At 42.9% G+C, this 288,358-nt stretch overlaps 1 protein-coding gene across 7 annotated transcripts; it reads left to right on the forward strand.

The window, feature by feature from the left end:
• The first annotated feature begins 2,767 nt into the window (after positions 1-2,767).
• Positions 2,768-237,546, forward strand: LOC144694351 (versican core protein-like). Of its 7 annotated transcripts, none has more exons than XM_078564664.1 (19): positions 2,769-3,095; positions 5,909-6,091; positions 19,838-19,913; positions 21,028-21,432; positions 26,439-26,613; positions 30,409-30,536; positions 40,063-40,356; positions 78,743-82,336; positions 152,493-155,515; positions 156,218-160,817; positions 160,902-161,198; positions 166,613-166,738; positions 174,695-174,808; positions 202,604-202,762; positions 206,735-206,817; positions 222,489-222,633; positions 231,597-231,779; positions 235,310-235,449; positions 236,289-237,546. In XM_078564664.1, exons 3-18 carry the CDS (start codon positions 19,844-19,846, stop codon positions 235,432-235,434), a joined length of 13,521 nt encoding a protein of 4,506 aa, XP_078420790.1. In that variant the 5' UTR covers positions 2,769-3,095; positions 5,909-6,091; positions 19,838-19,843; the 3' UTR covers positions 235,435-235,449; positions 236,289-237,546. The 7 variants fall into 7 exon arrangements, with proteins under 7 accessions (XP_078420782.1, XP_078420790.1, XP_078420800.1 ...); XM_078564674.1 differs by having other exon boundaries at positions 156,218-156,565; positions 156,746-161,198; XM_078564691.1 differs by having other exon boundaries at positions 2,771-3,095; positions 156,218-157,435; positions 157,967-161,198.
• The last annotated feature ends 50,812 nt before the right edge of the window (positions 237,547-288,358 follow it).

Raw genomic sequence — 288,358 nt, forward strand, 5'->3', positions numbered from 1 at the left:
TGAAGTGGATCCAAGGACCCAGTGGAAGCCTTGTATCCGGTTCCAGCTGGTTAGAAGAAAATCTGTGGGGAATTAAGAAATTTGCGCACGAAGACTTTAAAATATAAATGAAACTTTATTTCACAGGACACTGGGATTTGACATGGTTTGAGCCACCATTGGTGCTAAATTAGTGGCTGCCAGTTGGGAACAGGCCAATGAAATCTCCAGTCGCTGATCCGGCACTAGGGAGAATTTTCGGATCGACTCCAGTCTCCCAGCCTCAATCTCAGAGCTGTCCCCATTGACTCTTCCTATTTGTTTTTGGGAAGGTTTGGTTGTGAGAAAGCGCTAGAAAATGTGCTGAGATATTCATTTGCTGCATAAGATCGGGTATTGGAGACGATTTTAAGAAATCCTTGCTAAAAACTTAATTTGACACAGACAGTATTGGGGAGTCGGCAATGGTCTGAGTGCATCTTGCTCTGATCAGCAACATTGGAAAGACACCGTGTTAAAGCGGGACTCGAATTTGGGCCCGCGCTCTCTTCACCTTACATCTCAGACTGACTGAGGTGACACTGAGCAATGGTCATATGTGTTTGCCCGATTTTCTGAGGTTAATTATTTTACAGCAGGGAGACAGTTTCAGGAAATGATTTCGGCGGAACTTGCTCTCCACAATATTCGAGCTGCAACTTCCCGCTCCCTTGTGTTGGAGACTGAATAAACTTTTCAATGACAAAAGCTCTTCGTTCCAGAGGGAGTGGCGCTGTTCAGAGAGGAGGAGCTGTACAACACGCCCTCTCTCTCTCACTCACAGCACAGACCACATGCAACCCACTGCAAAAGGCATATGCTCAGCTGAAACTCTTAAGTCACTTCTGTCCTAAAGTGAAAAGTCTGCGAGAAGCCAGCCGTCCACTCGTCCAGACCCCAGAAACATTTTCATAAAGCAACCTGGGAGCGGAGGCACAGCAGCGCCGAGTTAGACCAGCCTCTTAAGTTCCTTCTGGCTAGTCACTCCCACCCTAAACCAAGATCCCTCTGGCTATTCAGTCTCACTCTAAATCAGGGTAGCACCTTCTGTACGTCTGAATTTCAGCCCCGTTTCAGTCAATGTTAACTCTAACCCTAAAGAAAGATCGCTGTTTGGATGATCTCCAATAGTAAAACCAGATTGCTAACCCTAGTCCATCTCCATGCCCACAAAACGACTGCCCGCGAGGCAGCAGCCATGCCAATACATCTAAAAGTGACGAGAATACAAAGCATTCATGTGTTGTCTACCACAATGCAATGCTACATTACAAGGGGAGATACAAAGTTAACGGCCAGTCCAACCTACACTTCCTAAATGGTTATAGTTGGATTGCCGCACCGAAACCCGCAAGTTACTGGGAGTCACGGCTCTCAGGCTCAACCGCGCTTTGCACCCCCACAGTGACGATTACATTTTAATGAAATCCTTTGTGTTCGCACTGATACTCGTATTAATGTTGCTGCATTGACGATCCTCGGTGTTTCGGAAGAGCCTCCTCCAATTTGTTGGAACCTTTCCGAAACCTGGGATTTTCCTTTTCTGGAGTGCATCAGCCAGGAGTGGGGAGGGAGGTGGATACTGCAGCCACTTTGCAGCGGCGTCAATTGCACGACTGGGAAGGGGTGCGCCTCATTTTAACCTCGGAAAATATACATTGTTGTGTTCCGGTGGTTTAATAAGTGCACTCGACTTTTAGCGTTGACTGAGGTGGGGGCGGGGGGGGGGGAGAAACCGAGATGACGTACGGGAGGTTTGAATTGTATCTCACAATTCTCACTGAGAATTGGGCGGCATCGGGACCCCCCCCCCCGCCCTTCCCCATGTTAAATCTGCCGCCCGTCTGCCGTCCTTTCTGAAGCCAAATCAGATCTTATGCTGAATGGTTCAGTTTTTCAGTACAGATCAGCTCGGGACAGTTGCTCCCCGCTGCCTGGTGTGTATAATAAAAGTGAAAAGTTATAGGTAAAGCTACGGGGTCTTTTTTTGAAATGGTTTCGCGGTTTAGCAGGCAGCACAGTCATTTAGAAGGTTCTGCCTTTCAGAAGCAAATCCATGTTTGAGAAAGCCTTTTACTCGGTAGCCCTGTCCTTAGCTGTCTTTATCGTTTTACTTAATAGATTCAGCGCCTCGCTTTCTGTCGGAACTTTCAATACTGCTTTGCCCAGTTAACTCTTTATTGACCAAGCTGATAAGCAGATCAGATCTTAATTTGCTATGCTTAACGAACAGTTTGACAATAGCTCGGCAGCAGCCGGTTTCCATCCTCTCAGTACCTGTGGGCACCCTCCCCCTCCCTCCCTCCCCCACCCAAGAACCTTTGAACAAAATGAAAACCGAAGGAAGGGGGCGGTGAGACTCTGATATCTAAATGTCATTAACTTACACTAGATGTTTGGTGAAGCCATTACACTGAGAACTAGGAATCGCTTCCCGTGCTACCTGCACTCCCCAGCTATTCGCGGGCACTCAGACCTATCCTGTCTCACCATTGGCTATAAATGGTGCAGTTCTTTATTTTCCACCTTCATTTAAACTCATCTTTGAAGAAATGATAGGCCAGATGCATTTCATCAGGGACCAGATATCTCAAAGAGATCTCTTCATACGTGGCCTGGTGGTTTAAAAAAAAACCCCAGCAGACATTATATAGTGGACAATGTCCTTTTAAGGGTTAAGGTGGCCGTGGGAGTCTTTTCATCAATTGGCTCTTTGTAATTCATCAGAGATTCAAATGTCCTTTTTTTCCGGCAATCCAGCCCCAAAGTCTTGGGGGCCCCTCCTCTGCAGTGCTGACGGAGTAATGATAGGTGTCAAATCCCGCATTTGAACTTGCAGCAATTTAGATTTTTGCTTCTTTCTCCCCTCCGGCTGAGAGCAGGCACTGGTGCCCAAGATTACACACTCTGCACCGGGATAAATCTTTAAGAGTGACTGGGGGAGTAGAGCCCAGGCTAGGGACAACGCTGTTAGCATTTCTCAGACACCGGTTCCTGCAGGACCTACTGCGATTTTTGAGTGTGGGACCACAAGCCACGTTTTAAAAGGACTTTCTCGTGCACCCGATCTCTGAGAGGTAAAGTAGATTTTTTCATCGTATGGTAACGGGATTTTAATGCTGTGATCCACGCATGGGATAGGAGTGGGTGAAATTGTTGTAAAAGTTGTAACGGGTTTGACAAAGACTGCAAGTATTGGAGATCCCACTTAAAAGGCGGGGGGAGTATTCGACAATAATGATTAAAAGGAGGAAGTGAGCAGAAGAGATGCGAGGAACGGAAAGAATAGAAGGGAAATAACACAGGAGACTGTCAGAAAAGGAGGCCGATGAATGAAAGAGACAGGGCAAGCACATGTTAGAAAACTGAGGAGAGTCAATGAAAGTATGAGTGAGGAGCAGGAGTGTGCGTGTTGTGTGTGAGTGCGATCCTGTCTCTAGACCTCTGAATGAGTTTGAGGGCGTGTGCGAGTGTGAGAACGTGCTGTATATGTATACATGTATGTACCGCGTGAGTATCTTACATGTGTCTGGGTGAGTATGTTATATGTGTGTGTGCATGACTGTGTGCATAAGGTGATGTGTGCATGCAAGTGTGCATGTTTTGTGTGCGGTGTGAATATGTACGTGTGAGCATGAATGTGTATGCGTGGATGTATGTGGCGAGTGTCCATGCATGTAAGTGGTGTGTCTATGTGGTTGAGTGTGTGAGAGTAAGTTTACATGCATGTATGTGGTGTATGTGTGGTTGTGGTTGTGGCGAGTGGGTATGTCTAGAGTACATCTAAACATTTGTAAAATAATATGAAAATAAAAGGGCAATGAAAGACAAACGAGGGAAAGAGTGGCGATTGTAATGTTTAATGTTTCAATCTGAACCCATTTCTTGTGCGGTCTGATGTAGGCAAAGGCGAGGACAGTTCCTAGATAGCGTTGGTTCTGTTCAGAGTCATTTGGGGAGGGGGAGGCAGAATGCAAATTGCAATGTGATAGATGCAGGGAAGTTGGAGGCCGGTAGAGAGTCTCTCTTTAGCAGAAGCTTTCAGAGGGAGTCACTGGAGCAAACGGACCCTTGCAGCAAGCAGCAAATTCTTTTGATCGTAGACAGAAACGTCCCTTTCATTACTTCTCCATTGTTTACCTTTGGCAAAACAAACCTCAGAAACACAGGCACGGGAGAATAAAACATTCCGTATTAAGCACATTTCAATCATCTGGCCACTTGGTAAACGAATATATGTTGGTTTGGTGCACACACGCGGTTCCTGGTAACAACGGAAATTATAACTGAATAAATTCCGTTTCAAATAAATCCATTTTGTTCAAATTCGGGCACGGTTCAGTGAACAAAAGACTGCTGGGTAGATTTATTTGATCCCCCGCCCCCACTTAAATTTGAATCCAATATTCCCTACCAGAGCTCATTAATTGTGCGATTACAGCTGGATACTGGGCATGGTTTCAAGTTGTACAATAAAACATTATTTAGCATTATCTCGCGAAACTTTTCCAGACAGGATCTCTGTATAACGAGCAGGTCACAGGGTTTAAAAGAGGAACGTGACTCAGTTGGGAAGTTATCACCCAACTGAAAATTTCTGATCCATGGTCTGGGTTTGGAAATTATATATTCTGGCACAATTAAGAAAAATCAATGCCATTGCTCCCAAAATTTGCATTGATCTCCAGATGTTCCCGAGTGAGCTGAGACCGTGTGTGTATGAACATCTGAGAAATGTGTTAAATATCTGAACCGTGTCCAGCTTCTTAAACTGTCTCTCATTCTGTGTAACATTGTCTTTCTGACACTTAGACAACACTGGGGGTGAATGATTAGCGAAAAAACGGGTAAAATTCCCATTAGAATGCAAATCAACATTAAATGAGCACAGAACTGCCTCTCATAGACAGCAATGGACAGGACTTTTAATAAGAAATCTCAGCATCTGAGCGGCTCATTAAGAGGAAAAGTAATTTCTTTGTGCAACCTCGTTACTAGAAGCCTCCCAAGATTCTTTCAGCCAAGGTTTCCATCGGTGCCATTCATTGCGTTGGTGCAGGGTTGACACGAGCACGGTAGTGTGTATGACAGACTGATTGCCTTTTAATAACTCGCTTCAGACTGTGGCTAGGAATTGCTTGAGGGGTGGGTTCTGGTGGGGTGTGGCGCCCCCTCATGGACAACCCGTGTTGCACTCGGGACTCGCACTATGTAGATTATAACATGCATGGGTTTAAAATATCGAAAAATTATCAATTGTACTTTTTCTCCTTTTGAAAGATTGTACACTTTATAGAAAAGATACAGCGATCCAGTGCCAGATTTTCCCAGCACCGTGGCATAACTGGATCATTTCGTTTTCCTTCCTTTAGAGCGATTTTTTAAAAACGAAATATTTTATTTTACTGCTTAAAAATGACACGAAATGTTAGGAAAGTATGAGTAACTCCGAGGATATGGATAAAGGGGCTAAAAAAAAGCCTCATGTCACACAGCCCAACCTGTGCAATGTTGCTGGCACTAGCGAACTGAGAGCCTCTCCGCTGCTCTGTTATATGGGGAGGGAGGGGAGTTTGGGAGGCAAGAGGGGGGAAGGGGAAATGAATCAATTGTAATTGACCGTCTGTTACAAAGTCTTTGATCTAAAGGAGCGCTCAGCGCAGGGAAATATGCCGGAACCATGTGTGTTTGAACTGGGCTTTCCATGTATCGCTTTAAAAAAATCTTCTCATCAATGTTCAAAGTGACACCCGCGCCAAAAATCACAGCGACAATCTCCCCCCTGCCTGTGCTTTCTTCCAAAAAGGAAGGGCAGTGCCTGTCACGGGTGACAAAGCGATACATCACGGTGTCTAATCGATAATGTTTCAATCAATTGTGTCTGTTTCAGGCGTCTTTCCTAATCCGGTTGGCAACGGCAAACGTTTGATGAAGAAACTGGTGGTGCAACCAGTGGATCCCTCTACAAGAAAAAGAGAGCTAGGTTCGAGACAGGCGTGTAATCGTCTTGTTGGCGGTGACTGAGAAAGAAAGGAGTTCGAAATCCCAACATTGGTTTCGGATCTGGTTTCAGGTAAGTGATTACAGATTTCAACGTAACAAAACGCAGCTGTTAACCCGGCGAACGCCTAACTATTCAATGCAAAGTTCAGTACATTCTACATGGGGGCAGTCTTTTGTGATTGTCCATTTACAGTGGGTGTGTTCTATTCTATTTAGCACAGTATATATATCGGAGTGTGCTGCAAGCTAGGAGAAGCATCGGTGGGTTCAGATGTTGCCAGAAACCACACGTGATGGCTTAAAGCAAATTCTACCTGTGTTATTCTACATATAGTTAATGTTCACGGTGGGGTTAAGTTTATTTTGCTTTCAACAAGATTTACCCGTTTTGGTTGCCAGCAGCATGTGTTTTACTGAATTTCCATAATCAAATCACACGACCCTGATCTTGGACCATATGAGTTGAACGAAGTAACGTTAGCTGCAGTAATGTCAGGTTTTATCTCAGCACATCTATAGCGTTATATACATGATATATATACAATTTTAGAAATAATGACATTCATTCACACCCCTGGGTTGCCACCTTGACCTGGTGGAGAGACCTGTGCACTCCCACGATCCCTTGGGCAGTGCCGTTGGGCACTCCCTGCTCCTAGTAGGGCCACCCATAGTTGCAAGGCCAGGGGGAGGTGTCAGACAAAGTGCAGTCCAAAAAGCAAAAAGCCCTCAACGGCAGAACAGGCGAAGGGAGACTGTGCATCTCACCAGCTGTGAAGGCGGTAGAAGGTTGCAGCAGCTGGGTGGTCCCGCTAATTGTGACTCAGCATGTCACTGAAACCTGACCATCAGCCTGTCAAGATCATATGGACAATGACGGCACCCCAAGGTCCCCATGTTAAATAAAGTCACATGCAGGCCGACAACAGATTTATTTTCTAATCACAAATATTCAAACTGCTAAGGATCACCAGGTGTACAGAAGGATGGTGACAGACCAGTGGCTGCAGGATTTATGCTGTGTCTCTCCTTGTCTGTGTTTTGGCATAGAATCAGTTAGTCGTAGCCAATGGATAAGGCTGCATCTGGTAAGAGGTGTCAGAATATGGATTTCTGTAATAATATGATGACCTAGAATGGGAATATCACTATCTGCTTTATAGTTGTTGGGTGCCAGCAAGTGCTGAATGCCAGTGATTGGGTAGTGTTCATTAACATGAGTAGGCACCACTATGAAAGTGCTATTAATTGGTTTCTTATTATAGGCCAGTGCAGATAGGCATTTCAGAACTTCAATTCTTAAAACAGAAAAGGCTGTTTTAAAACCCATTCCACTGGTTTCCAAATGCTTCTGTGATCACCTGGCACTATTATTTCCTTTGAACATTACGTTCCAGGAGATACAAAAATGAATGAATCCAGTCTATTATTCAGTTTAGCTGAATTTAGCTTCTGAATCCTTTACTCAGTTAATGTTAGCACATTCAAAGTGATTTTATACTAGACTGTTGTGAAACCTCAGGAGTTATCAGTTCAAGTTACTTATTTTGAAAACTTATTGTTCCCCCTTTTCTTCCTTTTAGTTTCAGATGCTCCAGGGTAAAGTTAATGTTTCAAGCCCCAATGACTCTTCTTTGGAGCTCTGAAGAAGAGTCATACGGACTCGAAATGTTAACTCTGTTTCTCCCTCTACAGATGCTGTCAGACCTGCTGAGTTTTTCCAGCATTTTCTGTTTTTATTTCAGATTTCTAGCATCCACAGTATTTTGCTTTTACTCCAGAGTCTCAGCTCATGTTTTTATGCAGTTCCATAGGTCCTGGATGACCTCTCACCAGAGTGGCCATTCTTCACTTGTGGATTTAAGATGACATGCACCGGCAGGCTGTTTGACTGTGCAAGGCATTATGGCCTTTGTCCCAATTTGACTTTATCTGACATTTGGGATGTAGCTGGCATAACCTGAAAATAATCAGTATTTGGAGTCTTCGTTGACTTTTTTCCCTTTATCAAGGTCTGAAGCTAATTTTTGACTTGGTTAATGCATCACATATCAAAAAATTGTATCTGTGACATTTTTGCCTATATAGCTCAATATCTGTGTTTACCCACTGGTCCCCTTGCATCCTCAGCTATGAATAGAGGTACATGTACCTCATCTTAGCAAAGGATTGGTGTATGCAGAAGTTTCTCCTCTCAAGGTAGGTTGCCATTTCAAATCTTAAAAACAATAATCTGTAAAGTTCTGGCTAACTAATGTGGGATAATATTCAGAAACACCCCACCACATTATGCTTTACATGACACTGTGATCAAAAGCCGGCATAGCCTAGTGGTTACATTTGCCAGGATGCTACCGACTGAATCTGCACCTTCCTGGAAGCGACCAAGGGTAAACCATCTTCACCGGCTCTGGACCAACATAGAGGCAGAAGTGGAATAATGCCAACTACTCCAAGAACAGGCTGCAGCTAAGATGGAGCATAAAGCTGGCACAGCCATTGAAGCTAACTGTCAGAAGCAGTCTCCAGTCTGTCTCCATTTTTCTTCCTGGCATGCATACATTTTGAACTAGAGGAATGGTGTCCTGGAGTGGAAAACCCTCCTGGCAATCACTTAATGCCACATCAGCTTCACTTCAGAAGCAATCAAAGAGACAGAGTTGAGTGCTGAGCTACTTGTGCCATTTGTCTACTGACCCATGCATACACATTGGGTTACCTTGCTCTTCATCTTTCCTTGTTATTTCTTAATCGTATTTTTCTTCAGCTTGTCAATACCTTTGGAGCCTCTCAAAGACGGGTAAATCTAGTTACCATTTCTGACACTTTCTTTTAATGGTCCATAACTTCAAATGTGCACCATTTTCTTTCCCGCCACCAGTGTACTCCGGAACATGTCCATATCTGTACTTTAATGCATTTGGGCTGATCCATGAACATTGAGTGTTCACACATTGCCATTATGACAAAACTGGAATCCATTCTTCATCATTTAGAATTGGTTTATACCAGTAAATGAAAGCCTTTGCTAGCATATGTTGGGAGGCAATTTGATTGTGGAATTTATTACAACTTTGCCTGACATCCAGTGCTTGCACTTTCTATTGGGGTGGTAGGGTAAAGGTGAGAAGTGGGAACAATGAGTGATTTTATTCCACAACACCCCCGTCCCACAACCCCATCTTATAGAGTCATAGAGTTAGACAGCCTAGCTTTAGGCATAATAAAACAAACTATTGGCCACCACTGCTGCAGCTGAAGTCATCTTGTGCAGGATGGGGATCAAATAAAGGATTTTTCTGACTTGTATGGATCAGCATCAAACATGCAAAATTGACAGGCAGGAAAAGACTAGCTGGTTTATCAAGACTGCCCCATACAGCTTGGCTGACTTAGGTGCCATCTGTAAACTTACTGACTATACTCCCAGCACCACCACCCATTTCATTCATAAGAACAGTGAATCATAGTGCACCTCAAATCCCTGGGGGAACACCACTATTAATATTCCTCAAATGCCCCATGTCCTTATCAAATTTATTAGGCACAACCTATTACAAATGATCATTGAAATCATCTCTTATGCTCCCATCTTACTTTTTTCCAATAATGTATTTCAGTTCCCTGGCTTTGATTTGTGCCCTTTTTTGAACATAGAGCTAGCTACCAGGGCAAGGGAACTCACTCTGACTCTACTGAACTACTGAAGATATGTGCAAAGATTTCAGAAAACATGTATCCCATCTCTTTAATCAGAAACCCTATCAATGTTGGTATCAGATATCTCAAAGCATTCACATGCTGAGTTGTTTAAACAGATCTGCTTTAGGTGTTTAGTTGTAAAGCAAAGCATGGAAGCTGCTAAGGTTTCAATTTTTATTGTCTTTAAAAACTATCTTTCAAACCTTAAAACTATCCCCCAATTTATTTATGCTGCCCATGGTGACATTATCCAAAGGTATAGCATTGGTTTTCACATGTACACTGATGACATCCAGTTCCACCTCACCACCACCTCTCTCAATTCCTCCATTGTTGCTAAATTACCAGACTACTTATCCAGCATTCACTAATGGATGAGCAGAAATTTCCTCCAGTTAAACAATGGGAAGACTGAAGCCATTGTTTTCGGTCCACGCTCCAAACTCTGTTCCCTAATTACTGACTCCTACCCTCTCCCTGGCAGTAGTTTAAGATTAAACCAGTCTGTTCACACCCTTGATGTCGCATCTAATTCTGAGATGAACTTTTGACCTCATGTTCATGCCATCATTAAGACTGTCCATTTCCAGTTCCGTGACATCGCCCGACGCCAACCCTATCTCAGCTCATCTGCTGCTGAAACCCTCATTCATGCCTTTCAACCTCTGGACATGACTATTTCGATGCACTCCTGGCTGGTCTGACTCGTCTTCCACAATCTCTGTAAACTTAAGGCCATCCAAATCTCTGTTGCCTGTACCTTAACTCGCAGCAAGTCCTATTCCCCTATCACCTGTGTACTCGCTAACCTAGATTGGTTCCCAGTCAAGCAATGCCTTGATTTTGAAATTTTCACCCTTGTTTTCAAATTTCTCCAATGGCCTTGCTCCTCCCTAACTCTGTAGCCTCCTCCAGCCCACAACCCTCCCGAGGTATCTGCACTCTTCTAATTTTAGCCTTTTATGCATCCTCAATTTTAATTACTCAAACATTGGTGGTTATGCCTTTAGTTGTCTAGGCTCCAAATTCTAGAACACCTTCCCTACACCTCTCCACTTCTCTGCCTCACTTTCCTTCTTTAAGACACTCTTTAAAATCTACATATTTGACCAAGCTTTTGGTCATCTGACTTAACATTTCCTTATGTAGCTTGGTGTCATACTTTATTTTATAATACTCCTGTGAAGTGCCTTGGGATGTTTCATTATGTCAAAGATGTTATATAAATGTAAGGTGTCGTTGCTTAGTTCTAAAGGTTGCTTTTAATAATCTGCATGTTTTTATGTGTTACAATTTAATTTACACTGAATTAAGTTAGCCCCATACACTTTTGTATTTCTTGACGTTGGAGGATACACATCCTGTGAATTTCACAGATTTCAAACTGGAGCAGTATAGAATTAGCACAAAGCTAAATTAGAGACTCTGAATTCCAATTTAAATCATAAGAGTGCTTGTTCATTTTTGCTTTTCTTTTCATCAGACTTTTAAAAAAAATATATAAATTTTCAACATTGCAGGGTTGTTAAATAATGATCCCATGATATCCAATTAATTCACTGTTGATGAGCAGATGCAGAGCACATGGTTCCATGAGTGAGAAAATTGTTTCTTTTTGAAAAGTAAATAATTCAACTATAAAAGATTAAAGGAGTCCTCATCAGGTCCCGGTGAGATGGGTGAACAGGTGGTGGGGGAGGCCTGGAGTTTGAGAGGCCATGGTGGGAGGGCAGCCTACTAGGCTGGGCACTTGATGTGGACCCCTCCTACCACCAGTTAAATCATGCTGGTGGCAGGATGAGACCCTTAAGTGGGCATTAATTTCCCACTCAAAGGCCTCATTTGACCCACACAGTTGGTTTAGTTGTGGTGAGGGTAGGGGTGGGTGGGCATAGGCAGCAGGAAGCCCATCCCCTGGATTTAACCAGATTCCCTCCTTCAAACTCATCAGTGGAGGAGGGTTAAATCCATCCAATAATCTTAAAATTAGAGCCAGGCCACTTAGGAGTGAAATCAGGAAGCACTTTTTCCCACACAATGGGTAGTGCAAATCTGGAACTCTCCCCCAAAAGGCTGTGGATACAGGAACTATTGAACTTTTCAAGACTGAGGTTGATAAGATTTTTGTAAGATGAGGGTGTCAAGAGATTTGGAGCAAAGGCAGGTAAATGGGGTTGAAGTACATATCAGCCATAATTTCACTGAAAAGTAGAATAGGCTAAGGAGCTGAATAAACTACCCCTAAACCAAGTTCCTTTCTTGAAGATAAAAGCAAAAAACTGCAGATGCTGGAAATCCAAAACAAAAACAAAAATACCTGGAAAAACTCAGCAGGTCTGGCAGCATCTGCGGAGAGGAACACAGTTAATGTTTCGAGTCCGAATGACCCTTCAACAGAACTAGGTAAAAATAGAAGAGAGGTGAAATATAAGCTGGTTTGAGGGGGGTGGGACAAATAGAGCTGGATAGAGGGCAAGTGATAGGTGGAGATAACCAAAAGATGTCACAGACAAAAGGTCAAAGAGGTGTTGAAGGTAGTGATATTATCTAAGGAATATGCTAATTAAGGGTAGTCAGCAGGACAAGCAAGGTACAGATAGCCCTAGTTGGAGTGGGGTGGGGTGAAGGAATCAAAAAAGGCTAAAAGGTAGAAATAAAACAATGGATGGAAATACATTTAAAAATAATGGAAATAGGTGAGAAAAGAAAAATCTATATAAATTATTGGGGGAAAAAAGGGGGGGAAATCGGAAAGGAGGTGGGGATGGAGGAGAGAGTTCATGATCTAAAATTGTTGAACTCAGTATTAAGTCCGGAAGGCTGTAAAGTGCCTAGTCGGAAGATGAGGTGCTGTTCCTCCAGTTTGCGTTGAGCTTCACTGGAACAATGCAGCAAGCCAAGGACAGACATGTGGGCATGAGAGCAGGGTGGAGTGTGTGTTGACTCTTAGCTGGGGTACAATCTATATGGACGAGTCACCCTTTGATATTTTACCAAGTGACTACTTATGTCTGATGCTCAGTAGTGAGGCTTGGCAGCTCTATTTGGTTATGGGCAGGGTGCGGAGGGGGCTGGGGGTGGTGGAATTATAATGCAATGTGATAGCTTCCTCACCAATCCCCACAAACATAAAAAAGTTTAGGACTGTGAACCTTACAGAATTTCCTCTCACTAAACTCGGGGCTGTGACAAACTGTACTGCTTCACCTCTGCCCTAGCTGAACCCAGCCGTCATAACATCAATCCTTATTCCAACCTAAAGGGTACTGACTGGATAAACTTGCTGAGCCATTAGCATGCTCTTTAATCAGAGTGGGCCTCTGATTACCTCTTCCTTTTCATAAGGAGAGACATAAAATCCTCTTTGCCAACTGTCCTGGATAGACTGATTGAGAGTAAGAGCTTGCCACATGGAGACTTTGGGTAAAAACCGCATGTTCCAAATGAGAAGTTTGCTTTATCATCTCAAAGCGTTCCACGCAATCAAATATCTTTTGGCTGTTGCATGCTATTTGATTCAGTAGCATGAACCACAATATACCTTCCATATTATTTTCCATCATGTCAAGCTTTATGCAATGGTAACATTTTTAAGTTCAAAAATTTCCAGAGGAGTAAAATAAATCTTGGTTTTGGAAATTAGATATGCTCTTTTTCATCTGTTTCCATTCTCAATGTCTTCCAGTTTTATTCACTTTTCCAGCTGAGAGAACAAATTAGATGCCTGTCAATGTTGAGTTCCAGGCTGTTGCAAGGACAGCCCACATGCTGCACAATCCTGCTGTGGCCCAAGCCTTAAACATTTGAAATACTGTGTATCAACAGCTATTAAAGTACCATTAAAACAACAGGAGGTTGATGCATTTATTACAGTTATTATTTATTACAGTTATAGATGTTACTGGTAATTTCCCTACACAAAATATGGTAGTAATTGCAATAAAAAATAAAAATAAGGTCTAATCACAGCTGGTAATCATTTAATTGCCTGTGTCATGTGAAGGACCCAAGAATGCCTTTCTTAGCACACCCTTATAATAAATAGGACACCTAATTATTGTCCCTATTAAGAGATTCCTTCAGCTGTGCAAAAAAGAATCATAACTCACTAATGCCTTTTGCATTTGCAGCTGGCCTTTCACACTCATGATTGAGTTCCCACAACATTGCCACATATACGTTATCACAAACAAACTACCTATTACATTATGGTAGAAGTTCAAAGATCAAATTACTGTTTCGTTTTTATTCTTTGGATAGCCCTGCACTCTTTGCAGGTGTACTGAGTGCTCTTGATCAATGGCCACTGGTCTGACCTTAACATGTCCTTGTGCTCATTTCTCCTACTCTGTCTAAATTTGATAAAGTGACATCCTCAATAGAAGGTTTTCAGGAGCTGAGTGCTTACGATGAGCTGGCATCATTACAACTGCTCTCAGACATTACAAAGAACCAATTTAAGATATTGCAGTTTCCGACAGAGGACACTAATGTTTGACATCAGCAAGTGTAACTTAGAAGTTTCTGGATGATCAAAGATGAACTTTCATACGAACACACACATTTATAAACACACACAAAAACATGTGGCAGAGGTGAATTATGGAATTGCATCTGAATCCTCACTAGTTTGGGGCCTTTGTGTACCTGGAAGACAAACTCAGCGCCAAGTATACCTTTAGAATAGACCCATTGTCCAGCAGGTAGACTACCTTGCAGTCAATTACATTCCTGGAGATGGTTGCATATCAAATTGAGGTGCTAAGCTGGCTATCACTATAAAAGCAGGAAATGCTGAAAATATTCAGTGAGCATGAGAAACAGAGTTCATGTTTCAGGTTGATGACCTTCCATTAGAACTAGTATCTAGTGTGTAATCTTCTGTCGGAGATTATTAATACTCTGAGAAGAGTGATACCCATGAAGTTAAACAGTTTGCTTCCCTTTGTTTTAATATTGGAAGTTTCTGAATCACTACCATTATTGATTATTAGCTTGGTAGAAGAATTCAGTCTGTCCTGGTTGGGTTGATGGAGCATATACATCTCCAGGTTATCTTGCCGCATCCTTAATCACAGTGCAGGCAGCAAATTTAAAATGGTATGCACTTCCAAATGACACCCCACCTCATACCCATTACTGCATATGTATCAAAAGGGGCCAAGGAGCCCAATAGCCAGGAAAATTTGAATTTTTACAATAAAATTGTTGCTTTCTAGTTCGCTTTTGCACCACAATTAATAGATCTTATACCTAAAAAAAAACTAGAAACATGAAGTGATATTTGGATTTATCCAAATTCAACAAAACATCAGTCATTACTTCTCCAAACTCTATCCAATTCACTTATCTCTCCATTTACAGGTACATTTCCTTTTCCAAACATTTCTCCCCTTCACAGAAGTTCCCCCAACAAAGCACAAAGGCCAACCCCCTCTCCTTTATCCATCTTCTTGATCTGCAAATGCAAACCTATTGTGAGAATTCTCAGACGCAAAAATTGTTTCATCACTGGGGCTGTAAACATTAGAAGCAGGGAGTGATGCTGACAGGTGGAATGAGGAGTGGTGTTCACTTTCACCCACAGAAGTTAAAAATTGTAAACCAGCGTGCAAGCCCGGCCACACCCATATCTTTAAATACAAAGTGGAGATGGGGACAGAGGGTGGGTGCTAGGAGATGGAAGAAGCTGAAGATTCGTGGTTACATATTTCTGCTAAATCTTTGACTCCACGTAATATGATACAGCTGCTCTGATGTGATATAATGATATGCATGACATACCGAGAATGGTGTCACATACAGACTCTAACAGTGTGCTTTGAATTAGTTCCATCTTGAAAGAGTTCTCACATTTTATAGTTTGGAGCAGGTAAACTACACACTAGGAGGAACATCTCAGTTGATCCCTTTAAGCCCCATTACAAGTTCCGACAGGAGAGTTTTTTCTAATGTCTAATCTCCGGTCAGAGATTATTAATACTGTAAGAAAAGCAATACCCATGTGGTAAAACAGTGTGCTTCCCTTTGTTTTTGTAATCATCTTAAAATATTTAACTTTATTCTTCAAGTGATTCAGAAACACAGGGGCTCGATTTTATAGTCACCTGGCCGGGCATGTTTCTGGGCATGTGGGGAGGGGGGTGGGGGGGTATGTAAATGCAAGGGTTGGCAAGCCCACTGTCTTTTTGCCCATCCCCAACATCGTCCCCATAATATGGTGGGTGAGTGGGCGCTGAAATTGGCGACCCACCCACCATTTAAAAAAAAATATTTATTGGGCAATTGTGCTTGTTACCAAGGTAATTGACCAGTATTTCATGCTGTCCAAGCATAAAATGGTTGGCATGGCTGATAGATGGGAGTGAGGAGCCAGCTTTTGAAAAACATTTTCTGAAAGACGGGAAGCAAGGGGGGCACAACATTCAGGAGGTACCTTTTGTGCATTGGGTGCACCCCCACCAAGATGTCACACCCCCCATCCTTTGTTCCTCCTCACCTGGCCTCCAAAACCCACCTCTCCACCTCCCTCATCAACCCCCCTCCCTAGGCTCCCTGATCCCTCCCTGCCCTTAAGAACCCCAGGATCTGCTTTGTGTGCCTGCTAGCAGTCCCAGCAGTGTCCACTACTCAGTTCCAGCGTGGCTGGGGCTGCCAGAGCTGCTGGCCAGTCAGATTTCCTCCCTCCGAGGAGTGGAAGTCCCACTCTCAGCCTGCTTAGCCTGCCGGCAGCCCATTATTGCTGCAGGGCTGGCTTTTTTTAGGTCTGCCAGCTGCTGGCCAACTTACAATGGGAAAGTGAGCAATACACTTCCCGTGAAATCCAACTTCAGGAATCTTAATGATCTTCCAGTATTGGTAAAATATTAAGACAGCACTCAAGGTGTATGCAGTTTTCACATTATCAAGTTACCATGTGAGATTTGTTATTCTTTGCAAATCCTTGTTTCCTCCAACAAAAGCAAAATACAGCAGATGCTGGAAATCTGAAGTAAAAATTATTCCTTGTTCCTTTCCTTTACCCTACTTTTGCAATTGCCTTTCATCCTAGGTCCCAGTTTGCATTATTCAATCTTTTAACTCTGATTTTCTGTCACCCTCCCTCCTTTTGTCAATGTGCCCTCTTCCCCTCCGAAAGCCTTCTTCACTTTCAAGAATAGCCTCATAATCCACCTTTTCAACTGTTCTTGTGGGTCGGTGTCCAATCCCAATTTGTTAAGGAGCTTAATAGCCTTTGCCATATTAAAGGCACTATATAAATGCAAGTTGTTGTTGGATTTGTAACAGAAATGAAATTACCTAAGAAACCTATAATTTTGTCTGCCTTCCCTTGAGAATGTGGCTTTTGAGGTTTATAGGCAAGCCTCCAGCAAATGTCATACCCTTCCTTTCTGCTTTTAAGGTGAAACATTCATGCTCATGTCTTTATTTAAACAACCATGTGGCCAACACATAATTGTTGTATTATATTTACATGAACAAAGGGCTTGTTTCTTTAAATAACTGCTATTTAAGGAACTTGTCTGTTAACATAGTTTATGTCTTTCTAATTTTGTATTGCATCATTCTGTGTATAGCCTCTACAGCCTAGAAAAAGTCTTTACTTTTGAGTCTGCTTGACTCACTTTACTTGCTTAGAATGCCATATAAAGTTGATTATAGTCCTAACCATATGGTGATCCTCAATGTTCAAGCCCAAAAAGCTTGGAAAAAAAAACGTATGACATACATATAACACCTGGTTCAACATTACTACAGTAAAAAAAACAATTACATCATTATGTAGAATAGGTTTTAACATCTCCTACTTTGCTGGTCTGCTTTACATACTTGTAAACCCATTCCCAGGAGTTCCTGCAGACGTGGCTTTCTCATTCATCTTGGCCCATGGCCTTGAGAATTGCTGTTAGTTCTGCCTTATAGTACTATAGGAAAACTTATATAATTGATCATTTCAAGTCATCAGTGGCTTAGTTCTTCCTTCTTGCCTCTTGGAGATTTTCAGAGCACAGTTTGCAGATTGAGATTTGGGTTGGCTTGAGCTTGGGGCTTAAGGGGAAATTGTTATCCTAGTACAATCTTGCAACTGGTTTGTCTCAGCAGCAGTTGGTCTTGGAAGCCAATCTTGGTAGAAAATAAAATCAACATATTTAAAGAAACCAGCCAACAATAAATGCAATCCTTTTCTCCTGCCTGATTCTTGTCTTTTGCGTCTTGTTGTTCGACCTAAAATCTCTTAAGCAACTTGTTCCTAAGTTTCAACCTTTATATTTTGGCACCAGAAAATGCTGCTAGCCATTGCCTGGAGAATACAAGCTGCTTAGCAGAATTTTAGCGGGTAAGAGTATTGTCTAAGCTGGGCACACAGGTCAATTTTATCTCTTGTGAGGTAAGCTAACTCAACGTAGACTTTTAAAAAAAATCATTCCTGGGATATGGGCATCGCAGGCAAGACCAACATTTATTGCCTATCCTTAATTGCCCTTGAAAAGGTGATGGTGAGCCACGCCCTTGAACTGCTGCAGTCTGTGTGGTGCAGGTACACCCACAGTGCTGTTAGGGAGGGAGTTCCAGGATTTTGATCTAGCGACAGTGAAGGAACAGCGATACATTTCCAAGTCAGGATGGTGTGTAGCTTGGAAGGAAGCTTGTAGATGGTGGTGCTCCCATGCATCTGCTGCAATTGAACTTGGGGTCTTCTTGTATAGCTCAGCTATTTGCTGGATAAACTCGTTGGGCCAGGTTTTGTTGCTCATACACCTGGGTATATTGGGATAGTTTGGGCGCAATGTACAGAGGGAAAATGGGTTGAGAGATTGTATGCTGGCTAGGGACCCTGCCCAATTTCCATCCAATCAATCACCCAGATGCAGTAGAAATACCACTTCACTGTAAAGTTTAAATGTAAATTCCACCCAATCCTGATTATGTTTTTTGATTATGGAACTACAGGCTATATTTTTCAACTAATATTCTAGACTTTTTCAGTACAGCACTAAGAATAGTAAGCAGAAATTTGGGTATGTTTTCTGCTTGCACTTCTTGACTAGATTGGAATTGAAAACTGAAATACTTACTTGGAATATATAGAAAGTTAACTTTTTTTTTGATGTTTGTGTTGAGAATATTTAGACTGATCGTAGGTTGCCTGAGGGTCAAATCCATCAATTGCCTTTTATCATCTTCATTTTGGTAGAAATCTGAACACATTGCGTCTCAATCAAATGTCAAATATATGCATAGTAGATAAAAGCAAAATACTGCGGATGCTGGAAATCTGAAATAAAAACAGAAAATGCTGGAAAAACTCAGCAGGTCTGACAGCATCTGTGGAGAGAGAAATAGAGTTAATGTTTCGAGTCTGTACAGCGGGTCACATAGAGTGGAAATGTTAACCCTGTTTCTCTCTCCACAGATGCTGTCAGACCTGCTGAGTTTTTTCCAACATTTTCTGTTTTTATGTCAGATATATACATTTCAGTTCACTTATTCTTTTTTCCAAGATTTTTTCTTAATTGGCTGAACATTTCCCAACTAGATATCCTATCATTTTTGTGGCTGCTGCCTTATTGCCTGTATATATTGCACTGCTGTCATCGGGGCATCTACACTGGAAACTTGCTGCATTCAGCTGAGGGGGGGGAATGCGTTTTTTTCAATTAACTTTCAGTATTCAAATCAATTGTGACCGTAGGAGGAATCGCTCGACTGTACCTCCTGTATTAGCCCACACTACAGAAGAACTGACTGTGGGGCAATTTCAGCAAAGTACCTTCTAAGTGTATTCAAATGTCTCCCATTTCTATCAGGTTCTGATTTATCTTGTACTTTGTAGTTCAACTACTTGACTTCTATGATCAAATAGTTCTACACTTATTTCACTGCTCATAATCTTGAGAGTTAGCAGTGTAGTGTGAGTGCTGACCCCTTTCAGCTCTTTGTTCCTAGAAAGCAAGCCCTCAAACAGCGTGTTCACTTGCATGCAGCAGCAGATCATGTAGCTATTAGTGTTTTTCTATAATTCACATGATGTAGAATGTTCCCCTGTTATGGTATTAATTATTTAGAAGAGTTCTGTGCAACCTTATGGACAATGTATTTTCTTTCCCCTTAGGTCAAAATGATATTACATTTAAAACATATCCTGTGGATATGCTCCACGTGGACAATTGTATCATCAGTGCACTCAGGTAAGACTGCATTCGCTCAGTTGTGTTCTTGCTTTGTCCTACATTTCTGCACTGTAGGACAATGGATTGAATTTAAAATATTATTATGTAACTAGAGCCACTTTATTGTCCTTACGTATTTTAAAATAGTCGGCCAGTTAAGTATTACAAGACTGCGCCACTTGTGGGTAATTTCACTACTTCAAAAACGCTTGTATTAACTAGAATAAATCAGTTGTTGGAAAGCTATGTGATTTTGATATTCTAAAAGGAGCAATATTGAAGTGCTTAGATGGAACGATGTTAGACATTTCACAGTCTAGTAGAAGTAGTTTAAACATTAAGGTCTGGATCCCCATCATTGGTAGAATTACCGCTGGAAGTGCACTAAAATTGTTCTTCACCCTGCCTATGCTGTACACCTGAGCACCAGCACAATTCTCCTCAGTGCATTCTCATGGAGGGCTCTAGGTGCTATTTTTGCCCTTTATAGGTCCTCTGCCTTGGTGGGGGAGAAATGCAATGCTGCTGCTGCAGCTAAAATGGTCAAGATAGACATTTTGGCTCAATGATAGTAACGATCGTGGCGTGGGAGGCTGTGGGTGGGGGAATGGGGAGGGCAGGGTAAAGCCAGAAATTGGCTAAAGAATCTGACCAGAGATGCGGACTGCAGAACCTCATTAACACTCTGTAGCTTCATCTCCTGTGTGACAGCTGGGCAAATTGATAGTCTGGTCGGTGGACAGAAGGGAATGAGCGCAGGAGGGTTCAGCTGGGGACTCCTGGGGACGGTTCCCGGCAACTGCAGGAGGTGGGGCAGCAATTGGAATATGGGTGATTGGACCTGCGGAAATCCAAAGGCCTCCTGGAGGGCCCTGGGGGAACTATCCAGCTTTTCCTGGCTAACACAAAGTGCTAAAACAGCCATTTAACCTGAGGAGGTGAAAGCTCCAGCATCCATTTCATTGACAAGCTCTAAATGACAGAAATTTTAAAAACTTTTCCAAAAGAGTGAAGAAAAAAGCAAGTGTGGCCGGCTTCTGATTCAAGAAAAATGGGTTTTTTTGTCGCAAATGTTTTTGCAAATTCAAGTTGTTCCTAATTTACTAATGGTAACTCTTTCCTTTGTCCTCAGCACACGACAGTGGGAAGATGATGAGAATGAAGATTAAGAGGAGCTCCCATGTAAAAGGCTCCCTTTCTAGCTTTGTGTCTCTTCCATGCCACTATTCAATGCTGGCCACACCTTCACCATCCAACCATTCTTACCAGGAGTTTCCTCGCATTAAATGGACAAAAATAGAGGAAGGAAAAGATGGAAGGATCAAGAAAGAAACCTTAATTCTGGTGGCACAAAACGGTGTGATAAAAATTGCTGCTGACTATGATGGTAGAGTGGCAGTACCCCAACATCCTGAGAGCCTGAGCGATGCAACACTAACCATTTGTCGACTGCGAGCAAGTGATACTGGTCTTTACCGCTGTGAGGTAATGATTGGCATTGAAGATGAGCAAGACACTGTCTCATTAGATGTTACTGGTAAGTTTCTCTATGCCAAGTGATTTTCATCTAATGGATTACCAGTTGCAGTGACATTGAAATCTGTCAAATGGCGAATTATTGGACTAACATCTTGCTTGTATTGATAGCAAATGTTCCATTACAGATTTAGCTGTGGCACATGTAGACCACGATAGAAAACGGGTCTATACAGCCGGTCGAGTTTCATTGTATTTCTTTTAGATGTAGAAGTCTCTGCTTTAATTAAAAGTAACATTTATCTGACCTAGAAGTACAAGATTGTAACATTTGTCACAATATTATCTCTTATCAACTTAATCCAGGATGTGAGCACATGAGCTGACTGATACTGCACTGTAGTATTGACAGATACCGTATTGTTAAGATTCTTTTGGTGAGACAGTAGCCAAAGATCCCGTCTTGTTTATTGTGATGCTTAATTCCTATTAAAATAATCAAAGAGGAGCAGGGAGTCCTCCTGGTACCAATGTCCTCCCTCAGCTTACACCACCAAAAGTATTCGCTGCTTGTGAAGTCATGTTGGGTACAAGAAAATAACCATAAGACCATAAAACCATAAGACATAGGAGCAGAAATTAGGCCTTTCAGCCCATCGAGTCTGCTCCGCCACTCAATCATGGCTGATAAGTTTCTCAACCCCATTTTCCTGCCTTCTCCCCGTAGCCTTTGATCCCCTTACCAATCAAGAACCTATCTATCTCAGTCTTAAATACACTCAATGACCTGGCCTCCACAGCCTTCTGTGGCAATGAATTCCATAGATTCACCACTCTCTGGCTAAAGAAGTTTCTCCTCATCTCTGTTCTAAAAGGTCTTCCCTTTACTCTGAGGCTGTGCCCTCGGGTCCTAGTCTCTCCTACTAATGGAAACATCTTCCCCACGTCCACTCTATCCAGGCCTTTCAGTATTCTGTAAGTTTCAATCAGATCCCCCCTCATCCTTCTAAACTCCATCGAGTATAGACCCAGAGTCCCCAAACGTTCATCATATGTTAAGTCTTTCATTCCTGGGATCGTTCTCGTGAACCTCCTCTGGACCCTCTCCAGGGCCAGCATATCCTTCCTGAGATACGGGGCCCAAAATTGCTCACAATATTCTAAATGTGGTCTGACCAGAGCCTTATAAAGCCTCAGCAGCACATCCCTGCTTTTATATTCTAGTCCTCTCGAAATAAATGCCAACATTGCATTTGCCTCCTTAACTACTGACTCAACCTGCAAGTTAACCTTAAGAGAATCCTGGACTAGGACTCCCAAGTCCCTTTGCACTCCAGATTTCTGAATTCTCTCCCCATTTAGAAAATAGTCTATGCCTCTATTCTTCCTACCAAAGTGCATGACCTCACACTTCCCCATATTGTATTCCATCTGCCACTTCTTTGCCCATTCTCCTAATCTGTCCAAATCCTTCTGCAGCCTCCCCGCCTCCTCAATACTACCTGTCCCTCCACCTCTCTTTGTATCATCTGCAAACTTAGCCAGAATGCCCTCAGTTCCTTCATCTAGATCATTAATGCATAAAGTGAAAAGTTGTGGTCCCAACACTGACCCCTGCGGAACTCCACTAGTCACCGGTCGCCATCCTGAGAAGGACCCCCTTATCCCCACTCTCTGCCTCCTGCCAGACAGCCAATCTTCTATCCATGCTAGTACCTTGCCTCTAATACCATGGGCTCTTATCTTACTGAGCAGCCTCCTGTGCGGCACCTTGTCAAAGGCCTTCTGGAAGTCCAAGTAGATAACATCCATTGGCTCTCCTTTGTCTAACCTACTCGTTAACTCCTCAAAGAATTCTAACAGATTTGTCAGGCATGACCTCCCCTTGATGAAACCATGCTGACTTTGCCCTATTTTACCATGCACTTCCAAGTATTCTGAAATCTCATCCTTAATAATGGACTCTAAAATCTTACCAACGACTGAGGCCAGGCTAATCGGCCTGTAATTTCCCGTCTTTTGCCTCACTCCCTTCTTAAACAGGGGGGTTACATTAGCGATTTTCCAGTCCTCTGGGACCCTCCCTGACTCCAGTGATTCCTGAAAGATCACCACTAACGCCTCCACTATCTCTTCAGCTATTTCCTTCAGAACTCTGGGATGTAATCCATCTGGTCCAGGTGATTTATCCACCTTCAGACCTTTCAGTTTTCCTAGCACCTTCTCCTTGGTAATGGCCACCATACTCACCTCTGCCCCCCGACTCTCTTGAACTTTGGGGATGTTACTCGTGTCTTCCTCCGTGAAGACTGACGCAAAGTACCTATTCAGTTCCTCTGCCATTTCTTTGTTTCCCACTACTACTTCTCCTGCGTCATTTTCCAGCAGCCCAATGTCCACTTTTGCCTCTCTCTTACCCTTTATCTATCTAAAAAATTCTTGCAATCTTCTTTTATATTACTGGCTAGTTTACCCTCATATTTAATCTTCTCCCTCCTTATTTCTTTTTTAGTTGTCCTCTGTTGGTCTTTGTAGGCTTCCCAATCCCCTGGTTTCCCACTGCTCTTCGCTGCATTGTATGCTTTCTCTTTAGCTTTTATGCTGTCCCTGACTTCCCTTGTCAGCCATAACACCTTGTTTAGCGTCTTAATAGCAGCCATTACACTTCAATGTAAATCATGACATGAAGTGCTTTGAAACATTTCTGAGAGCTGTGTTAAGGTGCTATATAAATGCAAGCCTTCCTTTCTTTAATTGGTTATCACTGTTAAATGGTCCCTCCCTTGAGTGCATGGTTTCTCTGGAAATTAGCTCTGCCGATGGCAAAAGCACAACACTTTAAAGATTACTAAAAGATGCCCAAGTTGGAAATTGTTATATTTCAGTTTGGGAGAAGAAAATCAAATTCTCCCCGATCTTTAAGGTACAGTTTTAATCTGTGAGAAATGGGTGACTGGAAGAACGGAAGGAAGTGCAAGCAGTTTTCCCAGTACTCACACAATAACAATTATACAGTGCAGTCAGGGATTATTTTTCATTGTAGTAACAACTTGAATTTATACAGCAGAAGAGGGAGATATTAGGAAAAGTAACCAAATAGTCAAAAGAAGCGGGTTTTAAAGAGGAGTTCCAAGGAAGATGGGAAGGTGGACAAGGAGAAAAGCTTGGAGAGAAGAATTCCAGAATGCGATGTACAAGGTAGCTGAACACACAACCACCAATGGTGGGACAAAGGAAGGGGGCATGTATAAATAGCTACAGTAGTGTCAGAGGAACAAAGTAGCTTGCAGCAAAAACCAAAATAAAATTTGCTGCAGTAAATGAGTATATCAATGGCCTGCATCAATTTTATTCCTTTTGGTGGGCATTTAAATTTATCAAAGCCTTCTGCTTTGCTTAAGAACAGTGGACAATGTGTTCCACAGTGTTCATAATCTCCAAGTGTTGCCAGGGCAATAATGATGATATGTAAATATGATATAAATAGGTGGGGGTTTTTATTGTCTACTGCCACATCTGGTGGAAAATATGTCGGACTTAAATATTGGCAGGATCCAGAATAACAAGCCCTTAGCCCATTTTGCATGTCACTGTGAGAGAATCATCATAGCCGTAGAGGAACATCCTGCCTGATATGTCCTTGTCCAAGTTGAAAGATAGGGTATGTATAGGTTACAGATACAGACATCTCATCTCAGGCACCACCTTCAGTAATTCTCTGTGACTAGTGAATGGAACTGATGAGCATACGTCAGAACTGGGCTACATTGATGCTAGGGATTGGCAAAGCATGAACATAAACCTGACCCAATTTATTTGAGGCCATCTCTGGAGGTGCTAAGAAAACATTCTTTCTCAAAAGGAATGTAGTGCTATAGGGATTAAATCACATTCAAACAGTAGACTGTGCGATGCACATCGTGACTGCAGTAGTTAAGCGATTTTTAAGGCTGCTCAATTATGGTTGAAACTGTCTAGTTGGCCCTAAGAATATGTTATAGCTGGTGTTCTTTTTGTACAGTTATCACAATTATTTATCAACTATTGCTCTGTTTCCACAGTTTTAGAACTTTTTTTTTATATTTCTTGGTGGATATCAAACATTAACCTCAAATGTTCTATACATTCCTCCCCCTCAGTCCCTCCTCCCCTCCCTGTTTCTGTAAGCACTGACACACAGATTCAGTTTCACCATTACAACCATTCCCCTTACCCATCTAAATTATCTTCAAATGTAAGACAGTGAGGGTGAGCATAGGTGAGCAACACTGACAAAGTCCATCCCTTTTCCCACGCCTGCATGTTTCAGCAAGAGTCATGGGGTGATGAGCTGAATTCTCTGCTCCTTAGTCCAGAAGGGTTGAGGCTAATTATTGTTTCCATACCGCAACATAAGGCTAAATTTGGCTGACTTAGCACACAACAGGAATTGACTAGGGGTCGGTTCTCCATAGCTTCAGTTCCTTGCTCGGCAGAGCATTACTAACTGAGCCATTGGGCTGCTTGTTTTTGAATCATGACCAATAATCTTTCTCAATTATAAGATGCTAAAGATGTTTCTAATTTGTTATCCAAAAACACCAGCCAAATGGCCTGTAGCCCTGCTGATCCTTCTTGCTGGCTTTGAAATAATGGTTCCATGTGGGCTTCTGGTGGCATTTTCTCAAATCTTTCAATATGTGGAGGCTGAGCACAGCTTCTAAGATTCACTTTCATTGTGCCTTCTACTCTTTGGCTTCCATAATGTGAATGACATCTGATACCACTGCCATTTCCCCCATGTGGATGGGATACAGGGATATGTAGATGCAATGCTTGTGGACATCTAGCATAGTTGGTCTCCACTGACCTGTGCCCAAGAAAATGACATTTCCTCTAAAGCAGAGGAAAGCTGGTTCCTCACTGTCTTGGCTCACTGTGACAATTACCTATTTCAATGAGGTTACAGAATTGCAGGCAATATTGATTGTATACCCCAACATGAACCACTGCCTTCAAGAGAAGGGAAGAAAACAAATCCACCCATGCCTTTGGTGCATTTACTGAGGACTGCCATTCCACCCACAGGTGTTATATTCCATTATCGGGCAGCAGCCAGCAGGTATTCACTGAACTTTGAGATGGCTAAACAAGTCTGTCAGGATAACAGCGCCACGATTGCAACCCCTGAACAGATTCAGGCCTCGTATGAAGATGGGTTTGATCAGTGTGATGCTGGCTGGCTTTCTGATCGAAGTGTCAGGTAAGCGATTGATTAATGTGCATAAAACCAATGTTTTGTTGTAAATTGCTAAAGCAACAGTTTAGCTATACAGCATGAAGTGGTAGGAAGAACAAGGAGATGCAATATTAAATAAAGGGTGCAATTCTAAGGAGGGTACAGGAACAGAGAGACCTGGGATATATATGCCAAAATCGTTGAAGGTAGCAGGGCAGGTTGAGAAAGTGTTTAAAAAGGCACACAGGATCCTGGATTTTATAAACAGAGGCATAGAGTACAAAAGCAAGGAAGTTATGATGAATGCTTTTAAAACTCTGGTTCAGCCTCAATTCTGCGCATCACACTTTAGGAAGGATGTGAAGACTTTAAAGATGTTGCAGTAAAGCTTTAGAGAATGGTACTAGGGATGAGGAATTTCAGTTATCTGGATATATTGGAGATGCTGGGGTTATCCTTCTTAGAGAGGAGATTTGATAGAGGTGTTCAAAATTACAAGGGACTTAGAAGAGATAGAGGGAAACTGTTTTCATTGATAGAAGGGTCAAGAATCAGAGGACATGGATTTAAGGTGAGTGGTAAAAGAACCATTGGTGATATGAGGAGAAACCATTTTACACACCGTAAGGCTAAGAACTGGAATGCACTGCCTGAGACTGTGGTGGAGGTAGATTCAATGCGAAAGGGATTTGGATAAGCACCCGCAGAGAAAAAGAATTTGCTGGATTACAGGGAAAGGTTGGGGGGTGGAACCAGCTGAGTTGCTCTTGTGGCGAGCTAGCATGGATATGATGAGCCGAATGGCCTTCTTCTGTGCAGTAACTATTCTATGATTCTATGACGTGCCTTTGGACATTTTACGGTGCTAAAGGTTTATCAGTGCAAGTTGTTGTTGTTGAACACATGTAGGACCTGTGCCAATGTAATCCTGATTAAGAAAGCTCTGCTATTTGCTTGTTGGTTTTGAACTGGAGCTAATTCATTTGCCTTTATATTGGTGCATAAACTTTAACTGTCTTTGACTGTACATTTATTGCTGTTAAAATAATGGATTGTCACAAACTTATCAAATCAACCAGTTATTTCTCTGTTAAAAGATGTACACGAAAAGCAATGTTAGCTACTGCTTTGATGATTCTGCCAATACTGCTATGCAACCGTCTGCTTTGGGATTAGAAGGTGCCTCAAGGAGCTTTTAAATTAGTGCTATAATAAAATCTGGCTTTGGAGAAGTGCTGCTGGGAGGTCATTCATTTTCTCACTAGATGCAGATTGAGGACATAAAGGCTTGTTCTATGATATGCACACAGTGTAATGATGTAATTGTGCTTCTCCATTTCAATCCAAACATCTTCATTCAGTACTTTTGCTGGTACTAATTTTATGGTGATATTGATGTTGTGATTACTAGAGGAAATAAACTGGCTGTGAATATTTAGCAGGTGAGAATTGAGGTCAATGGACTCAATAGCAACTCACAATTCCCACCAAAAGGTGGCTCACTGCAGTCACAGGGATATTAATACAGGTACTTCAAACACAAAATGGAAAAAAATGAATTAACGTTTTATTTCATCTAAGTGCTTTATATCCAAAGTATTATCTCGAAGTGCAGTCACTATCATTACATCGATAAGGCAATTGGCATTTTGCAGTTAACAATGTCCCAGAAACGGCAATGTGATGATTGATGATGCCACCTATTGTTGATGCTGTTTGATGTACAAAAAAGTTCAGAAACTGAACTGGACTAGCCATATAAATACTGTGGCTACAAGAGCAGGTCAGAGGCTAGGAATAGTGTGATGAGTAAACCACTATCTGACACCCCAAAGCCTGTCCACCATCTACAAGGCGCATGTCAAGAGTGTGATGGAATACTCCCCACTTGCCTGGATGAGTGCAGCTCCCACAACACTCAAGAAGCTTGACACCATCCAGGACAAAGCAGCCCACATGATTGGCACCACATCCACAAACATTCACTCCCTCATCCACCGACGCACAGTAGCAGCAGTGAGTACCATCTACAAGATGCACTGTAGGAATTCACCAAGGCTCCTTTGACAGCACCTTCCAAACCCATGACCACTACCATCTAGAAGGACAAGGGCAGCAAATAAATGGGAACACCACCACCTGCAAGTTCCCGTCCAAGTCACCCACCATCCTGACTTGGAAATATATCGCCGTTTCTTCACTGCCGCTGGGTCAAAATCCTGGAACTCCCTTCCTAACGGCACTGTGACTGTACCTACACCACATGGACTGCAGTGGTTCAAGAAGGCAGCTCATCGCCACCTTCTCAAGGGCAACTGGGGGTGGACAATAAATGCTGGCCCAGCCAGCGAAGCCCACATCCCGTAAATGAATAAAAAAAACTTTTGGCCAGAACATTGAAAGAAGCTGCATGATTTTCTTTGAATAGTAAAAGTAACTTTGATATTTCCAACTTGGCTGACATTTCTGTCTCAGAAGGTTCAAAAGACATCATTTCTTTGCACATATAATTTGAGTGGCAGGCAGGAAAGTGGAGTTAGAATCAGATCAGCCATGATCTTATTGAATGGTGGAGGAGGCTCGAGGGGCCGAATGGCCTATTCCTGCTCCTATTTTGTTTGTTCTTTCATTCTTATTTAGACTGATATTTCAGTGCAGTACTGAGGGAGTGTTGCACTGTCTTTTAATTGAGAAATTTATTCAAGGCCTTTCCTGACTGTTAAGATCAATGTAAGAGATCTCATGATACTTTCACAAAGAGTAGCAGGTTTGATAACAAAATAGTGACTACACTTCAAAGGTAATTTATTGGCTGTAAGATGCTTTGGGATACTCTGAGGATGTGAAAGGCACCACATAATGCTAGCTTTTCTTCCACCTTTTAGAAAACGCAATTGGATGCCTCGCTGCGATGATTTCGTCAGGATTGTAGACTCACTGTTTGGGCAATTATGGGTGTAAATCCACATATTAACACTGCAAAATGCTGTGCATTGCACCTCCCTATTGGGACAATTCATCAATTATCGCAGTATTATTTTGCTATGGCAGCTCTGTAGCTAGGGTAGTAGGCAACAATTCAAAGAAGCAGGGGAGAGTCTAACCATCTCTGAAATATTTCTGCTATCGAGACCCCCCGACGCCTGCCATCGAGTGGCTGCTTCTAGGCTGGGCTTTGGTTTCGGTGTGGCAGCCGGGGTGGGGGGGACCTTGATGTTGGGGAGATCCTGGCAGCGGTATTTTTCCCCTAAATGGCCCGTAAAGTGGCCTAATTGGCTACCAGCTAGTGTGTTGACCCCGCCTCTGGCAAGATAGCTTAGAAGAGGGAACGCATCGAGGAGCCAACCTGAAATGCTATCTTCAGGTTTTAATGCCTGCAACAGCACCTCTGTGGGACCAGGAAAATTCCACCCCTTGAGTCCAGTCTCACCATTATGACCTCCAATTTTTGAATTAATCTATCAATTTGTAGGCTCGTGCCAAAAAAAATTACCATGAAAGTTGCTGTACTGTTGTAAAAAGCCGACTGTTTCACTTACACCCTTCAGGGTAAGGAATCTCACACCTCACCTCCCAAATTATATGGTGAACCCCTAATGCTCTCTGAAGCAATTGTTATTCAATAAAGCCTTCCACCACCTTCTCAGAGTAACCATTGTTGGACAGTAAAGTGGCTTTTCCAGTACCATCCACATACAGAGAACAAAAGGGAAAAAAGTGTGACATCCTTTGTGTTCTATTGATTAAGATTGTTAATCAGTTATTCACTGACTAATCCATAATACTATCATACAATAATTTCTGTTTTTTGCTTCTTAGATACCCAATCACCAAGCCAAGACCTGGCTGCTATGGAGATAAAAGGGGGCAACCAGGTGTCAGAACGTATGGAATACGAGACCCCAGTGAGACATATGATGTTTACTGTTATGTGGGAGACACAAATGGTAAGAAGCGTTTATGGTGGCTGGCCCTTTTCATCAGTAACATTGCCTTCCTGTTGGCAATTTTAAAATAATCCTTCATAAAATGTTCCATGCTGTCAATGGGATAGAAATTCAGCTGAGCCCTATGAATTTCTTTTGGAGTGTTGTCATCACTTTGTAGTCAAACCTTCTCTTTGAAAATGTGCATGGAATTTTTGCATCCATCTTAACAGTCAGACACAGCCTCTAGTTAATTGTTCAGTTGAAAGATGGCATCTTCAACATTCCCTAAGTATTGCATTAATATAGTAGAGTACTACCTCCCTGCTAATACAAAACACATCTGCCCTTTGCTCGAAAGAACATCATTTAAATAATGTGGGTGAGCTGTTGGCACCTGTCACTGACAGCTTGTCCATTTCAAGCAAGCATAACCTGTTCACTTGCCTCACCAGCGAGCTTGTAAATCTATTGGTACATGAAAATAAAGAAGTGTGGTTTGTTACGAACATATGAATTAGGAGCAGGAGTAGGCCACTCGGCCCCTCGAGCCTGCTCCGCCATTCAATAATGTCATGGCTGATCTGGTTGTAACCACATTCCTGCCTACCCCCAATAACCTTTCACCCCCTTGTTAATCAAGAATCTATTTAGCTCTGCCTTAAAAATATTCAAAGACTCTGCTTCCACTGCCTTTTGAAGAAGAGAGAAAAAATCTCTCCTCATATCTGCCTTAAATGAGTGACCCTTTATTTTTAAAGTGTGACCGTAGTTCTAGATTCTTCCACAAGAGGAAACATTCTCTCCACATCCACCCTGTCAGGACCCCTCCGGATCTTAAAGGTTTCAATCAAATCACCTCTTACTCTTCTAAACTCCAGTGGTTACAAGCTTAACCTGTCCTCATAAGACAACCCATCCATTCCTGTTCTTAGCCTAGTAAACCCTCTCTGAACTGCTTCTAATGCATTTATATATTTTCTTAGACAAGGAGACCAGCACTGTACACAGTATTCCAGATGTGGTCTCACCAATGCCCTGCACAACTGAAGCATAACCTCCCTACTTTTATAATCAATTCCACTCACAATAAATGATAACATTCGATTAGCCTTCCTGCATATTAGCCATTTATGATTCATGCACTAGGACACTCAAACCCCTCTGAATCTCAGAGCTCTTCAACCGCTCACCATTTAGATAATAAGCTTCTTTTTCATTCTTCCTGCCAAAATGGACAATTTCACATTTTCCCACATTATACACCAATTGCCAGGTCTTTGCCCACTCACTTAACCCATCAATGTCCCTTTCGTAGCCTCTGTACGTCCTCTTCACAATTTACTTTCCTACCTATCTTTGTGTCATCCGCAAATTTAGCAACCATACCTCCGCTCCCTTCATCCAAGTCATTTATATAAGTTGTAAAAAGTTGAGGCCCCAGCACTGATTCCTGTGACACACCACTCATCACATTCTGTCAATCAGAAAAAGACCCATTTTTGGCTACCCTCTGCTTCCTGTTAGCTAGCCAATCTTCTACCCATGCCAATATGTTATCCCCTACACCATGAACTTTTATCTTCTGCAATAACCTTTGATGTGGCACCTTATCAAATGCCTTCTGGAAATCATAAGTACAGTACATCCACCAATTTCCCTTTATCCACAGCACATGTAACTCCATCAAAGGACTCCAATAAATTGGTTAAACATGATTTCCCTTTCACAAAACCATGTTGACTCTGCCTGATTACCTTGAATTTTTCTAAGTGTGCTGTTATAACATATTTAATAATAGCTTCTAAAATTTTTCCACTGACAGATGTTCAGCTAACTGGCCTGTAGTTTCCCGCTTTCTGTCTCCCTCCCTTTTGACTACAGGAGTTACATTTGCTATTTTCCAATCTAATGGAACCTTCTCCGGATCTAGGGAATTTTGGAAAATTAAAACCAATGTTTCAACTATCTCACTAGTCACTTCTTTCAAGACCTTAGAGTGAAGTCCATCCAGACCTGGAGATTTGTCAGCCTAGAGCCCCAACTATTTGCTCAATATCATTTCCCTGGTGATTGTAATTTTCCTGAGTTCCTGCCTCCCTTCCATTTCCTGATTTACAGCCATTTCTGGGATGTTACTTGTGTCCTCTATTGTGAAGACTCTTGCAAAATACCTGTTTAATTCATTTGCCATCTCTCTACTTTCCATTATCAATTGCCCAGGTGCACTTTCTATAGGACCAACGCTCACTTTGTTAACTCTTCTTATTTAAACATCTATAGAAACTCTTACTACCCGTCTTTATATTACTAGTTAGCTTTCTCTTGTACTCTAATTTTTCCCTCTTTATTAATCTTTTTGTCATTCTTTGCTGTTCTTTATATTCTTTCCAATCTTTTGACCTGCCACCTGTCTGCATAATTATAGGGGGAGGTGACAGTGTAGTGGTATTGTCACTGGACTGATAATCCAGAGACCCAGGGCAATGCTCTGGGGATCTGGGTTCAAATCTCACAGTAAATACCACCATCTACTGTGGGATTTTAATTCAATATAAATCTGGAATTAAAAGTCTAATGATGACCATGAAGCCATTGTTGACTCATAAAAACCCATTTGGTTCACTATGTCCTTTAGGGAAGGAAATCTGCTGTCCTTACCTGGTCTGGCTGATGTGATTCTAGACCCACAGCAATGTGGTTGACTCTTAACTGCCCTTGTTCAAAGGGATGGGTAATAAATGCTGGTCTTGCCAGTGGTGCCCAGCTTGCATGAAAGAATGTTTTAAAAAATGCTTTTTCCTTAAGTTTGATGCTGTCTTTAACTTTTTTTAGCCAAACCCCAGATTGTGGGGTTTGAATTTTTCTTTCTCATTGGAATGTATCTGTGCACCTGTGCATTCTGTGCATTCTGAAGTATCCTTTTAAATGTCTACCACTGAACCTTAATTGACCTATCTCTTAATCTCATTTACCAGTTCACTTTAGTTAACTCCGCTTTCATGCCTTCATTGTTGCCCTTATTTAGGTTTAAAATACTAGTCTTAGACGCACTTGTTACTCACTCAAAACGAATGTAAAATTCAATCATATTATGATCGCTGCTATCTAAGGGTGCCTTCACTATGAGATTATCAATTAATCATTGCACAATACCAGGTCTACTATAGCCTGCTCTCTGGTTGGCTCCAAAGTGTGCTGTTCTAAGAAACTATCCTGAAAACCTTTTACGAACTTCTCACCTACGCTACCTTTGCCCATCTGAATTTTTCAGTCCATATGTAGATTAAAATCCCCCATGATTATCACCATGCCTTTGTGACAAGCTCCCATTATCTTTTCTTTTATACTCGTCCTATCACATAGTTACAATTAGGAGGCCTGCACGCCACTCCCACAAGTGACTTCTTGCCTTTATCATTCCTCATCTCAACCAAAACCGCTTCTACATCCTGGTTTCCTGAACTTAAGTCATCCCTCTCTAATGCGCTAATACCAGCATTAACTAACAGAGCCAACACTCCACTTTTCCCTTCCTTCCTGTCCTTCCTAAATGTCACACACCCATCGATACTCAGGTCCCAACCTATGTCATTCTGTAGCCATGTCTCTGTAACCGCTATCAGATCATACTTATTTATTTCTATTTGCGCTATCAGTTCACCTGTTTTGTTTCAAATGCTACGTACGTTTAGATACTGAGCCTTCAGTTTTGTCCTTTTATTACTTTTGTAGCGTCTAGCCTTATCTGCTAATTTACTCTTTGGTGTGTACTCGCTGCCCCTTCCTGTCACTGTTTGTTTGTCATTTCCCATATTAACACCTTTTTCTCTTGCCCTGTCTCTACTCTTTGGTTTATTACATCTTCCCAAATTTGATCCCTTGCCCCAACTATTCAGCTTAAAACCCTTTCTACTTCCCTAATTATACAACTCGCAATGATACCAGCCCCAGCACGGTTCAGGTGTAGACCGTCTCAGCGGTACAGATGTTTGTGCTTAAATTACTTACCGAATTATTTTATTCAGTTATTTATATTTTTTACATATTTATTAATCTTATCACAAATTCCTGTACTATTTTAAGCCTTAGGGATAGAATAGACCTTGACCACTTACCCAGATACTCACCAAACAGCTATCTTCTTACCCTGTAGTAGAGCAAGAACCAGTTCCTATAGGGTGAAAAAGTTTGAAAAAGCAAAGGAGCACCTCCTTTCCTTCCTCACCTAACTCCTTGAGCTCACCAAACTCTGACACACCCTTGAGGTCGCACACTCAGTGCTGGTTGCACTGAGAATGACTGGATTTATATGCTCTAAACAAAGGGATTAGCTGAGCCCAGGTACATCAAGATCAATTCAAGCTAGTTTCCTCAAGTAACTATTTCAGCTGCTGCCAGTGGATAGCTTCTATCTCCCTGCATAGGCCACTGGATGAGACTTAGAATTTAAATAGTACTTGCAGTTAATTGTTAAATACAAACAATATTAGGTTTTTTAGAAAGATGTTTAAGTTTCCCTTAGCTCACCAAAGTCTCACACTCCGTTGAGGCTGCACACTCAGCTGAGGTTGGTCACACTGAGAATGTATGAATTTATATGCTGTAAACAAGGGGACTAGCTGTTACATTTATGTTCTCGAAACAGACATACTTGATGGAAAGTTTGTAGAGCCACAGTTTATGGAGACAATGGTGGGTAAATGGGTGTCAGCTGCACTCCTGAAATCTAAAAAAGCCTTGGTTTTGTGTTTACCCAGCTCTATCTCCCTTCTGCTCCATTCCTCTCACATTCTCACCCCATTCTTTATTGAACCTGGCGCTTTCCATTCTGGTTTCATTTTATGAAGCTCCTTGAAATGAGAACAGTGAAGCAGTACTCTTTGACATATATTGTCCAAATGTCAGATAATTTTGGCTATTTAAAGTAAATGGGAACAGTGAAGTACTTGGTATGGAAAATTACGGTTTCCCGTTGTATAAACTGAGTCATCCATTAAACTTCCTTCTGATGTTGTGGTTCAAGCTAGAGTATCAGTTGCTTGCTGTTGATTTTGGGCACACATTCTTCCCAAAGTGCTGAATTAGCAGAATCACATGTACCACTTGTCATTTGGAATCAAGCACACGATTTGCATCAAGCTGAAGGTAAATTAAAACCAGCAATCTAGGTCATAACTTTACCTCATGATTACTGTGATGGAACTATTTGGTTGCTAATTGCAACTGATGATGGATATAATATTTTTTTAAAATAAAGCCTTACAAGAAAATTGTAAGGGAACGCTTTATTTTTGAATCTTGTAAATATTCCATGTTAGCTGTGTTTTACATACTCATTACAGTTTGTGAAGGCAGCTTCATATCATTTGGCCTGTTATGATGCTGTTTTCAAATGATAATATCTCTGGGCGTCTTTTGGTGGGGGACAAATCTCCAGTTCCCTGAAACTGAACACATTATTAGCTTTTTTTGTTTTGGCCATAAATATAAGCAAGAATCACAATGTGAAAGAAAAGGTATGATTATTTTCCAGACCCTTCATCTCCTTGAAGTGAAACTTTACAAAACTGACACTTGTCAAAATAAATCTTTTCTCATTCATGTTACTGTTATTGAGTTTGCTCATCGCTGGTCATTTGTGTTAATTAGAAAGTTTGGAACCTGGAATGCCTGAAGTCAAGAGCCATTTGATTCAAATTTGCTACTTCAAAAGATTCATGAAAAGATTTTCCTCCACCCGCTCTACAATGCTGGTGCTTCATTGAATATTAACAAATATCACAAAGATCTCTGGTTGATCCCTGATTCCACAGGTGCTATAGACCCTGCAATACTTTAGACAAGCCAGTCATGTGTGAGCCTTAACAATGAGCGTTGGCAAGATGACCACATGGTCATGTCTTACTTTAGCCTCACATGCACATGTGCTTTTAGCAAGGGTTGCTTAACAGTGATCAGGAGCAAAAATCTTGGTTGATCTTCCCCTTCCTAACCCAGGGGGTCTATGACAAATTGTACCACCCTTCTTTCCCTCAGTGGAGATCAATTAACTTGACATAGCACGCTGAATCGACAAAACCTGTGAGCTTCTTGATCTGTATAAGCTCAATAACTCACTGGATAACTTCATTGACACATTAGTGGAGAAAGCCAGACATTCTTCATGCCAATGCCCACATAAAGTGGTGCAATATGTACACAATAGGAAAATACTTGAGATTCTTTCATTCATTTGCTGATGATTGTGGGGGGATACAATTTGCATCTTTAGATAAGGAAAAGGATCTCTCTCAGCCAGAGTCAACATACAGTCCATTGTTAGCAGCAAGTTAAAACATTGTCATGGTTTCCGTTTTCATTCAATATATTAGTTTAGTGAAACAGAGGTAAGGCCCAGAGAAGTTTCAGCTGACGTGGGACTGCCTGACTAAATTTTGCATTTGTTGTTGTAGGCATTTGCTATCAAAACAAGGATAAAATATTTCTTAATTCTAGTACCAGGGGACACAGTTTCAAAATAAGGAGGCTCAGTACCGAGATGAGGAGAAATTTTTTTACTCAGAGGGTTGTGAACCTTTGGAATTCTCTACCTCAGAGGGCTGTGGAAGCTCAGTCATTGAGTATGTTTAAAGTGGAGATTGATAGATTTCTAAATGCGAATGACATAAAGGGATTAGGGGATAGTGTGGGAAAAAAGCATTGAAGTGGATGATCAACCATGATCATATTGAATGGCAGAGCAGGCTCAATGGGCTGCTCCTATATTCCTATGTATGGGTAAAGGGGCACAGGGGCATTCACTATATACCGTCTGTATACGCATACATACAATCATTTATTTTTCACCAGTGAGCTTCAACATTTCACGTTCTTGCTTACCCTCTTTTAATTGAGTTTGCAATGTTTTACCAACTTCTAATATCCTCCCCAAAATGACATTTCTTCAAAGGTTGTGAGAACTCTGCCTTTGCCAAATCAAACTCAAATTTTAATGAATCCTTTGCACACAAATTAAGGAAAGGTTCATTAAATAACTTGCAAAACATTAGTCCTCCTGCTGATAACAGCATGTGAATAATGAAAGAATAAGGTCAAGTGTTTGTTAGTGTGTTTTGAATTGCTGACATTGCTGTTCTAACTGAACATATGCTTTAAAAGTGAGAAATCCTTGTGAAGCAATAATATTTTGAATTTAGTTCTGATCAGAACTGAAACATACACTAGTATGTTTTCTGGTGTATTTATGATAAATGATAAATAAAACTATTTAATGAATGAAAAATTATCCCTATAGTGAATGTTTAGTGCTAAGGCTTGTGAGGGAGTAGTATGCAGCATGTTTCAGCAGGTCACTTACACATTAAAATACTTGTTAGGGCTTTGGAAGATTTTAGATTTGATCCCTGTTCTGTGCTATTCTCAACCGAGTCTGACAGTTGAGCTAAAACTGCCATTGAAAATTTTCAGCCAAGATTTCTGTTCCTGATCAGTATACAGTGAGACCTGGCATAAAGTGTGTGCACATAATGTGAGGACAAGATTGGACTCGCCTGTGAGTACCTTTCAAATTGAACATACAGCCATCACTGTCCAGCCTCACTTTTAAAGAATATGCCACTTCACTGATGTACCTGAGGTGGCTGCAGTACTTGTGGCATGAGCTAGAATCTGAAGGAGGAAAATTTAAAAAATAAATTAAAAGGATTATATTTTCCCTGTAGGTGCTAAGGATTAGAGCTGAGTTTCTTAAAGTTAAATGATGGTTATCACATCTAATAAATAAGATGCATGGTTCAGTAGTAATTGGTACTATTGGTGGAAATAATGAGGTCATGCAGCTGGGCCCTTATTTGAACGGATATATTTTCTGTCTGAATTGGATGACAGATTTCCTTGAAATACTTGACTCCTTTGATGATTGGAATAACAAGATTGTTATCATTAATTAGTTGTGGCTTCAAAGTTTGAGATTTGTCTCCATCACAGCAGGTTACTTTATGCATTTGTTTTAAGTTTTATTATTTGAGTCTCTTTGTTGTATTCTACCTCCTTAAGATCTAGTTACAAGTAGACCTGACTTCTCTCCCATAAATCAAATGTTATTTCAGCAGAGGATTTCTTACAGGATTTGTGCTGTGCTTTGTGGGCTATGATGTTATGAGTTGAACAAAGTAACAAACCAGCACAGTTATTGTGTGACGGCAAGGAGAAGTGAATGTGTGTTCCAGGGCTGCCAAGGACTTATGGTTATCTATTTGAGTCACTGGCTGGGGTTATTTTTTAACTTAGGTGGCAGGCATAAAACTGGTCTTTCGGATCAGCAGCCCATTATAGAAATGCCGCATTTTTTATTTCAATCAAAATCAATGTGTTGAGTTGAAAATCTGCCTCCCTTTGTTTAGTTTGCATCCTGTTTTTTGCATGGAGAACCATTTGGAGGTGAAGTGCTCTACCCCTCGGGGCAAAAGTAGAGGGAATTGAACATGACAGGCTGAAGGAACAAAAATTTCCCCAATACATACAAAAAGATACTGTAAATGTTTAAAATATAGAATGAAGACAAACAATGCTAGACATGTAGTCAGCAGTTGCATAGAGAAAGACAGGTTAACATTTTGGAAACTGACCATTTGTTAGAATGTTCTGATAAAGCGTCAAAGCCTGAGAAGGCAACCTGTTATCTCTTTACAAATCTCCAAATATACAGTGCTCCTCTTTAAGCACATCCCTGCCAACCAACCACAAGGCAGGGGTGACAGTTTTGGAAAGCCATTGGTGCTTCACCTTGAAGGAGGACTGTGATGGTGGGCAGCTAGCAAAGGGCAAAACGAAATAGATATGAATTGAACAGACATTGGGCAGACTTTCCTCTTCCTGAGCCTAGGCGTATTGGATCCCTTGGACAACATATAGAGGAAGACTGGACAGGAAGGGTAGCACACCCCATTGACTCCTCCTCCTCTGACTTTTTTCTCTGCGCTGCATCTAAGTGATCCAATAAACTAGATGTAGGAATTGGAAAATCTGCTCCAGTGTTTTGAGGTAGTATCAAAGACAAAGAACGAGAATTCTTTGGATGTAGCTTCTGGATACTGATGAGATAACAATAGTGGTAAATATCCTCCTTGATTTCATGGTAGGCAAACACATTGCAAGGCGTCATACTGGGATATGCAGACAAGAAGATCCCACTTGATCTCTAGGTACAGAGATATTAACCTTTCCCTTTTAAATGCCAATGTAGGTACAGAAACAACTGCCTGAACTCAAGAAAGGTGTTAGGTGAGACTATGAGGAGCAAAGAGAGAAAAACATAGATATATCATTTTTTAGCCTTCAAGTATTAATTATTAGGGACAAGCATAACACCAGAACAGGGAAAGGGAGCAACAAAAATGTTTAGTAAACTATTTATTGAAAATGGTTTTGGAAAGGAATTAAAATACTTTGGGAATTTGGCAATTTAGATATCAATTTGTTTAGTTCTATGATTTCTTAGGATGTCATTACCAAGTCAGACTGATCTTTCTCTCTTGTTTAATAGGGTTTGTGTTCCATGTGTCAGCACCAGGAAAGTTGACGTTTGCTCAATCACAGCGGGAGTGCAAGCGTAGGAACGCACAGTTAGCAACAACTGGCCAGTTACATGCTGCATGGAAGCAAGGTCTGGATCGCTGCGACTATGGCTGGCTGGCAGATGGCAGTGTACGTTATCCAATTGTCTATGCCAGGAGTCAGTGTGGAGGGGGCCTTGTTGGAGTGAGGACCAAGTATCGATATGACAACAGAACTGGATTTCCAGATCCTAATACGCAGTTTGATGCCTACTGCTTCCGAGGTAAATAAATGTCTGGAAATTTGCACTAACATCGCTGATAGAATAGGAGGGTAAACTTTATAAATTCACCTTCACTTGTTGGGAATGCAAATGAAAATATGGACCCTGATGTTCAATGAACCATATCCAATTTTCTGTCCCATCAGCTCTTGATATACCATCCTGGTGGGTGCAACTCCATGCTGGGAATATAATTTTGTAAAATTACCTCTAGGATGTTGTGAAGCATGCAGGACAACAAAATGGAAACAATGTGAAAGAAATCATCTATAGGATTATCTCCTTTAGCTTTAACTGAGTAGTGTTTGGGGTGTCATGGTTTTTTTTTGAAGGGATTGTGGTCTCACTTTCTGCAGTATGACTGTTGAAGGGAGTTCACAGCACACGTTTACACAGGTACAAAGGGGACAGTTCTCTCCCCAGCCCCTACCATGGAGCAAGTTCAGCAGGGTAGAATTTCCAACTGCCTCAAACTTGCATCCCTGCGTTGGGTTCCTTCATATCTGTATCAGGAAGCCTACCTGCAGAGAGGGTTGCAGTAGGGTTGCAGTAGGTGTGATCCTTTACTTCCAAAGGAGGCATATGATATTAAGACTTTCTATTATGGAGCTGACAAAACTGAAGCCAGTGGGTGTCTAATTGATTGATGGGAATACATGCGCTGCAAAGGAGAAAGTGACAGAATCTATGACATATGATGTATTTCTATGACTTCTTAATATACCTGTCTAAATTTGGCAGATGCTTTCCTTACTGTCAATGTCCATTGGGAATTTGTGGAACTAACTGCAGGTGATGAGGAGCTTTCCACTCATTCCAGTCCTGCCTAGGGAGTTATGCCTTAAAATTTTGAATATTCACTTCTTCTTTGAGACACGAATGTGAGACATCGGAAGCAGTAAATTAATTTGACATGTGAATCTCTGTCAATGCCTTTATAATTTGTCTCTGTGTTTCTCAATTATCTGCTTTTTTTCTTTACAATTTTGTCTCTCTTCTGCTTTCCTCTCTTTATTATCTCTTGTCTATTTATGTCTTTCTCTCCTGTCATGCCAACTGTCCCACGTTTCTGGCCTTCCTCTCGCTCTTGCATATCATCTTATTTATCTCTCTTGTTTTCCTCTTCTGCCTTTCATGCTTTCCTTCCTTTGAAGGAAATTAGAGCTGGGAAATGTGCTAAAACTTTATGGGCGGAATTTTACGGCCCTGTCTCGGCGGGGGTGGGGCCATAAAATGCGGCGAGCCGTTCAAAAGTCCATTGATTTCGGTGGGACTGTAAAATCCCGCTGGCGTAAAATTCCACCCTATAACTCATTGCTAATATCTCAACTGGACTACTGTGTCTAATTCTGGGCATCACAATTTTGGAAGGATGTCAAGGCTGCCTTGTCATGCTTCCTCATCACTCTTTTGCCCCTTTCCCCCTATACTCACAGGGACATTTACACACTGAGAGATTAATTAAAACAGATCTGACAGAGAATTTGGTTGTAAAAGGAATGCTAGTTTGTTTGGAAATAAGAGTGCTTGTACTAAATGCTTTTCATCTGCCATTAGTTGTGGCCAACAGCTTCATAAAAACTCAATTGGAAAATGTATTCCCCAGTGTAATCTTCATCATCCAAACCAGAAAAATCCCAGATTTGATTCCTTGTCTGTAGAAAATTAATTCGTCAAAGTTTAGGTTGCAGTTTGGAGACCACAATTGATGAGACCCCCATGATAGGGAGCTATCGTTAGAGTTGGAATATGTACTAAAACTTTATAAATCACTGGTTATGCCTCAGCTGGAATATTGTGTCTAATTCTGGACATCACAATTTTGGAAGGATGCCAAGGCTTTGGAGAGAGTGCAGAGGAGATTTAGTAGAATGGTACCAGGGATGAAAGACTTTAGTTATGTAGAGAGACTAGAAAAGCTGGGATTGTTCTCCTTCAAGCAGAGAAGATTAAGCAGAAGTTTAATAGAGAAGTTCAAAATCTTAGAATCATAAAAAGAAGGATATTTGGCCTATCTTGCCTGTAATATTTTATGCAGTAGGTTATTATTAACCATAATGCATTGTATAAAAGAGCGATGGTAACAGACATAATAACATTGGTACAACCAAGTCCAAAGGGGTGAATAAATTCCTCTCTTTTCCACTCCTGAGGTTAGCTGTGGCAGAATTTGAATTTTTAGGAAATTGTGATTTTTCAATTCAATATGTACATGACCGGATGTAAAGTTATATGAAAAAAAGAACAGCCAGATCTCTTGAGTTAACAAGTAAGGAAAAAAACTAAGATAAAAGCAAAAAACTGCAGATGCTGGAAATCCAAAACAAAAAAACAAAAATACCTGGAAAAACTCAGCAGGTCTGGCAGCATCTGCGGAGAGGAACACAGTTAACGTTTCGAGTCCGAATGACCCTTCAACAGAACTAAGTAAAAGTAGAAGAGAGGTGAAATGTAAGCTGGTTTAAGGGTGGGGGAGGGGGGGAGTGGGGGGGGGTTGGGGGGTGGGGACAAGTAGAGCTGGATAGAGGGCCAGTGATAGGTGGAGATAACCAAAAGATGTCACAGACAAAAGGTCAAAGAGGTGTTGAAGGTGGTGATATTATCTAAGGAATGTGCTACTTAAGGGTAGAAAGCAGGACAAGCAAGGTACAGAAAGCCCTAGTGGGGGTGGGGTGGGGTGAAGGAATCGAAAAAGGCTAAAAGGAAGAGATAAAACAATGGATGGAAATACATTTAAAAATAATGGAAATAGGTGGGAAAAGAAAAATCTATATAAATTATTGGGAAAAAAGGGGGCGTCTCGGAAAGGGGGTGGGATGGAGGAGAGAGTTCATGATCTAAAATTGTTGAACTCAATATTCAGTCCAGAAGGCTGTAAAGTGCCTAGTCGGAAGATGAAGTGCTGTTCCTCCAGTTTGTGTTGAGCTTCACTGGATCAATGCAGCAGGCCAAGGACGGACATGTGGGCATGAGAGCAGGGTGGAGTGTTGAAATGGCAAGCGACAGGGAGGTCTGGGTAATGCTTGCGGACAGACCGAAGGTGTTCTGCAAAGCGGTCACCCAGTCTGCATTTGGTCTCTCCAATGTAGAGGAAACCGCATTGGGAGCAACGAATGTAGTAGATTAAATTGAGGGAAGTGCAAGTGAAATGCTGCTTCACTTGAAAGGAATGTTTGGGCCCTTGGACGGTGAGGAGAGGGGAAGTAAAGGGACAGGTGTTGCACCTTCTGCGGTTGCATGGGAAGGTGCCGTGGGAGGGGGTTGAGGTTTAGGGGTGATGGAGGAGTGGACCAGGGTATCCCAGAGGGAACGATCCCTGCGGAATGCCGCCGGGAGGGTGAAAGGAAGATGTTTTTGGTGGTGGCATCATGCTGGAGTTGGCGGAAATGGTGGAGGATGATCCTTTGAATGCGGAGGCTGGTGGGGTGATAAGAAAAGACAAGGGGGACCCTATCATGTTTCTGGGGGGGAGAGGAAGGTGTGAGGGCAGATGCCCGGGAGATGGGCCGGACACGGTTGAGGGCCCTGTCAACCACCGTGGGTAGAAAACCTCGGTTAGGGAAGAAGGAAGACATGTCAGAGGAACTGTTTTTGAAAGTGGCATCATCAGAACAGATGCGACGGAGGCGAAGGCACTGAGAGAATGGGGTGGAGTCCTTACAGGAAGCAGGGTGTGAGGAGCTGTTGTCAAGGTAGCTGTGGGAGTCGGTGGGCTTGTAATGAATATTGGTGGACAGTCTATCATCAGAAATTGAGACAGAGAGGTCAAGGAAGGGAAGGGAAGTGTCAGAGATGGACCATGTGAAAATGATGGAGGGGTGGAAATTGGAAGCAAAATTAATAAATTTTTCCAGGTCCAGACGAGAGCAGGAAGCAGCACCGAAGCAATCATCGATGTACTGGAGAAAGAGTTGTGGGAGGGCGCCGGAGTAGGACTGGAACAAGGAATCTCGGCATGATGTTGAACTCTTCTTCCGCCGCCTTCGTCTCCGTGCTCACTTCTTAGGGCAGGAGTCCTCTCTGTTCTGTTCTGATGATGCCATTTTCAAAAACAGTTCCTCTGACATGTCTTCCTTCTTCCCTAACTGAGGTTTTCCACCCACGGTGGTTGACAGGGCCCTCAACCGTGTCCGGCCCATCTCCCGGGCATCTGCCCTCCCACCTTCCTCTCCCCCCCAGAAACATGATAGGGTCCCCCTTGTCTTTTCTTATCACCCCACCAGCCTCCGCATTCAAAGGATCATCCTCCGCCATTTCCGCCAACTCCAGCATGATGCCACCACCAAAAACATCTTCCTTTCACCCTCCTGGCGGCATTCCGCAGGGATCGTTCCCTCTGGGATACCCTGGTCCACTCCTCCATCACCCCTAAACCTCAACCCCCTCCCACGGCACCTTCCCATGCAACCGCAGAAGGTGCAACACCTGTCCCTTTACTTCCCCTCTCCACACCGTCCAAGGGCCCAAACATTCCTTTCAAGTGAAGCAGCATTTCACTTGCACTTCCCTCAATTTAATCTACTACATTCGTTGCTCCCAATGCGGTTTCCTCTACATTGGAGAGACCAAATGCAGACTGGGTGACGGCTTTGCAGAACACCTTCGGTCTGTCCGCAAGCATTACCCAGACCTCCCTGTCGCTTGCCATTTCAACACTCCACCCTGCTCTCATGCCCACATGTCCGTCCTTGGCCTGCTGCATTGATCCAGTGAAGCTCAACACAAACTGGAGGAACAGCACTTCATCTTCCGACTAGGCACTTTACAGCCTTCTGGACTGAATATTGAGTTCAACAATTTTAGATCATGAACTCTCTCCTCCATCCCCACCCCCTTTCCGAGACGCCCCCTTTTTTCCCAATAATTTATATAGATTTTTCTTTTCCCACCTATTTCCATTATTTTTAAATGTATTTCCATCCATTGTTTGATCTCTACCTTTTAGCCTTTTTCAATTCCTTCACCCCACCCAACCCCCACCATGGCTCTCTGTACCTTGCTTGTCCTGCTTTCTACCCTTAATTAGCACATTCCTTAGATAATATCACCACCTTCAACACCTCTTTGACCTTTTGTCTGTGACATCTTTTGGTTATCTCCACCTATCACTGGCCCTCTATCCAGCTCTACCTGTCCCACATCCCCCTTAAACCAGCTTATATTACACCTACTTTTACTTAGTTCTGTGGAAGGGTCATTCGGACTCGAAACGTTAACTGTGTTCCTCTCCGCAGATGCTGCCAGACCTGCTGAGTTTTTCCAGGTATATTTGTTTTTGTTTTTAACAAGTAAGGAGTTAGTTTTAATGTTGGAAACTCACTCAGGTAAAAGTATAAAACTTATTAAAAAGAAGATAACCGCACACCCCGAATCCCATGACATACATAAGCACACTAGCATGCAGGACAGAACAAGCTACAGGGTGGAGCAGGTGGAATTATAAGAATCAAAGTCCATAAGAAAAGAAGAGGTGCGGGTGTACTAGTATTGTCACTGGGCTGGTAATCCAGAGACCCAGGGTAATTCTCTGGGGACCCGGGTTCGATTGTCGAATTTGAATTCAATAAAAATCTGGAATTAAAAGTCTAATGATGACCATGAAACCATTGTCGATTGTTGAAAAATCCATCTGGTTCACTAATGTCTTTTAGGGAAGGAATCTGCCATCCTCACCTGGCCTACATGTGATTCTAGATCCATAGTAATGTTTAAATGCTCTCTGAAATGGCCTAGCAAGCTATTCAGTTGTATCAAACTGCTAAAAAGTCAATAAAAAGAAATGAAACCGGACAGACCACCTGACATCGACCTAGGCACCAGAAACATAGTCCTGTCGACCATGCAAAGTCCTCCTTACTAACTTCTGGGGACCTGTGCCAAAATTGGGAGAGCTGTCTCACAGACCAACAAGCAACAGCCTCACATAGTCATCCTACCTTACAGATCATGTCCCAAACACCACCAGCACCATCCCTGGATATGTCCTGCCACACTGGCAGGACAGACCCAGCAAAGATGCTGGCAAAGTGGTATACAGTCGGTAGGGAGTTGCCCTCGGAGTCCTCAACATCGACTCCAGACCCCATGAAGTCTCATGGCACCAGGTCAAACATGGGCAAGGAAACCTTTTGCTAATTACTATGTGCCACCCTCCCATAGCTGATGAATCAGTGCTCCTCCATGTTGAACACAACTTGGCGGAAGCATTGAGGGTGGCAAGGGTGCAGAATGTACTCTGAGTAGGGGACTTCAATGTCCATCACTAGAGTGGCTCAGTAGCACCAACACAGACCGAACTGGCCGAGTCCTAAAGGACACAACTAATAGACTGGGTCTGCAGCAGGTGATGAGGGAACCAGCAAGAGGGAAAAATATACTTGACCTCATCTTCACCAACCTGCCTGCTGCAGATGCGTCAGTCCGTTTCAGTATCGGTAGGAGTGACCACTGCACAGTACTTGTGGAGATGTAGTCCCGCCTTCACATTGAGAGCACCCTCCATCATGTTGTGTAGCACTACTGCTGTGCTAAATGGGATAGATTTTGAGAATATCTAGCAACTCAAGACAGGGTATCCATGAGGTGCTGTGGACCATCATCAGCAGAAGAATTGTACTCAACCACAATCTGTATCCCCCAATTTACCATTATCACCAAGCCATGGGACCAACCCTGATTCAATGAAGAGTGCAGGAGGGCATGCCAGGAGCAGCACCAGGCATATCTAAAAATGAGGTATTGAGATATAGTGAAGCTACTAACAGAGCAACTTGTGTGCTAAACATCATATGCAGCAAGTGATAGTCAGAGCCAAGCGATTCCACAACCAATGGATTAGATCTAAGTTCTGCAGTCCTGCCACATCCAGTTGTAAATGGTGGTGGACAATTAAACAACTCACTGGAGGAGAAGGCTCCACAAATATCCCCATCCAGTACACCAGTGCAAAAGATAAGGTTGAAGCATTTCCAACAATCTTCAGCCAGAAGTGCCGAGTGGATGACCCATCTTGGCCTCCTCCGGAGGTCCCCAGCATCACAGATGCCAGTCACAACCAATTCGATTCACTCCACTTGATGTCAAGAAACGGCTTAAGGTACTGGATACTGCCAAGTCTCCAGCTGCTTCATCAATGATCTTCCTTCCATGATAAAGTCAGGAGTGGGGATGTTCACTGATGATTGCACAATGTTCAGTTCCTTTTGCGACTCCTCAGATACTGAAGCAATCCATGTCCAAATGCAGCAAGACCTGGACAATATCCAGGCTTGGGCTGATAAGTGGAAAGTAACATTCGTGCCACACAAGTGCCAGATAATGACCGTGCTAACAAGAGCAAATCTAACTATCTCTCCTTGACATTCAATGGCATTGCCATCGCTGAATCCCCCACTATTAACATCCTGGGGATTACCATTGACCAGAAACTGAAATGGACTAGCCATATAAATACTATGGCTACAAGAGTTGGTCAGAGAATAGGAATCATGCAACAAGTAACTCACCTCCCTACTCCCCAAAGCCTGTCTACCATCTACAAGGCACAAGTGCCTGGATGAGTGCAGCTCCAACAACACTCAAGAAGCTTGACACCAAAGCAGCTCACTTGATTGGCACCCCATCCACAAACATTTACTCCCTCCACCACTGACGAACAGTGTGTATCATCTACAAGATGTGCTGCAGAAGCTCATCAAGGCTCCTTATACAACACCTTCCAAACCCATGACTGCTACCATCTAGAAGATCAAGGGCAGCAGACACATGGGAACACCACCACCTGGAAGTCCCCCCACCCCAAGTAGCTCACCATCCTGATTTGGAAATATATCACCGTTACTTCACTGTTGCTGGGTCAAAATCCTGGAACTCCCTTCCTAATAGCAGTGTGGGGGTACCTACACCACAAGGACTGCAGCGGTTCAAGAAGGCAGCTCACCACCACCTTTTCAAGGGCAAATAATGATGGGCAATAAATGCTGGCCCAGGCAGCGAAGCCCACATCCTGTATATGAATAAAAAAAACGTTCCGACGTTCTTTTGGTGGCCTTGAAATTCCATGGCTGATGTAAGCTGGAGATGGTCTCTTTTAAACTGTAATCTGTCTTTTTCCAAAATGGATGCTATGACACTTGAAGTTCCTTTCTATTAAAAGTCTCTTTCTCTGCGATGTATTCCAAAATGTAACAGAGATAGGGTCACAAACTTGAGAATAGCAGAGTGAGAGATGTGATGTTACATTCTGCAATCTTCTTCTCGATGTTACTGGTGCATTCTACAGGCCTTTTCTTTTGCTGTAGCAAACAGACAATCTTATGGTCATAGCTTTTCACAAATGGGGTTGTGATCAGGTAACAGCTGGCTATTACCACATAACAGGGCAATCCATATGAATGAAAGAGTTTCAATCTCCCATTATCAAACCTATCAAGGTGTTATTGAAACAGAATGGGTTCTTAGCATCCTCCTTGCAGAATGAGTTTTGTTAGTCCTTGTTTGTTCCTGGCAGTTTCTGGAGTCAGGAAGTCTGGTGGCCTCTTGTCCTTATGTTTTGCAGAGAGCTCAGACAATGGTAAGTGTGAAGCCCATTAGGGGAACTGCCCAGCCATGTCCTCTTGTAATCCCCTTTCAGAAGCTTCTAGAAATTTGGCCAATTTTCAGGTCAGGTGACTTATGCAGCCATTTTAAAACACAGGCAGAAATTTTCCGTCGGCAATTTGGGGGCGGGACCCGCTCACCGATGGGAAAATGACGTGGGATGACGTTGGGAGGAACCCCCGACGTCATCACGGTCCATTTACATATTAAGGAAGGCGGGTGGACAGTGAAATCAGCTGTCCGCCCGCCGACCTGTCAATGGCCAATTAAGGCCATTGACAGGGTAATTAAGCTTGTTAAATGCCCTTCCCGTCCAACCTTAAGACTGGCGGGCAGGCCAGGAGCCCCAGCGGGCTTCTGATGATACATGAAACCTCATCCACTGGTGGGATGAGGTTTCATGTCTGTTTTTAAAACCTTCAATAAAGTTTATGTGCTTCTTATTAACATGTCCCATCTCGTGTGACATTGTCACATGAGGGGAACATGTTAATAATTTTAATATTTTTCTATTTTTTAAAGATTTTTATACTGTCACTAATCTCCCTGAGACAGCACTTACTCTCAGGGAGATGTGCGCTCCTTCGCACGCATGCGTGAAAGTGCGCACTTTGACAGAAGGGGAATCCCTCCCCCCCTCCACTCCCGCACAGGAAGCGCATAGCGCATAGCACTTCCTGTCGGGCAGGCCACTGGGTGGGCCTTAATTAGCCCGCCCACTCAAAATGGCGGCGGGCCCTGTTTCTGCGGTGGAGTTTGGCTGCCTGCCCGCCGCCGAGCCGGTGGGGCCCGCCCGCCCATCAAGGTAAAAATTCTGGCCAGTCGCCTTGCAGTTCTAGCTGTTTTTTCCCTTTTTCAAAACAATTCAGGGCATCACACCAATGGATGAAATTAAAGATTAATGTTCCACATTGCACACGACACATCGCCGCAACAACTTTTGAAAAGGAATTGAACAAATACTTGAAGGGGAAGAATTTGCAAGTCAATGGCAAAGGGCAAGGGAGAGACTAGGACCCAAGGGCACAGCCTCAGAGTAAAGGGAAGACCTTTTAGAACAGAGATGAGGAGAAACTTCTTTAGCCAGAGAGTGAATCTATGGAATTCATTGCCACCGAAGGCTGTGGAGGCCAGGTCATTGAATGTATTTAAGACCGAGATAGATAGGTTCTTGATTGGTAAGGGGATCAAAGGTTATGAGGAGAAGGTGGGAGAATGGGGTTGAGAAACTTATCAGTCATGATTGAATGGCGGAGCAGACTCGATGGGCCGAATGGCCTAATTTCTGCTCCTATGTCTTATGGTCTTATGGTCTTGTGGCAAGGGAATGGGACCGATTGAAAAAAAAACAGGTGAAGTAGCATAGTGGTTATTTTACTGAACTAGTAGTCTAGGGGGCTGGACTAATAATCCAGAGATTTAAATTCAAATCCTACTAGAGCATCTGGGGAATTTAAGTTCAGCTATTTATATAAATCTGGAATAAAGAGTTAGTAACAGTAACGGTCACCATGAAGCTACTTGATTGTTGTTAAAGCCCACTGGTTCACTCTTGCCCTTTAAGGAAGGAGATATGCCATCTTGGTCTGGCCTGTATGTGCCTTCAGACCCACAACAATGTGATCTCCCTTACCTCCCCTCTGAAATGTTCTAGGAAGCCGCTCAGTTGTACAAAACTGCAATGAAAATCTATAATCCACCTGGTTTACATCTCCACCTTCTCAAAGGATGGGCAACAAATGCTGAACTTGCCAGTGATACTTACATCCTGTGAATGGGGAAGACATAATTGGAAGGTTCTTTAAACATCTGGCACAGGCACAATAGACTGAAAAGCCTCTTGCTGTGCTGTAAGCTTCACTGATCTGGAGGTGTCAGATTAAAACAGGGTCAGGTTCGACTATGATTTTTCCCATTATCCGTGCACTTTCTGTCACATATGCCATAGGCTAACAGACAAAGATTGGCTACTGGGCTGAAGCACTTGAGGCATACCCTACCTGTGGAATTTTCGACCAGCACAAGGAACTGCTCTCAGGACAGCACCTTCCAAACTTGTGACCTCTACCACCTAAAAGGACAAGGGTAGCAGATGCATGGGAACACCATCGCCTGCAAGTTCCCCTCCAAGCCACACAATATCCTGACTTGGAACTATATCGCCATTCCTTCACTGTCACTGGGTCAAAATCCTGGAATTCCCTAACAGCACTGTGAGTGTTACCTACACCACATGTACTGCAGCGGTTCAAGAAGGTGGCTCACCACCACAATCACCTTATGGGAAATTAGGGATGGGCAACAAATGGTGCCTTGCCAGCAATGCCCACACACCATGAAAGAATAAAAAAAAATCAACATAAGTCACATTGACAATCATTAGTGTGTTTTTATGCATGACATTGTGACAAAAAAGACAAAGGTGCTTCTCTCTCCTCAAGCAAAAGTATCTGTTAAACAGCTTTTCCTGAAGCCAGTGTTGCTTTAAAAAAAATCTCCCAAAGACCTACATTTAAAGTTTCAGATTGGCTTTTTCGTTGAACTTTATCTTTCTGACCAAATGGAAACTTTGATGAGTTTGTACACCAAGTTACTGTGACTAGTTCTTTGGCATTTGAGTTTAGTGCTAGATTTTGTTGCTTTGCTGCTTTAGGATTCCATTGGAAAAAAGAGCAAGAGCATGTATAAGTCATATTTATTTTAACTATCACAGTCATAAATTAAGATGATTGATCTACTTTCATATAAAGATCGGATTTGTTAAGTTGGAACATAAAAGCACATTGCCAATGAACCCTTTCAAGTAGGCAGGTACTTCTACTCTGACCAGCGTCTGTGGAACACATGTTCTTCCTGTTATTAAGAATTATGTCATCTTTTAATATATCTCTACAGAGTTCACTCAGACTGGTGACTCTACAGTTTGTTGGATAATAGGAATTAACTATATGAATATTTCCTTTTTTAAAAAATTAACAAAAATTTCAAATCTTTTCTGGTTTTGTTTTCTTATGATTTTAATTTCATCCCCCTTTCACTTCATCCATCAACTGAGGGAGTGGGCGCTCTATAAAATTTATCAGGGCAATGTTGCTCTGTAACCAGTCACTATGAAGTGCAAAAATTATCCTGATATAATAAGTTGAGCCATAGGGTCATAAAACAATTATGACACAGAAGGAGGACATTCAGCCCATCAAGTCCATGCTAGGTCTCTGTTGAGCAACCCAATTAGATTAATTCCCCTGCTCTAGACCTGTGGCCCTGCAAGTTTATTTCCCTCAAGTGCCCATCCAATTTCCTTTTGAAATCATTCTTCATCTCCACTTCCACGACCCTAGTAGGCAGTGAGTTCCAGGTCATTACCACTCGTTGCGTAAAAAGGTTCTTCCTCACATTCCCTCTGCGCCTCTTGCCCAGAGCCTAAACATATTTCTCCTGGTCCTTGTACCAACAACTAATGAGAACAATTTTTCTTTGTCCGCCTGATTTAAAACTCTGATTACTTTTTGAAAACGTAACTCCCTTCAAATTGATAAGGCCATGATGAGCTAGGAAGATCAGGAGCACCTCAGAGTTGATTACTGTTTTGTGTTTAATCAACTGATCTCAGCTCGGGTAGTAGTGGGGTCAGTAGTCTCATGTGTGTTGGGGGGGTGGGGCGGGGAATAGTCAGGTGTCCTGCTCCTGTCTATTATTCATTGACAGTCCTTGTGAGAGTGTGAGTGGATGTTGGGTATGGACAGAATTGAGTTTGGTTGTTATGCCTCCGTGCAGTCAAATGGTTTGCTGACATCCATGTAAAAAAATGTGGCAAGTTGGGCAAGGTACCAATACTAGTGGAATTGTACCCGAGTACAGAGTCAGGAGAGGAAGGGAGACGGCTGGGTACTTAAAATAAAATGTACTCACATACACCGCACATCTTGTTTAATACTTTCCGGTTACTCTGGATTAGATCAGCAACTTAGTTTTAATTCACACAAGACAAAGCTCATAGTGTGTTTGTTTCTTATTGAATTTGTGAGAAAAGTGCACATATTTTTCAACATAGGCTGACTGTGGAAAAAGTAATGAGTGCATGAAAAATTAGACATCCCACCCTTATAAACGGGTGTATATTTTCCCCAGTGCTTTTCTTTAAATGTTTCTGCCCCAGTTTGACTAATGAAAAGTTTGACAAAAATACAAAAAGGCTTTTCATGTAAACAGATGTTGCTGAGATAATTGGATGTGGAGAGTTAATAGATTCATGGTTTTTTTATTGGGAAAATCTGTCTCACATCTTACATCACTGACTGCTACTAGAAGATACCACTGAGGATACAATACAAGGGTGGAGGGGGGAGGGAGGTTAAAATAATGAAAAGCAGCTGTATCTGGGAATGAGCAGCAGAAGTTGGAGAGTGACCTACTAAACACATAGAGAAAAACGATTTACGTGGCCTTTGTGTAATATGGTAAAACCCTACAGGATATACTATTTTAAGCAATCGTCATAACAAACCTGTGCTTTACAGCTATGCAGACTCTGAATGCTCCAATTTTAGGGATATTTATCTCATGGGCAGGGTTTTCCCCTCGACGGGCAGGTGTAGCGGGTGGGCCTGGGAGCGGCCACGAAACAGCCCACCACCCTCGATCGGGCCCCGACTGCGATTTCACGCTGGCTGCCCAATTAACAGCCAGCTAGCATGAAACACGGACTAAGAGCCTCAGCATTGCCAGGGTGGGGGCAGGAGGAGCGTGAGCGCTGAAGTTTGCACATGCGTGGGGGAGCGCACACTGAAAGCTCCCCAGAGGCACAGAGCTGCTTCAGGGAGCTGAAGATTTTTAAAACGAAAAACGAAGATTTTGCAAATAATCTAAATATGTCCCCACATGTGACTCAGTCACATGAAGAGGGACATGTTAAAAATGAGTTTAAAATTTTTTTATTGATTTTTAAAAAAATTCATTGTTGGAAACCTCATCCTGCCCGTGGATGAGGTTGCGCAAAAAATGCGAAGGCCACCTGGCCTATTCGCCCGCCAGCCAACCGTAAGATTGGATGGGCAGCGAAAAGTTCTACTTAATTAGCTGCTTGAAGGCCTTAATAGGCCTCTTAATTGTCGGCGGACGCACTGATGGCTCTTGCCTGACCGTCGTCATCACGCGCTATTCCATGCTCATGTGTCTGACGCGTTTCTGGCGCCTGCCTGCACAACAAGCTGAAAATCCTGGCCCAAGGTTCAATGTGCCATTTTCAAGTTGTTTCATGATCTATTAAGTTACCTTTTCTATCTTGCCCTGCACTTAGAGATCTTGTTCAAATCTTTATGATAACATTGCACCTCTAAGGAATGTGGGAATTCGATTATAGGGTAAACATAGAGCAAAGTAATATAAATTTCAACCCCAAAAATTTGGAAGTAATGATCATGGCAGTTAAGGAACCCCCATCACTGAGCCTTCCAGTGTTTGTGAGGTTAGTGGAGGCACGCTATTTGCATCAAGCTGATAGGTGCCATGTTACCATGATTGCATCTTGTGTGCCTTCCTTCCACATTCTATCAGAGGCTCCAGTGCAGACTGGCATCCTTTGGAATCTGCACGCAGCCCTGCTGTGGAAGCAGGGTGGGGAGGGGTGACCCTAAAACTTACTTCAGCTTTGAAGGGAAAAGTCTTGCCTTGGCTCTTCCTCCTCTCCCCCAGTCCCCCAGGGGTGGCTGATCTGCTCTTATGCCAGGTGTCTTACCTGCCCTGGGAATTGGGAACTCTCAGCAAAGGGAATCCCTTTTCCCTCTGACATTGGCTCTCCTTGTGAATTTTAAATTGAGGCTCTGTCCCATACACAGGTGCTTAGGATTCCCCAGCTCAGGTCAGGATACAGTGCATCTGATTCCTGACCATTTTCATGGGATTCTGCTGGGTCTCTGCCCAAACTACAACTGGAGTCAAGTGGAAATACCAAGGAAATTTGACTCCACCCAGTCTGTTACTGAGATTGCTGACTTGTTCATAACTGATTTGGCAAGTGTCACCTGGCAGTCATTTTTAGGATGTTGTGATAGCTCATGTAAAGGTTTGAATATGAGATATTAAAGTGATTTCAGGTAGGCAGACCCTCATAAAATTATTGCTCCTTCTTCGTTCCTCAGCATGGCAAATTGGAGCTCAGAATAATTGTAAGCAGATATGCTAAGGGTAAATTTCTCTCTTCACAATGCTAGCAGGGAACCTTGCCCCTGAGCACACACACTGGAAACTCGGACACCAGCCACACAGGGTTTTCCGACCATTTCAATTGCTGTATAGAGTTGGAAGATGGTCCCCAGAAGTGGTTCGCTCACCAACATCTGATTGCAGTTAATGCTAGCAGATTTTTCCTGTTGGCTCTGTGCTCACAGTAAAAACAAAACGAAATGAAAGTTTAAAAAGTTCCCAGACTGCTTGCTCCATGGAAATGAGCTCACACTTTCTGCCTGAGTTCTCTGGGGGACTTCACACCCGAAGACCCTACACTTTAATGCAGCCAAAGCTGCATTACATTGATGATGCTGTGTACAGGCTTATTATAAGCAACATCTCAATGGCAAACCAAATGTACATTTGAAAGATAATTGGAGCAAACTGCTTATTCAGTGTACTTAAAGCCTTTTTCCTTTTAAAAAGTAACACTCTTATATAAGACCTAGGAAATGAAATATTTAAAATAATTGATCCGAGTAATTAAAAATTTAAAATGTTTAGCTTCCTATCCTAGTCTTAAAAACCTTGGTAAGCCTTTTATATTAGTTTTATCATATTTATGTTATTAGAAATTTAGTCGTATGGTAGTACACAACAGTATTGCTGAAAAAAGAGATATGCTGTCGAAGATTTTCATCTTCCATTCATCAGAACAGACACAAGAATGCCAAATCTCAAAGGGACAATTTACACTGCATGAGAAAAGGGTGCTGATTGGTTGGCAAGTTGGCCCTGATAGGCAGAAACACTGCCATGGTGAATGCACCATGGAGCTAATGTCCCTCATGTTTTTGTTTATTCAAAAAAGGCGCAATATCTGGACGTATTCCTTTATCCTACAGAGGACAGGCCCCTATCGCTACCAATTAGAGTCCTTTTTTTAATTCATTCATGGGATGTGGGCCAGCATTTATTGCCCATCCCTAGTTGCCCTTGAGAAGGTGGTGGTGAGCTGCCTTTTTGAACCGCTGCAGTCCATGTGGTGTAGGTACACCCACAGTGCCGTTAGGAAGGGAGTTCCAGGATTTTGACCCAGCAACAGTGAAGGAACGGCGATATATTTCCAAGTCAGGATGGTGAGTGACTTGGAGGTGAACTTCCAGGTGGTGGTGTTTCCATCTATCTGCTACCCTTGTCCTTCTAGATGGTAGTGGTTGTGGGTTTGGAAAGTGCTGCCTAAGGAGCCCTGGTGAATCCCTACAGTGCATCTTGTAGATGGTACACACTGCTGCTACTGTGCGTGGCTGGTGGAGGGAGTGAATGTTTGTAGACATGGTGCCAATCAAGTGAGCTGCTTTGCCCTGGATGGTGTCAAGCTTCTTGAGTGTTGTGGGAGCTGCACTCATCCAGGTGAGTGGGAACTATTCCATCACACTCCAGAATTGTGTCTTGCAGATGATGGACAGGCTTTGGGGAGTCAGGAGATGAGTTACTCGTCGCACGATTCCTAGCCTCTGACCTGCTCTTGTATCCAACCAATCAGCTAACCAATCAGCACCATCTTTTCATGCAGTGCAAATTGTTGTTCCCTTTGAAATTTGACATTTTTGCGAATCTGCCCTGGTGAGTGCAAGACGAAAAGTTTCGACAGCATGTCTCTTTTTTCAGCAATACTCAAGTTCTGTACTACCAAGCCGCTATACGAATATATGTAGCTTCTAACAAGCATAAGTGACCTACATTACAAGCCCGACTGATAATCTTAAATTGGTTGTTAGTGTAATTTTTATAACACTCGCGATTGTTCAGAAAGTGCTGCCTAATTGCATCTAATTGCATCTAATAGTAGACATTATGTTCTGAGTTTTGCAAGCATGGGTTGGTTGAGTACGGTCAGTGCTCTGCCTAATGTGAACAGCTGAAGGGATGTGCTGTTTGATATGATCTGCTGGCAGTCATTTGGATGTATGACCCATATATCTGGCATCGCATGGCACTGAAATTCAAAAACTACGTTACTCATTTGTCTGGTAGGCATCCTGTTAGTGGAAAACACCACCCATGTTGTTACTGTATAGTAGCAATGTGAAACGGTTAGCTTCACCTGCTACTCAAATTTTTGAGGTACTTTACCCTTCCAGGGTAACGTGAGGTAAGTTTGGGCACTTTTCAGGTCTGAAATTGGCAGCCTTAGGCTCATTCGTCATTATGCATGAAGTACAGTGAGCATTGATCTGATTGGGGTAGACATTGTCCCGCAGGATAGCTTTGATGTGCCCTATTTCGGTGTCAAGCTTGCACGGTGAGCAAATGACTCGGGCCCTATTTATGAAATTGCCAATAAAGCCAATCTTGTAGCATGTGGAGCTGTTGGAATCCCAACATGTATATTGACGGGTGAAGGTATGCTTGTGGTTGACAATAGTAGAGAGCCCATCAGTGGATTTCTCAACTAGCACATCGATGAATGGGAGCTTATTAGACTGCTCCATTTCAAAGATGAATTTCAATCCGGGATGGAGCACATTAAGAAGTGTAAGCAAATTCTTACAAACATCCACATATTCAAATATAGCAAACATATCAACTATGTATCAGAAATATGCAAAGCATAGGAGGTTAGGGATCATTCCATCGAAAATGCATTTCTCGTGAAAATGTTAGTGACAGCTGACCCTAGAGGGTAACCCATGGCAACACCATCTATTCGGGCATACATAGTGTCATTAAAGCTGATAAAAGCAAAATGCTGCAGATACTGGAAATCTGAAATAAAAACAAAAAATGCTGGAAAAACTCAAGAGGTCTGACAGCATCTGTGGAGAGAGAAACAGAATCAATGTTTCGAGTCTGTATGACTCATCTTCAGAGCTGGTTTTTATGTTATTAAAGCTGAATTCAACTGCTAAGTTCATAAGTTCAGTGTATACAGATTCAGAACATGGTGCTAACATTTTCATCGGTTTCCACAAGAAATCTTTTTTCAGCAACACTCAAAAATTTCTGTAAGTGTTCTTTAACCCTCCAGATACAAAAAAATGCATTTTCTATAAATGGCTCAGCCCCAATCTGAGTAACTATTAGAAGTGTATACTGCACTTGGCTAAAATATAAATAAAAGCAAAATACTGCGGATGCTGGAAATCTGAAACAAAAACAAAAATAGCTGGAAAAACTCAGCAGGTCTGATAGCATCTGCGGAGAGGAACACAGTTAACGTTTCGAGTCTGTATGACCCTTCATCAGAACTAAAGAAATATAGAAATGTGATGATATATGAGCTGGTAGAGGGGGAGTGGGATAGGTAGAGCTGGATAGAGGGCCAGTGATAGGTGGAGGCAAAGAAGAGATTGCCAAAGATGTCATAGACAAAAGGACAAAAAAGGGGTGTTGACGGTGGTGATATTATCTAAGGAATGTGCTAATGGTGACATTAAGGGTAGAAGGCAGGACAAACAAGTGGCAGATGGCCCTAGTGGGGGTGGGGTGGGGGGAAGGGATTGAAATGGACTAAAAGGTGGAGATAAAACGATAGATTTAAAAATAGGTGGGAAAAGAAAAATATATTAAAATATATAAATTATTGGAAAAAGGGGGATCGGAAAGTGGGTGGGGATGGAGGAGAGAGTTCATGATCTGAAGTTGTTGAACTCAATGTTAAGTCCGGAAGGCTGTGGAATGCCTAGTCGGAAGATGAGGTGCTGTCCCTCCAATTTGCATTGAGCTTCACTGGAACATTGCAGCAGGCCAAGGACGGACCATGTGGGCTTGAGAGCAGGGTGGAGTGTTGAAATGGCAAGCGACAGGGAGGTGTGGGTCATGCTTGCGGACAGACCGAAGGTGTTCCACAAAGCGGTCACCCAGTCTGCGTTTGGTCTCTCCAATGTAGAGGAGACCGCATTGAGAGCAACGAATGCAGTAGACTAAATTGAGAGAAGTGCAAGTGAAGTGCTGCTTCACTTGAAAGGAGCGTTTGGGCCCTTGGACGATGAGGAGGGGGGGAAATAAAGGGGCAGGCGTAACACCTTCTGTGGTTGCATGGGAAGGTGCCGTGGGAGGGGGTTGAGGTGTAGGGGGTAATGGAGGAGTGGACCAGGGTTTCCCGGAGGGAACGATCCCTGTGAAATGCCACCGGGGGGGTGACGGGAAGATGTGTTTGGTGGTGGCATCATGCTGGAGTTGGCGGAAATGGTGGAGGATGATCCTTTGAATGCGGAGGCTGGTGGGGTGATAAGTAAGGACAAGGGGGACCCTATCATGTTTCTGGGCGGGAGAGAAAGGAGTGAGGGCGGATGCGCGGGAGATGGGCCGGATATGGTTGAGGGCCCTGTCAACCACTCTGCATGTTATAAATAGTCGTCCATCTCCCTCCCTGTTCCACTGGTGTTGTTTGAATATTCCATTACTGATTGCTTTCAATTGCTTTCCACAAAAATGACTTTGCTTCAGTTTCAGTAACATTTAATTTAAATTGAGTCAATATTAGGTTGAAATAACTTTCGTCTTTAAAGCACATTCTGCAGTACAGAGGTTTCAGTAAAGCAGAATAGGACCCATTTTGTGATTTTTGTTCTGGGCGCACACCTCTCCAAATTGGGTAACTAGGCCCATACCCTAATATGGGAGGTGCCAAATTCAGTTGAAGCTAAATTTTCAAACCCTTTTGGGGGGGCATTGCTAGAAGTGCATGTTAGCCTTTTTATAGTACATAATTTGTTGTTCATAATTAAGTTAGTCATGCATTAAAACCACCTTATCGTAAAGAATAAGTAACAAATACAATGAAAAATGTTTGAGGTGAAGCAACCCACAATTATATATGATGTTAGGAGCATTTTTGTGTCCCAGCCATAAAGTTGAATATGAAGCATTATGGATGTAGAAGCGTGATTGTGGCAGATACAAGAGATTGTGACAGTGCTTCCCATCTTTCATTGCTGATGCTGTATCATATCCAAAACATCCAGACTTTGGCCATAGTCTTAATTTGAGTGGTCAATCTATAGATAGCCTTACTTAATACTCAGCTCGCAGGTCTGCTCAACTTCTCCCCTAAGCTTTGGATATGGGGGACGGTATTCATTCAATCATGCGTGCTGCACCTTGTGGCTCAGAGAGTGGTTTGCTTTGGCCTTGGTCACCTTCAGCTGTTGCCCTTTGAGTAGAATATCCAAATTACCATCGTCTACATGGTAGTTCTGCTTTATGTCCATCATGACCTCTTGGAACTGTTCAATCCAGTGAATAGAAAACATGCAGAGTGCACATTCAAATAAAGATGATGAGCTAGCTATGCTGAATTTAGCAATTCCAGCTCTCTGTCTAGTTGCATACTAAATCAAGAGGGACAGCTACCCTAGCCCCATTTTTGACAAGGTTGATAATGATTGCAATGTGGAATAACATGAAATGTTAGTACCATGTCCACTTGAACTGCAAAAACAACCAGCAATGCAGTAATAAAGTATATCCTTCCAAACACATGTTGCGATTTTAAAGTATTTGAGCTGGAGTGAAGTAAAAAAGAAAAGACTTGCATTTGCATAGCATCTTTAGGATTTCCCAATGAGCTTTGCAAACAAGAAAGTACTTTGAATTATAGACAGGCATTATTGTAAAGTACTTGTGGTTATATACCTGTGACTGTCACACAGGGGAGGCAATGGCGTAGTGGTTCTGTTGCTGGACTAGTAATCCAGACACCCAGGGTAATGCTCTGGCGACCTGGGTTTGAATCCTGCCATGGCAGATTGTGGAATTTGAATGCAATAAAAATCTGGAATTAGAAGTCTAATGATGACCCTGAAACTGTTGTTGTAAAAATCCATCTGGTTCTCTAATGTCCTTTGCCTGGTCTGTGACTCCAGACCCACAGCAATGTGGCTGACTCTTCAATGCCCTCTGAACAAGGGCAGTTTGGGATGGGCAATAAATGCTGGACCAATGATGGCCACATCCAATGAACAAATTGGCCATTCTTGCAACAATTTGAGGCCCATGAATTAAAACACATGAATTTTACTGGTGTATCATTAAAGCACTTTGAGATTTTTCCTGTGTATGAGTATGCCTGGTTGCAACTCTGTAACAGCATTGTACAACTACTTGGAAATGTGCACACTCCAAAACAATACTTTTCCTTCCATGCTCAAAAAACAGATCAAAGACCTACTTTTATTTTAGCGAAGTTGTATTTTTCTGATGGTGAGATTAATTGAGATGTGAGAAAGGTGCACCATCTTATTTTAAGCAAATAGTTTGCACATCAAGCATGCCTCAAGTTGAACATAGCCAGAAGAATATAAAGGGGCTATTTCAATGATTGATTGCTGCCAGTGAGGGCTGGTATTTGCAGTGAGCACAGGACAAAGGCTCAGACTGCAGGCACACGGTTTCCTGACTTGTTCTCTTTGTGGCTGCAGCTCCTCACCAGAAGTGGCTAATTGCGGATTAAGAACTAATGTGTAATGGTAGGCATGTGAAATTTCCACAAGGCTACACTAGACATTTTTCAGAGGTTTTCAGTAAATCATAACGGTGGGTATTTGAAATTTTCATACCATCCTCCATTTAAACTGTAAAAGCACAACAAATCCAGAATATGTTACCCCAAACTTTTGGTTAGAAAGAACATTTTGAACTATGTTAAATATGGTGAAGTATTTGCACTGGTTGTGATGTTCTTTGGAGTAACTTGAGATGATCAACTAGGATGAGCGGACAAGCAACTTTATACATTTGGTATGAAGTTAAGGCATATTGGCTTAATTGTAATTTTTCCTATTGCATATTGGTACTTAATAAGCCAATTGGCATCATTGATCTGAATGAGAGGTGGAAGACACGTGCAGTATGCTTGAAACTGGAAAGTCTCTGGCCAGAATTTTTCAGCCCCTCGCGCCGATGTGAATGGAGATTTCAATGGCTCACCGGCTCCGCTGTGGGGGAACCCGCCACATTGGGTAGGCGGGGGGAGGTCTGAAAAATTCCAGCCTCTATCTTTTCTGCCTGCTGTTGTATCAATAGTTCAACTAATAGTGCGATATGTGACTGCAGCAATCCTGCTGAGGCTGTGGTTACCTGTAATGCTCACTTAGCCTAGAAACATGCCCCCTCCTGTAGTTAGGAGTTGTCTACTCATTAGGACTAAACTATTAGAAGAAAAATAAAAGGCAACCATCTCAATTTAATGCCTACTTTTCATGTCACACAAACGACAATATTATGAAAATATACAGTTATTCTGAGGTGATGCCGAAAATGTTTATTTTTGTGACAAATGATTCATTTTGTCTTGTGCCTGACCATGAGCTGCTATTCGATGCCAAAAGCAGCTTTGTCTGACTTGAATTACGATTTTTAGTAGTTTTGGAGCCAGTCTAAAAAGTCAGGAAATGGCAAGTTTAAATATGAAAGCAAATAAGCCAACTCTTGGTTTTATGTGCTTTTTAAAGAACTTCTAAAAATGAAAACTAATCATTATCATTAAGGAAATGTTCACGGGTGATTCATCCCCATGTTTTTAATAGAAACACATTAATGCAAAATTTATTTCACTGTACTGTCAAAGCTGCCAAAGTCTCATTGTAGAGCCGTAAAGATTTACAATTATTCAACCAAAAATTACATTCTGAAGCACGTTTCAAAATAATCCCTGTTTACAAAATCTCATTACTTATGAATAAAAATCACTTAAAGATGTGTTTCTTTTACCTGCTGCTGTCTATCAGCCTACCCTTTAGCGTGGCTAGGACCTGGGTTCTTAGAATGGGCTTCACTCTGCCTTGTTGCCAAACAGCTTTAAAAATAATCATGCAGACCAGCAAGGTATATTCAGGATTGCAGTGCTCCATAATGGACTCCTTTGCTTGCAGACAGATCCGAAATGAAGGTTATTAATTTATAAAGAGAAAATTAAAATTTAACATGTAACCCATTTTGAAAATATTTTGTGAGGTGAGTTTATTCTGACTATTTCCAAAGTGCTGGTGAAACTTTGGGGTAAATCCCATTTACGTGTAATTGAAACCCTATGGCTAGGATTTTCTGGCCCCATTCACAGTGGGCGTGAGCGGAAAATAGCAGCAGATTGCAAAAATCAATTTCATGTTGTCATCACAAAACCAGTTTGCAATCGTCCGTTCCACCCATCCATGTATTAGCATCTTATTTTAAGTCCTGCTGGCCAGAATCATCCCTCCCCCTCCCCCGACCCCACGCTGGATCATGAGGTCATATCCGTGTGCGGTCATGCTGACGTGTTTCACAGTGGTACGTAACTGACGTGCACCTGGTGGCCTGTACTCTGCTTGTGACTTCGAGGTTTGTTTGCCTACCTTGCTTCGGGCAGCACTCACTCACCGCCAGGCTTCACAGGCAACACCACATCGCTTTTGGGAGGCTCACGGGCAAGTCTCTACCTACCACACCAGCAGTAAGGCAGCGGTGGCTTCTCAACGGCTGCAGGGCTAGGGCTTGCTTGAGGAAGGAGCGGAGTGGGTGGGATGTGGCCTCAGGCAAGGGAAGAGGCTGCAGGGCTAGGGCTGTACTAGGGAAGGGGATATCCCAGGGTATGTTTGAGGGTACATGATGAACTGTGTAAGTGGCCTCAAGTTGATGAAGGCTGAGATGCACATAGGGCATATGCATTTCCATCTCTGAATGTCCATGGGCTAACAAATGGATTTCCACCACAAAAACAATGGAATCAAGTGATACAAGGGAGGACTGAGAGGTCTTTGACATTAACTTCCTTGACAACGATGAGGGGTGTTCCATACTGACACAGGGAAGGTCCAAGTTGATCTGGCAGCATTGTGTGAAGTAACAATGTGCACGTCCGGATTATGCTCAAAGGCTCCATTGCCTGCCAGGTATGACCATTTGGAATTAGCATCAGTTTTCTCGGCCAGTGTTCATGTGAGGGGAGGCACAGTGCTGCATCTGTACATTGAGATGAGAGTCTTTTGGCTGTGAAACAGACAACTACACGGTGAGAGATGCTCAGGGCTGTAGATTCAAGTGCCAGGATAATAGTAATGCTGAGAGGGCCAGAGTTTCATCAACTTGAAGTGGCAATGAGCTCGCACTTATTGGTCAACTTATTAGATGTACAGTCAGAAAATTGCAAATACAGTTGCCATACTGGAGCACACATGAGCTTTGAGTCTGGGCTTATAGCGTGAAAGCCCTGGCAGAGACAGAGTACATTGAGTTCCAGAATATATGACCCTTCTCCATGTGTTAACACATCTGTCCTTCAACACTACACCTTCACCTTTCAATCACGCACACTGGAGGGGAGAACACCTCTGCCTTTATGTCACAGCCACGAGTGAACATTACATGATCCTGCAAAGCATGTGAAGGATGAGCCTTGCACAAGCACGCTTAAAATTGAGGATGAGGCACCTCTGATGTCAGAAATAATCTGAAAATGGCCAGACACTGTGGTGAAATGGAAGCAGACTACATAGACGAGATGCCCATGATAGTGACAGCTGTGTTAAGTGGGGGGAGGGCCCATGGCATGTCACCTGATTGACTGCAACACATCTTGTCATGAAAAGGAGGCATACACAAAAGGAGGTGTGGAATGGGTGTGACTGCATTTAAAGCTGTGCACATTATATACATATTGTGAACACCCGTGCCACCATTGTGTTCCTAATAGTATTTGGCTTCCCTAAATCTAACACTATGTCTGGGTGTATCCTGACATCCACAGTGGAGGTGGAGGCAGCCTGCTGACTGCGATGCCTTTTTGTCTGTGACGACCTTGGCGGGCATCCTCTGTGGAGGGCTGAGACCTGAAGGACCCTGGCCTGGTTTGGGTGTCCTGCTGTGGGGCAGGTCCACCGTCCTTGGACTGTGGAGCTGGAGATAACGGGGTCATAGGAAAAGGGGATTTTGATTGACTGGACACTCCTGGAGTCACCTGGGTGGATGGTTCCTGGGTGCCCACTGCTGGTCGTCCTCCCTATGGGCGCCCGAGGGCCCTGGCTGACTCCTTGAGGAGAAGAGACAGTTGGAGTGAGATTGAGCTGCCCTGCACCCCTCTCGCATTGACACTGTTGGAGGCCAACCAAGGTCTCCATGGCAGCCGCCATCCTACCAGTGTTGACCTCCATGCGTTGGCGTGATGACATTCTCACCTCGGACTGAAGGTGGACGGAATCTTCCATTATGCCTTGCGGTCTGAGGAGTGCAGCCTTCTCGATGTTCCCGTGATTGTTGCTGCAGCTCCACCAACTGATTTAGGACCGAGTCCAAAGGCTCGTCACCTGACTTGGACTCAACAGATTCCTTGCCTCCGCTAGTCTTCTGAGTGCCGACAATCTCAGATATCCCTGCCTCCACCTGCTGTGGAGCAGATTGTGCGCTGTGCTCGCCGGATTGTGACCCCAATCCTGTTCTAGATCTCGGTCCCACCAGGGTGTGTGTCTTTGCACTAGTGGAGGGTGTAGGTGAGTGCTGTGATGGGTCTTCGAGGATGCTGATTTCTAATTCCCCATCCGAGGCGTCTTCTTAACTGGAGCTGAGGACCTGGCTGGCTGAGGGTGTCAGGCACTTGGCAGAGCTGCCTATGAAAGAAAGCAGAGATAATTAATGCATGGCAGCTGGGTGAAAAACAGGAGAGAGAATTCACAGTAACATTGAGTGAAGGATGATCTGGTGCAGGTGGGTGTTTGCCGCCGACCACACAGTCACTGCAGGAACAGTCCACGTCCTCTCTGGCAGTTTAATTGCATGATTTTCAAAGGCAGTGAGGACCTTGATGTCCGGTACTCTACCCCGGGTCTGGGACCTCTCCCTTTTATTCTGTGTGGCCTTGACCTGCATAAAGACAGATGGAGAGAGTGTGAGCAAGGCATGTGCCAGGGCAGATGAGAAGGATGCCAGGCGTTTGTGTGCGCTGAGTAGAGCCATGGACAGGATGAGGAGGCAATCTCCAGAGGAGATGAGGCCAGATGGGGATGTGAGGGTGTCGGTGAGAGAGTGAGTGGTGGTGTCCCTTGAGCTGGCAATGGGTGAAGCACCAGTGAATGTGTGATGGGCTTGTGAGTGTGTGAGTTTAGAGCAATGAGATGGTTGATTTAAATGGGCAGCATGGATGAGATCATTGGATGGCTGACTGTTTCTGTGCAGCGTTGGCACTGACCACCACTGCCACCGCTTCCCAAGCTGGAGTGGTGAGATTGCTGGACCTCCTGCAGTCAGAGTGGGGGTAGAGGACATCATGGTGGATCTCCATGGTATTCAAAAGCCATTCCAGGTTCACGTCCCTGAATCTGGGGGCTGCACTCTTCTTGGCTTTTGAGGTCATGCCTTCACTGGAGCAGTCCTGGGCTGCAAGCACTGAGAACTGTGCGCGTGGCCGTAGTTTAAATATGGCGCGCAGAGTGAGGAAATGGTGAGGTAACAGCATGGCGAGAGAATCAGAGGCTGTTCAGGGAAAATTCAGCCCTATATGTTTATTCAAGTGACAGTTGTGAATAACTGGGAGTGTTTGGCTTTGTATGCTTACTATGTTGACCTCTAAAGTGTTTGGCTTTGATCCCTGCAAATTGCAAAGTGAGTTACTGGGTGAAAAAAGCAGAAGTCAGTACCATGACTATACAACAGATATGCTTCCTGTTCTTGTTCCTGACATGATGGATTGATGTTGGAAGTCCTTTTTTTCTGGCATGAAACATATTTACCTAGGACCTATCATAGGCACATTTTAATTTAGGAATTTCAAATTTATTAGGAATTAGGAGACTGATTAAGCAGCACTTAGGGGCCTAAATTTCCATATGATCCCAGCAATCGAAATAGGATCACTCTTTTTTCATTAGCTCACAGAATGTGGGCATCATTGGCAAGGCCAGCACTTATGGCCCATCCTTATACAACCGAGTGGCTGGCGAGGACATTTCAGAGAGCAGCTGAGAGTCAACACCTCGCCCCCACCCCCCAAGCAACCCACACCCAACATTGCTGTGGGTCTGGAGTCACCAGATAGGCTTGGGTATGAACAACAGATTTCCTTCTCTAAAGCACGGTAGTGAGTAGTGAACCACATGGTTTTTCGATAATCCTGTAGCTTCATGGCCACTCTTACTGATGAAAGTAATCAAACACAAAAACAGGAAGTAAGCAAGCACGAAAACAGCAGCTGGTCACTGAGTGCAGTTAGTCACAGAGTCGCAGGATTTGGTGAGGGAAGATATGCTGTTCATGTAAGTAGCTACCTTAACTTTGAGTTTAGAAGAGTGTGGAGATCGGCGGCTCAATCTGTGGACCGGCTGCGTTCTGAAAAAATTCAAAATGTGATGTCACAGGAAACAGGTAAGTAATTGGTTGGTGAGTATTTTGCTCATTTATTATTCAAACCTTGGGTATTTTAGTAATAATAATTAGGTTTTATTCATAGTAGTAAATCTTATTAGGAACAGTAGGGTCTAGCTTTTTAGTTTCCAGATTTATAATAAATAGCCTGTAAAGAAAAGTGTAGACATGACAGGGCAGCTTGGCCACATGGAATGCCATCCTGTAATATATGGAAAGTGACGGACATTTCATGTAGCTTAGATGACCACATGTGCAGGAAGTCTCACTAGCTGCAGAAAATTGAGCTCCAGGTTTCAGGACTCAAGTGATGGCTGGAGTCAATCTGGCGCAGCTGTGCTGCTGAGAACTAAGTGGATAGCACGTTTAGGGAGGTTGTCACACTGCAGGTTAAGAGAGTACAGGCAGAGAGGGAATGGGTGACTGCCAGGCAGTCCAGGAGGGCCAGGCAGGTTGTGCAGGAGTTCCTTGAGCCTATCTCACTCACTAACCAGTTTTCTGTTTTGGATACTGATGAGGATGATGATTCCTTAGAGAAATGCAGCTAGAGCCAGGTGTGTGGCGCCATGGGTGGCTCAACTGCACAGGAGAGGAGGAAGAAGAGTAGAAGAGCAATAAGGGTAGGGGATTCAATATTTAAGGGAACAGATGTGCATTTCTGCGGCTTGCAAATTTCGTCCCTGGTGCCAAGGTCAAGGAGGTCACTGAGTGGCTGCAGGACATTCTTATGGGGGAAGGTGAACAGCCAGAGGTTGTAGCCCATATTGGTACCAACGACACAGTTAGAAAGAGGGATGAGGTCCTGAAAGTGATTTCTTTCAGATGAAAGCAGGAAACAGATTAAAAGGCAGGACTTCAAAGGCAGTAATCTCAGGGTTACTCCACGTGCCATGTACTAGTGAGTATAGAAATAGGAAGGTAGAGCAAGTGAACGCATGTCTGGAGAGATGGTGAAGGAGAGAGGGCTTAGATTTCTGAGGCACTGGGAATGGTTCTGGGGCAGGTGAGGCTGGTTCAAGGCAGATGGGTTGCACCTTTGCAGGACTGGGACCAATATCCTTGCTGGGAGATTTACCAGTGCAGTTGGGGATGGTTTAAACTAGCTTGGCAGGGGGATAAGAACCAGAGAGGAATTCAGATAGGAGAGAAACCAAGCTGGTAATGGTAGGAAGAAAAGTAGCAAGCGAAATTGGAAGACAGCGGAAACAAAGGCCAGCAACAAATAGGGTCAAAATACTGAAAAATGTTAAAAGGGCAAAACTAAAGACACTCTACCTGAATGCATGCAACATTCACAACAAAGTATATGAATTGATGGCACAAATAGCAGTAAATGGGTATCATCTATTTGCTATTAGGGAGACATGGCTACAGAGTGACCAAAGCTGGGAACTGAATGTTCAAGGGTTTTCACATTTAGGAAGGATAGGCAAAAAGGAAAAGGAGGTAGGGTAGTGCTGTTAACAAAGGATGAGATCAGTACATTAGTGAGAGATGATCTTAGATCAGTAGATTAAGATGTAGAATCAGTTTGGGTGGAGCTCAGAAACAGCAAGGGGCAGCAAATATTGGTAGGAGTTATTTGTAGGCCAACTAACAGTAATGGTAATATAGGGCACAGTATAAATCAGGAAATTAGAGGTGAATGTAACAAGGGTAATACAGTAATCATGGGGGACTTCAATCTGCATATAGATTGGGTAAACTAAATTAGCACTAATGTTGTGGAGGATGAATTTCTGGACTATATACACAATATGACTTTCTAGAACAGCTTTTTGAGGAACTAACTAGGGAATGGGCTATTTTAGATCTAGTATTATGCAATGAGAAAGGGCTAATTAATAATCTCGTTGTAAAGGAGCCTTTAGGGAAGAGTGACCATAATATGGTAGAGTTTTCCATTAAGTTTGAAAGTGATGTAGTTCATCTGAAACTAGGGTCTTAAATCTAAACAAAGGAGACTACGAAGGTATGAGGGGCAAGTTGACTGCAGTAGCTTGGGAGACTACATTAAAAGATATGACAGTAGACAGGTAATAGCTAGCATTTAAAGAATTAATATATGGTTTACAATAAATATATCTTCCTTTGAGACACAAAACACACCAAGAAAAATGATCTGAGAAGAGAAGAGAATGGCTGAGAAGAGAAGTGAAAAATTGTATTAGATCAAAGGAAGAGAATTATAAAGTTGCCAAAAAATGTAGTAAGCCTGATTGGGAACTTATAAGTATTCAGCAAAGGAGGACCAAGAAACTGATTTAAAAAAAGAGAAGTAGAATATGAGACTACTAGTCATACTGGAGAAATTAATGAGACTGAAAGTTGATAAATCTTCTGGACCTGATGATCTACACTCCAGAGTGATGAAAGAGGTGGCTGGAGAGGTAGTGGATGCATTAATGATCATCTTCCAAAATTCGATAGATTCTGGAATGGTACCATTGAAGAAGATACTCCCTCCAGTCCAGCAACTAACACAGAGGCCAGTTGAAGAGGAGAAATTACAATCCCCGATCACACAGCGACCACAGAGACTCAGGCTTCCTTTAAGCGATTTTTTTCAAGCATACGCAAGGGAGCCGCAATCATTCATAAGAATGAAGAGCCAGCTCCCAGATTAATTACATTTCATTACTTCTGTACTTTTTCTTATCACAATGCATTTGAGTACATTTGAATACATCCAATCGGTAACCGACACACAGGTCCCATGTCAACACTATCCTATTGAGTACATAAACATGTGATTTTGCTGACCAGTTATTCTGAAGGATGTATAGATAATGATATTATCCAATCAAAATTAAAACACGTATGCAAAGACCTTGATTCTCACAGCTCAAGACTGTTTGTGTTTCATCAAAGCCCCCTCTTTGTCCATTGTATGTCTTCCCATATCTAAGCTAAAACCATCTGCCCCTTCCCTATGTGAGAGGGGAGTACACCTAATCTAACTTATGTTCTTTCTTGTGTCTTCCAGTCTGACTCTCAAGGCTGTGCAATGTTCATCTGGTAATCTTCAACTCTTAATATGTTTAGCAGCCATGTCTGCCTGGAGATTTTAGGGTTTTTCAGTAAATTCTTACTGTGTTCTCTTTTAGCATTTTTAATTTTCCCCTAACAGTCCCCTTTTGGCCCTTGGCAAAGCCCAAGCTGGCCACACCTTAAGCTGAGAATTCCTCTTCTGGTCCTTCGGGTGGCCAGTCGTCCAGACCACCAGAGAAATCCTAAACCACCTGGTTGTATAACATAACTTTCCCTTTTTCTGTCCTCCCCCTTGAAGTATGCATAGGTCGGAGAACTGAAGCATACCTTTGGTCTGTTGCTGCCTGTGCCTGGAGAGTCCCTTTCCAGGTTTTACGTTGGTAGTAGCAGAGTCCGATAGCCCATAAGAGCCTAATTCCTGTGGCTATCGTCATACCCATTCTAACAATCTCCCACCAATTCATCAATCTTCCGGCCGTAGCATAGGAAGTAGCTGATTGAGCTAACCTCGTGGCTGGTTGGGTGGCTAAATCCACTTGCGCACTCCTCCTCGCGATTTTCTCTCTAGAAGCTTCTACATACGATTGAGCTATTCTTGTGGCTTCCTGCATGACTAGGCGTACTATTCTGACAGGAGTTTGATCAGTGAACAATGTGTCATCCCACCAAGGGCTAAACAAGCATCCTGTGGCTCTGCCTGGCAAATGGAAGTCTCCTGTAGTAAATGGATCGGTCACCTGTAGGCAGAAACGCAAGTTGCTAGCACAAAGTAAGTCCCCATAAAGGAATTCAGCCTCGCTGGTCATGAAGCACCATTGAGTTGAGGATACCTGAATTGCCTTAAATGCTTCCTGAATCGGTAAAGCGGTGAATGTAACTTTGCTTGTGTTTGTAAATACCTCCAGCATTTGGCATGAGCACACAATGTAATTTCTTGATTCTGAACAACAGTCTCTAGTACTCATCAGTACCATGTCTTTTACATAGGGTATATATCCACGTAACCTTACGTGGAATACCATCCCCCCTTTATCTACTCCTAGGGATTCGAACCTAAAGCTGTTCAGGAAAGCCCCATTTGGATAATGTTCTTGGGGAATGATAAATTTTATAACTCCACCCTCTCCTCCACCTTAAGGTTGCATAATTACCAATTCCTGCTGCTCCGTGTAAATTTACGAGGTTTAATTGGGAGACTGACTCGAACATCTGTTTGGGAATTGTCCTGAACCTGATATCTTCAATGTCGGATTTTACCCCATCAATTAGATCTCGTGCTAGCATATCACGTGCCCTCCCTGTGGCATGCGATTGGCTGTGTCTGTTATCCCATCTGCAGTCTGCCTAAGGATCTGTAGCAGAACTTCTCCTTGAAGCTCCACGGATGTTAGGGCAAATCCTGTCCCATGCGCACTGTAGTGCAGTCCTTGGGCGGTCTCAGCAGCCACCCAGGAAGCATAATCATTTAAGTCATAGATCTGACCTGAATTAAGCATGGAATTGGCACTCCCGAATAGCCCTCCGATGTCTCCTAGTGTACTTCTTTTTAGCCTAGCCTGTGCTTTTGCTTTAATTCCCAGAACGATTCGAAATTTGTAGTCATTGACTGTCCTCTTCAATTGGCTTCTAGCCCATTTTATGGAATCCTGGTGTTTGTGACAAGTCATATGCAATACTGACAAGAGTCCTGAGATATTATATGTCACTTCCATGGAGACCATAGTTACATCATGTAGTAGTGGTTTCAACTGTCCTATCCTGGCTATCCCATCTATGGGGGACTTACTACATCTGGACATTGAGTGAGTCTTTGATATCCACACATAGTTAAAGTAAAACATTGCGTATCATAACAATCATGCCTATCTATTACATATTTACATGTTTCTTGACAATATTGTCCCTCAAGACCCGGTTCCCAAACAAAGGGAGGTAGGTCTGTCCATCTGGCAGTCATATTAATCTCTTGATACATTCAAATGCTTGTTGATGAAAAACTGGTACATCCCACATTCCACCAACCCAGTCCAGTTCTATTGTAAGGGGCGTGTACGTTCATCATTGTCCTTACCCTTGGGTAAGTACCACCATCCCGTGAAATTCCCATTGTTACACTCAAGCGGTGTCAATCGAACTAGCTGCCCTGGTGCTGTTAAATGTAAAGTACTCTTACAACTCTTTGTATGATCGCACGTGAGGGTCCTGTTCCCAATTGTTCATTTGATGTGTCCGTGTAGTGACTTGATCCGTAATCCAGGTGTTGGCCTTTCTTATCCATTCCCCACTTCCTCCTTGGGGAAGTAGTAAGTACTGCCCAGGGTGAAGGCAGATGTCATTATTGACTTTGACCATTGGTGCTTCCCATGCCAGCATTGACACGCCCATAGCCGGGATCACGGACCTGTAGAAACATTAACATTGGCTCCCATTGTCCGGGTTACCGCTTGGCGATTCATCATATATCTTTAACTGCCTCAATTTATTTCCCATTTTCATATCTACAAGTACGCATGTATCACCTGTCATAATTACCTCATATGGTCCATGCCACCTGGGGCAAACCCTGTTCGCTCAGGGCTCACCTTGACCATCACCTTATTCCTCAGTTGCGGGGTCCGTTGTTGGTATTTGGATTTGCCTGTTTCCTTAGTCAGCTGTCAGTCCCAAACTTCCTTTCTTAACTCATGTAATTGCTTACTTAATTCCCTTACGTAGTCCTGAATTCTTCCTTTCCGTGGCCGTACACCTCTTCCTCCTACTATAATGCCTTTGGGTAATTGCATGGCCCTTCCTGTTATCAGTTCAATGGGGTGAACTTGGCAGTCCTATTTGGTGTTGCCCTAAGGCGCATCAGAATATTGGGCAATACTGTGGCCCAGCTGTTCCCTGTCTCCTGAATTGCTTTGGCTATAGATGTTTTTAAAGTTCGATTCGTCCTTTCCACCATCCCTGAACTCTGGGGGTGGTAAGGAATATGGAATTTCTGTTTAATCTCCATAAGATTACACATTTCTTTAATGACTCTCCCTGTGGCATGAATTCCCTGATCTGAATCCATCTGAGTAGGCACCCCACTCCTTCCAGTTTACTGTCTCCTGCTGCTGTCTCATGTCAGACTTCAAAATTCCTTAAGCTGTCTACACAACTCTACAATGCACCTTCTTATCCTATCTTTCAATGGCTCACTATCTTCACTTCCAGTGGCAGTTCTCTCTGGGAGCCGCTTAACTCTGCCTGTCAGCAATGTATTAATCCTGCTGTCTTACTCTTCGTAGCTCGCAGGCACATTAATATAGTCAGTAATCTTTTAGCCTTTTCCCAACTTTCCCTTTACCTGTATCCATCTTGTGGTAAATTGTTGTTAAGTATTATTTCTCCTTACCCTTCAATTGCCTCAACCACAGATTCCGAATAGTTTTACCTCTAAGGCTTTTTTATGGGTTTTTTTCTGACCACGATCATCCTAAGATTCTCTTGAGGTCAGTTTCTCTATTGTCTTGATCGTTTAAAATGTTTCCTTACTCTTTAGGCCATATTAACTATTCCATGTCAACGGGGATCTCTGTCTCTAGGTCTTTGCTTATCTTCCCCTGTGCGGTTCCAATGTCTCAGTTGATGGCCAGATTATCAAATTCAGTTCCCTTAAAATAGTTTGTACATTATGGTGTCCTCTTTCCCTATCTCTTTCTTCTACCCTTAATCCCTTCCTCATACCACTTTACACATGCAATAGCTACCATCTTATCTTGTTTAGGTTGTCTGGAGAGACTTTACAGTCCAACAAAGTATTCTCATAACAGTTTTAAAACAGAAATCAGGCATTGACATGTTTTGCTTCCTTCTGCTCAAACAACATCTTATTGTCTCAAGGTAACCCACTAAATTATGTCTGACTTTTTTAGCAGCATTATCCTAGATTCATTAACTCAGCCAAAAATTGGATTTCTGCCAAACTTTGTCAAGATCTTGAGCTTAACTTCACATTTTGGGAACAGACTTACAAATACAAAAGCTTGCAGCATTGAATTAGTGTCAATTGTTGTCAAAAGCCTTTTAAAATAAAAATTCTCTTTTGAGAACTTCATCAAGAACCAAACCTCAAATTTTTAAACTTTGTAAGAACTGTAATGTCCACTATCAATATTAAAACAGCCTCTTTTTCATGTGTAATGATTTGTATCCAGATTAGAAGTCCCATATGTTTATCGACACATTCTTTATCTTTGGATAGCATCCTCATTATTCAAAAGTAATCTGTTAAATTACAATGCAATTTACATCTCAAGATTGTCCCAAATTCAAATTACAGTGCTTTTGGAATGCAGATTTCCTTTAATATTTAATTCATCTCTTCAAAAAAAAACCCCTTTTATCCATTGGAACTACCTGGACCATGTGTTTATGTCTTTTGGTTTTCCTAGAATCCTTATGAATTTCAGGTAATTTTTTTTTCCCTCAGAATTTAGAATACCAACTCGTATGTATCAATCCCAATCAGCCTGGAAGCTGGTGATGAGGGTTATTCCCTACTAGTCTGCAAGGGGGTGGTACAAGGGTTGGCTCATCTCAAACAAAGGCAAGCCCTGTTTTATCTTTACAATACCTTCAAATTGCGATTTTTGCCAGAAATCTCAACTCAAACATTATACTCAACTTTGGAATGTTTGAGTATACTTTTCCTTTAATCTAACACAGGGCTTTTGACTCTAAAGTGCTGAACTACACACACAAATGACAATTTAGGGACGAAAACACATTAAAGCTCACATACAAATGCTTCCTTGCACACAAACAAACATATATATAAAGGTATGTATTTATATTCCTATAATATTGAACTTAACTCTAAACGAAGCTTCAAGTAGCAGTGGGGGGGATAAAGGGATCTTGGAGGCTCCACCTATAGGGACAATCAAACTGACTGAAGCTCACATTTTCTCTGTTGATGCCTGTCATTGCTCATTAACCCCCTAGGGGTACCCCCTTTCTCTCTCTCTCTCTCTCTCTCTCCTCAGCACAAACAGCTCTTGAAACTTAGATCAATTCCTTTCTTTTAAGTTACAAAAATTCAGTAGGGGGCATTTCAGGTCCCCTGCCACTGCGATTGGCGCAACTTGACCGAGATATTTCTGTATTAGTTTAGTTTGTTGCAGATACAGACTCATAATGAGTATTGTAGCTTTATCAGTTTTATCGTTAGTCTGAGCTTCCACCACTCCTTGAAGCGTAACGGTGGGTCACTCGGCCGCTATCCTTGTTGTTTCATTTTGCTGATCAGCTTTCTATGCTTCCTGGCGAGGTGAAGGGACATGTTTCCTTCACCTCCCCATTCTGCAACAAACTCAAGTTCATCCTTCTCAGTCATACTCACATTCACACATTAAACAGGGACCCACAGTTCCCCCGAGACACTCCGTCTCCACGAGGCTCATTCGCCCCAACTTAAACAGGGGCCCACAGTTCCCCCGAGACACTCCGTCTCCACGAGGCTCACTCGCCCCAACTTAAACAGGGACCCACAGTTCCCCCGAGACACTCCATCTCCACGAGGCTCACTCGCCTCAACTGTCCACCTGAGTCTCCCTGGCCGAAACATTTGGATCCGTCCTATTAGACCTCCATTCTAGTCTGACGCAAACAACTGGAGAGTATCTTTCAAAAAGAAAATACTCACCAGATCATTGTTCCACCTTCACAGAGGTCTGGGCAAATCCTGCCGACTGCGCCAATTGAAAAAGGTACTCCCTCCAATCCAGCAAGTACCACAGAGGCCAGTTGCAGAGGAGAAATTACAATCCCCGATCACACAGCAACCACAGAGACTCAGGCTTCCTTTCACCGGTTTTATTCAAGCAAGGGAGCCGCAATCATTCCTAAGAATGAAGACCCAGCTCCCAGATTGATTACATTTCATTACTTTTGTACTTTTTCTTATCACAATACATTTGAGTACATTTGAATACATCCAATCGGTGACTGACACACCGGTCCCATGTTAAAACTATCCTATTGAGTACATAAACATGTGATTTTGCTAACCAATTATTCTAAATTATATATACATAATTATATTACCCAATCAAAATTAAAACACGTATGCAAAGACTTTGATTCTCACAGCTCAAGGCTGTTTGTGTTTCATCAAAGCCCCCTCTTTGTCCATTGTATGCCTTCCCATATCTAAGCTAAAACCATCTGCCCCTTCACTATGTGAGAGGGGAGTACACCTAATCTAACTTATGTCCTTTCTTGTGTCTTCCAGTCTGACTCTCAAGGCTGAGCAATGTTCATCTCTTAATATGTTTAGCAGCCATGTCTGCCTGGAGATTTTAGGGTTTTTCAGTAAATTCTCACTGTATTCTCTTTTGGCATTTTTAATTTTCCCCTAACAGTTCCTTAAGATTGGAATGCAGCAAATATAACCCCACTATTTAAGAAAGTAGAAAGAGAGAAAATGGGGCCTTACAGACTCGTTAATCTGACATCAGTGGTAGGGAAAATGCTAGAATCTATTATAAAGGATATGATAACTGGGAATTTAGAAAATAATGGTAGGATTGGGCAGAGTCAACATGGATTTATGAAAGGGAAACCGTGTTTGACAAACCTGTTGGAGTTTTTTGAGGATGTAACTAGCAGAATAGATAAGGGGGAACCAGTGGATGTGGTGCATGTGGATTTCCAGAAAGCCTTTGATAAGGTCCCATACAAAAGACTAGTAAACAAAGTTAGATCTTATGGATTAGGGGTAATATATTGGCATGGATTGAAAATTGGTTAATGGGCAGAAAACAGAGAGTAAGAATAAATGGGTCATTCTCAGGTTGGCAGGCTGTGGCTAGTGGGGTACCACAAGGATCAGTGCTTGGGCCCCAGTTATTCACAATCTCTATATCAATGATTTGGATGTGGGGACCCAATGTAATATTTCCAAGCTTGATAACACAAAACTTATTGGGAATGTAAGTTGTGAGAAGGATGCAAAGAGGCTTCAAGGGGATTTAGACAGGCTAAGTGAGTGGGCAGGGACATGGCAGATGGAATATAATGTGAAAAATGTGAAGTTATCCACTTTGGCAGGAAAAAACAGAAATGCAGAGTATTTTGTAAATGGTGAGAGATTGGGAAGTGTTCATGTCCAAAAGGACCTGGGCGTCCTTGTTCATGAGTTACTAAAAGCTAAAATGCAGTACAGCAAACAATTAGGATGGCAAATGGTATGTTGGCCTTCAATGCAAGGGGATTTAAGTACAAGAGTAAAGATGTCTTGCTGCAATTGTGTAGAGCCTTAGTGAGATTGCACCTCAAGTATTGCGTATAGTTTTTGTCTCCTTAGATAAGGAAGGATATACTTGCCATAGAGGGAGTGAAATGAAGGTTCACCAGATTGATCCCTGGGATGGTGGGATTGTCCTATGAGGAGAGAATGATGTGACTGGGCCTGTATTCTCTCCAGTTTAGAAGAATGAGAGGCGATCTCATTGAAATGTACAGCATTCTTACAGGGCTCAACAAGGTAGATGCAGAAAGGATGTTTCCTCTGGTTTGCGGGGCTAGAACCAGGGGACACAGCCTCAGAATAAGGGTAGGCCATTTAGAACTGAGATGAGGAGGAATTTCTTCACTCAGAGGGTGGTAAATCTTTGGAGTTCTCTACCCCAGAGGGCTGCGGAGGCTCAGTCATTGAGAATGTTCAAGACAGAGATTGATTGATTTCTAGAGAGTAAACACATTAAGATAGTGCTTTGGGAGTTGAGGTAGAAGATCAGCTATGATCTAGTTAAATGGTGGAGCAGGCTTAAGGGACCAAATGGCCTTCTGCTCCTATTCCTTTTGTTCCTATATTTTTATTGTAGATGTATTTAATTAAGTGCATTTTTAATTCCCCAGCTGCCATGTTGGGATTTCAACACAGGTCTCCTGTGTACTAGTCCAGTGAAATGATTGTTAAGCTACTGTACCCCTTCAGAGAATGTGGATTTGGGGAGGTCACCGAATTTACATGGGGCCTAAGTAGTCCATGTCACTAATAGCACATCTTGAGTTCCCACCTGCACCATTCTGACAGGAATTCCAGCCTCAACACTGTGTTGGGCTTCTGCTAAAGATTTCACAGGAGCTGGCCAGATCAAACTGAGGAATTTCCACAATACTTTTGTAGAATTAAATGGAAAACATAATGGTTTTTGTATTTTTTACTGTTAGTCTTGTGTAATATAAAATATAACCCCAAAGTGGTTTGTTAATAAGCAATCTGACAAAATTCCAACATTTTCTTTTTATGTGTTCATAGGTAGGCCGGTAAAGAAAACAACAGCACAAATAGCTTCGGGCTTAAAGGCAGTGCATCAAGCTTCAACTAATCTGACTATTCAGAAGGTAGAACCACCTGTCACATTCGCTGTTGAAGGTTATAATCAAAGCATGAGTCTTGATTCAAAGTCTTTTCAAGAAAAAGTTCAGATAAGTGCTCATTTAGCCACTGAGCCTACATCAAGTACTGTAGTGGCTACTGAGATTCATCCTGTGAAAATTGATATCGGCAGACTTGGGGATGAAGTTTCCACACAAAGCCACAGTGTAATTCCAAGTATTAAAGCAAGGCCTAGTGATGAAGCCACTGTAAAAACATCAGTGGAACAAAGTACAAGAACTGAGATACCTGCAGTTGTACACAGTGTGAAAATTCCAGTTGAAGAAAGTGAAAGCCGTGTTGTTGGACATGTTGAAGACCTGAGTACAGATATAGTCATAGAGACAGCGACTTTAGCTGCCCCCTTTGGACCATCAATCACACAAGAAATTCAAAGTACAAGTACCCCTGCCCAAAAGGAAGAAAAAATTCAACCTAGCACACAAACCACATTGTTAGCAGAAATGGATATTGTAATGGGTGAGGATGATAAGCTGAAATTATCTGTAGCTGCCAGCACTGTGAGAATGGATAGTTCAGAAAAAGACTCCCAAACTATTAGACAACAAGAGATCAAGGAACCCACCAGCAGCACAACACTGACAACAATTGATACTGTAAAAATAACAGTAGAACACGCAAGTGAGATTACTCAGCCAGTGGAGGGAGAGGATGACAGGACAATGTTTTCAGTGGAAACCACATCATTGCCAACCAATGGTAAATGGCAACTAACCGAAGAAGCACACAGCACGAGCGTTTCAGTGTCTCATTCAGAGGTCGAGGGACAAAAGCTGGAACCTGAAAAAGAGACTGAGAAAATAACTGTAACTGCTACTGTTACAGGAGATAGCATTAGTGAACTAAATTTGACAAAAAAGGATGAAGTGAAGATTGGAGATGGTGAGAAAATAGAAGATAAAGGTGATGAGAAATTCATTATGTCATCAGTAGTACCGGTTTCAATGGTACATGAAGCAGTGTCTGCTGAACATGATATGGGAACAGATTTGACCCCAATGGTAACCGATGACCTTAGTTTTGAACCAAAGAAAGAACAGGACATCAAGAAAGAGGTGGGTACTTCCACACAAGATATTGGCATCATTACAATCCAATCCATAACAACTGAAGAGAAAGAAACCAAGCATATTGAAAAAGCTACCTTGGCAACAACTGTGTCAGAAATCAGCTCAGCAACTGCTATACCTGTAACTGGTACTGTTGTAGCCCCAGGAACTATAAGAGAAAAAACAGCTGAGCCAGGGACCATTAAAGCCGATGCAGAAACTATTTTACCATACGCCTTTTCTACAATAAAACCAACAGTCTCTGTACCTACAAAAGTGAGCTTTGCTGAATCTGAAGGTACTTCTGTTTCATTACCACACACCAGTAAAATAGATACGGTTGAGCCACGTTTGGAAGTTGAACCCTTTACTTCAGAAATAGTGTCCAGCAGAGATTTTGAAGACACAGACATTAAGGCTATTCATACTGAGTCAACTAAGTTAATTGAAAGATCAACAGTCCAATCAGCCACCTTAGAACCTCAACAGTTTACTTTACCGTCCACTTTTTATCACACACTTAGCACACCAGAAAGCATCATGGAAGTTTCATCAACAAAATATGTAGGTAAAGGCCCCAAGGATGAAGATTTGACTGCTTATCAAAGTAAGGTCATTCAGGCAGTGGCACAGTCAACAAAGCCTGACCAGATAGAGGAAAATACCATCTCTGATATATTATCTTTGGGGATTTCCACAATAAAGGATTTACATGAGAGCAATACGTATGAGCCCAGTGGACTTGGAGAGCTAATCATAACTGAAGGTCCATTGATTCAGGAAATTCAGACAATCTCAGGTGCAGATAGAGAACCAGAAAATGGCACAAAATATATCGATCAGGTAGCTTCTGTAAGTCATCAGACAGATGCATACAAGGAAAAGGAACCAGAATATGGCACAAGCCAGTTGGGAAAAGAGCACACTGTTACAAGCTCTAAAGTGGAACCAGATGTTTCAACTGTTGAACCTGATAGAAAAGTGGATATGACAACTCAGTTACCACAGGATGAGTCCACATCTTCTTTTGCACCAGAACCAGTCACCACTGTTCTGAGTTCTCAAACAAAAGTTATTGAGGAAAGTCAGAAAATTCACTTCTCTGTATTTGATCAGAAAATAACATTTGAGACTCCGGGAGTCTCAGCAATGGGGGAGAAAAATGACACATATGACATAGTTGCAACAATACAAACATCAGAAGCAAAAAGTGAAGGTCATATTACTACAATGATAGATCCACAGAAAACAGCAAAAACTAAATTGGTGTCTGTGGATGAAACTCACCCAGTAGGACCAATACATTTAGATTATGAGGCAACAAAAGTTGCGCCAATAGCTATTCTCTCAAATACAGTATCACTTACTGAAAGTTCCACAGTGGCAAGTCCCCAGGAAAAGCTAGAAATGAGCACTGTTGAAAGGATTACAGTTGAACATGAGAGCAAGGAAGATAGCACATTGGGCCAGGGCAGTGAATTACATACAACCACCCCATCAACATCAACATTTCCTGCTAAGGTTGAGGATGAGCCAGAGCAAGTAACATCCCACCACCCTGTCTTAACACAGGAGACCATTTTAACCCCTGAGATTGAAACAAGCATTTTTGTAAAATACCCCACTTCAGATGATGTTGAGAGGACCCCTGATAAAGTAAGCTCTGTAATAATTACTGAAATGCCTAAAATTACGGAAATGCCTAAATTGGAACAAGGAATTTCCACTTTCCAGAATGTATCAGTTTTTATTTCCCCACCCATTTCAATAGAAAAGACAGAGGCTACAGAAGAACCCACAGCTATACAGAAAGAAAATATAACAAGCTATCAAACCACAGGACATACAGATATTAAAACAGAAACTGCTGCACCCCTCATCACAGCACAGATTAACATAACCTCAATGGTACCTAAAATGTTGTCAAAAGTCACAGCTCCATCGGCTGAAATTAGACCTGGTACAGGTACTTCTACAACTGAACATGAACTAAAAACTTCTGTGAAACCTAAGCATTTTGAAACGAGTGTAACTCCGATTATTATTGAAAATGAGCCTGGTGAGACAACAGCCGAAGAGACTGTAATTATTGGTGAATCAGCTACACTGCCTCCTGATATCTTGGAGGTTGATATGACTGGCAAAGTATCACAACCGGAAATCGATGACGAATATTTCACCACACCATCATCCAGAACAAAATTGGCATCGACAACCTTTAAACCTTCTCTTGCATACTCTAAAGCTGCTCAAAAGGCTGTGGAAGGTTCAACATTTTCCACTGTTTCATCATCAACTACGGCTTCCCCAACTCCAGTAGATAGCAAGGAGCAGCAGAAGCCTCTGACTATTGAAGAAAAGTTAATTGCTAATATTACAGCGCAGAAAACACCAACCGACCAAGGTAAGTTATTTTTATTTGTTTTTTTAAAAAACATATTTCTATAAATATGTATTTATTGTAGTTGGGTTATCTATTGTATCTATTAAGGGTCAGTTGTTTAAATTTTATTAGCAATTGGTGACATTATGACTTTGATGAACCTCAACCTCTTATCCAAGAATTAGTATGGTGGTGGTTGACGCTTTTCAAAATAGATAGAAACCTAATAGTGTTGGAAACCAATTTTACCATTGCCATTATATAGAGGCTATGTTTGGTTTTATGGCATTATGGTTTGAAATTGTTTTTGTACTCCACTATCTGAGTGCTATGGCTTTTTCGTTGTTCTGTTATTAAATATATAAATATAATTGTTATAGTAGATATAATCTTTACATTCCAGTAAACTAGTGGCTTGTTGGCAGAGTGATGGAAGCAATTGTTTTGGTTTCATTAGGGTTATCTTTTTCATGTGGATTTCAAAACTTCTCTAAAAGACACAAATGCTGAATGAGATATTCTAGGTTTAATTTAATTAGCAATGTTCCATCTTGCAATAGGGCAATGTTAAATTCACGGTGTTAGAACCAGCTTAACTCAGTAGTAGGACACTGCCTGTTAACGCTGTAGGTGATGAATTCAAGCTTCATGGAAGGACTAAGTAGATAATTGACGTTGACACGTTAGTTCAGGACAGAACAAATGTATCATTATTAGAAGTTGCATTTTTCAGAAAAAAAATACAAAACCAGGGCTCTGTCTGGCTGTTCAGATGAATGGAAAGGATTCATGTCACTTTGAAGAAAAACAGAGACTTCATTCCATCACCAAACAAAATAGTATAGCTAGTCACTCATCTCATTGCTGTTCAGGGGATTTTGCTGCATGCAAATTGGCTGCAGTGTTTGCCTTTGCTTTCAAGTTTGCCTTTGCTTACAAACAGTAGCGACTACACTTCAAAAGTAATTTATTGGCTGTGAAGTGCTTTGGAATGTCCTGAGGGTGCAAGAGATGCCATTATGAATGTAAGTTCTGTAATTCCTTATGTTGCGATCCGAACAATCACAGGCAGATCATGCCTGCTAGGGTCCTGTAACACTGACCCCATTGGAGAATGTGGGGCTAGTGGGAGGCCCTATAATTTGAAGGAGGAGACGGTGGCCTGGTGGTAATATCACTAGCAATCACTAGCAACTAGACTAGCAATCCAGAGGCCTGAGCTAATACTCTGGGGATATGGGTTCAGATCCCACCATGACAGCTGGTGTAAATTAAATTCAATTGATAAAAGATCTCAGTAATGATGACTATGAACCTATCATTGAATGTTGTAAAAACTTAACTGGCTCACTAATGTCCTTTAGGTAAGGAAATCTGCCAGTCTGGCTCACATGTGACTACGGACCCATAGCAATGTGGTTGATTCCTAGGCTGGGATTTTGCCCTCGTCAAGTGGGCTTGGCAGGAACGGTCGGGAAGCTGACCACCGCCTGCAATCGGGCCGTGACCGCGATATCACACTGGTAGGCCAATGAAAGCCCACCCAGCGTGAAACACATGCTGCAGCACTCAGGGCTGCCTGTGGGGGGGGGGGGGGGGCAGGGAAGGAGGGCAGAGCTGCCTCAGGGAGATGAAGATTTTTGAAAATAAAAAGGAAAGATTTTAAAAATGCTAAAAATATGTACCCTCATGAGACTCTGTCACATGAGCAGGGGCATGTGAATGAAATTTAAACATTTATATTTAATTTTTATTTGCTGTTGAAAACCTCATCCCGGCCATGGATGAGGTTTCCTAAATATTCCAAAGGCCACTTGGCCTTTTTGCCTGCCCGCCAACTGTAATGTTGGACGGGTCGGGGAAAATTGAATTTAATTATCATTTTAATGGCCTTAATCGGCTTTTTAATTGTCAGCGGGCACGTTGCTGACTCCCGTGCATGCCCGTCAACCGAAATATCGTGTGATGATGTCAGGACGCTCGTCCGACATCATCGTGCGTCATTTTACGCTCGTTTGGGTCGGGCGCGTGTCCGCCCGACGAGTGGAAAATTCTGCCCTTAATTTCCCTCTGAAATCACAGAATCACAGAATTGTTATGGTGCTGAATCAGGCCATTCGGCCCATTATGTCTGCACTGGCTGTCCAAATGAGCATCATGACTTAGTGCAATTCTCCTGCTATTTCCCTGAACCCTTGCACATTGGTTCCATTCAAATAACCATCTATTGTCCTCTTGAATGCCTCACTTGAACCTGCATCCACCGCACTTCCAGGCAGTGCATTCCAGACTCAAACCACTCGCTGTGTGAAAAAATCTTTTGCAAATCACTTTAAACCTGTGTCCTCTGGTTCTCAATCCCTTGATGAGCGGGAACAGTTTCTTCTGATCTACTCTATCCAGACTCCTCATGATTTTGAACACTTCTATCAAATCTCCTCTTAGCTTTCTCCTCTCCAAGGAGTACAGTCCCAACCTCTCCAATCTATCTTCATAACTCAAGTTTCTCATCCCTGGAACCATTCTTGTAAACCTCTCCTGTACTGTCTCCACTGCAATCACATCCTTCCTATAATGTGGCACCCAAAATTGTACACAAACTGAGGTCTAACCAGTGTCTTATATAAGCTCAGCATAACCTCCCAGTTCTTGTACTGTCTGCCCCTATTAATAAATAGGATACTGTATGTTTTATTAACCGCTCTTTCCACCTGTCCTGCCACCTTCAATGATCTGTGCACATGTACACCAAGGTCTCTCTGCTCCTGCATACCCTTAAAATTATACCCCTTATTTTATATTGTCTCTCCATGTTCTTCCTACCAAAATGAAGCACCTCACACTTCTCCGCATCGAACTTCATCTGCCACTTATCTGCCGACTCCGCCAGCTTGTCTATGTCCTTTTGAAGTTCTGCACTGTCCTCCTCACAGTTTACGATGCTTCCAAGTTTTGTATCATCTGCAAACTTAGAAATTGTTCCCTGCACACCAAGATCTAGATTATTAATCTATATCAGGAAAAGCAAGGGTCCCAATACCGACCCCTGGGGAACTCCATTACAAACCTTCCTCCAGCCCAAAAAAATATCCATTGACCATTACCCTCTGTTTCCTATTATTCAGCCAATTTTGTATCCATGCTGCTACTGTTGTTTTTATTCCATGAACTATAATTTTTCTCACAAGTCTTTTGTGTGGGACTGTATTGAATGCCTTTTGAAAGTCCATGTATATCACATCAACAGCATTATCCTCATCAACTCTCTCTGTTACCCCTTCAAAAAATTCTGGCAAGTTAGTTAAACATGATTTCCCCTTCATAAACAGTGCATCCTTTCTTGTTGGACTGGACACATACTGCTGTAAAAAATTCTCCTGAGCACAGTCTAGGAATTCTTGCCCCTCTCCGCCCTTTACACTACTACCACTGTCCCAGTCTACATTCAGATAATTAAGGTCCCCCATTATAACTATTCTATAATGTTTGCACCTCTCTGTAATTTCCCTGCAGATTTGTTCCTCCACATCCTTACCATTAGTCGGCAGTCTATAGACTACACTGAGCAATGTAATTGTACCCTTTGTTCCTTAGCTCTAGCCAAATTGATTCTGTCCTTGAACCCTTTGGGATGTCCTCTTTCTCCAGCACTGCAATGCTCTCCTTAACCAATACCGCCATCCCTCCTTCTTTCTTTCCTTTCCTATCTTTTGTAAGCACCTTGTACCCAGGAATATTTAACACCCAGTTCAGCCCTTCCTTGAGCCACAACATCATATTTCCAAATGGCAATCTGCGCTCGTAACTCCCCAATCTTATTTACTATACTCCATGTATTCACATACATGCACAGTAACCCTGATTTAGACTTCATCACTTTCTCCCTTAGTCTGACTTCACCTTTTAACTTACTATTCTCTATGTTATAGGGGAGGTGATGGCGCAGTGGTATTGTTGCTGGACTAGTAATCCAGAGACCCAGAGTAATGCTCTGGGGACCTGGGTTTGAATCCCTCAATGGCAAATGGTGGAATTTGAATTTAATAGAAATCTGGAATTAAATGTCTAATGATGAAAACATTGTTGTAAAAACTCATCTGGTTCACGAATGTCCTTTAGGGAAGGAAATATGTTGTCCTTAACTGGTCTGGCTGACGTGTGACCACAATGTGGTTGACTCTTAAAATGCCCTCAGAAATGGCCTAGCAAGCCACTCAGTTCTATCAAACCACTACAAAGTCACAAAAAAGGAATGAAACCCAGCATCAACCTAGGCACCGGAAATGACAACGGCAATCTCAGTGCTGTCGACCTTGTAAAGTCCTCTTTATTAACATCTGGGGGCTAATGCCAAAATTGGGAGAGCTATCTCACAGACTAGTCAAACAGCAGCCTGACATAATCATCCTCACGGAATCATACCTTACAGATAATGTCCCAGACACCACCATCATCATCCCTGGGTGTGTCCTGTCCCACTAGCAGGACAGACCCAGCAGAGGTGGCAGCACAGTGGTATACAGTCAGGAGGGAGTTGCCGTAGGAGTCCTCAACATCGACTCTGGACCCTCATGGTGTCTGGTCAAACATGGTCAAGGAAACCTCCTGCTGATCACCATGTACCACCCTCCCTCAGCTGATGAATCAGTGCGCCTCCATGTTGAACACCACTTGGAGGAAGCACTGAGGGTGGCAAGGGTGCAGAATATACTCTAGGTGGGGGACTTCAAAATCCATCACCAAGAGTGGCTAGGTAGCACCACTACGGACCGAGCTGTCCAAGTCCTAAAGGACATAGCTGCTAGACTGGGTCTGTGGCAGGTGGTGAGGGCAAAACAGATATGACCTCATTCTCACCAACCTGCCTGCCACAGATGCATCTGAGCAGTACAGCTACAACACTGGCATCTACCTGGCTATGTGGAAAATTGTCCAGGTATGTCCTGTGCACAAAAAGCAGGACAAACCCAACCAGGCCAATTACTGCCCCATCAGTCTACTCTCTATCATTAGTAAAGTAATGGAAGGGGTCAGCAACAGTGCTATCAAGCGGCACTTGCTTAGCAATAACCTGCTCACTGATGCCCAGCTTGGGTTCTGCCAGGGCCACTCAGCTCTTGACCTCATTACAGTCTTGGTTCAAACATGGACAAAAGAGTTGAACCCTCAAGGTGAGGTGAGAGTGACTGCCCTTGACATCAAGGCTGCATTTGGCTGAGTGCGGCATCAAGGAGTCCTAGCAAAACTGGAGTCAGTGAGAATCAGGGGGAAAACTCCCCGCTGGTTGGAGTCATACCTAGCACAAAGGAAGATGGTTGTTAAAGATCAGTCATCTCAGCTCCAGAACATCACTACAGAAATTCCCCAGCATGGTGTCCTCGGCCCAACCATCTTCAGCTGCATCATGAATGACCTTCCTTCAATCGTATGGTCAGAAGTGGGGATTTTCGCTGATGATTGCACAATGTTCAGCACCATTCGCAACTTCTCAGATGCTGAAGCAGCAAGACCTGGACCACATCCAGGCTTGGGCTGACAAGTGGCAAGTAACATTCACGCCAGACAAGTGTCAGGCAATGACCACCTCTAACAAGAGAGAATCTAACCTTGACGTTCAATGGCATTATCGGGCAGAATTTTCCCCCCCATCTGGGGGCAAGTTCAGAAGCGGGCGCGCCGACATTTTACGTGGGCGGGCCAATTAAGGCCCGCCCAGCGTGACGTCCACCAGGAAGCGCTATGCGCTCCCTGTGCGGGCGGAGGGGGATTCCCTCAGCTGAGGGTGCGCTCTTTCGCGCATGCACATGAAAGAGCACGCACATCTCCCTGAGGCTAAGTGCTGCCTCAGGGAGATTGGCGCCAAATTTAAAAATGGTCAGTGCACAAAAATAAAATTTCCCTGACATGTCTCCTCATGTGACACTGTCACATAAGTTGGGACATGTCCATCACTTTTAATCAAACTTCTATTAAATTTTTAAAAACCTACATGAAACCTCATCCATACATGAAACCTCATCCCGCCCATGGATGAGGTTTCATGCTTTTTCTGAAGCCCTTCAGGGCTCCCGGCTTGCCCACCAACCTTAAGGTTGGACGGGCAGGTCCGTTAACTAGTTGAATTACTTTTTAAATGGCCTCAATTGGCCATTGACAGGTTGGCGGGCACACAGCTGATTTGGCTCTGCCCCTGTCGACCTGAAAATTGAAATGACGCGTGGTGACATCAGGAGTTCCGCCCGATGTCATCCCGCATCATTTTACGCGTTGGTGAGCAGGCCCCCTCCCACCGCTGCTCGCTGACCTCAACATCCTGGCCATCATCACTGATCAACATCCTGGGGGGGTTACCATTGACCAGAAACTGAACTGGACTAGCCATATAAATACTGTGACTGCAAGAGTAGGTCAGAGGCTAGGAATTATGTGATGTGTAACTCACCCCCTGACTCCCCAAAGCCTGTCCACTATCTACAAGGCACAAATCAGGAGTGTGATGGATTAGTTCCCACTTGCCTGGATGAGTGCAGCTCCCACACTACTCAAGAAGCTTGACACCATCTAGGACAAAGCAGCCCGCTTGATTGGCACCACATCCACAAACGTTCATTCCCTCCACCTCCAACGCACAGTTGCAGCAGTGTGTACCATCTACAAGATGCACTGCAAAAATTCACCAAGGCTCCTTAGACAGCACCTTCCAAACCCATGACCACTACCATCTAGAAGGACAAGGGCAGCAGATATGTGGGAACACCACCACCTGGAAGTTCCCCTCCAAGTCACTCAGCATCCTGACTTGGAAATATATCGCTGTTCCTTCACTGTCGTTGGGTCAAAATCCTGGAACTCCCTTCCTAACAGCACTGTGGGTGTACCTACACCACATGGACTGCAGCGGCTCCAGACGACAGCTCACCACCACCTTCTCAAGGGCAATGAGGGATGGGCAATAAATGCTGGCTCAGCCAGCAATGCCTACATCCCATGAATGAATAAAAAACACTCGTGTTATCCACCTTTCCCAGTATTTTGTGTATCATCGTATTCCTCTCTAATACTCTCTCCTGTTTCCCACACCCCTGCCCAGTTAGCTTAAAGCCCCCCTCAACAGCACCAGCAAAATGACCCGCAAGGAACTTGATCCCAGCTCTGTTCAGCTGCAACCCGTCCAGCTTGTACAGGTGCCATCTCCCCCAGAGCCCGTCCCAGGAAGCTAAAGCCCTCCCTCCTGCACCATCTTTCCAGCCACGCATTAATTTGCCTTATCCTCCTATTTCTGTACTCACTGGCACGTGGCACTAGGAGTAATCTGAAGATTACATTTGAGGTCCTGCTTGCTAATTTTCCACCTAGCTCCCTAAATTCTGATCGCTGGTCCACATCCCCCTTACTACCTAAGCCATTGGTACAAATGTGGACCATGACCTTTGGCTGATCACCCTCTTCCTGCAGCCACTTGGTGACATCCTTGACCCCGGCACCAGGGAGGCAACATACCACCCTGGAGTCACATCTATGGCCGCAGAAATGCCTGTCTGTTCCCCTAACTAATGGATCCCCTATTACTATTGCTCTTCCACTCTTCTTCTTCCCCTCCTATATAGCCGAGCCACTCGTGGTGCCACAAACTTTGCTCTGACTGCACTCCCCTGAGGAACCAATCAGTATGCAAAATGGAAAAGAGATTTGCGAGCAGGATCCCAAGGGACTACACTACCTGGCTGGTTCTCTCAGACTGCCTGGTGGTCATCCATTCCCTTTCTGCCTTCATGCTCCTAGCCTGCGGTGTGACCACTCTCTGAACGTGCTATCCACGTAGCTCTCAGCCTCGCAGAGGCACCACAGTGACTCCAGCCACTGCTCAAGCTCTGAAACTCTGAAACAAGTTTCTGCAGCTGGCAGCACTTCCTGCATATGTGTTCGTCTAGGACACCAGCAGTGTCCATGACTTCCTACATTTAACAGGACACGCTTTCCACATGACCGAGCTGCCCTCCCATGTCTTAACTTTACTTCCCTTGCGTTAACTTTAATATACTTTGGTTTACTTATATTACTTTATTTTACTGACCCTGCAAGCCAGTCAGTTCAAGGGCAATTAGAGATAGGCAACAAATGTATCCTTGATACATTGTATCCTTGCTAAGTGTATCACTGATGCAAATTGCCTCACACAGGCCAGAAAGTCTAGCTGTCATCAGTGTGTTGGATTAGCTGGTCTGCTCCCTGAAAGGAGAATAAATGGTAAGGAAGCTGAAACTAGCAATATATAAGAAGGTTCTTTCTTTGCTGTGACTCAGGTCTTGAACCCAGGACTCCACTACTGCTGATCCCAAGGTCAGTACAATTTTCCTTCTTGGTGCTCCAGCTTCTGATGGTGCATCAGCCTCTTGATGGGTTGAAGGTTTGTGTTCTCCAAGTACAGGGTTTCCAACATCTTCAATCCTGGCCTCTTTGCATCTGATGGCTTTGTTTGGGATGTATGAGGCTATGTTCTAGTATGTGACCCAGCATAATTGGGTGTTGCAGAGCTTAAAGCTATCACAGAGGACCCCTGCTAGTGTTATTTTGGGAGCCTACTGGAGGCATTGAGCAATTTCAGGGCCAATGTCTTAGTGAAGGCTAACCAGGTTATTACTGCAAAATATATCTCAGTTTCATAAGTGCCAACTCACCCTTATTAATCTGTTCCTCTCAGTTGGATTCCTAGGCTATGTTCCATTCCATAAGGGCAAAATGTTTTTCATTTCTAATGTTACATTAATCTACCTTTTCAGTATAATATACAAGTTGCCTTTCAAATTGTGATATTAATGTGACTGTATAACATATTTTGGTAGGGGTAACTATCATTACTAACGCAATTTTATTCATCCCAAAAAATAGATTATGATCAATGAATTTTAAATGCACCCCCTGGCCTGTTGAGAAACCTGTCTAGATCTATACTGGTATACCTCAGAAACAGATCATTCTGCCCAACCAGTCCATGCCACTGTTTATGCTCCACATGAGTCTAATAGGAACTCCATTCCCTCATACCCTTGACCACCTCTTCTGGTTATTTAATTCCAGAGTAGTTTAAATCCCCCATCTTTATAATTCTATGTTTTTACTCATTTCTCTAATTTGTTGGCATATTTCTTCCTCCCCATCTCCCTTCTACTATTTATAGCCTCTTAGTGTGATTGATTCTTTATTACTTTTAAGCTTTATCCAGATGGATTCTATTTCTGTTTTTCTGATAGTTGCATCACTTTTTTCTACTGCCATTATGTTATCTCTAATAAGCACCATTACTTCACCACTCCCTTTTCCTCTCCATCTTTTTTCAACATATTATACTCCGCAATGTTTAATTCCCAGTCCTGATTTTTCTGTAGCCATGTCTCAGTAGTCACTACTGTGGGCAGGATCTTCCGGTTGGTGAGTGGGGGTGGGGACTGCTCACCGATGTGTAAAATGATGCGGGATGATGTCGGGTGGAACTCCCGACGTTACCCCGCGTAGTTTCCATTTTCAGGTCGGCGGGGGCGCAGCCGAGTCAGCTCCACACCTGCCGACCTGTCAACGGCCTATTGAGGCCATTGAAAAGGTAATTTAGGTCGTTAATGGACCTGACTGTCCAACCTTAAGGTTGGTGGGCAGGTCGGGAGCCCTGATGGTCTTCGGAAAAAGCATGAAACCTCATCCACGGGTGGGATGAGGTTTCATGAGGGTATTTAAATCTTTAAGATAGGTTTCAATAAAACTTATGGACATGTCCCAGTGTCACATGAGGGGACATGGCAGGGAAAATTTTTAAACATGTTTAATGAAAGTTTTAAATCTGAGCTTATCTCCCTGAGGCAGCACTTAGCTTCAGGGAGATCTGTGCGCTCTTTCGCGTGCATGCGCAAAAGAGCGCACTCCCGACTGAGGGAATTCCCTCCCCCAACCCCGCACAGGGAGCACAAAGCACTTCCTGGCAGGCGTCACATCTGTATTTTCTCTGTGCCCTGACCATTTTGTTGCTCAATTATCTGAATGCTGATGTTTAATGACAGATGATACAGAAATAAATAAAACAAGAGTGCATTGAGTAGATCCCAACCACAGAAAATGAGGAAAGTTTATTCAAAAAATGTTTAGTACTGACCCATTTTGTAATAGTGTTGAGGGGAGATGCAAAAAGTATTTCTCTGGAAGGGCAGGCAGCCTTGGACCATAGGGCAAATGGACGGCCAAGCTGCACTTGTAATGGTATTCCCACAGGTATCAACTTACATGGTCCCATGTAAGTGTGGTGCATTTAGAGGGATTTAATCCTGCTTTATTACCTTAAGGGTGCTATTGAAGTACCACATTGTCGTTGCATATCATTTAGTTCACTTTATCATTATTTTCAGAATTTAGTTACCAGATAGCCATACTACCATACATAACACAAAATGTGTTGCCGCTAAAGCAACAATAATGCAATTATTGCTTGAACTTATAATTTGCTTGCATCAAGGACTGGCAAAAATACATCAAGTTGTTTTAATATACAGTAATTAACATCACTTAAATCTGTGAAATGGCTTCAAGTTTCACCTAATGAATCAAGGCTTCTATTGAATTTTTATACCACACCATCATTAAGTTGTACTCCATATGCGGTCTGTAATTTAATTCTTCAATCTAACAAGCCCTATCGGCTGGCAAAGGCCGTACCATGGAAAAAAGGTGCTATGTTGATATTCCACTAGTCAGACCAAAGAGCTAAATTCTGTTTAACATTAATATAAAATTAATTGTACTTTCCTAATTGAAAGTTCACATAGTTCAAGAGTGGCCCCAATTCTTGGGGTTTGACATTGAACATGATTGTAGGAAACCTTTCCAAAAACAACTGATTTCTCAATAGTTACTGCTATACATTGGATTATTTGGCATGTTGGGTTCTGTTTTTGATCAGACTCTGAGGGGCTTTAATAATAATGAAATTCAAATCAGATCAAAACATAGAGGATAAATGATCCAAACCTGTTGTATTCTCTCAGAGTTAATATTTCACAGAAGAGGTGCTGCTGATAACTGAAGTGCTGATAGATTGTGCTCATTTTAGAAATGAGTTCTAACTTTAATGGAAGAGCTAAATGCTCTTGTGCAAATAAATCCTTTCCTTCTAAATTTACATTGTTGAAATGGATTCAGAATTTCATTGTTCTGTGAAGAGGAAAATAGATATGGCATTGTAAATTGGATCAGCTCACGATGAATTAGCAAAGCAAGCCGAGATTTTTATTGGGACTACAACAGGATATATTAATTCAAGATAAGACAGTGGAAGAGGTAACCAGTGGGTGAATTATCCATTTGAGGTTCCCTGAGAGTGATCTGTCTACTCATTACAATGCAAAGCATTCATCAAGAATTGCCAGGGGAACAATGAGGTTATATCCTTTTGAGGGTTCATGCAGTATTTTGACTAACTGCTTAAGATCAACAACCTGTTAGCACATGCAAGTTTTGAATATTTAACCCTTTTCCTGGTGCAAATTTATATTTTAAGTTTGACCGAACCAGATCCCAGATGGCATTATCCAATATTTCTTTTTGATGCATTTGTGATCCCAGCTCAGAGCTTCAGCCATCAGAAGCATGTAATCGCTGTTCAAATTCCCAATAAATGCTCCTGGAAGGTGGAGTTCCACAATGGGAGAGCTAATTCATAAAGACCTAAATATTTTCTCTTTTGTCTACCTGGAAACAGCATGTTTGGTAGGATCTGTAGAGGGAGAAAGAGTTAACGTTTCAGGTCAGTGATGTAGCCCCGACAAAAAGTCAGAATGTTAACTCTTTAAACATTAACTCTTTTTGACTCACTACGGATGCTGCCTGATCTGCTGAGTATTTCCAGCATTTTCTGTTTTTATTGCAGATTTCCAGCATCTGCAGTATTATACTTTTGTGCCCATGATAAGTGTCATGATTTCACCCTCAGCAGAACTGCTGAACACTGTAAAGTTCAAATATCTTGTAGCCTTTTCTCACGTATGAAAATTGTGCCTATATTCCACTATTTAAGGATGGAGAAAGAGGGAAATCAGGGAATTGTAGACCAGTTGGCCTAACATTAGTTATCAGGAGATTTAGACAAGAGTCCAGGGTAGCTGGACACCTTGAAAATTTTCAACCGAAGAGAGAGAGCCAGCAAGAATTTGTAAAAGATAGGTCATGCCTAACAAACTGGATTGAATTTTTGAAAAAGTGACTAAAGTAGTGGACAGAAGAATGTCTATGGATGTCATTTATATGGACTTCCAGAAGATATTTGATAGGAGGCTGTTAGCTAAAATTGAAGTTCATCAGGAGGTTTTAGAGGTTGGCTGGTTAGGTGTGCCTTTTTTGTGTTCAGTGCCTCGGTCAATGCCAGGTGGCCTGTCCAGTCTTATAAACAGTATAGATGGAAGCATAAAATTACAAAGTGATATTGAGAAATTGAGTGAATGGATAAAGTTGTAGCAAATGGATTTTAAAGTCATCCACTTTGGACCTAAAAAAGATAGAACAGAGTACTTTTGAAATGGTGAAAAGGTTGAAACAATGGATGTCCAAAGAGACTTAGGAGTCTAGGGACATTGAGCATTAAAACTTCGACAGGTAATGAAAAGAATCAAAAGTGCCAATGGATAGATTCCATGCCTCAACCACATAAAGCCCTAGTTAGACCACATCTGGAGTACTGTGGGCAGTTCTGTGCACCACATGTTAGGAAAGGTATGTTGGCCTTGAAGGGAATGCAGTATAGATTTATGAAAATGTTATCTCAACTCCAAAGGTTAAATTGCAAGACGAGATCACACAAACTAGGTTTGTATTCCATGGAATTTAGAAGGTTGAGTTGTGATTTGACCGAAATTTTCAAGGCATTAAGAGGAACAGATAGGGTAGATAGACTTTATTTGTATTAGTGGAGAAGTCCAGGGGCAGAATTCTCCCCCCGTCAGGGTGGTTGTGCGGGGGTGGGCGGGAGCGGGCATGTGCGCGAAAGAACACAGAAATCTTCCTGAGGCATGGAGGTGCCTCAGGGAGATTAGTTAAAGTTTTTAAAAGCTAAATAAAGGAAAGAAAATATTTTAAGATATGACATGAGCTGGGACATGTCAAGGAACATTAATGAAAATCTTTATTTAATTTATAAAAACTTCATGAAACCTTATCCAGCCTGTGGATGAGGTTCCATGAAAAATGCGAAGGCTGCCTGGGCTCGTTGCCTGCCTGTCAACCTTAAGGTTGGACGGGCAGCTCATTTAACTATTTTAATTCATTTTTAACAGGCCTTTGACAGTTTGGTGGGTGGGCAGCTGACTCAGCTGCGCGCCCACTGAACTGGAAATCTAAATGACGTGTGGTGACGTCGGGATGCACGCCGGACTTCACTGCGCATCATTATACGCGTCGGCAAGCGGGCCCTGTCCCCCCTCGCCGACCCAAAAATTTGGCCCCAGGAGTAGAGTGTACAGTCTAAAAATTAGAGCTAGGCTTACAAGAGTAAAATTCGGAAATGCTTCTACTCACAAAGGATGTAAAAGTTTAGAACTCCTTTCCGCAAACTAATTAATGCTGTGTTAATTATTAAATGTAATGTTGAGATTGATAGATTTTTGCTAAGATATTAAGAAATCTGGGACAAAAGCGGTATATGGAATTAGGTCACAGATCAGCCACGATCTCATTGAATGGCAGAACAGCCTTGAGGGGCTAAATGGCCTACTCCTGTTATTCAAAGTCAATCAATCGTGATCAAAGGGAACAGTGTCATGAAGACAATTACATGGAATGTTAATGTGATGTTAAGCACACAGTACCCTAAGATCTGAGCATTTTAGCACCTGCCATTAACCTCTATAATTCAATCCATGTTTGGTCATATCCTGCACCTGAATCCAGCCTGTTATAAATTGCCCAAGTGCTCGATTTGATCATTTGGGCACTTTTGAAATATTTTTAATGTTAGTAGTAAGATAGTGTTCCAACCTTGTGCCATCCTAACCTAAAAGGAAGTCACCTGGTACAACCAGGTGCGGTTTCAGTAGGTGATGCGGTTCTGAAGTTAGCTTTGAGCTACTTTATCTCTAAGGGGAGGACAGTTGCATATTGGTAATGTCACTGAACTAGCAATCTAGGGGCCTGGATTAATAATCTAGAGACATGAGTTCAAATCCTATTACAGCAGCTGGGTGTTTAAATTCAATTAATTAAATAAACCTGGAATAAAATGTACTGGTGATCCTGAAACTATCAGATTGTTGTAAAAACCTATCTGGTTTACCAATGTCTCTTAGGGCAGGAATAAAACCTGCCATCCTTATGTGGCCTGGCCTACAGGTGATTACAGCAATGTCATTGACTCTTAATTGTCCTCTGAGATGGTCTAGCAAGCCATTCAGTTCATCACCACCCTCTCAAGGGAAAATCTGGAATGGGCAATAAATGCCAGCCTTGCTATTGATGCCCATGTCCTGTGAATGAATAGAAAACACCATGTAGAAAAGATTTCATGTTTGCATCTGCCTAGTATCACAGAGCCTGGAAGTGTTCCGTGTTGATGAGCGCTTACTGTATTGTCAATCATAGTCCTGCTGTTAGTAGCAATGCAGAAAAATGAACAATACCCTCTACATCATCAAAAGAGATGCTGCCAGACCTGCTGAGTTTTTCCAGGTATTTTTATTTTTGTTTTGGATTTCCAGCATCCGCAGTTTTTTGCTTTTATAACACCATCAAAAGAACCTGCTCTCTGAACACTTCCAGATGCAGCACTGTGCCCAGCAGCAACATAAATAAAAACAAGTCTTACCTATTGAGGGCAGAGCTGGCTGTGTCATCTAACCCCTATGAGCCTTAGCAGCTTAGTCCTTCCTAGAGGCCACTGAAGCAGCTTTGCAGTCACTGGCCTGCATATACTTTACCCAACTGTGAAAAGATATACGGTGATCTAATGCAGTCTCAAATTGTAACTCGAAAGCAATCACGTCGGTGCAGCTTGAACATCAGCATTTGTCTTTCTGTAATTCCAGCTGCACTGGATTCTAAAGCAGGTCTGCAACAAAAATGCAGGTGTAAAACACAGTTCCCATCTGGAGCACACAATTATTGCTTACATTGATACGTTAAAAAAATAAATCTGTCTTTCTCTTACTTCAAAAAAGATTTACATAAGAAGTAGCTGCCTCGTTCATGGAATACTTATTTATTGATTAAACTAAATAATGTGACTATATATATACTAACAAAGATATGATGTAAAAATTCTGGATGTATAATTCAGAAACTTTGTTTGTATACTCTGGAATAAGAATTTGGGAAAGAGATAAAAAATGTCTAAACACAATTGTCTCATGTTATAAAATAAAGGAAACATAGCCAAGCATTGATGAATAGCTTGTGAGAACTCCTGTTGATTTTAAACTGCACACACATATGGGCCTCACTTTTTTTTATCAAGATCACATTTTTAACTCTGGGAAGTTTCTATAATGAGATTGTATTCTTCTTTCAACTTACCATTTAAATTCAGTCTGTTCCATTTTATAATTTTAAAATTAAATTCTACCAGGACAAGCGATAACAATCCTCGCCTATTAAATTAACAAAACTAACTAATAGTATCAATTTACTGAAAGAACTTAACAGACCTATATTGTTTTGCTCCAGCATTAATGGTAGCAGTGCAATAGGAACTTAAAAACAATTTACTGTTTTGCAATGTTATTACAACATACTACATGAATGCACTAACTATTGAACACACTTTATCTGACATTTGGAGTGGGTCATTCTGTCTTTGTATGCAACCAGTAAAAGTATCCAAATAAACGGAGCAGTTGCAGCATGATTTCAAGCAATGTAAAAGGCATTAGGAACAGTTTTATGCAATGAAAATGGTAGCATGGTCAGTGTGAAGCCAATTCTCATAGGCCTGCAATTAATTTAACAACCAGCTTTTCTTTTGTCTGACACATGTCTCTAATAGGTTAAGAGTTTAAATAATGCACTCTGCCTCTAAGTAGAACACTTATTTCCTGTTGCAGTTTTTTGTTACTTTGGATTTTCATCCTTGCGATGTTAGCGGGAGTTGGGAAAATTCCCAGCCTGCCCTGCCTGCCTCGGGAGAAAGTGCCCAGAAAGAACGGGACCTCCATTGTTGGGAGGGATGGTGGGGGGTGGCTGCGGGTGCGGGCCGTAATCAGGCCAGCCAACTTGGGAAAAAGTGCTGAAGCAGCCACGGGGGCTGCCGGATGAGGAATTGGCTGTTTAAAAGGCTCGCCTCGGTGCTGTAGGACTTCGTCCCAGTTAGAATAAAAACAGAAAGGCCCTCCAGCCCTCACCCCTCACCTGTCCTCATTCGCCACTCACTCTCCCCATGCCCCCATGCCAAGCCTAAACAACCCCTATGGTTCCCTGAAACAAAAAAGATCCTGAGGGGACTTGATAGAGTGGATACTGGGTGAATGTTTTCTTTTGTGGGGGAGGCTAGAGCTAGAGGACACAGTTTAAGAATAAGTTGTCTCCCTTTCAAGACTGAGATGAGGAGAATTTATTTCTCTTAGAGGGTCATTAGTATGTGGAATTTTATCCCCAGAGAGCAGTGGAGTCTTGGTCTTTGAATTTATTCAAGGCAGAGATAGACAGATTTTTGATAGACTAGGGAGTCAAGGATTATGGAGGGCAGACAGGATAGTAGAGTTGAGGCCACAACCAGATTAGCCATGACTTGTTGAATGGCAGAGCAGGCTTGAAGGTTTGATTGGCGTACTCCTACTCCTCAGTCCTATGTTCCAATGTTCATGCCTCCCATGCCAAGCCACACCCCACAAACAACCCCTATGGGTCCTCCATGCCTCCCGTAATAAGCTATGGCACTTCCCTGAACATTCATCCAGTATGTACTATGTACAAGCAATGAAGGCTATAGTGACAGTAGGATGAGTAGAAAAAGCTTTAAAATAAAACAGTCATTCATTGATAACTTTCTACTTTCTTAAAAAAACTCATTTTTATTACAGACCAACAAAAGTGTCAATTATCCAGACCCTTTAAATTTTCATAGCAGAAACTGCAAGAACTTGAACCCTCAAATAAATATTGTGAAATTGACAGCATAGATCAGAGAGCCAGAGCTGTCAATCAAGCAATGCTTTCTCTGGGGCTCAGGTATTTCACTAGGCTAATGGATTCCTGGGCTCTTAACCAAAACATAATGAAGCATTTTTAAAGCTTTTATAAAGCTTTATATGTAAAAAAAAACTTTACACATCGTACTGTCACTATAGGGTTAATTGTTTCTATACAGTGTATAGTGGGTGAATGGGCATGGAAGTGCCATAGCTTAGCGTGGGGGCATGAGGGTCTGTAGGGGATGTTTGGATGTCATAGCTTGTCACGGGGGTGGTGGGCATGAGGAGGACCTTTTGAACTTTACTTTCAAAAACTCTCCTCATGCAACTCTGGGCTCTGAGGTGCCATGAACCACAAGTCTTGAAAAGCTGGCCTGACTCCATGAAAATTGGACATGCCTATCCTTACAATGGAGCCAACCATGTCAGGCATGCAGGGTGTGGGCTAATTTGGGTCAACAGCCTGCACCCTTAAAAGGCATTCCCTAAAATCAGAAACCCCTGGAATGGGGTCCCAGCTGCCAAGTTTCCCGAGTCATCCTGACTGAGGTGAAAATCTAGCCCAATTTTTCTGTGACTTGTCTGTTCACCTGTCATTATGGTTAAACTTATCTTCTTGTTATCCTTATCTTTGATTGATTTCCTAGTTCCATGTACTAGCTAGGTAATGCTGCATCACACACCTAACATCAGTAAACATCAGATCCCTCATCAACACACTCCTTCTGGCTACCTTTCCCTGCCTGTAAACTCTTTCAAACGCTGGAGGACTTTCCTGCCTCAACAGTCCCTCCTACCATTTCTCACTTTTGCAAGCCTTCATCTTGAAGGTCCATGCCTTCCCCCGAGCTTGAAGCTGCCAACAATAACTTGTATTTATACAGCGACTTTAACATAGCAAAACATAATAACAAAATTGGACACTGAACTACATGAAGGAGATATTAGGGCAGATGACCAAAAGCTTCTACAAGGTGGAAAGAGAAGTAGAGAGGCAGGCAGGTTCACACGAAAACCCCTTCAGCTGTAGCCTCAGCATGATTCACCAACCAATTTTTTAAGTTTCTTAAATTGCTTACTACACTAGAAGAAATAGGAAAAATGTGGTAAAGGCATTAAAGGAGTTGAAGATAGTTCCTACGTCACAGCCAGGAATGCTGGTATAGAGCTTTTCCTCTGGGGCACATTTTAAGAAATGGCAGCATAAGGTATTTTAAATATACCAAACAGGCTTTCCAGAACTGGTAAAAAATGCATTAACTTAGGGGAGTAAAGATGGGGGTGGGAGAAGGGAAAAGGTGGAAATCATGGAAACCTCAAACATCTGCAGTTCCCCGCCCAAAAGTACTACCAACCCCACCCAATGGGTGGGGAACTAAAGGAGGGTTGCCAGATGCTTATTAATGCTTCTACATCCTACACCCAATCCTCCCACAACCAAAGACATCTCTCTGCAATTGTGCCCCAACCTCCTGAGCCATGTTTCAACAGCGCACTTCCCTCCTAAGAGTTCCAAATCTATATAATCCCTTCCCTAATGTTTCCAGAGTCTAATATCCCATCTGCTATTGCCTAATCCAACTGCACACATCCTATTGATCACAGACTCCCAAGACACCATTCCCATTTCTTCCAGATAATATAGCCTAATGCAGAAACTTGCAAACACCATTTTAGTGTCCCCACACTGTTTTCCTACCACTATTACCTGCCATCCCAGTTTCATCCTTTCCAGGCATTAAGCATGTCATTTCCAGTACTTCTAATCAGTTAAAGAATCAAGGACTCCCGCTTCCCAACACTCCTCTGCCTCCCACATCACTCCTCCCACTGCTCACAGACCCTGTGACTGCCCTCCAAGTACAAAGCCACATGATATCACCTCTTCTGATAGTGCTGCACACCTTTAACCTAACTGCTACCTGGGAAATCTGGGCACAGCAGACTGCATTAGCCATACACATGACATAACTTGGATCTGAAAATAGCAATAGTATTCCTATAATATTTTGTAATTAAAGCACAATGCCATATTTAATCACCATAAATTGGGAACCCTGAAGATATGTTGGACAATTATAAACCTTGTTACTCCATGTTAGTTATGGGAGATCATCTGGCATCTATAACAATGCTCACCTTTATGAACTAATAATGCTGATTATTTTTCAGTATTCACCCCTCCCCCTTCACCAGCTTTCTTTGTGCACTCCTAGAGATAGTGGCCCATACTAGGGCTGGGATCGGAGCCAAATGCTATTGTGTTCTCACCAAAATTCCACCTCTTGAGTACTTATCAGCAGATGTTATGGGCTAGTGATCAGTTTTAGTAGCTCCTGCTGAATTCTCTCCTTCGCTCCGGTCAATAACTCTTTAGCTGTCTTTCTGAGATGGTCTAATTCACTGCAATCCAGAAATTGAACATGTAACCTTTATGGTCTCTATAGTTCAGGACATAAAGCCATCACACTTGTCTTCATGTTCTGTAGTCAGATGTGCTCATCATAGGATCTAACCATTAGTATTTATAAGAAACATCGCATCCCTTCATTTTCCTATAGCGTGCTGACTGATTCTTCAGCCCCTCTAACTCAGAGATAATGGGGTATATTTTCAACCTATCTTCCAGGTGTTAAACTGCCATCATGGATAAGTCACCCATTATAAAAACTGCCCAATTTTCTTTTTTTTTACTTCAATAGGGTGTTTTCTATAATCGCTACCCAATCTGCAATACCAGCTTCCTGCCATGCAGCATGTTGAAAATCTACCCCAGTGCTTGAACTGATTCAATGCACTCTCCACTTCTTCATATCGATCCTGAGAACTTTCTTATAAAAATTGATATAAATATGTCTTCTTGAATACTGAAGCCCATGTGATAAAAGTGCTGTTAAGTAGGGAGTTCCAGGATTTTGACCCAGCAACACCGAGGAATGGCAATATATTTCCAAATCACAATGATGTATAGCTTGGAGGGGAATTTGCAGATGGTAGTATTCCTATGCGCTAGCTGCTTTTGTCCTTCTAGGCAATAGATTCATGTGTTTGGAAGGTGCTGTCGAAGGAGCTTTGATGAGTTGAGGCAGTGCATGTTTTAGATGGTACACACTGCAGCAACAATGTATTGGTGGTCAAGGGGGTGCCAGACTGCTTTGTCCTAGCTGATTAAAGTTCAAAAGAAGGGTTTCTTCGGTGTTGGAACTGTGCTTATCCAGACAAGTGGAGAGTATTCCATCACACTCCTGACTTGTGCCTTGTAGATTGTGTAAAGACTTTGTCAAGTTGAGCAGAGAATCACTCGCCACAGAGTACCCAGAGTCTGACCTGCCCTGTAGCCACAATATTGGTATGGCTGGTCCAGTTAAGATTCTGGTCAATAGTGAAGATGGGGAAATTTGATCAAGGTAATGACATTAAATATCAAGAGGAGGTGGTTAAATACTCTTTTGCTGAAGATGGCCATTGCCTGGCACTTATGTGGCATGAATGCTACTGGCCACTTATCAGCCCAAACCTTTGTCCAGGTCTTTCTATATGTGGACTTGGACTGCTTCGTTGTCTGAGGACTTACGAATGGAATGGAACAGGGCGATCAAATGCAAACATCCTCACTTCTGACTTTATGATAAAGGAAGATCATTGATGAAGCAGCTGAAGAACATTGGGCTTACAATTCTGCCCTGAAGAACTCCTGCAGCGATGAAGACATTTAATATTACTATAAATCAAAAATAATATTGCAGTGTTCCACATTACTTTGCAGATCCCTTTCCTTTGGGCTTTAATCATCTTTCTTGCATAGGTTTTGGGTGGCAATTGAATACAATTTATTTTCATTTTGAATTGTTAATAAACTTCATAAATGAACTCATTAAGTTTATTTTATTTGATGTTCAAAGTAGGTCAGTTTCTGCTCTGAAACAACTGGAGCGCCCAAATAAAGCAGCTAGTAACAATAGCGTAGTAGAAGTAGAGTAACAGTTGCCACGGAGAAAGTTACAATTCGTGGGTTCAGACGAAGCCATAAAACATAACAACACAGCAGTTTTGTAACACCCATCCAAGAAAGTTCTTTGTTTGTTGTAATGAACTACCTTCCAAATGCCATTTATGCCAATGTTTTCCTCCACCATTGCCAAGTTTTGCCAGTTGGACACCAGCATGTGACAGGAAGAAAATCTGAGACTTATTTATTACCGTATGTTATCGGAATAATAATTAAGATCTCAGAGAGCAGTAGCTGGCTGGTAGTATATTGTAATAGAGGAACATTTTTGAGGGCTTCGCATGATGTTATAAGCTGCAAGAGTGAGAAAGTTTGCAGTTGTGGTTCAAACCACCCAGAGCATGTTGTATTCTTATTTACTCATCAGCTTTCTGTTACTGACCATTTTATAGAAAACATCAGGTATTTTACTATTGGTGATTGCGCACAGTTTTAAGTGTTGCTTTTGTAGTTTCCAGATCCACACATCTAGCAAATCAGGTCCACATCCCTTCAAGAGCTACTGATCCAATCTAATCTTGAATGTGGAGATAGTTTCTGTCTCAATCATTAACCCTGGAAGTGAATTCCATGGCTCAGAAATCTGTGTGTGAAAAAGTTTCTTCTCCTCTTTGTTCTAAATCTCTTGCATTTGTCATTTGATTCTCTTTCTTGATACTCAGTTATTTTAAACAATCTACTTCTATCAACCCTGCCCGATCCTTTCCTAATTTCAAACACTTATATTGTATTAGCCGGCAATCTGTGATATTCAAATAAAAAAAAGACCTAATTTTTCAAGTGGTTCCATGTATTTGTATTTCCTCATCCTTTGTGAATCTACATTTGTACCCTCTCTATATATATTTACCATAGTGTGGAACCCTTAGACAGCACCTTCCAAACCAACGACCACTACCATCTAGAAGGACATGTGCAGCAGATGCATGGGAATACTACCACCTGGAAGTTCCCCTCCAAGTAACACACCATCCTGACTTGGAAATATATTGCCGTTCCTTCACTGTTGCTGGGTCACAGCACTGTAAGTGTACCTACACCACATGGACTGCAGCGGTTCAAGAAGACAGCTTCTCAAGGGCAATTAGGGAAGGGCAATAAATGCTGGCGTAGCCAGTGAAGCCCACAACCCTTGATTGGATAAAAAAAACTCTGCAGTTCTAAGCAGTGGCCATGCCCCCCATGATGCTCCAGTGGCCATGCCCCCAGTAATGTTCCAGTGGCCATGCTCCTGGTGATGCTCCAGTGCATATGCTCCCCATGACACTCAAGTGGCTAATCTCCCGGTGACGGTCCAGTGGTCATGCTCCTCATGGTGCTCCAGTGGCCATGCTCCTGGTGACACTTCAATGGTCACGCTCCCCATGATGCCCCAGTGGCCAGGATCCCAGTGACGCTCCAGTGGTCATGCTCCCTGTGGTGTTCCAGTGGTCATGCTCCCAGTGAAGCTCCAGTGGCCATGCTTCCCAGTGATGCTTCAGTGGCCATGCCCCTAGTGATGCTCCAGTGGTCATGCTTCCAATGGTGCTCCAGTGGTCATGCTCCCAGTGGTGCTCCAGCTGCCATGCTCCCAGTGATACTCCAGTGGTCATGCTCCCCGTGTGGTGGGATTTCCTCTCAAGTTAGGTGCAGAAGTCTCGTCTCCAGCCTATGCTCCTTGGATCGTTAAATGGCTGTGGAACAGCTGACATCAGTGGGAATGTGGTTCTCACCGACTCTTCAGATGGTGGATGGGAAGCCCGCCACCCATAAAATTCTGCCTGTGCTGTTTTTTTTCAACCAAATTGCATCACCTCACACTTATTGACTTGCATATGTCACTTATTAGTCTAAACTCATAAGAACACAAGAACATAAGAACTAGGAGCAGGAGTAGGCAATGCCCCGCCATTCAATACGATTATGGCTGATCTCATTTCGGCCTCAACTCCAATTTCCCGCCCTCTCCCCATAACCTTTCAACCCGTTACTAATTAAAAATCTGTCTATCTCCTCCTTAAATTTATTCAGTGTCCCGCCATCCACTGCCCTCTGAGGTAGTGAATTCCACAGATTCACGACCCTTTGAGAAAAGTAATTCCTCCTCGTCTCTGATTTAAATCTACCACTCCTTAGCCTAAAACTATGGCCTCTCATTCTAGAATGCCCCACAAGGGGAAACATCCGCTCCACATCTACTTTATCTATCCCCTTTAGCATTTTATATACCTCAATTAGATCTCCTCTTATCCTTCTAAATTCTAGCGAGTATAGGCCTAAACTACTCAATCTCTCCTCATAAGACAAGCCCCGCATCTCTGGAATCAATCTAGTGAACCTCCTCTGAACCGTCTCCAATGCAACTACATCCTTCCTCAAGTAAGGGCACCAAAACTGTGCACGGTACTCCAGGTGCAGTCTCACCAATGCCTTGTACAGTTGCAACAACACTTCCCTATTTTTATACTCTATTCCTTTAGCAATAAATACCAAAATTCCATTTGCCTTCCTTATGTTACCTGCTGTACCTGCATACTAGCTTTCAGCGATTCATGCACGAGGACACCCAGATCCCTCTGCATTGAAGCACTCTGAAGTTTCTCTCCATTTAAATAATAAGTCACCTTTTTATTCTTCTGACCACACTAATCCACGTTAAACTCCACCTGCCAAATTTTGGCCCATTTGCCTAACCTCTCCCAATGTAAATTTCTTATTTCTTCATTGCAACTTACTTTCCCACCTATTTTGGTGTCATCTGCAAATTTAGCTATAGTACCTTCTATCCCTGAATCCAAGTCACTAACATAGATTGTAAATAGTTGGGGCCCAAGGACCGAACCCTGTTGCCCCCCACTGGTTACAGCTTGCCATCCAGAAAAAAGACCCATTTATCCTGACTCTCTGCTTTCTGTTGGTTAGCCAATCCTCTATCCAAGCTAATATATTACCCCTAGCTCTGTGTGATCTTATCTTGCGTATTAATCCTTTGTGCGGCACCTTATCGAAGGCCTTCTGGAAGTCCAGATATACTACATCTACAGGATCCCTATTATCCACTTTGCTTGTCACATCTTCAAAGAACTCTAGCAAATTAGTCAAACACGGTTTACTCTTCATAAAACCATGCTGACTCTGATGGATTGCATTTTGACTTTCCAAATGCCCCATTACTACTTCCGTTTTATCAATATCCCTTTGCAGTTTCAGTTGATCTTCTATACAATTAACTATACCTTCTATTTTGATTTCATTTGAAAATTTTGGGCATATTCTTAACTGGAAAGGAGAAGGAAGGCAACATGATTGCTATTCTTAGAATCTAAAGGAACTGGATAATGCAGATCAGAACCAACTGGTTCACCTTGTCCAACATAAGAGAACATAACCTGTGTTTCTTGTGGGAATAAATTCAAAACTAATCTGTGGAAACATAGGTTGGAGTTTTTACAGGCAAGGGGAAGTGAGTTTATCTGCCCCTGAAATGTACCTTTCCTACTATCGACTGTCTTCTGGTTCCTGTAAATTAGAAATAATTACACTTCAATCAAGACTCAAAATGCTGGAGTTTTGTCGGGTGTATTTCTTTCAGCTCTGCATGTGGCTGGTGGACTCATACGTTGCTACTTGGCACATGACTGCAGTGCTACAGTGAACGTGGCACCTCAGGATATATATCCACATAATTAGTGCCTAATTCTTTACAAATAATATAACAATATAATGTTATCTCATTATTCAATCCTGGCCATTCATTTTTTAGAAGTGACGTTTCTGTGATGCCAGCAGCAATAGGGACTGTTGTATTCCAAGGAGCAATCTTGATCTTTATCTCTGTAACATTCATTCCCGTTCCTGATCAAATATTTATTCAGCTCTTTTTTGTAGGAGATAATCACAGCAACTCTAGTTGCTTTTGTTGAGATGTTTCAACTGTGCAAGGAAGCACTATTTAAGATGAAAGATCAAAAGTGCACAAGAAAAATGCATTCCATTCAGTTAAATAATCCCTTTAAACAAAGAAAGAGGTGGACAACTGAAGACTGTGGAATATCTGGTAACTGGATTAACTGGTTATACTAAAGCTTAAGCTTGCACCTATTTTCGCATGAAATGCGAATAAATGATTTTATTATGTTTCCATTATTGCAGGAGTTGAATATATCTGATACCAAACTAAAACTGTGTTAAGTCGAACAGCATTTTGTACAAATCTTTCTTTGTGAATTGGGGGGTGGGGTGTGGGCATGTGGTGTAATGAGGTGTGGTGGTATAAAGAATTGAGTAAATGTATATTATGCACACACAAATGTACAGACAAAAACACTTTCTACAAGGTGAAAAACATCTTTAAAAAGAGAGAAAATATAAACTATCCGACAGAACATTTCATAAGAGACACACATAATGAAGACTGGGTTTTGTGCCTAGAACTTGTAAGTTAATGTTTATGACTCTGTGGAGAAAATTAGGAGTAAAATGCATCCTGCCCAGATGAATTTTTCAGCTTGGCCACCTGCTTTGACCATGACTCAAGCACAGCACTTTCCCAGTTTTCACAGTGAGTCAGTAAATGTTGTGTGTCCTCTTTCAGAAGGATACATCCCAGGACACAGATGTTATGCTTTCCACTAGACTCTCCAGCCTCAATTTGGCCAAAAATTCTAAGTCTATGTCTTAGACACTAGCTCGCTCCATATGTTCATTCTCAAACAGATGGCTTTTTTTTAACTTACTGACAGTAGTTTGTTGATGTAAACTAATCGCAAACTAAAACATCCCAATGAGACAGATTTTGATTACAGCTACAGAAGATTTCCCATAGTTACATTTCTCTTAATGTGTTGGTGAGTTACAGTTTCTCCTCCCCGCCCAAGAAATGAGACGTGTTGCATCAGATTTTCAACATTACAAAAAAAATGTCAGAAGGGCCTGTACTGTCTCAGTTGAGTTGTACTCAAGATTAATTCATTAAAAAAAGTAACAACTTTCTTCTTTGGTAGAGACTGAGCAAATCTATAAGAAGTGCTCTATGCATTGCAAGTGAGAGGCACTAACTACAGACACTAATTACAATCAGTCTACTAGTACGCAAGGAAATCAAAGGAAAAATCTAAGTCTTTGAAATATTTTAACCATTTCTTTTTTGTAATTTGTTGCCTGTTGATAAACTCTGTCAACCATTCTTAATGCTGTCAATGATACATGTCAAATAACTGGAGAATTCATTTCAAGGCAGCGATGCAATGAAGGATTCAGATACCCTAAAAAGATGCACCAGGGGCTTTGGGTAATTTGTACATGTCTGAAATCTACTCTTCTGTTATTGTAAAGCTTCTCATTAGAAAACTTCTGTCCCATGTACAACACTTATACTTTTGCCTTGATTGATCCATTTCTCCTCATGCAACCCATTGCCACAAGGAAACATTTTCTCCCCAGTAGACTGCTCTCTAACTATCTCCCTCCAACTGACCTACTTTTATAATGCTGTACATGTGATTTTGTCATTAGTGAGACACACAAATCCTTTGGAGCTGCTTTAGATCCCTGTTGAGCAATGGGATGCAAATTTGCTAATAAGGTTAGACCACTTGTTGAACCAGGGTTGCCAGAACATACTTGCTGAGGTGAGATAGTCTACTGATTGTTGATATCCAGAAACAATTCTGAAGTGTCTACATTAACAGCAACCTAAAGAAACATGCTGGCCTGCTGCAGTTGTGTGTGCCTGAATCCTGTTGCTTTACTATCTAATGCAAAACAAAATAGCATATGGTATCCATATTATGGATGGTGCATGGCTAAAACAACTTTTCCAGGTTATTCATTGCCTTGTGTGTATTCTGGTATATGAATGAGTCCTGATTACAAAAAAATGCAAAAAATATCAGGATAATTACACCTATAAATGTGATGCTAGTACCTAACATGCAGGCCTAGTAAATTTGATGACATTTTACTGGTGGAAAAATGGCAGCTAAGGGTCAATTGGTTAGGAGTTCACTAGGCATCCTGCTTGTTTGCTGAAAATTAGCATTGTGTAAAGTACATAAGTCAGGGTCTTAATGCCTGTTTTAGGCTCCTTTGCCAAATATACCTGCTGACTGCTGTCACTCAAGAGGTAAGTTCAAAGATTTTTAACTTGCTTTTATTTGATCATCCTGGTTCCACATTAAAAGCACTCTGGGTCACTTCTGGTCAATGCTCAATGCCCGTCACCCTCCATCCCCTGCTCACCTCACAATTTTCTTTCCCTAGACTCTTCTGAGACCCCAGTTTGTGTCTGAGCTGGCTGAGTTTGCTGCCATCACCCCCTCCTCTCAACACCATACCTGTCAGCTGCTTCTGGGTCTGTGAATTGTCACAAATTAACCAATGCTATCTTAATGAGTCTGGAGGACCAATTCGTTGCAAGCTTGCCACTAATCTCAGTTAAGCATATGTACTGTATTGGGAATATGCCCCACTGCTGGTTCAATCTAATTTATTGGTTGGTGTTTCTTTAATAATTATTACTATCCACTACATAAGTTTTATTATCCGCTACACAGATTGCTCCTCAGTGGAAAGCAGAAAAAAGGAACGTTAAAATGGAATGAGATGTTTAGCCAGTCTGTTTCTGTGTCAGTCTAATTAAATGCAATTTTAAACACTCATCCAAATCTCCTCTGGACCCCAGAAGAAAAATATGGGCTTTCTCTGTCTGAGCAACCCCCCCGCTCCGTGACTGTGATTCCTCTCCGCAGTCCCTGTTAGCTGCTTACTCTGCATCGGTGTGTGCTCCTGTGGGTTCCAAGAAGTGGACTTTGAGTTGTGTAAATTTAAACAGAGTAGATTCAGCATCTGCACATTCAACAACTATAAATTTCAGGATGAGGTCCTTAAACAGATTCAAGGCCCTTTTTTAACATATTCAAAAGGGCCAGCATTAGTTTAATGCAGCTGTCCAGAATGCCTGCAAAACTGAAAATCCCAATATTGTGGTGTCCATAACACAAGTACTGGACATTACACTCAATTCAGTTTGTTTTGTCTCTATTTGAGAATGGAAAATGGCTGCAGACAGGAACCCTTTTTACGCCAAGCTGTTCATTGAGCAACATTAACTTGCATGTACCTAGCATTCCTTGTTATAAAAATAAACCTCAGCACCTTACAGGTAGAGGTGGGCGATCAGCAGGAAAAGGGAGGAAGAGTTCAGCAGGAAGGCTTGTAGCAGTAATAAAGCAAACACAGGAAGAGCTAGACACTCTTCATTGCCATTCTAAATCCACTACTGCATTAATCTTGCATTTCTAGCCAAAGAAAGACTGAGAGGCTAAGAACACATCCCCGTTTCCCTGTACAACCTCTCCAAAGTGAGCCTCGTAAATTAATTTAATAGCAAAAGTTGACCCTGCAGTAAAACCTTAACATGTTTCATTCAACAGATGGCATCTTATGAGTGTAAGACAGCCATTGTAGAAAAGGGGACTGTGCAGGAATCCTGCAGATCATCCAGTGATTGCTTTAGGGGCTGCGTGGGTCAGCGGATTGAGTAACTACTTTTGTGCCCTGGGTTTGCCTTTCACTGGAGTGTAGCTACATTTTCATGCTTGAGGAAGTTGGAATTAGTGTAAATTTCCACATGACTCCTCTGGTTAATCGACTAAAAGAAGTGGACGTTTTTTCTAGGGCTCAGAGCAACAAAAGGAACAGTATCCAGGAGCTCAGTGGCTATTGCTTTGAAGTGCTTGATTCTGACAAGCAAAACAGTGGTATTAAGCACTGCTGCTGGACATTTCACAGCTTTATGGATAATTCAGCCCAGGTGTTGAATAAAACTTCCCACTCCAGGCCCGACCACAACAAAACCTCCTGCAGTTTTAATTCATTGTGCTAATAAAAAGGAATGGGCCAGCAGTCAGTAATATTTATTTTGGTTAAATATATAAACTTTTACTTTAATCTAAACTAATTACTGATGGTCAACCTGACTGGAGGCAATTATTACCTCCCTGGAGAAATTCCAGCTCTATCTTCTGCCTCATCGCCAATCCTCCTGATGCGTTGGCTTAATTCATGCAATCAGCTTTCACTTAATTTTAAGTTCAAATTAGGCCCTGGTGAGAGTTAACTGCATCACTTCAACAATAGATCTTTGTTTCATTCCCAGAGGAACACAATTTAGAAACCTCAATACCGTCAACTTTATGATCTATGGCAAATTTGACCAGACTCTATAGGGAGGCAAATATTTTGTGGTATTACTGCAGACAACTTGCATGTGAAGGTGGCATTGGGTTAATTACAGACTCTCCAGACTTCAAATATATATTAGCATGTGTCCAAAAACGTAAGAGTAACAATGGACGTTTAGATATTCTGGTTCAAGCCTCTCATGAATTCCCAAGTTGTTTTGTGGAAAATATTGGGACAATTTTCCCGCACAGAAGCCACTGAATATGAAAGTGTGTTAGAGCTCTTGGTGAAGATTGCAGTAGTTGCTGCTCTTTTGCCTTTGTCAACTTTACCACCTCAAGACTCATTCACTATGTGCATTCCAGCACTTTTAAATCACTAGCTCACAACAAATGACAAATGCCTTTCAGCATCTAGAACTCCAGTAACAAACCCACATTGTGTTTGGACTAATTACTGTATAATTACATATGAAGAAATAGCACTTAGCCCCATTGAAATGACTGTGTGGGCTCTGAAATAAAGCTGCTCTCACATCCTGCCTTCCCCTAGGACTTTGAGTATTGCTTCTTGCAAATACAACAGGCTTGCTTACTTTGATAACAAAAGAACAATGTTGGACCACCTGTGGAACAATACTGACTTCAGTCTAATCCTTCTTTGTGCCCTTAATACACACATCAATAGTGACATTATAGTGCTGGATGCCACCAAATAGCTTCACAGCATCAGGTGGCTGCATCGTTACTGATATAATATTCTTGTTCAGGTTACTTTCTGTATGGGCAGGATTTTTAGGTTGGCGTGTGGGCGCGATTGGCGGGCCCGGGAGCGGCCAGGGAACAGGCTGTCACCTGCGATCAGCCCCTGACCGCAGTTTCACGCTGGCTGGCCAATTAACGGTCAGCCAGCGTGAAACATGTGCTGAAATATTCAGCGCTGCCAGAGTGGGGGGTCGGGAGGAGGGCAGGCGCTGGCATAAGCGCAGATGCGGGGGGAGCGTGGAACGAAAGCTTCCTGAAGGCAGAGTGCTGCCTCAGGGGGCTGAATAATTTAAGAGCAATAAATGAAGATTTTAAAATCCACAAAAAATGCCCATGCATCAGAATCAGTCACCTGAACATATACCTGATGAAAATTCTGCCCATACATTTTTTTTAAATGACGGAAACCTCATCCCGCCCTTTGGATGAGGTTTCATCAAAAATGCAAAGTCCGCCTGGCGGATTCGCCCGTCCGCCAACTGTAAGGTTGGATGGACAGTGAAAAATTGGGGACAGTTGGACCTTTAATGGGCTGAATTGTCCTATTAATTGTCAGCGGGCACGCTTCCGACTTTCGTGTGCGCCCGCCGACTGAAATGTTGCATGAGCACAGGATGACGCTGGGATGCTCGCCCGATGTCATCACCCGCTATTTTACGCTTGAGTAGGTTGGGCGTGCACCTGCACGCCGAGCTGAAAATTCTGCCCTATGAATCTGTCAGATACAGTTCATTACTGAAGTTTCTGTTCGTGTTGAGCAACTCTATGTAACAGCCCGTGCCAAAGTTGCAAGTGAGAGCTTCCTTCACATATTGGCCTTTGGTGATACCCGCCAGTTATATGATGGGTTCTCTTTATGTAAAATTAACAGTATTTTTCCCAAATATTTTATTCTCTGCTTCTGCACTGGTGGTGATAGTGTGAGGACCGGTGTCAAACAACCCCTTAAGGTCCTCAACAGAGTTCTGATTTGTCATCTACTGGTGTCAGAGTTTTGTGTGCTAAGTTCTAACTGCTGCTGTTTAGAGGGCTGGGCTCACACCCTCGAACACTTTCAGATACTTTTCTCCCTGCATCTATTCTTTGGTGCCACTACATCTGCGCTGCAATTTTTCAAGGTGGAAGTTGTTGCAGTTTTGGAATTATAATTTGACAGGTGAAGTGATCATAGTGCAGCTATCCATATGGACTTCAATAATAGGCAGGCATGATTAGGTGACAAAATCAGTGCGCAGAATTTTGTAACTGTACATATTTTGAATCTTCCATAAGTTTTACCTGTCTGTGTTTGCCCAGTAAGTGAAGAAATACGCTGAATCAGCCTGCACTAACATGATAGTTCAGATGTGTGCCATATACAAGGTGCACTGCAGGAACTCACCAATGCTCCTTAGACAGCACTTTCCAAACCCACGACCGCTATCATCTAAACGGACAAAGGCAGCAGATGCATGGAAACACCACCACCTGGAAGTTCCCCTCCAAGTGACTCATCGTCCTGACTTGGAAATATATCACCGTTCCTTCACTGTCACTGAGTCAAAATCCTGGAACTCCCTCCCTAACAGCACTGTGGGTGTACCTACAGCACATGGACAGTTCAAAAAGGCAGCTCATCAACACCTTTTCAAGGGTAATTAGGGATGGGCAATAAATGCTGGCCTAGCCAGCGAAGCCCACATCCTATGAATGAGTGAAAAAAAATTGATATGTATATATTCTGCTCATAAAACACTTAATTTAAACAATCTTCTAAGGCTTTCCTCAAGTTGAAGAATATGAGATATAACAATATAAATAGAAAGTGCTTTTATTGATTGACTCAAAATGCCCAGAAAAACATTTAACGTGCAATGCCAGCTATTTGTAGGATTTTTAGTATATACGGATAACAGATGTATGTAGATATATTAAACTATTGAGTACCAAAATGGATAGTTAGGAAATTGCAAGTCCCGAAACAAGTTAAAAAAAATGAAAGCAAAATACTGCGGATGGTGGAGATCTGAAATAAAAACAGAAAGTGCTGGAAAAACTCAGCACATCCGGCAGCCTCTGTGAAGAAAGAAACAGTTAATGTTTCAAGTCCAATATGACTCTTCTTTGGAACAAGAAGAATAAGAAAAGTTTTATTGGACTTGAAACGTTAAACCTGTTTCTTTCTGCACAGATGCTGCCAGGCCTGCTGAGTTTTTCCAGCACTCTCTGTTATTATTTAAGCAAAATGAATTTAGTTAAAAAGAAAGCTAGTTACTAGTTGGAGCAGACTTGCAGTACTGTGGGTAGCTCTGGGCACTATAGCTTAGGAAGTATACATTGGCTTTGAGGGGGCGCAGGACAGATTTACCAGAATGATATCTGGACACCATCGGGTTAAACCATGACGAGAGATTACACAAACTAGGGTTGTATTCCTTGTTACTTAGAAGGTTAAGATCTGATCAGAGCTTTCAAGGTGTTAAGGGGAACTGATAGGTTAGATAGAAACTATTGCTGTTTGCTGGGAAGTCTAGGGGTAGTATTTAGTTCAGGCCACAGGGTCTCGCCCACCAGCTGGAGAGCTGACGAGAGCCCTACCATATTAAGTGCCAGTGAGGCAGTTGAGTGGCCAGCGGCAGGCCTTCCCCGGGATCAAGGAGCCTGGGGGCAGAAATCCCACTCCTCCGAGAGCTGCCAGCCAATCAAAGGCCGCCAGCTCCTCATAGCAGGCAGTGCCACAGGGGGAGCAGTGGTAGCTGCCATCAGTGTACCCAACAAAGACCCAGGATCAGCAAGGGACCCAGGCCACAGGAGGCTGAGGGTGGGAGAGGGGTTAAGGGAGAGGGGGTGTTAAGAGGCAAGGGCCGGGGATGGCTCTCAGCGGGCTTTGCCCCCTTTCCAATGCCAGGCCCCTCGATCAGGAACTGAGTGCCTAACAATGAATAATGCCTGCCCTCAGAGCCCGTGGTTTGCTTTTTGGGCTGACCCCGTGGTGACTGCCCTGCCCTGCCCTGGGGCAACGGGATAAGGCTCTTAAGTAGGAATTAGTTGCCCACGAGCCTTCCCGCCCTGGACTTAATCAGGGCAGAGGTGGGAAGGCAGTGGGTTCTCCACCCTTTTTCTGGTAGGGGACAATGTGCGGATTGTCCATCTGCCTGATTATGTCAAGCTGACCTCTCTGAGGACCTGGTCAGACTGGTGTGGGAATTCCACCTTTTATGCTCTTCAGGTTTTTGAATTGAATTAAAACCATCTCGGAGCTGGCATGCGTCCTTTTGAAATGCATCAAATGTTATCCAGATTGTTCCAAGAGAAGATCAATTACTTTCTGCCTTAGCGCGAAATGTCTCTTTACAGAGCCAAAGACACTAAAGTTTTTTTTAATTGTTGGTCAGGAAGGTTCATCTTGGACAGTGAGGCAATGGACCACCCCATCTTGCAATACCAGATCAAGACAGGTGCTACTGAGTCAGCCATCTGACCATGTAAATCACATCAGCCCTGCAATTTGGGACATAGTTTTATTCCTACACAAGAACAAATGGGAATTATACTCCAGTGTTGTGTGCAGTTATTGGCTTGGTTATTGCAGGTCTCAGAAACCTCTATTGGCAAGAAAGTTTCCATTGCTATGCACAGATATGCACACAGTGTGATGCATCATCAACTTAAGAAAAGTCTGGCTGCCATAGGTTTGTGCTGTCATGTTACTCCGTGGGCTGGTTTTATGGGCCACCTGTGGGTGGGAAAGCAGGTGGATGGACCTGTGCCAGCAGTGGCATGTCTGCCAGTCCTGCCGTGATTTTACAAGTGACCGAGGAGGCGTTGGGTGGGTCACCTGCCCGTGGTCCAGTTGAGTCCCTTAAATGGGCAATCAATGCCCACTTAAGGACCTCATCCTGCCACTGCTCATATTTATCGGTCAGCTGGAGAGGCATGCGCCCAGTGTGCAGTCTGGTAGCTTTGACCCTGCAGGTCGCCAGCCAGGAAAATGGGGCGGGTTCCTCCTTTCCGGGCTCTCGGTGCCAATTAGAGACCTCTCCCTACAGTATTTCCTCCCTGCATCCACCCTCCCTCCCCCACCCTGTCCAACATGTCTCCCACCCACTTCTCTGAGGCCTTCCAGCCTGCTCTGGCGAGATCCCGGGCTTACGTGAGTTTGCGGGCATCCATGGGCGTCCTGCCCAACCCTGCTGCAGTACCGGCAGTGGCCACTGCTCCTGGTGGCATTGCAGTTACTGCAGAGCTCTGACCTCTAATTGGCCAGCAGCTCTCTGAAGCGGGATTTCATTAGAAGAGGGATGAAAACCTCGCTTCACAATAATTAAAGCTTCGTCAGCTGAAAAATCAAAGCAGGATGAGAGGTGGGCTCGCCCCCAACATTTGCGCTTTGGTGCAGGGGAGCCTGCCCTCAGCGTACAATTCAGCCCCATGTTTTTGGGGGACACATGAAGGATTAAATGTTTCTTTAATGACCATTCTTCTTCGTCTTCTTCCTCACCATTCACATTGTCTTTCTGCAAACAAAAAGAAAAATGTAAATTCAGTGCAGCAATTTCTTTATTTACAATATGTTCTGGAGTCTCTCTCTTATGATCTTTACCATTTGGGACAGAAAAGAAAACCACATCAATTCTGTCACAAATACACCATCTGCAAATGATCACTTTTATGTGACACAAATGATGTCACATATCAGATAACTACATCGATAAGACATAGTGCTGATAATCCCACTTTCAGAACCTTAATTGTGGTTGTAGAATGAGTACAAAATCCTCACCCTGGTGATTTGTTCCTTTGTTCCAAATGGTCTTTCATGTGAAAGGCCTTAAAAGTCTCCCTTCAGCCTCTGGCGCTTGTATAACTTATAGATCTTTGACCCAAGAGAGCAAACAGCTGTAATGCACCACCACAGGTGTGACTATGCATATGCACTCCATTAAACCCTCAAATACACTACTGCATCTTTTATGGTCAGAGGGCCATAAGGAAATTACTGTTTACAACCTACAATTTCCACCCCATATATCGATCTGTGTGGGTAAAGCTCTAAGATCTCAGTATTATTTTGGAGAAATGCTTTGAAAACTTCTAAATCTGTAATACTTAGAAATAAGTAAATAACAGTGCAATGAACGGATTACGTATAAATTGTGTATTTGATGTATCATGAAAGTTGATCATTGAGATTATACTGCTCAAAAGTATTGATGCATTCATTGACCTGGGGGCATTTCTGAATTTCTGATGAGTTCAAAAATAGCTAGCAATGAATAGACAATAAAGTTATTGTTGAACCACAAATCTAACATTTTATTTAGCTAGTGTCTGAGAGCCCAGATATAATCTTTCTGAAACTTGGAAAATCAGTTGAAGCTACAGGATGTTAGCAGTTTTAAAAGAGGTCAGAGTTGGGTGAAACTTGGTTTTGCAATTAGTAAAAATGTTACTTGTTTAGTCTGATTTCCATATGTAAGGTCATACCAGGAATAAAAAACATTTCTTGTTTATTGTGCAATTTGTTATTTCCCACTATGCCTATTCTCTCATCCCTTGTGTCACAGACCTGGCTTAGGTTCCTTTAAACTGTTCCTGGTCCTAGTCCCTCTGGAGAACAGGTGTTCGTCTGCGCAACATCTCCCATTACAGGTGCTCCTGTTGGGTGCCAGGAACGGGGTCAGTCTGGAGGTTGTGAGCAGAGAAGAGGACTGTGAATTCTTAAAAAACAAATCCAGCTCTGCATGTTGGAGAAATATCACTGGAGATTTATACAGCTTCCGCTGCACAATGTTTGACTGGTTGCCATAAAAACTGCCCACCCACTTTGAGATAAGCTTAAAAGTTCTGAGAAGCAGTTGTACAACAATGGTTTCCCCAAAAAGGTCGGCTAGGAGGGGGCTTGGGGGTGGGTGTGGTGGGGGTGGAATGATCTGCAAATTGTAACCGCTTTCATTTGAGGCAGTCACTCTACACAGATTGCAGTTTGTTAAATTTTATTAGTCGGTTCATACCCTGACATGGAGACTAAAGCCTGGCCAAAAACTCAATGTAAAATGCATGAGCCCAGTCAAGCAGATTTTCAGCTCAGGGGAGTTCAGATCAGAATTACACACCAGAGAATGAGTACTTCAAGTACAGAGTCACCCAGTGGCAGTTTAGAAGGCAGTGTTGTGTATTGAATCTTCTGGGGACTGTCATTGGCTGCTTAATATGCTGGGCACTGATCACAGTTGGATTGGTGATGCTGGGAAACCAATATTAACTTAAGGTTTAGGATAGGTTGCTTAAGTCCAAATTCACAAGAATAATGCAAAAAACATAAAAAAAAGAAACTCAAAAGGGTTCTGAATGGAAAAAAAGAATTTCTGAACAGTATCATCAAGGTTGCAATCTTACTGAATATTGCAATTTTATTTTCCTTCTTTGTATTATTCTCAAATAATGAAGTCCTTTATTTACCCATTTTAAGTAAATGATTTATTTGAAGAATGGTCCTGATTTCAGCAAAGCCTCAGCAAATAAAATTATCTATATTGGTATTTACCAAATATGTCAGTGGAGAAATGTATGGAGCAATTGAAAAGGGACAGCACATAATTCATTATGTGATTAATGGGTGTTGGCCTCCCTCCAATTTTTGCTGAAAGGCTTCTTCATGTATGAGACCAGATGGTGAGTTTTGACAGGTTATTCAATTCTTGGGACATTATAGCTAAATTAGAAAGTGAACTTGTTCAACATCCACACACGTACTTTCCAGCAGAAAGCCATGGAATAGTGTTAATGACCAGCAAGCCTGGCTCATCTGTTTTTCTCTTACGGTCCTTAATGATCTATTGGGGCACTCATATCACTGCCTCCAGTTAGGGTGCGTTCACTCAGACTGGAGACCTTCCTGGTTTGTAATGACTTTCATTCAATCTGGGCTCATTTACCATCTGAACCACTGGAGAAATTTTTGGGAAGTGAGACTCTGGCCTGGACTTTTCTGGCTCCACAAATCGGGCCCGAGAAAAAAGTGCCTCGAAGTTGGAACTTTTCGTTCCACAGTGTTGGGGTTCTCTGGAGCCACCCTCAGAACGAGTGCAAGAGGCTGCCATGTGTGCAGACAGGCTGGGCGGAAAGCCTGTCTCTGTGCTCTGGAAGTGTGTTGATGTTTAAAAAAGACATTAAAACATAAAACAGCCCTCACACCTCACATGCTCTCAATCTTTCACACTCCCCTTGTCCTATCTGTTGACAACCCATGCACCCACACCCAATCCCCTTGGCCACTCATACCCTCCATGTCACCTCATGCCCTTCTTCCCACCCACACCTGCCATTGCCCTTTATAGCCCCTATGGCACCTTAGTGCGAACTCATCTCAACCCATGCCCCCCACCCCCCGACTTTCCACACTTGGCCCTTACACCTACCATGCCACCTCACCCAATATCATGGTTAGATCTGAGGAGCCAGGGTGAGATTAAATAAAATGAATTTCTAAGTGCCTATTTATAAATTCACTATTTAAAGAATTAAAAAATTAAAAAATTTTATGCATTAAATACATAAAATTCATTAAAAAATCTTTCAGGACATTTGCATTCCTTCAACTACATTCTTCTAAAACAAACATTTGATTGAAATGCTTAATTCCTTATAAAGATAAACATTGGAAATCACAATCTCACTTCAAAGCGTCTATAGCCACTTGGAGCTGCCAATCAAACTGTGAAATGGAAGGCACCCTACTGTGAAAATTGAAGGTTGTGAAATGAGTCATGCAGCACTAATCCAGTAATGGTATCCCTCAGGCTTATATCAACAGGGTAAAATAGCAAGGATTTTTTAAAAAAACATGCCAGACAGTTTTTCAAAGATTTAAAGGAGTTTTAAATGCCTTGACAGCTTGACAGTTACTTTTGACAGTTCTTTTTGTCACTTTTGACAGTTGCTTCTGACAGTTTATTAAGACACTTTTGACAGTTCCAATGAGCTTGACAGTTAATTAATTAATACAATTTTTATGCACATTCATGCCTACTTTTAACAATCCGAAGGGACACCTAACTTCCCCTAAAGGCACATGACCTTCCCCAAAGCTGTCCTGGGACCATATCCAAAGGGGTACCCTACCTCTCCAAAAAGGTACCCCACCTCTCCACAAGACTCCAAAAGTTCAGACCTGCTCCTAGCATATCGTGTTTCACACACCTACCTCACCAAAACCCCACGAGTAGAGGCAGCTGCTGATTTAAATGGGCAGCTTCCTCCACGAAATGCACATGCGTGAATTCCAACCTAGGCCCATTCCTGCCCTGGCGAAAATGGGATGTGCTATGTTTGGAGGAGGTGGGATTTCTGAATCTTGGGCTTGTCCAGCATTTCCTTACGGTTGTGAAAATCCAGGCCTTTAATTTCTGATTACAGATGGTGCCTGGGGTTACACCTTCCTTTCAGGCTAGTTTGCTTAGACTGAACTGCTATCATCCTCAACATTGTCCTGAGCTGAAAACCCACATCTGGTCAATTGCCAACATAACTTACTTCAACCTCTGGACAATAGCCATCTACATTCTTTTATTTTGCTTCCATTGAAACCTTAATTTTAAATGCCTGTAATCCCTCTATCACCGTGATTTATTCCCTTCTTATGGTTCCCCAAAACATCCAGCCTGCTTTTTTGACTCTGGTCAGATGTGCACTCCCAATCTCTTCTGATGACCACCAGTTATCATACCCCTGTAATCTGGAACTTTCTCACTAAGTCTCCTTGTAGTGCTATCTTTCTTTTCAAAAGCCTCATAAAACATAATTTTTTGAATGTGGCCATTTCCTAACTTCTCCACTGCATGATGTCCAGTGCTGTTCTTGTAAAGAATCGAGGGACGCATTGTTACATACAATATAAATACCACTTATTACTGTGTAAAGGATAATTCCAATAAGTGGTAGTGATCGCTGACATCTATTCAAAGTTACCGTTAGGGGAACTGCATGGATTACTTCCAATTTAAATCATACTAAAATGATGAGTAAGTTTCTTTCATGTAGGTCTTTTCAATTATAATTTTGGCATAGAATGAAGTTAAAATTTAATCTTAATGATTATGAGATAGATTTCTCTAGCTATATATGACAAAACTGGTAGCAATATCAGTCCTGTTCAATATGAACCAGAAGTGGCACACCTGCTAGCCGTGCATCACCACGACTGTTTTGGACATATTACCTACCGACAGATGGTGGGGCAGTTGCCATGGCTGTGTGGAAGTTAATAGGAGAACAAAGAGGAGAGAAATCTGCTACAGTATACATTACTGGAAGATTGCTGAATTTGATCTAGCTCTGCACTCCATGTCATAGAACTTCATGGAATAAGAAAACGTAGAATGTTTAATCGAATTACAAAAGATATAAAATAACCAGCAAAAGAAAGACCCCAGTAATTTTGGATATTTATCACTCCTTAACCACAAAGAAAGATATCCAAAATCTAGATGCATAAAATTCCAGTTGTCCTTTATATCCATTTGTTATCTCAAATAGTACCGATTACCTCATAACCAAAGACTAATCCTTAATATTCCAATGGAGACCCTTTGTAATGAGCTTTCTCTGAATTCATCACTCTTGCTCAGAGTGACCCTGGGACTCAATTCCTAACTGTAGCCACTCTTGCTTTATATCACTTCATCCCACTTTTCTCTATCTAGTCTTGTGATGCAAGCTTCACTACTGACCTGTTATCTATTCCAGATTCAGCATCAGGCATGCTGCTTCCTGGCTTCAAGCTCCATTATCAGCTTCAGCTTACTTCTCAGTTTTCAGCACCAGTCTTGAGTACATATAAGCTCATGATGCATGTTTGATTTATAAGTAAATTGCAGATATGAAAACTATACTTTTAGATTAGATTTATTGGGCTAGATGAGCCCAATCTAGATAAAGGCAAAGTGTGTTTTATCTGATCTATATGAATTTAAGATTTAGCTTATTTGGTACAGAAGTGCCACTACAGTGAAATAGTTAATTGTCTGGGAATAAGAACATAAGAAATAGGAGCAGGAGGAGGCCACTTGGCCCCTTGAGCCTGCTTCAGCATTCTATAGGATCATGGCTAATCTTATTGCAGCCTTAACTCCACCTTCCTGTCTGTCTCCCATAATAGTTGACTCCCTTGAAGACCAAAAATCCATCTAACTCAGCCTTGAATACGTTCAATGACCCAGCCTCCACTGCTCTCTGGGGCAGGGATTTCCAATGATTAGTTACCTTCTGAGAGAAGAAACCCCTCCTCATCTCCAGTTTAAATAGGAGGCCTCTTACTTTGAAACTGTGCCCCCTAGTTCTAGATTCCCTCATGAGGGGAAACATCCTCTCAACATCTACCAAGTCATGTCTCCTTAGAATCTTATATGTTTTAATAAGAGCATCTTTCATTCAGTATCGGCCCAACCTGCTCAACCATTCTTCATAAGACAAGAATATTTTGTAAGCCCTTTCAAAAATGAAATTATTTTAGTTATAATCATACAATCAATACCTATTATAAAATGTAATAATAACAGCAATTGTTAGCTATAAAAGCAACTCACCAAGGTTCCTTCGACAATATCTTCCAAAGCTGCGATCTCTACCACCTTGTCCATCCTTGAAGGACAAGGGCAGCAGAAACATGGGAACACCACCACCTGCAAGTTCCCCTCCAAGCCACATACCACCCTGACTTGGAAATATATTGCTGTTCCTTCACTGTCCTAACAGCACTGTAGGTGTACCTACACCACATGGACTGCAGCTGTTCAAGAAGGCGACTCACCACAACCTTCTCAATGGCAATTAGGGATGGGCAATAAATACTGGTCTAGACAGCAATACCCACATCTCGTGGACAGATGAAAAAAAGCTTATGGCCATTTTCAGACATCTTGATGATCTGATGTAACCACATACCTATGAATGTATTATTGGTCATGTGGTCACCAAGGACCAATCAACTACTCCATGCCCCATATTATTCTCCCTATCCAAGTCCAATTCCATTATGCACATTTCCTCTCTTGGAGACTTCTGTAGTGGTCCCGCTCTTCTGAAGCATGTTTGAGGATTTGGCTGATGCCCAAGAGGAGAACCTTTAACCTTTATAACAAGGGAAGATAAGATTAGTTCTATGCCACAAGGAGAGGGAGCCCCTAAGACTGTATCCAGGCTTCATTGGGATGTTAGAGGAAATAGGGTGGGACATAAAGAAAGAGAAGATGAAATATTGAGAGGGGGAAGCACGAATGCAACGGAAAGAGGCAGCAAAGCTACAGAAAAGCCACTTACGCATTTAGTCCTTCTGTTGTTTGGATCATGGAAGGCTGATGTTTATATGCAGACTCTCTGCTTTTACTTGCTAAAACTGGTTCCCTTACTTTGATGACAAAATGGTTGACCCACACACCTTGGTAGTGCACAACCAGAAGCATTAAATACAACAGTATCTGAAGAGGAAGAAAGGATCAGGGAGGATAATGAGAAAAATAGTATGGGAAACATAGAGAAAGAATGTGGGAAAAGGAATTTTTATATTCCAGCCTCAGTTTTGGGAAACTGAGCCAGCGATGAGCCATCTTAATTTGTCTGTATACTATGCATTTGGTCTTCCTGAAACCTGCAATGTGTGGAGCCTACCATTCTACACATGTACTGATGGTCCATGTCATTTTGCAAATGCACGATGTGGTGACATTAAAACCTCGCTACAGAGAGAATAGCGTGCAGGTAAGGCATAATAATGTCACCAGCACTTCCAATGAGGAAGAGCAACTACAATCAATAATAAACAGCACCTCCGGATCACTGGTTTCAGAAAATCTGGCAGCTTTATATTGATGTGGCTGTCAGCAAGGTGTTGCACTAGGGGAGCCAGCAACTAAAGACCTCCGTTTAAAATTCACAAAAGACAAAGAGGTATGGGGAGATGGAAGATTTAGAGAGTGAGAGACAAACATAGAGACAACTGTATGAAGAGATACATCAAAAAAAGGTCACAAATTACTGTTTATAAATTAAGTACTTATTCTGTTCTGTTTAGTTTCTGGAAAATACAAAATTAATGAATTTTCAGGTTTATTAAAAATAGTTTTACCTTCATGCCTTGACCAAGCTTTTTTTTATTACAGTAGTGTCAGTAGTTTGTTTTTTAACCCTGACCTCTTCAGGATATGAGACTGTATGCTGTGACTTTTCTGCTCATTCAGCACTAACTTCCAGCTCAGGTGGAGAATATAAAAGAGATGTGATATCCATTTTATTTGTAAAATCTCTGTGGTAGACAGCTGCAGGCACATTTTCTGCTGGAGTATATTAACCTTTAATGTAAACAAACTTTAATATGAATGAATTGGGTCTTGCACAAAGGCCTGTCAAAGGAGGTGAGGGTAATGGTAGCATGGAGTCATACAGGAGGCCCCAAACTTTAATTGCAGCATGAAACAAAAACCTTCTCTCTTTCCCAGCATCTCAGGACCAACAGAAAGAATTGCCCTCAGGCAAAAGAAGCTGTGTCAATTAAACATCAATCAACAGATTAATCAGCCAGTCTAAATTATCCTGTTCTTGACTTTTACTTTTGAAAGTCCCTTATTCATAGATTGTACTTGATGCAAATGATCCTTTTGTCTCGTACAATTGTGTGTGTTTAAATAAATTAAGCAATGTTAGTTCATTACTGGCATCTTTACAATGGACAATTCAGCCAAACAGGATGCAAATTGAAAAATCATTAACATATGCTATAGGTGACTTTGCCCCCAGCCCCCCCCGCCCCCAGCCCTTACTTTTTTCAAATCAGATTTCAGATGTTTTGAATATTAGGTTGTGGGGGTTTAATGGTTGATTCTTTGGTGTATTTGAGCCATATTTTGTCATTGATCTTTCGGTGTTGGCAGGCCTCCAACACATCAGTCTCGGTGTACACTCCTCTGCTTATTTGTAATCCATTTGGACAAACTATGCAGGCTCTTTTTACAACTGAATCAACTTTACTTGGCCTTCAGCAAAGAGTGCAGTCATTCTTTTAACAGCACCAGATTGTTTAATATTTTTTTATACACAATCAATTTACTATTCTGCCAGGCATTGTTAGCCTCCTTTCTATGCGAAAGCTTATTATCTGACTTGCCCTATTGAGCACACTCGACTTGTCTCCCACCTTCTGTACACAAACATCATTGTAAATGGAAATCCTATCCCCAAGTATCCCAGATTCATGAGTGTCTCCCAGGCAGCTTTAATATTGGTTCTAATATCTTGCAGTTTTTGCAGATTTTATTTCTTTGTTTAGGACCACTTTATTGAACTGATTCAACAGACTGCATGATTGACTAATCAGAGATACGTTTCATTTAAAACCTCTGGCAAATGCCCCTCTGGGCAGTATTTCATGGAGATGGCAGGGTCTCACCTGCTGCCTGGAGAGCTGGCGAGAGCCCTGTGTTGTCCCTTTGAAGGAAGGCCTGTTAAATTGAGTGCCATTCAGGTACTTAACTGGGTAGCGGCGGGCCTTCCCCGGGTCAAGGATGGCTGTTAGCCATCAGAGGTCAGTAGCTCTATTGAATGTCAGCGTCACCAGGGAGGTACTACACACACCAGAGGCCAAGTATTGTTGCTGGATCTCATGAGGCCATAGGTGAGTGATGGTGATGGATCGCAGGGAGGGGGCTGTGCTACTATAGTCCGGTTACTGCCACAAATTGGAGTTCACATTTGTAGTGTAACCACTAGGAGCGCTCTGTAACTGAATGGCATGGCTGAGGTTCATTTATAGCTCTGGTTCTGGAGCTCTCCTAAGAAAGGGACTTGTGAAAATAATGCCCTACAAAATACTAATTCACAATCTTCCATCTGCTTGATTGTTTTTAGTTTTTCCTGTATGCTGACTGGCTTTTGAACTACACTGGAATGTAGTACGTGTCATTATTTTAAAAATATTTTTTTCACAAGAAAAGGTAAAAATAACGCAAAACATTTGTGACTAAAAGGTGATTGAATGGATAGAGTTAGTAATTAATACGAAAGGGGGGGAAAAGCCCACCTTTCCCCCCTGTGTAATCTGAGTCTGTGGCTGTTCTTTAAAGAAATCTCAAGAAATCAAAACAAATGTCCAGGAGAGTGAAACATTTGCCATGAACAAAGGCAAAGTTTTTAATGACCTGGCTTTGAACATTTTGTAATTTCATTGTGTTATTTGTATAATATATTTATTCCTGAAAAGGAGGTTTATATTTAAAATATACACTTTTAATGGAGGACTGGACGCTGCATTGGCTCCACATGCTGTCCCTTAATGCCAAAGGCTGGGTGTAAATCCAGATAAGACAGATGGATGAAAGTCTCTCTTTGCTGACTGTAAGAGTCCTAAGTGAAATGTGCTTGGCTCGTCTTAACCTAGTTCCAGTGTGTTAGAATACACAGCATAAAATTTCCCATGCAGCAACAAATTGGCAGCCACAGAGACCACAAAGAGTGTTGGCTTGGGAAATGGAAATAATTACATTAGTGCATTAGGGATTGCTCTTCTATGGTTGAAGATGAGAGTCATTGTTCGGCAGAGTACAAGGATCTTTTCTCTATAGAACATCTTACCTGGGGGTGCTTAATTCTGAATAGGTGCACAATTGGAACAGTACACTATTTCCCAGTGCTGGCTCCGAATCAAAATGTAACCGCAGTGGCAAAGTTCCTTATTTGTTGTTGACATAAGCATAGTGAGAGAGAGAGAAAGAGAGAGAGAAAAAAGATTTATTTTCTTTAAAATAGCTGTCTGTGGACTTCTGCCTTAAGGCAGTTTCCTTTCCAAAAACATGATGGTTGTTCTTCTGCAAAAGGAAAGAATCAACCTTAGCTTCTCCCAGTAATCCTGTAGCTAGTTCCTGCTCATCTTTCAACTTTCAAAGGCAAGTTTCTAAAATTTCTAACAATTTGCAATGACTTCAACTCAACCGCTATTTATCTTTGTCCCTGGTGGCAGCAAGATTGACATATATGAGGCGTTAACCCTGAGTTCCGTTGGATATTTCCGAATGAAGCTAGACATTTATGGGTCATTGCAAGTGCTCTGAAAATACCAGTGTGACATTATAAGATATACATGACATCAGTGTATATGAGCTTTGTTTCCGTTGAAAGAATCTTAAAAGTCAAGCTCTCTGTTTTTACTAAATTATTTTCAGGAAAACTCTTAAAATTGATAGGGGAAGCTCACAGGAAGCTGGTTCTGTGTTATCACAGAAGGAATTAATGTTCTTTTAAAACTGTGGACCATCTCTTTTGAAAGCAATAGCAGCGCGAATCAGGGAACATGTCTGTTATTTGACATGATGAAACAGGAGTAGTCTGTGCATTTTCGTTCCTCGGTGAAGTTCTTGGCCACTGCATAGCACACTAGCTTAAGAAGCTTCACAAAGAAATAGGAAGATGTGTTGAGGGCAACTGAAGTTGAATTCCCATCATGTTAAGGGTCTTGTGGCTCTGCCATTGGAGCCTCTGAAGCAACCAAATGTCTCGACATTGTTTCCAGCCTGGCAACCACCTACAGTTTCACAAATTCAGATTTATTCAGAGCTATCAACTTTGGGCGAATCCCACATGTGAAGATTTTCAGCTGCGGGTAGTATGCCAAGCACTAACAATAGATTCTCTTTTTTAAAAAATAAAATTGAAAAATAGAAATGTTGAAATGTTTAAGACAGAAGTGCGTGCAGAAAATGGTAGTCTATCGATGCATGAGTAGTGAAAATGTAGGTTAACATTTGGGGAGAGACATTTTAATAAGGGTGCTATAGGCACCGCAGGTTTTTCCAACGGTTTTCATTGGTGCAATGAACGTTAGGAGTACAAGAGCGCTGCGGTTGTTTGTGGAGTCATATCCAAAATGAATCACCAATTTAAGAGGAGGAGTCAGAAAACAGCTGCTGGAAAAACAATTGTAGTGGGGTGAAAATGTTATTTTTAATTCACTGAAGTTGCGAAATTATTTAGAATCTTTTGTTTGAAGGAAAACGGTTTATGGTAAAATGCTACTTTACAAAAATGATATAGCCTTCTACACACTTTTCTAGTCATATTTAACAACTATAAAAATTGTATCTAAAACCTGATGTTATTCTGCACGTATTCATTAAGTTCCCATTGATTGAGGAAAGCTTCGTAATGATAGAGTGTGTGCAACAATTACTCTGGTTGATTAAATCCAGGCCCAGCAATTATCCTGCAATTGGCAGTTGTGTCGCAGAGATTACGATGCTTTCTGCGCTCTTCCTCCCCAACTCAAGCTCCTGGTTGTAAAGACTGCACAAATTTCCCACATTACATGTTTTTTTCTTTTATAGGTAAATAGTAGAAAGCATGACATTCTTATGGAGCTGCGCCTGTATTCACCATCTTCTTCACCATCTTTCATAATCCATTTACTTGCAGACAAAAGATTTTAAATAATATTGCAACTTTAATGAGTTAAAATAACCTTTTTAACTTGCATCAATCTTTTCCACTTTTATCTGACTCCTTTTCTCCTTAAATTGGTTTTTCATTTTGGGCATGATCCCACACAACAGCAGCACCCCCCTTGTACCTTTGCTTATTTGGCCACGTCTCATGAATATCTTTGAACTCTGAATCAGTCAGAAGTGAGTTAAGTGGGGGCATCACAGCTAACTCCAACCCAACCCAACCTTCATAGAGCTTCTGTGTATAGCCACTGAATCACACTGAGGCTTGGAACCCAAAGATGTCAACATTTGACAAATTTCAAAGGTGAAATTTCCCAGTCCTGTGACTGAAAATCAACTGTGAAGCAGTAATTACATCAATATTTGAGGGAATGGGAGACTGAGAAACATTTGTTTTTTGAGACTGGCCAGGTGGACTGCAGAGCCTTTGCTGGTCTTCTGCTTTCTTCATAGACATTTATAGTTCAGAAGGAGGCCATTCGGCCCATCGTGTCCCCACCAGTCAACAAAGGCCTGACTACACTAATCCCATTTTCCAGTGCTTGGCCCATAGCCCTGGAGGCTATGGCAATGCAAGTGAGTATCTAAATACTTCTTCAATGTTACGAGAGTTTCTGACTCAACCACCCTTTCAAGCAGTAAGTTCCAGACTCCCATCACCCTCTGGGTGAAATAAATTCTCCTTAACTCCCCTCTTAGCCTTCTACCTCTTATCTTAAATCTATGCCCCCTGGTTATTGACCCCTCTACTAATGGAAAAAGTGCCTTCCTATCCCTCTCTCTCTGTCCCTCATAATCTTATACATCTCTACCAGGTCTCCCTCAACCTTCGCTGCTCCAAGGAAAATAACCCCAGCCTATCCAATCTTTCCTCATAGCTCAGACCCTCCAGCCCAGGCAGCATCCTGATGAATTTCCTCTGCATCCTCTCCAGTGCAATCACATACTTCCTATCATGTGGTGACCAGAACTGCATGCAGTACTCCAGTTGTGACCTAACCAGCGTTTTATACAGTTCCGGCATAACCTCCCTGCTCTTGTATTCTATGCCTCAGCTAATAAAGGCAAGTATTCCATATACCTTCTTAACCACCTTATCTACCTGCCCTGCTACCTTCAGGGATCTGTGGATATGCTTGTAAAACAATAAAATTAAAGATAGCAATCAGCAAATTCTCTGACAATGTCCCACGTGAGACGCCTGCCCAATCTTGCAGAATTAAACGGCCTTTTAAGAATTGACTGTTAACATTTTTGTTCTTTTTTTCCCATCACTTCCATGGAGCAAAACTCCTGGAACCAATTGGAGCACTCCAAATACAGGTTTTCTGATATTTTTTCACTCAATAATCAAATAGGCTGACTTACTGGTCCGTCTATTGAAATGCCTCTAGCAGGAAAGAGATTCTGTGACATGTGGGAAATAATGGGTTAAACTTGCTTTGAACAGTGAGATTTATTGACAGGTTAAATCACCAGCCAGCCACTTCCTCCATCGGAATCAAAGCCTCAGGCTCTGTGGAAGGAGCTGATGTGATTATCTGGGAATTGAGAACCGCACACTGGAGGCTTTTCTGATGTTAAGGCTTGGCAGTGTCCTGTTACAGAACAAACGCAACTTTTAAGTTCAACCTCAACCCATCTGCCACTGTGCATTGCATTACCTTTTCCTCCCTACTTTATAAGCATCCAAACATCAGGTTCACATTTGGTCATAATTAAAGTGAATCTGTATAAATTGCTTACATCATTAACCATATTTGATTTTGCTTTAGAGATGATTTAATCTTGGGCACATTTTTGTCTCTTCATTTGATTAAGAATTAAACTATTGAACTGTAAAGGTGGCTACATATAGTTTACTTCCCCTAGTTTGAAATAATGAGAATGAGCAACACTCTTCAGAGACGAGACCAAGTTTTGAACAAGTAGCAACGGAACAAGTAGCAACAGATCAGCCTGTCCTGATGTAGTAAAAGGTTTCTCTTTTTATTTGAAATCACTAATATTGTTATTCAGAATTGGTTGATCTACTTGATTCAGTACATTTCATTATTTTCATTCTTTGACACGGGCGGGACCGGAAATTCCCACTGAAAGTTAATAGATGTTTGGCTGCCTCTCCAAATGTTCTGGTCCTGCCCATGACGTTTCCCACCATGGGCAAGAGCGGAAAATTCCAGCCATTGCATCTGCAAAACATTCCAAACCATTTGTTCATCAATCTCCATATTTGTGGATGTGTAATTATTTAAAGGAAGAGAGCCTTCCTTTAAGCAAGGGTAAGAGAAACAGATGAGAGAGAATCAAAATGTCAGACAAAAGAATTGATATATCCAATTAAACATTTTATTTTTACTGATGAAAACGAAACAGTAAAAAATTAAATAAATGTGGAGTTATTTCTTCATTCACATCTTATGAAGTCTTCCCGCTATTAAATCTATTACTCTTTTAACTGTCTAATGAGCCACTAGCATTCCATTGATGTATAGACAGAATCTATACTCGCTCAATTCAGTAGCCTGAAAACGTAATAAGAAATAAAGGTTAGTGCATCATTGGTGTTCTACCACTGCCACCAGAATATTTAGTAAATACTGGATGATTTTGAAAGCAATGTTTTTAAAAAATTATTCACGGGACATGGGCTTCGCTGGCTGGGCTAGCATGTATTGCCCATCCCTAGTTGCCCTTGAGAAGGTGGTGGTGAGCTGCCTTCTTGAACCGCTGCAGTTCATGTTGTGTAGGTACACCCACAGTGCTGTTAGGAAGGGAGTTCCAGGATTTTGACCCAATGACAGTGAAGGAACGGCGATATATTTCCAAGTCAGGAAGGTAAGTGACTAGGAGGGGAATTCCCAGGTGGTGGTGTTCCCATCTACCTGCTGCCCTTGTTCTTCTAGATGGTAATGGTCGTGGGTTTGGAAGGTGCTGTCAAAGGAGCCTTGGTTAATTCCTGCAGTGCATCTTGTTGACGGTACACACTGCTGCTACTGTGCATTGGTGGTAGAGTGAGTGAATGTTTGTGGATGTGGTGCCAATCAAGCAGGCTGCTCTGTCCAGGATGGTGTCAAGCTTCTTGAGTGTTGTGGGAGCTGCACTCATCCAGGCAAGTGGAGAGTATTCCATCACACTCCTGACTTGTGCCTTGTAGATGGTGGACAGGCTTTGGGGAGTCAGGAGGTGGGTTACTCGTTGTCTAGTATTCCTAGTCTCTGACCTGCTCTTGCAGCCACAGTATTTATATGGCTAGTCCAGTTCAGTTTCCAGTCAATGGTAACCCCCAGGACGTTGATAGTGGGGGATTTAGTGATGGTAATGCCATTGAACATCAAGGGGCGATGGTTGGATTCTCTCTTGTTGGAGATGGTCATTGCCTGACACTTGTGTGGCATGAATGTTAATTTCCACTTGTCAGCCCAAGCCTGGATATTGTCCAGCTCTTGCTGCATTTGGACATGGACTGCTTCAGTACCTGAGGAGTCACGAATGATGCTGAACATTGTGCAATCATCAGTGAACATCCCCATTTCAGACCTTATGATGGGAGGAAGGTCATTGATGAAGCAGCTGAAGATGGTTGGGCCGAGGACACCACCTAGGTTGACACCTAATTTTTAGCTATGCCTGGTGCTGCTCCTGGCATGCCCTCCTGCACTCTTCATTGAACCAAGGTTGATCCCCTGGCATGATGGTAATGGTAGAGTAGGGGATATAGTGGGCCATGAGGTTACAGATTGTGTTTGAGTACAATTCTGCTGCTGCTGATGGCCCACAGCGCCTCATGGATGCCCAGTCTTGAGTTGCTAGATCTGTTCGAAATCTATCCCATTTAACACGGTGGTAGTGCCACACAACACAACGGAGGGTATCCTCAATGTGAAGGCGGGACTTTGTCTCCACAATGACTGTGCGGCGGTCACTCTTACCGATACTGTCATGGACAGATGCATCTGCGGCAGGCAGGTTGGTGAGGATGAGGCCAAGTATGTTTTTCTCTCTTGTTGGTTCCCTCACCACCTGCTGCAACCCAGTCTAGCAGCTATGTCATTTAGGACTCGGCCAGCTCGGTCAGTAGTGGTGCTACCGAGCCACTATTGGTGATGGACATTGAATTTCCCCACCCAGAGTACATTCTGCGCCCTTGTCACCCTCAGTGCTTCTTCCAAATGGTATTCAGAATGGAGGAGTACTGATTCATCAGCTAAGGGAGGGCGGTGCGTGATAATCAGCAGGAGGTTTCCTTGCCCATATTTGAGCTGATGCCATGAGAAATCATGAGGTCCGGAGTCAATGTTGAGGACTCCCAGGAAAACTCCCTCCCAATTGTATACCACTGTGCTACTACTTCTGCTGGGCCTGTCCTGTCGGTGGGACAGGACATATCCAGGGATGGTGTCTGGGACATTATCTGAAAGGTATGATTCCGCGAGGATGACTATGTTGCTGGACTAGTCTGTGAGACAGCTCTCCTAATTTTGGCACAAACCCCCAGATGTTAGTAAGGAGGACTTTGCAGGGTTGACAGGGCTGAAATTGCCATTGTTGTTTCCGGTGCCTAGGTCGATGCGGTGGTCCATTCGGTTTCATTCCTTTTTTGTGACTTTGTAGCAGTTTTTTACATCTAAATGGCTTGCTAGGCCATTTAAGAGTCAACCACATTGCTGTCGGTCTGGAGTCACGTGTAGGCCAGACCAGATAAGGATGGCAGATTTCCTTCCCTAAAGGGCATTAGTGAACCAGATGGGTTGTTACAACAATCGACAATTAGAGGAAGAACTGAGGGTGGTAAGGGCGCAGAATGTACTCTGGATGGGGGTCTTCAATGTCCATCACCAAGAGATGCTCAGTTGCACCACTACCGACCGAGCTGGCTGAGTCCTAAACGACATAGCTGCTGGACTGGGTCTGCAGCAGGTGGTGAGGGAACCAACGAGAGGGAAAAACATACTTGACCTCATCCTCACCTACCTGCCTGCCACAGATGCATCTGTCCATGACAGCATCGTTAGGAGTGACCACCGCACAGTCATTGTGGAGATGAAGTCCCGCCTTCACATTGAGGATAACCTCCGTTGTGTTGTGTGGCATTATCACCATGTTAAATGGGATAGAATTTGAACAAATCTAGCAACTCAAGACTGAGCATCCATGAGGTGCTGTGGGCCATCAGCAGCAGCAGGATTGTACTCCACAGTCTGTAACCTCTTGGCCCGGCATATCCCCTACTCTACCATTACCATCAAGCCAGGGGATCAACCTTGGTTCAATGAAGAGTGCAGGAAGGCATGCCAGGAGCAGCACCAGGCACACCTAAAAATGAGGTGTCAACCTGGGTAGTGTCCTCGGCCCAACCAAATCCAGCTGCTTCATCAATGACCTTCCTCTCATCATAAGGTCAGAAATGGGGACGTTCACTGACGATTGCACCAAGTTCAGCACCATTCGTGACTCGTCAGATACTGAAGCAGTCCATGTCCAAATTCAGCAAGACCTGGACAATATGGAGCTTGAAAAGTGGCAAGTAACATTCGCACCACAGTGTCAGGCAATGGCCATCTCCAACAACAGAGAACCCAACCATCGCCCCTTGATGTTCAATGGCATTACCATCACTGAATTCCCCACTATCAACATCCTGGGGGTTATCATTGACCAGAAACTGAACTGGCCATATAAATACTGTGGTTGCAATAGCAGGCCAGAGGCTAGGAATCATGCAACAAGTAACCCATCGTTAGACTTTTAATTCCAGATATTTATTGAATTCAAATTTCTCCAGCTGCTCTGGGATTCAAACCCAGGTCCCCAGAGCATTACCCTGGGTCTCTGGATTACTAGTCCAGTGACAATACCACTACACCATTGCCTACCCTGATTTTAAAGACATACAATGCACTAGTTCTCTCCAATTTCAGATTCCTGGAAAAAGGGGTCTGAATAGATTATTAGTCATCGATTTCTGCATGTAAAAAGATGCTTTATGCTTCCATATCTTCTTGTTCAGCTGTTCATCTTGGGCTTTTATTTACATTTTTCCCTGTTTTTTACCCTATTGCAGTCGTGGAATTGTATGCGGTCAGATCTTTCAATTGACAACTTTGATCTGCATTTTAGTTCTGTAAAATAGGCGACAAGCCCATTAACCTGGAATCAAAGCAGGTCTCTCTCTAACACCTTCTCCATCTATTATATTTTCCCCCTTTCCATTTGTGTCAGTGGCCATAGTTTTCTTGTTGCTAACTTTAGTAGGCATTTGCAATATTATCAATATACACTGGTAATGAACTTTTAACTGTGGTCAACACTGCTTCGAGAATTCAAAAACCTCTAAAAAATTACCTAATTGGGGTAAGTTTCTAACTTTACATTCACAGCCTTGCCTGCTGGGACTAATGTTTGGAAATCCTGACACATTTCCTGAATTGATTGGAAAATCATGGATAACATTGCCTGAATTTCCAACAGGTATTGTTTCTGTACTCTGAGCAGGCAAAAATCCAGAAATGTGAAGTTGGAAAATTGGCTCCAAAGATCATTCAAGAAAGACAATTTTTGCTTAAGGGCTTTATAACCTAATAAAGCAATGCCTTGTATTTACATAATGTGTTTCACATCACGTCCTAAAGTGCTTCGCAAACTACTTTTAGGGGCTGAGTAGCCTACTCCTGCTCCTAATTCTTATGTTCATTTGTTTTAAAATTGAAATTTAAAATATAGGGAAACACAGCAGCCAATTTATGCAAAGCAGCTTTTTACAAATGACACCATGTTATTGGTAGTGGTGATAGCTGAGGAATAAGCGTTAACACTAAAAGGATTTCAGGCTTTTCTTTGAACAGAGCTTTGGGATATTTTACATTCACCTGAGAATATGGCTCCTCCTACAGTGCAAGATCCCCTCAGTGCTACATCAGAGTGTCAGCCTGGATTATTGCTCAGGGTTCGAACCCATGAGCCTTTATCTCTGAGGCAGGAGTGTTGCTAACTGAGCCAAGGCTGACCCCCATGTCCAAAAGGTTGACCATTGCTTGGAGTTGTATCTTCTGCAAATTATGTGTCTCATTTATCCTCTGGCCCTGTACCCATTTTTCCCTCTCCTGCCTCGAGTAGCGTGACTAAGCAACATGATGGAGTGAAGGTGATAATTTTGTACTCGGCCAGGCCTGGTGTGAAGTGAGTTTAGCATAAGATGTTTCAAATCATTGCCACATTAGAAGAAGAACTGAATAGTATTGAGCAATTCTCTACCTGATAGCATGACCTTAGTAGTCCTTGGCAGGTGTTTTGTTATGAGGAAGAATGATTAAGAGCACAGAAGGTATGGGGAGTCCACAATTTACAGTGGACACTACTGCAGGCAGCAGGCCTCTACAACAATCAATAACCTTGCGCTGGGAATTTGCTTGGGGATTCTACCTCGCTGCTGCCGTAACTTCATTTTAGATGGGATAGAACACCCCCATTTACAGGAGAGAAGCCCTGAGGAAATTCTAGACCTTTGTTGTGACAGTGAATGAAGAAACTCGATGTTCAAAAAGCTCTGATTGAAGTGGGTCACTTCTGCTACAAACGTTTTCAAGATTTTTGCCAGTGAAGTCACTTATTAATAGCTTTAAATGTGTTAAAGGTTAATTATTATAGGCAGCTTGAGAGTATTAATTTTTTTATTGCCTGTAGTGAAATTGCATTCTCAGGAATTGCAAGTTGTCACAATTTAATTCCCAGGCTGCTTCCAGTCAGAAATGGACATTGTTTCTGTTTTTCATTATTTTTGTTCTGTGCACCAAAGTCAAAAATATAATGAGATTTTAATATTTTAGTTTATGAAAATTTCTTGCAGTTTAACAGCTTTATCTGTTTTTTTATTATTTTACAATAACGTTGGAAATCTGAGCAAAGTTATTTAGTTAATATCATTTGATGCACAGCTGAGTTGAATGCTGATTAATATACAAGTAGGTTACCAAGAAATGTTACCCCTGACTATTTAAATAAACTATTGGCGAGTTTTGGTATCACAGCCCAATTTAGTAGGAAGGAATTTGATCCAAACTGCAGAAGCCACTTAATAAATGCACAGACTGACACAAATAGGACTAGATGTCCTAAATGCATAGGTGACGCAAGGTGTAATTTGGGTGTACTTTGATAGTATTTTTTGTTGTACAGATGAGTTAGGCAATGTTTGTGATTGGATTAGGGGACCTTCTTTATGTTGATATGCTTGATTACCAACAGCTATGGTGAAAATCATAGGAGGGTGAAATCATTAAAAGAGCAGACTTCATAAAAAGAATCTTCTTTAAAGATTTCATACATATCCAGTGACCATACCAATATTGCACAGCATGATTTCGATCCAATAGTTTGGTGTATTGGAATACTGAAGCTGGAGGTAGCTGAACTGAGTTGATTGCGTTTTAGCCATTTTAAAAAAAAATGATGGATAACGATGAGAAATTTAAATAAAAATGCTGCCCTAGTTTTCAGCGCCTTGATGATGTATCTGAATGGCAAATTATTGAAATCAGGTAAATCCTCAGGGGTACATTTTCACCTTCACTGCAACGGGATCAAAATGGGTGGGTTTTTTAAGGGCTGGTTGATCTGCTCTGCTGAATCACTGTCCATGTGGTGGAGGTGGAAGTTTTAACTTTTATATATATTGGGATAAGCAGACGAGCTCATGTCAGAAAGACAGCAACTTTCTTGAGTGTGTCCAGGATAGTTTTTTTTAAATCAAATATTAGATTTAACAATAAATATTAAGGCAGATTTTTGTTTACATCTGATTCTATGTGAACATTTATCTAGTAGTGTTCATAACAGGATTGAAGTCAATGCAGTGTTTGAAAGGGAGAAATACAAAACAGTCACTAAGGGCATAATCATCCCAGAATTGCACTAAGTGGGGTAACAGATGTGAAAAAAGACATTTTACCCGCCGGCCGCAATGGCGGGTTTTTGCGCCGTATCGTCTGCTTCCTGCCTCATTAATTATGCTGCCACAGGAAACACGCGTTCTTGCAGGCCGATGGCCTCTGAATCACCTGCCACGCCATTACCTCAACATTTCCTCACTCCTAGTGTCACATCTAAACTGCAGCCGCGCACACAGTCCTCAATGCTTGCAGCCCATAACTGTTCCAGTGAAGACATGGCCCTGAAAGCCAAGAAGAGTTCAGTGACCCATCACTGAAACAGCTATTGGAGACCTGCCGTGAGGTCCTCCACCATGCTCTGGCTGCAGGAGGTCCAGCAATATCCCTACTCTGGCTTGGGAGGCGGTAGCAGTGGTGGTCAGTGCCAATGCTACATAGAAGAGGTGTAAGTGCAGAAAGAGGATGAATGATCTTATCCTGCCGTCAGGTCAAGGCAATCATCTCATCACTTTAAACTCACACACTTGCAAGCCCATCACACATTTACCGCCATCTCACTCACTGCCTGCTCAAGGGACATCACCACTCCCTCTCTCTCACACACCCTTACATCTCTATCTGGCCTCATCTCATCTGGATACTGTATCCTCAGCCCTCACCAGCTCTGATTGACCAATCACAGTAAAGCTGCCTGGTTTAAATTTTAAACAATGCTTGGCAGTTATCTGTTAGTCACCACCAACTGGTGCATTCTCCATGGCAACACCTCTACAAATCATAGTCCACTTGCCAACCAATCAGCGCTCTCTTCTCATACAGTATAAATATGTTGTTTCCCCTGACATTGGTATTTTCTTGTGAATTGTCCTGATGAGTGCAAGATGAAAGCTTTTGACAAAAAATGTCTCATTTTTGAGTAATACTCAAGTTCTGTACCACCAAATGACTATTTATTTAAGAATAGTGAGAGAGGGAATCCAGTGAATTATAGACCAGCTAGTCTAACGTCATTGTTGGGAAATTAATAAGTGTTGATAATTAACATACAAACATACATACGAGTTAGGGGCAGGAGTAGGCCACTCGGCCCTTTGAGCCTGCTCCGCCATTCAATAAGATTATGGTTGAAATTGCTGTAATCTCCCGCCTACCCCCAATAACTTTTCATCCCTTTGTTTATCAAAATTCTATCTACCTCTGCCTTGAACACTCAAAGATTCTGCTTCCACTGCTGCTTGAGGAATGGAGTTCCAAAGACTCACTACCCTCTGAGAGAAAAAAATTTCTTCTCATCTCTGTCTTAAAAATAAGGGCAACCCCCTATTTTTAAACAGTGACCCCTAGTTCTAGATTCTCCCACAAGAGGAAACATCCTCTCCACATCTACCCTGTCAAGATCCGTCAGGATCTTATATGTTTCAATCAAGTCATCTCCTACTCTTCTAAACATTAGTGGATACAAGCCTAGCCTGTCCACACTTACCTCATAAGACAACCCGCCCATTCCAGGATAAAAGCAAAATACTGCAGATGCTGGAAATCTGAAATGAAAACAGAAAATTTGACATTTCAAGTCCTTATGACCCTTCTACAGAGCCCATTCCAGATATTAACATAGTAAACCTTCTCTGAACTGCTTCTAATGCACTTACACTCTTCCTTAAATAAGGCAACCAATCCTGTACACAGAACTCCAGATGTAGTCTCATCAACGTGCTGTATAACTGAAGCATAACCTCCCTACTTTTATATTCAATTCCCCTCACAATGAACAATAATGTTCTATTAGCTTTCCTAATTACTTGCTGTTCCTCCATACTAGCCTTTTGCAATTCATGCACTAAGATACCCAGATCCATCTGAATCTCAGAGCTCTGCAATCTCTCACCATTTAGATATTATGCTTCTTTTTTATTCTTCCTGCCAAAGTGGACAATTTCACATTTTCCCACATTATACTCCATTTGCCAGATCTTCACCCACTCACTTAACCTATTTATGTCCCTTGTAGCCTCCTTATGTCCTTTTCACAACTTACTTTCCTACCTATCTTTGTGTCATCAACAAATTTAGCAACCTTACCTTCTGTCCCTTCATCTAAGTCATTTATATAAATTGTAAAAAGTTGAGGCCCCAGCACTGATCCCTGTGGCACAACACTCATTGCATCCAGCCAATCAGAAAAAAGATCCATTTATGGCTACCCTCTGTTTCCTGTTAGCTAGCCAATCTTCTATTCCTGCCAACATGTTACCCCCATACCATGAGCTTTTATTTTCTGCAATAACATTTGATGTGGCACCTTATCAAATGCTTTCTGGAAATCTAAGTACAGTCTATCCACCAGTTCCCCTTTACCCACAGCACATGAGACTCCTTCAAAGAACTCCAATAAATTGGTTAAACATGATTTCCCTTTCACAAAACCATGTTGATTGGATGGAGTGACTGAACACCTTGAAAATTTTCTGCTGATCAGAGGGAGCCAGCATGGATTTGTAAAGGGTCAGTCATGCCTGATGAACTTGATTGAATTTTGTGAGGAAGCGAGTAAAGTAGCGGACGGGGGAATATCTATGTATGTTTTGTGAGACTGTGAGCTAATGTTAAAGCTCATGGAACTGAAGACAGATTATTGACATGGTTAGGTGAGTGGTGTAGAGACAATGGGCAAATACTCTAATTGGAAAGATGTGGCTAGTGGTGCCACATGGAGATCTGAATTGGGGCTGCAACTATTCACTGTATTTAGTAACAACTTAGTTAATAGAGTGGAGAGCTACATATTTAAGTTTTCTGATGACAGAAAGATAGGCGGCATTGTAAACAGTGTTGGCGGAATCATAAATTACAACAGGATACTCATAGATTAAGTGAATGGACAAAACTGTGGCAAATGGATTTCAACATATGCAAGAACATAGGCTTTGGACCTAAAATGGCTAGAGCAGAGGACTTTCTAAATCGTGAAAGGCTAGAAACACTGGAGAGCCAAAAATAAATCATTACAATGTCATGGAGAGGTTCCAAAATAAAAATCAGAAATGCAAATGGAACTTTGGCAATGAAATCTAGAAGATGAGAGTAAAAGGGGTTAGAAGTCATGCTGCATCTGTATAACATAGATTGTTAGAGTGCATCTGGAGTACTGTGAGTAGTTCTGGGCACTACACCTTAGGAAGGATATTTTGGCCTTGGAGGAAATGAAGGTAGATTGACTAGGATGATACCTGGACTCCAACAGTTAAATTACAAGGCAAGATTACAGAAGGTAGTGTTGTTTTCCCTGGAACTGATAAGGTGAAGGAGTGATTTAATCAAAGTTTTCAATATATTAAGAGAACAGATATGGCGCTAGAGTGAAACTATTTTTGGTTGGGATATCTAGGACTAGGGGACATAGCCAAAATCTAGAGTCAGGCCTTTCAAGAATGAAGTTAGGAAACATTTCTACATACAAAGGATGGTAGCAGTTTGGAACTCTCTTCTCTGATGGCAGTTGATGGTGGGTCAATTGTAAGTTTTAAATCCTGAGATTAATGGATTTTTGTTAATCAAAGGGATATGGGATAAAGGTGGGCATACGGAGTTAGGTCACAGTTCAGCCATGATCTCATTGAATGGCGGAACAGGCTCAATGGACTACATGATCTCCTCCAGCTCTTATATTATTACAAGCTGTAACCCAACTTTTAATACTTAGCAACGGTATTGAGTTTTGTCGACCCAGCTTGCAATAGCTTAAGATCAGCCTTGGGGAAATTAGATGCATGCAGTGCAGTTGGTAAGTGCCTTAACTAGAAAGAAATTATGATTGAAAACTACCTCCAATATTGTATAAAAACAGAACATGCTGGAAGACATTCAACAGGTCAGACAATGTTTGTGGAGAGAGAAACAGGGGCCGAAATTTTCCGCCCCTGTTGGCAGCAGGTATCATGGCGGGCGTGAGTGGACAATACGGCAAGAAGGCCAAAAATTGGTTTTACGCCATCGTGAAACCAGTTTGCGATCGTCCGCTCCGCCTGTCAATGGTGGGCTGCGTTTCCCGCTACCGCATTTCGGGAACCTAATTTCAATACTTTAGCATCTCATTATAAGCTTTGTTTGCTGGAATCATCCCCCTACGCTGGATCATACGGGCACGTTGGCATGATTGCACGGCGGCGTGCTTCACAACTGTACATAAGCGATGTGCACCTGACAAGCTGCACTTTGCTCGGGACTTCGAGGTTTGTTTACCGACCTTGCACCGGGCAGCACTCGCGGTCATCAGCGCCAGGCTTCGCAGACAGCACCACATCACTTTTAGGACGGCTCATGGGCAGGTCTCCATCGACCAGACCAGCCATAAGATGGGGGTGGCTTTTCAAATGCTGCAGGGCTAGGGATTGCTTGGGGAAGGGGGAGAAGTGACCTCAGGCAAGGGAAGAGGCTGCAGGGCGAGGGCTGTTCTGGGGAAGGGTGTTATCCTATGGTGTGTGTGAGAGTTGAACAGTGCAAGTGGCCTCAAGATGGTGCGGGCTGAGGAGGCAGTCTCCAGAGGAGATGAGGCCAGATGGATCTGTGAGAGTGAGTGGTGATGTCCCTTGAGCTGGCAGTGATTGAGATGTCAGTGAATGTGTGATGACCTTATGAGTGTGTGAGTTTAGAGTGCTGAGATGGTTGCCTTAGTCTGGCAACATGGATGAGATCATTCATCCTCTTGCTGCACTGGATGGCCAATCCCTTGTGTGCAGCATTGGCACTGACCAACACTGTCACCATCTCCCATGCTGGAGTAGTAGGATTACTGGACCTGCTGCTGCTAGAGCAGGGGTGGAAGACATCATGGGTGGGTCTCCAAAAGTTAGTCCAGTCACAGGTCACTGACCTATTCTTGGCTTTCAGGGCCATGCCTTCACTGGAGCTGTCCTGGGCTGCAAGCATTCAGAATTATCTGCGCAGCTTCAGTTTAGATATGGCACCTGGGGTGAGGAAACGGTGAGGTAACGGTGTGGCAGGTGACTCAGAGGTTGCCCGCCAATGAGATGGCATGTTTCCTGTGGCTGCTTAATAAATGAGTTGGGAAGTGGACGATACGGTGCAAATACCCGCCATTGCAGGTAAAACGTCTTTTTTCACGCCCACTACCGCGCTTAGTGCAATTCTGGGACAATTCCGCCCAGCGTTAATGTTTCAGGTCAGCAATCTTTCAGCAGAGCTCAATATGATGTAGTTGGGATGCTGGTGGATAGGAATAATGATAATCTATGTGTTTGGCAGTGGTGTTGAATCATGGAGTAGTGGGCATCCCACTCTAGGAGGATCTTATGAAAGGCTGCAATTACTGTTACTGCCAGAGAATATTGGAGTCTATTAGTACTGTTATTAGTCTGTGTAGTTAACTTACCTATCATGAAGTAAAATGTTTTAATTTAAGTTATTGATTGTACAGGCTGAAAGTACCAATAATATCATGGGCTTCAATGAATAATTAAACACAATTTGTAGCCATTACTCTTTGCACAGCATAACGAACCATGCCAATTATCCACTACAATTACAGTGCTGAGAACTATAATTTCAGCTCGAGGTGTTTCTTTATCCTAGTGATCTGATGCTTTTTTAAACCATCTAATTTTTGTCACAGCTGTACTAAGCCATTTAGTTGGGAGATCTGAAAGGAAAAGCTTAGCCAGCTCATCAATGTCCTAAGGCGGAATAGGATAGGCATGAACAAACAGGCCCAGGTCATAGGATTTTTTTGTACAGAAATATTTGAAACACAGAGAATCGGATCAAGAATTGTGCCTTTTGATATCAAAGCTCAATTGACTTGATTATTTTTTCAGCTTTGGGGAATGGGCAACACCTGAAATGTTGGGCGGATTTTTGACTTGAAGACACACTGGGAGCTGTGGGGCAGGGCGAGCCTGTTAGCATGCAAGAAACCGAGAACTAACTGCAGTGCGTCTGTTAGTGGCTTTTTAACCCAGCCACTGTTTTCACACCTGACTTCTGAGATTACCAAGCAATCAAGATGACTGGTCATGATGAATTAATTGATTTAATCACCAGCACTTGAAGGGACAATGCAAAGGTCACATGTGATGGATTTTGGAGATGAGGGAACAAAATTCTTATTTTGTCAGAATGGAGTCCCAGGGCTGGGTTTTCCCATTGGAGGTGGGAAACAGGAGGCGGGTTTTTTTGGGGGTCAGAAACCTGTCTCCACCAGAAATCTGACTTCAGTTGCAATTTTCATGGGGGTGAGCCCTGTTTTGGGATGGAGATGGTTTTCCCACCCAGTTAAAGCTAGTGGGGGCAGGAACGAAGACAGGTTTCAGACACCCATGGCAGCAATCACTAAGGCTGTTGCTCATCCTAAGGGAGAGAGTTTGCGCCAAAGTTTGCCACTGCACCATAGGAACTGCAGGTGGCACAGGGGTGCCGGAGGCCTTCTACCCATGAGGAAGAGGAGGAAGGTCCTCTTCCTGGAATATGCTAGGAGGAGGCCTCTTGTCCTGCAGCAGGGGCACCTCTCACTTCAGCATCAGCTCCCTTGGCCTGAGGATGCTCTAGGCACCAGACCCAGTGTCCCCTGATCCCATGATGCCCCATCAATTGTAATCCTCGCATGCTGTCCAACATCAGTAAAGAGGGAATCTGTCACTTGGGTAACGCACCAGTGTTAGATGCTGTATGCCTGTAAGATGCTGTGAAGGTCCACACTGATGTCTGTGACTATCTCCTTAGAGAGCCTCAGCGTCTTTCTCCACTGATTCTTGGTCAACTGCAGGTGGCTTCCCCTCTGCCTGTAGATCTGTTCTCCTTCTTCCCTGGTCCTTCTCTTCTGGCCTCCTGATGTCCAACAACCTGGCCTTCCTGTGCAGGCTGCTGTTCCTCATCTCCAATAGCCTCGATCTCTGAGTGTGCAGCACCCATTTCCATCTGCGCCCTTTGTGATGCCCAGATGGAATCCAAACAGCCACGCTCACTGCTCCAGTGCCCACGCGATGGCATGCAATGCCAAGAGGGTGAGGAAGCCCTGAACTGGCAATTTTCTTAAATCTGCCTCCTCCACTGACCTGTAACGGAACTTTAACAGCAAAAATGGTAAGCCCTTTAAACTTTAAAAACCATTTTTGCTTACATTTTAAACTCTTCGCATCTCCAATCCATGGTTCACGCCTCTGTGCAGCTGGCCTGAAGCCAAACATCTGCTAAACTTTGGCTGGCAAATTAATGAGCCCACATGGCCTTTAATGAGTTCCTGAAAGGAGCGGACTTTCTCCAGGGCCCGATATTTCCTCCACCCTTGGGAAAATGGCCGAGGCTGAAAATGGAGGCGTAACATCCAACCATGTTTTTCTTGGTTCTGCCTCCATTTGGGAGCAGTGGGAAAATCCAGCTCCCAATGTTTCAAGTCTGCTCCTCACTATAGTGATGCTAGGGCTGTAAGATCCTGCATGGAGATACTGTTCCCTAAGGGCTGAGGAAGAAGCATACAAATGAAAGCAAGAAGGCTGAAGGTTGCGCTGGAGGGGGTGATGCCATACTCCTGGATTCAATGCCGAAAGCAATTTAAAGATCTAATCAGGGCAGGAAGTGTGAGCACAGTGGTACATTCACCTATATTCTGCTGTGTGTATCACCCAAAACTCCTCACTTTGCCCTCCTGGCCCAGTACCTCATTCCTCATACCATCACCTGGAAGTTCCCCTCCAAGTCACTCACCATCCTGACTTGGAAATATATTGCCGTTCCTTCACTGTCGCTGGATCAAAATCCTGGAACTCCCTCCCTAACTGCACTGTGGGTGTACCTACACCATATGGACTGCAGCGGTTCAAGAAGGCAGCTCACCACCTCCATCTCAAGGACAATTAGGGATGGGCAATAAATGCTGGATTGACCAGCGACGTTCACATCCCACGAACGAATAAAAAAACAAGCAAACACCTTGCAGGTGTACCCATCCCTCACTGTCTTTACACTTCTACACTACATCCAACACTGACACTCACCCTCATCCATGTGCAATGCTACATCTTTCTCTCTTAGTCACCCTGAACAAATGTTGTCTAATAATCCATTCAACACATTACTCTCACTCATAGGTCTCCTAGCCACAGGGGTCGCATCAAGGAACAAGGCACAGAGCACAGAACCACTACAGAGGAGGAGGAGGAACAGCAGGAGGATGAGGTGGAGGTGGAACGTGATGTGGTTAATGCACAGCAGTAACACATATTACTACCCAAATATGGCTGGAATTCCTTCATGATGGCAAGGGTCAGTCATGTTCCACCAGTGCATTCACCAGGCAGCCACATGCAAAAGCCAATTGTGGCTGCCACCCCAAGCATCACTGCACCACCCCACCCCTGTGCCCCGTGCCATCTCCTTTCCCTCAACACACAACACAAAAGCCTGAATTATACCTTTGGCGGGCGGGCCCAATTGATGGGCCTGGGAGCGGTTAGGAAACAGACTGCCGACCACGATCGGCCCCTGACCCTGATTTCACAATGGCTGGCCAATTACTGGCCAGCCGGCGCGAAACATGCCATGAAATGCTCAGCGCTGCCAGGGTGGAGGCGGGCAATGACGTTTCCGTGGGCATGGGTGAGCTCTGCGAGAAAGCTCTTTGAAGGCAGACAGCTGCCTCAGGGAGCTGGAGACCTGTAAAAGCTAAAATGAAGGCTTTAAAAGCTGAAAATAGCGTCCATGCATCATAATTAACCGCCTGAAAATAAAGCTGATAAAAAAGCTATCCACAGATATTTATTTTTATTTTATTTCATCATGGAAATTTCATCCCGCCCTTGGATGAGGTTTGATGAAAAATGCAAAGGCCACCTTTAGTTGCCCTCTTAATTGCCGGTGGGTGCGCTTCTGACTTTTGCGCATGCCTGCCGAGTGAAATATCGTGCAATTTTACACCCGATCAGGTCGGGCGCGCACCCGCCCACGGGACGTAAAATTCAGCCCGAAGTAATCCTGCAATCAGCCAAACATCCATTTTACAGTCACCCATTGCTCGGTTTTAAATTTTGTCTTATCATTCATCGTAACTGAAATGGAAATGTTAGGAAGAGGAAGAGTATAAATTTGCAGTTGCACAAAAGTGTGCAGATGGACATGTTACACAATGTTAGATCATTAAGTTTTTGTTTCATTTTTGAGCCATATAAGTGGTTAACATCACTTTCCCATCTTGCCAATTTTAGCTGCTGCCTGGCAAGTGACTGTTTCACATATGATGAATAAGACCATAAGACATAGGAGCAGAAATTAGGCCATTCGGCCCATCGCGTCTGCTCCGCCATTCAATCATGGCTGATAAGTTTCTCAACCCCATTCTCCCGCCTTCTCCCCGTAACATTTGATCCCCTTACCAATCAAGAACCTATCTATCTCGGGCTTAAATACACTCAATGACCTGGCCTCCACAGCCTTCTGTGGCAATGAATTCCATGGATTCACCACTCTCTGGCTAAAGAAGTTTCTCCTCATCTCTGTTCTAAAAGGTCTTCCCTTTACTTTGAGGCTGTGCCCTCGGGCCCTAGTCTCTCCTACTAATGGAAACATCTTCCCCACGTCCACTCTATCCAGGCCTTTCAGTATTCTGTAAGTTTCAATCAGATCCCCCCTCATCCTTCTAAACTCCATTGAGTATAGACCCAGAGTCCTCAAACGTTCCTCATATGTTAAGCCTTTCATTCCTGGGATCATTCTCGTGAACCTCCTTTGGACCCTATCCAGGGCCAGAACATCCTTCCTGAGATACAGGGCCCAAAATTGCTCACAATATTCTAAATGTGGTCTGACCAGAGCCTTATAAAGCCTCAGTAGCACATCCCAGCTTTTATATTCTAGTTCTCTCGAAATGAATGCCAACATTGCATTTGCCTTCCTAACTACCGACTCAACCTGCAAGTTAACCTTAAGAGAATCCTGGACTAGGACTCCCAAGTCCCTTTGCACTCCAGATTTCTGAATTCTCTCCCCATTTAGAAAATAGTCTATGCCTCTATTCTTCCTACCAAAGTGCATGACCTCACACTTCCCCACGTTATATTCCATCTGCCACTTCTTTTGCCCATTCTCCTAACCTGTCCAAATCCTTCTGCAGCCTCCCCGCCACCTCAATACTACCTGTCCCTCCACCTATCTTTGTATCATCTGCAAACTTAGCCAGAATGCCCTCAGTTCCTTCATCTAGATCATTAATGTATAAAGTGAAAAGTTGTGGTCCCAACACTGACCCCTGCAGAACTCCACTAGTCACCGGCTGCCATCCTGAGAAGGACCCCCTTATCCCCACTCTCTGCCTCCTGCCAGACAGCCAATCTTCTATCCATGCTAGTACCTTGCCTCTAACACCATGGGCTCTTATCTTACTGAGCAGCCTCCTGTGCGGCACCTTGTCAAAGGCCTTCTGGAAGTCCAAATAGATAACATCCATTGGCTCTCCTTTGTCTAACCTACTCGTTACCTCCTCAAAGAATTCTAACAGATTTGTCAGGCATGACCTCCCCTTGATGAAACCATGCTGACTTTGCCCTATTTTACCATGCACTTCCAAGTATTCTGAAATCTCATCCTTAATAATGGACTCTAAAATCTTACCAACGAGGTCAGGCTAATCGGCCTGTAATTTCCCGTCTTTTGCCTCACTCCCTTCTTAAACAGGGGGGCTACATTAGCGATTTTCCAGTCCTCTGGGACCCTCCCTGACTCCAGTGATTCCTGAAAAATCACCACTAACGCCTCCACTATCTCTTCAGCTACCTCCTTCAGAACTCTGGGGTGTAATCCATCTGGCCCAGGTGATTTATCCACCTTCAGACCTTTTAGTTTTCCTAGCACCTTCTCCTTGGTAATGGCCACCATACTCACCTCTGCCCCCGACTCTCTTGAACTTTGGGGATGTTACTCGTGTCTTCCTCCGTGAAGACTGATGCAAAGTACCTATTCAGTTCCTCCGCCATTTCTTTGTTTCCCACTACTACTTCTCCTGCGTCATTTTCCAGCGGCCCAATGTCCACTTTTGCCTCTCTCTTACCCTTTATATATCTAAAAATCTCTTGCAATCTTCTTTTATATTACTGGCTAGTTTACCCTCATATTTAATCTTCTCTCTCCTTATTTCTTTTTTAGTTGTCCTCTGTTGGTCTTTGTAGGCTTCCCAAGCCCCTGGTTTCCCACTGCTCTTCGCCGCATTGTATGCTTTCTCTTTAGCTTTTATGCTGTCCCTGACTTCCATTGTCAGCCATGGTTGCCTCGTCCTCCCTTTGGTATGCTTCTTCTTCCTAGGGATGAATTTTTGCTGTGTCTCCCAAATTACTCCCAGAAACTCCTGCCATTGCTGTTCCACTGTCTTTCCTGCTAAGACAAAATGATAAGACAAAATTTAAAACCAGGCATTGGGTGACTGTAAAATGGATGCTTGGCTGATTGCAGGGTTGCTTTGTGTTGTGTGTTGAGGGAATGGAAATGGGGGGGTGGGGGGGGGGGTTGCGGGCTGCTGTGGTGGTTGGGGTGGCGGCCACAATTGGCTTTTGCATGTGGCTGCCTAGTGAATGCACTGGTGGAACAGAACTGACCCTTGCCATCATGAAGGAATTCCAGCCATATTTGGGCAGTAATGTGTGCTACTGTTGTGCATTAATCACATCATGTTCCACCTCCTCCTCATCCTCCTGCTGTTCCTCCTCCTCTGTAGAGGTTCTGTGCTCTGTGCTGTGTTCCTCATGAAGATCCAGGCTCACAATTTTGTACAGAGTGCAGTGAATCACAACCATTCTGGAAACATTGACTGGTACATACTGAAGGATGTCTCCAGAGCTGCCCAGGCATCTTCAGAATGCCGATGGCCTGCTCAGTGACACATAATTTGCATGGCTTTCATTGTAACATTGCTGGTCCTCATTGGTTGGGTTCCTCAAGGGTGTCATCAGCCATGTTTCAGGTGGGTACCCCTTGTCTCCGAGCAGGCAGCTGGTAAGTCTATTTCGAAGTGCAGAGAGATCAGGGAGGATGGGCCATTGCAGGATGAATGTATCATTGTAACTCCCTGGAATCTCATGAACACTTGTGTGGAGTGGACGTCCATGCATTTGATGAATACTTCTGGATGATCTGAGGATCCTTGATCACTAAATGCGTGCAGGCGGTGATGCCCTGCGCCTGTTGGAAGCCAGCCAAAGCCACAAACTCAAGCACCTGTCCATTCTGACTGGCATCATCAGTGGCAAACATAGCTCCCTGCCCAGACAAACTTGACATCAGTCCTACGTGTGATGCATTTGTGGATGGCTGTCTGCAAGATCATGCAAATACCTCCAGCAGATCCCTGGAGCCAGAGGCAAAAATGTTGAGGCTAGTGGTGACTTTGGCAGCCAGTGGTAACGCCACTACACTAAGTCTACTTGGCAGCACATCTTCTCCCAACAGGCTATACAGATGTCTTCCACAATCTGACTTGAGACCCTGAGCCCCCTACGACATGTGTTCAGACATTTCCAGCCTATATTATATGGGTTATCACCTCACCTGCTGTGAGCTGCACTTCTCCACCCACCCCCTCCCTCCTGCAGAATGGCAGACCTGTGAGGAGAGTGCTGCTGCTGCGCCTGCTGGTGCTATCGATGCAACTGATTATCTTGTTTCACATCTGAAGTCCAAGCTAATATAGCATTAAGTGGCATTCATGCTGATCTGATCGATCACAAGTGGAGATCAGACGCACAAACCTCCAAAGTAATGAATATCACCTCCAAAGTAGTGGAAGTAACCTGTCAGAACAAGTACTGTGAGCAAGAGGCTTTTACATAGTTTGGTAGAGGCTTCTCTACTTATGGGAACTTTTGCATATCACTTCTTGAGCCTCCTGAGTTTCTGCTGTGCCCTTGCCTTACTCTCTGTGGCGACTTCCAGGAAGCCTGGGAAATCTGTGGCGCCATAGTAAAATCTCAACTCCCGTGTTGGAGTTGATCTTTTAGAGCTATTGGCATATTGAAAGTAACAACCTGCCTTTTCTGAGGGTGTTGCTCACATGTGGTTTAATGCCCTGCAGCTAGATGCAAAAATTGGTGGGTTGGAGCTGGCTTCCCGACACACTGTTAATTTCAGTGCCCATTCCCAAACCCACTTACCCCTACAAATAAAAATTTCCTCTGTTGACTCTGTGGGTGGAAGCTTCCATTCTTGGTGAGTGTCTCGCTCACTGCCTGAAAGTGTGGTGAGGCACCCACACTGACTCTGAGGAGGAAGGCCTGCAGTATTCTCTACCCATCAGGCAGTTAAGTGGACAGCAGCGGGTCTTCCTCCAGACTGAGGACCCCGGGAAGATGACTTCCCATCCTATTGGCCAGCAGCTCTTGCACTCGGCAGCTCCGCAGTGGACGCCATGGCTGCTGCTGGAACAACTGCACCCCCCCCCACCCTCCCCACCCCACCCCCACCCCCACCATCTCCCTGCACCCTGGAGTCTTAGGATTACAGAGCGGCCCAGGAAAAAGGTAAGTGTTGTTGTGGGGGGTGAGGGGGGCTATAGGGATCAGCAGCAAGGGAAGGGGGCTGGCTGTCAGTGGCCACTCCCCTGCCCCATGTCCATGCCTTTGATCATGCACAGATCAGTGCAGATCGAGGGACACCACCCCTCCAACTGACATGCAGCCAAACAATTTTACCAGGCATGCAGCCCAATTGTTGGAAGGTCCACCTGGATGCCTGGGCAGATTGTAGCGGAGGCGGGAAGAGGCCCTTAAGTCGTCATTAATTATCCACTTCAGGGACTCAAGAGGAGGCGGGGTGGGAGGGTCAACTATGGACCTTTTCACCTGGAATTTAATTCCAGTGGAGGCAGAAAGGTGTCGGGTATCAGCCTCAACGCCATCCTGCCATTTTCTCAGGACCACCTGCCTCCTTCCTCACCTCCTGCGGGGGCCGAAGATTCCGGCCTATGTCTGCTTTCTCCATATTTGCTGACTAAACTGCTGAATGCTTCCTACATTTTCTGTTTTTGTATTGGATTTTTAGCATCTGCAATAATTTGCTCTTCACTTGTCAAGTCTGACTATTTTCCCTCACCCATTATCACTAAAGAAGTGTATATGTGCCTGTTTTTTTTTCCATTTGTGAACTGGAAGTGGACAAAAACTGCGCGGTAAATTGGAGTTCTCGGCGCTGTATTTTAAACAAAGCATCATTATGAGGATTACTGCTCTGTTCAATGCTTTTTTGATTTACTTATAACAATTGGCATTTCGGAGGGGATTTCAGGAGCTTCCTAAACCAAAAAAAAAGCTTTCTTTCATATTCTTTGCAGCCGGAGCAAAAGCACATCATTTCAGAAAGTGGAAACCTAGAACTCTACCAAAAATCTGAGGCTAAGTTAATTGAAAATTTAAAAACAGAGATTGATAGAGTTTTGTTAGTTAAAGGTACTTCTTTACATTCGTTCATGGGATATCGCTGTCGCTGGCCAGGCCAATATTTATTGCCCATCCCTAATTGCCCTTGAGTGGGTGGTGGTGAGCTGCCTTCTTGAACAGCTGCAGTCCCTGTGGTGTAGGCACATCCATAGCAATTTGGAACCAAGGTGGATAAAAGGTGTTGAGACACAGATTCGCCATGAAATAATGATAATTGAGAGGCAGAATAGGCTCGAGGGGCTGAATAGCTTGCTCTTATTACTACGTTTCTATGCCTATAGCTGACATATATTTTGTGTTTTTAATTTCAGGGCTTGAACCAGAAGAACTCGAAGATGACAAAACTACTTCGACCAAATCAATTCCAATCCCACGCAATCAATCAGATGTGGCAATAGGTTCCAAAATTAATCTCATACACATTCACATTGCTGTGTCAGAGGATGATGGAACAGAAAGCAGTGGAGGATTTGGCTTGCCTTCATTTCTATTTGAATCACAAGCAGTAACAGCAGCTACAACAGAGAATGTCCCTCCATCACTCAGCTTTATTAATGGGAAGAGCCAGATGGAATTTGACCCCCCATATAAGAAACTAAATGGGGAGGAAGCAAAGGCAGGCCAACTAGAAAGTGCATCACCCACCATAAGAGCAATACAAGATGTGGATATTACAGAAAAACACAATGATAGTAAGTCTCATTTAATGACTGAAAGTGGAATTGCTGGAACACAGGAACTAGGAATTTCTACTGAGCGACTGAAAATAGTTCCTACTGGTAATGAAACTGAAGTTCTAGGAGTTACAAAAGACCCAATAAAAATTCATTCGGCGGTGGAAGATGGAGAACACTGGATCATCTCACCAACCACACAGGGTGCCCAATCTACCAGAGATGCTCAAGAAGAACCACAAGTTCCTCCATTTTCAAAAGTTGAGAGCACTGGTGAAGGGATATTTACCATCAAACAACCAGGTCACCCAGATCCAGATGTTTCTACTTTAGAAATGAGCAGCCATGTTGTTCCAGTGACAAGTAGAATCTCATTGGGTGGGAAAACTCTTCATACAGATGTTACAGCTCCACAGGATGAAGAGGCTGGATTATCCACACCTGGATCGGAGACAGATAAATCATTGTTACAAGTACCTACACAGCTGGTAGACAAAACTGTAGCTACAATTTTGGTCGGTGAGGAGGAAACTGTTGATACATTAGTTTCAGTCACAACAAAAGCAATGGATGTGAGAGTTCCCCATGTCACCGTTACACCAGCAATTGAACAAAAGTCTAAAGAATCCACATCAGAAGCAACAAAAATGATCACTGAGATTGAAGAGCTGCCAGGAGAGGATATGGAGCCTTCTGAAAAATCTCCAACAATCGATGAAACCACAAAAATGGAGAAAGATTTGCAGGAACAAACAGCATTCACAGCTATTGAGGGTTCTGGTGAAGAAATACTTACCATCCAAGAACCAGTCAGGCCAGTTCCAGATGTTTCTACTTTAGATATGAGCAGCCATGTAATTACAGTGACGAGCAAAATCTCACTGGATGGGAAACCTCTTCAAACAGATGTTATAGTTGCACGTGATGGAGAAGCTGGATTATCCACAACAGGATTACCGGAGACAAAAGCAGCAACAGAAAAATTGTCAGTAAAAGAATCTACACAACTGGCAGATAAATCTTCAGCTACAATTTTAATTGATGAGAAGGAAACTGTTGATACACTAGTTTCAGTCATAACAAAAACAATGGATGTGAGAGTTCCCCATGTCACCGTTACACCAGCAATTGAACAAAAGTCTCAAGAATTCACATCAGAAGCAACAAAAGTAATTACTGAGATTGAAGAGTTGCCGGGAGAGGACATGAAGCCTGATGAAAAGATGCCAGCAACTGACAAAACCACAGTAACAGAGAAAGATATTAAGAAACAAAGAGCATTCACAGATATTGAGGGTTCAGGTGAAGGCATATTTACCATCAAAGAGCCTGTGCAAGTAGTTCCAGATGTTTCTACTTTAGAAATGAGCAGCCACATAGTCCCAGTGACGAGCAAAATTTCTTTGGATGAGGAAACTCTCCACACCGATGTCGCAGCTGCACGTGATAGAGAGGCTGGAATATTCACACCTGGATTACCAGAGACAAAGACAGAGATAGGTAAATTGATGGTAACAGTACATACAGAACCAGCAGATAAATCGCCAACAACAATTTTAGTTAGTGAGAAGGAAACTATTGAATCATTCATTTCAGTGGCAACACATTCAATGGATGTGAGAGTTCCCCATGTCACTGTTACACCAGCAATTGAACAAAAGCATCAAAAATTCACATCAGAAGCAGCAAAAGTGATCACAGAGATTGAAGAACTGCCAGGAGAGGATATGGAACCTGTTGAAAAAACTCCAGCAACTAACAAAACCACAGTAACAGAGAAAGATATTGAGAAGCAAACAATATTTGCAGATGCGGAGAGTTCAGGTGAAGGACTATTTACCATTAAAGAACCTGTGCAAGTAATTCCAGATGTTTCTACTTTAGAAATGAGCAGCCATGTAGTCCCAGTGACGAGCAAAATTTCTTTGGATGAGGAAACTCTCCACACTGATGTCACAGCTGCACGTGATAGAGAGGCTGGAATATTCACACCAGGATTACCAGAGACTAAAACGGAGATGGGAAAATTAGTGATAACAGTACATACAGAACTGGCAGATAAATCGCCAACAACAATTCTGGTTAGTGAGAAAGAAACTATTGAATCATTAATTTCAGTGGCAACACATTCAATGGATGTGAGAGTTTCCCATGTCACCGTTACACCAGCAATTGAACAAAAGTCACAAAAATTCACATCTGAAGCAGCAAAAGTGATCGCAGAGATTGACAAGCTGCCAGGAGAGGATATGGAGCCTTCTGAAAAATCCCCAACAATCGATGAAACCACAAAAATTGAGAAAGATTTGCAGGAACAAACAGCATTCACAGATATTGAGAGTTCTGGTGAAGAAATATTTACCATCAAAGAACCAGTCAGGCCAGTTCCAGATGTTTCTACTTTAGATATGAGCAGCCATGTAGTCCCAGTGACGAGCAGAATCCCACTGGATGGGAAACCTCTTCATACAGATGTTACAGCAGCATATGACAGAGAGGCTGGATTATCCACATCTGGATTACCGGAGACAAAACCAGGAACAGAAAAATTGTCCGTAAAAGAATTTACACAACTGGCAGATAAATCTTCAGCTACAATTTTAATTGATGAGAAGAAAACTGTTGATACATTAGTTTCAGTCACAAAAAAGACAATGGATGTGAGAGTTCCCCATGACACTGTTACACCAGCAATAGAACAAAAGCATCAAAAATTCACATCAGAAGCAACAAAAATGATCACAGAGATTGAAGAGTTGCCAGGAGAGGATATGGAGCCTGTTGAAAAAACTCCAGCAACTGACAAAACCACAGCAACAGAGAAAGATATTGAGGAGCAAAGAGCATTCACAGACATTGAGAGTTCAGGTGAAGGAATATTTACCATCAAAGAGCCTGTGCAAGTAATTCCAGATGGTTCTACATTAGAAATGAGCAGCCACATAGTCCCAGTGACGAGCAAAATTTCTTTGGATGAGGAAACTCTCCACACCGATGTCACAGCTGCACGTGATAGAGAGGCTGGAATATTCACACCTGGATTACCAGAGACAAAGACAGAGATGGGAAAATTGATGGTAACAGTACATACAGAACCGGCAGATAAATCACCAGCAACAATTTTGGTTAGTGAGAAGGAAACTGTTGATACATTAGTCTCAGCCACAACGAAAACAATGGATGTGAGAGCTCTCCATGTCACTGTTCCACCAGCAACTGAGCAAAAGCATCAAAAATTCACATCCGAAGCAACAAAAGTAATCACAACAGAGGTAGAAAAACGACCAGGAATAATCTTGGTGAAGCCTTCTGACAAATATCCAGCAATTGAGAAAACCACAAAAACACAGAAAGAGTTGGAGGACACAACACTTTTTGGAAATATAGAGAGTTCTGGTGAAGAAATATTTACCGTCCAAGAACCAGCCAGGCCAGTTCCAGATGTTTCTACTTTAGATATGAGCAGCCATGTAATTACAGTGACGAGCAAAATCCCACTGGATGGGAAGCCTCTTCATACAGATGTTACAGCTGCACATGATGGAGAAGCTGGATTATCCACAACAGGATTACCAGAGACAAAAGCAGCAACAGAAAAATTGTCAGTAAAAGAATCTACACAGCTGGCAGATAAACCTTCAGCTACAATTTTAATTGATGAGAAGGAAACTTTTGATACCTTAGTTTCAGTCACAACAAAAACAATGGATGTGAGAGTTCCCCATGTCACCGTTACACCAGCAATTGAACAAAAGTCTCAAGAGTACACATCCAAAGCAACAAAAGTGATCACAACAGAGATAAAAAAACAACCAGGAATAATCTTGGTGATGCCTTCTGACAAATATCCAGCAATTGAGAAAACCACAAAAACACAGAAAGAGTTGGAGGACACAACACTTTTTGGAAATATAGAGAGTTCTGGTGAAGAAATATTTACCATCCAAGAACCAGCCAGGCCAGTTCCAGATGTTTCTTCTTCAACCAGCCACGTAGTTCCAGTGACGATCAAAACAACTTTGGATGAGGAAACTCTCCATGCTATTACAGCTGGACATGATGAAGAGTCTGGTATATCCACATCTCGATTACCGGTGACAAAAGCTGAAACAGAAAAATTGTCGGTAGAAGAATCTACACAACTGGCAGATAAACCGTCAGCTACAATTTTAATTGATGAGAAGAAAGCTGTTGATACACTAGTTTCAGTCACAACAAAAACAATGGATGTGAGAGTTCCCCATGTCACCATTACACCAGCATCTGAACAAAAGACTCAAGAATTCACACCAGAAGCAGCAAAAGTGATCACTGAGATTGAAGAGCTGCCAGGAAAGGATATGGAACCTTCTGAAAAATCCCCAACAATCGATGCAGCGACAAAAACGGAGAAAGATTTGCAGGAACAAACAGCATTCACAGTTATTGAGAGTTCAGGTGAAGGACTATTTACCATTAAAGAACCTGTGCAAGTAATTCCAGATGTTTCTACTTTAGAAATGAGCAGCCATGTAGTCCCAGTGACGAGCAAAATTTCTTTGGATGGGGAAACTCTCCACACCGATGTCACAGCTGCACGTGTTAGAGAGGCTGGAGTATTCACACCAGGATTACCAGAGACAAAGACAGAGATGGGAAAATTGATGGTAACAGTACATACAGAACCGGCAGATAAATCACCAGCAACAATTTTGGTTAGTGAGAAGGAAACTATTGAATCATTCATTTCAGTGGCAACACATTCAATGGATGTGAGAGTTCCCCATGTCACCGTTACACCAGCAATTGAACAAAAGTCACAAAAATTCACATCCGAAGCAGCAAAAGTGATCACAGAGATTGAAGAGTTGCCAGGAGAGGATATGGAGCCTGTTGAAAAAACTCCAGCAACTGACAAAACCACGGTAACAGAGAAAGATATTGAGAAGCAAACAATATTTGCAGATGCGGAGAGTTCAGGTGAAGGAATATTTACCATCAAAGAACCTGTGCAAGTAGTTCAAGATGTTTCTACTTTAGAAATGAGCAGCCATGTATTGCCAGTGACGAGCAAAATTTCTTTGGATGAAGAAACTCTCCAAACTAATGTCATAGCTGCACGTGTTAGAGAGGCTGGAATATTCACACCAGGATTACCAGAAACAAAAACGGAGATGGGAAAATTGATGGTAACAGTACATACAGAACCGGCAGACAGAATCCCAGCAACAATTTTGGTTAGTGAGAAGGAAACTGTTGATACATTAGTCTCAGTCACAACAAAAACCATGGATGTGAGAGTTCCCCATAGCACTGTTACACCAGCAATTGAAGAAAAGTCTCCTGAATTCACATCAGAATTAACAAAAACAGTCACTGGGATGGATGGGCTGCCTAGAGATGGGTTCATGAAGCCTTCAGGGATTTCTCCAAGAATTGAAGAAACCACAAAAACAGTGAAAGTTGCACATAAACAACCCCCTGTTGCTGATGAAGAGGGTTCTGGTGAACAAGTTGAACAAGACCATACTTCGCTATCTGTTTATCCTGGAGATGGTGGAGGCAGTGAAAGGGAAGAAGACTTAAGTGAGATGGAAAGTGACAGTACAATGCAGATAAGTGAAGAAACTGTGGAAGTAGGCTTAAACACAACTATTTCATTAATTGAGCAGGAAAGCTCTGGTGAAGGTATTCATAGAATACTTTCCCAGCAAGAAGCAGAAGTTCAGCCAATTACTGTGGCTGCACATCAGGAAAGAACTGAGGTGTCCACATCCAAAGCACTAGAGATAATTGAGGTTACTAGTGAACCACGATCAAAACCATCTGTAGAATACCATAGGCAGTCATCAACTTCCAGGGAACCATTTATATATGTTACTGAAGGAAGCAAACAGACAGTTGTTCCTTTTACAGAAGAAGAAAGTTCTGGTGAATTTACAAAGATTGAATTTGGCACTAAGTTATCTACTACTGTTTCTGCTCGGTCTAGTGAAGTGTCCTTAGCGAAAGAACCTAAATTATTTGTTAGTAGCGCATATGTAAAGGAAATCTCACCGGTAACTACTGGAACTCCTGTTTCAACGGAAAGAGGAAAGGATAAATTTCAACCTAAGTTGGTTGATAGCCCAAGCATCCAAGCAGGTGACATAACAAATTATACACAACAAATAATTTCTAGCACTGCAAGCAGCCAAGTGGATCATAAAAAATTTCAAACGTTGCCAAAAACAGTTAAAGCAGAGCTGAATGAAACCCAAGAGGGAACTGTAAAACCTTACGACAAGACAGCAGGAACCACGACCGTTGTGCTTGATGGGGGAGATGACCAACTGCCAGAAGATAAAATTACAGGTAGCTCTATGGCACCTCAAAATATTAGTGTAATTTATGTTAGTGGTAAGGAAAATGGAATAGATATTAAAAAAGAACAGAAATTTGGAGCTACTACTGTATCAGACTTTATAATTGATGTTGACAAGGAATTAGGTGTGTCTCCAACTCATTTGCCAACTGATAATGCTACAAAAATATTAGAAATTGCACAAACTGAGGCAGTGAAGTACATTGCCACTGGCATCTTGACTGACAAAGAGACCGAAATTGATGGCTCTGGAGATTTGTCTTCACCTTTAATCACAGTAACACCAGAACAGAAAGGAATAACCAGTACAGCTGGCACAACAGTTTCCTTGGATAAAATTGGAAAAGATATGTCCGAACCACAGTTAGAGAAGGACATATTACCATTATTTATGACCACAATCATACCTCAACATGTTGCAGACACCTCTCTAGAAACTGTATCTATCTCACCCAGTGAAGACACCAAGAGGCCTGTATCACGAATAATTCCAGGTAAAGAAGAGGGTGACATATACACATTCACTGTGCAGGCTTCTTTAAAGGATGCAGATGGCCCAAGCACATTTTCAGAAAAATCAATTACATATCAAACCGTCAATGATTCAAAGGCCCATGCAAGTGGAGGATACATTCATCCTATGACAGAACATAAGGAAATTGAAGGCTCGCCAGCTTCCAGTTTATTGGAAGAGGAATTTTCTGGCGACAATTTTGTAAGTACTGAAGGTAAACCATTTACCCACTTACTGGATGAGGCTGCCCCTTCTACACAGACTTCATCTCAACTTGGTTTTAAAACGACGAACACTGTGAGTTTACCAACAAAAGAAACTTTTGTGTATTCTTCTGAAGAGCATGCTCTGACTTTGAAAAAACTGTCAACAGAACATGCTTATGTATCTACTAATAACTTTACTTCCCCATCTGCACAAGTTACAACAGATGCAGAAGAAGGTTTATCAATTGAACTGCCTGAAAAGAAGCATGATGAAGAATTGGTGACAACAGCGATAATGGAACAAACAACACAGGGAATTCAGTTGGAAGAACTGGAAAGTTTGCCTTCACCAGCGACCTTTGACAATATTCCCACAAAAGAGATTGAAACAAGTCAGATAATTATACAGCCAACCATTAGTCACAAAGAGTTTTCACAGACAATGGGCTACAGGACTGAGGGCACTGTGCCTACTGCAACATCTTTGTTAGACCTCAGTTTGAAATTACAGCGAGTAGAAAGTCCTGCAACTCCCTCAGTTCCCATCAAAATGTTTGAAAAGAAGTCATCTGTGCCACAAACAACTGCTTACCCAAGCACAGTGGGTAAAATTCCTTTACATGATATCAAAGGATATGTTACAGAACACTTTATAGGAACTATGCTGCCACCAGATCCACACACTGCCCAACCTGGAGAAGTAGAAGCTTCACCAGCACAAAATAATTATGTTGAAATTTCTAAAGAGACTGTAATCAGTGCTACATCATTATGGCCATCCACAGAACAAAAGGTTAAAAAGGATATTGCTGAACCTGTCAGAGTCACAACAGTATCATCCTCTTTACATGAGAGCACTTCACAGGAGCTGGGCTTATTTGTTGAGCAAGATCTCAAAGGTATAACAGTAGTGTCACTTCAGATGGGCACAGAATTAAAAGAATTCAAGACATCCCCTTCAATACCTACTTTGCCTTTTGTAGAACAATCTCTAACAAGTGGCAATGACATTCACAAAGACATTCCTTCACCATCACCACTTGACAGACCAGAAGACTGGAGATCCACACAAACACCTCAACTATTGATAAAGAGTACTGATGATTCTGGTAAAATTATCTTTGATTTGGTAGAAACTGACAACAAAACTACTGAAACAACACTGGCAACGACAGCTCGCTCAAAGACCACCTCTGAAATTGAGTCTTGGGAACATAGTAACACGAGCGAACCAATAATTACTGATGAGCCAGAGGATGGTGAGACTGTTCATGTACCAGGTATGAAATATCAGTCAGACTACTCCTGCCTCCAGATCTTTAATGTCAAATGACGATGCAAAGAAAAATACAATGTTGAGAATATTTAGTGTAACAATCACATTACTTTTGGTAATTTATATTCCTAAATGTTTTTACTTTAAGGGACACTTTCCAAATGAGCATTCCTGGGGCAGAGCCTCACCCACTGGGAGCACGGTATTGGGAAATTGTTGGAAAATCGTAATTCCACCCATTTTTTTTGATGAGTGCTCCCAGCAGGCAAGACTGTGCACTAAGAGTGGTTGTATATTCATACTCTATTTCTTTCAATGGAGAAATGTTCGTGCTTGTCTGGAAAGCTCTGTCAAATCAAATACTTACCAAGAACAGAGTGCAAGTAGAATTGACCTTGCTCCACATAAGAACACCTAATATAGCCTAGGTGTGACATTGATGAAAGCTATAGAGAAACCTATTAATTAGGTCTGTCTTGTAGGAATAAAAGTTTTAGCTTTAAGCTTGTTACTAGTTTTTGTTTAACTTATGAACCCTAATTTGGCTTTTGAGTTGTCCTACATAAACTGATCAAATGGCAGGGACACATTTAACCATTGACTCACCAAGAAGATATCTATGTCTCAAAAAACAAAAAAAAAAATGGAAATGCTCATGTGGAGAAAAAAAAGTCAGTCAGTCAACACTTCAGGTGTAAGATTCTTACTCAGGATTGCAAGATATTACAGAGGAACAGCGTTCAGAACAGAACAAGCAAAAGGGAATAGGGAAGATGAAAAAGAAGCACATACACAGGAAAATGAGTAGAATGAGCGGTGAAGTGCTTGGATGGAGAACACAAAATGATTCAGTGAAAGTAGTGGTATTAACAAGAGGCAAAAGGAGGAACATACAGAGAAACAAAGTACAGTACAGGGATACGTAGAAATGGAAACATGGAAAACAGCAAGATACAAAGCAGGTTCCCGTGGCCAGGGATTCTGGTGACAACAGTAACCATTAGTAATGTTTTAACAGGGGATCCACAATCCAAATTCCAACCCGCTCCGTTCCCCCATCCCAAGAAATATTGGCAACCCTTTCCCACAGTATTAATTCCTACTCCCACAGAGGAATGGAAGCTGTAGTTAAGGAATGAACAGAGTTAATGTTAAGACCAGAAAGCTGCAAAGAGCTCATTAGGAAGACGAGGGGCTGTTCCTCAGCCTTACATTGAGCTTGATTGGAACAGGATAGAAGACCAAAGATAAAGGGGTCAAACTAGGATAGAGGATTAAAATGGAAAGCAAGAGGAAGCTTCAGATTGCACTTGTGAACAGTTCAGAGATGCTCAGCAAAGTGATCACCTAATTTGCATTTGGTTTCCCAGTGCAAAAGGAGGCTGCACTGTGAGCAACAAATACAATACATTAGGTTTGAAATGAACTGAACAGTTTGATGAACAGCTAATAATAACTTTAATATACTACTTCTACTTAATCAATGATAAGATGATTGTTAACTTAATTATAATATAAAGATTTCAGAATTACAGTATCGACTGTTTCATTAACTAAACATAACTCAACTTAGAATTGCTGTATTATTGTCTCATTTGACTTCAATTTAATATACCATAACAACAATAATAGGCTGGATCTTGCTGTAAAAATAACAATGTATTGCTGGTGCCATTTTAATGTGTATATTAGTCAGCAAGTTCAGTGGATTAAGAAATGAAATGTCTCCTGAACTTGCTGGTCGATTTACACCAATTACCAAATGCTTCATGCATCTCCCCCTCAGCCTCCCCGCTTTAAGAGCATGCTGGATTTGCATCTTAATTGTCCATTAAACTCACCACAGAACATTAAGTCTTGTAATTAAGAACTCACATTTTTTAATGATGTTGCAATTGCCAATACAATGTTAATCAACCTCTTTGGCCCAAAAATTGAACAGTTTAAACTGTGGAGACTAATTCCTTCAGGTGGAAGATTGTTCTTAGAGCTATTAAAAATGTCAAATTTTAAAATTAATACTTTTCCTTTCTGGCTCTCTTTTCTCTCTCTCTGATTTAACTGATTTATCTCCCCGTTTCTTTATTTCTTTTTCTGAGCCTGATATCACTCCCATTTACCCTCCTTCTCAGTTGCTCCATTCTTTTGTCTCAATTCTTAAAACTCACTGGTGAAGGAAATTGATTGTTAATCCCACGATCCACTGCATTCCCAGATGTCTCATTGCTCTTATTATGTCTACGGAGCAAACAATTTTGCTTTTGCAATCTATTAGTTCAGGACTCAAGGATATTCCAACAAGTCATCTGTTGTCATCTTTTTCTGATTTGTTATGTTCAACTTACATCTTCCAAATACTTATACAGTTACATTATAAACCATTGTAGCCAAATAGACTCTGATAAACCCAAGAGTTTGAACACAAATCAATACACCTGGTTACAGATACTTTTCTTCTTTCAATTATTTCCTTACTTCGGGCAGAATCTGGAGCCCAGTGGCAGGTGGGCTGAACACATACGATCTTCTGCTGTTCAGCTCACTAATTATGCATCTGCAAGGAGCATGGCAAATCGCGTGGCGGGGCAGGCAGGAAGTTGCCTGCCCTGCCATTACCTCATGAGGTTGAAGGCCCTGGCGCCATTTTTAAATGGCACCCAGGCAGCCATTCACTCACTGCAGGCCAGGAGCTCCACGCTACTCCTCCAGAGTCCTTGCAGCCACAGCTCATATTGGAGAAGCTGGCAGATGTGAGCATCCACAACCAGGCACATATTGAAGGCACTTCCGGCATTGCCTTTCGCTCATTTCTAGATAAGAGGACCACCTGTGATACACACATGGTTGGGCCAATGCTTGTTATTGCAGTGGACCTTGTTCACCAGCATTTTGACCTTCTTGTGGCTCTGCTACCTCTTACCACTCAGGCTGTTGCTCCACTTGGCCCAGTGCCAATCTGCGATGGGCCCTTCTTCTCCTTATCTGGATAAGAGCCATTACCAAGTTAGGGTTGCCTGCAGCCTGCATCATTGAGGCCTCAGTGGACCTGTGAAGAAATTGAAGCGATAAATTTAATGAGCATACCCTTCACAGGTTTGCCTTTATCTCAAGGCAGCAGGCCAGTGAAAAGCCGTCCACCTGGCCTCCATCGAGATATGACATTCCCACCTAACCCTTTCCAGATGGAGGACCAGAGATGGGTGTTCCTCCCATTTATACATGATTGGACATGGAGACATTGCTCTTTGACCAGGATTATGAGAGCCATGTGCGAGAACCCTCCTTCAGACACTATTCAGTTTGCCTCCACTACCCTCCCTTCTTACAGAGAGACCATTGGCCTGGCAGCATAAAAAGACTAACCACATGAGCTATTGTCAGGCATGACCATTCACCTGGGAGGATGGAGGTTTGAAGTCGCGAGTTGACTGATGTCCACCAGCTGTGCCCCTTGGAGGCATCCACCTCCCTCCCTCTCTTACTTCATCCCTGCTTCTGACTGTAGCCAATGGCAAATGGCACAGAATGAACAGCAGCTCTGAGATCTCGAGGTTATGAGACCCATGAGTCGGGAACAAACCTACTGCCTTGTCGGCTTCACTATAGAGAGGAGAACACAACTGAGCATGGTTGGTATCCAGTTGCCTCATAATTATTAGGGTGTCCCTTTAGTCAGCCACTTGTGCTGACCTTGAACTCCACCTACCCAAAAAAGACCCACATTGAGGGATCTCATTTACTGACTAACTGTGTATTCAAGGTTAGGTTTGAAAATTGGTGCGGGTCACCTTCCAAACTCAGTCCACCACCTTCTACCCTCCCCCTGTTACCCACCAACTTCCCCCCATCACCCTTGACCCACCCAATATCACCATTCCTCTCCCCTCTGTCACCTTTGAACCTCCCCCCATTACCCTCGACCCTATCACAATCCACCTCCACTTGCCTTTCCCCCCCCTCAGAGCCGACACCCATTACCATCTCCATGCCCACCCAGTCCCTGCCTCCTCTCATGATCTGAGCCAATTGCCTAGTCTGTCTCCTTGACCTTCCATGAGATCTTCACTTACCAGGCCCTCACCCTGAACCAGCCACCCTACTGCCTCTGACTCCTCCGTCTGACTGTGACTGTTTCCACCTACTACCAGTACCCTGAAATCAACACCCACCCCCGCGCCGGACCCCACTATTGATACCATCAAACCTGCCCTTTAAAACACTCTCTTTCCCCCCACTTTCCTGGACAATCTCCCCCCAACATTCCCCACTTAGCCTGCCTCCCCTATCCAGCCTTCGCTCCGCCCTACCTCCCTCTTCCAGCCTTCACCTGCCTCCCGTGTCCGGTCTTGGTGCAGCTTTCGTTGCCGGCACTCGATATGAGTGAAGCTATGCCCAGTCCCCAAGAACCCGAAAGCAGCATCTGCTGACCTCAGAAGTTATGGAAGAAGTGAAACTCGCCAGGTGCGCACCACTTATATACAGTCGTAAAACTAAATGTTCTAAATTCTTGCTGGCAACTTAATTTGGAGGGTGAACTTAATTCCAGCAAGTTGGCCTTTTAATGAGCATGCATGAGATGCTAATGCATGCCAGTGGCATACCCGATATTGTTCGTCAGGAAGCTCGACCCACCTTTAACCTGCCCTGAGAATCGAGAAAACAAAATTCGCACAAACTATCCTGCCGCTAGGAAACAGATTTTCTGCCTCCCATCAAATTAAGTGCCCCCACCCACTACGATTCCCACTGCTGTTGGGTCTAAAAGATTCTGCCTTTAACCTCCTGCTCTTCTAAACTGTATTTTCTTTGACTTCTGCTCAAAATTTCTGACTGTTGAATCCTGAGGAGAGAACTTTTACGTCATGGAAAGATTAAAATATTAGTTCAGGCAATTTGATCCATAAAATTACTCGTGTCCACAGTTGAAGTTTCTGCTAACACTACGGCAGTGCACTTGCCATTCTACATTAGCACTCAGCTACTTCCAATAAACATCTGCTATTGATAACTATCCAAATACACAAAAAAGAGAGTCACTTATTAGAGAAGACTCTTTGATTATAAATATGTTTGAAGTTTCTGAAACAATGTAAAACAGCTTGTGAAGATGTTAACCCTTTAACGGCAGGTTGGCTGATGCTTTTACTACAGTTTGAAGGCTGGCTCTCCTTCTAAGAGAAGGAAATGTGGTACTGATTTGCAGAAGTGGTACTCCAATAAAGAAATTTCAAAATTAAGAAACTATCTTGTAAAAAGTTCAGTGAACTGAATTCCATCCAATACATACCATTGAAACTAACAGTGGCATGTGGCTATGATTATTCACACTCTGATTTTTTCTTAGCTGTATCTGCAACAAAAAGGAAATATTGAGAGGCTAAAAAGTAACCATGCTTATCCTGTACTTGATGCTTTCAGTTGTAATACCGGAAGTTAACCCATGTGAGGAATACCCTTGCCAACATGGAGGCAGTTGTTACCCACGAGAAACTAGTTATATATGCACCTGTTTGCCAGGATACACTGGGGAGCACTGTGAAATAGGTAAGAACAGATTTAGACACTATGGTGTTTGAGTGATATACAATGCTTTCAACTATTTTTATTGGAAACAATTTAGGTTCATTCTTGGAATGCCAGCATTATAGGAATGTTATGCTTTAATCAGAGTTTTAGTAGATGGGCTTCCACACATAATGTCAGCAATCTGATTCTGTTTACAACAAAACACAACAAATGACTCCCGTGCATTTCATATACACTCTACTAATGTTATGTGAAATACACACACATTGCTAGCATTCAAATGCCAGGCTAGATGCAGATGTAATAACATATGAACAAGGAGCAGGAGTAGGCCATTCGGCCTCTCGAGCCCGCTCTGCCATTTAATAAGATCATGGCTAATCTGATAGTAACTTTAAACCTGCATCCTGCCTTCCCCCGATAACCTATCACCCCTTTGCTTACCAAGAATTTATCCATCTCTGCCTTAAAAATATTCAAAGACTCTGCTTCCACCACATTTTCAGGAAGAGATTCCAAAGACTCACGACCCTCTGAGAAAAAAAAATTGCCTCATTTCCGTTTTGAATGGGCAACACCTTATTTTTAAAGAGTGACCCCTAGTTCTAGATTCTCCCACAAGAGGAAACATCCTCTCCACATCCACCCTGTCACGTCCCCTCAGGATCTTATATGTTTCAATCAAGTCGCCTCTTACTTTTATAAATTCCAGTGGATACAAACCTAGCCTGTCCAACCTTTCCTCATAAGGCAACCTGCCCATTCTAGGTATTAGTCTGGTAAACCTTCTCTGAACTGCTTCCAAAGCATTTACATTCTTTCTTAAATAAAGTGACCAATAATGTACACAATACTCTAGATGTGGTCTCACTGGTGCTCTGTATAACTGAAGCATTGACTCTCTACTTTTATATTCAATTCCCCTTTCAATAAATGATAAAATTCTAGTAGTTTTCCTAATTATTTGCTGCACTGCATACTAGCCTTTTGCGATTCATGCACTATGACACTCAGATCCGCCTGCATCTCAGAGCTCTGCAATATCTCAGCATTTAGATAATATGCTTCTCTTTTATTCTTCCTGCCAAAATGTACAATTTCGCATTTTCCCACATTATACTCCATTTGCAAAATCTTTGGCCACCCACTTAACCTATCTAATATATTTTTGTAGCCTCCTTATGTCCTCTTCACAACTTACTTTCCTACCTATCTTTGTGTCATCAGCAAATTTGGCAACCATGCCATTCATCTCTTCATCCAACTCATTTATATAAATTGTAAAAAGTTGAGGTCCCATTACTGATCCCTCTGGCACACCCCTATACCATGAGCTTTTATTTCCCTCTTTAACCTTTGATGAGGCACTTTATCAAATGCCTTCTGGAAATCTAAGTACAGTACATCCACCAGTTCCCCTTTATCCACAGCACATATTGACTCCTCAAAGAACTCCAATAAGTTGCTTAAACATGATTTCCCTTTCACAAAACCATATTGACTTTGCCTGATTACCTTGAACTTATCCAAGTGCCCTGCTATAGCTTCTTTAATAATAGCTTCTAACATTTTCCCTATGACAGATGTTAAGCTAACTGATCTGTAGTTTCCCGCTTTCTGTCCCCCTCCCTTTTTGAATAACTGAGTTATATTTGCTATCTTCCAATCCCTGAATATAGGGAGTTTTCAAAAATTAAAACCAATGCATCAACTATCTCACTAGCCACTTCTTTTAAGACCCTAGGATGAAGTCCTTCAGGACCCAGGCACTTGTCGGCCCGGAGCTACAACAATTTACTCTGTACCACTTCTCTGGTGATTGTAATTTTACTGAGTTCCACCCTCCCTTCCATTTCTTGATTTATAGCTGCTTCTGGGGTGTTATTTGTATCCTGTATAATGAAGATCGATGCAAAATACATGTTCTATTCATCTGCCATTTCGTCGTTTTCCATTATCAATTCTCCTGTCTCACTTTCTATAGGACCAATGCTCACTTTGTTAACTCATTTCTTTTTAAAATATTTATAGAAACTCTTACTTTTTATATTTCTGGCTACCTTTCTCTCATATTCTAATTTTCCCCTCCTTATTAATTTTTTAGTCATCCTTTGCTATTGCTTATATTCTGGCCTTCCACCTATCTTTGCACAATTATATGCTTTTTCATTAAGTTTGGTACTATCTTTAACCTTTCTAATTAACCATAGATGGTGTATCCGTCCCTTGGACTTTTTCTTACTCTTTGGAATGTATCTATTCTGTATATTCTGAAATATCCCCTTAAATGTTTGCCACCGCATCTCTGTTGGCATTTCCCTTAACCTAATTTGCCAATCTGCTTTAGCCAGCTCTGCTTTCATGCCCTCATAACTGCTCTTCTTTAAGTTTAAAACATAGTCTCGGACCCACTCCTCTTTCCTTCAAACTGAATGCAAAACTCAATCATGTTATGGCCACTGCTATCTAGGGGCGCCTTCACTATGAGATCATTAATTGATCCCATCTCTTTACACAATACCAGGGTTGGTATAGCCTGCCCTCTGGTTGGCTCCAGAATACGCTGTTCTAAAAAACTATCTGGGAAACATTCTATGAACTCCTCATCTAGGCTACCTTTTTTCATTTGACTTTTCCAGTCTATATGTAGATTAAAATCTCCCATGATTATCCCTGTGCCTTTCTGACAAGCTCCTTTTATTCCTTCCTTTATGCTCCATTCTACCATGTGGTTACTATTAGGGGGCATGTACACGACTCCCACAAGTGACTTCTCGCCTTTACCATTTCTCATCTCTACCCAAACCATTTACACATTCTGGTTCCTGAACTTAGATCATCCCTCTTTATTGTGCTAAGACCATCAGTAACTAATAGAGCCACCCCTCCACCTTTTCCTCACTTCCTATCCTTCCTAAATGTCCTATACCCTTAAATATTCAAGTCCCAATCAATGTCCTCCTGCAGCCATGTCTCTGTAATAACTGATGCTATGAACCTTGATCGTGGGAAACAATTCAAAATATCACAAAAAAATATAAACCTGCTCCTGGAATGTTCAAAGTTTTTTTGCATGAATTGAGACTTCTGTTGGTCCAAACAGTATTGCTACGTTCACCGTGATAACAGTAATCCTCACAAATGCAGTCATTGGTCTGAATTTTACATCCCATGGGGGGTACGCACCCAACCCGATTGGGAATAAAGTTGTGTGAGAAGACATCGGGTGAGCGTCCTGATGTAATTGTGCACTGCGCGATATTTTGCTCGGCGGGTGCGCACAAAAGTCGAAAGCGCGCCTGCCAACATTTAAGAGGGCAATGAAGCCTATTAACGGTGCAATTGACTCCGATTTTTCGGAACCCATCTAACCTAATGGTTGGCGGACGGGTGAATTGGCAAGGCGGCCTTTGCATTTTTCATCAATCCTCATCCAAGGGTGGGTTGAAATTTCCGCTATGAAGTAAAAACACAAATAAAAATCTGTGGACAGCATTTTTATCAGCTATATTTTCAGGTGCCTGATTGTGATGCATGGACATTTTTTTGCAGCTTTTTAAAACTCTATTTGATGATTTTCAGGTCTGCAGCTCCCTGAGGCAGCTGTCTGCCTTCAGGGAGCTTTCTTGCAGCGCTCACCCATGCCCACAGAAACGTCGTCGCCCACCCTCTTCATGCCCCCACCCCGGCAGCGCTGGACTTTTCAGCACGTGTTTCATGCTGGCTGGTCAATAATTGGCTAGCCAGCGTGGAATTGCGGTCGGGAGCCAATCGCGGTCAGGAGCTGATCTCGGTCGAGGGCCCATTTCCCGGCCGCTCCCTGGCCTGCTGATCGCGTGTACTTTGCCAAAGGTAAAATTGAGGCCATTATATTCAAGCAAGAGTTTTGTTTCAACCCAAGCTCTAGTGAATCAGTGATCGATGAGGGTGGGGAATTAGCCACCTCCCCATGGATTGCTATCACCGGAAGTGATGTCAGTCATTGAATACATCCCCCCCAAATATTCAGTTTACATACCAATGACACAGTGATGCCAGACCTCACATTTTCCAACTTTTTGTCATAGCAGTGCAAGATACAGGGAATGGCACAACACTTCTGATGTTTCATGGTATAGGGGAGGCAATTTAAAAAGTGTCACAGGCCAATAGATTGCACTGCCGCACACCTCAGAATTATAACAAAGTTTAGCCTTCCTCTTCTCCAGCTTTAGCTGTATACTTCCCCAGAGGCAACCACCTCCATTTCACCCAAGACTTGCAAGCAACCATTTTGCACCCCATTCAAGGCAGCCTGCTCAGCACAGGCAGGGCGCCCACTGGAAATATCCAAAATGTTATAATTAGCCCAACACTGAAAATTCCATGAAGGTGCATGGCATCCAATTTGGGCAGGGTTAGATCCTCCATGCTGTTCTTCCACCAAAACTGCAAATCACACTTTTGAAGACTGCTAAGTCACTGTGTGCAGAGAAGTCACATTAATCATATAAAATATGTCTACAAAGAGAATTAAATTATTAATATCTCTGCAACAATGGAATAAAAACCTGTTATTCTTTCAGAATGAATTTAATATTGAGAGTCTAATTGAATTTTCTTTAAATTACTGATCAGCTTATCATTACATTGCTCAAAGTTAGCCAGAGGAACTGGCAACTTTTAGGTGCGTATGTTGCAACTGGCCGAGAGGTTGGGCAGCTTGTCTGGAGCAAACACAAATAACAGGGCCCATGTAATTGATTTAAAGACGTAACAGCACCATCCTCTGGAAGAATTATTAATAGCATTTTTAAAGATACTGTACCACCCCTGCAGGAAACAATGGACTGCGAGTATTCGAGTTATGCATTGATTTGAAAGGACAGAGGGCATTGTTGCCACCTCAAAATTTTTATGTAAAATGTAGATATATTTCAGACGCTGTTTCCATTAGCTGCTGTTGCAAGGACTGAGGGACACAGATTTAAGGGCCAGAATTTTACGTCGATTGTGCGGGCGCGCACCCAACCCGAAATCATGTGAAATTGCACGAGATGTTACACGTGTGTCCTGTCATCATTGCACTTGCACACAACATTATGGTCGGCGGGCAAGCGCGGATGTCAGAAACGTGCCTGCAGAAAATTAAGCGGGCATTTAAAGGGCCACTTGTCAGCGGTTTTAAGTGGCCCGTCCACTTTTACGGTTGGCGCATGGGCCAATTGGCCAGGTGGCCTTCACATTTTCACTACAAGCTACATCCAGGGAGGGATAAAATGGCCGGGGTTAAATAAAATAAAAGAAGACGTTTGAGGGATGATCCACTATGTGGGCTGTTGTCAGGTGCATGAATTTGCAGTATTGTCACAGTTTGCAGCAATTTATTGACCTCATTTCATTTTTAAATTACTGCAGCTCCCTGAGGCAGCTTCACAAAGACCATCAGCCCTCAGGGAGCGCCAGCCCACACCCTCCCTTCTCCCTGGCGCCCGTCCTCATCCCGCACTCATTTCACGCTGGCTGCCAGTTAATTGGTCAGCCAGCGTGAAATCGCGTTCGGGGACCAATCGCGGCCGGAAGTGCATGTCCAAGCGATCCCATCCGCGTCCACCGATCACGCATACCCAATGAGCATAAGATTCAGGCCAAGGTTTTGGATGAGAGATGCAGGGGAGGCTGTGAGGACAAACGTTTTACATACAGAGTGGTAATGACCAAGAACATGCTGCCTACAAGGGTGATGGAAGTGGAGATGATGAATGATTCCAGAAGGAAATTGGATGGGCATCTGAGGGAAGTAAACTTTCAGGGCTACAGGGGTAGGGGGGGTTAATGGGACTGACTGTATTGCTCTACAGAGAGCTAGCATAGACTCAGTGGGCTGAATAGCCTCATTCCATACCATAATGACTCGAAGACACCGTGGCCTTGATTTTCATGGAGGAATTGGGAAGGCCGAGTCAAAGAACTTCCCAATTTGGCAGATCCTTCACCTTTCAAAGGGCCCTTGCCCGTCATATTTTTGTTCCGGGGAGTTGGGTGGATGGCCGGGCTGGCAGGCTGGAATGGCTGCCTCAATTTTCTGGGACATCAGCCCAATTTTAATGACGAATGACAGGCCCTCAAACCCTCACCTCCACCCACTCCACATGCCACCTTCATGTCCCTATAATCTCCTTGCCCCCCACCCCCCCAACTCGGTGTATCCTCCATAGCCACTCACCCAATGTCCATTATGGGCAGACCTCAGGATACCTTTGAAATGGATTTTTAAAAAAACTATCTAATAGAGCTGTCATAGTCAAAGACACTTCATTCTGAAAAAAATGCTCTTATCCATAAAACCTGTTCAAAAAATATAAATTCCCTCAAGTATCTGTTATAATCTGTTATAAAAACAAACAAACATCCACTTACAACATCAAAGACAGATAATCCTTTAATAACATCTAAAAATTGTCAATCAAAATGTGAACACAGCCTTCCCCCACATTTAGATAAGCAGTTATGGACCATCTGAAATTCAGCCAAGTATTTAGAATAGCTCCAGCTATCAAAACAAATCCTGAGAAATGTCAACAATGGAGGCTATTGAAACTGAAACACCAGATAGCCTTTTTTTAAGCTGCAGATGCTGTTTCTTTTCCATTTCAAAGCACTTTGCCTGTTAATTAATGGAATGTCGCAGGTGTTTAGATATTTTTAATGTTCAACAGCAGGGCCATTTTCTTTTCAAAGTTCAAAAACTCTGAACATTTAAATCTCAATCCAAAACATGAAAGCAAAGTTTTGCAGCATACTTTCTACAGTTCTACAGTTTTGAATGCATTATGGCACTTTCTCCTTTGGAAAAAGTACTGTAACACATGCCGGTACCTGCACAATGGTGGTCAATGTAATGGTTAACTAACCTTTGCAGGACAGAGCCCTAGAATCAATCATGACAGTTAAAATACATCTAACTTACAATACAGCATCTAACTATTGAAACTGAAAGAACAATTTTTTTGTTGCATTGCAAAGCCTGTCAATGAAAGAATTCCAAAAGTGTGTGACTGTATTTTTTTGGCTCCCCAGTTCAGCTGGGTTCCCTTGCGATTCATGAACTCCTCTCAGGTGCCGTGAAACACATCTCTTACCAAAACGGGCCCTATTCCATGCAAATAGCTGGGGGTCCGAAATGTCCACCCTGACAATAGATTAGGATTGCTGTGACTGGGCTCGCTACCTGCATCCTGGGCTATAAAAATCCCACATGATGGAAATGGGGGCAGGAATCCTGGAAGCAGGTCCAGTATGTCACTTTTAAATCCCCCCCCCCCCATTCAAACATGGACTGAGGCATGAAAATCCGCGCCCACGACTCTATGAACGCAGCTATTTGTGCTATTTATATGAAAAGATCCAATTCAAATAAATAAAAACAAAATTCAATTTCCGGATCTGTTGCTATATGGAGATAGTGATTATGTGCTGAAACATTCACTTAATAATGGTCTTTGGAGACTATCTCTGAAGTGTTTCTTTTATGGGAGTGTTAAATATCCAATTGAATACTTGGCTGAGTGGAAGAATTTGTTTCTTGTACTTTGAACTTTATTAGTTATTGTATTTACTTTGCATTTTAGATCTGACCCAAATAAACCTGAACTTTCAATCTTTTGAATGCTATCAGTCAGTCACGGCACTAACTTTTGAAATACTTTAAATGCTACTGTTTGTTTATATGACGACACAGGAAGTTTCAGTAAAGTTTTGAACTGCAATGCTATCCTGATTAATTAGGGCTGTTTTCAATTTTTTAGGAAATTAGGCTAAACCTTCAAAGAAGCCACTTCCTGGTTTGCTCTTTGAAGAGGCATGGCCAATCCAAATGGTTTGCTTTAATTACTGGCTGCTTTAGTTCTGGTGGGCATAACAAGACATAGCAATTGTGAAAGCAATGCTTAGTTTAATTAACCACCAACCAAAGAAATCCATTATTTCTTACAGATATTGATGAATGCCAATCTAATCCTTGCCGCAATGGAGCCACGTGTATTGACGGTGCCAACTGTTTCAGTTGTATCTGCTTACCAAGCTATGGCGGTGCTCTGTGTGAACAAGGTAAGCTCAAAGATATATTAGCTAAACAATCTCATTGCTTGGAGTATTGAGCTGAAGTAAACAGACCAGAATTCATCACATCTGCCAAACTAATCCTATTTGCATTTCCAGTAGGGAGGTGATTAATAACAATATTATTATATCGCAATAATGGGGGAAACAACTGTTAAACGCTGCAAATTTAATTTTCATTTTCATTATGATGTTTTTACACCATGACATATTTTTAGCACAAATTACAACATCCTGCTTAAGTGCTTGGCAAGCAAGCAAAAACAGCCCACAAGATGCTTTGCAATGAAGAATATACCACTTTAAGCCTGAGGTAGATACACATCATTAAGTCAGCATCATTATTGTACAATGTGTGCCTTACATACAGCCTGATCACTGACCCTAAGAGTCTTAATTGAGTTTCTCCAATTGCTTAGTTGGTAAAGATAATATACCCATTGTGGGTCTGAATCATACATACCCAGAAGGCTCCAGGTTTGATTCCCAAGCTGTGCTGAATTAATTGATCTCAAGTGAATTTTGCTAGGGTTCTATAATTTCCTCAGCGCATCTGACTTGGAAGGAAAAGTAATCAGATTGGCGTCCTGCTCCTGATTGTTCTCAAGTGACATTTGCGGAAAGTGGATGGAACAATGGACCATGACCCTCTGAAAGCCATTAAAAATCCTGGAATTCTATAAGAGAAACCAAATTTGATTTATTCAGTCATGCAAAGCCAGTAATTCTAATCATAAATGGATGGAATCATGGAATGCCATTCTGAAAACATCAATTAAGATCCTGGAATCCAATTTGTCTCAGTCACTAGTTAACACCTTGGGACAATTTACTATGGTAAATATTTACCTCTGAATCAACACCACCAAAATACATAAGAGGAACTGGTCATTATATAAGAGGTAACATAATTGTTATGTTATGGAATTAGTAATCCAGAGGCTTGACAATTAATCTGGAGACATGAGTTAAAGCCCCACCACAGCAGCTGAGGAATTTAAATTCAATTAGTTAAATTAAATCTTGAATAAAATGTTAGCATCAGTAATGGTGACCATTGAAACTCCTGGATTGTCAGAAAAACTCATCTGCCAACTTAAACTTTCATTTCCCCCACCACTGGTGGTAGCAGTGTGCACCATATAGAAAATATACTGCAGGGACTTGCCAAACCTCCTTCGACCAGACCTTCTAAACTCACAAAGTCTAACGCTAGAAGGGCAAGGGCAGCATACAAATGGGAACACCACCACCTGCAAGTTCCCCTTGAAGCCACACACCATCCTGACTTGGAAATACATCACCATTCCTTCACTGTTGTTGCATCAAAATTCTGGAACTCCCTCCTTAACAGCACTGTGGGTACACCTACAACACATGGACTGCAGCGGTTCAAGATGGCAGCTCACTACCACTTTCTCAAGGACAATTAGGGATGGGAAACAAATGCCGGTCTTGCCAGTGACACAACCATGAAAGGATAAGAGAAAATATCCTATAGGGGAGGAAGTCTGCCATTCTTACCTGATTTGACTAATATGTGAATCCAGACTTAGAGCAATATGGTTTACTCTCTACCTTCTTAAATGGCCTAGCAAACCACACAGTTGAATAGGGGTGGGCCCTAAATACTGGCCTTGCCAGATACACCTACACCATGCGAATGAATAAAAAATAATCACATTTCTGTTTGTGGGAGCTTGCTGTGCACAAGTTAGCTCTATTGTTGTTAGTGATCTACCAGCTGTGATTTGCCCCCACAATCAAATTGCCTACTGATACTCACTGTCTAGGGTTACATTGGAAGAATATTCATTTGGATGAGACCTTTAATGATTGCCTATAAAACTTGTGGAAAAGTTAAGTCTAATGAATTACTTCTGAGGCCATGACATTTTATATTTGAATCTTAATGTTTCTACAATGTTGACTGAGATTGGAACACCACACTATAGTTAAGTCCCTGCATTCTTTGTTAGCTGCAGCTGTACTATTCAGCAATCTGTGAACTGTTACATGAACCAATGCCAAATTTGCAGGCAGTAGTTGAAATCATTCTTTCAGTGTAATTATGTGGTGGTGCCAACAGACATGTGGCAATGCAAAGTAAATGCTTATGCACAAAAATCCCCTCTAGTACTGGTATTAAAAAATGGTTATAGATTTGGACATAAAAATGTAAGAAATGAGCTGAACTATCCCACGTACAGCAGACAATACAATTCAGCTCAGCCAGAGTAAGTATGCAGCTGACACACTTACTGATAGTACATCAAATCTGCAGACAGGAAGTATGTTTTATTCTTGAAAAAAAAGTATAACTAAGTTGCTTGCTTTTGAGGAAAATCATCTGTGTGGGTTCATGATTTTGAACGCTCGAGTTCTGAATTGTTTGCTGCACATTCACTACCACGCATGTTTTTAAAATGACAATTTTCCACGGCCGGGATTTTCTGCTCCCAACTGGGGTGGGCGTCATGGCGGGCGCAATCGGAAAATCTCGCGAGAAGGTTGGAGGCACGATTTCCGAAGACATAAAAGCTGTCTTCAGAGGGTTAAATATTCTGTTAATCTGGTGAAACCATAGCTACAATGATACACCAGGTTTTCCATTTTCCCATAGATAGCCTCTGGGAGGGGAGGCAAATCTAGTCAGGGAAGGATCCTTTGCTGCATTGCATAAGTGTGCTTCTTATGACTTGCTTCTTGTGACCTTAATGGTATCTACGGAAATAAAATAACATCTGAATGCCTATATACATGTTTTATATTTATCAGATAATCTGTACTTCCTGATCCATTTTTTAAAGCAACTTCTCACCTGAGAGGTTTCTGTTTTCTCAGCAGTAAATCAGGCATGAGACTATAAACTCTATTTATATTGCCTGCAGCCTTGGGATGTAAAATAATTCAGACGTTAGGACCCAGCAGAACTTTCTGGGCAAAGCATTACATGCCAGATTTCCACCACATCAGACAAAAATGTATTTCAAAGCACAGACATAGCTGTCTGGTGTGAGGATACGACCACAGGAGTAGAAGTCATCACAAAGTACAACTGAGTCTATACCTCAATGCCACATAGATTGTGATAAATGACCTTTGGAGGTTATGGTTCAGGGGGAATGTAGGTTTCCAAATTTGAATTGTGTCTGTAGATGCTTATCGAGGAAATACATGCTAAATCTGTTAGTCACATGTAATTTAGAATTATAGGAGTTGTATAAATATGGTAGAAGTCCTTTTATGGCAGTGTTGTGTAAAGGCATTAGCCTAATATGTTGGTTCACTTACCTTAAAGGAGAAGATAACTCTGTGAGTTAGCAGTTTGCTAATAATATTAAGCACTCTACCTGCAGCTCACAACCATGTGTTTAATTTTTTAAACAGTTTTTTGGTAAAATCATTAATATCATACTTCAAAATATGTTGCTGATACGTCACCTCTGGTGTTCCCCAAGAGTCAATCTTTGGCCTCCTTCTATTTCTCATCTACATGCTGCCCCTTGCACAGTGTTAGTTTTCACACATATGCTGGTGACATCCAGCTCAACGACACCACCACCTCTCTCAACTCCTCCATTGTCGCTAAATTAGCAAACTGCTTTTCTGACATGTGGTACTGGATGAGCAGAAAGCAATTAAATACTGGGAAGAATGAAAGCATTGCTTTAGGTCCCTGTTCCAAACTCTCTTCTCTAACCACCGACTCTATTCCTTTATCTGGCAACAGTCAGGAATTAAGCCAGTCATTTTTTTATTCATATACGGGATGTGGGTGTTGCTGACTAGGTCAGCATTTATTGCCCATCCTTTGTTGCCCTTGAGAAGGTGGTGCTGAGTTGCCTTCTTGAAAGCTGCAGCCCCTGTGGTGTAGGTACGCCCACAGTGCTGTTAGGGAGGGATCTCCAGGATTTTGACCCAGCGACAGCGAAGGAACAGCGATATATTTCCAAGTTAGACTGGTGAGTGACTTGGAGGGGAACTTCCAGGTGATGGCGTTCCATCTGCTGTCCTTGCCCTTCTAGATGCTAGTGGTCATGGGTTTGAAAGGTGCTGCCTAAGGAGCCTTGGTGAGTTTCTACAGTGTATCTTGTAGATGGTACACACTGCTGCCACTGTTCGCTGGTGGTGGAGGGAGTGGATGTTTGTGGAAGGGGTGCCAATCAAGCAGGCCGCTTTGTCCTGGATGGCGTCAAGCTTCTTGACTGTTTTTGGAGCTGCACTCATCCAGGCAAGTGGGGAGTACTCCATCCCACTCCTGACTTGTGCCTTGTAGATGGTAGACAGGCTTTGGGGAGTCAGGAGGTGAGTTACTTGTCGCACGATTCCTAGCTTCTGATCTGCTCTTGCAGCCACAGTATTTATATGGCTAGACCATTTCAGTTCCTGGTCAATGGTAACCCCCGGGATGTTGATGGTGGGCGATTCAGCGATCGTAATGCCATTGAATATCATGGGGCAATGGTTAGATTCTCCCTTGTTGGAGATGGTCATTTCCTGGCAGTTGTGTGGCGTGAATATAACTTGCCACTTGTCAGCCCAAGCCTAGATCTTGCAGCATTTGGACATGGACTGCATCAATATCTGAGGAGTCGCGAATGGTTTTGAACATTGTGCAATCATCAGTGAACATCCCCACTTCTCACCTTATGATGGAGGGAAGGTCAGTGGCGAAGCAGCTAAAGACGGTTGGGCCTAGGACTCTACCCTAAGCAACTCCTGTAGCGATGTCCTGGAACAGAGATGACTGGCCTCCAATAACCACAACTATCTTTCTGTGTGCTAGGTATGACTCCAATCAACAGTGAATTTTCCCCCTGATTCCCATTGACTGCAGTTTTGCTACGGCTCCTTGATGCTACACTCGGTCAAATGCTGCCTTGGTGTCAAGGGCAGTCACTCTCACCTCACCTCGGGAGTTCAGCTCTTTTGTCCATGCTTGAACCAAGGCTGTAATGAGGTCAGGAGCTGAGTTATCATGGCAGAACCCAAACTTAGCGTCAATGAGCAGGTTATTGCTAAGCAAGTGCTGCTTGATAGCACAGTTGATGACCCCTTCCAGGACATACTTGGGCAATTTACCACATAGCCGGGTAAATACCTGTGTTGTAGCTGTACTGGAACAGCGTGGCTAGAGGTGCGGAAAGTTCAAGAGCTCAAGTCTTCATTACTATTGCTGGAATATGGTCTGGGCCCATAGTCTATGCAGTATCCAGTGCCTTCAGCTGTTTCTTGATTCCCGTGGAGTGAATCGAATTGACTGAAGACTGGCAGCTGTGATGCTGGGGACCTCTGGAGGAGGCCGAGTTTGATCATCCACTTGGCACTTCTGGCTGAAGATTGTTGCAAATGCTTCAGCCTTATCTTTTGCACTGATGTGCTGGGCTCCCCCACCATTGAAGATGGCGATATTTGTGGAGCCTCCTCCTCCAGTGAGATGTTTAATTGTCCACCGCCATTCACGACTGGATGTGGCAGGACTACAGAGCTTAGATCTGATCAGTTGGTTGTGAATTGCTTAGCTTTGCCTATCACTTGCTGCTTATGCTGTTTGGCACACAAGTAGTCCTATGTTATAGCTTCACCAGGTTGGCACTTCAATTTTAGGTATGCCTGGTGCTGCTCCTGGCATGCCCTCCCGTGCTCTTCATTGAACCAGGGTTGATCTCCTGGCTTAGTGGTAATGGTAGAGTGGGGGATATGCCAGGCCATGAGATTACAGATTGTGGTTGAGTACAATTCTACTGCTGCTGATGGCCCACAGTGCCTCATCGATGTCCAGTTGCTAGATATGTTCAAAATCTATTTCATTTAGCATGGTGGTAGTGCCACACAACACGATGGATGGTATCCTCAATGTGAAGGCAGGATTTTGTCTCCACAAGGACTGTGCGGTGGTCAGTCCTACCAATACTCTCAAGGGTAGATGCATCTGCATTGGGCAGGTTGGTGAGGATGAGGTCAAGTATGTTTTTCCCTCTTGTTGGTTCCCTCACCACCTGCTGCAGGCCCAGTCTAGCGGCTATGTCATTTAGGACTCAGCCAGTTCGGTCAGTAGTGGTGCTACCAAGCCATTCTTGGTGATGGACATTGTAGCCCCTCACCCAGAGAACATTCTGCGTCCTTGCCACCCTCAGTGCTTTCTCCAAGTGGTGTTCAACATGGAGAAGCACTGATTCATCTGAGGGGGTGCGGTATGTGGTAATCAGCAGGAGGTTTCCTTGCCCATGTTTGACCTGATGTCATGAGACTTTATGGGGGTCACAATCAATGTTGAGGACTCCCAGGGCAACTCCCTCCTGACAGTATACCACTGTGCCACCACCTCTGCTGGGTCTGTTCTGCCAGTAGGACAGCACATACCCAGGGATGTTGATGGTGGTGTCTTGGACATGATCTGTAAGGTATGATTCCGTGAGGATGACTATGTCAGGCTGTTGCTTGGCTGGTCTGTGAGACAGCTCTCCCAATTTTGGCACAAGTCCCCAGATGTTAGTAAGGAGGAATTTGCAGGGTCGACAGGGCTGGTTTTGCTGTTGTCGTTTGCAGTGCCTTGATCGGTGCCGTGTGGTCCATTTGGTTTTATTCTTTTTTATTGACTTTGTAGCAGTTTGATACAACTGAGTAGCTTGCTAGGCCATTTTGGAGCTCATTTAAGAGTCAACCATATTGCTGTCGATCTGGAGTCACGTGTAGGCCAGACCAGGTGAGGATGACAGACTTCCTTCCCTAAAGGGCATTAGTGAACCATCTGGGTTTTTATGACAATCGACAATGGTTCCACGGTCATCGTTAGACTTTTAATTCCAGATTTTTATTGAATTCAAATTCCACCATCTGCTGTGGTGGGATTCCAACCTGGGTTCCCAGAGCATTACCTTGGCTCTCTGGATTACTAGTCCAGTGCTCACAACCTTGGCGTCGCATTTGATCCTGAGATCTCATGTTCATGCCATCTCCAAAACATCGCATGACTTCACCCCAGTCTCATCTTATCGGCTCCTGAAGCCCTCACCCTTGTCTTCATTACCCCTGGACTTGACTATTCTAACGCACTCCTGGCTAGTTTCCCACATTCTACCCTCCATAATCTTGAAGTCATCCAAAACTCTGCTGCCCGTGTCTTAACTTGCAGCAAGCCCTGTTCCCCTGTCAGTCCTGTGCTCACCAACCTCCATTCGCTCCTCGTCAAGCGACAGCTTGATTTTGAAATTCTCATCTTCAAATCCCTCCATGGCCTCACACCCTCCTTGTCTTTGTAATCTCCTCCAACCCCATAACCCTCTCAGATATCCATGCTCCTTTAAGTATGGCCACTTAGGCATTCCCAATCCTCCTAATTACTCCACAAGAGCAAAATACTGCTCATGCTGGAAATCTGAAATAAGAACAAAAAATACTGGAAAAACTCAGCAGGTCTGGCAGCATCTATGGAGAAAGGTTGTGGCCTTTCATCAGAACTGAAGAAAGATAGAAATGTAAGAGTTTTTAAGCCAGTGAAAGGGGGAGGGGGCAGGAAGAACAGAAGAGAAAGTCTGTGATAGGGTGGAGGCCAAGGGAGATTAAATAACAAAGGAATTCACAATGCAGCAGCCAAAGAGAGTGGTAATGAATATAGTAAAGAAACAAATTGTGTCCAATTGTAGCATGATTGTTACATGAAAATCATCTGAATGCAACATGAAGGGATAAAGAAAGAAACCAGACAAGATCCGACCCAGCTAAACAAAGAAAGCAAAGAAAAAACACATAGAACAAGATGGAGGCAGAGGTTATTTGAGGTTGTTGAACTCTTCCATTTCTATCTTTCTTCAGTTCTAATGAAAGGCCATGGACTGTTTCTCGCCACACATAAATGCTCCACCATTAGTGGTCATGAAGTTACCTAGGCCTCAAGCTCTGAAATTATCTGCCTACACCTCTCCATCTCGCTTTAAGTCAATTCTCAAAACCTACCTCCTTGACCAAGCTTTTGAACATCTGACCTAACATCTGCTTATGTGGCTCGGTGTCACACTTTGTTTTATAATGTTCCTGTGAAATGCCTTGGGATGTTATATTACATTAAACACTGGCCTGAATTTTCGTCATTACGGAAGGACGTAGGCCTTAGCCAAACTGGTGCAGGAGCCTCGATTCCAAAGGTCCCCCATCCAAACCTGGCACTCAACATTTTCACTGGGGAGGTGTTGTGGAATTGGGGCGGGTCATAATTCATACAAGCATGCTTCGCGGAGGCAGCTGCACAGTTAAAAACGCAGCTGCTTTCAGTTAAATGCGATTTGTGAAACATGACTCGTGAGCTTTAGACATGTGTGGAGAAGGTCTGAGCTTAGTGGAGTTCTTTGGAGAAGTGAGGTACCCTTTTGGAGAGCTTTAAAAAGTTTCACCAAGTGCCCCAGAGTTTCCTCAAATTATATCATAGCTGTGTGGCCGACACACAGGGGAGTTGGAGGGTAGGGCCTATGGCTAAGGAAGGCCAGGTATTTTTGCCCCTCATGACTTGGGCACCCAGATGGAAGGAAGGAGAGTATGCCAGAGGAGGCAAGACTGCACATTGTGGCAAAGAGGCTGCAACATGGAGATGCCACCTTCACACATTCGCGCCATAGAGGAACATGAATGCGAGCAACATGAGGCCATAGGATGGGGATCAGGTGAGGAGTTAGAGGAAGCACAGCCAGGGAGGAGGAGGAGAACAACGACAACCAGGTTTTACCCAGCGGTAAGGGTTTACCGACTATGGAAGTCATATCTCAATATGACTGAGAATTAATGGAGAAGGCGGCTCAGATTAACCTGGGAATTGATCACCTTTGTATATGACATAGTCCAGAAAGATCTCAAACCACAGTCTGTCAATCCTCATGCCCTGCCAGTGGCTCTCAAGGTTACCGTGGCTCTCAGATTTTTACGTAACTGGCTCTTTCCAGGGCTCAGCAGGAGACTGCTCTGCAGCATCTCACAGTCAGCCACACACACCTGCATCAAGGCCATCATTGATGCCCTCTTTTCCTGGGCAGGGGAGTCCATGGATGCGAAGTGGTGGATGTGGTGTCTCAGACACAGAGGGCCATAGGGTTTGCAGAATTAGCAGGGGTTTCCCTCAGGTGCAGGGGGCTATCGACTGCACCCACATTGCCATAAGGGCACCAACTTATCAACCTGATACTTTCATGAACAGGAAATCGTTCCACTCATTGAATGTGCAGATCATGTGTGACCACACGAAGGCTCTCCTCCACATCTGTGCAAGGTAACCTGGAAGCTGTCACGACTCATTCATCCTGAGGAATTTACAGCTTTCTCAAACACCCACACAGGCCCGTGGTTGATTTCTGGGGGATGAGGGGCACCCCTTAAGGAGATGGCTGATGGTCCCCTTATTAGGCAACCACAAACTGAGCCCATATGGCACTATAACAACAGCCACATGGTGACCCATGTTACAACAGAGCAGACCATTGACAGTCTGAAAATGTGCTTCAGGTGCCTTGATTGTTCCAGTGGAGCTCGACGGTATTCCCCTGCAAGCGTCTCTTGGTTAGTTGTGCTGTGCTGCATGCTACACAACATGGCGCAGAGGAGGGGCCTACAACTAGAGAGGGCAGAAGCCGGGCCAATAGCTACATCATCTGAGCAGGAGCACTATGAGGAAGATGAGGAGCAGGGGCAGGAGGCTCCTGTCCAGGCTCATGGATCTGACAAGGATGAGGAGGAAGAGGGCGGAAATGGGAGCCCACCTGAGGGTCAGGCCCATGTAGCCATGGCTGATTTGTTGCAGGAGGGCATCATTGCCAGAAGCCTGCTAATCCAGAATAGATTCACCTAAGCTCCTGACAGCTCACAATTCATAACAGCCAGTATCTGGTGAGCAGCTTCCACATAATAAACCTTTCACATGGAAGCCACATATGCTCAGGCAAATGCCCATCCCCAACAAGAGAGAACTCCAACAGCATATACTGAAAGCCAGTGCCATTACCATGGATAAAACCATGACCATTATAATCATTGGGCTCAACATGATGTACAAGTGCACCTTTAAAATTCCTTCACAACCTGGACCTTGCACATATCTGTTAGGACCTGCCAATGAGGCGGCCAAGGTGCCACCTTGTGCCAACTCAAACCATGCCTACTATGCCAGCAGGAAGCAAGACTTCACACCCCAGATCTACAAATATGATTGTATGTGCTAACAGTACTGCAGCCAATGCACATTTGCACAGTGAGACTGTGTTACATCACCTACTTTAATTACCCTCCACATTAGCCATCCAGCACAGGCATCCAATTTCAATAATGTGTGAGATCGGCAACATGCAATGCTACCAGAAACTTCAGCCCCCTTAGAATCCACAGCCTCTACCACCTGGAAGGCAAAGGCTTCTAAAGTAGTGGCGAGACCAAACTAACATGCTTCCCTGGAGCATATATGGCATTTTATCATGAGGAACATCCACTTAAGTAACTGTGTGATACTCAATTACAGATGACGGCCTTTGACATAACACTCATGTTTGAAATGAACTTGATGAACTCCATCTGATCTTTGACTCTGACCATTGATCCTCCCATGAATTCAATCATTGATGAACAAGAAATGCTGCAAGGAACAACCCTTGCTGTGCCAGTACCTTATGTGAAGGTCTGGAGAAGGAATCAGCCTTGCACTGCCAGTCATGCATGGGCAGACCCTTGATCTTGATGGCGTCAATGCGACACAGACTTCAGAATGCAGTCTTCAGTGCCACCGGTAACGCCCGCCTTCATTCATAGTGAAATGTATTACAAAAGTGCTTATTTGTGATACATACAAAAGAGTGTCACCACGGTGAACCCATTGGTGATCAAGGTGACATCTCGTCCTGCGCTCAGAAACACTCCTACAAAGTGCCCCCACCCCGTGTTGCCTCAGAGGAGGTGGAGTCAGGCTGCTCAGTTCTGTTCTGAGGAAGAGTCATAAGGACTCGAAACGTTAACTCTGTCTTTCTCTCCACAGATGCTGTCAGACCTGCTGAGTTTTTCCAGCAGTTTTTGTTTTTGCTCAGTTCTCGTTTGATACGGCTTTGAGGATTGTTGTGGCTGGCTTGCATCATGCAGGGACCTGTTGGGGAACTACTTCAGACTGCAGCCTCGGCATTTCTGCAGGGGCAGCTGTTATCACTGGGATAAGTACAGCAGACAAAGACTCTGGTGGAGGAGCTGGGGAGTTAGAAAAAGATGAAGATGCTGAGATGCTCTCGGTACCTTCATTCTCCTCACTAACCTCCACAGACCTCGGTTGTCATTCAGGGAGTTTAGGTGGGACTGACTACTGAGGCACAGCAGTCGTCCATTCCAGCAATTGTTGTGCCAACAGTGCAACCATCCTGTAAAGGGTACGCAGCTCCTCATGTACTCCATGGATGTCAGTTCTCATACTCTGAGCGGACTGATCCAGGCTACTGACAGAGGCTTTCCCCCTTTCCTGGCTGAGGTGCTGCTTTTGAGTGTTGCTGCATGTGTCTCTCCATGAGATTGGTCAATCTCTCATAGTCAGAGCTTCTGCGGAGCCCCAGGACAATGTGGAGTTTATCACTGTGATGGACTCCTCCACTCGCGCAATGAGTGCTCACATTGCCTCAGGGAACTCCACCAGATGTCCACACATCTGCTGCTGATTGTCCAAATGCTGTGACCCAAAAGGCGATTCCTGAGGCCCCACATTCCTGCCTACTGGAGCATCATCATGACTTTCCTCCCACCTCCGAGAGGGACTGTTCACCGATGTGTCTGACTCTGACACTACCTCCTGCACTCTGGTGTGCCACCCCGTGCCAACGACTCTACATGCGTGCTATATCCCTCCAATGTGCTAGCATCTGTGTTGGCCAGAGTCAGATATGACACTGCCCCCTCGGCCACCCCTCCTGCCTCCTGATGCCAAAGGGATGATCTGGTCTTGCAGGGTGAGCGATCACCGCTGGGAGCTGAGTGAGACACTAAAGGAATAAATGAGTTAGAGCCTTTTACATTGTGAGAGCATGCTCTAATACACACCATTGCCTTTAACCATAATTGTGGAGCCCTTACCATGTAGCCGAACCTGCGCACTCCCTCTCATTAAAACATCTCTGTGCTCAGTGAAGTAACAGGATCACCTTTGCCATTACTACCATGTTTTAAAGTATCTCTACCACCACTTTTAGCACCTACTACAGATGACTCTTGATTCCCGACAACCAGCTAGATTGTTCCACCAAACCTCCATTGCTGTCTCCCCCAACATTACGGATCACCCGTAGCCTTGTGGTGCCACCGCTAGTCAGGTCATGACCCTGGAATTATGTGGCTTCTTGTCCTGCAAACGTAGCATGAAGAGTGCTGATTGCCTAATATAGAGTGCCGCCAGGAACAAATATCTTGACATCGCTGTGTCTTGTGAATCTTCTCCAGCCCTCACTTGGTTGAGTGTACTCCTTCATAGCAATGTGAATAGGCTGCAACAAAGACAATATTTTCCGATGGAAAACCCATGATGGGCCTTCCCTTCCAGTGTGCAATCAGTTGGACAACTAATACAGCTTGAACTCACCTGATTGATGAATGACATCTCCTCCAAACAAAAGCAGTACCTCCACACGCTCGCTGCCTCACCACAGGAACTCTTGACTGGCCCGCCTTTTGAACGCAACCAGGTCACGTTACCCACATTGTGCCTGCCTCCGCTTCACCAGGACTTCCGGGGTTGGTGGACATGACTCCTGTTATTCCCCCCACCGGCCCAAAAATCCAAAGATTCCGGCCATTTTTTCCCATGTTGGGTTTGCGGTGTCAGGAATTTTCTGAGCTCCTGACTCAGGAGCAAAAATTTAGGCCGCTATAAATATAAGTTGTTGTTGTTGCTGATATTGCCTTGGTAGGTATGGTATAACATCATAAATATGACCTGCCAGATCATTTGCATCATAATAGCTAGCTTTGTTTGGAACATTTTTACAATCCCTTATTTAGACTCTTCCATTTTTAAAAAAAAATAAATTAAAGAAATCAGATTTTAAATTTAAATCTCCCTACTTCTCACCCATCTGCTTTGCTTTGATCTCCCAATTGTGTTTGATTTCTTGTTCAGTTTCTTCATTGGGTTATATAATGATTATAATCCTTCACAGTAAAATAAGTTGGGCTATGAAGATACTGCATTGGTAGAACCATAGAATGAGCCATTGGGCAGAATCGTCCCAGACTTGCACTAAGTGTGGTAGCGGGCGGGAAAAGGATGTTTTACCCACTGGCTGCAATGGTGGCTTTTCGCACTGTATTATTCCATTCCCGCCTCATTAATTATGCAGCCACAGGAAACTGTCTTGCTGGTGGGCGGCCTCCAATTTGCCCGCTACACCGTTACCTCGCTGCTTCCTCACGCAGGGCACCATATTTAAACTGCAGCTGTGCACACCCTTTACAATACTTGCAGCCCAGGAGGGCACTGGTGAAGGCATGGCCCCAAAAGCCAAGAAGAGTGCAGTTCCCTGATTCAGTTTCACATCCCTAAGATGCTTTCTGGTAACTGTGGAGGCCTGCCGTAATGGTCTCTACCCCTGCTTTGGCCACAGGATGTCCATCAGCCTAACCACTCCGACTTGGGAGCAGTGGTAGAGGTGGTCAGTGCCAGAGCTGCACACAAGAGGTCGGCTATCCAGTGCAGAAAATGGATGAATGATCTCATCCATGCCGCCAGACAACCATCTTATCACTCTAAACTCACACACTCACAAGGCCATCACACATTCACTGGCATCTCACTCATTACCAGCTCAAGGGACATCACCACTCATTCTCTCATACACACCCTCACATTACCATTTTTAAAAATTCATTCACGGGATGTGGGCTTCGCTGGCTAGGCCAGCATTTATTGCCCATCCCTAGTTGCCCTTGAGAAGATGGTGGCGAGCTGCCTTCTTGAACCCCTGCAGTTCATGTGGTGTAGGTGCACCCACAGTGCTGTTAGGCAGGGAGTTCCAGGATTTTGATCCAACGATAGTGAAGGAACGGCGATATTTTTCCAAGCCAGGATGGTGAGTGGCTTGGAGGGGAACTTCCAGGTGGTGATGTTCCCATGTGTCTGCTGCCCTTGTCCTTCTAGATGGTCGTAGTCATGGCCTCATCTCCTCTGGAGACTGCCTCCTCAGCCTTCACTATCTTGAGGCCGCTTGCACAGGTCAACATGTGTTCCCACACACACACCCTGGGATACCCGCTTCCCCAGTACAGCCCTTGCCCTGCTGCTTCTTCCCTTGCCTGATGCCAATTCTCTCCCTTCCCCAAGCAAGCCCTAGCCTTGCAGCCACTGAAAAGCACCCCCGCCTTACGGCTGGTCTGGTAGGCAGAGAACTGTCTGTGAGCCCCCCTAAGAGTGATGCGGTGCTGCCTATGAAGCCTGGCACTAAGATCACGAATTATACCCGAAGCAGGGTAGGTAAACAAATCTCGAAGTCCTGAACAAAAAGCAACTAAGTGCATGTCACTTATGTACAATTGTGAAACACATCGGCACGAGTACCCGGATGATCCAGTGTGGCGAGATGATTCCAGCAAGCAGAACTTATAATGAGATGCTAAAGTATTAAAATTAGGTTCCTGACGTGCGGTTGGGAAATGCGGCCCGCCATTGACGGGTGGAGTGGACGATCACAAACTAGTTCCAAGACGGTGTAAAACTGCTTTTTTGGCCTTCTCACCATATTGTCCGCTCACACCCGCCATGACGCCCTACACTAACGTGAGTGGAAAATTCCGGCCTAAGTGTCACATTTAGTGCATATGATTACACAAGGGGAGCAGTTCACAGACTTAAAGCAAAATCCGATTCTTCACCTCGTCTGTTTTAATTTGCAACAGTGCTTAGTCTTTCATTGGTAACCAGCCGTACAATTTTGTCCTTAAAGGAATGGCATCCCCTATGCGGATGTTAAATCTACCCAGATATAAGCTCCTGAGCCATGAAATAGAAAAAGATGACTGAGGCCAGACATTTTAATGCATGTAGTTAATTTCTTCTGTGACATCATTGGGAAATCTATTTTTGGACATCTATGACACTGTGGCAACTTAAGAGCTTTAGGGAAATGGTACATTTATGCCAGCCTTTAAAGGGTTAAGCTCTAAGGATTATATCACTTCATATGCTGCTCCTTGAAAGAAGCTTTAATCACCAACCCTATATTTACCTATATAAAAATCATTCTTATATGCAGTTGTCATAAGTAATAGGTTACTTTTAACTAATTGTCTGTTTCAACTATCAAAATGAGTTTCCTGCCTAACTTGATTGGACCCACATGGTCTGTCAGTCCATCTTAAATTAAATGGTGGCCTTCATGACCTTCAGGCACTGCTCCATTACCTAAACAAGCTTGTGTGTGTGAGACAGGGCTGAGCAAACTTTATTAATGTTCACAGAGCATCAAATCACACTAACTTTCATTAACAATACAGCAGTATGCTTAGGACCCATTGCCAACAAACTGACATCTTGATTAAGCAAAGGTTTTCTCACAGCTGCATCTCACTGTCTTCAAAGAAGGAGGGCTTTCCCCCCTATTCTGGTATATAATGAATGGATTCCTTTACATTTTTTTCTGAAAATGAATGGAACCCAATGAGTAAAACCCAGCAAAGTTTGCATTGTTAAATATTTCCGTGTTCTTAATGCCAGTGAAAAGCCTTGGGTGATGTTATAAAGTCAGACATTTCTTCAATCTTTAAAGAGGACAGTCTGTCTGTTTAAGCACACAGCTCATTGCAATTTTAAAAATCCTATAAAACTAACCTGGAGGAGCTGGTCACTCTGCCCTAATTAAGTAATAATTTGCTATTTTTGATAAATGACAGGAAGAATTGCACAATCTTTATGTTTAAAAATTAAGAAGTAAATAATGAATGTAATGCCAAATTAGTCATATGAAACTGATTCATAAATAATCATAATTTTTTGTTGAAATCTGTAGAAATTATTTCAGTAAGTAAGTGCTCAATCCATGGAACAGACTCCCTTGGGAGATGGTACAAGTATTTAGCATTGATTCATTCAAAGGAAAATGAGATACACTTAAAATGTATTTTGGGTAGAGTATATGAGTATTATTTTTTTATTTATTCTTTCATGGGACATGGGTATCATTGTCATGGCCAGCATTTGTTGTCCATCCCTAATTTTCTTTGAATTAAGTGGCTTACCACACCATTTAAGTGGGCATTTAAGAGTCAACTACATTGCTATAGGTCTGAGGTAAGGACAGTAGAATTCCTTCCCTAAAGGACATTAGCGAACCAGATGGGTTTTTACAACAACACCATGATAGTTTATTTCTTTTTATATTCATTCATGGGATGAGGGCATCACTGGCTGGGCCAAAATTATTGCCTATCCCTAGCTGCCCTTGAGAAGGTGGTGGTGAGCTGCCTTCTTGAACTACTGCAGTCCATGTAGTGTAGGTACACCCACAGTGCTGTTAGGAAGGGAGTTCCAGGATTTTGACCCAGTGACATTGAAGAAACAACAATATATTTCCATGTCAGGTTGGTGAGTGACTTGGAGGGGAACTTCCAGGTGGTGGTGTTCCCATCTATCTGCTGCCTTTGTCCTTCTAGATGATAGTGGTTGTAGGTTTGGAAGTGCTGTCGAAGGAGCCTTGGTGAATTCCTGCAGTGCATCTTGTAGATGGTGAAAACTGCTGCTACTGTGCGTCGGTGGTGGAGGGAGTGAATGTTTGTGGATGTGGTACCAATCAAGTGGGCTGCTTTGTCCTGGACGGTGTCAAGCTTCTTGAATGTTGTGGGAGCTGCACTCATCCAGGCAAGTGAGGTGTATTCCATCACACTCCTGACTTGTGCCTTATAGATGGTGGACAGGTTTTGGGGAGTCAGGAAGTGGGTTACTCGTCACATGATTCCTAGCCTCTGACCTGCTCTTGTAGCCACAGTATTTATATGACTAGTCCAGTTCAGTTTCCGGTCAATGATAACCCCCAGGATGTTGATAAATCGGGGATTCAGTGATGGTAATGCCATTGAACATCAAGGGGCGATGGTTGGATTCTCTCTTGTTGGAGATAGTTATTGCCTGGCACTTGTGTGGCATAAATGTTACTTGCCAATTGTTAGTCCAAGCCTGGATATTGTCCAGGTCTTGCTGCATTTGGACATGGACTGCTTCAGTGTCTGAGGAGTTGTGAATGGTGCTAAACATCGTGCAGTCATTAGCGAACATCCTCACTTCTGACCTTATGATGGAATAAAGGTCATTGATGAAGCAGCTGAAGATGGTTGGGCCCAGGACACTACCCTAAGGAACTCCTGTAGTGGTGTCCTGGAGCTGAGATGACTGACCTCCAACAACCACAACCATCTTCCTTTGTACTAGGTATGACTCCACCAGTGGAGAGTTTTTCCCCTGGTTCCCATTGATTCCAGTTTTGCTAGGGCTCCTTGATGCCACACTCTGTCAAATGCAGCCTTGATATCAAGGGCAGTCTCTCTCACCTCACCTCTAGAGTTCCTTTGTCCGTGTTTGAATCAAGGCTGTAATGAGGTCAGGAGCTGAGTGGCCCTGGCGGAACCCAAACCGAGCATCAGCAAACAGGTTATTACTAAGCAAGTGATGCTTGATAGCGCTGTTGTTGACCCCTTCCATTACTTTGCTGATGATCGAGAGTAGAGTGATGTGGGGGTAATTGGCTGGGTTGGATTGGTCCTGCTTTTTGTGTACAGGACATACCTGGGCAATTTTCCACATAGTCAGGTAGATGCCAGTGTTGTAGCTGTACTGGAACAGCAGCTTGGCTCAAGATGCGGCAAGTTCTGGAGCACAAGTCTTCAGTGCTATTGCCGGAATATTGTCATGGCCCATAGCCTTTGCAGTATCCAGTGCCTTCAGCCATTTCTTGATATCACATCGAGTGAATCGAATTGGCTGAAGACTGGCATCTATGATGCTGTGGACCTCCGGAAGAGGCCAAGATGGATCATCCACTCGGTACTTCTGGCTGAAGATTGTAGTAAATGCTTCAGCCTTATCTTTTGCACTGAAGTGCTGGGCTCCTCCATCATTGAGGATGGGGATATTTGTAGAGTCTCTTCCTCCAGTGAGTTGTTTAATTAATTCATGGTCAGCATTAGTGATACTAGCTTTTAATTCCAGATTTTTAAATCAATTGAATTTAAATTCCACCAGTTGCCATGGTAGGATTTGAACCCTTGTCCCCAGATCTGGGCCTCTGGATTACTCATCCAGTGACGTAACTGTTATGTCACCATCTCCCCATTTGAGATGTGTGGTGAGTGCAATTTGTTTGGAAGGAAAATGGTGACTTTGGAGCTCTCGTTCTCAAAGCTCTCCAGCCCTGGTGTTTTCCTTGTGTCATTTCTGGCTCTGTTGTTGGATATTTGATAGAGATTGGTTGCTGTGATTAGTCAACAACTCCATTATTATTGTATTAGGCAAGTACCAGGATGGTAAAGTTGAAATAGATGGTTCGGTCTTTTTTCAACTAGAATTCCATTCCTAAATCTGTGTTCAAAATCATATGTTGTAAGAATGACTGACATCAATGTTGCCATGATTAGAGCAGAGACGTCCAAAAAGTAACACTTAGAAATGTGCCTGTTGATGCTGTAAACAGGCCACCAGGAGTTGTTGATGGTCAGTTATTGTTTTTATACCACTTTTTCAGTTTTTTCTTAAATAAATGTCTTCGGGAGTAGGAAAATGGCCATTTATTGCTCATCTCTTGTAGCTCTAACAAAATGAAGGTGGTCTTGTGATGACGGAGGTTGCCATAATGTTAGGTAAGGGATTCCAGAATTTTGACCTGAAGGAGTATTGTAAATAATTGTTTGGTAGTACAGAACTTTGGTAGTACAGTGTTGCTGAAAAAAGAGACATGTCAAAGCTTTTCGTCTTGCGCTCATCAAGGCACTTCTTAAGAATAGAGGAAACAAACAATTTATATTGTATGTGAAGACAATGCTGATTGGTTGGCAAGTGGACTCTGATTAGTAGAGGCGTTGTCATGGAGAATGCACCAGTGGTGGTGACTGACAGTTGTCAAGCATTGTTTGAAATTTAAACCAGGCAGCTTGACCGTGATTGGTCAAGGTATTGTCCTGAGGAATGAGCCAGCCAAAGGCTGTCATTTATTTGGTTTAGCTGGAACAGACACAATGTGTGTACATGTTCTTTCTGTCTGCAAAGAACAGGGTCCTGTGTATTAATATATGTAGCTTCCAGTACACGCAATTGTGCCACAATGCGAGCCTGATTGACAATCTTAAATTAGTTGTCAGCATAATTCTTTGCACACTGAGGATTATTTAGCAAATGTTGTCCAATCGCAGAATCACATCTAATGTTGGACAATGTGTTTTGAATTTTGCAAGCATGGGCTGGTTGGGTACAGTCTGTACCTTGCTTGTTGTGAACAGTGGCTAGGATATGCTATTTGATACAACCTTCCAGTCTTTGGGATATACGGCCTACATACATAGCTTCACACTGGCACTGAAATTCATATGCCACATTACTCATTTGTGTGACAGGCAGAACATCTTTTCGGCTTAACGACAGCATCCTGTTAGTGGCGAATACCACTCGTGCTGCTATTGCAAAGTAGCAGCGTGAAACAGCTAGCTTCACCTGTTGCTCAAACGTTTGAGATACTTGCCCTTCCAGGGTAATCTGAGGTAAACTGGGCACTTTTCAGGGCTGAAAGTGACAGCCTTAGGCCTGTTCATGAGCTTGTATGATAAACAGCCCAAAATCATCTGATCAGGGTGGCCATTATCCTGCAGGATGTCTTTGATGTGCCCTATTTCATCATCAAGCTTGCATGGTGAGCAAATGGTTTGAATCCTATTTACAAGGTTGCCGAGAAGACCAATCTTATAGCGTCAGGAACTGTAAGAATCCCAACACGTATATTTACCAGTGAAGGTTGGCTTGCGGTAGACCATGGTTGAGAACCCCTAGCAGATTTCTCAACTAGTACGTCAAGGAAGGGGAGTTCATTTGACTGCTCCATTTCAAAGGTGAATTTGAGCGCAGGATGGAGCCCATTAAGACATGTAAAGAAACTGTGGGTTTAAATATAGCAAATGTATCATCCACATATCAGAACTATGTGAGGGGTAGGAGGTAAGGTGTCTTTCCATTGAAGGCATGTTTCTCATGGAACCCAAAAAAGACGATTGCGCGAGCTGGGCCTAGAGGGGATTCCATGGCAACACCATCTATTTGGGCATAGATCATGTCGTTAAAACTGAACTCACCTGTGCGCGTTGCCGAGTTCATAAGTTCAGTGAATACTGATTCATGCAATGGTGGCAGGTCTAGATTGCCATGAAAAAAGTGCTGCAGCGCAAATATCTATGGCTTCCTTAAATGAAACATTGGTGAATAGGCTAGCAATGTCAAATGAGCACATGGACACAGCATTGATATTGATATGCAAGTCCTGTATGGCCTTTGCAAATGTGAAGGATTCCTTCACCATGTATGTGGAAAACTTGGTCAAAACTGGGTTGTAACAATTTGCCCAACCATTTGGCCAATTTATGTTGTGCAGAACTGGTCATAGATAAGATAGGGCATAAAGGGACATTGCTTTTGTGGGTCTTGGGCAGCCCATTTTCAAACAATACTTGGCAGTTAACTGTCAGTCACCATCACTGGTGCATTCTCCTTGGCAACGCCTCTGCCAATCAGAGTTCACTTGCCAACTAATCAGCACTCTCTTCACATACGGTATAAATTGTTGTTTTCCCCTTATATTGGTATTCTTGAAACTGTCCTGATGAGTGCAAGACAAAAGGCTTTGACATGTCTCTTTTTTCAGCAATACTCAAGGAGTATTGTGTGACTTGGAGGGAACCTGAAGGTACTTGTGATCCCATGCCATTGCTTCTCTTGCTAGTCACAGGACTGGGAGGTGCTGTCTCAGAAAACCTGATGAGTTAATGCAGCACATGCTGTGGATTGTACATAATACAACTGCAGTGTGACGGTGGTGGAGTGGGTGGATATTGAGTTTAAGGGCACTGATCAGGGGACTACTTTGTCTGAGATGTTGCACATTTCTTGAGTGCTCCCAATGTTATACTCATCAGGTGAATGGTGAGTATTCCATTACACTCATGCGAGGTTGAGGGGTTTGGTCTTTTCTTGTTGGGTATGATCATTCCCTGATACTTATATGTGGTGTGATGAATATCAGCCCAGGCTTGGATGTTGTGTGGGTGCTACTAAAGGCTGCCCTGGGTTGCTCCATTATCAGAAGAGTTGTGAACGTAGCTGCACAGTGAAGAATGATAGGCAATCAACCTGCCTCCACATAGATGGAAGATCATTGATGAAGCAGCTGAAGATGCTTAGACCAAGTACGCTGGCTTGAGGAATTCTTGAGTGATATGGGCCAGAATTTTTAGCTCGTCCCGACCACCCCCACCAAGCCTGCCCAACGAGGGAAAAATCTTCCCTGTGGAGTTGCAATGATCAGATTCCAACAATTATAATCCCCGTGCGTATAGATATAACTTCAGTTTCTGGTGGATTTTCATGCTGATTCCCCATAGGTTTCAGTTTAGCTGGAATTCATTGGTCAAATTCTTGATGCTGAGGGAAATGACTCACCTCTGCTTTTGCATTTAGCTCTCATGCCCATATATGGATTAGGGCAATGACAAAGAGACCAGCTTACAGGAATTGATTCCCTGCTTTTTCAGTAATAAATTTGGCCCTATTATTGAGTGGAGTTTAACTGGCATCCAGACCCACTAAAAATCTATACTTACAATCTTTTGTAAAAATATTTATGTACTTACACTATGCATGTGTGTACTTTGCAATGCTGGGCTGAAAATGGACCAGTAATAGGCAAATTAAACTGACCCCACAGAACAGTCGAGCAGGTTCTAAAAACACACCACCTGACTAAAACCCAATTGAAGGCCTGATTGGAAAATATGCCCCTCAAGGATGACCACTTGGACGAGGCAGTGATGGAATTGTATCCCAGTAATTATTCAGCATCTTCAAGAGAAGAAGAGTGAAAACTAATAAGTGTTTTCCAGTAGTGGCAAACATCCACATATGTTTGAAACAGTGGGCTGGATTTTACCAGCCCTCTGGGGACAGGCTGGAAGATGGGAAGTTAGTAAAATAGCAGCGGATGATGATGAGCAAAGTGGCGGATGGGCATCTTGCCCAGAGTCCTGCTTCTGACATTACTGCTGAGGCTGCTGAGCTGCTGGCCCTCCAATTGGCTGGCAGCTCTTGACTGGCAGCCAACCACTGACAAGATGCAGCCTCGGGTCCTGCTGACCACTGAAATGAGGTCCCCCCCCACCTCCCCACACCTGCTACTTTCAGTCTGTGGGGCCCCAGCTCCAGCACTAATTTCAGTCCAACAGCACTCAGAGGCAACTTATTTACAATGGTGCTCACAAAGTGCCTTGGGACATTTCACAATGTTTAAAGACTCATATAAATGCAGTTGTTGTTGTTGACTCTTAACGAATGTGATACATGAGTGCTGGGTTCTGGCCAAATTCAAAATAAATTGTTTGCCAAAGATGCCAATTTTATTCAAAACCAGGAAAGTTCCAGGTATTGGAAAGATTGATTTGTGTTGTGAAAGCACTCAATTCAGTAACCTGAAAAATATATGGTCATAAGGCTAGGGTAACATTTTGCAGAAATATATAAGTAACTTCACTGCGTATCCTGCGTAACAAAATTCAACACTTAATCTTCAAAAATGGGTTTGCAGTTTTGCTGAAACGTAGCATGAAAGGAAATATCTCCACTCCCTTAATGCTGGGACTAATATCTTTCATTCTTTTTGTATGGAATATGAGTTTAATCTGTGAGCTGCATTTGCTCTGGATGACATTACATCCCCAAAATTCCCTTCCCACATGTTTTAATTCCTGTCTAATCTATTTATTTTTCATGTTAGCAAACAAGAACACCATATCCTAAAATGTTTTTCAGATTTCTTGCAGTCGCATTTAGGCTGCCTCTCTTCCCCAGTACGTAGTTGGTAGCCTGCCCTCCTTAGACATGGCTTATGGTTTCTCGGAGTTACCACAGGCTTTATTGTTACACTCCACTTCCTTCCTGTGAGATGATGAAGAGGTCTCTAAACGGGCTCTGGCAATAAATCTGGAAACCACTGTTGGGGAGGGGAGATTGCTCTGTTCTTAGGAATTACAGTGTGCTTTGAGATAAAAGAGCAAGGCAGTCTTAAACACATTGGCAAATAGTTAATTTGAGCAGCAGAAAATTGTTCCTAAAACATTTTTCATTGAAAGTGATATGCGTAAAATCGGACTCTCAGGAAATTAGGAATTCTTTGGTCTTTGAGGAAAAACTGATGGAACATTTTATCAGCAGGAACAAGACTTTAAAATTATTTCTGTGTTACTATTTATTTTATTAAAAAACTTCCCAATTTTAATAACCTTTGTATTTTCCAGATTTGCATTAAATCCAACTGACAACAACCGCTTTGCTAACAACTGTAGAAATATTATATGAAGTAAAGACTTTATGCAGTTATGTGAGGAGGCGGCAAGTGAACTGTACCCTCCACTCCACTAATTACTAACGATTTGGGCTACTTTTATTGTTTATAATTCAATTTTATTGCTGCTTCCAAAAACGGAATCAGATTTCATTTTATTAAAACCCTTCTGCCTTGAGAACATCTTTCATACTTTATACGGGTTTGGCTAAAAATACAGCCCTTGACATAGGCCTGAAAGCAGGGTAAACTCAACATGTGCTCAATTAGTGGAGGGGAGGCTATAGTTCATCCCTCCCCAATGAACTCTTTAAACTGACTTTAACCTGCTATCAATAATGTCTTCACGCATATTGGCAACTAAGGACTCCAAAAGGTGATATTAAATGTAAACCCAAAATTGGAGTGAAATGCATGGTGCTTTTAGTGCCTCTTCTCAAAGCCTTCAGTGGGAGGTCTGAACCATTTTCAGATTCATACCTCATTAGAATCACAGTCAGCGAGCTGTCCACTGCTCAATGTGAGCACCAGTGGGAAACCTGAAAATTGGGGGAAGAGTTAAAATTCTATGGCTCTACACATGAGCTGAGCCGGTAGTGGTTGAGGGTGGTGTAGACTACCCAATTAGTGACTACCCAATTAGTGGTCCACAGGGCTTCTGAGGGGCTAGGAAGAGCATGCTTCCACCAGCCCCAGGATAATGACTGCAAAACATATTCCAGTTTGTTTTGGAATGGCCTCCAGCAGTGACCCCTTTGAAGACTGCTGGTTCGGGTGCTCGCTGCCTGGTTGCACCAACTGTGCGCAGTGCCTATTTGTACTTTAAAATTGCAAATAAAATCCTGCAATCCAAGTAAGATGCTGATTTGCATAGGCAAGCAGAAATCCCCATGGAAGTGTTGCTGCCCAGTTACAGGTCCTTGATGGGGGTGCTGTGTTCTCTGTCATTCTTAACAGCCGAACACCTGCTTGTTAATGGGCTGACAATAGTTGAATGTAATCTCTCCTCCTAGAGTTTTGTTGAGTTTAGAAACTGCTACTGTAGGGAAAGTTTACTCTGATATTATAGCAATGAACAAGCGACAGTCTAACCCCAGTGAATTCTCAGCAGCCAGGAGCTTTTCTTTCCTAATCATAATGGCCTCATGTATGTGCCCGGCTTTCACTTGTGTTCTGACATGACCTAGAGAACGATTGAGTTACATCAAACCTGGCAACTTAGAGATGGGCAATGAATACTGACCTTGCCAATGATGCACAAAACTGGGAAATGAATTATTAAAACATCACCAGGAGTATGAATTGCTTTAGCGAGTAGGTTGTTAATTAGTTATTGGTTTATTGTCCCAGCGACAGTTTCCTTTTTTTTGATGTTGGGAGGTTGAAGTTCAGCATACAATGATACCATGTCACAAAAGAAATAAACTGAGTTGTACTCTGCCTTGTCATTTGATTTATAGGGTTGAATTTTATGTGCCCCCGGCGGGCTGGTTTCCTGTGGTTGGGGGGGCATGGCATGGGCGCACATCCTCCACCTTCCCGGCCACCCCTGAGCTCACCTCCATAACACGGTGCGGGCAAGTGCCAAAATTGGCCCCCCACCCACCATGTTAAAATTACCATTTAAGGGTCAATTAAACTTGTTATCAAGCCTATTGACCCTAACAATATGCTGCCCACGCAATAGTACATTTGGCGTGGGCAGCAGGGCAGAAGTGGGAAGCCTGATTTTTAACGTCAAATGGTTAAAGTGAGAGAAGGAAGGGTAGGCTGGGAGCCCATCTTAGACTGAACCCCCCTTCCTTACTACTCACTGCCTCTCTTAAATCCACCCTCTCTCCCCCAATGCTCCTGCCGCTAATGCTCCCAAACCCTCCCGGCCCAAGACTCTGATCTTACCTAGGCTCCTCGCTTCAGCTGTAGTCCTGGCAGCTGCCAGTGATGTCCTCTTGGCGCTGCTGGGACTGATGGAGCTGCTGGCCAATCGGATTGGCTGGCAGCTCCAGAGGGCGGGACTTCTATCCCAATGAGGGTTGGAAGATGCACTTGGCCCTCATTATGAGCCCCACAATGCTTTATGGCTGCGGGGCTGCTTGGGAGTGGAGTCAGTCAGCTTCATGCCGACGTGGTTTCCAGGGTGGAAAATAATTATTATTTTATTTGTTATTCAGCCCATTGCATCTATTCTCTATTGATGTATAGCTCGCTTCACAGGCATACAGGTGTTAACAAACTCAATTACTTGTAGATGTTGCCAATTCCCTCTCTTATGCTGTCTTCCTCTTCTGAACGTATTGATTCATTCTGTAGTTTGGGTGCCATGTGTCCTCAGTAACCTTTCCACAAATGGCATGATCAGTGGCAGATGTGATCATAGGGGGCATCACCTTTGAGCCTGGTCCTCTCCTTATCAGACGTCTGTCTGCACAATGACTTTCCTGCAGTAGTCACTGAAGAGGGTTCAGAAGCAGGAACTGTGTAGATATTGCCCTGCCCACCAAGAGGCAATCAGGCTCCCCCATAATACCCTGAAGGCAGCATCTTCCGGTCGGCGAGCGGGGGCGGGGCCCATTCGCCAACGTGTAAATGACGCGTGGGTATGTCGGCCATGCGTCCCGATGTCACCCCGCGTCATTTAGATTTGCAGTTCGGCGGGCACGCAGCTGAATCGGCTGTGCACCCGCCAAACTGTCAACGGCCTATCAGGGCCATTAAGAAACTAATTAAGACGATTAATGGACCTGCCCGTCCAACCTTAAGGTTGGCGGGCCGGCCGGGAGCCCTAGTGGGCTTCGGAAGAAACATGAAACCTCATCCACCGGCGGGATGAGGTTTCATGAGGGTATTTAAATTTTTATGAAATGTTTCAATAAAAGTTATGGACATGTCCCAACTCATGTGACAGTGTCACATGAGGGGACATGGCAGGGAAAATTTTTATCACCTTTATTTGAAGTTTTCAATTGGAGCTGATCTCCCTGAGGCAGCACCCCCGGTTGAGGGAATCCCCCCGCCCACACAGGGTGCGCACAGTGCTTCCTGGCGGATGTCACGCAGGGCAGGCCTTAATTGGCCCGCCCACGTAAAATGGCGGTGCCCCCCGACTGGGGGTGCCGATCGGAAGACTGCCCGCTCCGGCAATTCCCTGCCTCCAATAGGGGGAAAATGTTGCCCTGAATGGCATTCCAGCTGAGGTCAAGTAAATCAGCACTGCAGTGGGGGTGGGTCTGCTAACGGGGGCCATTCGGTGAATTTCCAAACCTAATTCATTGTTTTAAAGGTGCTTGTCTGAAAAATATTTTAAAAATTGACTTGCAGATAGTCATTTGAAAGTGACAACTTGGGTGTTTTCTTTGCAAAGTCCTTCTCTTTTTTCATGTCACAGCTAAAATTACATCTGCATTGTGTGGGCACATGATCCTCTTTGGTGGCTCAGTTTAGATGTATCTGTGCAAATACATGGCAGAAATTGTTGCTAGTGACCTAATACTTGTGCTGTTTGAAGCCCTGCAGGCAAAAGTAGTGCATTCAGACTAGCACATATCTCATAAGTAAGATAGAGCTCATTGCATCTTAAATCAGCCTTCTCAGTTTTGGCATAGAACTGTTTCTCCTTGAAATTAAGCTATGTGAATATTCATGCATAATTAAACAGGTTAGTAGCCTATTTAAATTAGCAGGGTGAAGAATGAATATGAAAATGTTAAGTATTCAGTCACAAAAGTTGAAACAGCATAATTTCAAGGCCAATGCAATTTATATGTTCTTAAAATCAATATTTGACCTGTTTTGGTTAAAGTTGGTGGTGATTAAATAAACAAAAACAGTAACCAATTGTGCTATTGTGCTATGCAAGTGTTTTATGAAATAGAAGTGGGCATACTGGACCTCAGAAGCAACTTTTGTCCCATTGGTCCTCATCTTTGAATGCTGCAAGGCTTTACAGGCTCATGAGATTCCACTTTACTGCCAGAAAATTGAGTTTCTTCTGTCACATTTTAACTCTCCTGTATGGAACAATAGGATATTTGAAGCAATCAAGTTAATCTATTTCATTATCTACATTGCCTGTCAGTACTTGGATGGTTTGTATCTCCTGAAAACTATGCTTCGCACAATGCAAACATGCATTTGCTGCACTTTGAGTTGTTGAAACAATGTGGAATTGAAATGCCCTGTTGATTGATGGGTCTGTTGGTTTGTTTGTCAGATACGGAGGTCTGTGATTTTGGCTGGCACAAATTTCAAGGACATTGCTATAAATACTTTGGCCACCGACGAGCTTGGGAAGATGCGGAAAAGGAATGTCGCCTGCAGGGTGCTCACCTGTCCAGCATCCTCACGCATGAGGAGCAACTTTTTGTGAACCGTATGTACCATGACAATTCTGAAATGGTTCTTTCTGAAAAAGATATATATAGAACTGAGTGTATTTTCACCCACTAACATCTTTAGCATATGAGCCTGACTGCAAAGAGTGAATACATGAGTGTGGGTTCTGCATCCATGCACCCAGTGATTTGTATGGGTAAAGGAAACAATTAAGTCTAAAAACAAAAAGCTAAAAGCTACTGCGGATGCTGGAAATCCAAAACAAAAACAGAATTACCTGGAAAAACTCAGCAGGTCTGGCAGCATCGGTGGAGAAGAAATCAGTTAACGTTTCGAGCCTTCATGGCCCTTCGGCAGAACTGCCGAAGGGCCGTGAAGGCTCGAAACGTTAACTGATTTCTTCTCCACCGATGCTGCCAGACCTGCTGAGTTTTTCCAAACAATTAAGTCTGCTTGTTATACATCAACTGGTCTCAGCTATTTATATTAGAAAAAAGCAAAACTAAAAAAGGAAAATTATTAAATGCTGAAAATCTGAAGTATAAAAGGAAAACAGATCAAAAAGAAAAAGTTTAATCTTCTTGGCCAATTATAATGACTAGTCATATCCAAAATTTTGGCCTTTCTTTTTCATTTAAATCAAGCTACTGTGCATTTTCAGTATTTCTCTCTTTGCCTGGAAGAGAATTGTTTTTCTTTTTACCTTCCAGGTAAAGTAATTCTATGTTAGTAGTAAGAACAAGAACCAACTTCGAATGTTATGGATCAACTTTGTCTTCAACACAACAAGAAAATAGATTCAAGGCCAAAGCTAAGAACCTTGATAAAGCTCAAACATGAAAGTACAAAAAAAAGTGCAAGAAAATGACATGCAAAATTGGCTGACATATACAACAGTTCAGCTTTGTAAAGATTATATTTTAGCCCTGTTCTTTCAAAGGTTGCCTGCCTGCACACCTCCCCTTTCATCTGCATGACACAGAACTCTGGGTCACTGCCTTCCTCATGACTGCTGTCAGTGGGACTCCATTGTTAGCCAGCAGGAGGTGGGGCCAGCTGGAGCATGTTAGTGATATTTCCCCTTTCTGAAGGGGGCCATCACACTTCTACACATGCTCCTGGCAGCCCAGTGAAGACATGACAAAACTCAAAGCAACTGAGGTGAGCATATCTGAAGGGTCAGCAACTTGGAGACTCAAATCATCAGGGACCATTGGTCAGAATAGATTTTATTTGGAGTGATTAAGCAGTCAATATTTTTGAGAGTCTATATTTGTATTTCATTGAAAAAATAAAGGTTGTTGTAATTCAATTGAAAAGCCTCCAGTGCATAGGTTAACATATGGATAAAATTCTCAACAAGTGTAATCTTAGTTCCCAATACATGAACATTTTATGAATGTAATATGTCAGTAGGGCTGATATGTGCCATATACCTGTGAGGGGAGCTTCACATGTATTTAATTAATTTCTTTCTTGAATCCAATCCCAAGCACATATTTGTTTTAATCAGCTCCATGCCTGCAGCTGACAAAAGACAGAAGTGATATTTTATGTGAATAAGAGTATACCGGACACCTCAAAAAATGCTTTAAAAATTAACTTCTTAAAATTCATTTACAGGATGTGGACATCGCTGGCTAAGTCAGCATTTATTGCCCATCCCCAATTGCCGTTGAAAAGGTAGTGGTGAGCTGCCCTCTTCCACATCTCCAATCCCTGGGATGTAGGTACACCCACAGAACTGTTAGGGAGGGAGTTCCAGGGTTTTGACCCAGTGACAGTGAAAGAATGGTGATATATTTCCAAGTCAGGAGCTAACAATATTAGCATAACACTGATAGCAATACCTAAATAATAGAGTTAACACGACCCTGATAAATAACATGATACAATATAATAAATAATAGAGTTAACACAGCACTGATAACCATTCCTGAATAATGGAGTTAACACGGCCCTGATAACCATTCCTGAATAATAGAGTTAACACGGTCCTGATAACCATTCCTGAATAATAGAGTTAACACGGCACTGATAACCGTTCCTGAATAATAGGGTTAACACGGCCCTGATAACTGTTCCCAAATAATAGAGTTAACACGGCCCTGATAACCATTCCTGAATAATAGGGTTAACATGGCCCTGATAACCGTTCCTGAATGATAGAGTTAACATGGCCCTGATAACTGTTCCCGAATAATAGAGTTAACACGGCCCTGATAACCATTCCTGAATAATAGAGTTAAGACGGCCCTGATAACCTTTCCTGAATAATAGAGTTAACACGGCCCTGATAACTGTTCTGAATAATAGAGTTAAGACGGCCCTAATAACCGTTCCTGAATAATAGAGTTAACATGGCCCTGATAACTGTTCCTGAATAATAAAGTTAACACGGCCCTGATAACTGTTCTGAATAATAGAGTTAAGACGGCCCTGATAACCGTTCCTGAATAATAGAGTTAAGACGGCCCTGATAACGGCTCCTGAATTACAGAGTTAACACGGCCCTGATAACCGTTCCTGAATAATAGAGTTAAGACGGCCCTGATAACGGCTCCTGAATGACAGAGTTAACACGGCCCTAATAGCCATTCTTGTATAATGGAGTTAACATGCCCCTCATAACCATTCCTGAATAACAGTTAACACAGCCCTGATAACCATTCCTGAATAATAGAGTTAACACGACCCTGATAACTGTTCCTGAATAATAAAGTTAACACGGCCCTGATAACTGTTCCTGAATAAGAGAGTTAACACGGCCCTGATAACCGTTCCTGAAAAACAGAGTTAACACGGCCCTGATAACTGTTCCTGAATAATGGAGTTAACACGGTCCTGATAACCGTTCCTGAATAATGGAGTTAACACGGCCCTGATAACCGTTCCTGAATAATAGGGTTAACACGGTCCTGATAACCGTTCCCGAATAATAGGGTTAACACGGTCCTGATAACCGTTCCTGAATAATAGGGTTAACACGGTCCTGATAACCGTTCCTGAATAATAGGGTTAACACGGTCCTGATAACCGTTCCTGAATAATAGGGTTAACACGGTCCTGATAACCGTTCCTGAATAATAGGGTTAACACGGCCCTGATAACCGTTCCTGAATAATAGGGTTAACACGGTCCTGATAACCGTTCCTGAATAATAGGGTTAACATGGCCCTGATAACCATTCCTGAATAATAGAGTTAACATGGCCCTCATAACTGTTCCTGAATAATAGAGTTAACATGGTCCTGATAACTGTTCCTGAATAATAGGGTTAACATGGCCCTGATAACTGTTCCTGAATGATAGAGTTAACATGGCCCTGATAACTGTTCCTGAATAATAGAGTTAACATGGCCCTGATAACTGTTCCTGAATAATAGAGTTAACATGGCCCTGATAACCGTTCCTGAATAAAAGAGTTAACATGGCCCTGATAACTGTTCCTGAATAATAGGGTTAACACGGCCCTCATAACTGTTCCTGAATAATAGAGTTAACATGGCCCTGATAACTGTTCCTGAATAATAGAGTTAAGACAGCCCTGATAACCGTTCCTGAATTACAGAGTTAACACGGCTCTGATAACTGTTCTGAATAATAGAGTTAATACGACCCTGATAACCGTTCCTAATTAAGAGAGTTAGCACAGTCCTGATAACAGTTACTCAGTAATAGATTAGTACGGTTCCGATAACCAGAAATGTGAAATATCCAAACTACTACAATCATGTTAATAGCAAAATACCTTCAGAAGAGGAGGAGGGGAGGAAAAGTGGTAAGAAAATAAACTATGAAGAAAGCGGTTCACATATATAAAGATTGAAATCCCAGAAAGATTGGATGAAAGACAACCAGTTGTTTAGATTTCTGTTTGAGATCTACAGAACAGGAAATGCAATTCATATATATATGTCTAAATAAGTTCCTGATTTTGCTAGATTAATCATTGCCATACATGGAATTGCTATTAAATACATCCTTCCTTTTTTGATCTGCCCCATAGGTATTGGCCAGGACTACCAATGGATTGGCCTAAATGACAAGATGTTTGAACATGATTTCCGTTGGACTGATGGAAGCCCTCTGGTTAGTCTTTGAAAGATTTCTTCACTTTTTATCTTTCAAATGAGAAACCCCTAAGGGACCCATGAGCAGGCAGTGTGGACTAACCACAAGGTTCTAGACAAATGTTACCACTGTTAAATACATGATTGTTCTGAAAACTGCACTGCCAGCTTTATACCACAGATGGGTTAGTGTCTTCAATAATATAAGCACATAAAACAATTGCTTAGGATTACACAAGCCATTTGTATGGTAATATCACAGAGTGTGATTGCTAGACTTTAGTAACTAAGGAAGGGAGTTCATGTAAACTCCAACCTCTGGTTTGGATTGTACTTTGTCTGATCAGAAATTTGAATCATCCAAAACCACAGAAGGAATTGTAAGATTGCATTAAGAAATGGGCTTCTCTAGTACATCAAGAACTGGTACACGTCCCAATGGAGGTAGTTATAACTTGTGATATTCATTATTTCATTATGTGTGAATTGCATGCTCTGTAGAGCTGAAACTGCTATAGAGTGGTTTGAGTACTGAAGCAAAAATAAAATCCCATATATCTGCCTACTTGATGACAATGGGTTAGGCAGACATGCATGCTCCAATGTTAATTATAACACTATAACCACATAATATATTTCATTACCAGAAGTCAATCAGATGTATATCCACAAAGGCCTCGACTTCCTCACTAGAGTGTGAGGGCTATGTACCCAGCATAATGCTGTCACTAAAATAAAAGCAAAAAACTGCGGATGCTGGAAATCCAAAACAAAAATAAAAATACCTGGAAAAACTCAGCAGGTCTGGCAGCATCTGCGGAGAGGAACACAGTTAACTTTTCGAGTCCGTATGACTCTTCAGCAGAACCAATATTGCAAGTGTAAGTTCTGTTGAAGAGTCATACGGACTTGAAACGTTAACTGTGTTCCTCTCCGCAGATGCTGCCAGACCTGCTGAGTTTTTCCAGGTATTTTTATTTTTGTAATGCTGTCACTACCTTTGCCTCCCTAGACTATCAAGGATTAAAGAAACAAGAAAGCACTGTCGGCAGGGTTTTCCGCACCTGCCCACTGCAGCCATCTTCCGGTCCCGACGCAAGCCAATGGACTTCTGGCTGGGGAGCCACCTCGCCCATGGCGGGTCCTGCTTGTGACGGGGCCGGAAAATCCCGGCCTATAAGGGGGAAAGAGGAATTCTCACAGCATCGATAACACGTGCACAGTGACACTCTACCTCTGAAAATAAGTTGCCTAGATAATGTTCTTAATTAATGTAGAAGGGCTCAGTTTGAACTATATTTTGTGCTCATTCCTAGTTGTTTAGCTGCATCATTGGAGTCAGTACAACAACATTTGTGAATCATAATGATCTTCATGGCTGTTCATCCTGGCATTTGATTGTGAACCACTAATACCAAGATAGATAGAAATTAAGAGTTATAGTTTAACTGAGTAATGAAGAGCCAAAAGAAATTCCACCACTGACACTTTAACATGTTGCTAAAAAAGTTTCCTGTTACAGGGTGAAACATCAAACAATTCCCATTATTAAAATCTTGGCAGACATATGCTCAGAACATAATTCTTTTCCTTAAAAAATCTTTGCACTTCCATATAAAAAACTGACTTTACACATTATGCTGTTTGAATTATTAGCATTGTTTGACTATATAAGGAATTTCAGTTTAAAAATGCTACTTTCGTTTCAAGCCTGTTTCTGAATACAACCCAAAAAACGTTCAGTGCTTCCTGCCAAATGCTATTGGTGATCTGGCAGAGATATTTATAGATTTTCTGTACTGAGCCATTCCCAGGGCCTGTTGCTGAGGTGTACAATGTGCTCCAGAAACAGTTGCTGATATAATTGAGCTTCTATGTAGAGGTGAGTCACCCCTGCATGTGGTAAAATAGTTTAGATCACCAATATTGCAAGTGTAAGTTGAGACACTAAACTCCCTAGACATTGCACAGAACTGGCATATATGACAGGTTACCCTCACTGAGACGAAGCCCAGTGGGAGAAGTTCTCAGTTGGTTTGCTCAGAGAAGAAAAATCTCCTTGGTGGTATGTTTGCTTTTGATGCAGCATAATTGGTCTAGTGTGGTTGGCCAGTTTGAGCATTGCGTAATGATGACTGCATGGAAAGTTAGTGAAGAGATCCTCTGATCTGCACTACATTATTGAGTCAGTGCTGGGGAGAAATAGAAGAGTGTTTTATACTGGATGAAAACTCTTAAAATCCTTGATAGAAGCACAGCTTCTAACTCTCTTTTAATAATATTATTTGGTGGCACAATCATGTTATTACATAAATTGTAGAATTGTTTCTTACAAGACAGCAGGAGACCATTCTAAATCTACCTGTGCCATTTGCTTGAAGAATGACTTAGTTTAATATGTTTCCATCACAACCCCCACACTCTTGTAATTTTTTCTTTTCGAAATATGTACCCACTTCCATTTTAAAAGCTAATATTGATTCTGCTTCCATCGGTGTTTCTAGTCACACAGTCCATATCCTAACAATCAACCACATAACAATAATTATCTTAACCTCTCTTTTCATTCTTTTGGATTATGATCTTAAATTTATATCCCCTAGTTACTGACTGACCAGCGGAAATCATTTTCCCTGTTTATCTTTTAAAAAATTTTGTAATTTTGAACACATCAGTAGGATCTCCTCCACTTTCTCTGTTCAAATGAAGAGTCCCAAATTCTCTAGTCTCCCCTCATAACTAAGGCCTATCATCACTGGTGTCATCATAACTTAATGGCTATAGAAGAACAATATAAATACAAATTTTTGCCAAGGTTTTCGCCACTTTCATTCCTTGAAGATGTTTCAAAAAAGTACTTAATTGGCTGTAAAGTACTTTGGGACCTCATAAGGCTATGAAAGGTGCTATATCAATGCAGATCCTTGCTCACAGTTCCACAGATGCCAGTAACCCTCCAATTTCCTAGCCATTTGGCCTTGTGGCCACTCTTCATCTGGGAATCAGAATAGTGGGAAGACCGAAGCCATTGGCAGGAATTTGCCAGCCCCTCCTGCTGGCTGGATCTTCCAGTCCCGCTGAAATCAATGGAGTTTTAAAAGGCCTGCCTCACCGTAGCCGGAAATACCCAGCCATTGTCTCCAGTTCCCACCACAAACTCCATTCCATAGTCGCTGGCTCCATCACTCTTCCTGACAACTGTCCTAGGCTGAATTGGACTGTTCACAACCTTAGTGTCATATCTGACCCCAAGGTGAGCTTCCTACTACACATCTGCAGCATCACCAAGACCGCCAATTTTCATCTCCGTAACTTCACCCAACTCTACCCCTGCCTAAGCTCATCTGTTGATGAAACCCTCACCCATGTCTATGTAACATCTAGACTTAACAATTGCAATGCATTACTGGCTGGCCTCCCATCTTCCACCCTCTATAAACAAGGTTATCCAAAACACTGCTGTTGGTATCCTAATTCACATCAAGTTCTCTTCGCTCTCTTCTCTACACTTGCTAACCCACATTGGCTCCTGGTTAAGTAATGCCTTGATTTAAAATTCTTAGCCTTGTTTGCAAATCCCTCCATGGCCTCATCCCTTACCATTTCCCCTTCAGCCTTACAAACACTCCTAGATCCTCCATTCATGGTCATTTGTTGAGGCCCTTCACTTTGCAATTCATTTTCTAAACCTCACCGCCTCTCAACATCTCTTTCCTTCTTTAAGACACCTCTTAAAACAAATCTCTTTGTCCAAGCTTTTGGTCATCTGTCCTTATTTCTCAGCAACAAATTTTGTTTGACTATGCTCCTGTGAAACACCTTGGGACATTTTCCTACCTTATAAGCTCTACATAAGTGCAAGTTGGTGTTGTTATGGACAGGTTATTTAGCTATTGCAGAGGTGTCCATCCTGTCCTTACCCAACACAAATTATTTTAGTGGGGGTGGGTATATGTATTTAGTGAGCCAGCACTCCGCATGTACCCCTGCTTCCCAGCAAAGGACAGCAGTTTTGGAACTGTACAGTTCAGTGCCACATGGATAATAGATGGATAAATAAGTAATAGTAAAGGCAAACAATGACCTGGCTGTTGGACAGCAGTAGCTCTGCTTTCTCTCATGGCCAGATCCATGGTATCATAATTGTCCAAACACACTTTCAGCGATCTGTTCTCCAAGTACATCATGACCTTAGCAAACAGCATTATCTTCTTAAACTAGCATCTCAGACAAATGAATGTGCTAGCAAAAATGTATTAGACATGACAGGATGTCATTGTTGCATTAATTACATGTTTCTCAGCAAATTTGAAAAAAATGACCCTGGCTCCGAAAATGAACAAACTAAGGAGAAAGGAACTATGCCTCTGTTAAAGTTCAACTTTTACCACTGACCAGAATAGCAGATTTTCTTTTCATTTCCAATCATCCTCCTTTTCCTGTGTTCCCAGGGCCTAACTGTAGGTGGGTATCTGTTTCAAGATGCCACCAGCTCTCTGACATTTGGTTCAAGCAGCCATTCTTCATACCTGTGCTTTAACAGTGAGAGTCAGCAAGCTAGTTTCCCAATGACAGCCTCATTATTGAGCTTGCCTCACACACCCTCCAATGCTTCAATCATTAATAGCACTCAGAAACAGAACCCTTCCGAAGCCAGCAATTCAACTACTGCATGGCTGAGAACTCAAAACTCTGCACAGAAGAGGGATTGCAGATGGGCACTTTAACCCGTGCAGTCCAACATCATCCCACAGTGAACCATAGTTTTTCATTCCCATCTGTTCTAGGAACCGAACCTTTCTGGCTAATAAGATACCCCAGACAGATAAAATTAACCCATTGAAATGCTGAGCATTCTTCAACAAATCACATGTTAATTTCTAACCAGGCAGTTACAACTAAAAGCCTGAGTTGTGTTAAATGTATATTTGTCAGTAAATAAATCACTGCAATAAAATCCAAATTTTAAGAAAGTGACTTTTACAAGCCAGCAGTAACCTTGAACAGTTTCCACCAGGTAGTTGAGATACACCACCTATCAGCATGTATGAATCCACAGCATCCATTTTTCATGAAGTCATTATTCCCTGGTAAGTTAGTAGTTAATAGTAAATTTGAAATGACCCAAATGGTGTAGGTTTTCTGGCTGTCGGGTTCCAGCAATCACATGGTGCTGGTAAATAGCGCCACATGGTGGAGCCTGTCAGTAATGCATCAATGAAAAAGCTGAGATGGAGCTTGTATAACAATGAGGATGCCTCAAAGTCACTGCAATAACTTCATTTACAAGTCAGAAATGCAGCACAGTAAAAGAATTACTGGAACAAAAACATGGAAACACTTGTACACTCGCAAAATTGAGTCACACTTCAGGCAACAATGAATTTTCTGTACAGTACACATTATGAGTGCTCGAAAGCGGAGTCAGAGAATGTGTATCATATCCTTTAAATTGCATATTTTAATAAAGAAATCAACCTTTTATCACAATGCATCATATTCAGTCTTAATGTAGGCAGATCTGCCATAAAGCAAGATAACTGGGGGAGGCAGCATGTCTTTCCTTCCACATTCCACAGTGAACAATAAGATTGTTTTCAGCAAAACCAAAATTCCTATATTCTCTTGAGGGGAAAAGTACAGCCAATGTGGCAGGGAGACCTCAGCGAGGCCAAAAGGTAGGAAGGCATTTGGCTTTCTCTGCCTAAGATATGTCCCTGACTGTAGGAAATTAATTAAGAAACAAAGAATTTGCATGGAAAGTAAATATTTTTTTCCTTCCTTTTTGATGGGTGAGTGGGGAAAGAAGGCTTCATGTTTCACTATGGCTATTTTTAGTGGCGTCTCGTAACCCAGCGGGAGTTGTATTTGCAACCAACATCTTCAGTTTTCACCTTCACTGATGGATCAACCTATGTAACCAGGTTATTGTCCGGCAGCCCAGCTGAGAATTCATGCATTTCTTTCACCAGGGACAGGCGTGCTCCTATAATTGACAGCTCTGCCACTTGAACCTGTCAACATCTGGCTGGAAAGCAGGCAATCTGCATTGACATGGTCTCCCTGGTGAATATTACTCACAGTGAAGGACAGGAATGCACAATTAAATTGCGGCAATAGGATCCTGGTGCCTAACAGAAAAAAACGATTGCCCCTAATTAATGTTCATTCCCAAGTAAGAACAGGTGTTAATGGTACAGATATTTATTGGCATGATTCTAATTATAACAGTGAGGGCCCTCTCTGTCACATCACTGCTGTTATGGCCTCCTATCAACTAGACCATGCTGTCATTCACAGCAATTTAAATGAAACTGCTTCCTGTAGCTTTCTGTTGTTACCCAGAACAAGCTTTAATCTTTAATTACAAAACACACTGCAAATTTTTCATTAATTTCCTCCCATTTAAGATTCAGTTTCTTTACATATTTTTCTGTATATCACGAAACAATTAACTACCTTCATTAGCAGAAAAGTAGGATAAAAAATAATTTTCTGAAAGAAAATCTTCAGGGAGTCCACAATTGTCATTTGGTTCGCATTCCCTCCTCCAAACCATACCGTTAAAAGTTGAACATTTCTAATTTTTGTTTTATATAAACATATAATATAAACATAATTAAAGAGTGTACACAAATCATTCACTGCTCTCTCCTGAAAACTATGCAAATTTTATGAAGTTGTGAAAATTTATGGATGACAGCTGAGACCAGAGGCAGATAGGTAGAACTCGAACCTTAGTTAGTGACTGAACTACTGATACAGTCTTAATGAAACTGGCATCTGTTTACATTAGGAGCCCACTTAATATATTTTTCTGAAGGTAATACATAAGCTCCAGTGACGTCAGATGAAATCAACTTTTCACTTTGTTTATCCTTAAGTTTGAATCAATTTACTCACAGTATGTTCAATGCCTATAAGATATTTGGTTGTGCCAAGTCAGTGCACATGGTTTGCAGCAGGTGCTGGAAGAGAAAAGAAACTTCTCTGCCTGGGAATTAGATCATTTCTGATTTGCAGCACACTTACTTGGATCAACTGAATTGTGGTTGCTGCTATTTTGCTACACTTGCAATGATACAAAGGGATGAATCTTCCCCCTGTTGGGGGGGAAGTTGAATGGTGGACGCACACAGGCGCGCTTCCGAATGGCGCCCCCAATTGGGGGCGCGGTGCCATTTTAGGTGGGCGGGCCAATTAAGGCCCGCCCAGCGTGATGTCCGTGCAGAAGCGCTATGCGCTGCCTGTGCGGGCAGGGGGGGAATCCCAAAATCGAGTAGTATTGTCATTGACTCGTATTCCAGAGACCCAGGGTAATGCTCTGGGGACCAGGGTTCGAATCCCACCACGGCAGATGGTGAAAGTTGAATTCAATAAAAATCTGGAGTTAAATGGTGATGACCATGAAACCATTGTCGACTATCGTAAAAAACCCATCTTGTTCACTAATGTCCTTTAGGGAAGGGAATCTGCCATTCTTACCTGGTCTGGCCTACATGTGACTCCAGATCCACAGCAATGTGGTTGACTCTTAAATGCACTCTGAACAAGGGTAATTAGGGGTGGGCAATAAACGCCCTCATCCCGTGAATGAATTTTTTAAAAAGGAGCAGGAATAGGCACTCAGTCCATTGAACCTATTCCACCATTCAACTAAATCATGGCTGATCTTCACTTCAACTCCATTTTCCCATGCTATCTCCATAGCACTTGGTGTCATTAGTACCTAGAAATCTATCAAGCTCTATCTTGCACATACTCAATGACTGAGTCTCCACAACCCTCTGGGGCAGAAAATGCTGCCTTGATGTCAAAGACAGTCATTCTCACCTCACCTTTTGAATTCAGCTCTTTTTTCCACATTTAGATCAAGGCTGTATTGTATTGTATTTGTATTGAGGCCAGGAGCTGAATATTTGTATTGAGGCCAGGAGCTGAATGGAACTGAGTGGCCCTGGCTGAACTCAAACTGAGCGTGGGTGAGTAGGTTGTTGCTGCATGCTGCTTGATAGCACTATCCACAACACCTTCCATCAGTTTGTTGATGATTGAGGATAGATTGATCGAGCTGTAATTGGCCAGATTGGATTTGTGTTGTTTTTTGTGGAAAGGACATACCAGGGCAGGTTTCCACTTTGCGGGATAAATGCAAATGTTGTAACTGTCCCCTCACCTATGGAGTTCAGCTCTTTCGTCCATGTTTGGACCAAGGTTGTAATGTGGTCAGGAGCTGAGTGTCCTTGGTGAAATCCAAACTAAGCATCAGGGAGCAGGTTATTGCTGTGTAAGTGCCCCCTGATAGCTCTGTCGACGACACCTTCCATCACATTACTGATGATTGAGAGTAGACTGATGGGGCAGTAATTGGTTGGGCTGGATTTGTCCTGCTTTTTATGGACAGGACATACCTGGGTAATTTTGCACATTGTTGGTTAGGTGTCAGTGTTGTGACAGCTTGCTAGAGGTATGGCTAGTTCTGGAGCACAAGTCTTCAGTACTATTGTCGGAATATTATCAGGGCCCATAGCCTTTGCAGTATCCAGTGCCTTCAGCTGTTTCTTGATATCAAATTGGTTGGAGACTGGCATCTGTGATGCTGAGGACCTCAGGAAGACGCTGAGATGGACAATCCAGTTGGCACTTCTGGCTGGAAATGCTTGCAAATGCTTTAACATTGTTTTTTGTACTGAAGTGCTGGGCTCACCCACCATTCACCAGTTAGTTGTTTAATTGTCAGCCACTATTCCCAACTGGATGTGGCAGGACTGCAGAACTTAGATCTGATCCATTGGTTGTGGGGTCGCCTTGCTCTGTCTTTCACTTGCTACTTGGCATGGAAGTAGTCCCATGTTGTAGCTTCACCAGGTTGATATCCCATTTTTAGGTATGCCTGGTGCTGCTCCAGGCATGCACTGCTTGCACTGTTCATTGAACTAGGGTTGATCCCCTGGCTTGCTGATATGCTAGGCCATGGGGTTACAGATTGTGGTTGAGTACAATTCTGCTGCTGGTGATGGCCCCACAGCGCCTCATGGATGCCCAGTTTTGAGTTGAAAATCTATTCAAAATCTATCCCACTAAGCATGGTGGTAATGCCACACAACATAATGGAGGGTATCCTGAATGTGAAGACAGGACTTGGTCTCCACAAGGGCTGTGCGGTGGTCACTCCTACCAATACTTCCATGGACAGATACATTTGCAGCAGGCAGATTGGTGAGGATGAGGCCAAGTATTTTTTTCCCCTCTTGTTGGTTCCCTCACCAATTGCCACAGATCCAGGTTGAAGGAGCATTGGCAAGTTGCTGCAGTACATCTCATAGATGGGATACACTGCAGTAATGGTGCTCCAGTGATTGAGAGATTGAATGTTTAAGGTGGTGGATGGAGCACTGAGCAAGCTGGCTGTTTTGTCCTGTATAGTGTTGAGCTTCTTGAGTGTTGTTGGAGTACTCATCGAGGCAAGTGGAGAGTATTCCATCACGCTCCTGACTTGTGCCTTTTTTTTAACAAGGTAAAGTGCCCATCTTCCTAATTAATTTTACAGGCATCTGACACAACCATGACTGATGAAGCTGATGAAGATTGTTGGTCTAGGACACTACCTTGAGGATTTTGTGTGCCGATGTCCTGGGGCTGAGATATTGTCTTCCAACAATCTCAACTACCTTCCTTCATGCTAGATATGACCTCAACCATTAGGGCATTTTCTCATGATTCTCATTGACTTGAATTTTGCTAGGGCTCCTTGATGCCATACTTAGTCAAATGCTGCCTTGATGCATGGTTGGAGTCATACCTAGTTCAAAGGAAGAGGGTTATGGTTGTTGAAAGCCCAGGATAGTGTCCTCGGCCCAACCATCTTCAGCTGCTTCAGCATTCCTCCAGCATTGTGTAAACCAGGTTATTACTCAATGATTGGTACAAATGAATGTGTTTGAATCTTCTGGCGTTTTCAAAATAGATTTTCAAAAAGAGATCAGTGGCTAAAGGTGCACTTAAAGATAAAACTTAATCTATTTTTTATTTGCCATCAGACACCCATATTTAAATTGAGAACACACTTTATGGTGCTCATTTTATTAATAAGGTGACTAAAATTCATGTTGCCTGCAATTCGTCCATGCCCCATTTAAATTGACATTTTACTCCTATGCGATGACTCATATTGCAAATATTACCCAAAAGTCAGAGCATGGAAGCTAATATTAAAGCTGTTTAGTGCAGTGTTTTGTGTATTGCTGCTGTGACATTACATAGAATTATACAGAATGTACAACACAGAAACCAGGACATTTGGCCCAAAAGGTCTATGCCAGTGCTTACGTTCCACAAAAGCCTCCTCCCACCTTACTTCATCTCACCCTATTATATTTTCTATTTTCTCCCTCGCATACCTATCTAGATTCCCCTGAAATGCATCTAGTATTATAAAAGTTTATAAATCAGCAACACTACATCTTTTGAAATCATTCTATGAGTTGGCTATACTGCTGATTCACAGTGTAAGTCTTGCTGTATCATTAGCAGTGGTCAAATATGGACACGTCACCCAATTTAACTTCATCAAATGGTATACTTTGGCCTCATTTCACAGCTTGTGTCATTTTAGGAAATAACAAGCCTCATGAGGAGATAGAATCTGTTTTAATAGCTTTTCAAATGTTATGGTTGCAGACATTACTTGCCTTTTTTCCTGAGGCTTCAAGTTAGAAGTTAAATATAATGCATGTAATCACTGCAATTTTGATGTTTGCATATTACATCTACTTCCAAATTGGGATGAATGGAACAAGGTACATGAAGCATTTTCAAAAGCTGTCAGTAAGGTTTGGTGTGAATATATAATAGTTTTATGATGACTGTTAATTTCTAGTTTTTTTGATTTCAAATGTTTTAAGATTTTAAGAGGGGAAATGCTAAGGTGATTTTCAAACTGTTAAGGTTTTTGAAGCCTTCCGCATACTATGAAAATATTCAATGTGTATTTTGCAACCAGTATAGATCTGAGCAAAATACTGTGGATGCTGGAAATGTGAAATAAAAATAGAAAATGCTGGAAATACTCAACAGACCCAACAGCATCTGTGGAGAGAAAAACAGTTAACATTTCTAGTCTGTGACCTTTCATTTCACTTGCAAATGGTCAAACCTACAATTCAATCCATGTTCTGTTAGCACAATCTCCAGTAATATACACAGCCTGTGCTGATGTACTGTTTGAACCATGATTGTGTTTGCTGTCTGCTTTCAGAGCAGCCCTGTTGAACTTTCAGAGGGTTTCTCCTTCTGATTTGATACACCCAAGTGTTCTAATCTACTCGTGGGAATATGAATGGCAGAAAGCCAGTGTTGGTGGCTCTTGGCAACAGCCTATCTGTCCTGATAATAAGGCTCATTACTGGCAAAGAATATTTAACCATTTTATCATACATTTCACTGGATAAACATTGCAAAGGAATACTTTAAAGTACAGTACATTCCATGAAATATATCCTGTGTGAAAAACATAATGAAAAAGTAAAGTGAAGGCAAGTTACCGTTATGTAGAGAATCCTAAATTTTATCCATGTAAATGATTCAAACAGCATAATCCTGCTATATTTAAGCAATTTGGCTGGAATAGCCTTTTAATGAGTTGCTATATCAGATTTGGCTCAATTTTGACAAGGCGTTACAGTCTGATTCAGTGTCCTGGCACTTAATACAGTCTAGTAACGGCCACACAAAGCAGCACTGCCAAGACCATTCAAAACCCTTGTTTGGAATATTACCATAAAATCCCAGTGCTCTCAGAGACAGTGTCATCATTTTAAAGGTGAATCTACACACAGTTTACATTTTAAATAATTTCCTGCAAGCGTGTTAAAGTAGTGAGCTGCTGCAAATCAGTGAAAAAATTATGATAGAGAAAGATCACTTGACATTAGAGTTTTGAACAACACCAACCTTTACTTAAATGCCATCTTTAATCTAACAAATGCCCTAAGCTGTTTCATAGGGAGCTGAATCTTCCAAAGAAATCAAGTTGGGATGAGGTGGTAGAAGCTATGGTTAAAGAGGCGAGGTGCTGAAGAGACTTTTAGTAATTGTGTTTGATCAGTTTAAAGATGCAGGCCAGAATTTTCCAGCCCACCCGCAGTAGACTCCCCCCCCCCTCCACTGGCAGGGCTGGAAAGCCATTGAAAACCCCATTCACATCGGCTGGACGGAAGATCCTGCTGGCATGAGGGGCTGGAAAATCCTGGCCATAATTTATCCAGAATACATCATAATCCATATGAAGATTCGTTCATTTTCTGCCCCTATCATAACCATTTGCAGATAATTGTGATTCCTTTTATTTGTTCTTGGGACGTGGGCATTGCTGGCAAGGTTACCATTTATTGCCCATCGCTAGTTTCCCTTGAGAAGGTGGTGGTGAGCAGCATTCTTAAGCCACTGTAACCTGTATGATGTGGGTATACACAGTGTTGTAAGATAGGCACCTAGCAACAGTGAAGGAATGGTGATATGTTTCCAAGTCAGGATGGTGTGACTTGGAGGGAAACTTACAAGTGGTGGTGTTCCCATGTGCCTACTGCCCTTGTTCTTCTAGGTAGCAGTGATTCCAAGTTTGGAGGGTGCAAATAAAGAAGGCTTTGCAAGTTGCTGCTGTGCATCTTGTAGATGGTACACACTGCAGCCAAGGTGGACCGATGATGGAGGGAGTGAATGTTTAAGGTGGGATGCCAATCAAGTGATCGACTTTGACCTGGAATGTGTTGAACTGCTTGAGTGTTGTTGGAGTTGCACTCACCCAGGCAAATGGAGAGTGACCCATTACTTGTGACTCCTGACTTGGGGCTTGTAAATGGTAGAGATGCTTTGTGGAATCAGGAAGTGAGTTACCACAGAATACCCAGCCTCTCACCTGTTCCTCTAGCCACTGCATTTATGTGGCTGGCCCAGTTTAGCATTGTGATAGCAGCACACAACATAACAAGAGGATGTCCCCAATATGAGGATGGGACCTCACCTCCACAAGGACTGTGTGGTGGTCACTCCTAACAATACTGTCAAGGTTAGACATATTACCAACAGGTAGATTGATGAGGATGAGGTTAAGAAGTTTTTTCCACTTGTGTTGGTTCGTTCTCCACCTGCCGCTAGCCCAGTCTGGCAGTTACGTCCTTCAGGACTCAGCCTGCTTGTTAGTAGTGGTGCTACCCAGTCACTCTTTGTGCTAGTCTTTGAAGTCCTCCACTCAGTATATTCTAGCTGCCCTCTGTGTTTCTTCCCAAGTGATGTTCAACATGGAGGAGCACTGATTCATCAGCTGAGGAAGGGGGGCAGATGGTAATCAGCAGGATTTCAAAATATTCATTTTTATCTACAAACCCTTCTAGTTTGATTCCACCCTACTTCTTGCAAGATAGCAAGGTAGCCATGTTTAGAAAGGGAATCCCATGCGGGAATGTGACGTCTGAGAGTCGGGTTGTGGAGTGGAAGGTAGGGGACTTTGTGTCCTAGGTTGGAGACAAAAGTGTGGAGGATGCAAGCTGGATGGGAGGACACTGCAGCAACACGGTGAACTGAGGCTGGAATGATTTGCAGAGAATGAAGATTTTGAATTCAGAATGATGGAGAACAGTTGAGATTTGTGAAAATGAGATGATAGATGAATAGACCTTAATGCAGGATGCAAACACAGATGATCTGTTTAAATTGCATTTTTAAATTGATAAAACACGATTCATGATTGAGTGCAAGACTGTGTGACTTGACATTGACATTGATATTCATAGATTGGGGACTGAGCAAAAAAAGAAGAGAGGCTTTATTCAAAACTAAAAGATAAAGACAAACGCTGAAAAATTTAAATCATGTTTTGACCAAAATGTTAACTTATCTTTCTTTTTGTGCTGACTGATGATCTTCACATTTGCAGCAGTTTCTATTTTAATTTGAATATTTATTTCAGTTTCCTTTTATCTTAAATGCAGGGAGGGTCACATTTCATGATGCTAGGGTGTAAATCAGTGCAACCTTTTTGCCTTTTCCTTTTTTGGATTACAAGAATATGCAACCGATGTCCTTATTAGTCTTGTTTTGAATGAGTTAATTTACTGATATTTTTAAGATTTATGCTTTTTTTGAACTGTGAAGTAAATCGTTTTATAAAAAAAAAATCAACCTCTTTATGGTGAGGATCGAAACTTGAATTTTGGTGAGAAAGTGTGAAAGGTGAGAGATCAAATTGAGGATATTTATTCAGCAGCACATTCAGCAATGCTTTGTGTGACCACGAAATCAGAAAGCAGATAGGCATGCCGATGTAAGCCAGAGGAATAAAATTCAGGTCAAATTGCTCATGTGGTGAATTCTTACTTCCTGGCACATTTGCACTTTGTTCTAGCAGTTCTCTTGTTACACTGTGTCACATACAAAGGTAAAAACTGGTCCTTTTAACCAAAAACTAAAAAAGCTTGATATCCAATTTTATTTTTGAGTTGTCCAAATAACATTTTATTTTTAGAACTTCATTAATTTAGTGAAATAAATTCCAGTTTTTTTTAAGTAAGGGCCTACGTGAATTGAGAAACAAGAAAGTTGGTTCTCGATGATGGCAGACATCCATTGAAATCAAATGAGGAAAAGCATTCCTAAAAAATGTGATCACTTGCTTTAGGATAGAGGGCAGTTAGAAACTGAATCATATGCTATGAGGCCGGAGATAGGCACTAAATCTTATTTCACAGGATATGAGTCAGGCCCCAAATCTTTATTATACAAGAACTTGGGGCATCAGGCTCTGTATCCTTAAAACAAGGAGCAGGCACTGAGACATTACAGCACAGGACTAGTGAGGTATTGAATCTTATAGAACAAGACCATATGGCAATCGTGCTCTCAATGCCTGCAACACAGGATCATGGAGCAATAAGACATTGAATCTAGAATGTTTCAGTTTAGTAAACCTTTTCTTACTATCTATATTTCAATTCTAAATGAAATTACATTATTATTCCTACAAAATATTATTATGTTAGCATCTACCTCATCTGCTTACACTTAATTTCTGCACTGAGTGCAGCAGTTTATTATAATTAGCACATAATTGCGCCAACATTAGGCATATGTATGATACCAATCATAGATGCAGGGACTCACCAAGGCTCCTTAGACAGCACCTTCGTAACCCATGACCACTACCATCTAGAAGGACAAGGGCAGCAGATAGATGGGAACACTACCACCTGGAAGTTCCCCTCCAAGCCAGTCACCATCTTGACTTGGAAATATATCACCGTTCCTTCACTGTCGCTGGGTTAAAATCCTGGAACTCCCTTCCTAACAGCACAATATCTACACCACATGGGCTGCAGCGGTTCAAGAAGGCAGCTCACCACCACCTTCTCAAGTGCAATTATGGATGGGCAATAAATGCTGGCCTAGCCAGAGATGCCCATGTCCCATGAATGAATTTTTAAAAATCAACATCAGAGCAACTATAACTCAGAAAAAAATGTTGAATCGTAGCTTTTGGGCTTTGAAGCTTTAGACCTCGTATACCTCTGTACCCCTGACAATGCTGAAAATGTTATGTCAGTTCTAAATATCCTTTGATCCTAATGTGTATAGTTATGGATAAATCAGTTGAGCTTGCTCAATGTCTCTACTTTGTCATTTCTGTTTCTCATACAGCAATATGAAAACTGGCGTCCGCACCAGCCCGACAGTTTCTTTTCTTCTGGAGAAGACTGTGTTGTTATGATCTGGCATGAGGACGGCCAGTGGAATGATGTTCCATGTAACTACCACCTTACCTACACGTGTAAAAAGGGCACAGGTGAGACCTAGCATTTACTGCATGTGATTGTCCCCACCCTCTTCTATTTCTGACATCTGCATTTGAATGTTTCTGCAAAGCCCCATCAATGGATTAAATCTGAAGGTAACAGCGATAACTAGTAAAGGGGTGTGAGGATACATCTCCTGCTTCTGTACTGCCTGTGTATAATGGAAGCACATACCAGTGAACTGTAAACCCTAAACCTGTGACTCTGTATTCTAATATTTGGAAAGTCAAGGATTAGGGGGTGTGCGTAATTTCCTGCTGTGAAATCTGGTTATGCCCCTGGAATGCAAAAGTTGAAAAGTGCCCCGATATTCTGCTTATTATGTCTCAACTATATTTTTCACTCACTACCTCCATCCTCACTCTCCTATAAGATTGAACTCCTTTCTCCTGAAGGCATTCACTCGATACAGCATGGCTCCTTGGGACTCTGGCAATCATTACAGTACTTCAACCAATTGTTTATCTTCCATGTGTTGAGCCTCAGCAGAGTGTTAGCAGGTTATTCAACTGTGGAGGGCATCGCAGCTGAACTGGCCTTTTCCTCACTTGACAAATATGGCCACTTTGAAGTTGGAATTAATGATCACGAGTATGAACTGTGATGTTTTTGGGTTCTTTTATTGTTTTACTCTGAGTAATTTTGGCCTATGTGTTTCAGGCTACACTATTTGCTAAGCATTAGCTCCATAAGCATTAGGGCTGGATTTTACATCCATCTGCTGGTTGGTTTTTCGGCAGAGCGGGGGCATGCAAAATATGACAGATGGGTATCCCACCACCTTTCCACCCACAACTGACCCTGTCCCCATAATACAGGGGTTTTGGGGGCGGGGGGGGCGGTAGCGGGGGGTAAGGCATCCACTAGCCCGCCCACCCTTAGGACTATTGAGGCCCTTAATTGGTCAAATAATGGATGGGCAGAGGAAGGTGGATGACAGTGGGAAGACTGTTTTTTCCACCAAAGTTAGTGCAAAGGTGGGAAGTGAGGGGATTGCTTCCATTGGAGGATGCCCTGTGCGCATTGGGGGCACCCTGTCTTAAGATTATACCCCCCCACCCTTTGTGCCTCCCTGCCTCCAAAACCCACACTCCATACCCTTTGACATTTCTACTGGGGCAAGCAATGCACCCTTCCATAAAATTCAGCCCTTAGTGTGCTTTCACCTGCTCTGACATTTAGGTAAAATATCATAGTGTACCAGGGATAACAAAGCCTTTTTTTAAAGATTACTTCAGTTGCTGTTCGTAGCCTGTGTCTCCATGACTCCAGAATTAGCAGAATAATGCGATGTTAGCCCTTGTTTTGGACTTTAATAATCAAACAGTTACATTAAATAGACACAGAAGGAGCAGATTTTGGCAATAATTAAAGATTTCTAACAGTAGTTGTTAACTCCTTGTATTAATAGAAAATGATAAATGATTTGCAACTTTATACCAAAGCTGTGTTATAACCGCCTCCCATATATATGTATATATATTTTAGCCCTTTACTCGCCAACTATGAAAGTTGTTGTTGTTGGGTGGCCGAGTTGCCTATTTGTAACAGAGCTGAACTGCAGACACTTCTTGAGTGGAAACATTTAAGTTTATTTACAATATACTCAGCAGCAACTACATGTGTGCTTTCAACTCCAACTCTATCTCTACACTGACTGCAGAGGTAGCCCACACTACTCTCATATTGGTTACTACAGATCATATGATCTTCCCCAACAAGTATTATTCTAAAAGGTACATTACACATTAAATAAAACCATACATTACTACATAATACATATATATAACTCAGCTATATATATTATATTTACAAGTACATATTTTTCAAGATGACATAATATTTATACACTGGGTAAGGAATTTACAAGTTCAGTCTTTCAGGTGGTTTCCTGGTACGTGTGGAATGTCACAGCTCCACAACTTCAGATTCATTGTCAGGAACCTCCTTTTCCTGAGTGACCTGAACATCAGGTGCTTCGGTGGGTGCTTGAAGTTCTGTATCCTCAGCTCTTACAGGAACATCAGACATGTCAGTCCTGGGTTGGGCATTTTCAACAGGAAACACAGACCCCGTCATGGTCACTGGTGGAACCATATCTTGATGAATTGTCTCTCTCTTCCTTAAATGGTCCACATGCTTATGGATAATCCGGCCTTCCACCCCCTCTAAGATAGAGGTCCAGTCACCGCACTTATTCCACCCGATAACCACTTTGGTCCTTCCCCGAAGTTTATCATATATACCTACTCTCCCATGGTAAATTTCCTCTCATGATTATGCCAGTCACATCTAGTTCTCTGGCTTCCCTTACTCCTTCCCAACTTCCCCTCTAAATTCGGCATTATTAAGCTGAGTCTCATCCTGAGATGGCACTTCAACAATAATTTTGCAGTTGTGGCACCTGTTGTTTGAGGAGTACTGTAATGAAAAAGAAAGCGTGCTAGCTTTGTTGCCAAGGAATCACCAGTTAGCTTTGTCATGCCTGTCTTGAATGTTTGAACCACTCTTTCGTCCAGTCCATTTGAGGAAGGGTGGTATAGTGCAGTCTTCACATGAGTGATACTGTTGAGGCTGATAAACCGTTGAAATTCAGCACTCATGAATGCCGTGCTGTTATCTGAAATGACTATTTCTCGTAGTCCGTGAATGGCAAAACTCTGATGTAGTTTCTCAATTGTAGCGCCCAATGTTGGTGACTTCACCTCATATACGTCCAACCATTTTGAATGGGCACCGACAATGAGCAGAAACATTGTTCCCAAGAAAGGTCCAACATAGTCAATGTATAACCACACCCAGGGTCTACCTGGCCACTCCCACGGGTGTAATGGAGCTGTCACTGGCAAGTTTTGCAGTTGCTGACATTGCACACAGTGCTTTACTAAACTCTCTATTTCGCCATCCATCCTAGGCCACCATAGATAGCTGTGAGCTACTGTCTTCATTCAGGAAATTCCTGGATGGGCACTGTATAGTTCAATTAAAAGTGGCTCCCTTCCCTTTGGAGGAGCTATCACCTGTGCACCCCACAATAGGATGCCACCCTGACTGGTTATTTCTTGACTTTTGTTCAAGTACGGTTACATTCCATCGGATATGGGCTCCTGGCATCAACCATGTAGCACTTGTTCTTGTACCTGAGATAGGACTGGGTCCTGACTTGTCCAGTCTTTGATCCGTCAAGCACACACTGGCGAGGAATCTAAGAAATTTAACAGTAAAGCAAGTTCCTGTGGAACTGGGAAGTGTTCATCATTTTCTTGTAAAGGCAATGACTAAGGGCATTGGCATTTGCGATTTGATTGCCAGGCCTATGTATGAAAGTGTAATCGTATGCTGCCAGAATTAAGGCCCTATTTAGTATATCTGTATGCCTTCTTCTTTCAAGTGCAGACTTTAATCTCGGCCTTTTCTTGCCTTTACTGTTGGCCAGGCTTCTCTCAGGTGCAGGCTCAACTTGTCTGAGCTCAGTGGCTGAGTCTCTCAAAATTTCATTATCTGCCTGCTTCTTGGAAAATTCTGTAACTTTTGCTTCCAAAGCCTCTTTGGCTTCATTTAGCTGATTCTTCAGCTCTTCCATTTTTTTTTTTTAGTATTTGTTTGCTGCCTCCTGGAAAATTGTACATTGTTGTGTCTTCTCTGCCAACTGATTCTTCAGTTTCTTCAGAGAAGTGCTGAATTCTTTCTGTTTCTCTTCTTACTTTTCTAGAGGTACAAACTTTAACCTGAGGGAATCTTATAGGGCAGGATTTTCCTGTTGGGGGGCGGGGCCTGCTTGCCGACGCGTAAAATGATGCGTGGTGACGTTGGGCGGAACTCCCGACGTCACCGCGCCCCATTTAAAATTTCCGGTGGCCAACAGAGTAATTAAACTAATTAGTGGACCTGCCCATCCAACCTTAAGGTTGGCGGGCAGGCCAGGAGCCCCAGCGGGAATTAGAAAAAGCATGAAACCTCATCCATGGGCGGGATGAGGTTTCATAGGTTTTTAAAAATTTTAATAAAGTTCTTGTAAAAATTGTGGACATGTCCCAACTCATGAGACAATATCACATGAGGGGACATGTTAGGGAAATTTTCTTTTTCTATTTTTAGCTTTTTTACATTTAGAGCCGATTTCCCTGAGGCTACACTTAGCCTCAGGGAGATGAGTGCGCTCTTTTGTGCGAAAGAGCGCACTCTCGATTTTGGGATTCCCCCCCCCCCCAACCCGCACAGGAAGCGCATAGCATTTCCATGCAGACGTCAGGCTGGGTGGACCTTAATTGGCCCGCCCTTACAAAATGCTGCCGCGGCCCCAGCAGGGGCGCCGATCAGAAGCGCGCCTGTGCGCACCCGCCCTTCAACTTTGCCCCCAACGGGGGGGAAAATCCTGGCCATAGTGTGTGAAGGTCTTTCAACAGGTTTTCTTTTTCTCTGTGAAGATTTCTCAACTTGTCTTGAACTCTGTCATCAAGCAGGGTCTCTTCGAGTTTCTTCTGCTGATTTTGCAGGTTTTGGCTTAAGACAGCCTGCATTTCTTCAGGTTGTTGAGTGCTTACACACTGCTTTTTCAAAACAGGAACACTTCCAGCTTCCTTTTGGAATGTCAGTGGCCAACCAAGGTTGATTTCCCTTAGCCAATTTCGCTCTAGAAGACTTGGTCCTCTGCCTCTCAATACCAACACTGGTAGCTTTGCCGATTGGCTTCCATAATGGACAATTACTCTGCTTATGCCTTTTACTTGAATGCCTTCACCCCTATATGTTTTTAGCTTGGCAGTTGTTCGTTCCAAGCTTAATTGATGCTCACCATAATTCAAATATCTGAAAGTATGCTCCCCAATTACAGTAATGGAAGCTCCCCTGTCTACTTCCATTTTAACTGATTTGCCATTTACTTTCACTGTGACAAATATTGGCTCTGTTTTTTCAACTTTCAGATTAAACAACAAGTAAATGTCAGAATTTGTTGTTTCAGGCTCTTGTACATTGTAGATTTCAGTGGGCTTTTTCCGTTTACAAGTCCTCTTGCATTGCCTCATCATATATCCATTTCTGTGACAATAATAGCATTTGATTTTTTTTAAATGCCAATCACTAAAAGAAAATTATTCTTCAATTTCGCTGCTAAGTTATTTTTCTTTATCCTTTGGCTAATGGGGCTGCTTCCCACTTCTCAGCAGAGTCTTGATTTTTTGCATCACTTTCGGCTGAGGTTTCCTGCCCGATGTGGAGGACAGCGTCATTTTGTGCACCCTGTATTGATTGTGAATCTCTTACAGTGCTTTCCATGGCCAGTGCTATCTCTATCGCCTTCTTGAAATCCAGATTCACTTTGGACAATAATCTTTTCTGAATGGTGTCCCCTTCCACACCACACACTAAATGAACTCTGAGCATGTCGTTCAGTGTCATATTGAACTCACAATGTTCCATTAGCTGCTTCAACTTTGCCATATAGCGTGCAATTGTCTCACCCGAGACTCTATTTCGCGAATTAAACCTGAACCTCTGAATCATGACTGAGGGCTTGGGTTGAAAATGTTCCTTCATGAGGTCCAGCAATTCATTGAAATTCTTCGAATCTGGGGCACCAGATGCTGTCAAACTTCAAATCAGACTGTAGGTTTTGCTCCCACAAGTACTCAAGAGGATCGCTCGCCTCTTCTCTTCCCCTGTAATTTCATTCACTTGAAAAAAGACTGTGAGGCATTCTATGCATTGAGAACAATCACCTGTGGCAGGTTCAAAAGGATCAATCCTCCCAAATTGTGGCATTTTGAGAGTGGATAACTTCTTAAATTCTAATGGAGCTTGCTACTTTCAATCACTGAGCGAGGTACAGTGCCAATTTCTTTCTAACTTGATTTTTTCTGTTCAATCCTGTTTTATCCTCATTGCCAGTTTTTTATAGGGTGGCCGAGTTGCCTATTTGTAATAGAGTTGAACTGCAGACACTTCTTGAGTGGAAATATTAAATTTATTTATAATATATTCAGCAGCAACTACACGTGTGCTTTTAACGCCAACTCTATCTCTACACTGACTGCAGAGGTAGCCTGCTCTACTCTCCTATTGGTTACTACATGTCATGTGATCCTCCCTAACAAATATTATTCTTAAGGGTACAATACACACTAAATAAAACCATAATTACTACACTTGTGTTGTGTTATCTAATTTTCTTCTGAGATTCCATTCAGTCTACCTTCAAAGACCCGAAATCAAACTCATTGAAAAGCATTGGCTGAGAAATATCTCCGAAAAACATAGGCCAGAATTTTACATTCAGCGGGCAGGTGCACACCCAACCCGAACGGACGTAAAATTGCACAAGATGACGTTGGGCGAGCGTCCTGATGTCATCGCGCAATATTTTGCTTGGCGGGTGCGCACGGCAGCCGGAAGCGCGCCCGCTGACAATTAAGTGGGCAATTAAGCCCATTAATGATGCAATTAACAGTGATTTTACATGGCCCATTCACATTTACGGTTGGCGGATGGACCATTCTCCCAGGCGGCATTCACATTTTTGCTCAAACCTTGATCCAGGGCGGGATGATCTCTGCATGGGGAAATAAAATAACAAGATATCTGGGGACTGATTTTTTATGAGGTGTGCTTTCAGGTGCTTGATTGTGCTGCACTTACACATTTTGCAGCATTTTTGTTGTTTCTTTTATTCTGTGGAGGTCTGCAGCTCCCTGGGGCAGCTGCCTGCCTTCAGGGAGTTCACTAGAAGCGCTCACCCGCACCCTCAGTTAGGTTGGCGCCTGCCCTCTTCCATCCCCCACCCCTGCAGCGCTGAGCATTTTTCAGCCTGTGTTTGACACTGGCTGACCGTTAATTGGCCAGCCAGCATGAAATAAGGATCAGGGGCCGAAAGCTGCCAGAGGCCCATTTCCCATCCGATTCTGGGCCCACCGATCCTACATGCCCGATGAACAAAATATTCAGGCCTATAGACTTAGTGAATTTAAAGAAGCCTCTATTAAATCCAAGAAGCCTGAATCGGTTCTGTGCCTGATTCTCTGATTGGCTCTCCCGCTTGAAAAGTCTTAGAAATTTTTTCTCTTACACAGTCCACATTACAACCTGAAGGGTTATGTTTTAGAATTAAGCCAATGCTTTCCATAGAGCAATCTTTAGGAGGTATGGAAAAATGCATTGTGGCAAAGGGAATGTTATAAAGAAAGTCTGTGGATGAGAATTTTAAGTAATGTGTGAAATATCAGAGGTTGTGATAAATTGAAGTATTGCAATCAAGTTATTCCTTTAAACTGCGCAGAGATAAATCTTTTTTACTTTACAGGTGATATGTTTCGTTCCAGGGGCATCTTTCTTTGTATTTACCTCTGTCACTGAAGGTGGGCAGAGGTAATATTTTTATCCCTGGTTATTAGTCTGTTTGTTTGTAAACAATGGCTAGAATGTTCTGGCCCTTCCAACCAGCGGGATCTTCCTGTCCCGCCGAAGTTAATGGACTTTTGGTTGGCTTGCTGTGTGCACGTAGGGGAATCCCCTGCACAAGGATGACATGCAAATTTGTGAAGTGTTCCATATTTTTAATAACCAGATTTAAATAGATTTAAGGTAAAAGGTAGAAAGATAAGAGGAGAGTTCACAGAATTATTATGGTGTAGAAGGCGGCCATTCAGCCCATCGTGCCTGCACCGGCTCGCTGAGCATTTTAACTTAGAACCAATCTCCTGCCTTTTCTCCGTAACCCTGCACATTGTTTCTATTTAGATAATCATCCTATGCCCTCTTGAGAAAAACATTTTTCGCCCAGAGGGTGGTGGGAGTCTGGAACTCGCTGCCTGAAAGGGTGGTTGAGTCAGAAACTCATAACATTTAAGAAGTATTTCGATATTCACTTGCATTGCCATAGCCTCCAGGGATATGGGCCAAGCGCTGGAAAATGGGATTAGTGTAGTCAGATCTTTGTTGACCGGCACGGACACGATGGGCCGAATGGCCTCCTTCTGTGCTGTAAACGTTTATGAGTCTAAAATCCCAGCCAATATATCTGAAAAACTAATGGATGGTTTCAACAAAATGGAGTACACAGATAGGGTATGGGCCAAGGAAAAACGGATTAGTTTCTGGCAAAGTTGCAGATCCAGATCCTGGAATTTTTTAAAGGAACCGTTAACATTGGGAGATAGGCTGAATTTGCTTTTTTTTTTCAAATGTTGTTGGATGTGTTAGAATGTTGTGGATTGTCACAACTGTCAAAATGTGAACAGAGTTTTCAGAGCAGGTCATTGGATGTGAATTGGTCTGAAGCCTCCTCAGTGAGATGGAAGCTCTTAATAAAAAGATTTCCTTTTTCAGCTTTGTAGTTACAAAGCATCAACCAAGCATGGAAAAGGCTCAAGGAAAAGCTGTGTAATTGTAGTAAAGAAACAACAATGGTTAAGTCCATTCAATTGTTCTCTTACACAAAATTTGCACCATATCTAAAACAGTGAAAAACACTTGACTGTCAATTCCACTGGAATGTTTTATGGAACAAAATATCAGCTAGAAGTGCATGAATGTTATCACATAGCCTAAAGTTGAGTTAACATGACATGGTGGAGGTTTGCGCTCTATTGAGTACCCCCTTCACTTGCTATTCTCTGTTTCTCACCTCCGTTTCCTCACACCTTGTAGTTGAAAGGACTGTCACTCATGACAACCATCTCCTCGGATTTTATCTCCTCACTGCTGGAAGATGCCGCAGCCTTGGTTAAGCTGCTCCAGAGCTGGTGCAGTTCTGATCAGGAATTGAGTGGAACATGGCTTGAACTTATGTCTGTCGATGCTGTTTAGCACTGAAATTTAATACACCAATCTGCGAGTAATTCTCAGATCTAATGGACTATAAAACAATTGCCATTACTTTCCACAATAAGAAGCAAATTTATTCACATATAAATAAATCGTCATCATTTTTGTTAACATCCTGTTTCTTTTTGTTTAGTTGCCTGCGGTCAACCTCCTGTTGTGAAAAATGCTAGAACGTTTGGAAAGATGAAGCCTCGATATGAAATAAATTCTATGATCAGATACCACTGCAGTGCTGGCTTCATCCAACGCCACTTTCCAATCATTAAGTGTCGAACCAATGGATACTGGGATAAACCAAAAGTTGCCTGCTTAACACGTAAGTTTTGTCAATGTTTTGCAAGTGGGGGGAAGGTGAGGAAAACAGAGAAGGAAAGATAGAAAAGGTGAAAAGGTCAATGTCAAGTTTGAAACATTTGCACATATATTTGTGGGCTTTTCCAGAAAAGATTTTTCATCAGACTATATTTAACTGTTAGCTTTCTGGAGCGGTGTAAGCAATGAGTAGAGATCAAGTGCCAGATATTTTTATATCAATCACTTCTTCCCTTTTACAACTGCACGCCATTCTGCATTGAGGTGTTCAGGAGCATTACTTGTACACGGCAGTGGTTAGTTCTGCTTTGTGACCAGTTGAGGGTAAATATGTTTTCTCAAGGCTTATGGCAAGGTAGATTTCCCCCACTGAAATAAAGTTCTTCCTATTCCAGATGTCCAACATTGGGTAACCAGTTCACTCGATAGCCAATATCACGTTTATCAGTTGATGCTTTGATCTGGACTCAGGGCCTTGAATTCCTGTACCGACTATGTCACCTTGGTAGATAGAATTTACAATATTCAAATATCTTGAAGTTGCTAGTTACTTGAAGATTGTTAAATCTCTTTCTGCCGCTGTCTATTAGTTCACGCAAGAAGATTTTTTTTTGTCTGAGCAGGCAGTAAAGAAATTATTGCCTAATACAAAGTTGATTTTTCAACCCACACCCTCATGGAATACTCAGGGCTGATGGAAGAACAGATCAGCTACAGTGACTTGCTTTTCCCTTTCATCATGCTTATTTTAATTGTTAAAGTATAATTTGCAGCTGCCTGCAAATGCTGGTTTGGAAGCTTAATCATAGAGAAGAAAGGTTGAATGATTCTCTTTACAGGGCTTGGAGCCAAAAGTAATTAAGAAATACGATTGTATTTAATCATTTTAAAAAGTGTAACTACAGTGCTGGCATTGTGGTGGGTCAAAATGTTCAAATAATAAATGTCTTTTAGAAAATATTCTCTAAGGCATCAATGAAAGTTGGTTAAAATATTACAATAAAGGTCTCTAAATGTGTAGATTATTTGCATTTGCCTTTGACTAAAGTGACTCAGTCAAGATTGTGAAATACAAAAAAGTATAGTATAAATTATTTATGTATTTACGATGGGACTGTAGCTTGCTTAAGTAGTTGTAGATTTTATTAGTTTCACTCTTTTATCTAGTTTTATTATAGATTTCACTAAATTGCCCATACTTTCTTGCCTAGAAAGTTTACAAGCCATTTGATGTACAGAATCCAACATGTACTATGACATTTCTGTCACCGCTAGGGCTATAGCATGCACCTCCTTTGGAATTTATTCTGGGAAGGTTAACCTTAATAAAGTCATCGCCAACAGTTAGTTTGGGCTTTCAAGTTTTACTGATGATTCTAGCTCCTAAATAAAGTTAATATTTCATCCAAGCCATAACCGCGACAATTTTATAGTATGCCTGTAGTTTTGAAGCTAAAGAATATGTAGGCCATTTCCTATCTGTTGTCTCAGAATGCAGTACATCAGGACTTCCCAAACTTTGTGTTGCAACCCCCACTTAGGGTCGCGAACTCTGAGGCAGCAATGGCTGCTGTAGAATTTGGAATGAGTGCTAAGGGCTGAGAGGCCCCTTTAAATCTCCAGGCTTTTTCTAATGGTGGGCCTAATGTAAAAATCTTTGAGGCCTGATTCCTGCTGCAAAAAAAACCTTTGAAAAGTTATGTGCAGTTCAAACACTTCCAAGCGTGGTCAACCTCACTGCCCTCCCCACCCCTCACTCAGCAACTGAAGCTATCCCGCCCCCGCCAACCATTAAATATACCCAGGTCGCTGGTCCAACAAATGGCCACCTCCTTTTTACGCTGACATAATTAGATTTTCCTACCAATAGAAAGATCCTTGAGAAGAGATGGTTTAAAAATATCAGTAGGAAATCTGCAGTCCTATGTTGTTATGAAGGCATACGCTCATGGTGGGATGTGATTCCATGGCTCCATGGAACTCCCAATGGTTTACTCGGCATTCTTCATTGTGAGTGCCAACAGCTATGGATGGCATCTCAATCAAGTTTTTATTCTGTCCAAGTCCAATATCCATGACCACGCATTTTCTAGCAGGAGTCACTCAATATTGACAGGAACTGGAAATTTGGCTGACTTATCTGTTCCCTTGCTGAAAGGCACTGTGCGGGTTGCAGCATCCCAACTATTGCATGGTGTCACTGCAAGTCAAGGACTGCGCATGGGACTTGGTCAGTGTTTGCACAGGTGGTGGGTTTACCCTCTTAAAGCACTGACTGACTTTTCCTGATTTTAACCCTAGCTGTGGGAGTGCAAGCCCTTTGATTTTTTTTTGTGTAATTGTAGTAACTGAAGGTATAGCCCCTCCTGCTGTCTATCAGGGGGTTACGTGATGTTCTGGGAGGCTCCAATCAATGACCCCTGAGCGCAGGCAATCCGGGAGGTGGGACTTCCTGACAAGAGCCCTGATCGAGCGTGTAGCACCCTGAAAAGCTCCCTTTAATAAAGTTTATCTGTTTCTTGTTAAAACATATCTGCATGTTGAGGCATATCTCGCCTTGTTACTGTGAGTACATCAAACCTTAAGAAAAATAAAAGACTACTCACCAGCCATGCTACTCTTCGGCTGAACTGATCCTTACGATGTGACTATGGAAACTGGAGCCAGTATGCAGAGCGCCTCGGATTTTATTTCATAGTGAACATGGAGGAAAGGCAAAAAGCCATCTTTTTAAGCGTAGCTGGCAGTAAGACATACAATCTCATTCGCAACCTGACAACCCCGAGCACGCCCAATTCTAAATCCTATAATGAATTCGTGGACCTCGTGAAAACGCACTTCCAGCCAAAGCCATCCGAAATAATGCAGCGTTTTAAATTTAATTCCAGAAATAGGGCCCCAGGAGAGTCCTTTTCAACCTATGTAGCAAACATTAAGCAGTTGACGGAACACTGTGGGACCGATAGTTTGTGGAGTTAAGGATGACGCCATACAGTGCCATTTACTCGCCAAGGTCGACAACAAACCAACATGATTGTGTTAAAGAATGCAGCAGAACCTGAAGCTGCCGACACCAACATTTATTCCCTATATAATGTAACTGCTGTGAAAACTGAATTTATCACTGTCACAATCCGAGTTAATGAGAAGCCACTAATAACGGGTGCCTGAACTACAGTGGTGGGAGGGCACACTTTCAGGTACCTTAGTGAAGACAGACAGCCAATAAACCTGGAGCAGACAACCGCTAAATTAAAGACATACACTGCAAAATCCATTCAAGTAAAGGGCATTGCCACAGTGCCAGTGTCTTACAGGCAACAGTGATGTTCTGGGAGGCTCTGACCAATCAGCCCTAAACACGGGCAAACTGGGTGGGATGGGGCTTCCTGACGAGAGTCCTGATCAAGTATGTAGCACCTTGAAAAGTTCTCAGTAATAAAGTTTATCTGTTTCTTGTCGAAATCTGTCCACTCCGCTGAGTCATTGCAGTAATGTATATTAATTTTCTATGTTCTTTTTTGTGCTTTATAGCTTCCACATATCAACGAAACTCTCGAAGGTATATTCATGGATTGTACCGAAAAGGAATGAAAAGCTCACAAGACCCCATTAGGCACCATCATCGCTGGATCAGGAAATTCCATTCAGGGCACTGACCATACCACTGAATGGTGGGAAACTGTTCCTTGCAATTCGAGCCAGATCTGTTCCAAAAAGTGCCTGTAGTAACACATTGGGTGGGGAATATTTCTTAAAAAACAAAACACGTAGGGGGAGATCAAACAGCAGTGTCTTCAAAAATGTGATAATTAAAGATTGCAAAGCATTCATTTCAAAATGATCTGAATAAGTTAAAGTAAAAGAAACTGAGGCCTTTTGTTTGTTCATCCATTTCATAACTCCAATATTCAGCATTTTACATTCAACAAATCTCGTGCCGCTGTTGTCTTGCAAATTTTGGACAAGCCTTTTATTTATATGTGCATATGCTACACATCCATTTGCAGTATTTTAACACTATAAAGTATTTTAGTGTGTTTTTGCACCTTTTCACCATTTTTTAATGTCATTAGTTTTCTGTTTATTACAGCGTATGCAAGTAGTTACGTTTCTTTCAGCAGTTTCTGCAAACCAATATAAATTGACATGTCAGTCATGCCTTTTCACCTTGCCGAGCTAATTTTGAAATATATTGTAAAAATTAAAAAACACACCACTATTTATTGCATTCATTTCAGGCATATGATAAAATGATTAGCTGTTCTTTCAGTGCCCCCTAGTGGATATTTTAATTTACTTTCTTGCCACATTTTACGTTGTTGCAAGTATTTTGTATGAAGGGAAATGAAGGTGTTAACATGCTGCTTTGTAGTAATCTGGTGGCTGCATGAGCACCATTTTGATTGCTGCTCCAAATACACTATTTTGATCTCTATAATAAGCAGTTTTACGTGAGCGGAGAATGGAAACACTTATGGCCCATTAATGTGAGTGGAAACTGTTTTTGCAGAGCCTGGATGATTAATTGTCAGATTCAAAAACATTCAACACTCCGTTCCTCAATCGATCTTTCACTTCTACAGCTACAAGACCCCTGCGTATTGTATTTCTAAGGATGCAAGGTGGGATCAAGCCCAGAGACTGCATTGTGAAGCTGCTCTTTAACTCACCTGGAACAAGCAATCAGAATAGCAAGTGCAAAAGGACGCTACATGACCTTCCCAAAAGCCATTTGGTTCTTTCTGAGGTCAAAGTGCTAATATATTAACTTTGTCAGATATGGCAGCTTTTTGCAGCCCTCACTAACCACACTACAATATGGAGCTGCCTTTTTCTAAGGGTGAATATAAACCTACTTTTTTTTGTAAAAAAAAAACAAAAAAAAATAAATTAATTTTTGTATATATAACCATCTTAGTGCATTTTTTAAATGAATGTTTATGTCTGAATGTGGCAGCTGTATAGCATATGTTAGTGATAATGTATGGCAACTTAGTTTAATTCTTGGGATTTTATTATTTGCTTTGAAAGGACAGGACAGAGAAGAATTGAACTATATATTTTTGTAACAGTTCTGCTGTTAACCCTTGGGAGTCTGTATTAAGCACCACGGGCTTTTACAATTTGCACTGTGGGAAAAGATCTAACTACGTCATTTTGTTTCAAATTTCAAGACAATGTATTTTATATTCTCGAGGTCTAATTTTCATTCAAATCTATGGATATATGTGGCAAAATTGCATTAGAAGCCATTTAGAAATTATAATGAGAGGAACCAAATTTAATTGATTTAAAATTCAGTCATGGAGAGATTTTGGGGGAAAGAAATCAATTAAATAACCTATAGACCCAGTGGTTAACATGTGGTAAGAACAAAGACCTCTTGCAAAAATGAATACTAGCCTGGTCAGCAACAAATTTTTCATTGCAGTAAATTCATTTCTAGAGGAAAATATGCTGGTTACTCCAACCATTTCGGTCTTCTCTTTCTTTTTATAAGCAGCAACAAAAATCACTCTGTATGATTTTTATTCTTTACAATGCACACAGGACAATACTGTATTTATATTTTAACTTGTATAGTGTATAATGTGAATGTTTGGGTATTTGTGAACGAAATACTGAAAACCTTTTGTTACTTTTTTTTACATGCTGTGGTTCACCAAAGAAACCAAAACAAATTTGATCATGCTGTTTCTATTTTCATGCATTAGTCCTACTGATAGAACTGACTTGAAGAGCATTATTAAAAAAAAATCTGAAGCCTCTGGCTATACTGCAGTGTTGGGACACATTGGAGCTCAGTTATTTTCTTGCATATTTATGTCCTAATTTACTGTAGGGTTGCCAATCCTCTAGGATTGCCCTGGAGTCTCCAGGAATTAATGATTCATCTTTAGGACACTGTTGTGAGCAAGTTGGGAGAAAAATAATAGAGGACTTAAAAAAAATGGATGTTGTCTTCGTTTTCTTTGGACTCTTCCTTTGATCAGTTATAAAAATATTGGAGATATTGGAATTTGACAGTCAAGAATCATTCAATCAGATAATGAAGAGTCCATCCACTTCCCAGTTAACGTAGGGAGGTGGTGTCCTGTGAGAATGGACTTGTTGGGCAACCAATGATGGGGGCAAGGCCAATGGAGAAGGAGATCATGTGATAAAACATCCAGGAAGACATCCAACCAGAGTTGGCAACCCTACTCTACTTCTAAAAATTAAAAAAAACACACACACACCGTTTCTCTGTTTGTATATTTACATGGTTTTATAATATCTCACACACTGATTTATAGTAGGACAAGAGCTCTTAAATCCAACCAAATCCAACGTCCCCTGTGTATGACTTTACACTCTAAGCTGATCTTTCAGATCATTGACCTGAACATCATAAACCATTTCTTCTTGCAGTTTGCCTGTGTTAGGTATCCTTATACAATTGTCTTTGTTGGAGCAATGTTGTTTTAAAACATTCCTACTTCCTAATACTCTCTTACCAGCCATATTATATTTTTCCTCTTTTTTGTTCCCTTTGGCTTTAATTCCATGACCTCAAATTATCCAAGCAATGTGGCCAGAAAACGACTTGACTTTGAACCAATGTGTTCATTTACAATACTAAAGGTTCCTCAGCTTTCCCGTTGAAGGTAGAAATTATCAACACAAAATTGCCTTTGGTTTTGCCAAGTATCCATGGAATGTCTGTGTTATAGCTTAACTATGGCTGCAAGATTTTCCAGGAAGCTGGGTGAGCTACTATTCAATAAGGTCTCCATGCTCGAGGGATTGTGTTTACTTATCAATTACAAGTGTTCTCTATCGGAGCTGATACTTATCAGACTTGCTTTCGGAATTCTCTCAGAGCTCTGTTCTTGCTGACTGACCATTTCCTTGCATTTCAAGGTGTAATATCTTCTCATCAGGGGAAAATCAGATTCAAGATGAAAGATTGACCCCGTAACATAACCTTTTGAGGCCGTGCCTGCAATGCTCACTACCATTGGTACTGGTGAATGCTGCTTCTCAGACAAGTTGGACAGCAGCATATGCACTGCTCATGGACTCAAAGTGGAACATCAATAGGTTGAATTCCATGTGGTGGATGTAATGTTACAAGAATTTAACTTCTGCCTTAGATGGATACTATCACAGTGAGCTAATTTCTTGAATATTGTAGTCTAAATAAAAAGGCAGAACAAAATAAATAACATTCCAAAGCAAACTATTGACAGAAAAATGGCATGGCAATTTTTTTCTAAAACTTCTATGCATCTATAGAAATAGAATCATGGAAATTATAGAATGATACAGCACAGAACGAGGCCATTCAGTCCATTGGAGATTATTCCATTAGTTCCATTTCCCTGCTCTTTCCCCTTAGCCCTGTAAATTCTTTTCCATCAAGAATTTATCCAATTCTCCTTTGAAAGATACCATTGAATCTACTAATAGTTAATAAATGCCTTCCATTTCTGAATGTGAATATCTCCTGTCAATCGAAACTAGTGGGCGCCTTTGGATTTCTTCCAGATAAGTGCCTCACAAATTCACTAACCTCACTTGGCTGCAAAAGATCAATCAGGTTGTGTCTGCCGTGATGGGTAGTTATACATTTCTCAAGCAGCTAATGAGCAACTTGATCACCATTTATGAAAGGTCCATAAATACAGCTAAGGTGCGATGAAATATGAAAGTTCAAACCCATTTCTTGACCCTCTCCTGACTTTATTGTTGGGTTCCATGGAAAGCAAGTTGACTTTTATGAGGCCAGTGGATTGTCCATTAACCAAATTCATTGCCTTGCTTCCTGAATGTGGATAGGCTCAGCACATTAACGATGACTTGGAGATCAGGGAAAAATTTCATGACTTGAAGTTTTTAAAAAATTTGTTCATGGGATGTGAACATCACTGGCAAGGCCAGCATTTATTGCCCATCCCTAATTGCCCTTGAGCAGGTGGTAATGAGCTGCCTTCTTGAACCGCTGCAGCCTATGTGTAGGTACACCCACAGTGCTGTTAGGGAGGGAGTTCCAGGATTTTGACCCAACGACAGTGAAGGAACGGCAATATAGTTCCAAGCCAGGATGGTGAATGACTTGGAGGGGATCTTCCAGGTGGTGGTGTTCCCAGCTATCTGCTGCCCTTGTCCGTCTAGATGGTAGTGGTCGTGGGTTAGGAAGGCGCTGTCTAAGGAGGCTTGGTGAGTTTCTGCTATGTATTTTGTACTGTGTGTCAGTGGCGGAGGGAGTGAATGTTTGTGGATGGCATGCCAATCAAGCGGGTTGCTTTGGCCTGGACAGTGTCAAGCTTCTTGAGTGTTGTTGGAGTTGCACTCATCCAGGAGAGTGGAGAGTATTCCATCACACTCCTGACATTTGCATTGTAGATTGTGGACAGGCTTTGGGGAGTCAGGAGGTGAGTTACTCGCTGCAGAATTCCTATCCTCTGACTATAGCAATGTAAAAATGGAACTGCAAACAATTCTTGGTTAATAAAGATGATAAACACAAGAATATGGCAAGTTATAGCATTTCAAAAGTATGCATTAGATGCTGAAAATCCTTAATGCCAACAGCTGATAGAGGGAGCACATTGGATACAGGATTCTATTGGAGCCAGACCAAGTAATGCCCTATGAAGACTGCACATGGCTAGTTGAGGTACATTTAGGCTATTAAAGTACACCCCAGCTCTTTGGAAACTGATCAATGGGTCAAATCTGGCTGTACAATATGCACAAACGACTTTTAAAGAAATATCTACATTGGTCATGTGGCTACTTAGTATACACAGCAATAAAAGTGAGAATAGACCAGGAAAATAAATTTGCATCACTATACTTAGGATGCACCAAAATGATTCATGGTCAACTGGTTACTTTTGAAGAGTCATCACTGTAAATTTTATAAGCAAACCTGGTAACAAGTCCTCATAAATGTTAATGAGGTAAACATCCAGTTCATCTGTTTTGGTTGAAGGATCACTATTAACCAGGATGCTGAGAGAATTCTGTCACTTTTCTTCAAATAGAGTCATGGGGCTGAACTTTCCCCCCATCAGGGGGGTTGTGCGGGAGCAGGCGGGAACAAGTGCGAACCCGATCGGGGGCACCGATCGGGTCCACGCTTCCATTTTATGTGGGTGGGCCAATTAAGGCTCACCCGCCGTGACACTCACGCAGAAGCACTGAGCGCTCCCTGTGTGGGCGGGTGGGGAATTCCCTGAGTCGGGGCTTGCGCTCTTTCGCACAGAGATATCAGAGATATCAGTTTAAGGTTTTAAAATTTAAATAAAGGAAAAAAAAACTTTTAAAACATGTCCCCTCATGTGACAGTGTCTCATGAGCTGGGACATGTCAATGAATTTTCTAAATAATTTTTATTGAATTTTAAAACACTTCATGAAACCTCATCCCGCCTGCGGATGAGGTTTCATGAAAAAATGTAAAGGCTGCCTGGGCTCTTCGCCTGCCCGCCAACCTTAAGGTTGGACAGGCAGCTCACTTAACTGTTTTAATTAGTTTTTAACAGGCCTTAATAGGCCTTTTACAGTTTGGCGGGCGCGCAGCAAACAGCTGCGGGTCCGCCAAACTGAAAATCTAAATGACGCGTGGTGACATCGGGACGCCTGCCCAAGTCATTGTGTCATTTTACGCATCAGCGAGCAGGCCCCACCCCCACTCGCCGACCGAAAAACTCTTCCAATGGGATGTTTTACATCGACTGAAACAGGCAAACAGAGTCTGGATTTAGTGACTGGAATTTTAGAGCCTCCTCAGGAGGCGGCCTGCAGGTAAGCTGGGGGGTGGGGGATGGGGGCTTGGGATTTAGCATAAAATCGGGGCATGGCGGGAGCGCTGTACCAGCATTGGCAGAGGCATCTGCCAGCCCACCACCCATTCCCCCTCTCAACTACCTATATTCACGAGTTAAACTGTATGGGCTGATGGGGTGAAAGAGAAAGGATGAATGATGGTGTGCGTGAATTCCTGTTGTTGAGGGCCCCACTATTTGGTCAGTTTTTCTCTCTCTGCTTCCCTTCTCTCCAGCTTGCAGCTCCTTTGAAGAGAAAATCACAGAGAAATACAAAGAGTTTCCCACAATCTGCTGTCTCCTTATGCTCTGCTAATATGAGAATCTCTTCAGGCTACAAGTGTCAGGAAATTGAAAACTTTTTTTTATTTCTGCGCATTGTCACTTGTTCTGTACAAACTAACTGTTAACCTCCTATATCTTCCTTCTTCTGCCATCACTTTAGTCAAATGTGAATCCAGTATTTTCGCTATTGCCTCCAACTCCCGTTGGGCTAATGGATGAATCGTCCTGTTTTTGTCATTCCTGGAAATGAAGTGCAATTTTTTTCCTGAAAAAGAACAAGATGGTTAAATATTTTCAGTCACTGGGTCATGTGGCTATTGGAGAATTTGTATCTCTTCACTCAGCGAGTTTCCTTCAAGAAAATGATTCTCCAAAGGGCATGCATTCATTGCAGCATTCTCCAGTGATGTAATGTAATTGTTCCAAGTGATTTAGTTCATAGGCTCTTACCCTTCAATTTGGGGCTAATATCAATTGGCTAATACATAAATTTAAAATATAGGTAGAGAGCAGGTGTTTTTAATCCAGGGCCAGGAACCCTCGCCAGGATAATTTGCGGGTCACATCTGCATCACTCCCGCATGCAATCTTCAAATGTAGTTATCCTAATTGGGCCGGTGGCATTACCAGGAGGTGGGAGCTGCATGATTGTCAAAGACAGATGGCAGACATGACGGGGCCTGCTGCTGCCTTGCAGAAGAGAGGAGGCAGCAGGTTGGAGGGCTAGGTGCCTCACTGTATGCACAGGAAAATGGCCAACAAATAGGTACTAAATCCGATCTCACACAAAAACACCAACGGCAAAATTTTTCCAAATAAAATTATCACTTAATTGTTCTCCGTGTTGAACACAAAAGCATTGCACTTACATGCACCAGACTGTTCTGCTTGGTGATTTGTGAATTGAAAATCGCCTTCTAGCCCTCCCTGGCCTGGAGATGAAGTGGTTCCTGGCTCCTCCTGCCCCTGCCCTTGCTTTGAAAATAGCAGCGCATCCCAAACGTACCGGGAAACTGAGACGCCAACCAGGAGCACTACATTTAAAGCACACCTGCTCCTGTTCTCGTCCTCACGGACAATTGAAAATCGTGGCCCTGATTACAGTCATCACATTTAACTTTGCTGACCTTGTGAGGTTTTAAACTTCTCAGTCTACTCGATTGAGGTCTTGGGTGTTAGGATTGCCCCTCACTGCCTTCTCCACCTCCTTCCACATTGTCCTGCTGACCCTCTAGCGCAAAGGGTTAATGTTAAATATATATATGGTCTACTTCACCAGTAATGTAAGATTACATGACAACAGGCCCGGATCAAGCTGAGAAGTGGCAGAGCTGGTGCCATAGGTTTACCGTGCACAGAACATATTCGGGGTTAGAAGAAAAGACTAGCAAGGAACAGGTCAGTACCTTATTCTATGCCATAGGTGGTAGTGCAAACTATGTAATCGTCGGACAGGGCATAAGAGAAGAGACAATGTCATATGAAGAGGTTATCAAAGCCTTTGACACTTATTTTAGACTTTGAAGAAACACCATTACAGAGAGGGTGAAGTTCAATAGACACACCCAAAGACTGGGAGAGCATGTGGATTCCTTCATTAAAAATCCAAATCAATGAGTTGAGAATTGCAAATATGGAGCCCTAAAAGACAAATTAATTGAAGATCACATTGCTGTAGGAGTCGTGGAAGAGACTTTATCACACTTTCTCCAGCCGAGGGAAGATTTGATCCTCTTGAAAGCAAAACCAGATTTTTATTCAAGGCAAAAAAGAAATCTTGTGGAGAAAAACACCTGATATAATGCAGTTTGTAGGACATAGAAGTAACAGCACACCTAATCCAAAACAAGGCAAAAGTGAAGAGGGCAGGGTAGTCACCATTATTCAGTGTTCTCATTGATGCGGAAAAAGACTGCACAGCGCGAAGAATGCCCTGTCAAAAATGCAGAATACTGTTCCTGCAGGAAGACAGGTCATTTTAAATTGGTATGCCACAGTAAAAAACACCTAACACAAAAATCAAGGAGAAACAACTAAGATCATCTACCATTCAAGAAGTTGGCAACAAAAACAATAATGAAGTGCCATTCTTGGGAGAAATTACAGGATCAAATGGAAACTATTAGAGCTCAGATATTAAGATCAACAGATATAAAACAAACTTGAAATTAGACACTGGAGCAGGGGTTTCACTTCTGTCAGACACAGAACAGTGGTTAAAAAAAGGCTTCCTCTAGCCATCGACCATAAGACTCCATAGTCCAAGAGGCACTCAACTGAAGATCAATGGACAGTTGACAGCTAAAGTCCAGTACAAAGGAAGAGAAATCACAGAAACAGGATTTTTTGGATTCATTTCTGGGGTGTGGGCATCACTGGCTAGGCCAGCATTTATTGCCCATCCCTAATGGCCCTTGAGAAGGTAGGGATGAGCTATCTTCTTGAACCGCTGCAGTGCATATGGTGCAGGCATACCCACAGTGCAGTAGGGAGGGAGTTCCAGGATTTTGACCCAGCGACAGTGAAGGAACAGCAATATATTTCCAAGTCAGGATGGTGAGTGGCTTGGAAGGGAACTTCTAGCTGGTGGCGTTCCCATCTATCTGCTGCCCTTGTCTTTTTAGATGGTAGTTGTCGTAGCTTTGGAAGGTGCTGTCTAATGAACCTTGGTGAGTTTCTGCAGTGCATCTTATTGATGGTACACACTGCTGCCACTGTGCTTTGGTGGCAGAGGGAATAAATGTTTGTGGATGCAGTGCCAATCAAGTGGTCTGCTTTGCCTTGGATGGTGTTGAGCTTCTTGAGTATTGCTGGAGCTGCATTGATCCAGGCAAGTGGAGACTATTCCATCACATTCCTGACTTGTGCCTTGTAGATGGTGGACAGGCTTTGGGCTGTCAGGAGGTGAGTTATTCATTGCACGATTCCTAGCCTCTGACCTACTCTTGTAGCCACAGTGTTTATATGGCTAGACCGGTTCAGTTTCTGGTCAATGGTAACGCCCAGGGTGCTGATAGTGGAGGATTCGGTGATGGTACTGCCATTGAATATCAAGGGGTGATGTTTAGATTCTCACTTGCTGGAGATGGTCATTGCCTGGAACTTGTGTGGCGCAAATGTTACTTGCCACTTGTCAGTCCAAGCCAGGATATTGTCCAGGTTTTGCCTGGGCAATACCTGGGCAATTTTCCACATTGCTAGGTAGATGTCAGTGTTGTAGTTGTACTGGATAGGGGTGTGGCAGGTTCTGGAGCACAAGTCTTCAATACTATTGCAGGTACTAATGTGATCCACAACCAAGAAAGTTCACTGTTTAGTCTAACAGCTTGCAGAGATCCACAACTCACCAATAAAGCTGATGAATTGGGAAGCCCAGAAAAATCAACAGAATTTAGGACAGAATAACAAAAATTATTCAGAGGTCTTGAGGAGACTGAAACAAATACCCTGAAGTGGGAGCACCAAAACCTAACAGAACCATATAAAAACCTAGAGAAAACTAGGCAGAAGACTTCTCATGAACAGCAGGTGAAGAAACCACCAGTCTATTACATGGAAGAGAAACTTCCATCAAGCAAGAAACTGATAGATAAATATATCCAAGGAAAACAACAAATAACTGTAGATGCATTGTCACACATTCCTGTTGAGAAGTCTGAACAGGAGGACATAAATTTAGTTGAGGATGTAGAGTCATATACCTCACTGACTACAAAATTCCTACCAAGAACAACACAGAGGCTGAATCAAATCCAACAAGCACAACAAGCAGATGAACAGTGTGCTAAAATTAGAGAATACTGCAAAAAGGGATGGGCCAAAAGAGACATAAGAACTGTAAAAGCTTTGTTGAAAAAGAATGATGGTATCAACTTAGCATTGTTGAGCTATCATGCCACACCGCTTCTGAATGGTTCAGCTCCATCAGAACCTTTGATGGAAAGAAGACTATGGACTCGACTTCCTGTTCTTCCACATATGTTCATGCCATGTCTAAAAGCAACTGATACACAGAAAGTAAGGGAGAAGGAAGATGAGTATTGTGCAAATCAGATCAAAAACTACAATCAACGCCATAGAGCACATGATTTACTAGAACTCCAACCAGGTGAATCAGTCTGGATTAGAGACCAGAATCAAGAAGGCCAAGTACTGGAAAAGACACAAAATCTGAGGTCTTATCATGTAGAGACTGAAAATGGGATAGTGAGAAGAAGCAGAAGCGCACTTATATCTACAAGAAGAAGATGATTAATGGAATGGACTAACTACCCATATGACCCAGATAACCTGAACAGAAAACCAATAGTCCCGTAAGATTCACATACTACTCTATAGAGTTCGAGAGAGAACATGAAGAACTTGAATCCTATGCAATCTTCGAGAGACCAGAGAACAAGGCTGGGGAGATTGTTGAAACCACCATAACATAACCAGAGATAAAGATAGAGATAAAAGCAAAAAACTGCAGATGCTGGAAATCCAAAACAAAAACAAAAATACCTGGAAAAACTCAGCAGGTCTGGCAGCATCTGCGGAGCGGAGCACAGTTAACGTTTCGAGTCTGAATGACCCTTCAACAGAACTAATTAAAAATAGAAAAGAGGTGAAATATAAGCTGGTTTAAGGGGTTTGGGGGGGGGGGGTGGGGTAGAGCTGGATAGAGGGCCAGTGATAGGTGAAGATAACCAAAAGATGTCACAGACAAAAGGTCAAAGAGGTGTTGAAGGTGGTGATAGTATCTGAGGAATGTACTAATTAAGGGTAGAAAGCAGGACAAGCAAGGTACAGATAGCCCTAGTGGGGGTGGGATGGGGTGAAGGAATTGAAAAAGGCTAAAAGGTAGAGATAAAACAATGGATGGAAATACATTTAGAAATAATGGAAATAGGTGGGAAAAGAAAAATCTATATAAATTATTGGGAAAAAAAAGGGGTGGGGGGGAATCGGAAAGGGGGTGTGGATGGAGGAGAGAGTTCATGATCTAAAATTGTTGAACTCAATATTCAGTCCGGAAAGTAGTAAAGTGCCTAGTCGGAAGATGAGGTGCTGTTCCTCCAGTTTGCGGTGAGCTTCACTGGAACAATGCAGCAAGCCAAGGACAGACATGTGGGCATGAGAGCAGGGTGGAGTGTTAAAATGGCAAGCGACAGGGAGGTCTATATAATGCTTGCGGACAGACCGAAGGTGTTCTGCAAAGCGGTCACCCAGTCTGTGTTTGGTTTCTCCAGTGTAGAGGAAACCGCATTGGGAGCAATGAATGCAGTAGACTAATTTGAGGGAAGTGCAAGTGAAATGCTGCTTCACTTGAAAGGAGTGTTTGGGCCCTTGGACGGTGAGGAGAGGGGAAGTAAAGGGGCAGGTGTTGCACCTTCTGTGGTTGCATGGGAAAGTGCCGTGGGAGGGGGTTGAGGTGTAGGGGGTGTTGGAGGAGCGGACCAGGGTGTCCCGGAGGGAACGATCCCTGCGGAATGCCACCAGGGGGGGTGAAGGGAAGATGTGTTTGGTGGTGGCATCATGCTGGGGTAGGCGGAAATGGCGGAGGATGATCCTTTGAATGCAGAGGCTGGTGGGGTGATAAGTGAGGACAAGGGGGACCCTATCATGTTTCTGGGAGGGAGAAGAAAGTGTGAGGGCGGATGCGCGGGAGATGGGCTGGACACGGTTAAGAGCCTGTCAACCACCGTGGGTGGAAAACCTCGGTTAAGGAATAAGGAGGACATGTCAGAGGAACTGTTTTTGAAAGTGACATCATCAGAACAGATGCGACGGAGGCGAAGGAACTGAGAGAATGGGATGGAGTCCTTACAGGAAGTGGGGTGTGAGGAGCTGTAGTCGAGGTAGCTGTGGGAGTCGGTAGGCTTGTAATGGAAGATAAAGACAGAGACTTTGGGGGAGGTGTAGGATAATGTAAATAATCTATTATTGGGAATCAGAGATTTGGGAGGAGGTGTAGTATAGAGGGTTAATGTTAAATATGTAAATATATAGTCTACATCATCAGTGATGGAAGATCACATGACAACAGAGCAGGAAGAGAGGTAGTTCTATGTAGAGCCTCGTACTAAGCCTGTATGGTACACAGTTAACATAATGTTCAATAAAAGGTAGAATTCTACTTTAAACAAAAATGCCACTTTTCTTTCCATTAATTCCTGTGTGGTTTTCCAATACTTGCTGTGCCAGATACGGGAGAACCAATGGATGTGGCGTGTTTGGATTTCAAGAAGGCTTTTGATAATGTCCCACATAAGAGGCTAGTGGGCAAAATTAAAACACATGGGATTGGGGGTAATATACTGACATGGACTGAGAATTGGTTGATAGACTGGAAACAGAGAGTGGGGATAAATGGGTCTTTTACCAGGTGGCAGGCGGTGACTAGTGGTGTACCACAGGGATCAGTGCTTGGGCCCCAGCTATTCACAATATATATAAATGACTTGGATGAGGAAACCAAATGCAATATTTCCAAATTTGCTGATGACACAAAATTGAGCGGGGTTGTGAGTTGTGAGGAGGATGCATGGAAGTTTCAGGGCGATTTAGACAAGTCGTATGTGTGGGCAAATGCAGTATAACGTGGATAAATGTGAAGTTATATGCTTTGGTGTGAAAAACTGAAAGGCACAGTATTATTTAAATGGTGATATATTGGGAAATGTGGATGTACAAAGAGATCTGGGTGTCCTTGTACACCAGTCAATGGAAGTAAATAGGCAGGTGCAGCAAGCAATTAGGAAGGCAAATGGTATGTTGGCCTTCATTGCAAAAGGATTTGAGTGCAGAAGTAAGGATGTCTTACTGCAGCTATACAGGGCCTTGGTGAGACAACACCTGGAGTATTGCTGCAGTTTTGGTCTCCCTACCTAAGAAAGGATGTATTTGCCATAGAGGGAGTGTGGTGGAGGTTCACTAGGCTGATACCAAGGGTGGCAAGACTGTTGTATGGGGAGAGGTTGGTTTGACTGGGACTGTATTAACTAGAATTTGGAAGAATGAGAGGGGATCAGGTTGAAACATATAAAATTCTAACAGGGCTAGACAGGCTGGATGCAGGGAGGATGTTTCCCTTGATTGGGGAGCCTAGAACCAAGTGCCACACAGTCTCAGGATATGGCACAGGCCATTTAGGACTGAAATGAGGAAAAATTTCTTCACTCAGAGGGTGGTCAACCTGTGGAAATCTCTATCACAGAAGGCTGTGGAGGCCAGGTCACTGAGTAAATTCAAGAGAGAAATCGATAAATTTTTGGATATAAGAGGCATCAAGGGGTATGGAGAGAAAGCTGGAATATGGCATTGAGATAGAGGATCAGCCATGATCATGTTGAATGGTAGAGCAGGCTTGAAAGGCTGAATGGCCTACTCCTGCTCCTAGTTTCTATGTTTCTATGTTTCTAGATCTCCAAGGCCATTATATTTCAGGAAGCTAAAGTGTTTTAAATTCCAAAAAGAGGGAGTAAAGTTTTTTTTAAATCAATAGCTTAGTTTGCAAGCAGAGGGCAAAAGTAAAGTGCTACACAAATGCCGTACAAATCCAAGCCTGTGTCTCAGGTTAAGCTAGATTCTTTGCATCCTCAGTATCTTATAGATCCTTAAGCTGAGCTTCTAACACCATCTGTACCACACTGCCCCCTATCCTCTCCATCACAAAGACTGCCTACTTCCAACTCTATAGTGGGGTTTTCCTCAATCTGTATCTCAGACAAACTGCCAAGGAAACCTTCATCCATTTGTTAAGGGCAAATCGTATTTAACTAACTTGCTGGAGTTTTTGATGAGGTAACAGAGAAGGTTGATGAGGGTAATGATGTTGATGTGATGTTCATGGATTCCAAAAAGGCATTTGACAAAGTGCCACACAACAGATTTTTGAGTAAACTCATGAAATTTGAGGGACAGTAAGATGGACACGAAATTGGCTGAGTGACAAGAAACAGAGAGTAGTGGTACTGCAAGAAGGTTTATAGAAGTGTTCCCCAGGGATTGGTGTTGGGACCCTTGCTCCTCCTGATATATATTAATAACCTAGATCTTGGTATATGGAGCAAAATTTCAAAATTTGTGTATGATACAAAACTTGGAAGCATCGTGAACTGTGGGGAGGATAGTGTAGAACTTCAAAAGGACATAGAGAGGTTGGTGGAATGGGCAGACAAGTGGCAGCTGAAATTTAATGCAGTATGAAGTACTTCATTTTGAAAGGAAGAATGCAGAGACAATATGAAAGAAAGGAAACAATTCTAACGTGGGTTGCAGAAGCACAGGGATATGGGTGTATATGTGAATAAATCATTGAAGGTGGCCAGACAGGTTGACAGAGCGGTTAATAAAGCATACAATGCCCTGGGCTTTATTAATAGGGGTATAGAGTACAAAAGCTAGGTGGTTATGTTAAACTTGGTTAGAACACTGGTTCAGCCTAACTGGAATATTGTGTCCAGTCCTGGACACCACACTTTAGGAAGTATGTGAAGACATTCAAGAGTATGCAGAAAAGATTCACAAAAATTGTTCTGGAGATGAAGAACTTCAGTTTTTAGATAGGTTGGAGAGGTTATGACTGTTGTTCCCCTTGGACAAAAGAGGGTTGCGAGGAGATTTGATAGAGATATTCAAAATCATGAGAGGTCTGGACAAGGAGCTTAGGGAGAAACTGTAATCCATTGGTGGAAGGATTGAGAACAAGAGGACGCAGATTTAAGGCAATTGGCAAAGAAGCAACAGACATGAGGAAAAACATATTCACGCAGTGAGTGGTTGGGATCTGGAATGCACTGCCTGAGAGTGTTGTGGAGGCAGGTTCAATCGAGGCATTCAGCAGGGAATTGGATTATTATCTGAAAAGGAAGAATGTGCAGGGCTAGGGGAGTGGCATGAGTTAAATTGCTCCTTCAGAGGTCCAGCACAGAGACAATGCGCTGAATGGTTACAGCACAGAAAGAGCCATTCTGTGATTCTGTGATTTATGCATTTTTCAGCTACCAACCTGAATATTTCAAGGCTCTCTAGGCCGCCCTCTTACCCTCTACTGGGTGTAAACTTCAACATTACCAAAGTTAAACACTTTCATTCTAGCATTTAAATATTATCACTGCCTTTCCACTTCTTATACCTGCCAGCGCTAAGCCTTGGTACCACATCCCCACCCTGCCCCAGATGACTGTGCCATCTTCTGTATTCCCCCATCCATTGATCACATAATTGGTGGCTGAGGATTTGGTGGCCGAGGCTCCACACTCTGAAATTCCCAACCAAGATTCTTCCATTTCCCTTCTTCAAGACCTTCCTTAAAACACACCTCTGATCACACTTTCAGTCACCTCTTCTAATATCCTCTGTGACTCAGCTAGCGTTTTTTGACTGCATCTCTGAGAAGTGCTTTTGGGATATTTTTCTATATTTATTGCAGCTAGGAATGCAATGGCGAGTAACTCACCTCCTGGCTCCCCAAAACCTGTCAACCATCTACAAGGTACAAGACAGGAATGTGATGGAATACTCTTCACTTGCCTAGATGAGTGCAGCTCCAACAACACTCAAGAAGCTTGACACCATTCAAGACAATGCAGCCTGCTGGACTGACACTCAATCCGCCACCTTAAACATTCACTCCCACCTCCACCAGCACACAATGGAAGTATCATGTACCATAATCTAAGATGCATTAGCAATTCACCCAGGTTCCTTTGATGGTACCATCCAAATCAACTACCTAGAAGGTCAAGGGCAACAGGGGCAGCCTCTGTTTTCTCAGGATGGCTCAAATGCAGCTGGTACAGTGGACTGGCCCAGAATAAAGGCTTCCTGACTGCTGCCAGGCTATTGGGCATTGATCTGCATGATGTTGAGTTTGGTTCCGCACCAGCTGGACATATTGAGGTAGTGGAACCATTTGCATCTGTGATTCATTTCAGTATTTAATGTAATGTGACATGTGTGCAGGCAATGGTGCCCTGCACCATGGTGAAGCCTGGTATCCTGGCTTCGTGACCATGTTCTCACTCTTCCTGCTTCTCCCTGGCAAACTGGGAGATATTGGAGATGTCGCCTGCCCCAATCAGGAAGGAGTCCGATGCAAAGAAATTCATGGCCACAGTCATCTTCATCGTCCTGTGAGGCAGTAGGTCTGTCTACAACAGGTAGCAGATTTCTTTTAGCACCTCCTTTGTCAAACAGTGATGTCAGACACACTGTTCCTCGCTGAAGCTGAGATAGGACAATTGCTTCCCGAAGACCTTGGATGGATAATGTCTGCTGCTGAGAGTCCTTCTCCCCATCTTTCTCCTCCTTCATGGAGAAGCTTTCCCTCCTCCGTGTCATTCTCTCTGTCATGCTACAAGCCAAGGGAAATATAAACTACTGTCCTCATGAGTTGGAGCAAGTGGTGTGAGATGAGCTCTTATAGTCAGAGCCAAGGTCTTCACCAACTTCACTCCCTTCAACAACTTAAAGTAGCAGTGTAAACCTCCAAACACTTCTACAAACTTAGCAATAGCCAATAGAAATCAATCAACAATTAACCTGGAAGTAATTGATGATCCTTTTAATTTGAGTTGGCAGGTGGTCCTTCTGGCTCCCGAATGAATACTGAACGCATGAGATTAAGGGACAGTAATTACTGGAGAGTTAAAGTCGAAAATGGCAGTGCAAGAGTCAAAAAGACTGACACTATGGTCTGGGTACTCTGCATACCTCTAGTGCCATTCCTGTCTCATATCCCTCATGCTCCCTACGCCTGTGCTAATGACCAGAGTAAAATGGCATCCGACACGGTCAGCCCCCTAAGCGTACATGTGTGGCGTGGATGTCAGTCTGGACCCAAAATGGCACCAATGCAGCTGAAAATACGGGAACTACACAGCTGAATTTTGCAGCCATAAATCTTCCACTAATATGTCTTACGTATGGAATTTTTAGATACTATTTGCTATCAATTTTCATAGGACATTGTGAGTACGTTGCCAGTAAATATAAAGTCTAGTCATTTAATTGTAAAGTGAACTCGTTGCAAAACTAGTCCAGGTTTTTGTCTTGGGCTTGGGAAATGTGACCCATTCCTGCCATATTTTTGACTCTGAAATATGTGTGTGGGGAAGGATCGAGTTTCGCAAGCCATGACGCAGTACAAGAGGAGTGTGGGTGTGGAAGTGGCCTGGTTAGAAGGCCTGCCTGGTTTGCAGGGACAGCAGCCCAGCTCCCAACATCATTCTTATTCCCCCTAAACCTCATCCCTAACCCCCTCACCCCCACCCACTCCAATGGCCCCTCCATGCTGTCTCATATCCCTCGTGCTCCCTCCATGCCTCCATATATCCCACATGCCCCCTCATATCCCCATGCTACCCATACATCTTCCATGCCTCCCATGTATCCTCCATGCCCCCTCATATCCCCTATGCCACGGCATGACCCCCACATATCCTCCACAGTCGCTCTCCCAGTATCCGCTCCTCAGGATCCATGCAATAGCCATGTGAATTCTTTTAAGGCAGATGGAAGAAAATTAAACTTCTAATAATCTAATAAAACTGCCATTCATACGCACTGCCACTTTTACTGAAAAAAACTCTATTCCCGCCAAAAAATGTAAATCCCCTTAAGTGGTCATTAACTTGTGGAAACAAAGAAATAGCTGTTCTAAAACCGCACCAAAGGCTGATAATGTTAATACAACCTTTTAAAACTGTCAATCAAACCATGCTGTCACTCCCCTGAACAACTATGCCAACAGAATACCTGCTGAGCTCAGGCCATTAGCTGCTTTTGAAATTCAGCAATGCATTCATAATGGCCACAGCTGTCAAAACAAATCATTGCAGCTCCAGTCAATGAAGCCGAAAAACCAGATGGTGTCTTTATCATTTCAAAGAAGACTGCTTGCCAAAAAATGGAGTGCAGCCAGTTGTTAGGTTTTTTTTTAACTTTCAACAGCAGGACAATTTTTTTCAAAGGTAAAGATCTTTAAATCACAGTCTAAAACATGACAGGAGAGTTTTCCATCACATTTTTCTACAGTTTTGAATGCGTTATTGCAGTTTTTCCAATGGGAAAGTATCTCAACACTTAAACAATTGCTGGTCAATGTAATGGTCAACTTACCTTTTCAGGGCAAAGTCCTATGATGAATCACAGCAGTTAAAGCACACCTAATGTGACATTTGAAGTTATCAAAACATATAACACGTACCTGTCTGAATGTTTCTGATTTCTCAGCAGGCTTGCCCCAGCTCTCATGAACTCTCAAATGAGACGTTATTTTTAGGGCTTCCAAAACCCGCATGAGCTCACAAAAATAGCCGGGGTGGGGGTGGGGGCGGGGTGTGGGTAGGTGAGGTGTAGGGAATTCAAATTTCCTATAGGACACACAATAGCAAGCCTGACCTCAGAAGAGGTGTGCATGGGGTCACAACCCAAGGTATTTTGACCTGTATAAAGGCCAGACAAAAATAGTGCAGGGTCATGGAGGCACAGCAAATATAAAATTATTGCAAAAACTCTAAGCTTTTGTCATTCCCAACCCCATTCCCACCTCCATCATTAGATGACAATCAGGCCCATAACAGTCAATGAAAATTGCCATTATCAAGCTTGTTGGCCGAACTGTTGATTGTGTTTCTTTTAACACTTCGTAGATTTGAAGAGTATCAAGATTATATTCATCACATGATAATATAATTGGTCTGTATGATTACATCATGATTTTAACAGCAAATCTAATATTTCGGGCACAGGAAGCACAAATTCAGACAATTAGAGAGCTATCTAATTAATTACAAGATGCATCCACCAGAAAGCTGACATTAAGCAAAGTTAAGATTGGCTTGAGCTGTTTAAAAGGAACATTCCACTTCAAAAGACTTAGACAGCCATTACAAATCATTCAATGTATTGACACAATCCATGTTGAAACACATCACTGAGTCACCACAAAATTGTTGTATCATTTGCACATAATGCTAATATAACAAAAAAAAATCACATCACAGAATATTTTACAATAGTATCACAATGCCTCCATCTAGTGGTCATTCCATGTGGAGGGATTTTCCTTTTACTTGAGATACGAGCATTTCACTGTTATTTGACTGAATGGGGCACCAAGGAGCCCTAGCAAAACTGGAGTCAATAGGAATCGGGGAAAACTCTCTGCTGGTTGGAGCCATTCCTAGCACAAAGGAACATGGTTGTGGCTGACGGAGGTCAATCATTTCAGCCCGAGGACATCACTGCAGGAGTTCCTCAGGGTAGCGTCCTAGGCCCAACCATCATCAGCTGACCTTCCTTCCATCATAAGTTCAGAAGTGGGGATGTTCGCTGTTTGCACCATGTTCAACACCATTCGTGACTCCTCAAATTACTGAAGCAGTCCACGTCCAAATGCAGCAAGACCTGGACAATATCCAGGCTTGGGCTGGCAAGTGTCAGGTAACATTCACGCCACACAAGTGTCAGACAATGACCATAGAATCATAGAATCATAGAACCATAGAACCATAGAAAAGTTACAGCACAGAAGGAGGCCATTTGGCCCATCTTGTCCATGCCAGCCTGAGGGCACCCTGAGGACACCGAGGACAAGAGAGAATCCAACCATCGCCCCTTGATGTTCAATGGCATTACTATCATTGAATCCCCCACTATCAACATCCTGGGGGTTACCATTGACCAGAAACTGAACTGGACTAGCCATAAAAATACTGTGGCTACAAGAGCAGGTCAGAGGCTAGGAATCGTGTGATGAGTAACTCACCTCCTGACTCCCCAAAGCCTATCCACCATCTACAAGGCACAAGTCACGAGTGTGATGGAATACTCTCCACTTGCCTGGATGAGTGCAGCTCCCACAACACTCAAGAAGCTTGACACTGTCCAGGACAAAGCAGTCCGCTTGATTGGCACCACATCCACAAGCATTCACTCCCTCCACCACCGACGCACGGTAGCAGCAGTTTTCACCGTCTACAAGATGCACTACAGGAAATCACCAAGGCTCCTTAGCCAGCACCTTCCAAACCCACGACCACTGCCTCCTAGAAAGACAAGGGCAGCAGATAGATGGGAACACCACCACCTGGAAGCTCCCCTCCAAGTCACACACCATCTTGACTTGGAAATATATCGCCGTTCCTTCACTGTCACTGGGTCAAAATTCTGGAACTCCCTACCTAACAGCACTGTGGATGTACCTACACCACATGGGACTGCAGCGGTTCAAGAAGGCAGCTCATCATCACCTTCTCAAGGACAAATAGTGATGGGCAATAAATGCTGGCACAGTCAGTGATGCCCACAAGCCATGAACAAATTTTTAAAAAATTGTCCTTAGGATGTGGGCAAGCCGAACAAAGCTGCAATGATTACCTGCCACGAGTTTCCCTGAGAAGCTGTAGGAGGGCTTCTCCTTGAGCTGCTGAAGTCCTTGTGGCAAGGAAATTCTTACCATGCTGAAAGAGAAGCCAAGGATTCTGGCACAGTGATAATGAAGGAACAACCATGTATGCCCAAGTCAGGATATTTTATTTGGGCACAACTTTGTTCCCTCAAAATTGCGGCTTTTGCCATTCTCAGTGGTAGCTCGTGACATGGTGGGTACTGTTGAGTTCACCTTGGTGAGTGAGGCACATCCTGTAGGTTGTGCAGTCAGTAATTGCAGTGTGTCAATGGTAAAGGAGTTGGACATTGAGCTTGGTGATTGAGTGAACTGCTCTGCGATGGTTGGAGTGAAGCTGCATCCATTCAGGCAAATGGCACGCATTCTATCACACACCTGACTTGAACTTGAAGACTGCAGTTTCAGGAAGTGAGCTACTTATCGCAGAGTACTCTACCTCCACCCCTACCTTTGTAACTATGATGTTGATAAGGCTGGTCCAGTTTAGCTTTTGGCCAAATTGTTGATGGTGAAGACTAAATGATGGTAGTGCCAAAGGGAGATAGCTAAGCTTTCTCTTGTTTGAGACGGCCATTCCTGACACTTATGTAGCTTGAATATTACTTGCCTCTCGTCAGTGCTCAGATGTTATCAAGGGGCTGTTGTCACCAGGCATGGACTGTCTCAGTCATTTTGCCTTTCAGGGCCATATCTTCCGTGCAGCAGTTGTGGGTTGGAAGCACTTAGAGGTGTGCGCTTTTTAGGCTGGACTTTAAATATGGCACCCAATGTGATGAAGCTGCGCTGTGTTGGCGTGGCAGGTGAATATGAGCCTGCCAGCCATGGAAACAGCATGTTTCCAGGAATGAATAATTAATGTGGCAGATTGGTATGATAGGGCATGTTTTACCCGCCCGCTACCACATTTATTGCAAATCTGGGATGATTCCGCCCAGAGTTAACACTTCAGGGTTGCTGACCTCGATCTCTTTTTCCCCCTTGAAACTGTTCCTTAAAACTCCTTCTTTGAACCAGCTTTTGGCCATCTGTCACAACATTGCCTTATGAATCTCCGTCTCCCATTTCGCTTATAACAGCCCCTTGAAGTACCTTGGGATTTTTATTACATTAAAGGTGCTATATAAATACAAGTTGTTACTGTTGTTATTAATATTACATCAAAAGATGATTCAGCTGAGGAATTCCTGTAATTACATCCTGGAGTTGTGATCCTTGTATCAACCACAGCCTTCTTCCATTGTGCCAAGAATGATTCCAGCCACTGGAGGATTCTCCCTTTGACCTCATTGGCTACAGTTTTACTGGGACTCATCATTGCTACAATCGATCGAAAGCTGCTGGGATGTGAAGGGCAGTCACTCTCACTTCATGTGCCCATGTTTGGACCAAAGTTTTAACGAGGTCTGGAGCTGAGTGATGCTGGCAGAATTAAAGCTGAGAGATGGTGATCTGGTTATTGGTGGGTAAGGGCCACATGATAGGCGGGATTTTCCACTCCGGAGACTAAGTGCGGTGGCTGGCGGGAAAAGCAGTGCATTTCCCGCTGGACGGAATGGTAAGTTTTCGCACCAGACCGTCCGCTTTTCAGATCATTAAATATGCATGAACAGGAAGTATATCAGATCTCGTGGTGGGGCAGGCTGTGACTTCATCAGATCATCTTTCCGGTTGCTATATTTAAGCCACACCTGCACACACCCTTCACTGTCTGCAGCCCAGTACTTGTCGGAGACAGTGATGTCCTCCAAAGGGAAGAAGCAGAGTGCCCCAAGTTCAGTGACAATGAACTGGCACGACTTCTGGAGGTTCACCAGGACATCCTTTACCCTGGTGATGGGAGAGGAGGTCTACCAACCTCGCCACTCCAGCTAGGGAGGTGATGGGCAACAAGGTCAGGGCCAAGTCAGTCCATAAGAGGTCTGCCATCCAGTGCAGAAAAAGGATGAATGATCTCATCTACATAGCCAGGGCCATATGGTCTGGTTAGCATCTCCTGACATTAACCCTCTGCCAGCTCTCAGATGGTCAGTCAAAATGTTTATGTGCGGCTAGCAATGGCACCAGTGTGCCTGGGTTCCGTGTGCATATGTCAGGCTGATGAATGAAAATGTGTTGCCCTGAAATGGGATCAGAGCGAGGCTGCAATACATCTGATGTTTGCTCGTTATTATCAACAATTTTGGTGCTTAAGGGTTATATGGAGTGTCAGCATTTTTGGGAGAACTAATGCCACAGATAGGTATCAGGGGAAAATGGGAGACTCCAAACAGAGGAATGTTCAGGAGAGGCAGGCAGGTTTCAGAATATGCTGCTGAGTATAATGCAGAGGTATCAACACTTGTCTTGCATGAACGATTGGCTGTGCAGAAAAAAACTGCAGTGCGGACTCAGAATCAACCCCACACATGAAGGAGATATCCCCTGAGTGAAGATTGACCTTTGTGAGGTGCCTTGTCACAATGCAGGCATACTGCCACCAGTGTGTAGGGAAGTCCGGGGTGGAATTCTCCGTGCCCGCTGTCGTCGAGCGTATTCGGCTGTGTGAGCGAACAACATGGCCAGAAGGCCAAAAATCAGTTTCACAACATTGTGAAACCAGTTTGCAATCATCCACTCAGCCCATCATCGGGCTGTGTTTCCCACCATCCGATGATGGTAAACGCGTTGTAATACATTTGTATATCATTATAAGGCCAGCCCATGCTGGATCGCGCCCCCCATGTTGGCAGGAAAACAGGCCAGTGTAGAACATGCCTTGACAAATGTGACATGCAGAAGACGGGACTTAATCTCAAGGCTTTGCTCACATCGTGGACATCCAAGGAGCAGAAGATGCTGGAGTCCGACAGCAACGGGACCCTGGAGGAACGTCCATGGCATTCTGGGTAGATTCTCATGGACTTGGCTTTGCCATGAGGCAACTCATGGAAGGTGGAAAGTCACCGTTGAGGGTCTGCTCACAATGGGGGTGGGGGTGGGGGAAGGAGTTCAGTGGGGAAGGAGTCCGGAGCGGGGATGTCCAGATGAATGTGCAAGGGAGGGCTCTCATGAGTCCATGACTGTCACCCGGGGACCGATCTGAGGGTGGGAGTGGTACGAAGGAATGGTGAGAATGACCGAGGGTGGAGTGAGGTGGTAGGATGGGAGGTTGAGGGTGTGATGATATTGGTAGAAGGGACGGCAAGGGTGGTTGGTGGGGGCTCGGAGGCAGACATGGACCCTGGGGCGAGAAGGAGGAAGTCGGGTAGACTAATGTGGATGAAGGTGGGATTTTTGGGAAGGAAGGGAATGTGCACATTCTTGCTGGACTAGGGTCTCCATGGCGTCTCCCATCCTCTCCATTGAGACTTCCATGTGCGCATTTGTGGTCACCGCTTCATCAGAGAGCAGGCGAATGCATTCCTCCGACTCGCGTGCCACTCTGTTGACAGCTTCCAACAGCTTTGAGTAATGTTCACCCGCCTGCTGCTGACTCTCCAGGATGAGTTGGAAGACTAAATCCAGAGTTTCATCATCTGTGTCGGACCTCACAGATGCCTCTTCCCCAGCAATCCTCCGAGTGCTGGGGAGCTTGGCTGAACCTGCTTCCTCCTGCTGCAGACACGTGTCTGTGTGATGACCACCAGATTGTGAACCCGAGCCTGCTCTAGATCTAGATCCCACTGAGGTTTTTTCTCTGCGCTGGTGGAGGGTGTGGGTAAGCGGTGTGACTGGTCTTCCAGGCTGCTTATTTCCAGCTCTTCAATGGAGAAGGAGTCCTCTTGGATGGAGGTAAGGACGTGGATGGAGCTGAGGGACTGGCTGGCTGAGGGTGTCAGTCGCTTGGCAGAGCTCCCTGTGACCAAAGTAGAGATAATTAGTGCATGGCAACAGAGTCAAAAGCAGGAGAGAGAACACTCACAGTTGCATTGAGAGAGGGATGATACGGTGCAGGATCCTCACGTGGGTGTTCACCGCCAACCTCACCGTCACCACAGGCAGGCTCACATCCTCACCAGTCAGCACGATGGCACACTTCTCAAAGTGAGTGAGGGGCCTAATGTGGGCCACTCCACTCCTGGTCTGGGATCTCTCCCTGCTGATGTGAGCAGGCTTCTCCTGCATGAAAACAGATGGAGAGAGTGTGAGCAGGACACACTGCGTGGATTGTTTGTGTGGAGCGGGGCCATGGACAGGGTGAGGACGCGAACTCCAGAGGATATAAGTCTGACAGAGATGTGAGGGTGTGTGTGAGAGTTAGTAGTGTTGCCCCTTGAGGTGTGAGATCCCTGTGGATTTGTGTTGGGTTTGTGAGTGTGAGAGTTGAGAGTGATGAGAAGAGTCAGTTACCCTGGCAGAATGGATGAGACCATTCATCCTGTAGTGGCACTGGATGGCTGTCCTCTTTTGCAGGGCATTGGCACTGACCACCGCTGCCACTGCCTCCCAAGCCAGCTTGATGATTTTGCTGCCCATGCTGCAGCCAGAGCTGGGTTAGAGGACATCACTGTGCGAAAAGGCGCTCGAGGGACGTGTCATTAAACCTTGGGGTTGCAGTCTTTTTGCCATTCAGGGCCATGTTTTCTGTGCAGCAGTCATGGGCTGGAAGCACTGAGAGGCTGCACTTTTAGTATGTCGTCCCGCATGATAAAGCGGTGAGGTGATGGGCGAATGAGACCCCACCCGCCGTCAAAATGATGTGTTTCCCGGGAATGCATAATTAATGTGATGGGATTGGAACAATACGGCGTGAGAAGCCGCCATTGCGGCCGACGGGTAAAATGTTATTTCTCCTGCCTGCTACCACATTTAGTGCAAATCTGGGACAATTCTGCACCATGTTGAATAATTTTAATAGTTTTAGTTTAGTTGTGTTCAATTATCAAGGAATCAAAGTGTATTAATCAATTAGCTGAATATGTAAGGCATAGAATATGGTATTTTCTAATGTGCATATTGCTACCTCAACATTAGCATACCGATTATCTTTATGTATTGCTTTAATAGGTACTGTAGAAACATTGAAATATAGAAACTAGGAGCAGGAATAGGCCATTCAGCCCTTCCAGTCTGCTCCGCCATTCAATTTGATCATGGCTGATCCTATATGTCAACACCATATTCCAGCTTTCTCTCCATACCCCTTGATGTCCCTAATATCCAAAAATTTATCAATTTCTTTCTTGAATATACTCAGCGACTCATCCTCCACAGCCTTCTGTGGTAGAGAATTCCACAGATTGACCACCCTCTGAGTGAAGAAATTTTTCCTCATCTCAGTCCTAAATGGCCTGCCCCATATCCTGAGATTGTGGGCCCTGGTTCTAGACTCTGCAGCCAGGGGAAATATTTTCCCTGTATCCAGTCTGTCTAGCCCTGTTAGAATTTTATATGTTTCAATCTGATCTCCTCTCATTCTTCTAAACTCGACTGAATATAGGCCCAGTCGAACCAATCTCTCCTCTTACAACAATCCTGCGATCCCCGGTATCAGCCTAGTGAACCTTCACTGCACTCCCTCTATGGCAAGTATATCCTTTCTTAGGTAGGGAGACCAAAACTGCATGTAATACTCCAGGTGTGGTCTCACCAAGGCCCTGTATAACTGCAGTAAGACATCTTTGTTGCTGAACTCAAATCCTCTTGCAATGAAGGCCAACATACCATTTGCCTTCCAAATTGCTTGCTGCACCTGCCTAGTTACTTTCATTGACTGGTGTACAACGACGCCCCGATCCCTTTGTACATCCACATTTCCCATTATCTCAATTTAAATAATACTCTGCCTTTCTGTTCTTAACACCGAAGTGTATAACTTCACATTTATTCATGTTATATTGCATCTGCCATGTGTTCACTCACACACACACACGACTTACCTAAATCGCGCTGAAGCCTCCTTGCATCCTCCTCACAACTCACAACTCCGCCCAGTTTTGTGACATCAGTAAACTTGGAAATATTGCATCTGGTTTCCTCATCCAAGTCATTTATATATATTGTGAATAGCTGGGGCCCAAGCACTGATCCCTGCGGTACACCACTAGTCACCGCCTGCCACCCGGAAAAAGACCCATTTATCCCCATTCTCCGCTTCCGGTCTGTCAACAAATTCTCAATCCATGTCAGTATATTACCCACAATCCCATGTGCTTTAATTTTGCCCTCTAGCCTCTTATGTGGGACCTTATTAAAAGCCTTCTTGAAATCCAAATATACCACATCCACTGATTCTCCCTTATCTATTCTACTAGCTACATCCTCAAAAAGCTCCAGTAGATTAGTTAAGCATGATTTCCCTTTCATAAACCCATGCTGACTTTGTCTAATCCCATTAATGCTTTCCAAGTGTTCTGTTACCATGCCTTTTATAATAGGCTCTAGCATTTTCCCCACTACTGATGTTAGGCTAACTGGCCTGTAATTCTCTGTTTTTCTCTCTCTCCTTTTTTAAATAGTGGGGTTACATTTGCCACTCTGCAATCTGTAGGAACTGCTTTAGACTCTATAGAATTTTGGAAGGTGACCACCAATGCATCCAATATTTCCAGGGCCACTTCCTTTAGTACTCTGGGATGTAGATTATCAGGCCCTGGGGATTTTTCAGCTTTTAACCCCATTAATTTCTCTAGCATCATTTTTTTTTACTAATACTGATTTTCTTCAATTCCTCCCTCTCACTAGACCCTTGGTTCCCTAACATTTCAGGGAAATTATTTGTGTCCTCTTTTGTGAAGATAGGGCCAAAATGTGTGTTCAATTCTTCTGCCATTTCTTTGCTCCCCATTATGTTTTCCCCCATTTCTGACTGTAAGAGACCTATGTTTTTCTTCATTAATCATTTTCTCTTCACATATTTATAGAAGCTTTTACAGTCAGGTTTTATGCTCCTTGCAAGTTTACTCTCATACTCCATTTTCCCCTTCTTGATCAATCTTTTTTTTCCACTTTTGCTGAATTCCAAACTGTTCCCAATCCTCAGGCTTGCTGCTTTTTCTGGCAATCTTATATGTCTCCTCTTTGGATCTAATACTATCCCCGATTTCTCTTGTAAGCCATGGTTGAGTCACCTTCCCTGTTATATTTTTGCGCCAGTAGTAAGTAGTAAGTAGTAATTGCTGTATTAGTTTAAGCTTGTACTTTTAGTTATTTGCTTTTAACTAACTTGCTTCAAGGCATCAGCAGTCACCAAGAAGATAAGTATAGGCTTTTTGAGCTTTCCAGAACACCTAAGATGTATCAATTAGGTCTTTTGGGACATAAGCCCTAAAGGAAATCATTCATTAGGAAATGACACCACACATCCTCTTATCATAAATAAGCAGACACGCAAATCACCTTATGGTGCCTTGTTATCTTAGCGGAAAAGCTATAAACTTAATAAAATAACAAGGAAAAGCTCTAAAGACAAGGATGTTCCCACAAGTGACTGACATTTTTGGGAACCAGTTAGGAGTTAATGGGGAGTGACATCAGCAAGATGCCCATCACCCTTAAGAGACCAGACAATAATCATGCACAATTTAACCTATCAGGGCTGATCATGGGCTGTTTGGGACAATTAGAACTAAAGGATACTACTGACTATACATAGAGGTAGTTACTAGCAGAAAGCAACAGCTTTCAGCTGCTAGGTGTGCAAAACAACACATCATGAAGTAAGAAGAAAGAAGATAGTATTTGGTCAACAGAAGAAGAGATAGTGCCACAGTCAACTGGAAATCAAGAGCCGGTGTTCCAAAGTGAACAGACTGATCCGCTAACTTGTTAAGTATTCTAATTTTGTACTTATTACAATTAACTTAATAAATTCTGTGAAACTTGTGAAAACATTCTTGTATCCGTAGTGGTCTGTAGCTGGTCAGGAACTGCAGGTTCCTTTTAGATACCTTTCCCAACTCATTTCGACAAATGTGATTGACTTGAGTATTATAGTGAGCCTCAGATTTTACAGATTGCAGTACTGCAGCAACCTCTTGTAGGCTGCTATAAGCCAATGGAATGTTGGTAAGGTGCTTGAAGAGGCTACCCATCTCAGCTGTGCTCATGAAACGCCCTGCTGCACTTATTATCACATTACAGAAAAGCCACATGCTCCTGAGGCCGTCTTACCTTCCAAGAATGAGGACGTTGTGACTGTCATGATATGTCTAGGTAAGAATTTTAGTCATAGGAACATTTGTGCCCTGGGAGTGCTGGTGTGTGTGTGTGTGTGTGTGTGTGGGGGTAGGGGGCGGGGAGCGGGCGATATTGGTTGAGACACATCCTTCACTGCTTGATCATGTCTGTATTCTGTGTGAGCATTCAATAAAGCACTGTTTGTTGTACTAAACGTCTCCAAATATTACGACTAGGTACAAATCCTAATATGGTGTCAGAAGTAGATACTTACAGAGGATAAACTACATGCGAATGCCAATGTTAAAAAGAAAGGGACACAGCAGCATGGGGACATTCAGCTCCCCAGACAATTTTGCCTTCAGCCGCCTGGAGCAGCGGCCTGAACGGAAGAAATGCTTTCACCGGCACAGGATTATCACCAAGCTGAACAAGGAGCCTGGTGAAGACCAGGTACGCACACTAATTTATTCGCAGGGGAAGGAGGCAGAGGAAGTCATTAAAATGCTCTTGTTTGAGGTAGATGAGGAAAATAATTTTGACAAAGTGCTCAAGAAACTGACTGCATAGTTTGTGCCCAGATGTAACGTCATTCACAAAGGAACTAAATTTCACCGAAGAGTGCAATGAGAGAGCGAATCAATAGTCGAGTATAGCAGGAGCTTGAATGAACTAGCAGAAACGTGCGAGTTTGGGGAAAAGAAAAAGGAAAATATCCGGGACAGACTCATGATCGGCATAACTGATAAAGAATCCAGAATCTACAGTTACAGCCCAACTTGACACTGGAGAAAGCTATGTAGCCAGCATGTCAGTCAGAAAAGATAAAATTGGAGATGCAAGAACAAATGACTAGCAATACATTATGTGAAGTGATTCTGAAAGTTGATAAATGAATGGGGGCTGAGTGGATGAAAAAGGGGCAGGGAAAGGAGCATACTAAGAAAAAACACACATTTGAAACAGGGTGGTAACAGCACATTTCACAAGCAAGGCCAGACATTCGTAGCTGCGAAAAGCTTGAAATGTACACGTTGTAGCAGAACACATGCTTGGTGAGATCATTGCATTGCAAGGTATGCTGAGCGCTACAAATGTAAGAAAGTAGGCCATTTTGCACCCGTATGGTCAATAAAATAACAGCAGGCGATGTGAGAAATAAAGAAGACAAATGTCTTTTCCTTGGCTCTGCCATGCATGTAAATGATAATAGCAAGCCTTGGACAGTAGACCTTCCAATTCAAGGGACAGTTGTGAGTTTCAAAATAGATACTGGAGCAGACATTAGCATATTTTCTGACAAAACATACTTTGCCTTGAAGACTCCTTCGCAGCTCCGTGACACTAATGTCACTCTTGACAGTCCAGGATGGAAACTGCAATGCTGGGGAAAATTCCTTGCAAAAACACAGTACAAAGTAAGACATTACCAGTTTACTGTGTATGTGACTAATGGGGCACCAGTGAATAATTTGCTGGGACATGGTGTGGCTGATTCAGTAGGCTTAATTCTGCAAGTTGACAAAGTCCACTGTGATATCTTTGGAGAAATTGGCCTACTTAAGATCACACCAGTTAAGATCAGCCTTACAGAAGGTGCAGTGCCCTACAGTATTCCAAATTCAAGGAGAATTTCACTGCTGATAATCCCCAAAGTCAGAAAAGAATTGGAACGTATGATCAACTGTGGTATCATTGAAGAGGTAAAAGAGCCAACTGTATAGTGTGCCCTGATGCTACCTGTGCCAAAGAAAAATGGATCAATTAGGATCTGTGTTGATCTCAAAAGACTTAACAAGGCAGTACTAGGCGCAAAATACATCCTTCCAATGCTCGATGACATCCTCCCAAAGCTAGCCAATGCCCGAGTGTTTTCATTGCTGGGTGCTGTGAGTGGATTCTAGCAGATCCCACTAGATGAAGATTGCGCTAAGCTGACCACATTTATAACTCCATTTGGCAGGTATTTCTTCCACAGATTGCTATTTGGTGTTACCAGTGCACCAGAAATCTTTCAAAGAGAGATGACAGACCTGTTTTGACATCAAGAGGGCATTGCCATATACATGGATGACATCCTGATCTATGGCATGACTGAAGAGGAACCTGGCAGAAAACTGCCTCAAGCCCTGCAGACTCTTGATGCCACTGGCCTGAAGCTCAATAAAAAGAGAAATGCTTTTGATTTGATAAACACAACTGTATTTTCTTGGACACAGCATTGACAAGCATGGGATTACCTAGGCCCTCAGAAGGTCCAGGCCATCGTGGAGATGAAGCCTCCAGAGAGTGTCTCAGAATTGCACAGGATCCTAGGCATGATATATTACCTTGGCAGGTTCCTATCCAACCTTCCTGATGTCACAAGACCCTTGACTGCACTGTTGAGGAGTGATGCCTGCTGGAACTGGACACCAACACAAGAACAAGCCTTTGTGAAGGTAAAATAACTGATTTCAGAGCTCCTGTGTTAGCCTTCTATGACAGCACAAAGCCTACTGTTGTCAGTGTTGATGCAAGCAGCTATGGCTTCGGTGCAGTCCTACTGCAGAGCCACAATGGAGCATTGAAACCGATTGCTTATTGCTCCAGAACCCTGACAGACGCAGAAATGCGGTATGCACAAATTAAGAGGGAGTGCTTAGCAGCTGTTTGGGATTGTGAGAAGTATCTGTGTGGCCTAGATACATTCAAACTCCACACGGATCATAAGCCTCTCATTCCTTTGATTAATAGCAGAGACTTAGACTGTGTACTATTGCGCTGCCAACGATTTCTATGTTCACGATGAGATGGAACCCACATGCAGAGTGCATGCTTGAGAAGACACTTGTCATGGTAGACATGCTGTCAAGACATCCTCTACCTGCTGTCCAACTTGATGTGGCTGACTTGAACAAGCAGATTGACATGTATGAGGACACGGCACATTCTGGAAAACCAATGTCCAAAACTAAACTAGAATTAGTGAATCAGCTGACAAGTACAGACTCTGGCCTGCAGACTGTGATCCGCTATATCAGGTCTGAATGGCCAAGATATGTAGCCAAAATGCCAGAGAATGTGAAGGCTTACTTTACCCAGAAGGACTGTCTCTCAGAGTCAAGAGGAATCCTGCAGCATGGCAACTGAATAACCATCCTAAGGAGTTTGACGAGTGTGACAAGGTTTTGGAATGGTTGCATGAAGATCGCCAAGGCACCACCAAGTGTCGCAGAAGAAACTAAATGAGTGTGCGGTCGCCTGGTATCCGGAAAGACATAGAAACTAGGGTGGGAACATATACAGTTGGTCAAATGGCCAAGACCACCCAACAGAGGGAGCCACTGATGACCACACTGCTGCCAGAAAGACCTTGGAAGGGAGTGGGAACTGCAGAAGCAATACTACCTAATTGTCATTGATTACTTCTCCATTTACCTGGAAATCACTTACTTACTGAACCTGGCCAGTGACACTGTGATATCCAGGCTGAAGAATATCTTCGCTTGCTGAGGGTGTCCAAACAAACTTGCCACCGACAATGGGCCCCAGTTCACAGGCAAGGGGTTTGCTGAGTTTGCCAGGGTATTTGACTTTCAACGTTTAACGACCAGTCTGTATTATCCACAGGCTAATGGGGAAGCAGAACAAACTATGCAGACTGCCAAGAAGATTCTGCATCAGGACGACCCATTTCTAGCACTGTTGAGCTAGAGCTACCCCATTGCAAGCAACTGGATTTAGCCCAGCACAACTCATGCTTGACAGACAGCTCAGAACTAGCATTCCCACAAAAGAAGGAAACCTGCTGCCTAAATGGCCTGACTTCAAGTTAGTCTGGAAAGCTGACTACTCAGCTAAAGAACAGTACAGATACTTTTACAACAGACGACATTCTCTTAAAGAGCTGCCCACCCTGTGTCCTGGTGAAGAGGTTGCAGTGAAGCTGGATGAAGAATGAGGTTGGACTACCAAAGCTAAGGTGCTGCAGCCGCTGAAACTCCAAGATCCTCCCTAATCCAATTGGAGAAGGGCATCTTCCGCTGGGAAAGACGCCATCTGAAGCTTATCAGGGGACAAGCTTCAAATGTGGAAGACTTTGAAGATGTCAGCTCTGAAGTTTCACCAGCTAGTGACACGCCACAAGACTCACCAGATGCTGGAGATGTTGCAGACATGTCCGGTATTGACAATTCCCAGAGCCCACAGAGAATCACATCTGAAGTTGGATTGTTAGAAAACCGATGTGCTACAGAGACTATGAAACCTGATCTAGCTAACATGTAGCTAGCTCCTCGAGGCAGAATAATCCTCACCAGCAGTCTACCTGGTTGCCTTACAGAGAGAACTAGGCCTTTGTATCAGTTAACTGTTTGATTAGAAAGTTTATGTGATACATTAAAAATGTGAAAAAGTTAACATTACTTTCTAGCTAATGATTAACTATTTATGACATAGTAGACTTGTTAGTGACATCCACTGTTGTTTACTCAAATGGAAGGGTGATATAATAATATGTCTAGGTAAGAACTTTAGTCATAGGAACCTTTGTACTCTGGGAGTGCTGCTGTGTCAGGGGGTAATATTGTGTGAGACATATCCTTCATTGCAGGAGTCCATGCTTGCTCATGCCTGTATTCTGTGCGTACATTCAATAAAGCACTATCCATTGTAATAAATGTCTCCAAATATTACAACTAGGTACAAATATTACAACTAGGTACAAATCCTAATAGTGACACTAGAGTGTAATTACTCAGAGATTGAAGCGGTGCACTGAGATGAGGAGGATAGCAATGAAGTTGGTAAGATGGACCCAACATGGCCGGCACTGGTGAAAGAGCACCATCATAGCTAGTCGTCATCATCCTCCTGGAACCTGGTGGCTATTAGCATCTCATGTGCACACCTGTCTCGTGCTATGGCCTCTTCCTGTGGACTCTCAGCTTCCTCACCCTCATCAGGCTCAGCCCTCTCCAGAGGACATGAGCAGTCCCTCTATATTGGCATCTGGCAAGACATCCCTCCTCTGGGGCACCAGGTTGTTTAGAGCACAGCAAGCCACAATGATGCATGAGACCCTTTGGAGAGAGTACTGGGGAGTGCTGCCTGACTTTTCCAGACATTGAAAATGCATCTTCAAGATAGCCATGCTCCGCTTGATCAATGAGCATGTTGCAGCATGAGCAGCCATATACCTCTCCTCTGAAGGGCTTTGTAGCTGCCGAACAGGCATCATTAGCCACATCTTTTGCCGGTAGCCCTTCTCACCGAGGAGCCAATCCTGGATGTACTGAGGACCCTCAAAGATCTGTGGCGCCTGCAAATGACTCAAGATGTACAAGTCATGGCAGCTCCCAGGGTATCTCGCACATACTTGCATAATCTGTTTGTAGTGATTGCAGGTCAGCTGTACATTGAAAGAGTGGAATCCTTTCCTGTTGATGAATTGTAGTGGCTGCTGCCAGGGAGCTCTTAAAGCCACATGTCTGCAGTCAATGGCACCCTGCATCTGTGGGAATCTGAAGATAGCAGCAAAGCCCAAAGGTCTTGCAGCCTGCTGGCGCCATCTAGAGAATACTGCACACAATTGTTAGCCTTGCTAAAGAGGGTGTTGGTGACTCCCATATATATTTGTGAGTAGATGCTTGAGAAATCTTGCAGAAGTTCCCAGTGGAGCCCTGGAACAAGCCATTTGAAGAAGTTCAGAGCAACGATGACTTTGAGGGCCACTGGCAATGGATGGCCTCTCAGTCCCTGCGGAGTCAAGTCTTCCTGGACAATGTGGCAGATGTGAGCCACCACATCCCTAGACATGTGAAGGTGTCTACAGCACTGTTTCTCGCTCATCTGGAGGCATGAGAGGCAGATTCTGTATACCCTTGGTCTTGCCAGATGCCTCTGCTCAGTGGTGCTCTTAGCCTCAGCTTCTGGGCATTGAGGGGGGCCTGCAGGCACTTGTTCATCAGGGTGAGGATCTTGCCTTTGCCCAGTCTGGTGGCAACAGCCCCTTCTCCTTCTTAGTTACCTGATTGCCAGGATGAAGGCAACGTTGCAATATCCATCCATGAGGCACTCGTGCTCGTGTGTGTAAGACCATTGAACAGAAGGATGAGTGAGCATTACCCTGCAAAGGTCTTCCTATTGCTTACTAGGGACTGACTGTGGAGCCAATGGATTACTTGCATCCCAGTCAATATGTCCCCACTTAGTCCCTTTGCAGCACTATTACAGCTATGAAGAAGTATGTGATAATGAAAAAGAAAGATGGAAAGAAAAACACAGCAAGACCAATGGAAGGATAAAAGAGCTCAGGGTTCAGAGTTGACCACATTCAAAAGAAAATTAAAGTGTGATGCACTGAAAAGCAGGTTGGTTGCTGAATATGCCTCTTTTTCTCTCTCTAAACTCAGTCATTCATTCAAACTAGGTGCTGGGAAATTAAAAACTTCAAATGGGATAAGTATAACATAAATGAGTTAATAAGAGTATTAGTATAGAGCAGATCTAGAGGCTTTAATTAAACTTTAATAGTTTAAACAAGGTACTAACTAGATTGTAAAAAAAGGAAATAGAAGGGTTTTTTTAGATCTTGGATGAGTAGCTGAGCCGTATTATTTGCAATTCCTGCACCATGTGGGAACTTCACATGTCTTGAGGAACTTTACATGTGTGGGAAGTATCCCTGGTTGTTTCAGTACAGTGGCTGAGGCTGTGAAAAGAGCATTACAGAATATCTTTTCAACACATGGGTTTCCAGGCACAATTGTTCTTGGACAATGGGCCACAGTTCATGAACAAATAGGAACATAGGAGCAGGAGTAGGCCATTCAGCCCATCAAACATGCTCCACCATTCAATATGATCATAGATGATCATCCACTTCAGTGCCTTTTTCCCCACACTATTCCCATAACCCTTTATCTCATTGGTATTTAGAAATCTGTCAATCTCTGTTTTAAACATACTCAATGACTGAGCTTCCACAGCCCTCTGGGGTAGATGATTCCAAAGATTCACAATCCTCTGTGTAAAAGATTTCTCCTCATCTCGTTCCTAAGGTGGCTTCCCCCTTATTCTGAAATTGTGTCCCCTTGTTCTAGACTCCCCAAATGCATCTACCCTGTCTATCTCCTTAAGTATTTTGTAGGTTTCAATGAGATCACCTCTCATTGTTCGAAACTCTAGAGAATGTAGGCCTAGTTTCCCCAATCTCTCTTCATGGGACAGTCCTGCCATTCCAGGAGCAAGTCTGTTAAACCTTCATTACCCTCCCTCTATGACAATAATATCCTTCTTAAGGCAAGGGGACCAAAACTGTACACAGTACTCCAGGTGCAGTCTAGCCCAAGATTTTATACAACTGAAGCAAGACTTCACTATTCATGTACTCAAACCCTCTTGCAATAAAGGCTAACATACCATTAGCCTTCCTAATTGCTTGCTGCACCTGCATGTTATCTTTCAGTCACTTATTGACTAGGACACAGGTTGCTTTGTACATCTACACTTTCTAATCTCTTACCATTTAACGAATATTCTATACATCTGTTCCTCCTACCAAAGTGGATAACCTCACATTATATTCCATCTGCCATTTTCTTGCCATTCACTAAGTCTGACTGAATCTCTTTGAAGCCGCTTTGCATTTTCCTCACAACACGTTTCCACCTAGCTTTGTGTCATCCATGAACCTGGAAATATTACATTTGGTCCCCACATCCAAATCATTGATATATATTGTGAACAGCTGAGGCCCCGAGTACTGATCCTTGCGGTACCCCGCTAATCAAGCCTGCCAATGTGAAATGACCCATTTATTCCTACTGTTTTCTGTCTGTAACCATCCTTATCCATGTCAGTATATTACCCCCTATCCCATGTGCTTTAATTTTGCTAATAAACTTCCTGCGGGGGACTTTATCAAAAGCCTTCTGAAAATCCAAGTATACTATGTCTACCAACTCACTTTTATTAATTCTGTTAGTAACATCCTCAAAAATCTCCAACAGGTTTGTCAAACATGATTCCCTATTCATAAATCCACATTGACTATGTCCAATCAGATCATTATTATCCAAGTGTCCACTTGTCACACCCTTTAGACCCTGACCGCAATTTCACACTGGTTAGCCAATTAATGGCCAGCCAGCATGAAACATGCACTGAGAACGGCTCAGCATTGCCTGTTGGGGTGGGAAGAGGACAGACACAGACATCACCACGGGTGCTAATGAGCGCTTCCATTGAGCTCCCTGAAGGCAGACAGCTGCCTCAGGGAGCTACAAGCCTCCAAATAATAAGAGAAAGCACAAAAATGCTGCAAATGCCCATGCAGCACAATCAAGCACCTAAAAACATACCCCATAAAAATGCTGTCCGCAGATATTTCTTTTTATTTTATATCCTAACGGAGATTTTGTCCCGCCCTTGGAAGATGTTTCAGCAATAATGTAAAGCTCGCCTGGCCAATTGGCCCAAGGGCCACCGTAAGGCTGGACAGGCCATAAAAAATTGTTTACAGCTACGGCATTAATTAGCTTAATTCACCGCTTAATTGTCGGCGGGCGCTCATCCAACCACTGCGCACACCTGTCGAGCGAAATATCTCGCGAGTGTGTGATGACGTCGGGGCGCTCGTCTGATGTCATCTCGTGCGATTTTATGCCCGTTCGGGTCAGGCGCACGCCCACCCGCGGAATGTAAAATTCTGCCCTATGTTTTTTGCTAGTGTACCATCATATTCAATTCTCCGTTTATCAGTTTCTTGGTCCTTCTTTGTTGTATTCTAAAATTCTCCCAATCCTCAGGTTTACTGCTATTTTTGGCAATTTTATAGGCCTTTCTTTTAATCTTATACAATCCTTAACTTCCTTTGTTAGCCACAGTTGACTGACTTTTCATTTTAGGTTTTTGTGCCTTAAAGGGATGCATAGTTGCTGTTAACTATGTAATGATTGTTTAAAGATTATCCATTGCCTGTGTTCCGTCATACCTTTTCATATTTTTTCCCAAACCACCTTTCCCAATTTGCCCTTCATAATTTCCTTTGTTCAAATTTAACACCTTGGCTTCAAAATGAACTACCTCACTTTCAAACATATTGTAAAATTCTTCATATTATGCTTACTCATCCCTAAAGTTTCTTTTATAACAAGATTATTAATTAGCCCTTTATCGTGACATAATACTAGATCTGAAATAGCCTGCTCTCTGATTGGTTCCTCAACATACTGCTCTAGAAATCCATCCCTAACACACTCCAGAAGCTCATCCTCCACAGCGTTAGTGCTTATTAGGCTTACCCAACCAATATGCAGCTTGAAGTCACCCATGATTACTGTATTACCCATGCTACATGCTTCTCTAATCTCCTGATTAATGCCATGCCCTGCACTACCACTGCTGTTGGTGGCCTATAAATAAATCCTACCAATGTTTGCTGCCCCTTCCCTTTCTTAGCGCCACCCAGACAGATTCCATATTTTGTTCTTCTGATTGAAGATCCTCCCTTATTAATGTGCTGATCCCATCCCTTATTATCAGCGCAATGTCATCTCCCTTTCCTTTTTGCCTGTCCTTTCTAAATGTTGAATATCCTTGAATATTCAGTTCCCAGTCTTGATCACCCTGTACCCATGTTCCGGTAATGACAATTAAATCCATTTACCTCTATTTGTGCTTTTAAATCAACTACCTTTGTTGTGAATGCTGCATGCATTCAGGTAGAGTGCCCTTAACTTTGTCTTTTTGACATTATTCCACATTCTAAGCCTAGCTGATGCTCACCTTTGTTTTGTCTGCCTTCTAATTTCATGTGCTACCTTTCTACTTCCTGTTAACAGCTTTACTTCTTTCCAATTTGATCTACTCCTTATGTCCCCATTCCCCTGACAAGCTAGTTTAAACTCTCCCCAACAGCACGAGCAAATTTCCCTGCACGGCTATTAGTCCTGGTCCTGTTGAGGTGTAACCTGTCCATCTTGTACAGGTCCCACCTGCCCCAGAATGGGTCCCAATGCCTCAGAAATCTGATGTCCCCCCTCCTACACCAATTCTCCAGCCAAATGTTCAGGGAAAGAAATCTGCAGTCCTTACCTGGCCTGGCCTACATTCTGAAATGGCCTAGCAAGCCATTCAGTTGTATCAAACTGCTACAATGTCTCAAAAAAAGGAATGAAACTGGACACACCACCCGGCATCGACCTAGGCACCGGAAATGACTACGGCAAACTCAGCCCTGTCGACCCTGCAAATTCCTCCTTACTAAAATCTGGGGGCTAATGCCAAAATTGGGAGAGCTGTCTCATGGACCAGTCAAGAAACAGCCTGACATAGTCATCCTCACGGAATCATATCTTACAGATAATGTCCCAGACATCACCATCACCATCCATGGGTGTGTCTTGTTCCACCAGCAGGACAGACCCAGCAGAGGTGGCCGCACAGTGATATACAGTCGGGAGGGAGTTGCCTTGAGAGTCCTCAACATCCCATGAAATCCCATGGCATCAGGTCAAACATGGGCAAGGAAACCTCCTGCTGATTACCACGTACCGCCCTCCCTAAGCAGATGAATTAGTGCTCCTCCATGTTGAACACCACTTGGAGGAAGCACTGAGGGTGGCAAGAATGCAGAATGTACTCTGGGTGGGGGACTTCAATGTCCATCACCAAGGGTGGCTCGGTAGCACCACTAATGACCGAGCTGCTAGACTGGGTTAGTGGCAGGTGGTGAGGGAACCAACAAGAGGGAAAACATATTTGACCTCATGCTCACTGACCTGCCTGCTGCAGATGCATCTGTCCATGACAATGCTGGTAGGAGTGACCACCGCACAGTCGTTGTGGAGATGTAGTCCCACCTTCACATTGAGGATACCCTCCATCGTGTTGTGTGACACTACCACCTTGCTAAATCGGGTAGATTTCAAACAGATCTAACAACTCAAGACTGGGCATCCATGAGGTGCTGTGGGCCATCAGCAGCAGCAGAATTGTACTCGAACACAATCTGCAAACCCCGGCATATTCTCACTTTACCATTATCATCAAGCCAAGGGATCAATCCTGGTTCAATGAACAGTGCAGGAGGGCATGCCAGGAGAAGCACCAGGCATACCTAAAAATGAGGTGTCAATCTGGTGAAACTATAATACAGGAATACTTGCGTGCCAAACAGCATAAGCAGCAGATGATAGACAGGGCTCAGAGATCCTACAACCAATGAATCAGATCTAAGCTCTGCAGTCCTGCCACATCCAGTTGTGAATGGTGGTGGACAATTAAACAACTCACTGGAGGAGGAGGCTCCACAAATATCCCCATCCTCAATAATGGAGGAGCCCAGCACATCAGTGCAAAAGACAAGGCTGAAGCATTTGCAACAAACTTTCGCCAGAAATGCCGAGTGGATGACCCATCTCGGCCTCCTCCGTAAGTCCCCAATATTACAGATGCCAGTCTTCAGCCAATTCGATTCACTCCATGTGATATCAAGAAACTTCTGAAGGCACTGTATACTGCAAAGGTTATGGGCCCTGACAATGTTCCGGCAACAGGACTGAAGATTTGTGCTTCAGAACTTGCCGTGCCCCTGGCCAAGCTGTTCCAGTACTGCTACAACACTGCCATCTACCCAGCATTGTGGAAAATTGCCCAGGTATGTCATGTACACCAAAAGCAGGATAAATCCAACCTGGCCAATTATCACCCTATCAGTCTACTCTTGATCATCAGCAAAGTAATGGAAGGCGTCATCAACAATGCTATCAAGCAGCTCTTGCTTAGCAATAACCTGCTCACTGATGCTCAGTTTGGGTTCTGCCAGGGCCACTCAGCTCCTGACCCCATGACAGCCTTGGCTAAAACATGAACAAAAAAGCTGAATTCCCGAGGTGAGGTGAGAGTGACTGCCCTTGGCATCATGGCTGCATTTGACAAAGCGTAGCATCAAGGAGCCCAAGCAAAACTGGAATCAAGGGGAATAAGGAGGTAAAATATCCATTGGTTGGAGTCATACCTAGTACAAAGGAAGATGGTTCTGGTTGTCGGAGGTCAGTCTTCTCAGCTCCAGGACATCACTGCAGGAGTTCCTCAAGGTAGTGTCCTCAGCCAAACCATCTTCAGCTGCTTCACTAATGACCTTCCTTCCACCATTGGGTCAGAAGTGGGGATGTTTGCTGATGATTGCACAATGTTTAGCATCTTTCAGGTACTGAAGCAGTCCATGTCCAAATGCAGCAAGAGCTGGACAATTACCAGCTGACAAGTGGCAAGTAACATTTGCACCACACAACTGCCAGGCAATGACCACCTCCAACAAGAGATAATCTAACCATCGCCCCATGATGTTCAATGCCATTACCATCACTGAATCCCCCACTATCAACATCCTTGGGGTTACCATTGACCAGAAACTGAACTGGACTAGCCATATAAATACTGTGGCTACAAGAGCAGGTCAGAAGCTTGGAATTGCGTGACGAGTAACTCACCTCCTGACTCCCCAAAGCCTGTCCACCATCTACAAGGCACAAGTGAGGAGTGTGATGGAATACTCCCCACTTGCCTGGATGAGTGCAGCTCCCACAACACTCAAGAAGCTTGACACCATCCAGGGCAAAGCAGCCTACTTGATTGGCACCACATCCACAAACATTTACTCCCTCCACCACTGACGCACAGTAGCAGCAGTGTGTACCATCTACAAGATGCATTGTAGGAATTCACCAAGGCTCCTTCGACAGCACCTTCCAAACCCACGACCACTACCACCTAGAAGGACAAGGGCAGCAGATAGATGGGAGCACCAGCACCTGGAAATTCCCTTCCAAGTCACTCACCACCCTGACTTGGAAATATATTGCTGTTCCTTCAATGTCACTGGGTCAAAGTCTTGGCACTCCCTTCCTGACAGCACTGTGGATGTACCTACACCACATGGACTGCAGGGGTTCAAGAATGCAGCTCATCACCACCTTCTCAGTGGCAACTAGAGATGGGCAAGAAATGCTGGCTCAGCCAGTGAAGCCCGCATCCAGTGAATGAATTTAAAAAAAAACGATCATTCCTCCTATTCTTAAGCTCACCAGCACATGGCACTGGGAGTAATCCTGAGATTACTGCTCTTGAGGTCCTGCTTTTTAATTCCCTTCCTAACTCCCTAAATTTACTTTCAGGACCTTATCCCTCTTCTTTCCTAAGTTGTTGATATCAATGTGGACCATGACCTCTGGCTGCTCACCCTCCCCCAGAAGGATGTCCTGCAACCATTCCATGGCATCCTTGTCCCTGGCACCAGGGAGGCAACACAGCATCCTGGAGTCACATTTATTGCCGCAGGAATGCCTGTCTGATCCCTTGAGTATCAAATCCCCCATAACTATTGCGCTTCTACTCTTTGTCATCCCTTCTTGTGTAGCGGAGTCACCCATAGTGCCACAGACTTGGGTCTGGCTGCACTCCCTGAGGAACCATCACCTTCACCTGTATCCGGAATGGAAAATTGATTTGCAAGCTCGATAGACTGAGCGGACTCCTGCACTACCTACCTGGTTCCCTTAGACTGTCTGGTGGTTACCCATTTCCTCTCTGCCTGCATGCTCCTAACCTCTGGTGTGACCACCTTCCTAAATGTACTACTATCCACATAGTTCTCAGCCTCGCGGATGCACAAGTGACTCCAGCCATCGCTCAAATTCCAAAACTTGGAGCTCAAGCTGCAGCTGGTGGACCTCCTTGCAGATGTTTTCCCCTAGGACACATGGTGCGTCTGTTACGTCCCACATACTGCAGGATGAACATTCCATTGGGCCGAGCTGAGCTGCCAAAACGTAACTTAAAAGCTATTGATTACGATTAGGATAAGTTGAATAACTTACCAGTTATTTACCAATCAGTTTCTTTCCCTGTACCAAAGTAAAATCCAACTGTGGAGGCTGAGAAAAGATAGAAAAAGGACAGGCTAGCTCACTCCCCAAACTCCTACTTTGCACTCTTTGCACCCAAAGCAGCACTTCATTGCAAACAAAACAGCACTGAGGATGGCCTATTTTTATACTTCCTAAAATTAACTGATTCAAGCTTCTAAAAAACTAATTTAAACTAGCTACCAAATTAACTAGTTGCAACTGCTTTCAGAGAGCTTGTATACCCCTGTTTTAAGGCTGGAATAAAACTTAAGTTCTCTGAACTTAAGAAGAAATTTTTAGTCAATTGCTAAATTAAAGAGGAAAAAAGAAAAACTAGACCTTAGGTGGAAATTAACCCTTAAAACTCCCTCCCTCACAAGACTCACCAGCTCTCAGTGAAGGCTTCAATACTTCAAGAAATTTACAGAAAGCTGTGGAATCATTCATATTACTAGTTCTCCTCTTTACCCAAAAGCCAATGGTGAGGCCGAAAGAGTAGTGAAACTCATTTAAATGCTAATGACTAAGAATAGCGATTGGAATTTAGCCTTGCTGAATTATGGAGCTACACCCTTAAGTAACAGCTTTTCACTGGCAAAGTTGCTCATGGACCGATGGTTGAAAACACAAATTCCTTTGTTGAAGCAGAACTTACAACCGAATGTTGCATCAGGCAACCATAAAAGAGTAAGGTATATATAGAATGGTCAACTGAAAAAAAACAGAAGAACAGGTGTAACTCCAGGCATAGAGTGAAGACTTCAGCAAGGTTAGTACCAAGTCAGAAAGTGTGGCTTGAGGCATGGTGCAGGAGAGAGAGCTTCTTGAGACATTGGGACCAGTTCTGGGACAGGAGGCACCTATTCAAAAGGGACAGGTTGCACCTCAATAGGAATGGGGCCAGTGTTCTCTTGGGGAGGTTCACTAGCTTGGTTGGGGAGAGTTTAAATTCTTAATATTGATAGGGGATGGGCACCAACATTTTTAAGTAGAGAAGGGAAATAAAGTCTATAAAGTGATGGTGTTGGAATGTATTAGAGAAGGGATTAGTACTACTTTAGATAGGAGCAGACTAAGAAAGCCTACAAAGAATATAAAGACAATGCATGTATCTAAACACACAAAGTGTGATGAATAAGGTTAGTGAGCTACAAACACAAATAGTAGTGTAGCAATATGATGTAGAGGTAATAACTGAAAGGGGCTTAAAAACGGTGAGAACTGGGTGCTTAATATTCAAGCATATAAAGTATCCAGAAAAGATAGGGAAGGAAAAAAGGGAGATGGATTGTAGCACTGATTAGGGAAAACATTGTAGTGTTGGAAAGGGAGGATGTCTATGGGGAAGCAAGGACAGCATCCATTTGGTTAGAATTGAGAAGGAAAAATCAAGCTACTGGGAGTATGCTATTGACCTCCAAATATTGTGTGTGTGTGTGTGTGTGAGAGAGAGAGAGAGAGAGAAAGAATCAAATCTGCATCAAAATCACAGAGAAATGCAAGAATGTAAGAAACAGATTAGGGAACTGAAACAGGTTAAAAAACAGGACCTCAAAGGTAGTAATCTCTGGATTACTTCCGGCACCACACGCTAGTCAGTATAGAAATAGTAGGTTAGTCCAGATGAATGCATGGCTGCAGAGATGGTGCAGGAGGGAGGGCTTTAGATTTCTGGGACATTGGAACCATTTCTGGGGGCGGTCGGACCTGTACAAGGCGGACGGGTTGCACCTGAACCGGGATGGGACCAACATCCTTGCGGGGAGGTTTGCTCGTGCTGTTGGGGAGGGTTTAAACTAATTTGGCAGGGGGATGGGATTCTGAGAGATGGTTCAGGAGGGGGAGATGCACAGCCAAAATTAGAAGAGAGAGCAAGTGAGTCTGGAAGGCATAGAAATTATAGGCCAGTTAAGGCACAAAGGAGCTTGGCAAGGTTGGATGGTATTTATTTTAATGCAAGGAGTCTGATGAATAAGACAGGTGAGTTGAGGGCACAAATTAACACACGGAAGTATGATGTCATTGCTGTCACAGAGACATGGTTGAGAGAGGGGCAGGATTGGCAGCTCAATATTCCAGGATATAGGGTCTTCACACGTCACAGGGAAGGAGGTAAAAGTGGAGGGGGATTCGCAATATTGATCAAGGAATCAATTACAGCAGTAAGCAGGGATGACATCTTAGAAGGCTTCTCAAATGAAGCCATATGGGTAGAACTGAAAAACACAAAAGGAGAATCACATTGCTGGGAGTGTACTATAGGCCCCCAAACAGTCAGAGAGAAATAGAAGAGCAGATATGTAGGCAAATTTCAGAGAAGTGTAAATAATAATTGGGTAGTAATAGTGGGGGATTTCAATTTCCCCATTAACTGGGTTAGACATTGTGTGATAGGTTTAGAGGGAGCAGAATTCTTAAAATGCATCCAGGAGAGCTTTTTAAGCCAGTATGTAGAAGGTCCTACAAGAGAGGGGGAGGTCCTGGACTTAATTTTACGGAATGAAGCCAGGCAAGTGGTAGGGGTATCAGTGGGGGAGCATTTTGCAGATAGTGATCATCGTTCTGTTAAATTCAAGGTTGTTATGGAAAAGGACAAGGATGGGCCAGAAATCAGGGTTCTAAATTGGGGGAAGGCTGATTATAATAAGATCAGATATGATTTGGCCAGAGTTGACTGGGAGCAGCTACTTTTAGGTAAATCTGCATCAGAGCAGTGGGACTCATTCAAGAAGGAAATAGGGAGAGTACAGGGCCAACATGTTCCAGTAAAGACAAAGGGTGGGACCAACAAATCCAGGGAACCCTGGATGTCGAGGGATATACAGGTTTGGATAAAGTGAAAAAGAGAGGCTTATGTCAGGTACCGAGGGTTCAAGACAGCGGAAGCCCTTTGCGAGTATAGACTGTGTAGGGGGGAACTTAAAAAGGAAATTAGGAGTGCAAAAAGGGGCATGACATTGGCAGGTAAAATAAAGGAAAATCCAAAATTATTTTACAAGTACATTACGAGTAAGAGGATAACTAGGGAAAGACTAGGGCCCATTAAGGCCCATAGTGGTAATTTGTATGTGGAGCTGGAAGACGTTGGTAGGGTTCTAAATGAATACTTTGTGTCGGTGTTCACAAGTGAGAGGGCGACGTGGCTATGGAAATCAGGCAGAAGGACTGTGATATAATTAAAGACATTAGCATAGAAAGGGAGACGGTTCGAAGTGGTCTGGCAGGGTTAAAAGTAGATAAATCTCCAGGCCTGGATGAAATGCATCCCAGGCTATTGAGTGAGGCAAGGGAGGAGATAGCAGGAGCACTGGCAATAATTTTCAATACCTCCCTGGCCACAGGAGAGGTGCCAGAGAACTGGAGGACAGCCAATGTGGTACTGTTATTCAAGAAGGGAGGAAGAGATAAACTAGGGTACTACAGGCCAGTCAGTCTAACCTCAGCGGTGGGGAAATTATTGGAAGCAATTCTGAGGGACAGAATTAATCTACACTTGGAGAGGCAGGGATTAATCAAGGACATTCAGCATGGTTTTGTTCAGGGGAGGTCATGTCTAACCAATTTGATTGAATTTTTCAAAGAGGTGACCAGATGTGTTGATGAGGGCACTGCATTTGATGTAGTTTACTTGGACTTCAGCAAGGCTTTTGATAAGGTCCCACATGGGGGATTGATAACGAAGGTAAGAGCCCATGGGATCGAAGGCAATTTGACAAATTGGATCTAGAATTGGCTGAGTGGCAGGAAGCAGAGGATGATGGTCGAGGGGTGTTTTTGTGGCTCGATGCCTGTGTCCAGTGGGGCTCCACAGGGATCGGTGTTGGGTCCCTTGCTGTTTGTGGTATATATAAACGATTTAGACTTGAATGTAGGAGGGTTGATCAGTAAGTTCGCGGATGACATGAAAATTGGTAGGGTGGTAAATAGTGAGGAGGATAGCCTTAGATTACAGGAGGATATAGATGGGCTGGTCAGATGGGCTGATCAGTGGCAAATGGAATTTAATCTGGATAAGTGTGAGGTGGTGCACTTGGGCAGGACAAACAAGGCACGGGAATACACGATGAATGGTATGACCCTAGGACCGAGGATCAGAGGGACCTTGGTGTGCATGTCCACCGGTCCCTTCAGGTAGCGGGACAGGTAGATAAGGTGGTTAAGAAGGCATATGGGATAAAAACAAAAAACTACTGCGGATGCTGGAAATCCAAAACAAAAACAGAATTACCTGGAAAAACTCAGCAGGTCTGGCAGCATCGGCGGAGAAGAAAAGAGTTGACGTTTCGAGTCCTATGGGATACTTGCCTTTATTAGCCGAGGCATAGAATATAAGAGCAGGGAGGTTATGCTGGAACTGTATAAAATGCTGGTTAAGCCACAGCTAGAGTATTGCGTGCAGTTCTGGAATTCGCATTATAGGAAGGACGTGATTGCACTAGGGAGAGTGCAGAGGAGACTTACCAGGATGTTGCCTGGGCTGGAGAGTTTTAATTATGAGGAGAGATTGGATAGACTGGGGTTATTTTCTCTGAAGCAGAGGAGATTGAGGGGGTACATGATTGAGGTGTATAAAATTATGAGGGGCATAGATAGGGTGGACAGTAAGGAACATTTTCCCTTGGTGAAGCGATCAATAACCAGGGAGCATAGATTTAAGATAAGGGGCAGGAGGTTCAATGGGGATGTGAGGAAGAATTTTTTCATCCAGTGGGTGTTGGGAATCTGGAACTCAGTGCCTGAAAGGGTAGTAGAGGCAGATACCTTCATAACATTTAAGAAGTATTTGGATGTGCATTTGCGATGCCACGGCATACAAGGCTATGGGCCTAGTGCTGGAAAATGGGATTAGAATTGTTAGGTACTTGTTTGACCGGCGCAGACTCAATTGGCCGAACGGCCTTTTTCTGTGCTGTAGACCTCTATGACTCTATGACTCTATGACTCTATGACTCTAACAATAGAGTGGTGATATTCACAGGCTTCAATTACCAAATATATAATAGGTTTAGAGGGGAAGAGGAAAAGAAGACTGGAAAGACACAATATGGCAGTCATCAAAAGAGACTGCGCATATATTCTCTAGCGTTTAGAAGGATGAGAGGTGATCTCATGGAAACATACAAAATTCTTACAAGGCTTGACTCGGTAGATGCAGGAAGGATATTTCCCCTGGCTGTGGGGGGTCTAGAACCAGGGCACACAGTTTCAAAATAAGAGGTAGGCCATTTAGAACTGAGATGTGGAGCAATTTCTTCACCCAGAGGGTGCTGAATCTTTGGAATTCTCTAACCCAGAGGGCTGTGGAGGTTTTGTCATTGAGAATATTCAAGACAGGGATTAATAGAATTCACAATGTCAAAAACATCAAGGGATATGGGGATAGTGCAGGAAAAGAACGTTGAGGTAGAAGATCAGCCACAATCTAGTTGAATGGTATGTAAGGAATGCATCTTTTTACTTTCAGTTTGACTGTGGATTAGAATTATAGTGGCTGCAGGTTAAAAGACATGTCCACAGGATGAGAGATATATACAATGTTGCAGTCCTGGAACAGAATGTGCCATGAAAGACAGGATGGTGCCAGAAAGGTGTCCTGGACCAAGGGAGTTGCCTGGCAACAACATTTTAATTGGCTCCTGACCAGGTAACCAGGTTTTGTGTGCCAGCAGTGCAGCTGAATAACTCCCAGCCTGAAAGGAACAAGAACTAAAATCTATCTCTCCTGTGTGTGGAAGATTCCAGTAATTCCACAATGATAACTAGCTGGCTTTTGCCTCCTCATATCTCTATAACCTGCTCTCTCTCTGAAAACCCCTGTCAAGAGACAAAGGGAAAAATCATTGTTAGAGACATTGAAAGGCAAGTGCTCAACCAATGAACTAAATACTGAAAGTGCTGGAAGACCACCTCACCTCATCAATAAGATTCAAAAGGAGCCTGGAAGACATCGATCAAAATCGAATCCTGTACCCCGGAATTGGTGGGTTTTTTTTATTCATTCATACCTGGCCAGGCTAGCATTTATTGCCCATCTCAAATTGCCCCTTATTCAGAGGGTTTTTAAAAGTCAACCACATTGCTGTGGGTCTGGGGTCACATGCAGGCCAGACTAGGTAAGGACAGCATATTTCCTTCCCTAAAGGACATTAGTGAATTAGATGGGTTTTTCTGACAGTCAGCAATAGTTTCATGGTCACCATTAGGCTTTTAATCTAAGATTTCTATTGATTCAAATTTCACCATCTGCCATAGTTGGATTTGAACCCAGGTCCCCAGAACATTGTCTCTGGTCTCCGGAATAGTAGCCTAGTGACAATACAACAATGCCACTACCTCCCCCTATATTTGCTTAATAAAGTTATTTACTTATTAGGTTTACAAACCTCTTAAATTCTCTTACATGCTCTTAAATTAAACAGTCAGGTGGAATTGGGGCAATCTGGTGGTTTGATCAAACTTCTTCACATTTGTCACGGCTCGGGGAACAGTGGGGCTTGATATTGCAGCACCCTATCCCCAGTGAGTCATGACAGTTTGAACAGGCTCAACGAGCTGAATAGCCTTCCCCTGCTCATAATTCCTGTGTTCCTATGATCATGCTTGACTATCTAATTGATTTTTTTGATGAAGTAATGGAAAGAGTTGTTGAAAGGAATGCAGTAGATGTTGTCTATATGGATTTTAAGAAAGCATTTGACACATCATGTTTCCCCACATAAAATGCTGGTCAACAACATTGTGGTTCATGGAATAGGAGGGCCAGCTTGAGACTGACCCTCCTATTTCATATATATACATATTATAGATATAAATATATATATATATGTAAAATTTCAAAAGACATAAATATATATATGTATATATACACATGAGTAAAATTTCAAAAGTTGCTAATGATACCAAACTTGGAGCAGCGGCAAACAGTGAGGGTGTTACAAATTGGCTGAAACAAGGCATAGACGGGCTAGCCAAATAAGTGGCTAGCGGATAAGTGGCAGTTGGAATTTAATACAGAGAAGTGTAAGGTGATGCAATGCAGCAGAAGGGACAGAAACAGGCAAAATAGACTTAATGGCACAGTTCAAAAGGGTGTGGAGGGACAGGGGGACCTGGAGTTCATGTGCATAGATCTTTGAATGTGGCAGGACATATTGAGAGAGTGGTTAGCAAAGCATATCGGGCTTCATAAATAGAGGCATTGTATGCAAAAGCAGGGAAATTATGCAGAACCCCTGGTTGGGCCACAACTAGAGAATTGCATCCAGTTCTGGTCACCACACTTCAGGAAGGATGTGAAGGTCCTGGGGGTGGGGGCGGGGTCCAGAGGAGATTTACCAGAATGGTCCCAGGGATGAGGGATTTTATCTAAAGAGTTAGGTTGGAGAAGCAGTGGTTTTCTTTTTGGAGCAAAGGAGATTGAGGGGAGATTTGATAGAGGTGTACAAGATTATGACAGGTTTGGATAATGTAGACAAGGAAAATACGTTTCCATTAGCTAATGGTACAAGGAGTAGGGGTGTATATTTAACAATTTGGGTAAGAGATGCAGAGGGGATTTGAGGAAGAATTATTTGATATAGTGAGTGGTAATGACCTGGAATTCATTGCCTATGTGGGAAATGGAAATGGAGAGGATAAATGATTTCAAGAAAAATTGAATGGGCACTTGATAGGAATAAACTTACAGCACTATGGGGATAGGATGGGGAAATGGGACTGACTGGATTGCTCTACAGAGAGCTGGCATGGACTTGATAGGCTGAATGACCTCCTATGTGCTGTAACTGATTCTGTGGGTGGAATTTTCTGCTCCAGAGACTAAGTGTGGTGGTGGGTGGGAAAAACGTGGCATTTCCCATTGGCTGTTGTCAGATCATCGTTCCAAGAACTATATTTAAACTGCACCCACGTACATAACTCGCTGCAGCCCAGGGCTTGTCATGGCAGACATCAGAACGGTCCCTAAGAGAATTAAGCACACTGCTCCAAAGTTTAGCAACTGGCGGCTCTCCCCAGTGCAGTAGAGGACTGGCTGGAGAAACTTTACCTCCATGATGGGAGCTGGGGGCCACCAACCAACAGGTCGCTGGGCAGTCAGCGCCAATGTGCCCCAGAAAAGGAGTCCTATCCAGTGCAGGAAGAGGATGAATGATCTCATCCACTCCTCCAGGGTAAGTCCACCTTCTCTTCACTCTCAACTCACACTCTCACAAGCCCATCAGCCGTTCGCAGGCTTACACTTCACAGGGGTCTCGCACACTACCAGCAAAGGGACGTCACCACAGATTTGCTCACATACTCTTTGACACCTTCAACTCTTCTCACATCCTGTACAAGTTGCACCCTCAGCCCTTTCAGAGGTCAGCACACACAGCAGACAGGCACCCTGATCATCAGCTTTACCATCTATCCTGCTCACAGACTGTCCAGCTGTCTTCATGCAGGAGAAGTTTACCCACAACAACAGGGAGAGAGGGATGCCTGAGCTCAGGCCCCTCACTCAATATGAAGAGCGGGTTGCAGAGCTGGCCGGAGGGGACTGGGACTGTGCCTGTGCCAAGGATGAGACCGGCATCTCCCAAGCCAATGAGAACCCATTACCAGCTCTTCGAACATCAGCCAAACTGTGAGTGCTTTGTTATGTTGGTGACTATGCAGCCAATCACTAATTATCTCTTCTCTTTTCGAAAGGCACCAGAGGGAAATGGAAGAGGCCCATCGGCAGACAGTCCTTTAGCCCCATTCCCCACAGCACCTCAGATGAGGATCCTGAGGACCCATGAGATGTAGAGCTGTCACAGCATTCACCCACACCCTTCACCAGTGCAGAGACACACACCTCGGTGGGACCTAATTCTAGAGCAGGGATCACAATCTGCTGAGCACAGCACAGGTTCAGGTCCAAAGCAGGTAGAGGCAGCGACATCCAAGGTCACTGGCACTCAAAGGACTGCTGGAGGCGAGGCTCCTGCAGAGTTTGAGTCAGGTGACAAGCCTCTGGACTCGGCCCTAACACAGATGTTGGAGCTGCAAAGACAGACATGGGAACATTAGACAGAGTTGTCCGACGCGGTCTTCAGATTGCAATGGACGATGGAGAGTCCATCTGCGTTCAGTCTGATGTCGTTGCACCAACGTGCCAGGGCACTGAGGTCAACGCTGGTAGGATGGCGACTGCCATGCAGACCTTGGTCCAGAACCTTGTGTCTGGTCTGCACCAGGACCTGCACTCCATCACTGTAGGCGTAGATGGGATCCATTATTTGCTAGGTAAGAAGGGTACAGGGCACCTTGATCTTACCCCAGGTGCTCCTTCACCTCAAGGAGTCAGGCAGGGGCCCTCGGGCACCCACAGGGAGGAGGAACATCAGCTAGATATCCCAGGCCATCCACCCAGGTGACTCAGAGTGTGTCCAGCTGCTCCCAATCCCCTTTGCCTGTGACCCCATTAGTTCCAGCTCCACAGGCCGAGGAGGGTGCACCTGCCCCATAGCAGGAGACGCAAAGCAGTTTGGGGACCTCCAGGCACCGGCCCTCCAGAGGACATCCGCCAAAGGCATCACAGACAACAGGATGCAGCAGTCAGCAGGCTGTGTCCACATCTGCTGTGTGTGTCGGGGATGCACAAATACATGGCAGTAGTGTAAGAAAAATTAAGAAATACTAGAGCATAAAGGTAGCATAGGTGTTCACAATCTGTATGTAAATGGCACAAATGTCAATGCAATTTGTTTCAGTCTACTCTTTAAGTGTATACTTCTTCAATCAGATGATATGCTTGTGGCCCACCAAGTGTTGCAGATGCCCCCCCTCCTTCCAGGAGTCCCATCATGTGCATAAGGTCTATGGTGTCTCGTACCATTTCATTACAGTGTCTGACCGTTCTCTGTGCAGTATTGACATGAGTGAAGCCTCTCGCTGTAAGAACTTGATGGTTGGGCAGGGCATCTCTGAGGTCTGCTTCAGAGGTTCATATAATGTTGCTTCATGAGTTTAGAAGCTGGAGACTGCTTTAGTCTCCTGATACTTCTGCATTGAAGAATGCTCAATGCGGATCTTGGAGGATTGAACGTCAATGCGAATTGCAGTCA

The sequence above is a fragment of the Cetorhinus maximus genome, chromosome 2 (genome assembly GCF_964194155.1).
Source record: "Cetorhinus maximus chromosome 2, sCetMax3.hap1.1, whole genome shotgun sequence".
In the NCBI taxonomy this organism is placed as follows: Eukaryota; Metazoa; Chordata; class Chondrichthyes; order Lamniformes; family Cetorhinidae; genus Cetorhinus; species Cetorhinus maximus.

Coding starts and splice junctions, on each gene's coding strand:
- LOC144694351 (XM_078564656.1), top strand. CDS start 19,844: ATGATATTACATTTAAAACATATCCTGTGGATATGCTCCACGTGGACA. Junction 40,357..78,742: donor TGATGCCTACTGCTTCCGAG/GTAAATAAATGT, acceptor ATGTGTTCATAG/GTAGGCCGGTAAAGAAAACA. Junction 206,818..222,488: donor GGACTGATGGAAGCCCTCTG/GTTAGTCTTTGA, acceptor TTTCTCATACAG/CAATATGAAAACTGGCGTCC.